The sequence below is a fragment of the Cygnus atratus genome, chromosome 3, assembly GCF_013377495.2.
Source record: "Cygnus atratus isolate AKBS03 ecotype Queensland, Australia chromosome 3, CAtr_DNAZoo_HiC_assembly, whole genome shotgun sequence".
Lineage (NCBI taxonomy): Eukaryota > Metazoa > Chordata > Aves > Anseriformes > Anatidae > Cygnus > Cygnus atratus.
The window spans coordinates 71,647,885-71,933,744 of record NC_066364.1 but is presented as its reverse complement, the minus strand read 5'-3'; the positions used below and the strand labels follow the sequence as shown (position 1 = coordinate 71,933,744).

The following is a 285,860-nucleotide window of genomic DNA, read 5'->3' as shown; positions in this document are numbered from 1 at the left end:
GGATTTTTCTGAGCTTACAGTAAACCCAATTTCAAGGGTCAACTTCTATTTAAAAAGTCTTCTACTGTTGCTTATATTTTAACCACTGTGCTAACTAAAGTACCCTGACTCTGAAATAAGATCTGATAAACTTCCACCTATGGTAGGCCTCACAGTGGTCAAATAAACGAGAACAAACACTACAGGATCAAAACTGGGGAAAGATTAAGACAATATATGGAATTTATGACAGAAAAGAGGAAAGGAGGAAAGACAGAAGTAGACAGACTAACAGTTTAAAACAGCTCATTTTAAACATGATGCCATGAGAGGTCACTTCCTTGTCACAAGACAGCAGTGAGGATCATCAGCCTGGCTGATGAAACCTTGCGTTTTGACATTTTCACATTGAGAACTTACAGAATAAGCATTATTATACCAAAATAGATTTCTGACAATACTCCCATATCCAGTTTTCCAGTACCAGATCCATTAACACAGAGAGAGATTATCTTTCTCCAAATCTGGATTATCATCCTTGAAAGAAATGGAAATCCAGATTTTCTTTTCTCTACTGCACTGAAGTAGACACATTTTAACCAGGTTTAATGCAATGAAATTGAGACAAGAGCTACTCCCAAGCCTAAAAAAGGAAACTGCTACAAACTCGTAGGACAATATGTGGGCCTTTAACATGAAGAAGGTTTACAAAAGAGTGCTTGCTTGCATGGTGCCTGCAAATGTTCCCAAACATATGGACTCCTGGATGGAGTGATGTGGCAACACATCTTTGGCTACACCGAGTAGTTCTTTTGGTTTTGAAAACTTTTAGGAAAAGCTTTTCTGACTAAAATTCCTAAAACATTATGTTTATCAATGTTTTACAAACTCAGCTTAAAAGATTTTCAAATCCTCCCCCTTCTCCCAAATACATTGTTGTTGTTGTTGTTTGTTTGTTTGTTTGTAACTCAAGCAAACTGAGCCATGGACAGTATAAACAGCTTGCTCATGAGACCATCAGTCTCACCACCAGCAAAGGGCAGACCAGAGCCAGGCCTGCAACACTTGCTCTTGAGGGCCACCCAAGATGGATACTTGGAGGGGTTGTCCTCCACCTGCAGCCTCAAGTCAGGCCCAGATGATATAACATGGTGTGTCAGGCACAGCACTCATCCCACAGGCACTTGCAACTCCCTATTCCCACCTCTCCAAACTCTTCCTGCGCATAGAGGCAGCCGAACAACTGACACTGAATCAGTCCCTGGCAGGAAAATGGGGACTGAGGATGGCCCCAAGGCCCTGCTGGGAGGGCCGGAAAGGAGGGGATCAACTCCAGTGTGCATAGGAGAAACAGCTGTATCTAAGCCGAATATATAGCTCTATTCTTACACCTTAACCACCAGATGGGCACCGTAATGTGGCAACCCAGAGAATACCTCTGGACATGGAGAATGCAGAGGAGTGGGGAAGATGGCAGAGGCACTGGGGAGGGCAGGGCTGTTCTGAGGAGGAAGGAGAAAAGCGCAGCCACAGAGCAGCCATGTCCCACCAAGGCATTGGGCCCATGCAGCATCTCCAAGTGGCCAAACCAGACTGCACCAAGGCTGTGGGGCAGCACTGTGTCCACCAAAGGTGCCAGCTGCCCCTTCAGTGTGTGGCAGTGCAATTTCAGGAAGGTCATAGGCAAGCTAACAAGACATGAGGATAGGTGAGCGCACACTGGCTGGGCTGGGCCAAGATGGTGGCTGGGACACCAGAGGTATGGAATGGGTGAGAGGAAACCAGGATCTGGAGTGAGAACGGAAAATGGGGTTAAGATTGTGAATATCATGTGGGACTAAATGAGCCTTCAGTAGCTCTCCAAAGCCTGTTTGCCACCAAAGCTTACTTTGTGATCTGCTCCTTCATTTCATCCTTCTTTCCCAATGATTAATTGTTCCTAAAACTGGTAACCCCAATCCCACATAATTGCAAAGCATCTAATTCCTCTCTATCGCTCTTCAAGAGTTTTCCTCAGCTAAGTCCAGCTCCCATCACCTCCTCTCTTGGGCCCATCTGCTTTGGTTCCCTGCTGGTCTCCCAAGATTCTACAGATGACCCACGCTTTGCTGTATTTCACAAGTCACATTAAAATAACATCAAACATAGAAAAATAGATAACACGGTATTACAGCACCCTACGCAAAACTACAAGCAGGACCAGCTCTGGATTTTTCATAGAATGTGTAAAATAGCAGCTAATCTGGTACCCATTTGTAAAATAGCAGCTAATCTGGTACCCACACTACAGTTCTGCTCTCATACACATTTACTCCTTCATCCCTAACCTTATCCCAGACTCTCACTACAATGTGGTTTAGACTTAAAGTAGGTGCAAAAAGGTCATGGATAGACTCGCTATTTTTTAGGTACAGTACATGATTCTATGAACTTTTTGCCTTCAATTGCAAAAGTCTGAACTTCTTGACCCAGTGGTGCACATTCAAGCCTGTTTTCCTCATCCAGCATCCCATCCTGCCTCAGGTGAGTCACTAGCATATTTGATACCACAAATTGTTTTGAAGCTCCACCAGTGACCTAACATGCAAGAGAAGCCATTAAACAGTTCTGCATTGTAACTTTTCCAAGGCAAAGGCCACTTGGAAATGCAGAGAAGAGCTGATGTTGAAATCAGTATAATAATGAGCAAAGTCTGACACCCTCACTGGATGAGTTTATGCATACAATATGAGGTTAAATGTCTGGAAAGGAAGAACACTAAATAGCTGTCTATGGGTCTTAAACATAAAGTTATGACATGCTAGACATTGACCAAAATGACCTGTAAGTCTTACTCATAAAAAAAACACCACCACCAAAAATAAAAATAAAAAATCTTATTTGAATTATTTGATTAAAAAGGAAAAAAGAATAAAAGTTATATTAAACCATCTTTCAAGTGTTAATATTGTCTCAATCTGATAGTACCCTGAGATTACCCTGAGTGCTTACCCTGAGATTAAATTGAAGTTGGTCCTTACACACCAGTATAAGTGTGCATGGCTGAAATTACCACTGGGACTCGAGCGTTAAGAAAAAACAAGTTCTGCCTGGACAAACAATTCCCCATACTTCCCAGCAACATTGTTCTTGACTATTCTCTAGCAAAGTGAGACCAAACAATTTGAGAACAAAAACATGCCCCACAAAACAGGAACTTGCCTTCACATTTCCCAGCATCCAATAATACAAATGTCGGAGCCTGATTTGGTAATATATCCAATTCAAGGTTGTTTGAACGTGCACTCCACGGCAAAGGGGGTCACAGCATGGGAGAATGATTAACTTAATCTGCCTGCCTTGTTTGTTTGATGCTGCCTCACTCCAGCGCAAGTCAATAAAACTTTGTGCACTGACACACACAACTTCCAGCACCTTCCAGCTGGGCCAAAATGGGAATTAGCAAAGCTGCCTTGCTCTTTCTTTTTGTGCTCAGCTCAGGTAAGAGTCCTTTGCCTTCCACTTGTGTGGGTGAGATGGGGGCCAAATGCTTGCAAGCTCCATGTTGTGGAGACGGGTCCTCAAATCCACGTGTTACCACTTACCTGGATGATGGTGGGTTTGGGGCTTGCTGACCAGCAAGAATTGCTGTTGAACAAAGTGAGAGCTGTGGTTGCTCTGTTGTGTTTGTTAGAGGCACGAGAAGAGCAACAACCTTGGTGTGTGCATGGGAACAAATGGCAAGCATTTGCCAACATGCCAAATGGCCAGAAATGGTGGCACCTTTGGCAAGTAGCCTTCTACAAGGACATGTGTTTTTCATGTGTAATTGGAAAATATAAAAGGGGTCACAGTTAGAAAAATGTATGAATAGATTTTAGCAACTAGAAATATTAGAGGCAAGTCCCAGCATAACAAATTCTAGATACTGTTTAATGTTAAGAACAATCATTTTTAAATTCTAGTTTCTAAACTGCGTTTTTAAAAAACACCCTAATTCAAATCAAATACACTTCTCAAATAAGTAAGAATTATATAAGGAGGTGGAAAATATAGGATTTTTACTTTTGTCTACAATACTCTATTTCTGCTTGCAAGTCTTTCATCGAATAGCTATAAATATTTGCATTTCTGAAAAAGGCAGTAATACATCTTTCTTACACTGAAAAAATCCATAGACTTTGGGAAAGTGGTAGCAAGAAAATGTATCATGTTTTTATTGTAGTTGCATGTAGTTTCGTTGTTTTCTTAAAGTGTTATGCCCTTCCTAACAAGTTATGACCCAATCAATATTTTAAAAAAATCAAATGCTGTAATTATTATGATAATGTTATGTCAAAGTGTCAAAACAGAACAGAATTAAGGTTGCAAGGAGGCTACACCATAGAGGGAATTCTTCGATTCTTCACTTGAATCTCTTGACGTTGTGGAGAGCATTACAGCACCACTGTCACATTTTATTTTTTTAACCCAGTTTAATGTTTTCATTCACAATTGACTTCATCTAAATGTCATTTTTGTTTTGAAATACCTAGTGGAATCTGTGAGTCCTGTGCCTGTCATGTGAATTTTTATTGTATCCTTTTCCACTTTATCTTCATTTTATTTTTAACTATGCTTTTCTTTCATGCACACTGTTAAACTGTCACCCCTTAGGGCCACTCTGTCCCATAGCATACACACAGAAAAAAACATCTAGTAACCTCTCTGGATTTGCAGTGGTGTGAGAGGAAGTATAGTCTAGCTCTTATGTCCATGTTATCAGCTCTACATTGTAGATGCAAATTTATCAGAAAGAGCAATACTCAACTGCAGGCACTCAGTTGAAGGAATTTAACTGTACCAGGAGTCATGCCAGCCTGTTTCACACTACAGAAGAGCATTTCTTAGGGAAGGATGAAGTAGTTGCCTGAAAGAAATTTCCTCAGTATCAAAGACATAATTAAATAGTCCTGTAAAGTCCCTTGATCAGAGTCTATAGGTCTGAGTGGGAGGAGGCTGCCTTCTCTCCATCCTGCTGCCATTGGGCAATGGCTCAGAAGGAAAAGGGTTAGAAGATGATGAAGAAATAAGTTCCTCTCCTTTAGCATGTCTGTCACTCATGAGGGGGAAGCCAGGGTATGATTCATAGCCTGTATGCCTTTTATTCTGCAACTGTGTAAATCAGAACACAGAACAGCGCACAGAGCAGGACTGGGGTGTGCTGCAAAGACCATGGGCCAAATGCCTGTTTGAAGTTGAAACCATGCAGAATGGATAACTGCCAGAGCCAAATGTTTGTCAGTAGAATCATATGCTCATCCAATAAAGAAACTGTAAAAAAATCACAAGACTCCTGCAACTCCATGACCCTGCAGCTGTGAGTCATGAAAGTCATAGTCTGGTCAACTATAGCTAAGCATTCAGAAATTGCATAGCTGTAATAGGAAAAACAAACAAACAAACAACAACAACAACAACAGAAGCACTAAATGGCAAACTCCTTTACAAGAAGATTTTATCTGAGCATTTTTGGTGTTCATTGGTTCACACAAGACTACCTTTTAGTGTCACATATATGGATCATGCAGCTGTAGCTCAGAAGCTATAAGATTAATTTATTTACTGGTTTATTGTCCTGTGTTCTTTCATTGCAATAGAGGGCAACATCTGCTACCTTAATAATTAGGTAAGATCAAATACAGACTTATTAAAAAAAAAAAAGATAAACTGAACATGACTACAGTGATAACCCCAAAATGATGGCTCATTTCTTGCAAGAGAATTTAAACAAAGGTAACTATGGTGTGACTGATAAAACTGAAATGGTCCTATATGGGTAGAGATCAGCAATAGACAACACTTTCATATCCTTCCTGAGTCCCACTTCTACACTTTCTCCAGAGTATGGACAACCAATATATTCTTTATGTCTCTGAAAACACACTACTTTCTTTCTGTCATTTTTCTTTGTTCTCTTCACTTTATACATTAGGTTTGTGTTACTTGCAATGACTTTCAGAATGACACAAAGCACTGTTCAAGCCACATCTCTGTCTTGTTTTCCACTGGGTTTTTAGTGACACCACCCTTTACCATACCAGGCAAGAAAAACGTTTTTTAATTAATTACTCTGTTAATGTCATCATTAACTGATTTCTCACTGTAACTAAATGATGATGTTGCTCACCAAGGTGACAAAGAATTTAACATGGAGGTTTGAAATTATCATTTCTGCATTCACATTCTTACCTCTTTTTTTCTCTTTCCTTTTAGTGCAAGGAAGCATACTAGACAGCTATGTGAGAACAGAGGGAGCTTGGCTGCTTAACCCAAAGAAGCAAATTTATAAGACAAATACTAAAGAAGAATGTGCGGAGCAGTGTGAAACTGAAACTAAATTCACTTGCAGGTAATTTCTGCTGGTTCCTATATACATGTTTCAGATGGTGGAAACATGCACATGCACAGATGATGGAGTAGTCTACTTTATTTATTGACTGAACTTGAAAGGAATATCCTAGGAGTATGCTCTTCTGAGGTTTGTTGGAAAACCAGAAGGCATATAGAAAGTCAATGCCTGAGAGACATGGATAAAGACAAACAGAGAACAATTAAGAAAATTATGTCAGATTTTTATTGGAAAATATTATTATCTCTTGATGTATAGCTTCACACTCCGAAAACCAGCTTGACATGGTTTCATTAGGACTCTTACATTCCTTTTGCAATAGAGTCATAAATAATTGCTTGGGAATCTATGGCAGCAATAATCACATTGCTCATGTTCATTGCCTTACATATTATCCTGAAGACACGTCCATTATTCTGAATTTTACTAGAATTTGGACTTGGGTAACTTCTATTTACTGTGAGAAGGAGACAGGCATCTAAACCTAAGTCATTTTTCTGGCCAAGCACTCTCTCTGTATTTGCATTTAACAAGGCCCAGGGGATTAGGAAGGATGAAAGATGTTAACCAGTCTATACCACCAGCTTTTGCCCAGGATCCTGTCTTAGCAGAGCCTCTTGCTTTGAGCCTAAGGCTTCTGAGCCTTCCACACCTAAGCCTCAGGAGCCCATTCATTTTATCTCAGCTGTAAAGCAGGCAACTGGAGTAATGAGGAGAGAGAACCGTGACTGCGGTTGGAGGCTGTCCTCCCATGTGAGGCAGGGAGGTTTTCTCTTCTAATCATCATGAGCCCTTGATCTACCACTTCTGCAGGATATCTTTTTGAACTCAGAATATTGACTGTCTGCAGCGCTCTTTCCAGCACTTGGTTCTTTTTCAGGTTTTTATCATTCAGGGATACCCTGGTGCTGACTGCTTCATGTGTTTTATAACTTTGTGTTTTAAATCTGAAAAAGGTGAGGACCTGACAGTAAAAGGGAAAATTATGCTTATTTTAAAGAGATGTAATAACCCTAAAGGATGACAGATGTTTGCTGACAGCATAAAGTTTCACTTACTCCCTTTGATCTGACTTCCCTCTCTGAAAACCACACAGAGAAGGCAAATCTTCAGTATTACTTAGCTCAGGCAGGTAGGAATGAAGGCAGAGAGAATGGGAGTCTATGTTAAGATTATATATTTACAATTTGTAAGGATTATTGCTCCCTTTTGGGCTCAATATCATTCCTTAGCTTCTACCTCAGGTCCTTAGCCTCTATCTCAGGTCCATCACCTGACAGTAGAATGACTTTAGGGTGTTTTGTCCTTGCCTCCCTGATTAATTGAGATCTCTTAAGATCAGCAGAGAACAGGTGCTATCTGGCAGGGAAGAGTCTGGGATAAGAAAGGTAAATGTTAAGCAGAACTTTAAGACCAGGCCAGCACAGTCATCTCAGTGCTTCAGACAGACGAATGCAGGCCAATACTTCAGTCTTGTACTTCTGCCTTAGGTGAGTGTTGGACCATGCTTGTAAACTACAACCCTAATGTAAATTTAGCATTACTGAGAGCTCGGCTTGGATCAGGGGGAAGAACTGAGTTCAGTTTTGACCTAGAACAACCAGTACTTCTCAGAGAACTCATGGACTCAGCAGGAAGTTCAGATGTGATCTCACTCCTCTGGGAAGAGGCTGTGCGAACTGAGAAGTACAGGCACACCTGGACCCTGCCAGTTGATCTCAGGGCTACAGAGCAGCTTTGTCATTGTTTAATTTCCTAGTGTAGACCTGCCTGCTTAATGCCATGTTTCTATTGCTCTTCATTGGTTCAGAAAAGTCAATAATAGAAATTACTTAGCCTCCCAGGAGTTTTTCTTAGATACAGTTGTAAAGGTTACACCATCCCCTCTAGTTTTGCAGACTTAACAACCTTGACACTTACTGAACAAATAGCTTTGTTTTCCAAAGTGCTTACATTGCTGCAAGTAATGATGACTTAAAACATTTATCACAAGTGTTGGTTTGGTGTTGGTTTGTTGTGTTTCACCTGTTCCTTGGTAACTGCTGAATACTGTAGAATATTCTGCTTCTTGAATGAACACTAATATTTTTGAAACAAGGTCAAGGTCCTTTGTGCATGTATCCTCTTTGACATATTCTCTGGCATTTCTGGTACATTATAACTGTTGGTGGGATTTTTTGTTTTGTTTTGTTTTACCCTAGACATGATTTCTTCATATAGCTCCCTTTCAACCTAACTTTGATATGGAGACTCAGGAGTCAAATCACCACTGCAAATGGGGTACTAAGTGATTTGTGAAACAGTGGCTGGATCTTAAATATTGCTGAAGTGCCGTGCTTCCAAAATGATAACTGAATACTAGAAAGGGTGTTCAGGAAAATAATGCACACATTCAATTACTGTTTCTTACTTTGCTCTCTCCTCTTAATTTCAACAGGGCCTTCTTATTCACCAGTAAAGACCAACAGTGTTTAACATTGGCTGAGAACACCAAAACAGCAGTGATATTCAGAAGAACAAATGCAGTTCTTTATGAAAAAAGACGTAAGTTTACATTTTGATATTATTTCTCTGAGATATCCTTTTTGAGTGAGACTAACATAACGCTATTGTAGCTAGGGCCACATCCTCACTGGGTCACACAAAGTGGGTAGATCAGCCCTTACCTAATACCACATTTCTGGCACATTGCTGGAAAAGCAAGTGCCAGCTTCTTTTCCCAGAATAGTGCTCCGGCAGCTTCCCTCTTCCCTAAATTCTGGGGATCCACAGGACACAAAAAAACACTGTTGGCTCTGAGAACACAGATAGTGCTAGAAGTAAAGGAGGTGCATAAGGGTCCCTTCTCTCCTTTTAAATCTGCCACTAACCTATCTTCTCTGCCACTACCATCTTCTCTGTCTCTGCTGAGAGTACTAGGAAGAGCTACTTGTGCTGGCAATGATTTCTAAGACAGACCTTTGTCCAGTGGAAAACTGACAGAAACTACCAAATAATTTCATACGCATCTCTAAAATAATCACAGTTTACCTCAGGGGTACTCAAATTAATTTTATTTTAGTTTCATGCATTCTCAGAATTATTCATGTGTATGATATAATTAATTGATGTGGTGGTATTTTGGATTCTCCTTTTGTATATGTTTTTTTTTTTTGTCAGTTTTGTCATAAATTAAAATTTTTGACTACAGTGCATATGATTTCCTATTCTATCTGGCAAATGCTAAGTCTGTCTTTAAGAAATGGCAACTATCCAATTTTTTTATCATCTCTAAAAAAATCTATCACCTTATGCCACAGGCAGACAAATGATTGGGTTCTAAGACTATTTTTGACTTATGTAATCAAGCACTGATCTCTTGCTATATAGAGGGAAGAAGGAATGTATTTCATTTTTAATGTAATGTAAGTTTCATTGTATCATTCTCTGACTTAATAATGCACCAAAAATAGCCTTACCGATCAACCAGACGTGAGATAATCAGCTAACCTTTTAATAGAATCAGTGATGCCCTCTGTTAAATGACTTTGTCATCATTGCATTTCAACGTTTGTCAATTTGTAAATTTTAAAAAAATATATTAATACATTTGAGAATGTTCAGAAATTGGAAACTGTGGTAGGTAACACAGATATGGCCCCCTTCAACAAAGAAAGGAAATGAATTGGTCTCTCAGGTGGTGCAAATCATCCAGTGGTCTCAATAAGCCAGTTTCTTAGCAAAAGTCAAGACTCACAATAACTAGACTGTAAATATCAATTTGCTCCACAAAACTGCATTCTTACTCCTCTGTTGGCTTGCAAAGCCTCGAAAAATAAGGTAATGTTATGTGATTGGCTCAAGTCAGATTTTACACAGTAATTTAATAACTTTATCTGGGTTGCAACTGAGCAGCCAAATGAAATTTTATTCAGATATGGTGGATATAAGTTTTCACAGGAGAGTTGGAAAGCGCTGGACCACATTGCCCAGAGAGGCTGTGGAGCCTCCACCCCTACAGGTATTGACTGCACAAAGCTCTCAGCAGCCTCATCCAGCTCAGAAGCTGAGTGGGGGTTTGCGCCAAAACCTATGAGGGTCCTTTTCAGGCTAGTATTTTACATGATTCTATGTATTTTTTCTCATGTTTTTATAATCTTTGAGGAGATGTTTGATTTTTTCTCTGACTTTAATGTCAACTCATAATTCAGTTTTGACTGCTCGGGGAGAACTCCCAGAACTACTATATTTAGTAGAACTACTATAATTAAAAAAAAAGAAAATGTAATATTCAGTTACCTTTATTAACTCACTGCCTGGCTTGAAAATCTTTGATGTTTTAAATGGTCAGATCAATATAGGAATTATTTTTTTTGGCAGAGAATTTATTTTTACCATCTGCAATAACTAGAGATAAAGCTCTGAAGCCCATAGCCAGTTTCCCTTTTTGTATATATAACTGATAGATAATTTGATGTTTTGAACATAAGATGCTTTTATTATAGCATCAGAAGCTGGTGGGAATTTCCCAGAACCATGATTAAGTAATACTAAACGATCTGCTGCAGAATACTAAACAATCTGCTATTGTAGAATGAAAACAGAATGGATCTATTAGCAAGTAAGAAAATTCAAAAACTGAACAAATAACTTACTTTGAAATACTCCTTAGTGATTTTGTTTCAGTACTGTGATCAGAAGACTGTGATTCTGGCTTACCCTGTCATTTTTGAGACGTCATTTGGATTCACTGGCATTAGAACCTGGATAACAGTCCTGCAATATTCAGAGATAATCTGTTATGGTATCTTTCTGTGATAATAGGCATGGATTTTAGTTTCTTGATATAAAAAAATGCAGTTTTACTGAGCTAGAATGTCAAAAATTTGCACATCTACCCAGAGAAAGCAAAAGATGTGCTTCATTTCAGTTGTTCTGTTTTCTGGTTTATGAGTTTTTGATTACTGGTGGGGGACATCTCCAAGATTCCTACAAAGCATAATAAAGTCCTGACTACGCATATATATGTGCATGACTGTGTATATACACATAAGTACTGTAAAGCTGTGGGAAAAGCTGTGAAACATTCTTTCTTGGATAGTTTTGAGATATTAGATAGTGCGTTAATGTAGCCCTTGGTGTGTATGTGTCAGATAGTTTCTCTGTTGCTCATCTCTTCATTCCAGAGGGTCTTAATTATGTGTCCATTCTAATGATAACAACATTTAAATCAGTTAAAAAAAAAAAAAAGAAGAAGAAAAATGAAGCTTTTACCTAGACAGACCATTTCACTGTCCCTAGGACCTGCTGCCATCTGGATACTTCAAGGAAATTCCTATCACATGACCAGATATTTTTGCAATACAATTGCTGAAGCCTTTATTAATAATGACAGTAATAATAATAACAATAATCACAGAGTTTTCAGAATTATTTTTCTTATGGCATGTGGTATAGAACAGGAATTTAACCTTCTCTGGGTTGTAGAAAGAGTCATAAGAATTAAATCTAGTGTTTGGGGATTGCTATGCACATACCTGTTTGTAAATAGTTAACCCAAGGGAACATGGGTTGAGTTTGGGGATCAAAGTTAGTTATTTGTCATCAGACAGAAAGAAACTTAAAGGTTATATAAACGGTCAAAAGTTTATGCAAACAGAAAGAGTCAGTGTTTGACTGATTCAATGTTCAGTTATTCAGGTTTTTAATGTTAATTTATTGCAAAACTGTTTGAGGGTTCCAAATGGCTTCCAGCTAAAGTTTCTAGAGTAAACTTGCCCATATACATACATTGAAGTGAAGATAGGCCTAAAGGTAGCCTCATAAATCTAGTTCTAAACTACCTGTCAGCCCACAGAAGATCTGGAACTATTTTCAGATTCAAGTGTCAGTTCTTTTCACTTTTGTTAAGGCAGATCAGTGTAAAATGACAGTCTTTCTGCAGGTGTATGCTAATCTTGTGCTTGTACATCAGCTTTGGAATAACAAATGATGAGAAAAGCTGTTGCAAAACTGGATCTCCACAAATATCTGATTTGGGTGTTGCTTAAAAACATTGAGATTGAGACGAGCCAGGTCACAACCTAAAAGAGAAGTTGCTTTATTGCAGCTAGAAGAGAGGAACTGGCTGATGAAACATATCCTGTGCATAGAAAAATGTTGAAGCGGGGGGGATGTGAAGAATGCCAAAGTTCCGGGGGGGGGGGGGAATAAAATAAAATAAAAAATAAAAAAATAGGTTGTTGTTTCAATGCAATCTATATTTTTAAAGTAAAAATGCTTCATGAAGCCTGTCTTAACTAAACACATAAGTGACTAATAAAAATGATTTATTTCATCTGCTAATAAACACAAAAGGTAATTGCACTAAGAAAAATCTGGGAATCTCATGGCCAGCATGTTTGGACTTGGGGGAAGTCAGGGGGTGGGGGGGGAGGGTTATTGATAGATTTTGCCATTTAACCTTTACTGGCTGTTTGAGAAGAGAACAAAGTTGACATTATTCTCAACTCAGAGACAGTGAATGTACAAGCACTGAGACTGCATGAGTCTGCACTGTGGACCAGGCTTGAAACAACTTTTTATGATATATTTTTTTTATACATTAATTTTAATGATGGGTTCTGCACAGAGTACATTTTGGAAGAATTGTGCACTAATCAGTGTTAGGGAAAATTAATGAGGGTTTGAAGTTCTGCTTTGCTATGGATGCGTGATAATCCTCACCAATCTTTTGCTTTTTTTCCCCATAACTTCACTGAGGATATTCTATCGCTATAGACTGTGAGGCTTTTTTGGAAGTTTTCTTTCACGTTAGGTCTTGTTAACAGCATGACCCTGTCAACAGTTGCACTAATGCAGCTGTGCAGATGCTGTGACAAAGCCTTGGGAAAAGAAGATGCAGTGGGGAGCCAGGAATACCTGAAGTCAGTATTGCTGCTGAACCACATCATGTAACCCACTGCTTTGGGCAGAGAAGCTATTGAGTTTCCTGCTTCTTTCTCCAAGCTAGAGGACATACTGCCTGGCAGTGACTCTCCCTAAACTGCAGATGCAGAAGCTCCAAGGGAACTTGCAGACATCTAAGTCCATTTTGCTGTGCCTTGGCAGAGCCACCGCTTGCATGCCAGCTCTCATGTCACAGTCATCAGCTCTTTGCTTGGAAAGATGGTTGTTCAGACCCCCCAGAGAAATCTTAAAGGCTGCAGTAGATTTGTGGTTGCTCCCTCCTCCTGCCAGGAAAAAAACGACAACCTCGAGATTTCAGGTCCACTTTTATGTAAAAGTTAATAATTTAAAAGAATTTAATGTTTTCAAGGATACCAATGCAAACATCAGGCTGATGTCAACATTAATACTCCCCTTGACTATTATAATGACAGGGTTTCATTGCTAATTCTTTCTCTCCTTTTTCTTTTTTTTTTTTTTATTTATTTTCTTTATGAAGTGACTACTAAGTTTTGAAAGCTAAGGGTACAAAAACATGTATAATGTGCACTTTCAACCAACTGTCCATTTTATCTTGTATTTTATCTTGAATTTTGAACTTTAATGAAAAAATTGATTCTGTATATGCTAAATTCCAAAAGAAATGTGATGATACTGATTAATTATGCATGTGTCATGTCAGTTTATCTTCTAGAATGCAAGGAGGGGAAAGGGGTGAATTACAGAGGAACAGAAGCCAAAACTCAGAAGGGTGTGCCATGCCAGAAATGGTCTGACAGTATACCCCATAAACCTAAGTATGGCCTTTTCATATTTGTATTTTCATGTTTTTCTTTAATTTTGTTAAGCCATTTATATGTGCTGAGTAGTCTTATAAGCACTGCATTTGGTGTTCAAGTTTTATAAAATAATTTCCTACAATAATTTTCTTCTTTAATCTGAATTGGAACGCAGACACCTGCAATTGGGGCTGAATGATCAAAGGGGACTTTTTCAGTCTTGCCAGTTGCGTTTAATTTTGTAGTCATTACATGAGCAAAATGATAGACAGGGAAGCTGTTGGTTCTGCTTCAATAAGGATTTTTCATTAATCTCAGCAGGGCAATTTCTTCTCCTGGCTGAAGGTATAAAATGAGACTGAGTACATCATTCTATTGGTGAATCCATAGACAATCAACAAGGCAGTATTTATTGTATTTAATGAAAAACAACCAACCAGGTTTACTTAGCAACCGTCTACTGACGCATTCAGGTCAGAGAGAGCTCTCACATTTCAGCAAAGTACTTCTCATAGTATCTCCTGGAAACATGTGCCAAAGAAGACTTTTCTCTGTGTATTAAAAAGTACCTTGGCTGAGCAAAAACTACTGGAAACTGGATAGCTGGAGTGAATGCAAGTATTAAAGACTTTGCTGGCTTTAAAAACAATACATTTCCTGAATTATACAGCTACGGCACTGGTAACCCTTCAGTTAGGGCACTCAGTAGCTGTTAGGAGACTTCTAATGAATGACATCTTCATAATGGTCATCAGATACAGATTTCATTTCTAGAGTCCTCAAATAAACAATTGGGTTATTTCCGTTATTCTCTAATCCCATTTTAATTCTTTTTCAGTTATACACCTGAAAAACACCCTAATGCAGGCCTGGAAGAAAATTACTGCAGAAACCCTGATAATGATGAAAAGGGACCCTGGTGTTACACAACAGATCCTAATACCAGATTTGATTACTGTAACATCCTAGAGTGTGAAGGTCAGGATATGTATACAAATTTTTACCCCTTTTTGGAAGATGTGTTAGATGTGTTCAAGACTTTGAATTTATTCTGACACTTTTATTTTTAATTGAAGATTTGTTCCAAATTTGAGGTTAGTTCAGCCTGGAAATTTCCATAAAGTTTTTCAACAGCAACCACAAAGATATCAAAAGACTGCCAAAATAGCTATACAAACAATTTTTACTTAGTCAAAAGAATGTTATAAAAATATATTCTTATATCTTAATCCTAGAATTGAACCAAATGATGGTTGCTAATGCAAAAGTCAATAAAACATGATAGGAGCAAGGCATAGATTTTCAATTATAACTCAGTAGTTTTAATTCATCTCTTTCAAGAACTATAGTCTGTATTGTATTTTTTAAATGGAATACTCTAAAAGTAATCAAGTAATTTAAGTCAACTCACCTAGAAAAAGAAGCTTTTACTTTGCCAAAAAAGGCTGACTTTCAGCCATGGGTTATGACTAGACTCTTGATTGTCAAGTGAAGTGAGTGTGAATGTTTATGGATCAGTTCACAGGAATTTTCTGTTTCTCTTGTCTTCGTTCTGCCTTGTTCCTACAGTGGAGTGCATGCACTGCAGTGGAGAAAACTATCACGGAGTAGTTGCAACAACAACATCTGGACTTGAGTGCCAGCGCTGGGACTCCCAGCAACCTCACTCTCACGGATACCTCCCTGAAAAGTGAGTCAGACTCTGTGATGAGACATTTATCATCAAGGTGGCCTGAAGACCACTTTGCCCCAGACAGGCTAATTGTTACAGCTAGCCATTAGTGACTTTATTATTTCTTTTTTCCTGTTCAGTTTTCCAGAGAAGGATCTGAAGATGAATTATTGCCGTAATCCTGATGGTGAACCCCGGCCCTGGTGTTTCACTACCAACCCGAATAAACGCTGGGAATTTTGTGACATTCCTCGTTGCAGTGAGTCTGACTTACAGAGTTCTAGACACGAATACATCTAGACACCTTCTGTTCAGGGTGGTGCAAAGAGCTAGAACAAACAGAAGAGCCAGCCCCACCCTACCCCCCAAAAAAGAGGAAAGAATAAGAAACACTGACTTTTAACTCAAAAAAACAGGAAAGTAAGGAAAAAAAAATGAAATTACCTTGAAACGAGCCTCTGATAGCTCTTTTGAGGGTAGAGATTTCTGTCAAAGGTATTCCTTCTGTGTTCCCTTTTTGATGATAGTTCCATTCTTTCTGAAAAACTTTTGTGTTTGTTGTTTTATTTGTTTGTTTGTTTGTTTGTTTTTCACTTCTGGTTCAATTTCCTTTTCCCCTGAAGGCCTGGCCTTGCCACCATACTTTTCCCTGGGACTTCTCACCAGACCTCATCCTTGTCACCCCTAACTCTCACCAGTTAGAGTACACCTCTTTTATGTTTGCACCAACACCTGTATCTGATGTGCCTGCCACTTTCACCCCAGTTTTCTTCACAATATTACCATTTGCTCACTTTCCAGCTGTGCTCTGATGGGGCTGCTAACACTTTGTTGTGTTGTTTCCTGGCTGCTTGTAAAAATGTTAAAATCAAAGACAGAAAAGATAAGAAAATATTTTTAGATATTTTCTGTACATTTTGGACTTCCCACACATTTTCGTCTTTAAACCTTACCTGCCAAAAAGCTATAAATCTGACCTAATAAAACTCTGTGTTTAACTTTGCAATAGCAACACCCCCACCAGAACCTGCACCAGGACGTCAGTGCCTATCAGGAAGAGGAGAAGACTATCGAGGCACAATATCTGTTACTGAATCAGGAAATACCTGTCAGCACTGGAGTGCTCAATCTCCTCACAGACATGCTCGCACTCCTGAAAACTATCCCTGCAAGTAAGTGAAACCTCTCCTGTATTCGCTGCCCATGAGAAGTATCAAGGCACAGAATGACTTCATTTTTCTTCAACTGTGTTGCAGAGTTTTCAAGCTACACCAGTGCCAATCATCTTTTCAGTTGTTTTTTTCACACGTTTTCCTATTTTTATTCACTTCTTGGTTTTGGGTACTAGCATGTCCTCTTCTGACTTTAAAGCTCTGCTTATTTATCTTTTTCCCTCTTCAGTTCATCCTTTTACTGTATTGTTGCTTGAGCAAGACTATGTAAAATAAGAAAGTAATTATTATGATACTTGCTTATGGCTAGATACTTTCACTCTATGTTTCTGCTGCACTGTTCTTGGCCTCAAAGTACTGCATGAAGTATAATCCTCAAATCATCTACCCATCCAGCAGGTGTCTGGTTTAGCACATCCAAAACATCAGTGCATTGCAATTATTCATCTAGTAAATGGCATCAGTAAATGACTATAGCAGTTACCCAGATGTAAATACAGCAGTAAACTGTGCAGCAAGATACATTCCCTCCTTGTTCATAACCTTTATCAAGTTTCCATGAGAGGCTTTTCTTAGCCACGTTTTCTGTTTCAGGAATTTAGAGGAAAACTACTGTAGAAACCCTGATGGTGAGAAAATGCCATGGTGTTACACCACCAACAGAACTGCTCGGTGGGAATACTGCACCATTCCCTCCTGTGATGGAGTAGAGCAAGACACTGCTGGTAAGAACAATGGGAGACATCTGCAGTAGGGAAGTGAAGTGTTGTTGAGGTTTTTTTTGCAAAACAAACTTAGGTGGCCCTCTGCTGAGTTGTATTATTGCTGTAACTCTCAATAATGTTATCTAGTAGTTGAATTCCTGAGCCCGGTGTGGAGACGGGGCTGGTATGTTCAGTCTGATGGAGAAGTGCAGAGAAAGTATTAAGCCACTTATTGACCCAACTTGGGAAAAATTACAGTAACAGACTTATTTGTCTTTTACTGGATGGTGGTTCCTTCCCCTTCTAAATTTTAAATGTTCCATGAAAAAGTTAATTAGCTTTACATGCAAGTTCATTACAAATTGAGTTCAAAGCAAAACCTAAGGTAATTTATAAGCACTGTACCTAGGCTTCATTAAAAGCAATCAAAAAGATATTCTCCTTACAGAAAGTATGCTTATTTCACGTGCAAATGTGTGGTAGTCACAGACATTCCCGTAGTCTGGAGAAATCTTGATCCATGTGTGAATATTTTGATTGTTAGCTGAAATAAATATGCATGCGTGACAGTATAATTGATGTACAAGTGCTTTAAATCTAGCATATCATGAAATTTCACAAACATTTTGGAAGTCTTCTTTTTGATCTACAGTTTGAGAAAGATTTTGTTACAGGGAGCATGCTGTGGCAGTCAGTGAAGTATTCTGGCTTGCTGTCTTCTGTTGGCTTTCTGTGTTCACATATAAATATCCAAGTATAAAGATTCAAGGGAAGTGTTTTTGTTATTCACTACAGCTGTTGATGGGCCTGAGCAAGCTCAAATTACTGAGGAGTGCTATCGAGGCAATGGTGTGAGTTATCGTGGCACAACGTCTTTCACTGTCACAGGAAAGAAATGTCAAGCCTGGAACTCAATGTCACCACATCGTCACAATAAAACGTCAGACCGGTTCCCAAATGCGTATGTGTATTTCCCATTTCCATGTTTCCTTCATGAATGACCACTCATAAACACATTTTTGTTTTTAGCACCTTTACACAACAGTGATTTTAAAGTTGAAAAGGGAGCATACTTGATAAAAATCATTCCTTCCTTTTTTTCTTTTTTTCTTTTTTTTTTTTTAATGTGGAAAGATTATCTTTTAATATAATCTTGAAACAAAACACAGTTGTTACTATTATGCTTTAGACTGTTAACTGTTTCTATATTGCTTTTAAAGAAATTAAAAGTTTTCATAAACTTTCCCTTACACTGAAACAAACTATTTCTATACATTAGTTTATTCCTGAGTCTTTGCTTCCTAGTCTGCAGTTCATTAGAGCTTTGTGGAACAGATGAGTGACTTTCTTATTCCTAACACTTAGTATTTATTTATTCTGAAATTTAAAAAGGTATGTCTTCCTAAAAGCTATTACTATATTTATAAAAGTAAAAAGAATTAGAACTTTAATATACATATCTGCATTTTCTTATCTGGATTTGTATTAGTACTATATGCCTTCAATAGTGAATAAGTACTTGTCATAATTAAATTTTCTTTCATAATTAAATTTTAATTTCAAAATTATTTTTTTCTTGATTTCTTTATGCTGGAAATAAGATTTCTATTAGACATTGTACATGATAAAAGATACACTATCTCTGTTCCAGTCCTGCTTTCTAAAATATTCTTTCAAGTTCTTCTCAGACCTGTGGCATGGATGGGCATATGATATGCTTGCATTTGTAGGGACCTGAAGCAGAATTATTGCAGAAACCCAGATGCTGATAGCCGGCCGTGGTGCTACACCACTGACCCAGGTGTGAGATGGGAGTACTGCAACCTGAAGAGGTGTGATGACAATTTACAAATCACTCTACCGAAACCTCCTCAGACAACTCTGGAACCAGATCCTGGTGAGAATACTTTCTGCTCCCCTCAGGAATAACAGTAAAAAGCAAGTTGCTTTTTATGCAAAAGTCATAGAATTTAGTGAGAATGAAAGAGAATTCTAAATAATTATAGAATTTAATATAATACTTTATTCACTCTCATCACTTAATGAACTTTCTTGCAGAATTTTATAGGATATTTTCTGTATTCAATTTTAGATTAATATAGGATCTTTCATCTATGATATCAGGCAATATTGAAAACACAAGGAAACAAATGGCTGATAGTCTCTACACTCTGGTGGGAGGTCTACTAGCAGTGACAATAAATATGGAGGTCATGGCATTTTGCTGGAAACTGTTCCAAGAATATCTTTTCCTGTGACATGCATTCATATCTCCAGAGCTCCATTTCCCACCAGACGACAGCTGGCCTTTTGAATTCAGTTCAGATACAACTTTGTTGTATCCAGCTTTCATTTTTTATTCTGTCCTGTTTTTCAGGTTGAAAACTAATAATTTTGGCTGACTATGTATTACTGCCTTTTACGTACTGTAAAACATGGTGGTGAACTGGTATCAGTGCCTATAAGGAAAAGACTTCATGAGTGCATGGCCTCTGTGGTCCTGGCTTATGGAGTCAGAAGGGGTCAGCTGAATCTAAGCTTCTTTAATTTATAATTTTCATAATCATGAAGAAAGCTTTTCAAATGCAAGCAAATTAAAATGTGACTGCTAGAGACCATTGACACTACCTTGTCCTTCTTTCCATGTACACATATTAAGTAGGACATATAAGTCCTAATAACATTTCCTCAAATTTATTTCTGCTACACCACCATCAAGAATGGATGTGGCGCAATAGCTCACAGCTGACAATCGTAACAGTCATTTCCTTTTCCTTTTTCTTCACAGAATGCATTAATGGAAATGGTAAAGATTATCGTGGCACGATAGCGAAAACTGCAAGGGGCAGGACTTGTCAAGATTGGAGGTCTCAGAGACCACACAGCCATGACTATTTCACTCCCTTGACTCATCCAGAAGCAGGCCTGGATAACAATGTAAGCAGCTGCTCATTTAATACTTGCTGTCATTGAGCTTTTCCTCTTTTTCATGGCCCCTGAGCAAGCGTTTCATGCCAGGTCTTTGCAAATTGATTTGTTTTCCTCAGTTTAATCCAAGAACCCGATCACATTAATTCGTGTTGACATGAGCAGTCTGTTCTTCATTGGAACACACAGAGATCCCAGCAGCAACATCAAATGCTTTTGCAGCATAGTCAAAGGACTTCAGATCAGCATTTGCTTCTTGCCACTGCTGAGGATTATCTGGAGTTGGTTTGTGGGCAGTACCTCTGCCTCCTCTGCCAAAAAAAATACACCAGGGTCATAGGTTTCAGTAGCAAGAGTGACAGGTGAGATGTGGGGGGTTCATTGTTCAGTCCAAATTCCTTGAGATATATACATGATGGATTGCAGCCCTAAGCCTTTACTAGTTCCCTCCCCCTACAAAGCCCTCCAACTTCTGCTGCAGCCCATCATGCTTCTGACCCATTCTGTAACTCATTCTCCATCTCTAAACTTCATCTCTAGTCTTAACATGTGTACCCATTAAAAGATCTTATGTTTCCAGCTGTATGTTTCCAGCTTGTAACATCCCACATACAGTACTTGTCCAGTTGTGGCTAGCTGTGGATGCGATATAAAGAGCTTGCATAATGCTGCCAGCTTGTTTTTGTTATTATTTTTTTTTTTGGTTTGGCTTGTTTTTTTGTTGTTTTGTTTTGTTTTGTTTTTCCAGGTGCATAACTTTAGAGCTTGTTTTAGCCATTTCTCTGATAGCATCACATAGCCTGTATTGAATTCCAGCTCAGACTGGGGGAATGCTCTATGAAAAGCTGCTCACCATAACCTTTTGGCTCTTGCATAGAGTAATTAGTAGGGACTCTTGTAGAAGGGAAGCAATTATCCTCTCCTTTTTTCTAAGGCATGGGTTATAATTCAGAGTATATTTTCTTCCATAATTAGAAAAGTATCTGGTAGAATTTCTGAAATAGAGAGGAGACTGCATTGGGAAATCAGAGACCAGGAGTTCAAACTGTTTTCTTTTCTTGTTGCTAACTTCTGTGAGCAATGTGGCAGTCTGTGTCTGTCTATACCCCTTCTCCTCTCCTCTCTGCATTACCTACTGAACACTAGCTCTGGGCAGGGCACAGAGGGTGAAGATGTTCTGGAAGACCAGGATTGTGTTAAGCCTGTAGGAGTGGGATGCTGCTGCAGGGCCAAGTGGTCTTGCTTGCTGTCTTTTAGGGTGGTCAATAAAGGCATGGGCAGATGGTGGGACATGATTTGAGATGACACTGCCTGAATTCACACGCTTCCATGTGAGAGCTTGCAACTGTATGATGTATCTGTGCTGAGTGGAGATTAGTCAGCACAGCCTGTGAACCCTACACAGTAATTCAGCTAACCCAGCACCCTACGTGTGGGTGAACACTACACCCCTGCCCCTGGGACTCATAGGGATCACTAAGTTGTGCAAGATCACCTTACACAATACCTACTTACCCCACAATCATGAAAACAGAGTGGGTGTGAAAAGACCTCAGAGCTGACACTGCTGTTCCTGCTAACCACAGTGGAAGTAAGAGTAGACAATTTAGTGGTTTAGAAAACCTCTAGGTCAAGATCTACATTTCTTGAGAGGTCAGAAATCCAAGCTTGCTCTAGAGAAGCTTGCTGCCAGGAGACAGTTGAAGAGATTTTGTTTTTACTATCTTTTTTAAAACTCATAGAGAAAATAGAAAAATGAAACTTCTTTTTTTTTTTTAATGAAATATAAACCATTTATCAGTAAGGAATTGAAATTTATTTCCCAAATTTAACTTGATTTTATTCTGAAACATGCATTGGTATTTTTTTTCTTCCCCTTCTTGTTAATAGCTGGTATCTTCATTCTTTGTTACAGTATTGCAGAAATCCTGACGGAGATGTGAATGGACCTTGGTGCTACACAACAGACCCAAGAAAAGCCTGGGAGTACTGTGACATTCCCAAGTGCCGTAATTATTCCTTTAAAGACCAGTGTCTCTCTTTCTTATATGACCATCTTTTATGACCTCTGGAGAACATTCAGTGATTAATCTGAAAGACTATTCTAAGACAGTGAAAGAGCTTTAGATATATTAAGGCTGTGGGGAAGTAATGCTTGAAAACAGTGTCTGAATTCTTAAGAGTAGTGCTTACTCCTCAAAATCCCCAAGCAGAGCACAAGGTTTTCCTGGAGCACACTGAAGCCCATGGGGGTTTTGCCAGGTACTTCAAAATATGGCTGTCCTGCAGAAATTGTCCCTGCTCCTGCTTGGTCACCTGGCACAACTGAGTCATAAGATGTGTGTGGCCATGCTGAACAAGGGATACTCTTATCTCAGCAAAATGTTTGCATCCCCTGCTCATGTGACTGGTTCTGACCTGGATGTAAAACAGATTGTCCTTCTTCTGGCGCCCAATATTTAATCAAATTCCCTTGTCTTTTTTACTCTTAATAAAGCAGTTCAGAACTCTGAATGAGGTGGTGTAACAACGTAGATAGTCATAATGTTTTACTGCATTTTGATTTCAAGTCCTTTCATGTCCATCACAACAAAAGCCAGGCCAGGAAGTAGTTCCCACTCAAAACAAGGGTGACTTTCTTGACGCTTTATCCTCTCAGCTGCAAGCAACAGAAAATATGCTTATATGTTTACTTACCTCTGATCAAAACCCCAAAATGGAACAAAGAATAAGATGCTCTATAATTTGCACATAACGTAACTATAAAAGTACTGCTGCCTTGAAAGTGTTTGGCTGGGACTCGTAGGGAAAAAAACACATTTTCACGTGATTATTGTCTTCACTTTGAGGATCCAATTTCTTTTTAAAATACTTTTTTTTTTGTTCACTTAAAAAGCAGCGGAAACATGCTTTTTCCTTCAGCTTCATTATTTAGTTCCTTTTGCTGACAAAAACAAATCTATATGCCATATTGTTAAGAGTCAGTTTTCCATGACTAAATAAAATCTGCCATTTTTGAATAGTTCAGAGACATCTGAAGCCTGACATAAGAATGGACAGAATTTTTTTCCACAGAGACAGGGATTGAATTTCATGTGCTGTACCACTAAGTTTAGTTTGAATACAGCTGGCTCTGCAGCTATTTCATTGCTGTCATTTGTAAGAATACATTTAAAGATGTTGGGAGAGTTTATTTCTTCTTTCTGTTTTCTTCTTCCCTCCACTCCTTTTCTTCTACCTCATTGGAGTTTTAATCTTGTATTTTGCTGAAAACCAAGAAGCATATGAGAAAAAAAAATACCAGACTTTTTTAAGTGTTGCAGGTGAAGGTAACCTAACAAAACATAGATGGTATGTAGTATATAACTGCCTGCAGATCAAAACCTGAAGAGATAAGTATAAGAGGTTCAACTTTTAGTTTTCTGAGTGCAGAGTGAATACATACAGCAAATACTCTAAAGTTCCTCATAGGGAATTCTTTTTTTTTTTTTTTCTTATTCTGTAGCTCCTGCTCAGTATGAGTGTGGGAAATCCAAGTTCAGACAAAAGTTGTGTGCTCAAAGGATTGTTGCTGGTTGTATTTCACATCCACACTCCTGGCCCTGGCAAATCAGTCTCCGGACAAGGTATAGCCATTCCCCATTACACTAGACTTCACAATCAAGGAACTTTTGCATCTCACGGGATGTTATTGTACATGGTTGCAACAGTCTAAGGGAAAACTTAATTTGCATTTAAAAATTGTAGAAGGCTTAAATGCCTCTAAACTAAAAGTTGAAAATAAACTTTATTAGGCTATACATTTCTTCTAAATGAGATTGTTTGATAATCTTTTAGAAGGTAATTTAGATATCCAAGAATACTATTTTTTTGTGACAAATGCCTATAGAATAGACACAACTGCTAATTTGAAAAATGCTGTTATTTCACTAAAAGGAAGAAAGAAGTTAAATCTCTTACTATATCCTGCTGTAGAGTCAGTATCCTACAAGGTGAGGAAACAGTTTGAATTATGGCTACTACAGATCTTGCTTAGGAATCAAGGCCAGTTCCAAAGCTTTCTGACTGGGATCAGAGCTGGATAAAAGCCATGATCTCTAAAAAAGTATACATCTGTGTGCATAAGGCTTTCCAGTAATAAAAACACTGGTCAATAATAATAATAATAATCAAAAAAAAAAAGCTGTTTTCATAAAAATGCCTACACAACACTACTGTCCTTGTAAGAAATATTGTTCAAAGAAAGTAAAGTGTTTGATTCTTAATAAAAACACAGAATAAGATCTTTAGTTTGTAACAGCTGTGCTAGAAGGATTAACTGATGAACTGAAGTGATGTACAATTGACTTGCCCACCTTAAACCTATCCCTTTTTCATGCTTTTCTGCTCTATTACAGTTATGGCCTGCATTTCTGTGGGGGAACTCTGATAGACCCACAGTGGGTTCTTACTGCTGCTCACTGCCTAGAAAAGTAAGTATCCATTGTAGTCTGCATCAGAATTCAGTAACATGAGATAGAAAATAAGAGGAGAAACAAAATGGGCCCAATAACCAACCTGAGCTGTCTCTCTGCACAGCTTGCACATACAAGAACTGAGCCAAGGCTATTCGTCATTCATTAAAGCAGAGTTTTGAATGAAAAACAAGGAGTGAGAAGTGATACATTTCTCCAGCAAGCTTTGATTTTGTGGGCCATAATAAGGGATTACAAAACTAAGCTTATGCTTTACTTTTCTTTTTTTGATAGAAGAAGGTGCCCAACAATGTCATAAGAGTTCTACATCCTGGGTGTGCATTCATCAGCTCACTGTGTGCAATCATTTCCAATAGGTCATCACGGCCATCTGCATATAAAGTATATCTTGGATTACACAGAGAAAGAGCATCAGAGCCATCGGTGCAGAAAATAGATGTTGAGAAATTGTTCAAGGAGCCACACAGAGTGGACATTGCTCTACTAAAACTGAAGAGGTATCGTTTCACCTGAAGTATTCCTTCATTCTGCCCGGACAGTTTTGGTGTGCCTCTATTTTTACTAAATAGTGGTTGGTTGTGGGTGTCATTGAAATGTATATTTCTTTACATGTTGTGGCCCTCTCTTTCTTCCCTTTCTGCAGAAACTCCAGTGGAAACCAAGGTAATTCAGTTGCAGGGCTTCAGAAAGGGAAGGGGCTGCTTTGGGAGGGGAGGATGGCTAGGGATGGTGACACAGGCTGGCGATGCGCTTGGTGCCAGCTGTTGTGAGGCAAGGTGGAGGCAGCAGAGTAGAAGGAGGTTGTGCCTAGAAGAGCTTTCACTTCTGGTCTCTCCCTGCACACTTCTACTTTGGTAAGGTAATGAGGATTGAAAGCTGCAATGTTAATATGTGTAAACCCATACTTTTTCCATGATAGAGTGAGGGGATTTCTTCCAGTAGTTGTCCTCTGTGCAGGCAAGTAGTATGAACTTTTAATACAATACCCTTGGTTGGCCCTGCTTGCATATGTTTCCATTGGCATGAAACTCTCTCTAACATGCTGTGCAGTCAAGAGGAATACACCTATACAGCTACAAGCTGATATGAACATGTTGTGCTTGTGCTTTTATTTCCATGGGTGTAATGCAAATCCAAAACATAACACAATTAGCGTGGCTTCTTAATGGAGCCTAGCAAACAAGCTGCACCCAAAGGTAAGTCAGATGGACTCGGACTCTGCTTTATGCTAACAGTGTCCAGTTTGAAAGTGACTTATAAGTAGTCAGATTGGATGCAGGCAGAGTTAGCTAGGCTTTGTTATCTATTCATTAGCCTACATAGACACATTCTCTTGGATTTATTTATTTATTTATTTATTTATTTTAATGTCTAAAGTTAACTGTTCTCCATTTCAAATCTTTTCCTTTTGTGTATCATGTTCTGTGGGATTATAGCCTAAGATAAAGGTGGTTTTGCACTTCAGAAAAAAGAAAACAAAACAAAAAAAAAACACTTACCTGAAGCTTAGGATTTCAAGGGAAAAAAAAGGCTGACTGTATAAAATCTCTTTAGAAAACTGAAGGTGCTATGAAGTATAAATGCTCTAATGATTGCTCCTGAATGAATGTTTTGTTTGTTTCTTTCAGCCCAGCAATCATCAATAATCATGTAATCCCAGTTTGCTTGCCTAAAGAAAATTCTGTGTTAGGAGGAAGAGAGGAGTGCTATGTGACAGGTTGGGGAGATACAAAAGGTGAGAGAGAATTAACACACCTGAAAGCTCCATTTCTGGTATATACTTGTGTCCAAAATATATTCACTGTGTGCCAAAAACACTCAAAAAAGCTTGTAGGTGTCCATATTTTCCAACCTAGATGATTCTATAATTCTATGGTGCTTCATCACAATTCATCAGGTACTGCTTTTTTTTCCAGTGTCTCCTGATTTAGATTCTCCTAAATCACTCAGAGTGATGTAAATTGAAACTCCCTAAACCAGTACTAAAAGAGAAGAATCAGACCTAAGGGCATATTTACTCTTATTTCTCAGTTCACTGTGCTTTTCCCCAAAGTGGTCTTTTACACAGTCAGAAGGAAGGTTTTTCTAGACTTAGGCTATTTCTTAATCACATGAAGTGAGTTTGCTCATTCTCTCCAGTGATTTTTCTCCCAACCAGCCTTGTTCAGAAGGTCTCACTCAAATATAAACATGCTCACATTTTCACACCTCCTACTTTGTCTTGTCTGAGAAGAGCATCTTATCTTCTGTCTCCTTGCTTCTGCCCATCATGCCATTTTCAACTGCCTACTTCCTACCTGCTTTCTTCCACAGAGAGAAATTCTCAGATACTGACAAATAAAATGGCTTGGGAATGACTCCCCCAGATAGTGTGCATACTGAATCCGTACGGATTTACTGTTGGAGCAGTAAGGGCAAGCAGTGCAATGCGGATTTTGGTGGGTGGTAGAGGTTTTAAGTGCCATGATGCTGATAACACTGACTTTGGAATCACTCTATGTTATGCATGGAAAGTACGTGCATAGTGCATAAACACTACACTTATTTTACTGCTTATTCCTATCACAAAGTTGTTTTGCAGAGATGCTCATTTACCTTTGTCATTCATTGTGCTGTTTTTTTATTATTATTTTAATATATATTATTTGCAAAGGAACTGGGGGTGATGGCTACTTAAAAGAAACTGGTTTCCCTGTAATTGAGAATAAAATATGCAACCGCCCTGAATTTTTGAATGGGAAAGTCAAAAATCATGAACTCTGTGCTGGGAATATTCATGGAGGCACAGATAGTTGCCAGGTAAGAAATTCTGTGAGTATCAGTTTTTATTGTAAATGAATTCAGATCAAATAGTGCATTGCCTTCTGTGCTTTAGAGGCTTAAAATTAGCCTCAGGATGTTGCCACACCACCTGGTTTAAGAGCTGAAAAATGCATGTGGATTCTATTCTTTCCTTGCTCCTTCATCTGCTGCTAGGAAGTGGGGCAGGTAATTTTTCAGATACTTCTGAACTACAAAGCACATGGAAATACATGGCAGCCTGAGCCAGGTGTATGGAAACCAGCCTAGAATGACTAATGGTCTGATGTTTTTTCCAGACCACTTTGTTTGTCTCAGTTAGACTAGCTCCAATACTAAAGCTAGCTCAGTTAACAATCCGAGTCATCCCAGTTAGCAGTAAAGGATCAGTAGACAGGAGTCTGCCATTTAAGCATACCAAAGGCCAAAGGAACAACTAGTTACCAAGCGTCAATGCCTGTACAAGTCACTCCATGCGAAGCAATCTTCATGCTGAACTTTCCTTTTGCTGAAAAGGAAGAATACGGTTAGCAATAGCTCACAATATCTCACAAGCACAGCATGAAGGCTTCTCCGAAATTCTATGTTTTGAAATTTAGTTCTTCGGTTTATTTAAATTCATGAAAAGGCTTAGAAATGCTTAACATACTGAGTCAAAATGAACACTTTTCCTCCCTGAAAAGCTAGAGACGACTCTGGAAAGAAGTCCAAAACCAGCAGATTGCCTGCCTCAGTAGGCAAGTCAACACCACTGCCAACACAGCACAGCTACCCTATACACAAGTACGGTGATGGTCAAGCAAGCCATTGAGGGATGTGCATTCATGTCTTAATAAATATGTCTTGAATGCATGCACTCACTTGGTCTTTGACCGTGAAGCCGTAAGCACCTCAGAGAATAGAGTGAGGAAGGAAGCACGGATTAACAGTTACTAAGAGCAATACGATTCCTTCTCAACAAATCCCCTTATTTCAAAAATAAATGTTGACATTTATTTGACAAGAAGAGTTGACAAGAAGAGATAACTTTACAGCATGTGTTAGAAAGCTCCTTTCTGGTTAAAGCTCCAGTGCCTTCTTATAACATGTGAAGACCTCTCATGCAAGAGATATTTCTATTTCTGTGCCTCCTGTGAGAGTGCCACTCTGCATACTGGTCTTTCATCCTGTTCTTTCTCACTCTGTTTAGGGCGACAGTGGAGGACCTCTAGTCTGTCTGGACCAAGATAAATTTGTCCAACATGGAGTCACTTCTTGGGGCCTTGGCTGTGCCCAACCCATGAAACCTGGAGTTTATGTTCGAGTTTCTAACTATATTCCTTGGATTAGGAGCGTAATGGAAAACAACTGATACTGGGTATGGACTGCCCTCTCCTGGCAAGCAGTGTGCACATTAGAAATACAAGATTCCAAGTGCAATATTAAAGCTACAATCATTCCTTAAAAAACTAAAATAAATATGATCATCCATTTAAAATTGCTATAAGTTAATGTTTATTGCCAAGAAACCCAACTGATGGTGTGTTACCCTCCTTCTATATATTCTGTGGTTTGCTATGTCTGACAATAGACCTACCCACCTTTGAAATACTTGTCAAAAAAACAACATCAACTGGAACTGGACACCTGCATTTCAATCTTATATGAGACTCTACAATGACTTTTTCTTCTAAGGTTGAATTTCCAAAGATGTCGTGTCTCAAGCAAGGGAAAAAAAGGAGAATACTTCTCATTTTCTATGAGTTGTTTCATCCTTTTACCAATTCAGTGACACAAAGCAAAGAAGAAACTCACTGTACTTGTCTTTTATGCCTGTGAAGTTTTATTAGATATTTCTGATAGCATTAAATACATAGAACGGAAGAAAAAGAAGCAAACACATTTGGTTTGTATTTTCATATTTTTTATTGACATATAAATATGTGTCAGCAGAAGTACAAATGTACCATCAGAGATATAAAACAGTGAATAAAAAAAACCCTGACCACAAAGTTAGTCCATAGTGAAGACAGAGAAATAGCTGATGTCAATCATTACAGCAAGTAATGACAATGCATGTAACATATTATAAACTTTCATTGTCCACAGTACCAGTCCTGTTTCACTATATAACTTTGTCTTACTGTATAATCGTTACTTGTATTTTTTTTCTCTAAAAGAAAAGGAAGTACACAGGCTTGTGGTTACAGGAAATGAAATCTGTGCCCATACACCAACATCTCTTAAAATACAGCTACTTCTATGTGGTGTTATAATGGCAAATTTCTTCATGATGTTTGAAAGAAAAGACCAGAAAAGACCCCCAAAATTCAGTGCTGATCTGCTGAATATACATGTGCAATTACACACACTAGAGGAAAAAGCCCTCCTGGTCTCTCTGCCAAGCAATGACAAATTTCTGAACCATGAAGCATTTCAGAAGTTACCTCTCCTTCCATTATGGGGATTTTATGTTTCATTTTACATTTATTATTTTTTCTTTGTTCTTCATCTATTGTTTGTTTTCTGTTGTCTAAAAAGAGATTTTTCTTCCAAAACACGCCATAAAAAGAACTGATTTCAGTTGTCCAATAAGTTGCTGCTGTTTGTGAATCATATTGCCCCCCTAGAAATGCATTCACATTTTCCATGTCTTCCCCCAAGAACAAGTGCCCATGGAGGAGGTGGGTTGCATTCTAGCAGTTTTGTTTTGTTGTTTTTTTTTTCCCTGTAGACTGTAATGGGAGATTATAGTCTGGCTAGAAATGTCCAGACATGCCTGAGAGGCTGCACACAACCCACCTAAATGATAACTCTTTAAAGCATGTAAATTGTGATCTTTTCCTTCTATGAGAGTGTCAATGGCAATATATATCACCACTTATCACTAATTGTACTTATTACTAACCATTTGTAGAAACTAGTAGAAGTTACTAGATGAATGAAGTTACTTCATTACTAGATGAAGGCAAATTTGGGGACAGGGACACATTTGGACCAAAAAGCATATTCACCTGTTTGTTGGTCTAAGGAAACATTTTGCAGACAGGAAGAAGTTAGCTCCCGGATTCCTGTGGTTATGTTGAACTTGTGTCTTTGGCATTGGTAAGGCGATCTGTTGGTGGCTATGCAGATCACATCATTCGTTGAGCCTCTAGAACGAGGTGTTTAGCACATGCAAGACAACTAAAGCTAGCAATGTTTGCCACTCACCCATGGCTGTGTAACCCCATCATCACCTGGTCGTGCTAACAGGTTACTACCCTTTTCACAACCTTCAAGGGGCAGCCCAAATTCACACAGACACAGGATTCTCCATCTTATAAAATCTACCTGTTATGGGTAAGAGTTAGCACAGGAGCCATTACTGAATATAAACTTGTCCTGAATTTAGACCTCCTGTTGCCATTCATTGTTATTGTATTAAAGTCAGAACACATACACAGCCTTTTTTCTGATGTTCTCTACATAATGAGTTTTTATAAAATAAATAAACTTAATCTTCTGACACTGCTCCTAGTTAGTTTACATACAGGAATATTTTACCTGTATCCTCTTCCAAGCAACATATGGTGCTATGCAAAACAAAGCACAGTCCAAAAGGCTGAAAACAAGCCTTCACCCCTCTCACTTCTCAAGCACCTTTCAGTCATCTACAAACAGCAACAGCTGGCAAATAATATTGACATTACTTTGTCAATGAATGATAGCTTTGCATGATCTTCACCGTCCTTCCCAGACTGCTGCAGTGTCTAAGAAACTGTTTAAAAATAAAACAAAATTCATGAAGGAGAAGCATTAAAGGGAAGGGGAAGGCTTAGCTCATCCAGCATCACATCTGTGCACCTCCCCATGCCTCCCGAGGGCCAGTGGGGTCTGGTTGGCTGCCAAGAAGCCAGGGCTGAGCTCTGTGCTCCCACCCCACACTGAGACACAGCAGTGGGTTTGCCCAGGGTTTGCACCAGGGCAGTGCAAGCCCATGGCTTCCAGTTCAGGGCTGGTCTCTGCCAGCCAGCCCTGGGGAGCTACAGCTGCCAGAGGATGATCACATTGGTGTAGGAGGAGTTTCCCCCCTGCAGCAGTAACTCCAGTTTCAGGTCATATGCTAATCACCAATTTGCCAGATGTTATGACACATGCATTTAGTTTCATACCTTCCGATCACTACTGACTTTTGCTAAGCATGCTATTGACTTCCAACTATGCCTTAGAGGAAATTAAGAATAGCCTTGAAAGACAGACCTTCATCGCTAACTGTTCAAAGCATGCAAACTTTGATTTGAGATTACTGATATAGATCCTGTTTTCCTCCAGCATGGTTGGTGGTATGGGCAGTTGCTAGGAAAAGGCAGGAACTGTTGAAATGCCTGCTATACTCCTCACCATAGGAAATCCCTGTGCACAGCAGTCTTCTTGTGCTCTTAAGATGATTAGACTGCAGCAGTAGTCATTCAGCTGCACTGACCTTAATGTTAGCATCACTCATTTGTGTTATAAAGCCTTAAAACCCATTCCCATATTTTCCTATGCCAAATATTTTGTTCTGAGCTAATAAAGTCCTCTACAACAGCTCAATGCCTTTCTTTTGTGGTTTAATTCTCCATTGTTAACAGTACATCATTTGGATGCCACTCTCAAGTCCTTCACTGTAAGGAGTGTATTGACAGTCTGGCTCTGGCCAGGCCCCAACACTTGGTGGAGAAGCTCACAGGGACCAAAACAAAGGCAGGGTGTGCCAGCTGTCTGCTTGCAGAGCCACAGATCCAAACACTTTTGCTACAGGTCAGCTTCAAACAACTGGGTCCAGTTAACACTTCCCTCCACAACCAAACCTCTTGTCTTGTCCCTGCTCATTTTCCCAAGACAGCTAAACATCTCTGTCAGCATCTCAAATAGCTTATACCCAAGGCAGAAAGATGGCCAATGATGTGGAGAAGAGCAACTCTGCGAGTCAGCTTGGCCCTTGTCAGAGTGAGGTGATTTGGTTTTCAGAAATGGGCAGAGTTTAGAACAGAAAAAAAAATCAGCATGTTTGGCACACAAACCCCAGCGGGGCCTGGGAGGAGGCGGTGATGGGCAGTTGGATGATCTGCCCTGCAGAGCTAATGCCCTGTGACAGCTACATAACAGGAGAGGAGGAAGAGGAGTGCTGCCACATTTAAGAAAGACCTTCAATGGGCAGGGCTTTTGTCACAGAGTGTCACTGGGAGAGAGGAGCAGACTGGGGTGAGGATCTCCTGGTCCCATCCCTCCTGACCTGAGAAAGGGCTGCCCTGACCAGCACCCTCCCTCATGAGACGTCATGTCTTCTCTGTCCAGATTCTCCAAGGGCGAAGGAGAATGGGCTCAAATACTCATCCTCTCTTCCCCAAAGTCATCCAAATCTTACCATTTCCAGCTGTCCTCACCCAAGGGTATATGCTAACAATAGAAATAAACAAATGGCTCAAATATACAAAGAAATAAATAAGAGCTCACTGAGCTAGATAGTGCATCTTTTTAAGCAGATCTGTTCTACCTAAACCAAAGAATATTCCCTTTCTGGAAACAGCACTTAGAAAAAACAAATTTATTCCATATTTACAGAAAAATACACTGCTTGTTCTGAATGTCATTACACTTAGAAGAAGAACATGTGTTTTTATCCACACTCTGCAGCAAACTTCAAAGTGGCGGCAAGTGGAGAATAAATTCCCAGTGTGGGAACATGATTCTTTCTTCAGTGCCATCCTTCAAAGATCATATATAAGAGTTGGTGTCCCGATGTTTCCTTTTCTTGCCACATTTACCATAAGGACTGAATAAACAGAAGAGGAGGGGCGTAAAGGTGGAAGAAAAGGGAAAACAGAGTTGTAGTCCAAGTTACAGTACTGGCGCATTTATTATCAGCATAGAAAGTTTCCTTTTTCTTTTGTTTGTGTATCAAAGTGAGAAAAAGTTGCTGATGCAGGATCCAAAAACACTCTGTGAAACACTAATCTATGCCACTACCTCCTCAAGAAAAATACCGCCAAGCAAGCCAGTGTGTTCCCTGAATGCCTGCAGTGCAGTGAAGAATCTGGCTTGCTGTTTGCTAGGAGTGGGCAAAGTCTGTTTATATCTTTTCAGCTACAAAATTCATCTCATAGGTGACCTTTCAATGGCTTCACAAACTGTGGAAAAGCTCCCATTATCAAAGGTCCTTCCTCACATGATGCTTTGACTGAGGTAAGGGCTGGTTTTCTTGACCAGAGACCTGCAGGTTTTGTGCAGACACAACTTTGTGCCCTTATGAGAAATTTTTTCTGTATTTACAGAACCTGTCCCCATGGTTTTTGTTTTCTGTTTTTTTAACAACCTGACTTAGTGGTACTAAAAAGTTCTATTAAGGAAAATATCACATGCTCATTATATCATCCTGATTAGGGAATTTACTTTGACACTCAAAACACATCAATAATTTATTACAGCTGCAAGGTTGGAGGAGGACACCCTAAGGAAACCTCACCCAGGTAAAAGTAAGAAAATACATATCATACCTTGAAAGTTGCTCTACATCCTCCACTGTCTCTGGTAAGGAGACTCCCTTTGTCTCTGGTAAAAGCATTACTAGGATCCCACAGACAACTGCGAGAATACCTACAATGGACATGGAAGAAACAAAAAAGCAATAAAAATGTTATGTTTCTTATTTTCAGGGTTTATCAACTGAGTAAGTCTTACTCAGATTAAGGCTAAAGTGAGATATTTAAAGTGCAACAGGTATTTCTGATTAACCCTGCTTGTAAGAGCACCTTCATGCTAAATTACTTTAACCTATTAAACAAACAAAACAACAAAATAACAAACCAACCAACCCACCAAGCAAATAAACAAAACCACCTGAGGGCTATGGATTCATTTGCAGCCTGAATTACCCCAAAAGGGAGATCTTAGAGATCAAAATGTTATGTCCTTCCCCAGCTGCAGAATTTTAGCATTAGATAATGTGAACACAGTACTTCTATAAACATCTATTCTTGGAATAATGGTAATTTTTTTAAATGTCTTTTGTTTTTCCATTTTTGTTTTCAAGCTAAATTTGTCATTAGCACCATTTTCCCTTCTTACTCTATCCTCTTTTGCTTTTTTACCCAGCCATGTGTTCTTCCTCTAAGTCTGGTTTATTTGTAGACTTCAACTTCCTTGTTGGAAAAAATCTACTTTTTTTCCCACAAACTTACTTCATAGGGCTCATTTCTCCAAAATTAAACTGAGGAAAAGAATTTTAGAGGACGAAGAAGTTGTGGCTAATATAACATCCAGTCATAACCATATATACAAAACAACCAAAAAAAAAACAACCAAATAAACAAACAAAATACAATAAATATTTCTTAAAGGGCATCAACGTCCATGGTCCAGAAATTGAGCTTACTTCTCTGCAATTACAGAACTTAGCTGCAACGTTTCTCAGTCTTGAAGCACCTCACGTAACTTCTATGGTTTTTCAACCAAGTTACCAAAGGGGCCTGAGATCTTCCATCATGTGCTGTGAAACCACCCACACCTCACCCATTTGCTGGTCAGACTCTTTTGCTAGGCATGAAGGTTGAGAGGGGCTGGTTTGAGCAGGAGGTGAGGCCCACACTACACTTTTGCCCTAAGAAAAAAGCTCAGCTAGGTGAAAAATATATTAACAAAAAGTGTATTTTAAATTAATTCTTACTGAAAATAATTAGAGGTAGCTCCAACCAAACAGCTGCTAATCGGAAAAGCAGGAATGGGGCTATGATCCCACCTAGGTCACACAAACTCGAGCACAGGGAAACACCAAAGTTTCTGAAAAAAAAAATACAGTGCCAGATATTTGAGAGATGCTTAGCAAACAGATGAGCAGCAGTTTGAGAAGCAGCATGTAGGATTAACTCCAAAATTATCTTGTCAGTATATGCCATCCACACTGATGAGCAGCTTGCTATTCAGTAAGGAAACTGGAGAAAAGTGAGTTTTACTGAAAAGCAGTGAAATAGGTGAAAAGCTGAGGGAAAAGTTTCAACTTACCTCAGTATTGTTGGGTATAACTCAGAGTTCACAAGGTAGACGATTTCAAAAGCGATTGTGATGCCCAGCCTTCCCAGCGTGGCCACCGTGGTTTTGAACCATGGGATATCTGTCCGTTCAAAAAGAAACCCTGGTGAGCCGTGCTTTACTGCACCCGCAGCCTGCTGCCAGCCAGCTCTCACTTACAGGGATTTTACTCCGGTACCTGCATTGGTTGCAGCAGAGCATTTCTCAGATATAGGGGCACAAGGAAAGCCTCTGCCCAGTTGTCTGTGAAGTGCAGATCACAGTAAAACACAAGCAAAGGTGAGAAAACTAAAAAAAGTTGTGTGGGGGGATAGGTGGGAGAACAAGTCATCTCTGCCTGCCTGCCCGAGTGACCACGCACCCTGCTTGTCAGAGGCTGGTTATGGAGCTAGATGGACCACGGGTCTCACTCAGCCATGCCATTTCTATTCTCCTGCTCCTAAAAGAATAAGCCCCAAGCCCTGTCAGCAAAAACCACAACACAGGAACACTGAATCAGCGCAAGTCAGACTGAAAAACCACTGCTGTAGGTATCAATCTATATTGACATTTATTGCTTTCCGACATCATAAGAGACTGCTTTGGAGAATCAGAAATAAATTCCAGCCTAATGATTCAAGGGGCATAACACCGTTCTCCTTAGAGCAGACCAACTACAATTCACTATTTGTTTAGCCATTGCACATTAGACACACACCTAATGATGTTAATTTGAGGTATCCTCCCTCTTCCCTTCCCTGGAGCATGGCATTGTACCTGGAACAACCAGCTCTGGGTCACTCTGACCAGCTCTCCCTGCTCTGCTCAGGCTCTGCAACCATCACATCTGCACCACAGGGCAGAGTCATTCTGCCTCGCTGTATGCAACACCTCAGCAGTCCTCCAGCCCTATCTGGAGAGCTGGTGGCCTCTGGAAGAGAACCACGAGGAACATAATGAGGACTGCTGCAGTGCCCTTGCAAGAGGACAGTCTGCCATATGAAATAACCATGACTGTGCAGACCGGGAGGTTAGTGAAACAGCAAGCCTGAGACTACACGAAGGGGAGCTCTGCCACTGGAAAGGGCTCTGGCAGTGGCTGTGTTTTCTCATGACTCCAATAGGAGGAACAAGAAAACATTTCAGTTTGCTCTGAAATGGAAAATGGATGCTTGGATGTTTTTCCCCTCCAAAACAATCAAACAAACCCCCCAACAAATTTCATTCCATGCTGTGATACTGCCTTTGCCCTGAAAAGCTCTGTTTTCAAACACTTGCAAGAAAAGCAAAGGCTGGAAAGAACAAAACAAATTCACATTGTCGCCCTGGCACCCCTTCAGCCTGTCGGACCCCTGAGGTGAGGGTGACGCATGTGTGGCTCCTCCCTCTGCCAGGAGACTTGAACTGTGTGAGCACCCCTGGGTGACCAAGCCCTCACAAGCTGCCGCTGCATCTTCTCACATCTGTGCAAACACTTCTCTTGAAAGCAGGACTTGGACCTCAGGTGTCCCATTTGTGAGTCCCCTGGACTGGGCCCTCTGTTTCTGAATCGTAGTGCCCCACGGCGGTGAGCTGGCAGGCACCCACTCACAGCCTGGTGGCTTGTCAGAGAGGCTCACAGCAGAGGGGACCTGAGTGGTCATGGGCAAAATCCATCAGCAGAGCAGAGCCAGCATTCACAGACTTCAGTGGTCTAGCTGAGGAGCTCAAATAAGTGAGGACAGCACTGCATCATCCCAGGGTGCAGTCTCACAACCGCCAGTGCCAGCACCACAACAGACCGCTGACCTTCCTGCTCCATATCCCTGTCACATCGTTTCTACTTCTACTGAAGCAATGAAGCTCCTCAAACATGCAATACAATTTTAAGTACTTTTGGAGGAACCCTTTGAAGGAAGCTTAGCTGAGGGAGGTGAGCTAACCCCTCTCTGAAGTATTTTATTTTGCACTCACTGCAAACCTGCCTGGTCTTGTCAAAACGTCCTACCTTGAAGTGGCTCCTTGTGGCTCTTCTCAAGGAAAACTATTGTCCCATGATAAAATCTGGAGCTAAAACCTCTAAGGCTAGCCAGGATTGTCACATGCTTTGACAGGAACATCCCTGGGAGGAATCAGCCTCTCTAATGCCAGTTTGGCTGCCAGTCCCTAGCCACACTGAGGCAAAGCACACTGAAGTGGTAACACAGGGTGCAGAGCACCTTCAAATGCTTCTCTGGGGATACACACTTGATGGTACAATAAAACAGCTACACAGGAGGGAAAACAATTTAAAGAAAAGAGAGGTGTACTAGGAAACCTTCAAGCGATATCAGACCCTTTAGTTGTCCTTGAAATCAGATAAGACTGATGTAATTGAAAGTCATACCTTTTCTCTACCCGCTTCAGAATTGCCCAAAGCCCTGGGAGGGTAAGGGCAGGGAAACTGTCCTTATTGCCTGCTGCAGCCCCTACTCCCTCTTGTGGTTTGGATGGGGATGGAAGGGCTGGGGTGAATAAACGTGAGCAGAGCACATTGCAGCCTGGCATTGCTGTGCCGCTGGAATGAACGGACAGTGCCGGGAGAGCCATGACACTAGAGGAAGGTCTTGAGAGGTTAGGCCATGTTTTTTTTTCCAGGAATCATTTCGTTTGTGAATGAGGAGAAGCCAACAGTGCCTCAGCTAAATCACTGATTTCTTCCATTGTTAAGTGTCTTCCAAGTCAGGGAATATATCTTCCCCTCATGTTTGTATATTCTTCCCTTGCATAAGCCTTCAAAACAATACAGGGCCTTTATACACATATTTTCCAGGACTACACCCATCTGTTGCTCACTGCCCATCAGAGATCTGGCCATTACATGTCCCAGGACAGTCTATAAGTAAATAAGGAATTGTTCCATGACTGTGGTGTTGTTTGCATCACCAGCCACCTTTTACTTCTATCTACCGTCTTGTGTGGCCTCCTGTCCTTGCTTAAGGGGTCAGGAAGAAGACGTTGACCTAAAGATCTTGATGTTGGGAAGGGTTGAAAATTACCTTCTGGCAAGAAGGCAGTAATGAGACATGCAATTCCTGCCACAAAGTTGCTTATTGCGAAGGGAAGTCGCCGGCCAAAGCGATCAATTGTCACTAAAATTAGGAGAGCAGCAGGCAGCTCAACAGCTCCTGAAATGAAGAAGTCCAGGTAGAGGTTTCCTCCAACAATTCCTAGGCGCATGACAAGCCCTTGGTAGATCAGGGCACTTGTGAACCTAGACAGCAAAGGGAAAAAATACTGAGAGGCAAACAAATGACTGCAAGCAGCTGGAAAGACCCTAAAAGTCGTGAGGGGGTTATTCTTGATAACACCTCACCCTTGTAACAAGGAGCACTGAGGTGGGCACTCACCAGGCATACATCAGGATAAGCGTGTTTCTCCTCATCTGAGGTGTCCTCACCAGATCCAGAAAGGAGGGATTGCTGACCTCTGCGTTGCTAACAGTGATCTGAGGAGAAAGACAAGCAGCAGAGTGAGATGTCAGATGTCAGGCAGGCGCTGGAGCAGAGTTTCTAAGTAAATGCAGTGCTCAGCAGTATTTCAGTCAAGCGAGCAAAGGTGTTGATGAGCTGGTTTGCTGCTTTTAGCACTCCAGAGCAGTGTGCAGTTATGGGAAATAGCTTACAGCTGAATACAGCTGCTGGCTTTCCTTAACAAAGACCATGCCAAAATTGGAAAGAAATCCCAAATCTTGACTGGAGAGTAGAAAAATGATTTCCTAAGAGTAAACTGAGAGAGATTGACCTGGAATGCCTTGAAAGACAATAAATGGCCTTTGCAATGTCATGGTCACTTGGAGTAGAGAATGTCACAGGATGGGCAAAGCAATGGGTTGTGAGAAGGCTGCTGGTAATACACCTGGGCAGCAGAAAGTAAAGAGAAGTGTGAGAAAAATCAGATCTATGAAGGGGCTTGGGTGCTGCAAAACTTAACTGGTGAAATTCAGAGGCACTTAAAATATAAAAGCACTATGATGAGCAAGGCTTTTACCCTAAACAACTAAAAATCCCACAAAGTATGAATTAACAGTTCTCATGTGCCTAGGAGTTATGCCTGGCCAGCAGGTTTTAACCATAATGGGTCAAAGGGACACCCTGACCAAGGGGTTCCCCAAGCTGGCCAGCAACTGGGGGAACATACAAGGGGAAGAATCAGTCTACTCCTGTCAAAGATGTTGCCCTTAGTTTGTTTCCCAAGAACCTACTATAGGTATTTACAACACATAATAATACTAATACACATGCTGGCAGCCCTTTGGTTATGTTCACTTTGCAGGTGAGGAAGACAAGGAAGAGACGGCACAGGTGGTTTTAGGCAGAGACCAATATGGGTCTGCCCAAGAACTGGCAGCCACAGCTGGGGTTTCCATCAGCTCTCAGAGAAGCTGTGGAAAACATGGGGTTAAAACTGATGCGTCATTTTGAGGAGAACTCCAGGCAGCCTGGTTGCTGGGACTCCCAGTTGTTGCCCCCTCCTGCAAGGAGCCCTAAGAAAGCAGATGGAGGAGCAACCCCTTCTCTGCAACCAAAGCACCCGCTGCCCTTCACCCATGCCAGGAGCCCTAGGACACAATCCCAGCCCATGGGGAGACAGGGTGAGAAGGCAGAGAGGTATGTGGGATCACACACATCATTGATGAGACAACAGGCAAAGCTCAAGGAATTTCCTGAGGGGCTCCTCAGCCATGCCCACGGCTCTTCTCTGTTGTTCACATCAGAAGATAGCACAGTGAGATTTGGCTGGCTGAATTTAAGCATGACTTTTTCATAACTAAGTGCCACAAAACTTGGACAAAAAGTGGACAGAGAAATGCCACATTTGTTTAAACTTCCTTTCTACTCCCTCTTGCTTTTCTTTTGCAGCCAGAGCCAGAAGTTTTCTTCAAAGCACTGCCACTACTGTTGCATGCCAGAGCGCTTTGTAGGACAGGCTGAGGTTGCCAGGTTTCTGCACTGCTCTTGGACTCTCTCATAATATGGTTATAAAGCTTCCATGACTTGTTTATAAGAGCAGGCTGCCAGCCATCAGCTGTGCCTTTGTGCAAATATGGTTTTAGTCCTCCAAAGGACCGAAGATAAACTCAACATGGCTGTTACCATATATTTTTATGTCTTAATAAAGTCATAATAACCCCAAGCATGACTGACCATTTTTTATACATGAAGAAAAAAAAATCACTGTGGAGTCAATGATTTGTTGGGAAGAAAATCCTCTTTTTGTTCCTTGAAGTCAAGGAGAGCTTTGCTATTCACATCACTGCAGCCAGGAATTCTAAGACAGAGCCCATGTTTCCAAGATACGCTATCTGGAGACTCTGCAGGAAGTTTTGTAAATAACTTCCATGACATTTTTATGTCCCATCAAATTACATCTCAGTTTTTCTGCAATAATTTTTAAAGGTTCCCCAGAGCACAGACAGATAATTCTGCACATGCTTAACTCTGCACAGGAGAGTACATGCATGTATATGTGTAATATTTATGCATGTACATTAATATATATACTAGAAATATCTATGTGTAAAGGGAGAGGGGTTTTTGATCCACAACTCTCTCAAGGAGCAGTCCTTACTCAGCTGGCCACAGCTCAGTCTGCTTTTGGACAGAGACCAAGAGATAATTACAAGCAACTAGGGAAAAAAAAAAAAACAGTTTATAAAATACAAAAAAAAAAAAGTTAATGAGTTCTGTACGGAGCTGAACTGTACCAGTGTTGTAACTCAGAGAGCAAAATAAAGAAATGTTTATCTGTTTTTATACAAAGGTCATTTGTGGCTTCTACATGCCAATAAAAACACAAGGCTGTTATGTACAGAGCCACGCAAGGGAGCCAGCCAATGAAACTGTTCTAGAGGTAGTGGAAAATCTTAGCCAAAATGCACTGAAGGATAACATCTCTCTCTTCTCACTGTCCTTCCACACCTGCACCTCTCTGCCTGAAATTCTGGAGCTGCAACATGAAAGAGAACTCTGACGTGACTTAAGGCAAGAAATACACTCGATCCTCCACTAACACGCTTCCTGGAGATGCTCTCTCTCCTCTGGGCACAGCACCAAGGATGACAGACATTGTGTATTGAAAAGGTCCTGGGAAGAGATCCAGTGTGAATCTGGGTGTGTGGAGGTTAATCTTCTGCAGCTGTGAGGGGCTTAGGGGCATGAGGTGGAACGCTTCTAAAAGAAATTAAATATGACTTTAAGCAATAAGTAGTGAAAGACACACATCTCCATTCTGATGTGAGGCTCAGAAAATGCTCACGTCTAGCGTGAGGCAGCAGGTGCAGGAGTGCAGGGATGAACATGAAGGGAGAGCTGCAGCAGCACAAATTTCCCACTACATTTCTTGGGCACCGGGTAATGCTGACCAGGACAGGAGAACCTCAGTGAACCTCTAGCACAATGAGCAGATGTAGCCATTTCTCTCTCTTTAGTCAGTCTCTTCAGTTTGTTTCTCTCTCACTGATTTCAATCTGCAGTCCTCCAGTTGTGCCAGAGGCTACTCGGACGTGCCTAGCACAGCTCATTCTGTTTTGTGGGACAGCTGAGGGTGATTTTCTGACCTTGTCTGGTATCACAGTGATGCCCTGATGTTAATAGGAGAAATGGCTCTCTAATTTCTGGCCCAGCCTATTACTCCTCATCAAAGCTCACTCTATCACAATGCTTCACTAATGTACAACAGTCTTATTCTTTATATCCCATTTCTTGGCTAAAGAAGTAATATATAACTTTTTCACTGACAACTCCTCCTTATCGTTAACTTTTGCCTGCTACCCTGAACAACATAACGTTCAAAAAAACCTTCATTTTTGAAGTTTTTGAGCAGATCGTCTCATTGATCTTTGTAGTTTTGACTTTTGACTTTACAAAATCATTAGTCCAGATTCACCTATCTTAGGAGGTATAGCATAGGTCAGGGCCCAGCTTCTCTACAGAGCCTGTTATATGAAGTTTAACTTGCCAGAGCTGTTATTAACTGTCATTAACATACACTTCATGAAGTGAAAATGTAATGGAATATTGGTATAAATAAGCTGTCCGTTTCTATAATACTTCCGTTGTCATATACCTCTTCCTGTGTGCACTTCATGCAAAGTCTATATTTATAGCAAGAATGTTCTTGAATGAGCAGAACTGCTTAGTCTGAGTGCCTGATTTATGAAGCGTTCTTCTTACCAGATAAATAAAATTCTGTGCATTTGGAAACAGCTATCTGGTGTTTCAAGAAGAGAGTTCCAAACGTTATTGCTTGGGGTTCATTCAGAATTTTATTCTAGGATTTTGGTGAAGCATTTCCACTTTTTTTTTTTTTTATAATAAGCTGGTCTAAATTCTCACTGTCCCTTGATAAAGAAGAGCAATGGGAAAGAACTAGGTAAGATATGAAGCTGTGGGAACCCAGGCTGCCAACTACCTGCTACAAAGCATAGACATCATGATGTCCTTTCCTGACAGGACACACCAGTCCTCTCTGAACACTGCCAACCCAAAGTCTTTTCCTTTAGACTAAGTGACACTCTAATTAAAAGTCACACATGGTAATTTTGTATATGTGTAAGAATGAATGTATACGCGTATGCAAATATGTAGGCTATATGCATATGCTACTACTGTGTACTCAAAGATGGCCATTTTCTGTAACTAGTTTCTTTTCAATATGAAAATAATTTCTAAAAGCGTGTTTAGCTAGTCGCCTTCAGGCTAGTAATCTGCCGGTGTTTTCCCTGTTATAGACAATGATTTCAAACATTACTGTTAATAGCACTTAATCTCTAAACCTGTTTTTTTCTGGAACAAAACCCCATTCACATCTGTTATCATTAGTCCATGGGGCCAATACAACGGCAAACATGTTCTACATGTTTCTACAGGCTATGCTACCCAACAAAGCGAGGCAAATGTTATAATGACATAAAGTGTTATGTGAAATGCATCCGTCCTTTCAGCTCTGTCAAGACCACTTTTCAAAGGATTCTAATTGTAACATATACTTTCCTATTTTTAAACAGTGACAGTGCTTCCCATATTTTGAATTTTTCAGCATGTTTTCCCTAATAGGGATGGAAGCAAATTGGTATTTAGAGTCGTGTTTTCTACATGATCTTCTGTTTGGGTTGTAGAAGAAAGTTATAGCAAAGGAGCCAGAGAAGTGGATCCTTCCATCTCCACTCACTCTGTCAGTTTAAACTGTAGCTGCAGTGAAATACCATTGGACCTCAGGCTAGTTTCACATATTTCCATAAGGTTTTCTAAAGTAGGAGTGTTGCAAATGAAAGACTCAACTCACTGTTTTGCAAAATCCCTTTTTTAGCCTGTATCTTTCCACCCAATATGCTTTTAACCCTCTTGCACATAACAATGTAGGTATGGGACTGAAAATCTTGTTCTGGTGTGACACTACAAGAGTTTTGCCCACCACACAAATCAAACTGAACCTTCAAAAGATTAGGAAAGCTTAGAGAAAACTCTAGCTCAGACAGATGACAGTACCTCTGAGTAATGTGGTGAGAGATATTTCCCATTGTGTTTTGCAATGTCATGCATGATTTTTAATGCCTTCTCTCCTTTTTTGCGTGTCAGGAGCCAACGTGGAGATTCAGGAACGAACCTGTAAGAACACAGAAGTTATTAACAGGGGTTTCATACATTACTGCCTTAAGTAAAGAAAATCCTTTGCCTTTTTCCAGCCTTTATGCCCAACACATCGATTTTTCAGTCTTTTGGAGACAAAACTCTTTTCCAGCCAGTCTCCCATACAATATTTCATCCTTGAGGATCAGAAAGGAGAAAATAGACTGTATCAATGCTCTGCAAAGTTGGAAAAGGGAGAAAACTTCTCAGGTGTAAAAGACTTCCCTCCCTTGCTGGGTTCTTTATTTAGATCCACCTGGCCTGTATATCAGGCATTTAACCCCATCTCATTTTCCACAGTGTACATCAAATTACTTCAAAAGATAAAAAAAAACAAAATGACAGGCTGTCTGTAGAACAGCAAGGAACTAATGAAAGTCAAAATCACCCACACGTAGTAACAAGAACAAGCAGACCAGGAAGCTTCTAGCTGTATCACTATAGGATAAATGCACATGCGCTCAAATATATACATATTTTATAAACTGAACCCAAAGCAAGACTACAGATCAATGTTTCAGTCTCTGCTAGCCCACTGTTAAGATGACTCTCAGTTTAAAAGTGCCATGGCAATGACAGGCAACGTTTGAAGAAGTACTATGTGCAAGAAGAGGATATGAGGCTTAGTTTCTTTGCATTCAGCCCACAGGATTGCTGGAGTCCCCTGGGATGAATGGTCACCTAGGCATAGTGCTCTGCTTTCTATTACCCATACTGCCCAAATCATGGGACCTACAGGGCAAGATTGAACTGAGTACATAATTAGAAGTAAAGGTGGAAACAATGTCTGATGGGAAAAGCAGACAAGTTAAAGAGATCTGGGCAAGTTAAACAGAGAAACAGCCAGTCCTGGGCTAAGAAGCAGCAGTGCAGGGTTCTTGGAAGGACTGGCTGTGGCTGATGGCAGAGACAGACCCTGGGCAGAAAAAGGAAAGTGTGTGTCTGTGATTCACTAAAAAACATTTAGAAAGACAAAATCAACAACATACAGGTGTCTTCTTCCTAATTTACATCTTGCACACTAGAGACTTTGGACCATTGTGGGCATCTCAAGGTGCTCAAATAGCAACAGTAATAGCAACAAGAGCAACGATTGTAATATTACCAGTAGTAGACCAGGAAAAGGAAGTTGGGCAGTGAAATGGCCAGCTGGATCCCCTGCCAAGTGGGAACCAAGTAGGCAATTCCAGGAAGAATCATAATTCCCAGGGTGAAAAATATCTGTATCACGATCCCAATGATCCGCTGGGAAGAACCAACGATCTCTGTCACTGAGGAGATAGAAAGCCAAAATAAACAACATAGAAACAAGCCTAACTCAAAAGAAGAATATTAGTGGTGGAACATAGGAAAGGATAATACTGTATCAACTCACAAATCTGTCTAGCCTAGCATCTTACATTCAGTTGTTTAAGTGTGTCACTGAAGTTGTCTAGGGCAAGCATGGGTTATACTTCTCCATCAACTCACTCACAGGTCTTCAGACAGAGAGGTCTCTGACTGCATGTTAACTAATTAATTAAACAGGGTCAGCACAGGGGTTTGAGACCGCATTATCATCATGCTGAGTGGTAAATTTCTTTAACAATCTCCCTGGCACTATTTTGGCCCATGCCCCAGAGAAGAGGATCCTGTGGCAGGGGCTGCACCCAACAGTTAATATGGGCAAGACTTCTGTCAGAAAGAGTTTAGCCCTACCATGCTTATTTGCTCTGAGGGCTGAGGTACGGCCCACAGCTTGTTTTATTTATGGCTGAAAATTTCCCTAAAGTCTGGTGGTCTAATCTGAATACTGCAAAATGAAGAAAGAGATGTTCCTTTCTTGTAAAACTTGACCCTTTCAAGGAAGTCAATGTCATAAAACATTTTGCTGGTTAGAGCTCTTAATAATGTTGTAGGATAGAAGCTCACTTTAAAATTAGACAATGTCCTTGAAAGTGAAGGGGAAAGCAAATTCTGGACCTTTCACCAGACTTTGAACCTGAGCTGCTCGACAGTGAAACTTTGCCCAGAAAACTTAGGTGTTTCTGGACTTTAGATGGTGAGAGGGCTGAGGGGCTTGGTGGAAGCATGTTTGTACCCATGTCCCCATGATGTTCCCAGGCCTCACTGTAACCCTTTATACCTGTTTGCAATTCTGTTCTCACTCACTGACTACATCCAGGCATTTTAAAATACTATCCCAGGCCTCACAGACTACAGTGATGGTACACATTTTTGTGCTATATAATGATGCTTCCACTGTGTTTTGGAATATCACAATAGATTATTGAAGGGCTGGTCTTCTTTTTAAGTAAATCTGATGCATCACCTCTAGTAGGATGCTTTCCTTGGTGCCATCTTATTTCATGTTCTGCAAAGGAGCTGGAAAGTCTCCCTTTCTGAACCTGGCAGTCAATCAAAACACCTTAACAATACCCTTTTCTCATGAACAGCTTGTTATGAAGGAGCTTCATTGCTAAGCCATGACTATAACCTACTAAACAGTCTGGATCCCTGCTGTTTTGATGCTATTTATAAAAAAGCTTCCCTTCCTTCTCCCTTTTCAGGAGGTAATAATTCTAATATTTACCCTGGTAGACAGTACGTTCAGCCTGGCACAGAGCAAAGCCTCCCAGCTAACGGATGATGAACAGCCACCTAGGTGTCTGTCCTCCAAGCGTGGAAGAGCAGTTAACGCCTCTGCGCATCTATGGAAGATGTTCAGACTCTGACAAAGTTAACCATGTCTGTATTTGCACATCCTGTTTGAATCTGGGCTTACTTCATGGATTTTGATAATCTTGGTGATCTTCTATGTAATAAATAACAATAATAATAAACAACTCTATATACACACATTCCACTCCTCCACCTCTTAATTGTTTGTTAATACCCTATCCCTCCTCATTGGAGTCCATAGATTAGATAGCCATAAAAGCCCTCAGATAACATCAACAGAAGCATTGTATTGCTGCTGAATTGCCTACTACCGGCTGCACACAGTCATATTCAGGAGAGCAGAACCAAGACAGATCTGAAGGATGTGGCACTCTTGCTGGGCTGCCCTTGTGCATTACTTCTTCCTCACTCTTCTCCATTGGAACTCATGAGATCAGGCAGGCAAGTACATTGCTGCTCATATCTATCTCATATCTGTACTCAGTACTGAAAAGAGTTTGCACTTGCAGCCATTCTCAGAGGCCACTTCTGTATTAGTAAATGAGCAGACATTGCCAGGCGAGGAAACTACCTTTTTTAGCTGCTAGAGGGGTCCCTGGCATGGTTTGGACTCAGGCCAGTGCCTGTTTCCCCAAATACTGAGTTCTGGCATGAGCCCAGACCAAAGATCGTGCCAAGTTACATTTTGTATACAGTCACCTTGTCTTGCAGGATAGTGCACGAAAAGGATGAACTTGGGTTATTCATCATCTGCTGCCCCCAGGGCCAGTGCTTTGTTCCAAGGAAAAATTATTATCAAGAGCAGCCGTAGCCAACTCTTTGTCCTCCATCCCTCAGTCCCCAGCTTTTCCTAACCAGGAAAAAAAAAAAAAAAAAAGGAAGATAACAGCTCTCACCGATCACATAGCATGTCATCCAGGTTCCCTTGGCAAACACACCTTGGAGAAAACGGAAGATCAAAAATACAGTAAAGTTTGGAGCGAATGCTACTATGATTCCACATATCCCATCCCCAAGGCAGGAGAGCAGATAGATGAGGATTCTGCCATATCTGTTGAAGAAAAGGAAAAGAAAGTGAAAATCATGATAAAGATTTTTTCTTATCATCTCATTTTAATGTTAGATCCCAAGGTACATTTTTGAGACCTGCCTGGTTCCAAATAGAGGCTGCCTGAAATTTTGTACTGTTTGCCCCAGGATATGAAGCTCTTTTCCCTATGGTAGTTATCCCTGTCTTGACATCACTGATTTTAAAACTGGTGATGCCCATTTTATTTTAGAAAACAGTTTATATTTTTGTAGCTGAACTATGGCCTATACATTTCAGTTCATAATTTTGATACCATTGAATGAAGGAAAATTTTGTTGGAGATTTCTACTTTCATAAATTAGTCTCCTAATCTTAAGTATAGCCAGCTCTGTTAAAACAAGCCATTTCTTCTTTAGTTACTTTGTCTGATTTTCCAGTGTTTTGTTTTGGGTTAAGACCACCTGTTTTTCACATCTGCCTAGCATTTTCAGGAATCTCATCTTCCAGCAAACCGTGTCATAAGCAGGTGAGCTGAAGGTAAGCCATAATCCAAGAAGAAAAAAAAAAAAAAGAAAAAAAAAAGAAAACCTTTCCTGTTTCCTGCAATTGTATAGCAACTGTGTCCTTGGAACACAACTAGAATTTCCATCTTGATCTCTTCTGCTGTTGTTATTGTTGTCGTTTTAAGAAGAAATTGTGAAAAATTGTGAAAACTGGTGTAGCTGTTTACCATATCAAAAAGTATTAGTGAGAACAGGTTTGTTCATTTTGTTCTAAAGGTTTTATGAGAAGAATTGATATGGGACAAAGACCAGGGTATTTTCCGTCAGGTCAATTTTGTTGAGTGCTGTCAAGGAGTGTCTAATGGTCTGGCTGTAGCACATTCCCTGATTACTATCAAGGTACAATTGTACTGTAATTACATTATCATTAATACACAGGTACTCCTAGACATAATATCTTATTTTAATAATTAGCCATAGTATCTCTCCATTTACACAGTCTTAAGGTACCAGTATCGTAACTGCACAGCCAGACACTGAGCAGAGATATCTAAAGTTAGCCAGTGCCATGGCATCTCTTCCACCTTCCTATATTCCTTACTCGTATATCCCTTGGAAAAATCAGGTTTTCCTTTAAAGTATTTTTGTTTGGTAGTTTAAAATCTGTTATCTGTGATGACATTCTGGATAATTCTATAAGCATTCCTTCTTACAAAGAAATCATACTTTAAGTTATTATTATCATTACCACAAATACCAAGGAAAAATAGAACAGTCAGATAGAATGTATTTTATGAAGAAATATGCTCTGCCAGTGAAATCATCAGTGGTGCTCTCAACCAACACATCGTTTGCCTGTCAGTAATCACCAACACAAAGCAGAAGCCAGGCTCCTTCTTTCACTTTAAGAGCAAGGTAGGGCTAGTGGAGGCTCCCAGCTCTGGGGTGGGTTGCTGCCCAAGCCTGATCATCATCCACATCTTTTCCTTAGCATTCATCCAGCCCTGACACATCTAAGGACAGTATGGAGCCATGAACTCGATGGTCGGCGTATGATTCCATCATAGGAAGTGAAGATTACTAGCTGAGTTTTCTTATCTCAGACTGGGGATATTCACCCAAAATGAACTAAATCTCCAAAGTGGTCAAACATGCTTACTGCAAGTCACTACAAGTGACTTCATCTCCCAAAATCTGAAGGACAGCAGTGCTTATACTTTACCTGTCTGCCGCGTAGCCGAGGGTGAATGCACCAGCCAGAAACCCCAGATTGAGGATAGCCTGTGAGAGATCTAGCATCCAGGAGTGGCCGCACACAAGGTTATACTGTGGGAACAAGGGAGAGACGTAAGCACCCCAGGTAGGTTATTCATCACCCCCAGAACAAGGTGTATAGAAACTGCATAGGGCCAGGCAAGAAGGGAAAGGATGGAAAGATGGACGGGGTCCACTGGAACTGGAGTTGTGGGCACTGTGGATTCACATGTAGGAACTGGGTGGTTTGGTGCAATGGAGGGGTTTTGTTATTGTCTAAGCTCCCCGAAGAGGAGGCTGAGGGTATCTGACAAACATTTCTCCTTCCCAACTGTTATCTCCCTCCTGTCTCCCTTTCTGGCCATCTCTGCTGTTTCAAACATGTTTGTTCAACAAGCGCCAGTGAACCAGGGAAGTGCAGCAGCCTTAGCAAGCTTCAGCACTCTTCAAGCTATTGTTAAGATCGAGGGAAAGCTCTTCCTTGCCAAACGGATGTTGTATTTCGTACATCAGTTGTCCAGATAGAGAAAAAATATTGCTCTTATGCAAACCAAACACAACACTCTTAAGACTTGCCAAGGCAAAGGCAAAGCTACAACTTTGTTTAGTGCAGAATAAGGGTGCACAGCTATAGCTAACAAAAACTGCAGCTTATAGAAATGGTTTAATTATTTTTCTTATTGCCTCTTGGATAAAAGCAAAAACATGTGGCTGCTGAGAAAACTGAAAGCAGATCTCAGTCAGTTTGGGCATATTAAATATGTGCTTTTTTGGTGTAGCTTTCCCTGACCTTTACATTCATTATACTGCAGTAGGCATAACTTTACACACTTTTTACTTTTTAACACAACGTTAGATTGGTGCATGTTTGAAGAATTCATTAGCAGGGATGGGGATGGGCAGGGGTGGAGTGCAGGGGGATGTGGGGAAGAGGGAGGAAGACAAAGAGACTAGGAAGAAAAACTGTGAAAAAAAAAAGTGAAAAAAAAGTGAAACTAAAAATAAAGGTTGTCCAGACAACATGTTGTTTGAAATTACTTTAGAGGTTTGTTGAGAATAAGTAGAAAGCAACTGCTGGCTGCCAAGTTCTGCAGTCCATATGGGAGTTGGGAGGTTTCGATCCATACCTGAGGAAACCTTATAGGAACAGTGCAGCTTCAAGCCAAGGGAAGCGACAGACAATAGTAGCTGCCACCACTTTTGCTTTCATATGTGAGCTGTAAAAAAATATTTCTGTCACTAACAAAGTGCTGAATGTTGGAGCACATGCAGTGTGTCACGTTTGTACACAGCAAGATGCATACCTCAACAACAGAGCTCAAGTTCTGTGCCTGGGCAGGGTGGCCATGGGGTGTTTGGAGAGATTAAGAGCCTCTTCTGTCACCCACAATTCTCCAGACTCTGAAATGTCCTGGTGCCAGCCCCAGCTCTGTCCTAGCCCATTTGTCTGTTTTGGTGCCCAGTGAGTACTACATGGGCCTGGGATTTCAGACGTGCCTACACAAAGGACACACCAGGCACCCAGATTTAGGTTTCACTGAGCCTGAATCTGGCTTAGTTTTGGTGCCAAATGTAGTGTTTGCACTGTCACTGACAGTAACTATAACAGATTTCTGTTTTTAGTTATGATGATTCTACTGGAAGTCCAGGACGTGGGTTTGCTTGTGGGATTCTGCTTTTCTTGAAGTCACAGATCTGGGAAGTTTGTGACTGAGAACTGCAGCTTCCAGCTGGCTCTCACAACCAGCAGGAACTTGGGCCAAGGAAACCCACAGGTTCCCAACCCGATGGATATCCCAGCCCCACCTACTGTACACAAAGTCATGGCTTTGGTGTCAGCCTCAGTGCTCTGGTGAGCCTGACTAGGCACCTCTCAGCAAGTGAGGCCATTAGCATCTGGCTTCCACTTCTGTAAATCTCGACCAGGGGCTGCAGAAAGTTCAGCTTCCTCTGGGAGGAATGAAATCTCTTCTCAGTTATCATATTCAAGAGCTATTGCAATGCTTTCCTAAAATAGCCTAGACATAGAGCAGCACATTCAGACTTCAAATGCTGCTTAACCTCTTGCTTTTTGGAAACTATGGAAGTCCTAGCAAAGAGCATTAAAGGATGTGGCTTTGTAAAACAGTTTGTTGATAAGAATATCCACTAAATTAAAGCAGCAATGCAATTGACTGTGACAGCACATGTTGAGACTCTCAGAGGAGCATCTGAGGCCACCTGCAAAGGTTACCAGAGGGTTAAAAGTTAGCAACAAGTAAGTGCTGGCTTCAAAAGTGTGCTGCTGAAGTGTAACAGGGAAGGAAATGACCACATGAAGAAGTAGACAGAGAGGGCAAACAGGAAGAGTGGCTTCAGATGAGCTCCAGAAAACCTCTTTGACCTAGCTGTACCAAGCCAGAAACCTCACAGGATGTGTGCCCAGTGTGGGACCCCCAGCCAGAGCCCGTACTGGCACTGCCATCTACACACCATAGGGACCATCTGGACAGATGCTGGACTTGTTGTACATGTGAAGATGTGTGTATATCGCCAGGTCAGCAGGGCCTTGGCACAGCTCCTCTGGCCAGCCAGGCCTGCATTTCAAGCACAGCAATGTGTTTGAGCTGGCAGCTGAATGCTGCTGCTCGGCTGAGCTTTGGCACAATGCAGCCGCTGCTCTCATGGGACCTCAGTCTGCACCTGTGCTCCAGCTCTGAACATGATTTCGCATGAACCTTCGCACCACTTTATTCTCCTTCCAGCAGAAACCTGTGGAGTCAGCCTGGAAGTGCCATTCCCCAAGAGAGGCAGAGAGGAGTCCTCACACATCTCTGCTGGCAATCCTCAGGAAAAACAGAGAGATCGAGCTCGTGGCCTGTGGAGCAAGTAGCCTCTCCTGAAGGTTAAGATCACTCCAGCACCTCACAAACCTCTTATCAGCTCCTTGTCAGATCAAGACCTTGGAGAGACATATCAGGCTGGGAGATTGGCAGAGAAGGCTTCATACAGGAGTAGATGTAAGAGCCCTCACAGGCTTGCCTGAGTGAGAGAGCAAAAAGTCCTCTGACACTTCTGATTGCTCCTACAAAAGATGGTCATGAGAGAAGATTCACCCTCGTAAGTCAAAACAGTCAAAGAGAAAGCAGGGAACCAATTAAGAGCATTATTGCCTTGCCAGAAACACCCATAAATGAGTGTGAGAACAAAATTAAAAACTCACGTTATAACTGAACTGCTAAAGCAATGTCAAAGTGAGATGATGTTTACATGGACATCAAAATCCATAAATAAAAACATTGAAAAACACTTAAAATCTGTCGTTAATTTCAAGCCCAAAACTTCTAACACCTAAAAGCTGTGTTGGAAGCATATACTTTTGATCCTTTTTCAAAGTATATTTTTAGTCTTTAAATAATTTGATCCCTCGTCACTATAAACAGGCAGTGAATAAGCAGTCATGAAAGAGGGTGGGAGAACACGTGCCAGAAACATACAGGGAAAAATGTGCTTACTGGAGAACAGTCTTTCACCTCAACATTAGTCTCAGATGACTTAGGCGACAGCTGAAACCAGCTCTTGGCTAGCAACATAGTCAATTTTTTGAATATTCTGGGAAATAGGAAAATACAGGAAACTTATAGGAAGCTATGTGCTCTTTCTGAAGAGATTAGTGATGACACACTAACCTGTACCACCTTATTCAAGCTCACTCAGGACAATGCAGCAGAAAGGGTATGTCACCGTGTACTGCATTCAGTCCCCTTAGCTCCATAGACTTGAAATTTAATTGTAAAAACATTTACCGCAATGGGAAAGGAAAGGAAAGGAAAGGAAAGGAAAGGAAAGGAAAGGAAAGGAAAGGAAAGGAAAGGAAAGGAAAGGAAAGGAAAGGAAAGGAAAGGAAAGGAAAGGAAAGGAAAGGAAAGGAAAGGAAAGGAAAGGAAAGGAAAGGAAAGGAAAGGAAAGGAAAGGAAAGGAAAGGAAAGGAAAGGAAAGGAAAGGAAAGGAAAGGAAAGGAAAGATTTAGGTTATTTTCCCCTGCTCTGAAGCCTACTTGGTGGCCTGTGTAGCACTGGCTACATCTATAGCCTGTTAAAGCCTTGCTATCTCCTCACAGCAATCAAGAGGTGAGCTAGCTCGGCCAGCCAGCCCAGCTAAGGGCACGTCTCCTTCCTCAGCATTTCCCTGCTCTCAGCTAGGTGCCTCACTGCACAAGTGCTCGCACCCAGAACAGCACTGCCCACAGCTTGTCTCGGCATCCAGTGCTCGGAAGGACATCCCAGTGCCACTGGAGGCCTGAGCATTAACATGAAATCCCAGGGCACACCGCCCTGTGGTGTGACTGGAAGGAGTGACACTGGTGCACTTTGCTGATCTCCAAAGCAGCAGCAAACCACCTGAGCTAGATCTCTCTGCAAGAAGGAAGAGGTTTTGCACTGGGCCTACCCATTTCATTAGTGGAGCAATATTTATAAAAGGAGTGGGAAGTGGTTAAGATGAAACAGAAGAAATGCTCATACATGACTAATGACCAGGAAATATAGCAGCTGTGGCAACCTCTCACTTCCCCATAGTTCTAGCTGGAAGCAAACATTTTCCATTCCACTTTGATATACAGAGTAACAGCAGATTTGTAATTCCTTGTACTTGAGAGGACTTATGCACTGAGATAGTCCCAGAATACTTCAGCACACCTCTGCCTGCAGAAATTCATTGCCTTAAAAGACAACATGTCATTGAAAGCTCCTCAAACATTGCACCTTTGAGTAGGAGTTTGGAAGAGCTTTTATTAACTGTCACAATTAAATTTCAAAATGATGGGTAAAACTCTTTATTCAATAAAGAGATCTACAGAGATCCATCAGCCCAGTTCCAAAAGCACAGGGAAAACCCACACGTGTTGAGTGGCATCCATACAAGTGGCCAAACAGAGGCTAGTTTATCTTCCCACTCCAAGTGACAAAGATTTTATGACAGGGTTCATTGTTAAAGGAAAACTGGGGAGATGCACACAGTAGTTTGTTGCTGATCAACTTTTCTCCCATCTCTTCCATCCTCTGGGCAGTCAAATTGTTATCTTTTGTTATCATTGAGCCTCCTAGGACAGAAAACCTTCTGTGTCTTTCCCTTTTCTCTACCCATGGCCAAAGCAAGAGGGGGTGGAGAAATGTATCATCTCCTAAACAAACAGCAGCTCTCCAAAATACAATAAGAAAACTCAAGGCTCAAACCCTCAGCCAGTCTCAGCTGGCTCAACTGCAGTGACAGAAACATGACCCCACTGACGTAGCCCATGCAGGGAACTACTCCAGCCCCTCTCATACAGGGAAGCTTAGAGTTTCATAAGGAATTTAGCAATTGCTTCTCTCTCTGCTCATCTGTCTGCCCTTTTCCCCTTCCCTTTACCGCTTAATAGTACTCCCTCCATGACGGTAGAAATAAGGCAGGGTCCCGCTCTGCCAATGACAATTATCATACTAGATCAGTGCGTTGAGGGTGAATTGTGGTGTTTATTGTGTCAGAGGAGGAGAGCAAAAGGACCAGCTGTGCTTTATCCACCCTGAGCAGCACTGCCACAGTATCCCCTGCTCTGAGGGACTGCAAGAACTCTGAGACAAACATTACTGCTCTGCTTGCAGGTTCTTCTGCAAATGTTGGCTGACCGTCGTTTTCTGAGACAGCTGGCAAGCAGAGAAGTGAGAAGATTTATTCACAACAGGTGCAACAGGATATGTTTGGATGATCATTTGTCCACCTCAGACCTCACACTTCAGCAATAAATCATCGCCAGGTCTCCAAATGACATCATCTGCAGTGTGGAGACTTGCTGCACACAGGGCGTGTTGGAATTGGTCCCTTCTGCTGAGCTCCTGCCAGCCGAGCTGCTAATAAGCCCCAACTATGCCAGCTGTGCTGGAGCTGCTGATGAGCGCATAGACTTTCCTCATCTGATCTATCTTCCGCCCAGCCAGACAACCCAGCCTGCAGGTGTGACTGTAATTCATGCGCATGCCTGCACGAGTCATCGTCGCCAGAAAGCGTCTGAATAAAATACCCACCACTTTGCAGACTCTTACCTTTTGCAGAGTGCTTGATATTCCCTGCTAGGACTAAAGTGCACAGTGCCAAAGCCCGGCAGTATTAAAGGTCAACAACTCAGCACAGTTTCCTGGAGGAATTAGGCTTATTGACTTCTGTGTGTCCTGTGTACATGCGGCCTTTCACTGCAAGTCTTGCAATAACTGGCTGGTTTTGATCAAATGAGCTGCACTGAATGCCAAACAGTATGACAGCTCACAAAGGTAGTAAACCTTCTCTGAGGCAGTGGGGATGCTCGTCATCGAGCACCACAAGGCTCACCTGGCAGGGGATGGCAGGAAGCACCCTTCAGGTGTTATCGGGTCAGGGGGTGAGCTGGGCCGCTCACTCACTGTCCCCAGGAGGGATGGGGAGAGAGGATCAGAAAGGTAAAAGTGCGAGAACTCATGGGCTGAGAGGAGGACAGTCCACCAGGTAAAGCAAGAGCTGGGCTCACAAGCAAAGCCAAGCAAGGGATCCCCTTGCTGCTTCCCATCAGCAGGCAGGGGTTTGGCTGCTCCCAGGCCAGCAGGGCTCAGCACACTGAGCAGCTCCTCAGAGGGACAAACGCCATAACTCCAAACTTCACCCCTTCCTCCTCCTTTGCCCCAGCTGTTATTGTTGAGCATGGTGCCCTGTGGTGTGGGACATCCCTCTGGCCAGCCCAGCTTGTCCTGGCTGTGTCCCCCCCAGCTCCTGGTGCACCCCCAGCCTCCTCACTGGCAGGGCAGCACCAGGAGCAGAAGAGTCCTGGGCTCTGTGTGAGCACAGCTCTGCAACAGCTGAAACATCGGGGTGTTATCACCACTGTTTTCATCAAAAACCCAAAATGTTGCATCATACCAGCCTCTACAAAGAAAATTAACTCTATCCCAGCCAAAACCAGGACACTGATGGATGCAGTGACATCTCCTAGTTTTATGGGGAGCTGTACCAGACCCCACCAAGTTAAATGGGAGCAGGGGGCCAACTGGGCTCAGTCTTCTGCTCAGACCCACCACCAGTGACAGCACCGCATTGGAGGGATCTCTGCCAAGTTTCACACATAGCGTAGCCTTTGCTGATATCTCAGAACCTTTAAATCATCCAAGCTCCAGTTTGCTCAACTCTACTTCAGGCACTGCAGTGCCAGCGGGTGACTCCCACCCTGATCTGGGTGCAGAAGTAAGGACTTGCTCTCAGGGCCCATTGGACATCAGAGGATTTTAAGAGGAACCCTTTAGCATTGCTCTCTCTCTCCTGTCACTAGACCTAGCTAACTGGCTTTGCCAAGCAATGCTCCTATAATAATTTCTTAACAGATTTTGCTCTTCTCAAATGAGGAAGAAGGAAAGCCTTGGTATGCTCCCAGCACCCCGCTGTACCCCATCACTAAGACTCAGGGCCCCCGCATCCACAGGTGTCTCAGGTACTGCTGACAAAGCGGCAGGGGCTTTTTAATCAGTCTATGTTCCCCCTTTTTCCTATATTCTCTTCTGATGATGGTATTGTAAGCACCTGCTGACAGATAGCCATCTAAGATGAGATAGCTGCTAGTGGGCAGCATCCTCCGGTTACACAGAAATCAGAGCAGTGAAGTCAGGTACTGCAATATCATTCATTTCACATCTCCTTATAAGTCTGTCCCTGCAGCCATAAGATCTAGCTTCTTTGGGGAGCTCAGGACTGCAATAGCTTGTGCTTTGGCTGCAGGATCTGTGCTGTGAAGTGACATCTTCTTCCAGTGAAGGTTTCACATGCCTGCAATTGCCTTCTGCCTCCCCTGCCATGCTGCAAATCCACACCAGAGCTGTGCTGGCCACAAGCCTGGAAGATCTCCTTCAGTATCCTCTCCTTTTTTTTTTTCTTTTTTTTTTTCCTCTCTCTCCCTGAACATGTGCTCTTCAGATTTCCATGTAACTCATCCTTCCTTCTACCTTTCTCTCTTTGGTCACTTGCACTGTTAATTCTGACAGACATAAAGTGCCAGAAATCTTGAGATAATTGAAAGAAACAGAAACATTTCTGCACACACATGGACAAAATGATGCATTTGCGAGCAGACACTTGGGAAAAGAGAAGACTAGTTTGGTGATCTGATTAAGCAGAGCGCAGATCTGCATTAATAACACATTATCAGATATTGAGTTCCTTTCAATAGCTGATTTCAAAGCAACTGAACTGGGATGCGTGTGCCACATGTTTCCTTTTTACATAAAAGAACCGAGCCTCATGGGATGGAATTTGTCTGACAAATGTTGCACAACTGTGAACGATCCCAAGTGCCACAAGCCGAGATGTCCCTGCCACCCCGGTCAGCCAGAGCCCCTCCAGGAGCAGCAGTGACACTGATGGGGGACCTGCTGCCCTGGTGCAGGGGACAGGCAGTCCTACCCTCACAGCCCGGTCCTTTCTGGCTTTGCCAACATGCCCCTTTGGGAGCAGAGGTGGGGAGCGCTTCCCCGAGTATCCCCGCATCTCGCCTCCCCTCCACGTGGCCCTGGAGCGTCTCCTGGGACAAGGAAAGGGAGGTGCAGCTGGACAAAATCCAGTGAACACTCAGTCCTTCACTCCCATTCACTACAGCAACACAAGCACTGGTTTCGTTTTCTCTAAGCCATACCCAGAGGCTCAGTGCTGCTGGGAAATCACAGTGACTGTTAGATGCACGAACAGCTGCCATAAAAGACAGTGAGCACAACACTTTGGGTGCAACTTACATGCTTCCAGCCACAGCAAGGCTGAAGGGGAAAAAATTGAAAAAAAAAAAAAAAAAGTAAAGGAATCGCCTTTTTTTTTTTTTTAAGCTGTGAAGGGAATGTCTAGCGCAGCTCACCCAGGCAAAAGACACCAGGACCTAAACCCCCCTGACCCCAGCAGAGTTTTTGGCAGGCAGCAGCAGAACCTCCTCACCATGACCCCACCAGCATTTGCCCTCCCAGGGACCAAAGTTTGACACCAGCTCCCCACGAGACTCTTACAGCCCTCAGAGCAGCCCAGATTTCGGCAATGGCACACAAAAACCAGTGCAGGCACTTTACTCCAGGGCCAGCTAGTTGCTCTTATTTATGCATAGAGCCTGCTAAAAGCTGCTCAGATCAGGTGCAGTGCTCAGGGCACGAAGTTTCTGCTCTGAAGAACCTGCAGGCTGCGAGCAGGGGTGTCCTGGCTGGATGTCCTGGGGACAGGCACCGCATTCTGCTTAGTGTTTGCTCAGGGCTTCGTCTGCTGTGCCCTGCTCTGTGTCTTGGAGGGCACGGCTCCGGTGCAAGCACCAAGTTAAAAGCTAATGTGGGAGGCTCGTGAGACAGGCAGGAGCCGGAGCCCGTGGCTGTGCTGACTCATTTTGCAGAGTACCTGGATTGTTTCCGACCCAACCCTCCGAAACACACTTCTGGTTTTTCAGCACCATACCGGTGGCACAGTTACTGTCAGGATGACCTTAAAGCACACGCTGCTGGCGAGCAGACCACGTGCTGGAGCCACACCACAGCACAGCCACTGCCTGATTGCAGCCTGTACTGGTTACCTCTTAGGTCAGCATCTTCATGGCCTTTTGGTGCCTTATAAAAAGCCACCACGTCTGCCAGCACCTACCGCCAGTGGTAACAGGCAGCCTGCAGTACTCTGAGTGAGACGTTTCAGGAAAAGCAGAGCAATGGCTTTGGGCACAAATGTGTGTTTTTCTTCTTCAGAAAGCACAACCATCTCCACTGGCTCCTGTCAGACCTCAGAAGGGTAGCCAGCCACCAGTTCTCATTATTAGCCTCAGCTGCAAGGGCATCACAGTTTTAACCTGACTTCCCCCCAGTGACAGGGCGATCTCTGCGTGGGGTGTTTGGCTGGCAGAGCCAGTGAGAGAGGCACCGTGAGGCTCAGCTCACCTTTCCCTAGAAGCCTGATGCTGACACTTGATCTTATTCATTCTCCCCATCTGTCTGTGGTTTGGACCAGAGCACACCCGCTAAGAAAAAGCAGCAGCGCCCGAAGCAGAGACCCTTCCCCATGCCTTACAGCAGCAGCCCCGTTCCCCTGCCTCCATCCTGCCCTGGGACAGAGGCATTGACGGGAGGACAGGGCTTCTCCTTACCTCACTGACGATGGATGAGTGGGGCTGGTGGTACACCCAGCTGCCCTGGCAGGCTGCGAGCCGTGGGCTGCCCGTGCTGACATTGGGGCGGTGGGTGAGGGGGCTGGCACAGCTGGTGGAGGTGTCCCAGGAGATATCCAGCCGCTCGCACTGCCCGCTGGCCGAGCCGTTTGCCAGGCGCAGAGGCAGCAGGGTGAAGTTCTGCTCCTCTTCGAGTGACCAGTCGCATCTTTTACTTAATTCGGCTGCCCCAGGGATTCTGCACCAGTAGTTGCCCGGCGCCTGCCCCAGGAAAACCACACTGGTGAATAGGAAGGAAAAAGTGACGCCAGTCTGGCAAAGGAGGAAAAAGACTCTTTTCTGAAACCGTCCAAATTCCCCAGCTTCCTTCAACACCTCGTCGAATGAGGGCATGATGCGAGGCAGTCTGACTTGCCAGGAGGGGTGGCAGGGCTCGCTCCCACGCCTCGCGGTGGCAGCCGGTGCTGGCTCCCCACGGCCGTGCGTGTGTCCTCGCCACTCATGTGCGCAGCCCCAGCACCACGAGCGGAGCCGTGGCAGGGTGAGGCAGCACCCACGGGTGCGCCCACGTCCCCGAGCACGCCCAGCCGGCCACTCGTGGCGTGCCAGGCGGCCTGGGGCTCGCAGGCAGCCTGCGAGCAGCGCGATTTAAAGTGCACGAGCATATTGAAGGAGAGGAGGGGCGTGCGTTTCCTTTTTATCCAGAATGTTAAACAGATCGTGTAATAAAACCTGTTAACTCCTTAGGGGTGGGTGAGGTGCTAATGCCCGCTGCCACCCCGGCTGCAGTAAGTACACGGGTGCAAGGGCAAAGCAGAGAGCTGAGTGGGAAGGAGTCCAGGGGCTGCTGCTGAAAGCAGCGGTGAGGGATGCAGCTGCTCTGTGGGGCAGCAGGGGCAGAAGGAAAGTTGTCTCAACGTGAGCCACAAAGCCTTTCCTTCGGCAAGTAGAAGGAAGTACTGCGGCGATGTTTATTTACTTTGCCAGAGCTCTGCTTCACCCCTTCACCTCCCCCACAGATTTAATTTGAAAGTCTTTCCTTTTTAAAGTGTAATTAAAGCGAGGCTCACAAACTACTCCTGTCCAAAACACAGGAATATGTTTTTTTAAGTTGGCTACACCTATTCAGAAAAGGCTTCTATATGACCTCGTTCATTTTATTTTCACAAAATCTCCCAAATATTTAAAAGATAAATTATGAGTTTCCCCTTCTCTCCTTCAGAAATGAATGGAAAACAAGTTATTTCACTTTTCTGTTCTGCTGTTTTTTTGAGTCGGGGGAGAAGGGAAAGGAGATCCAAGGCTGGGGTTTATTTTGTGTGCTCATGGGCACATCTTGTTGCCCTGAATGAGATCAGTGGCAACAACGGGTATTTTGCACTTTGCTCGGGATTTTAAGGTCCACAACCCTCCTCTTCCCTTGCAGGAAGGAACACAGGGCCAGCACTGATGAAAGACATCTCCAGAAATCCCTTGTCTCTTGTTGCCTGTAGCTTTGACCATGGATGTCTATGGTTTTGGGTAGAACTAGAATTTCCAGAACCGTTAGATCCCATCTAAGGAAGGCTTTGATCACTGTACAGACTATCTGACATGGATTTTGTAACCACCATGAAGACCAGCGCTGTGGTGTGAGCCTGGCAAAGATGTGTGTTGTAGGGAGAAGAGCTGCTGTGCTTGCATCAGAAGATGCTTTCAAGGGAATTTTGTTTGGCTCCTGGTTATGCTGTTTTGCAGCAGTCAAACTTAGAGGTCATGAACACATCACCGTTGGGTCCAGGTCTGTGTCTAAGGAAAAGGGACACAGCCTGATGGCTGGTTTCAAACAGGAGAAGCTGTTTTATCCCAACTGAGGGTTGATCATGCTGGGATGTCAAAGGTGAGGTGGCTTATTCTGACAGCTCGCAGTGACCAGGGAGGAGGTCATCTCTGCAGGGACCTCCACAAAGACAAACAAATGGGGACAGAGCCTGATGCAGGTGTCAGCGCAGCCTGTGCACTACCCTCACAGCTCCACTTGAGGGTGTATCAAACATCCATGGCTTCTCAAGCCTTTCCCCAACAACAAATGTGGCTTTTAACCCTCTCAGGTATTGGCTCAGTTCTGAACCACGAGTGCTGGTCCCCTGTCAGCCATGTAACACCACAGCCACGCTCAGCTTTTTACCTGTTTAAGAAACCATCAGTTTCCAGTTAATCGGTGGAGCTAGACCAGACACAGTTGGGTGAGAATTTGGTCCAATATTTAAGCATTGCTTCTGGAGCTACTTTCTTTCCCCAAAGTACGTATGGTCTAGTAGCTGGATCTCAAAATTTCATGGATCTCAACCATTATGCTCCAGTTAGGCACGACATGTGCACCACAGCCTGCCAGAAAATTAGCAGCTGAGGGAGATCAGCGCTGATGTCACAGCAGTGGAAATCTGGGAATGTTCCTAACATTCCCCACTGGAATTGCTCCTGGGAGATGTGAAGGTTCATTCAGTAAAGTCAGTTCAATTGGCTGGTATAGACAGTGTCAAAGTGACCTTAAGTCCGTAGTGTTCACTAGTGTTTTCATTTCTTGCTCCAAAAACGGCTTATCAGTATTTGCCACCATATCAATGTGCCGCAGGACTCCGGTTTGTGAAAGAAATTTAAATATCCCAGTGAGAGGTGCATGAGATTATGTATTACTGTTACTCTACAGCAAGCAACTCCCATTTTTGCTGAGGCTTTCCTGGAAGCTGAACTTTGCATGCTGCGAGAGATGAACACATCTGAGAACGGAAAGATGATGGGTTTGTATACAAAGCCTGCAACTGTAGCCTCTTGAAAAAATGCTTTTGAGGACAGATCTTGGGGTCAAACCATAATTCTAAGCATTTTATCCTAGGCGTACAGTAAAAAATTATGCTCTTTGATACTGGGAGATAAGCAAGGGAAGAAATAGCTAAGGAAGATGTTGACTGGTGAAGAAGATAGAAGCAGTAAAAATAGATGAAGAGAAGTGAACAGAAAGAGGGAAGGGGAAGAGTGGAAAGGCAGCAAGCCAGGGAAAGAGTAGAGGCAGAAGGAGCCATGAAAGGGGAGCAGAGGAGAAAGAGATATAGAAGAACAACTAGATTACAAACATAAACATCTTTGGAGCTGTTTTTGGACCCCTAAATGTCACAACTATTTCAAAAACAGAATGAAAACTGCATAGTTTAAAGGGGAAGACACATACGCTCCCTGTCTACTCATGGCAGTAGACTACTGTTTATACTAGCCTGGAGAGCTACCCCAATCAAATCCTGGAAAGTTCCAGTTTTAGTGCAACACTGTGGATAATTGTTACCAGTACTTCAGAGAAACAATTAAAAACCTCAATGTTCTTCTTTTGGCCAACATAAACAGTGAGGCAGTGACATCAATCAATTTGCAGACACCACCCAAGATTATAGCATCATTTCCATGATAAAATTACACAGAAAAGCACAACCTAAGTTTAGATGTCCTACGGACATATGCCTCTTGCTAAATAAAAGAAGGCCTGGGAGCGAGACTGTGCAGTCGTCTACTACCCTTCATGTTATGTGACTGCTTGATGCTGCTTCATTTTGCACCAAATTTTTGTCTCCGAGACAAGTTTGCTACAGGCTAGACAGTCCTAAGCAGGAGGGGTGAAAACCAGTCCGTGTTACATCCTCCTAGGGCCAGGAGACTGCCTACACCAGTCTTTCTTCAGCCCTCCATGCCAGGAGAAGGGGCTGCCTTTCTACTGGACCACAACCCTGCATTTCAGGATTGTCTGAGCCTCCACTCCCTGGTGACCCCACAGCAGAGACCACCGCAACAAACCGGGCAGTAGTAGCTCAAGGTATGTTGAGAAGATCTTACTGGCAAAGCTTGGTTCAAAGCAGAAGATGGCAGGGCCATTTTTTGTTCTTGTCCACTCAGTTCACTTCCAGCTCTGAGAACTAGCTGCATCCCATGGGTCTGGCTGTTCTGTACAGAAAGCATTTTTATTCCATGCTGAAGTGCAAAACTTTCACCTCCTTCTTTTATCTCCCCATTCTTCCCCTTCAAGATTTCCTTTTTCTTTCCAAGAGGTGCAAATCTATTAAATGGAGTATGTTCTTTCCCAGGCCTCCAGGATCAACTTAGCTATCTTCAGGCTAACTGTGAGACATGGGAAAAGTCAGTTCCAAACAACGGGGTTTCCACCTTTTGGCTATCCATGAAAGCAGTGCACAACGCACTATACTCCCCTCCCTCACTATTTCCATGGCCTTTAGGCTATTTTTACCATCTTGGTTCCAAGAACAAATATAAATAAATGTAGTTCTAGGAACTGTAGAGTACAACAACCAGGGAGATCTGTACTCATCACTAGGACAGCAGCTGAAACAGCAGAGAAAAATGGGGACACAGGGAGAAAAGGGAAAGCCCAAACAAGAAAGAAAAAACAAAGCGTAAAGGGAAAAGCAAAACAGAAGCAATGAGGAGCGCACAGGAGAGGGGGAAGAGAGAGAGAGAGCAGCAGTGACCACAACTGAGACAGCCTGTATTTGAGCACATATGGACCGAAGTTACAGCAGGGGAGGAAGCCATCCTCTACCCCCCAGCCAGCACTCACTCCTACACCCGTAGCTTTTCCTCCTGCCACCCTGGTGCAGAGGGTGGGAGGCCAAGGGTTTTAGGTACCAAAACTCCAGGGGATCTCATCCCTGCTGCTGGCAGTGGCAAGGGCTCCCTCCCTGCTGCACGAGGCATGCCAGGGCGGCTGCACGCTGTTCCTCTTCGCCTGCCGGAGAAGATCAGGCGCTGGGCATCCAGGTGCCCATGGATAGGGTGAACCTATATCCCACTGGGTTTAATCCTACTTTTGTGAGGGAACAAAAAGCATCACAGCTTCTCCGTGACCAGCGGAAGAAAGTACAGCCAGAGGAAAAGGGATTCCTGCACACGCATTTTTACAGTCAGTAAGTGGCTTCCCTTGTTCTTTTCCACTTCACCCGGTCACTCTGGAGATATGCAGAGAGGCTGCACTACCTTCCTGTTCAGATAAATATGCCACGATCCCAGAGGACATTTGTCAGGACCCTTGACAATGACTTTGAATAACTGAGCATTTCAGTCACAAGACAGCACGAGTTTAACAAAGGCTATTTTACACAATGGAATGTACAAGGGCTTCTCCAAAGATGGGTGTAAAGTCCTGCTTAAAAAAAAAAAAAAAAACAATGTATCCTCCTGTTATCAGACAGCTGTCAAACACAAGCTTTTGTTCTCTCTCAGCTACCCCTGCCTCGTCTCCTGCCTAGAAAGATGGGGAAATTACATCGTTTTTGCTTGTGTTTTTTTTACTGTTGCACACCCCTCCCCTCTGATTCTGTTTCCATCCAGTTTGGAAGCAAGTATTTCTCAATACTAAGAAAAGGGCTGTGCGTGAAAGTTTCCAGCCCAGTTTTGTGACAATAAAGGTTAGATATTTACATTACATCAAGGATGGTGTCAGCGTAATTTGGATTTCCAGGGCTGCCACTCAATAGCTGCCTGCTTCTCTAGCTGTTTGTGAAGTGTGACTTCACACACACACACACACAAAAGCACAAAAACCCTTGCAAAGTTTCTAGCATTAGTATTTTTAATATATTTCTGTACCATTTCTCAGTTGCAGTTTTATCAAAAATTGCCAATGAGCCTTTTTTTGGTGATCTTTCTATTGCATAATCTCTCTTTCCGAGAACACTTAGGATCTTGGAAAACCACTCAGCTGGTGAGTGTAACCAGAAAGCTGACAGTCATACATTTCAGGGAAGGTAATAGAGCGCTTCCCTAGAGATCACCACTGCTCATCGTATGGACAGCGTTATGTAGAAGAAGCATGACTCAGTATAGAGAGTAACTGAGCTTCAAAATACCCAACGAGCCTGAATATCTAGCTGATCAAAATCAACACAGGAGAATTAATATACATCTCATACTTATGAAAACTAACAAACCAAACCAAACAAAACAAAAGGCGAAAACAAACACAGCAAAAACAAACAAAACAAACAAAACCTTAGTCTTTGTTTCTGCCTTTTTTGAGATACCTTTTTTTTTTTTTTTTAAAGCCACCACTGAGAAAGACCCAAGATACAGCCCTGCAGAAAATATAAAAGGCTGCCTGAGCAGGGTAAGTTCAGAGCAGCAGCAGGGACTCAATGTGCTCCATCAGCAAAAGCTGGAATCATCCTGGAAGGATAGATGGGAACAAGTAATTCTTCAACACCTTCCTCTAATCTCCATGTAGTTGTTTTTGGAAGCTCTTAGTGGTAACAATCTATTTATAGTTGACATTGTTTTTGTAGTTTATCTCTCCTGTAACACAGTGTCCTTTGTCCTAACTGCACAATGCTAACCAGAAAGAATTCTTTACAGCGGGGTTCTCACCCCTTGCTTGATGAGCATACTTTATTAATAGGAAGAGGGACCAAGCCACTTCCATCAGGCTGTTTAGCTGGGCATACACCCTCACTGTTAATGATCCAGCACCTTATGTGCTACTCAAAGTGGGCATCTTTAGATGTGTGGACCTACCACAGCGTATTCCAATTACTCTGTAATTTCTGTTGTTTTAATACTTATTTGCTTTTAAATGTCAGTACATTCATTACACAGGATTTATTTTATTTTCCTTTCCCTAGTAAATGTTTCTGAGCATACTGAAGAAAAAATACAAAGATGTAAATGAATGGTGTGGAGACCCAAAGCAAGGCTGATTCAACAAACATTAAAAATCAAGGCGGAAAAGGAACTGTTGACATTGGTCTGAGGTCCCGAAAAACTGAGCAAGCAGATGAGCTGAAACAAAGGGCAGTTCAAGCTGAGTATTTCTGAAAAGCTGCAGCATTCCCATCCATTTTCGTATGAAAAAGTCCTGCAGTGACAGGATGGAAAGTCTAACACCTATACCTTTGGATGATGGACCAGACAAAATAATGCAGATGGCAGATGCTGGGGCTACCAAATGGTGAAGGGACACCAACAGCCATGGGTAAGGGTTGGGACCACATCTCCAGCCCAGCTCCACGCTGGCCAGTTGCAGTGGAATAGGGAAGCAGGGAAAGACCCCTGCGAGGTGATGGAAACCCTGGGGCAATACCATCAGGGCACGTGGCCTTCCCTGGGGACAGGCCCACTCTGAGGCCTGGGGGGCAGCCAGTACTTCCAGTCCTGCCCAGCTGCTCCTCTGCACTGAGATGAGGAGGCAGGGATGGACCGCCTCGGTGAGCAAGCAGTTACTGGACTAACAGCCAGATCCTTCAAACTCAGATTTAGGAGCCTCGCCCAAACTTGAACTTTATTTAAATGCAATTTAGATGATTAGTTCATACAGCATTTTTAGCAAAATGATAGCTGAAGAAAAGCAGAAGGGGCTTACTTCAGTTTTGTTTGATAAATGAAAACAACAGTGTTACCACATGATTTCCACGTATACATCAGCACAGCTGCTGGCACCACCTTGATCATGCCTGCGCCAGTTGAGCACAAGGGCTGTCAGTGCTCCTGCATGTGCTCCTCCTCATCGTCAGCAGGACAGCAGCAGCCTGAAGGAGTCGCTGACCCAGGGGGAAAACACTGAGGTGTGCACACCTTTGGCTGAAGCTTGGTGAGGTTCGGTGGCACCACACTGGTGGCTGTCGGTGGCAGCCGGTGGTGGCCAGGCCAGGTCCTGGCAAGGTGGCACAGGTGGCTCCCAGGGGCAGCCAGGGTGCTGGGAGAGAGGGGAGCTGCTGCTTCACAGGTGGCTCTCGCTCCCGGGGGGGTTGTCAGTGCTGAAAAACAGCACCTGTGACTGCTAATGCAGAAGTAATGGTATTACAACCTCAAATGTCCACAGGGACGTGGTTTTTCCCTGCACTCACTCAGCCCATATCACTGGCCACCCCCAGTGCCTGCTTGGGAAACTTAGCTCATTTCCATGGAGCTCATTTAGCTTTTTAGTCACCTATGGCCTTTCCAGACATTCTTCAGCTTCTCGCTTGCTGTCCAAAAGTTTTATTTAGCAGCTCTAGATGCACTTTTTTTAAGATTATTTTTTCATAGAGTTCACTGTGCCTGGAAACCCCAAGATAACCACAGAAAGGCAGAAGTTTAAACAAAATTCTTGTGTGCTATCATCTGACTTAAAAGCTTTTCTGTGAACACTTGCCTCCTGCAGTTATCTAAGAGCACATACAACTGTTACAGTAAGTTCTTGATAAGATCAAAGTTTGGGAGCCTGCAATGTATTTTTTCCCTGCTTGGTAGCTGTCAGGTTTGTTTTGAACCAGGTACAGCTCTGTGCTGAGGTTTGCATACCCAGCTGCATCTACCCCGCCCAAACTCACTGAAGAAGATGCTGTGTCCTACTTTGCCTGGTCCTTGATAGATGTATTTCTATCTGCTATTCCTCTTAGGTCTGTAGAGTTCAAGAAAACAATGTTTCTCATGAACTTAAGCCACATATATCCCAGACACCAGACGTGTCTGATGAGTATTTATGCACTGCTGGGAGCAATGGCAGACCTGGAGGCTCTCATAAGTATGGTTGTAAGGCTCCTATTGCTGGGTAAAATTGATGCCAAACATTGAGCGGGCATGAGCTTGCTCAGCTGATAATGGTTCTCCCAGAAAGTATTGAAGAGACCTTCTGGCTGATGTCCCTCATGTTATGCTGTCATCCTGGGGCTGGCATTAAGACCCATGTAAAAGCAGAAAGTTGGCACAGACCCTACATCATGTGCACTAATTCAACAGAGGCATGCGTTTACCCAGAGGCAATTCAGGTCAGCACAGTGTGCTGTGTGACCTGGGAACCAGCACTGGTGTTACTGGTGTGCTCAGTTCTGCTGCAGGCCACAGCGGAGGCATACATACCCTGAGATCGGGAGGAAAAGTTGAGATCGTGGCATCTGCTGCTGCCACCAAGGAACAGCTGTAGTTACATATTGACATCACTGCAATGTAGCTATAGGCTGCCTCCCCACCCACCCACCACCCGTCCCACACCCCATGAAGGATGTAGTAACACAGTATTCATCACATATATCATTGTGAACAGTCAGTGACCTGGTTGCTCCCCACAGCATGACTCACTGCCTTGGCCACCCACTGCCAGTCTTATGGACTCATGGAGATACACTGAGTTCAGACTCCTAATTTCCTGGTGCACTCACAGTCCACCTACTTTTGTGTTTAATCCCCATGGGAATAGCCCAATAATTGAGAAAGTCATTGGGAACCTCTTGTAACGGATGGATGGCTTGCTCAATAGGACTGTCAGGGCACACATTTTACAAGGTCACTCAGTCCGAAATACCTTTTTGCAGAACAGTTTGTGCTCTGTAAAACCGTCTGTGCTGCTGGTTTTACCACCTCCACCTGGGAAAGCCACCATGGGCCCAGAGGGAGGTGGTGTTCGGATGTCAGTGCCTGCTGGCCAGGGGCGGCTGTTTGTCCACCACCAGCTCGGTAACACAAGATCCTCCCTGTGCACGCGCTGCTCCCATGCACTCGCAGGGACACACCGTTGTTGCCATACTTGAATCTGTGGCTCCTTTTGTGAACACTTCCTGCACTTTGTCCTTTTTTTTATCTTTATTTGACTTGGAGGCCAAGCTTCCGCAGTCACTCAGCTAACGTGCTTGACTCGGCACCTCAGCTCCAGGCCACCAAGAGGCTGCTCCACTGGGAGCTCCCCTGCCTTCAGCTGCCCAGGTCCTCCTAGCCTGAGAGCAGACTCACTCCAGCCCCGGAGTGGCCCCGCTGTGGATTTACGGTTCACTTGTACAAAACCCCCCAAAATTGGTTGCGATTTCCTAAGCCCTATTCCAGACAGTATATTTCCCTTCAATGCTGCCTGCTAGCAAGTTCCCTTGCCCTTCAGCCTGGACAACCCCAAGTTCTCTGACCAGCCTCTTTAGTCTAGTGAAGTCCCACTGCAGTTACAGGAGTCTGGGGATAAAGTGAGGGAGGACTGTCTGCATTCGTGATGGCTCCAGCCCAGTGACTGTTGTCCCTTCTGGAGTTAAGTTACTGGCCATCGTTCCTTGGCAGCTTTCTTTATTCTTGCAGACCCAGTGGGATTGAATTTACCTTATCTCATTTGTAGTTGCAGCTGGCCCTGTGTCATTGGTGTGTTTTATTATCTCCCCAAAGTGCAGATGGATGTCCAAATGTTCGTGAAGCCAAACTACAGGATATCAAACCCCAAAAATCTACAACACAAGATAAGATATGTAAATAAAATTAAAGAGAAGGAGCTCTCAGTGTCTCCAGAAGAGAAGAAGGTCCAGAAGAGCACCTACCATGAGAGGCAGGGTTAGACAGTCCCTTCTACAGGGACAGCAACTCCCTTGCACCCATACTGTGCTAGAGGCAGCAGACCAGAGTCGAGCACTGAACCTCACCTATAAATGTGCCTTTTCTCAACTCCAAAAAGGCGGGTTTTACAAGCAGTTTGAACAGAAGCAATAGCTTCATCTGCTACTTTGCAGAAAGCCCTTTTATGGGGACAAATACCAGGGCTAATAGCATCTGTGTTTGTAAACAAACACTGGCAAGCTACATCACAGCTGTGTGCGTCTGATATTTACTTCCCCAAAGATTCAAAATAGCAGAATGTATTTGAACTGCTTTTGCACCCACAAAAAAAAAAAAAAAAATCAGAGGCTGGAAAGTCTTTTAATACAGTCTTTCAGCCACCTTAGCAGCTGCTCTGTGATATGCCAGGAGCAGGGTTGTCAGAAATTCAGAAAATCAGGTCTCATAGTGCCATACCACTTTTTTCTCTGTTAGGGTCCGAGACAGCCCAGCACTCCTGTATACTGCTGCCTTGAAGATCCCAAGGGATTTCAGCTGGATGCTCAGGACAAGGGCTGCAGGAGTTGCCAGTGGTTGAGGCAGGGCAGAGAGGTGAGTTAGGGTCTCTAAAGAGGACCAATTGGTCTTGGAGGACAGCAGCAGTCTCTCCCCATGCCCTCCTGTTCCTCTCTGTGTTCCATGGGTCAGGATGTGTTGCTCCAGTGATGATGTTGAAGTTGGGCTGAGCAGAGCTGCAGAAGCAGGGGGTGGGGTCTCACTGCCACTGGAAGTAGAGGTGGGATGCGCTGGGAGCAGAGCCCCGCGGTGGGAAGGAGGCATCCCCGCTCTGATCCCTATGGGCAGAGCAGCCTTCCCCCCCTGGTTTGCCCCTGAGCTGGTGTGAGGTGCCTGGGGCACGTCCAAGCCTCACATCATGCTCTACAGCTGTAATACCCTGCCTGAGCAGAGACAAGCACATGACTAATATATGTAATGTAGGAACTAATTAGGCACTCACACACCCGAGAACTTACTACAAAATTAAATGCTTGCAATCGACTGTGTATTTAAGTCTTGCTGAACAGGGCCAGTTCTCAGCCCTTGTAGAAATGTATCTTTTGTCTCTCCTGACAGCAGACCTACTTGCTGCATTGCTGCTGTTTGCTTTCTCCTATGTTTTTTCTCTTCACTTACAAATTCACATGCTTCCTTTGGGCTGTGCTTTGTCTGAAACCTATTTAACCCTCTTCTTCCTTCTTATAGGGAGGAGAGAAGGAATCAATGTGTTTAAACTACCCAGGAGTAATGATGCCCAGGCTGAGAACTGTGAGAGAGATGCTGCCTCAGCATGCCGTGTACCAAAGGGTGCAATTACCCAGCACATTGCCTCTGACAGCGCAAGTGGTGCAAGCTACCTTTGCCACCAGCAAAAAACTATGTTATGTTGCTGTCTCCCCAGGTTCACTCCATCCTCACTTGTTTATCAAGTTTCTTGTGCAGGATCTATCTTTGTAATATTTCCTGTAGTGTTTGCACTGCTCGTCTCATGCCAAGTCCTGCTCCCTTTAGAGCAGGTGCCAGCAGTTCACATACACAAGGGAAATAGAACTGGGACTTAGACTGCAAGCTTTTGGGGGAAGGGACTTGTAATTTCCAGCCATAATTGGATGCTCACCATGAGGCTGAAGCTCCAGAACCTGTGTCCTGTGGATGGCAGGATGGGTTGAAACATGAGGATAACTGCAGACAGCCCATGCTCCAGGCATGTGTAGAAATTGTGTGACTAGATAGGCAGGTAGTTGTGAGAAAAAAAAAAAAAAAGAAATCACCACCTAAAGAACAACCATGTATTTTTCCTCCAGTGCCAAGCACGCCCTCCAGACTCTGTACCAGTAGTTGCAGCACTGTCTGGGCTCCTTTGCTCCCCTCAGTAACCCGCTATCACTGCCCCACTTGATAAGAATGGCTGCACACACCCCAAGCACATTGCAGGGTGACCTTGCCATCTCCTTGGTGACTCAGGGCAAAGCAACAGGACCCCATGGCACAGGTTCACAATGCCCTAGGGCTGCTTCCCTCTCCACAGGCAGCACAAGCATCCCTCCACCCAACCACGGGTGGCCCGTGCACCCTAGTGCTGGTGGCAGAGTACCTCAGGAGCGCTCCCGGCCCTGGCAAAAGCCATGCCCCCACACAAGTGCAGAAGTGCTATGTGCAGAGAGCAAACTCCAGCAACACGTCATGTTCCATGCTGCAGCAGACGCCAAAGAGTGAGTACTGGGTGCTGAGTTGTCTTTGTCACTGGCAGAGCTACTCCCAGGTTGCACAATACTAGGTGGTAATTAGTGTTCAATGAGGAAATGAGCTCAAGCTGTGACTTTTGGATCTAAAGGCAAATAATCCAAAGCTAAAGGAGTTTGCCAGATATAGTGTGATTATCATCTAAGAAAAATATGTTATTAGTACGTGAGCCAACTGTAAGGTACACTTTGTTTCTCTAAGTTATAAAATACTTTCTCATGGTGCAAATAAACACCAAGTACAAACACGTGTTGCTTCTAATAACTTAAGCAGCCTAAAACAAAGTGTGTAGGCTCCCTCTATAGCCAGCTCCTAGCTTTTAGATATGTAGCTCCCACTGCTGGGTCTGAAAAATCGAGATCCCATCGTGCCAGGCACTGGTGGACTACAGACTCCTGGGCAGCCCAAACTTGCTTAACCATTTTTGACATGCACCTTTCTCCCAGCAGGAGTCAGACCAGAGCAGGTGCTGCCTGGATGCCCACAGTCAGCATAACAGTGCAGCCCCACCGTGAGCTCAGCACTTCATGCCCTGGTTAATTTGCCAGACATGCCTGCATGTGTCAGCACCTCATCTGGGTTAAATAGATGCTGCTTGGTGCTCCAACTGCTACTGACAGCTCTGGGTGCTGACCTCTGCTGTCAGCCACCACTGAGCTTCCTGCCATACACCTGGATATACATATCTGGAGATACCTGGAGCATCCTGGGCAACTGGCATGGACCAGATGCTCATGGACCAACTGGCATGGACCAACTGGCTCAGACCAGATGCTCAGCATTTTCCTGGCTGAAGTTAGCTGAGGTGAAGCCCTGCCGAAAGCTGAAGCTATCTCACCACAAGGAGGACATCCTGTTTTTCCCCTCCTGGTCCCAGCCTTCCTCTCGCAGCAGCTCCCAGCCATGCGGTCCTGACCCTTCCCTTGCACTGACTCTGCACCTCCTCAGCCCTTTGCTGAGCCCCTGTGACCAACTACTGCAGGGCAAAACTGCAAGGACAGCTACAAGGATCAGCCTTCACCTAGTTTGCGAGTTGGCTCCACTCATGGAGCACAGGGCCAGCGAGTGCCAGAACTGGGCATGGAAAGGGGATGGGGAGTGATGGGGACCTTCACACCAACAGCTCGGACTGGCTCTCCCTGCCTCATATACCTGCACCCAAGTGCTCAAGCCATGAACCCCAGCGGGAGTACAGCTCACCGTTTGGAGGCTTGCGGTGACTCTACGGCTTTCCTGTGAACGTGGTATTTCCTCCTTGGGTCCATGGCAGCCTGTGATTCTGGCACGCAGCACCATGCCTATAGTTCACTGTTAAATGTTTATGTCCTTGCTATACTCACAGGAAAGAGAGTTGCGATAAGGCCTACACATACAGCAAAGTGCCTCACCAAAATCATTACTACCTGATATGAATGAAAGAGTGACTCAAGAGAAGAAATTCAGCACAATAATATTATTCACGCAAGAAGACTTTCAGGAGAACACCTTAGGAGGCACCTCAGTGGAAATGCCTAGCTCACCTCTAGTAAATCATTTTAGCCTCAAAGACCTGAAAACTAAGCTCTCAGAAGAGCTAGCCTGTTACATCTCTCTGCCTCAGTTTCTTGGCCTTCAGGACTAAGAAGATGCTTTCAGATCTTTGAAAGTCATGGCTATTGTTTGGTAGCAAAGTGTTATTTATATATGCTGTAATTATCAGTATGCATTATTATTATGGATGAATTAGACCTGCCTTGCATTTGCATCCATAATATTTTAGAGCAGAATTTTAGCCTTTGCTTCATTCCCATTTCACCCAGCCCTGCGAGCATACTGCTAAAGCTCAGGAAGGTCAGAGTACAGGAACACTTAACACATCTTTTGGAAGGCTGATTGTAAAGCAGGCATGGTAATGTTTCACTGCTGTAAACCGAAGAGATTACTGATTATACACAGTAAAGCTGTCACAGCTGATGGTTTGTTTCATGGACCTGCCGCTGCAGGGCAACATGGTTCTTCCACTGGAGGCTCAGATAGCCTTTGCTAGCAGAGTAGCTCGGGCTTTGTTCACCCTGCTCCTCTGGCTGCCGTTACACGTTGTGCATCAATTGATGTTGTGCTGCACCCACGCTAATAAATAAAATGGGCAGGGCCATTTTTTCTTGCTGGAGGTGTGTGGCACGGTGTGGCTTACATCTGTATTGCACCATCCCCAGCCAGGGTGATCTCTTCTCTTCTGCCCACCTGTGACAGCCTGCAGCCAGTGCCACTGCTCCAAACACACCTGAGTGTCGTGAGGACTGTGCCAATGGCAATCAGGCAAAGCAGTCAGGGAGACTGGTAAAGATTAGGAAGTGTGGATGTGGGACAATGCTAGAGCCCATATACAGTCCCATTTAGGTTCTTGGTGTACAGATGTCACCCTGGTGAGCTACCATGCTGCCACTATTTGCATGTACTCGTCTCCAGCAGCAGAACTGCATGCTTGCTTGCTCCCTGCTCCGATCCCCTCAAAACTGAAAAAGTCTGTCTGCAAAACACCTTAAAGTGATCAGACAGACAGACTCGGGTATGCTCAGGCAACGAGAGTGACATGCCATTATGTTGGTGGGATGTACCACTGAGGGTGTACTGAGGGAAAGTGCCGTAGCCAGGGCATGCCCTGCTCCATCCCCTCAGCCCTTGTCCCACCAGCACAGATGCTGACGGGCACACTGAGCCCTGCTGAGCTGCTGAGTGAATCCCCTGCAGACAGAGAAGTCCAGAAGGATGGAGGCCACCAGGCTGAGCTGTGCCCTTGGCTGGGTAGCAAAGCTGAACCAAACAGCTATTCTTCACAGAAACTGCTTTCCAAAGTGGTCACTGAGGAACCAGCACGTGAGGAAGGGTTAACGCAATGTTAGTTAGGGAAAACTACTCAGTTCCCCTAAGACTGGTGTCACTGTACCCAGGAGAGAGTCTTGCTATGACATTCAAGGGCAGCTCAGATATCAATAACAAAATCTTCTGGATGCCATGAAATATCTGCAGCTACTCAGTAGCTTACTGGCAATACAAGAGAACGCCTAAGTGTCACTGGACGTTTTCCAAGAGAAGGAACATCAACGTACCTTAAAAGTGGAGACACAACCTTCTGCCAGCAGAATTGGCATTGGACCCAGTAATTGTAGCAGTCTTCCTCCAATGTGAAACTACACTGGGCAGAATCAGGAAAAGGAGTAAAGTGCACATCCAGGATGCTTTATGCACTTGTTGCTGTAATTAATTGAGTTTTGGCTGACCCAAATTTCAGCTGAGAATGAACATGCCAGATACATGCACTGCTGAGTCGTGTGTGTGCAGGTGGGAGTAAGGTTTGAAGGATGCTTGTGCAGTGAGGTCCTGTCACTGACCTGGAGCATTCGCAAAGGGACTAGCCTGTTCCCTGCTTCTGATGTAAAACAGACTTGAACAGAGATAGGTGAACAGTTTAGCTGTAAATGGTCAAAGGTCTGCTCCTTTCTTAATGGTAAAAGATGTTTATTGCAAAGCAGCAGTCCCTTTTGTGATTCATGACAGTTCCTAGGTATGACTGTCATTGCAATTCAGCAGGGCTTGTTATTAATAGCCCTTTAAAATATCACATTACTTATCACCTCTGTTTTCCTCCAAAGATCGTTTAGTTTTGTGCCTCATAAATCTCAGGGAGGTCACTGAGTGTCCCTGGGAGAGACATTAACTCTGTGACACCCACCTGCCCAGGGATTCCCTTCAGAAGCACTGAGCAAGCTGCAAAGTTTTTTCATTTTGGCTGGAAAAGAGCGACAATAAAAACTGTCTTCAGAACATTTGCAGGAAGAAATATTCTTTAAAAGGCCAAAGCCTTTGTCCACAGATGTTTTTGTCCAAATCCACACCTCTGACGCTCAGCTGCACTGCACTGAATCTTTTCCAGTTCTCCATCACTTCTTATATTACTTGACACAAGCTAATTTTTACAGGGGAAGCAAATGGGGAACAACATGAAAGGACCTTATGTAACTGCAGCTATGGGAACATAAGAGAAATCATCCCACACAGCAAAACAGACTGAAGATGCCTCCGTTCCTTAGGCGCACATTCAGGCCCTTCAGTTGCTCATATACAGAGGAGAGAATGACATTGCTTTAGAAATATTTATGGTCTCTGTTAAGTGGAAAACACTGGACAAAGGAATCATTACCTGCCCCATACTGTGCACTGACAGACTGTCAATGGCTTGAAATGGTCATAAGGTAGGACACCAACTCTTGTATTTCAAGACTGCCACATACAAAATAAAGCAACAAAAGAAGGCCAAAACATGAGAACCAAAGTTTGTTTAGAAGGGGCATTTGAGAGACAAAGGTTGCAATGCATGGCTTGACCATTGACCATTTTCTTTAATTATTGGTTTGTGGGTTTTGAACAAACATTTCAGCTGTGATTTAAGCTCACAGCAAAGGCAAAAGCCGTGAAAAGCCGCAGTTAGATATTTTAATGAGCTGCAACAGAGGAAGATGCCAACCCTGGATGACATTTTAGAGGAGATCGGCGAATTTGGCAGGTTCCAAAAGCAAACCTTTTTCGTCCTGTGTTTGCTCTCTGCCGCCTTCACTCCCATTTACGTGGGCGTCGTCTTCTTCGGGTTCACCCCCGAGCACCGCTGCTTCAGCCCCGGCGTGGCGGAGCTGAGCCGGCGCTGCGGCTGGAGCCTGGCGGAGCAGCTGAACCACACCGTGCCCGAGTGGGGCGGCCACGGGGCCACTTTCGGCAGCCGCTGCAGGAGGTACGACGTGGACCTGGAACTGCGACGGGCCTCAGCTGCACCGACCCCCTGGGCAGCCTCGCGGGCAACCGGAGCTCCGTCCCCCTCAGCCCCTGCCAGGACGGGTGGCTCTACGACTACCCAGGGACCTCGCTTGTCACCGAGGTAAGGCACAGTTCATCCGACATGATCACTCTTGCCTGCCTACCTTAAACTCACCCAGGTTAGAAAGAGGAGGTGAAATAAAGTTTCCGGGCTGAATTCTGGTTACTCGTGATTTAGTATTTCCATAAATCGTAAAAATAGAGTTTTACTTTTATCCCACCAAACAGTGCAGATTGCTTCTGCAGGTTCAGCAGTGCGCAGCAGCTGTGAACTTTGCTTTTCCAGAGCATCCTACACGCAGAGCCTTGTTTTAAAAACAGATGATTGTCCTGGAGGCTGCAATGTCTGAGTTCCTCCTCCTTGGAGGAATCCTTGAGGTAAAAATAAAAACAGCATCATTCCCGTCTCCCAAAAGAAAACACTGCTGTAGAGAACTTAACCTCAGTGTGCCTTCCCCCCTCCCTTGGGTGTGGGTTGACAGCCTGCCAGTTGTAAATCAGAAAGAGGTTACAGAGCTCCCTTTCACTGCAGTGAGAGTCGGTCAAAGCCTGAGCTTTTTGCCGGTGCCAGTGAGGAGCGGGACAGCCATTTCTCTGCTTGCCCCTGCCAGAGCTCACGGCAGCGTGCTTCAAGGTGCTGCAAAGCCACAAAAGAAAGACTCCAGCTGGCAGATCTCAGCTACGCCGAGGCCTCTTCCCCTGTCACACACAAGCCTGGATGAAGGCTCCAACAAGGAGTTCGGGGATTTACTAAAGACTCCTCTTTGACCTTTATGAAAATTACATCTGGCCAACTGCCTGGCTTCTCCCAGCTGCTGCAACTCATTCAGTTTGGCCAAGGCTGGGAAAACATCTCCTCACCCACGAGCAGTGTCATCTGAGGGCAGAGCAGAGTCACAGATGGAGAGCTCCTCTGCCTATAGTCCCTGTACACACAGACCTCCGCTGGTCTGGCAGCAGCCCCACCACCTTGTGCCCTATGCTGCTTTCACACAGCGAGATGATACACAATTAGGAGCAGGCTTTGACATCCATGAAGGAAATGGTGCTGCAAGTGTGCTCCAGATTTCAGGCAGATGTGGGGGAGGAGAGGATGAGATTTTTCTGAGCTTTTTCATTTGTTCTTTCAAAGAGTCTCTGCCTTTCTCGCTCCCTTTATGTGTCATTGCATAATCATTTTCCAGGGTGTAACTTTTCTGCAGGGTCTGGGATAATCTGCACAAGCCTTTCAGATGTTTTTTTATAAGAGATTAGCTTCTTTTTCAGATCCTTTTTTGTTGTTGTTGTTCTTTTCATTTTTTTCCCATTGGTTCCTTCCATTACCCGTCCTTAACAAGCCATCGTTTGTGTTGAACATTCCCATTCTTCTAACTATGCTTGCCCTTGCAGTTTAACCTGGTGTGTGAGGACTCCTGGAAGCTTGACCTCTTTCAGTCATGTGTAAACGCTGGATTTTTTATTGGCTCCATGGTCATCGGCTACATGGCAGACAGGTAGGTAGCGTGCAGGCAGGTGTAAGATGAACTGCTCCCTCTGGTTTTGTTTTCTCCATGTCACTGAACCACATGTATGATTCAAGAAGGATTGTGGTTCCTAAGCTCTTGATTTCAAAGGCTGTTGTGATCCAGGAATTCATGGAAATGTCACGGCATTCACTCTCCCAGTGGTTTGTATAGAATTTGCATACTTAGGAGTGAAGAGATTTTGTTTTCTTTGCCAGTGGCAAACCGCAATGGGAGCTCAGAGTTTGAAATGAAATTGTAACTCCCGCACCAAGATTTATTTGCCCATCTCGTAATAATTTTTTTTCACATTAATTTTAACACTATCCAGCTGGCCATAAATCAGATTTAAAATAGGAGTGGTTTTGTCAATGCAGAAATAGAAATAGTTGTTCCTTCCTAAATTTTCTTTGATCCATCCCTTTCTCAGCTGGCTGCATACATAGCTGGGTCTAGATTTTATTATCCCTCACATTCTCTTTTCTGAGATAAATGTCATTGTGCCATATATCTGCTCAGCTTTTTTTTTTTAGGTTACACTCAAAACAAATTTTATGGTTTGTCACTGACCTTCCTGTTCTTGTTCGACACTTTTTTTAGCAAAATAGTAGGAGAGACTGGAATTTGGAGAGGTGAAGGTAATGGGGGCTGAACGATGAGACAAAGGCTTCCTTCTCTAGCATTGCCAGTCCATCTTGGAGAAATATTTTTGTGTTTTCTTTTTTCTTGAATTCTCAGAATTTATGAGTGCTGATGTCTATAGCCTTTCCTGCCATGCTGAGCAGGCCCCAAAATCAACTTTGCTGAACAGATATTGCCACAGCTCCCTTCTTTTCACTTTCCTTCCTTCTCCAAGCAGAGAAGAAAACCCAACAGGAAGGTGCACCACTGTCACCCATAGCAGTTCTGTAGAGTGTCACATATTAAGGTTGGGACTGTGTGTCTTGCTGGTTCCACATCATGTTTTGTTGTATGCAAACACATCTTTGGTTAGGCCACGAGCACCATTTTCGTGGAAAAAGCTGCTACCCCCATGCTGTCCCCTGACATGGATGAACATGCTTACGAAGAAGCTCATCTATGTATAGGTTGGACAGACCACTTTCCAGTCTTCAGAAAACCATTATCTTACTGTCTGTGAACCAGAGCATGTTGGAAGCTTTATGCTTAAACAGATTTTTCATCAGAAGATCCTAATTTATCAAAGTAACTCTTTCTGGCCACCTCTTGTGTGCTGCTACCCTTGTGGCAGAAAGCTTTCTCAGGTGAAACACATCATACGGTTGCAGAATTACCATAAAGACCCAATGTCCAGTCTTCAGGCCTGGGCTGGAGTCCGTTGTGTGATTTGAAGGATAAAGGTTCACATTCTGAAGCTATTTTTTTTGCTTTTTTTCACACATTTTGAAAAATCTTTTCTTTTTGCACCAGAAACATTTGTAAAACTACAATCTTCTCTTCTCTGAAATCAAAGCTCTTGTTCTCTGTCCAGTTTTCCAGGCTTTCATACTTGAAAGTACTCCATCCTTTTTCCCAGAACTGATGCTTTGATAATAAGGCACAGCTTATGGGAGCAAAGGACAAGATATGTAGCAGCCATTCTTCCAGGAATGATAGGACATGAAACAGCAATGAGCAGATCCTGTGGCCATCAGAGGAGCTACTCTTTAAATTCCCATTCCAGGACAGAGATGGACTAAGCAATAACATTAACTAGCAAAGGCGTTTCTTGGCAGCATATAGATATGTGAACCAACGGAAACCAGAAACCTCAATCCCACAGCAAATTATATCTGAAATGCTTTCTCTGTGTCAAAACACTGAAGAATCTTTTTACCATGTCTTATTATCAGGCAAAAGTATGAGAAGACATGAGTAGGATATCATTGACGTTAAGATAATGTAAGTGCTTGTTTTCATTGTGCTGAGGGGTTTTCTGCTGCTCTACTCATTGGCACTCTCTCCCAGTTCTCTGGGGTCCTAAATCACTACAAGCACCCAAGAGCTAAACAAAATCTCATACCCGTAGAGAGTTATGCTTAGGGCAAAAACAACCCCAGAAGATTCAATTTTAGTAGATGGAATGGGAAAAAGGCCCAAGTTTTGTGTTTGAAATGTCCATCCTCTCCTAATCAGAAATCATGAGTGCATATGGAGTGCTGTTTTTCCTGTGCTTTGGATTGCTGCAACCTGATGTACTCAGGACAACTCCTGAGAACATGTTAGGTAATTCAAAGGGAGATTTCATCAGCTCTTCTCAAATCCGAACTATGCTTCTCCCAAAGGGATTAGACCTTCTCATTTGCTTCATCAGTCTCTGGGCACACTTCCAGGCATGGGTGTCTTGGAAAAGGCACCCCTGTTTCCTGAGGCAGCTGCTGAGGTCAGTGCTAAGATGCAGCGTTTGTACATCTGTCATTCATTGCCAGGGTTCTGAGAAAAGGTCTTCTCAGGAGAGGGTTTCTCTCATGGTCTGATAAGGCTCTCTTGAGCTGGCCTTTAAGACAGAGTCAAAAATGTCTATGTGTCAGACTCATGAGAGAAGGAAAGTATGAGAGATTTGATCTGCCCATGTTATTGTGGAGAACTAAAGACATTTATTTTGGCTGGCATTTATTATCACACTATTTTTGTCAGTGGACATTGACAAATTTAATGTTTTTTATAAATCATACTTCTAACTGAATATCTGTCTCTGTCAGCTAGAGAAGAAATGCCTTCCCAGTGCTCTAGTAAGCTTGTTTCTTTTGGAAACAATCTATTCCTGACTATCAGTGAGTCACTGTGATACAGGGAATGACAAATAACAGGGATGTACAAGACCCCCTTCAAGAAAAGCTCAGCATGTAGCAAAGGCTATTGAGAAAATACGTAAAGATAACAGTTATCAAACACTATACACATGAAAACTACTGCAGCTTTGAAAGATGGGCTGAAGAGCTACATCAGAGCATTTCTTGAACTCATTAACTAAGTCATTAACCAGAAGAAAGTAATGAGCTGAAAAAAAAAAAAAAAAAAGGATGGGAAAAGTTCCTTGAGCTTCCATCAAGACAAAAAATGCTGTAAAGGGAAGAGTATATCCAGACCACTACTCAAAAAAAGGCGGGGAGAAGGGGGACAAGGACCATTTCCAGCTTCTTCGCACCATTTGTTTTTCCATCCAGCCCTGCCTGCGTGGTGGGTGAGCAGGGGAGCCTGGCAAAGCAGTTTGCGCTTGCTTTCTGCCAAAGCACCACGTGGACTGCTGGCATCCATCACCAGCCTGTGCAAACTAGAAAACTACCAGAGCTCAGGAATAAAACAAAGCAAACTAAAACAAAGACGGTGGCTCCTACATGCTCCCCTTCCTCCCACTGAGACAGACGAGCATGGTGCTGTCATGAATTCTGATTTTCCAGTGCTCAGACATGGCCCTGAAGCCCTCATGTGGTTGTCCCCCTTTTCAACCATATCTCTGAAGAGATACAGTACCTGTCCTTTCTACCTAGCCTTGCTTCTGGCCTGGGCCACTCCGCACACCATCAGTTAGATACCAGTGCTCAGACTGCTGTGGCAATGGCATTTCTAAGCAAGCACGGTGGCTTCTTGGGTGTCTCGCACCTGGGCTGTCCTCCACAGGTCTGTGCCCTGGGATGGCCCACTGGGTGTGAAGGCAAGTGAGAGGAAAGGGACAGGGAAGTGCCTTGGGAAGGAGAGGTCAGCTCCTTAAAAATGTCAGAGTAGATGAGAAAACAGTAAATTATTACTCAGGTCAGGACTTCAGGTGCTAATAAACCTTCACTCTCCTTGTACCTGAGAAACCACCTTGAACAAAATCTGCCAGAAAAAAGCACCTGTTATTTCAACTGGTAATGAGCAATCCATGAGGAATGCCTCTACCATTCGGCTGGGGTTTTGTGCAGCCACAAGATGAGCCTTTCTTTCCTCTATTTTTTTCTTCTTTCCTTCTGCAGGTTTGGCCGCAAGCTCTGCCTCCTGATCACAGTCCTAGTCAATTCGGTCTCGGGGGGTTCTCATGGCCTTCGCACCCAGCTACACGTGGGCGGTGGTTTTCCGTCTGGTCCAGGGACTAGTCAGCAAGGGGAGCTGGCTGACCGGCTACGTCCTGAGTTAGTTACAGCACCTCGCAAGTGCACCCTCCGGCCACGGCCCCCCGGTTTAGCAGCAGGACTCACCTCACCTTGGGCCCTCCATTTTTTAGGGATCTGTGCATAGCCAGAGCAGACAGGGCCCGTGTGCTATTTACTGCCAAAAGCAGGTGTCTATGAGCCAAGCTGTGTTTTGTTTTGTGAGATGTCTGTCTGAGGGTTTACAGGCCTGCAGACTTTGTTTTCGTGCCTACATCATATTCCTGGAAAGCTTACATCGGCTCGTACATATAAGCGTAATAATTGGGAGGTGGCTATAGAAACTAGGGAGTGTTCGTACCTGAAGAGTCACATGTCAAAATGGAGGACAAAGTACAAAATACAAGAACTGGAAATGCTGCAGAGATACCCACCACTTTTGCAGGAAAGGCAGCAGCAGCAGTGCTGTGAGAGACAACATTCGTGTTTCACAGACGTTGTGCCAAAATGGATTTTGCTGCAGCCCAGCAGGGTGAGGCAGACTGCTTGTGTTCCCAGACAGTCCTCAGCCAGGAGGAGAGGGAGGGAGAAAGCTGTCTTTGCACATGTTATGGGTGAGCCCTGACACCCCTGGAGGCAGAGACCAAGTCCCCAGCTGGACCGTGGAGACTTCATGGGCAGCCCCAGCTGTGGCCACCTCCAAAGCAGAGCAAATGACACCTCCTAGAAACTCAGAGCAGTGGCAAAGACCAAGACCACAGCCCATACCCCATCCTGCTGTGTTTTTCCATCCATACCCATACCCCCACACTGTGCTGCAGGGGCTCCACATCATGCAGCCAGTGGCAGCTCCCTTCCCCCAGCTCCCCAGCCCCACGTGTTTTCCCTGTGCTTGACGTAACATTATTTTTGCAGCTGCGGAATTCGTTGGCTTAAGCTTCCGGAGGACCGTGGGCGTTATCTACCAGCTGGCCTTCACCGTGGGGCTGCTCATCTTCACTGCTGTGGCTTACATGCTCCAGCACTGGAGGTGGCTTCAGCTCGCTGTCACCCTGCCCAGTTTCTTCTTCCTACTGTACTATTGGTAAGTCCCCAGTGTCACAGCTCCCAGCAACTCCAAGCCAAGCAGATAAAAGCCAGGGACTGCACCTGGAAGCTGAAGCTGCTTTGCAGAGGACTGTTGCCTTTGGTAGGACTTCCAAGGCAACATCTGACCAGATCTGGCATGAGCCACCTGAGAGCAAGGGACTACACACAGTAATGTGTCTGTGTTTGGAGGCCTTGCCACCCATCACAAAATAAGAAATCATTGGCTTTTGAAAAGTACTTCTAGGTACTGTGAAAAGTGGGATCTTTTAATCATTAATTAAATTTGCTTCGTTTTTAACAGCATCTAGTTGATTATTTGTAAAAAAAAAAAAAAAAAAAGTGACAATTTTCCCTAGAAAGTTTCATAACCAGATTGGGGATATTTTTTTAAGTTTATTTTTAACACGGAAGAGCTTAAGGATCAGTTTATCAGTTTTACAGATGCTCTTTTAGTACCTACAGACTGTGAGCCATTTCTAAAACATATCAACACAATCTACCTTAGAAGAATGTTTCCAAAATGTCATGAAATTGTTTTAACATTGAAAAAATAATTAAAACAAAAAATCAGGCCAAGCCATCATCCAAGTGGAGCCCAAATCAGAACACAATCACTGACAGCCACAAATACCATTAAGTTCAATACCGCTCACAGGTATTCAGTATACTGTAGGATCCTAGCATGAGAAATTCAGTTCCATTTTAATTTTATGTCTAACAGAAAAAGGCATTTTCCTGCCTTGTAGATGTCATGCTTATGTGTTGCAGGTGTCTGTCTGAGTCCCCCAGGTGGCTGATAACTCAAAAGCAAAATGACAAAGCCATGGAAGTTATTAAGCGCATTGCCAAGGGAAATAAGAAGAAACTACCTCTCTCGTTCCAGGTAACTGCACTACATTTGCTGAAAGCAAATATGTATGCAAAGCTCGGGGCAAACAATGTTCTAAATTTAAGATTGCTTAGGGCTTAGAGCAGGGAGCAGCTCAGTGACCAGAAGGACAGCAGTTCCCTAAATAAAACAAGTTCTTCTCTTTGACTGCCAAGGACCCTAACAGAGCATGTTTGAGAGAAGAGGCTTGCAAAAGTAGCCAGCAGACAAGGAACATTCTTCCTCTAATTAGTACCAATCAACACACCGTAAACTCTCCCAGTCTCATGACTGAACAGTCCAAGACATCCTCATTCATTGTTTTTTAAACTGCTGCTTCATGCCATGCAACAGCCTCATACACGGCTGCACGGACATGAGGACTGTCTACATAAATATTCATGTTTCCTTTCCCTAAAACACTTTGGAGAAGTTATTTTCCCTTCAGTTTCATAACTGGCAAATTAATTCCCTCATTTTCCCATTAATCCAGAGGAAAATATCCTTGCAGTGCTCACCACCCTCTCCCCTGCCCACTCTAATCTCTTATCCTTCTCTTGCTTGTGCTCTCAGCATCTCAAATCTGAGGACGATGATGGAGAAAAGCTAAAACCTTAATTTCTAGACCTGGTCAGGACACCTCAGATAAGAAAGCACACATGCATCTTGATGTACAGTTGGTAAGGAAATGGTTTTGCAGCCCAGACGGAGGTGTTGTATTCAGTGCCTTGAATTGTCATCATTGATTTAAGCCTGTTTTGCTCCTGACCAGCTGCAAATCTGAGTTCTTTGCACAAACTCTCTCCCAAAGAGTTTGGCTTCAACTGCACCCTGTTCTCTGCCTAGGTTCACGAGCTCCGTCCTCTACCAGGGGCTCATCATGCACATGGGAATAGCTGGTGGGAACATCTACCTGGATTTCCTCTATTCTGCTCTTGTTGAGTTCCCAGCTGCCTTCATCCTCTTGCTGACAGTGGATCGCATCGGCTGTCGCTACCCGTGGGCTGTGGCAAACGTGCTGACGGGTGGCGCCTGCCTTGTTACAGCTTTAGTCCCAGACAGTGAGTCACTCAGACCTCCTTGGTCAATGAGTTCTCTCCCTATCTCCTTATTATTGCTCTGGAAACAGAAAGCAATCTTTGTGAACCTAGACCATGTCAGTGTTGTGATCCAGTGAAGAGAAATACTGTAAAAGCTCATGTATGTCCCAGCACCACCATTTACACCAGCTAATGAGAGGCTTGAAAAATGGGGTGAACATTTCCAAAATGGCATCAAATCAGATAGCAAGTCTCCAGGTGCTAGACCTGAGGCATGCCATGCTAAGTCTATGATTTTTGTCTAGCTTAAAATTTCCATTTAAATGCACAGTTCTGGGTGTTCATCCCCAAATCCCTGTTTTCCGTTTCTAAAAAGGAAAAATATAGGGGTGCACACACACTTAGACACCATCTGGGTACAGTAAGTGCTTTCTGCAGTGCTGCTGCCGTCAGTGTAGGATGTTGAGCAACCACGGTGACAGGCACTTGGTGTGTATTCAGCTGGGCATTCTCTGCAAGGCCAGAGTCTCAAAGAAATGCGTCCCTCGAGGGCTACTGAAAGAAACATCTTTCCTTTCTCTTTGTGGAGTATAATTAGGCTGAAACCACAGAAGTTGCAGTGCCAAACAACTATCAGTTCATGGAGGGACAAGGACAAAAATCACAAAGTGTTACGGAAAAATGTCACAGGCAAAAAAAAAAAAAAGCAATGCATTCAGACAGTGGACACTTTAACAAGAGGCTGGGGACTACAGAGGCACAGACAGGTCTGATGTGCTTTGCTGGGGTGGGAGCCCGCAGCTGCTGCCCACAGCTGCAGTCAATGCCAACCACATGCAGCAGCAGACAGTGGCATGGCTCTAGAGAGGGTCTGAGGAAGGGGTTATCGGCAGCTATCAGCTGGTGAAACGCTGCTGAGGGCTGGGTGCATCCCTCAGCTGGGTAGATGAGGGAGAAACTCAGTGCTGCATATATACTAGGTGCCAAAATCGCTGAAAACACAACCTAAGTTCAAGCTGGGATCAAAGAACCCAAAGGGAACACAGCAGCATCCTGGACTGACACCCAGTGCAGGGCTGGGATACTCATTTGTTGGCAACAGACGTCTGCATGTCCAGGTGTGAACGCAATTACAGAGCACGCACCAAGAGAGAAAGGGGACAGCACAAGCTTGCCCCTATCTGAAAGCCATCAGAAGTCTCTGTGCAAAAATACAGAGTATCTTGCAAATTAGCAGATTTCAGTGCTAATTTCAAAGACTTCAATGCTTCAATTAAAAAAAAAAAACAGCTGTGCTCTGTTTAGTTTTGTTGCAAACAGGAAATGGTGGCTTTGTATAAGCTTTTGGTTAATACACTGGACAAACCAAATTACTTTTTATCACCAACATCTCCTCTCTTTGACAGTCTCAGATTTGTTTTAATCACAAGACAATAATGTTATAAGTTCTTTAATGAATGAAACAGAACACAGTCATGTGCTATCTTCATGACATTTCATGCCAGTAAAATTACTCTTTTCTAAAATTAAATCTTTAATGCTGTTTTATGTCAAGAAAAAATGCAGTTTTTATATTCCAATGTAAACGTACATATTATCTTTCCAGCTCTTTATTGGCTTAAAATGACCACAGCTTGCCTGGGAAGGATTGGAATTACCATGTGCTACAAAATGGTTTGCTTGGTAAACCCTGAGCTGTATCCCACTTTTCTCAGGTAAGTGCACCATCTTCTGTTAGGGGCTAAAAGCAGCAGGTGTTCCCATGTATCCACTTGAGACTACTGTAAAGACTTGGTAGAGTCACGATTTGGACCTCAACAATGCCTACCGTGGAAAAAGGACTTCTGGGAGCTTACGGATCAGCTTTACAGATGTCCTGTCAAATGGCAGAAGCATCATTTAAAACTAAAAGCTCACAAGCAAGCTGTTCCCATCAGCAAACATACTGTGGGGAGCTGCAGAACAGATTCCTTGTGAGGAGGTAGGACCAGATGATCTCATAGGTCTCTTCCAACCTAACTGATTCTATGAGAAAATACAGGGCTGCTTTCCTGAGCCTGTGGATGCCTGATGGGGTATGTAAGAAACCTTCCCAGACATTCTCCAGGCTCCTCTTTTAGTGCAGTTCAATGTACCTGAGGTCAAATACTCATTAAGATCTCTCCCTCATTAGAGGCCAAAATGAGCCCTATACTGGGGGAGAGATGTTAATGAGCTTTTGCTCAAAGCCTTGCCTGCATCCTTTCCAGGAACCTGGGAGTGCTGGCCTGCTCGTCCATGTGCGACCTCGGTGGGATCATAACACCCTTCATCGTGTACAGATTTGCAGAGCTCTGGCACGAGCTGCCCCTGGTTGTCTTTGGTAAGAGCTACGAGACCTGTTGGTTTGCCACAGCCTAGATCAGTGAGTCTGAAGACCTATTTCCCTCTTGTAAAAAGAGTGTTGAAAAAATGCACACACGTGTGTACAGATGCACATAGCAGGGTCCAAAACTAAACAGAAGACAAAATGGGACAGGGGGGCTGATAGCAACCTTTATTTCACGTCTGAATTAGCCAAAAGTAGGGATGGCAGCCAGCATTACCCCCATCCCATGCCAGCTGAACTAATGGAGCCAAAACTTGTTTCCTATTCACAAACAAGGGAGAAGGGAGGCAGACTGCCTGTGGGCCTATGGGCCAGGGTGGCTCTCCAGACCTCCAGTGCCCCATCAGAGGTGACTGCAATTACTCTGAGAAATTAGCATGACATAGACAAACAGCCAAGTGTTATTACCACTCTGAGGAGCCCTTATTCAACCACTGGGGCAGCTGTGGCTCAGTTAGAATTAATTAGCAACTTAGAAGTTGCATTGCCCTTGCAACTCTGGCTCTTGCTGTCTCTGCAGCTGTGATTGCTTTCATCGGTGGCGGCTTGGTTCTGCTCCTACCTGAGACCAAGGGAAAAGCTCTGCCTGAGACCCTTGAAGATGCTGAAAACATGCACGGGTACGACATGGAGCACAGGCCCCATGGGGCAGGGCAGCTCTCCTTCGCATCAGCAAGGCCTGGGAAGGAAAACTGTCTTGTCACTATTTGTCACCAGGGTTCCTTGGTGCTTCACTGACAGTACAGAGAGACTTGGAGAGGGAAGGGAGCAAAGAGGATGGAGACAGATGGATGGAGAAAAATATGTGGGGCAGGAATGGGACAAGCCAGAAAGAGAGCAGCTAAAAGTGGTTCCTCCAAGCTGGAAAAGGCCACAGAGATGCTAAATCCTGGGCAGAGCTCAGGAGCCCTGAGTTGGGGGCTCTATAGCACCTGGCCAGAAAGGAATGGCAATGTGGCACAGGGTAGGACAGGAAGAGGCTGTCTCTAAGATAAGTTAGTAAGTCCACACATACAGCTACGCAACCAGACATTACTTCAGAAAGCACCTAGAATAACAGTTATTCCAGTAGGAAATGCCAAAGTTACTAATGGACCCATTGATACGATTTTCAGACAGCCATGCAGCTGCTGCAAGGCCAGAGAAGATCTCCAATTTACTTCTCTTTCTGCTCTCTTTGAAATAACCTGACCTCATCTGAAAAACTGCCCGTGATGAGATTACCATTACATTTAGTTTTCAGTGAATGTGAGCATATGGATTACTTAGTGGATCATGCTCTTTGCCACCCAGAGCTTCATCTGTCTTTCCCTTATTCCTTCTGCAGGCAAAAGAGACGAAAAGAAAATATGATTTATCTCCAAGTTCTGACTTCAAAAGCCACTCCCAAGTAAAAGGACCCGCTTTGCCCCAGACCTGCCTTTGCCCGGGCAGAGGGGCAGCAGAACAGCCCTCAACCAGCGCTGAGGGAAGAGCTGAACAAACACAGTCAGCTCTTCCCCAGCTTGCTCGTGTACTGCCAGCAGCCAGAGCTGCTCCCGAGCTGCACATTAGCTTCCTGGATTTCTACTTCAGCCCCTCATGGACCGTTCTTCCCTGAATTTCTCTGCCTTCTGGGCATTTTCATGCTTCTGGTGTCCCTGGGCATCCGGCAGAAGTGACTCTTGCGACGTGGGCAGGACTATCATGAAGGATTTTTTTTTTTTTTTAATTATAGCAAACAATTAAAACAAAAAAGCAGTCCTTTGGGCTGCTCACTTGCAGCTCATTTCTGTAGCAAGCAGGAGTGTATTTGTGCTCACAACCCCCACACACACTATATCTGATTTTACATGAAAGCAAGCATGTAGCCCATAGTTGATTTACTGCCACGCTCCCCCTACACTCCTGAAAGCCTTATTACTATTTGTCTAAGTCTCCTGATGCTCAGCAGATTCAGTTCCAGCCACCCCACAGCGAGCACCTCTGCAGAGCATGCTCTTGGAGCCTGGGGGCATTCAGAAGCATCTCTTCCTACCTACGTGATCCCTCCTCTTCTGGAGATCTAAGTACAAAAATTATAAACACTTATAAGTCCAAACTGGCTTTTAAGCTTTAGCATCACAGAACTTGACTGTTAGATAAGCTGAAAAATGAAAAGCAAGGCAAAGAGGAGCTGCAGGCAGCAGAGCCTCGGGACATGGCTCCAGACTAAGGGGAAAATGAGCCACAAAAGGTCTGGCTTTCTAAGCAGATCTCCATGAATAACATGCCAGAAAATCACTGCTGTAGGGCTTAAAGGTGAAGGTGCTCTCTGTAGTCCTTAGGATCCCCTAGCAATGTGGTTCACGTCATGTTCAGCAGCTTGCATATATTCTGTGGAGTTGGGTTTGTCTCCTAACCAGCCCCAGTTCTGGGAAGAGGCCTGATTTATTCTTTTTTTTTTTTTTTTTTTTTACTAATACACTGAATGAAATGTGACAAGTGTATACAGTAGGGATTGGACTGGAGCAAGCTCAAGCACAGTCTAGCACACTTACAGCTTTGATCACACTATAACAGGAGCTGGAAATGACAGAAGCTTTTCAGTGACCCATGAATTGGCAGAAAATCATGGGATGCACACAAGACCACCTTGACAAAACAACCACATTAAGATCATAGCTTCCAGACAATAACCCTTGATGAGTCTCTGATAGACTACAGAGGCTGTGGCGATGTTCAAAAGGATAAAATTAGCAGTGAAGTCTCCAAATTGCAGCTATGCCAGCACTGGGATGTTTGGATGCTGGTGCTGAAAGCAAGCAGAGGACAAGAGGAGTACTTAGGGACTGCTGCCCTAGACCACATCCGCAGTCACGCTGTCTCTCAGACAATGCCAGGGAGAATACCAGAAACCTTTTATCCAACAGTTATGAATTAAACAGCAATTCTTTCCAAAACTCGGCTACTGTAGGCTCACGAGTAGCCTGAAAATGGAGACATTATGTTCTTCCCAGGCACAGTCTCCTTGCGCTGCAGTTTTTCAGTGGTTCCTGGGCTCCAGGTACAGCCGTGGCACAGAGCTGGGCCCAGCTGCTGCTACGGGGAACAGGAGCTGGCACAACACTGCTTTATCAATGATGCCACCAAGAGCAAAGTGCCATTATAACTTGCAGGTGGCTACAGAAGCGAAGGCGTGGCAGCACCTGCCACCTCCGCAGCTCCTGCTGCAGCAGGGCAGTGCTTATGGAGACACACACCTCTGCAATATGTCAGGGTTTTGAGACTCAGCTTGTGGAAGTCTCCATTTATTCATCCCAGTATTTGTTTTACTTGACTTCTTGACTCTTCCTCCCCTACCCCCCTCATCCCGCCCGACCCCCCTTTTTCTTTCTGCACAAAGTTTTCATCGGGTTTCAAAGTGACGTACAATAATAAAAACAGATGTTCTGCCAGCTTTCTTCCAGCAAAGAGCTAAGTCATCACAAAATGACAGCAGGGGAGCAGCTCCACGGGACACACACAATTGCATCCCCACGGGCCCTCTTGCCAGTCTCAGGACCAGATTGTTCCTCACTGACCCCAAAGCAAACATTAGTTTTGCAACAGCTCAGGCTAAAGTCATCTGGGGGCCCTGCTTAGCTGGGCAACATGCTGCCCTGCCTTCGAGGCCCTCACAGCAAGGCTGAACATTAACTGCTGCTTGGGCCGGGAAACGATCCCAGGGCAACTGCACACTGCCTGTGGGAGCCCAGGAACACTTTGCTCAGCTGGGGGCTCTCTCCCCTCTCCCTGATCATGAAGTGACAGAAATATCTTGTGCAACACATGCAACATCCTCACTGGCTTCCAGTTTTTCCCAACAGTGCTAGGGACCAGCAAGACAAACAGCAAAGGGGAGCCACAGTACTTCATGCCCCTTCTCCTCTGCAACCACAAGACTGTTAGGGTTGCTCAGTGGTATGGAAAAGAAAAGGCAGAACATGAACAGGAAAGATGGGCAGGGGATACACTACTGCCCTACTGCCACTGACAGTAGAGAGGAACAGGAGGCACAGAAACAAGCAGACCCCAATTCTGGGGCAACTGCAAATCGTGAGGGATGCTGGACAGGCCCTAGCAGATCTAACTTTGCCCCTAATGCTCCCCGTGGCACAGGATCACTGGCCAAATCCCAGCTCAGAAGCCCTGCCCTAGGCCTGAGCCCCACTCACTCCAAACGGAGATACAGCTCTGTGCTGGCACAGGCCAACCCTAATAAATTAGGTGGAGCAAGACACTGTCAGGCCCCGGTCTCCCTGACAGCTGTATTGTTCCCCACCCCACACCCCCAGCTGGACTCAACAGAATATTATTAATAAAGTTCCACATGTCTGCGTGCATACATTTATAATGACATGAAGATTTAAGAAAACAGAATCATACCAAAAAGTATAGAGCCTATGGAGATATTAACAAGACAAGAAAATGTAGTGGCTACACTGAGTGATGAGAAAAGACTCCTACTTCTTCACAAGGGCAATAGCCTTTCTTCCATGCACCCTCTTCATGCCCATGCCCATCCTTGTAAGCTTGGGGATAGCCAGTAAAATCCCCAGTCAGGGCAGCTGTACAGTCATGTGGGTGTGCATGAACACCATAACACATATGGGATAACAAAAAAGGTCTGTGCAAAGTTGTTGCTTGTTGTAACAAGATTAAGTGAGATTTGTAGTCACCTCAGTTCCACGACAGAGGTGATGGTAACATAACTCTTATGCTGTCCCTGTACAAGGCAAAACAAAGTCAGATTTCATGGGGGACTTACAAAGATCTTTTAGGAACCCTCCATCCTCAAATTAAGATCTGCTCCCATGTTTAAGTCCACACATCTTGTGTGAACATTTTCCAGCCCTAAAACATTAGTAGTGTAGCATACAGAGAGTAAAGCAGTTATGCAGTCTTAGGGACAACCTGATCAGAAAACAATGTAAGCAAAGGATAGACAGTCCAAAAAAAGAGGAGGGATGAGTGAGCTACCCCAGCACTGGAGGCTTTCAAGCTGCTCTTGAACAGGGTGCTAGATAATCTCATCTAGGCTCCCTTCTGTCATGAAAGGTGGGACCCGATGATCTTTCAAGATCACTTGGAGAACACAGCCTGTGTTGTTCTGTGATTCTGTGAAGAAAAGGAAAGGAGGCAAGACAAAAGGGTATTCATTCCAATTTGCTTTTCCATGCCAGTGCCCTAAAGCAGACTGCCCAGAAGGTTGCACCATCTTCAGTCACGTGCTACTTCTGATGTCTGGACGTGGAGATAGATCTTTTTGTCCTTTGGAGCACTTTGCCTGCAAGAACAGCAAGATATAAGCAGCTAACCAGGAATTAATGCTTTCAGCAAGCACCTGACTTCAAATTCCTCATTTGCTCTGCCTCTTCCCCAGAGAAGACAAGCAGTTATTCTTCAGATGTGGAGAAGAGTGGTAAAAGAGTCCAAAATCAGTCTAGTCTTAGTCTGGGAATTAGCAAGGAACTTCGTGGAAGCATAGGAGGCAACCAAGTAACCCCTGTGCTTCCCCGAGGAGCTCTAGCTGGGGATCTTGTACAATTTCAAGTGAAAGCTGCCAAGAGTTCATCACCATAACTCACCTGTGAAAATTTTCAACATCTTCAACGGTCTCAGGCAAAACTCTTCCTTTAGTTTCAGGCAGAAGCAACACCAATCCACCCGCAATTAAACCAAGAACAGCTTCAAATCAAAGATGCACAAAGAACTTGTTAGCATATACTAATTTCCAGCATTCACCTCACTTTCCACTGCCTGGCACAAAGGACTAATAAACAGCATTTTATTTTGTTCTTTAGAGAAGATGTACTCATCAAGGCTTGATATACAAGACCAGCATGCCATCTCCGGAGGACCTGACAGCCAAGCAGACATGGTAATGAACCAGGTTCAGTTGTGAGTTATGCACTGACCTAGGGCACTGAAAACTGAACAGACAGCTGTAAAAAGGGAAGAACCCTTTTTAGTCTGAGCGTAAGCCAGAAAATTGATGCTATTTACATAACTAGATTTAGAAAATATATGCACATCAGCTCCTGCTCGATGTGTTTAATTTCTCCACTGCTAATTTCATTTACCCACTTTGCACGTTCGGTGTCTCTATTTTGAACCTACTAAGCACCCTCCTAAACGTGCTGACAGTTAAAAACTGCATACTGCCATTCAAGACATTTTTCTATAAATAGCATGCTGATCAAAGATTCAGAGAAGTGTTGCAGACCTCGACCTGAAAGTTCAGGCCACTAGTCTGCAAACATTCATCTTGCATTTATTTACCAATCTCTTTCCGAATAGATGGAGAACAGACAGTTAACAGACTGATGGAAAAGCTGCAGCATAGCAGCCATGTTTGCTCCCCATTAAAAAATGAATTATGGGAAGTTCTAGTTTTTGGCTCCAGGACTGAGAAAATACACCTCACAGAAGAGCAGTAATTTGTCAGATTTGAACCCATCAAAACAAAACCCCATTTAGTCTCATTAAAACATTAGAACATTTCTCAGCTTTTCACCATCTGTCAAATCTGTATTCACCTCCAGGTTCTCTTAAAATGCAAGGAACAATAATAAGAGCAAAGGAGACACGAATGCACAGACAAGTTCCAGACTGTTACCAACTGAAGGTTACAGCACATACGGATGGGGAAGGTGTTTCTGCTGAACTTGGAGCAAAATGCCTCAGCTGCTTTTCCCTCCCTCTGCAAGCTGGACCCCACTGCTGCCCCCCATGAGCAGGTGGCAAGGAGGTAAGGCAGCACTTACTGAAGACCACCAGAGGCAGCTCGTGCCAGATTTCCACCAGTCTGTAGACAATAAATGGGACGACGATTCCACCAACATCGCACAAGGCAGAGCAGACCATCACCCCAAGATTCCTGGTTCGACAGCAAAGGGATCAGGTTAGCAAGTACTGCAGGTGGAAGAGGACAGACCACGACTGCCTTTGCACAGAGCATGCAGCTCTGCAAACCACTAAGCATCAAGATACTTTGCAAAGTAGTTTTTAGTATCTAAAGTATCTAGTTTTCTATTGGTGGTCACATCCAAAAGTTGTTTAGGCCTAAACATCTGAAGAATAAAAAGCATAGCAAATAGGAACAGGAGAATATACTTGCATTTTCACACAGGTGTGAGCAAATTCCCAAGGTTAAACATAAAAGAGAATCAGGCCCAAATTATCCGAGGAGAGTCTCCAGATACAGTAAAAAGAAAATCATTGCTTCAGTATCTCTTGGGAGACTTAGTACAAGGCGTATCAAATGATGCTTCTGTTTGTTACACGCCATTAATAAAATCTCAAAATTTATCTTCCATTATGTTGATTACGGATAGAGAAATAAGATTTTCATATGTTGTGTAACTTCATATAATCAGTTTCCAGTGAAAAAAGGACGCGTAAAAATCATCTGTTCAGTACAGACATCTTCCCTGCGTGCAATGGTCTATGGTCACAGGTAAGAAGGGAACTTTGAAGAATTAGCATCTAAGCTTTAGTTACCTGCAGTTGATATGTCTACATCTGAGCTATGCACCCTGCAGCCCACTTACAATTAAGGAAAATTCCAGTCCTCAGGTCAAGGGCTTGGGTGAATGTACATTCTCCATAGCAACAGCCACTCTGGACAGATCCCTTTCAATGTTATTTTAATTAAAATGAGATACAAATCTAAGCACTACATGGGACTTCATATCCCCCATCCAACTTGATTGTCCCCACTTTTACCTTTATTTTACCCACATGAGTTTCCACCTGCCTTGAAGCACATTTTTTTTTCTTCATCAACTTACCTTTTAAAGTACCTTACTTGTACTCCCACCTGCTTTATGATCAGCACTACCTGTGCAGTTCTGAAGCATTTGAGGACTACTTCATTTAGCATAACACAAAATACACGTTGGCTTCAACACTTCCTGGCCAAATGGCCCACTGGGAGAAGGATGCACCTACCTGATGTATGTTGGATATAGTTCAGTGTTTACAAAGCAAACCATTTCAAAAGCCATTGTGATTCCCATTCTCCCAAGGCAAGCAGCAATCAATTTTAGCCAATGTATGTCTGCAGAGAAAATTCATTCAATGCATTTAACTTATCCGAGTGATTTAGGATTCACTTGACACACCCGTGCTATTTTAGCTGGACCTCTGATCCCATATCACAATGTTTTTAAGGGGCCTCCTTTCACTTGTGTAAATCGGGAAATGGAAAGTCAGCACTGCATGAGCTGTGGCACAGGAAAGCTTTGAAAGCAGCAGAGGGGACCCAGGTGCTTTGAGATTTATTATTAGCAGTGCTACAAAACTGTCTAATTTCACTTCTGCAGAGTGAGGAGCACCACTAAAAGTGAGGAGGCAGCACCCAGTGGTGGACGTACTTTTTGCAGCCTTTCAGGGCTGGAACACATGGAGGGGGAGTGAGAGGCAGGTGCTGTCCCCAGGAGGCGATGCTGGGATGGGAAGCCACCACGTGGCTTCACCCAGGTGACTTACCTGCTGGGACCAGTGCTGTGACAAGGCAGGCAGCCCCAGCCACCACGTTTGCTGCAGCCCAGGGGTAACGCCGCCCAACACGGTCAATGGTGACGATGATGATGAAGGCAGCTGGGAATTCAACGAGAGCAGAATAGAGGAAATCCAGGTAGATGTTCCCACCAGCTAGTCCCATGTGCATGATGAGCCCCTGGTAGAGGACGGAGCTTGTGAACCTAGGCAGAGGAGAGCATCCCAGCTTTGTTAGTCAGTCAAAGAATGCAGCCTGCGTCCTGCTGGAGCATTCACAACCAGAGCTTCAAAAACAACTCACCAACATTATCTTCTTACCAGTTGTACATTAAAATGAATGTGTTTTTTCTCATCTGTGGTGTCCTGACAAGGTCAATTAGCGAAGGACTCTGCTTTCCGCCCTCATCATCATCTTCAAATTTAATATCCTGCGGAAGAGCCAGCATGGCGTTCATAGGAGTTGAATGTTCCCTGCTCTCCTAGGAAAGTGCCTGGGACATGTCCTGACACTACAACCATTCACAGCAGGCAACAGTCCCAGGAGGGTGTGCTGGTCCCCTCTTCCCATGCAGCAGGCCGTGTCTGGGCAGGGTTCCCTCAACCTTCCCCCAAGGTTTTCTATGGGTCCATGCTTTCAAACATTTTCCATCTTATTTCCACAGAAAAACTCAGTTTCCTGCTTAATCAGTGTTAAGACAGTTGTGCCATCTCACTTCCACCATTAGTGTAATAGAACTTACCACCTCCCTCTCTGCAGGGCCAGGTTTTCCGATATTCAAAGTACAATGAACTTCTACTGGAAGGAACAGATGGAAGGGACCATCATGGTGCTTGCTTACATGCATAAGCAGTCCCCGAGCTTACCTCAAAATAGGAAGGCATCTTTTTCCGATTTTTTTTAGCTATATTGCTGACAATTTTCTTAGCTTCGTCATTTTTTCCTTGAGATATCAGCCACCTGGGAGACTCCGGGAGGAACCTACAATGTAAGTGAGTGGATGCTATTACACCAAAACATAAAGTACCCATAGCATTCCCACAAACGGAGACTGTGGGGAAAATATTTTGGTTGATTAGAAAGAGTTGGTTTCCTCCCAGCCAGGAAAAACAGTATATCCCACTGTTGAAATAGGAAGAGGAGCAGTTGTCGCAGTGTCTTTGATCAGAGATGTGGTTACTAAAGAGAAATTGGGGCAGGGCAATTCACAACACACTCAAAAAAAAAAAAAACAGGAATAGGAAAATGACAAGTCTTTTCCTACTAAGCCTAATAACTCAACCCAGACAACCTATAACCAAAATACTCAAAAACAGAAAAATATTACTCAAAAGTTAGGAGAGATCCACAATAAAGATGGACCCATGTTCCTTCCTTCGGTTGGACCACAAAAACTGTTTTATCTTAAAAAAAAAAAAGTAAATAACGTTACAAATATGTAGGCATTCAACAACCTCTTTCAGTATAGGATCTTTATTACCATATTTTCAGTATAGGATCTACTTAATTGTCAAGGCATTTCTTTTCCTTTACGGAAAGTTTATCATACCAGACCATTCTCCTCCAGTGCATTTCACATTGCCCTTTCTTTTTAAACAGAAACCAGGTGTAGCACACAGGGTAAGATGCAATGAAGCGCCAGTTGCTGAGGGGTCTAATTTCCCACCCCTTGTTGCCGTGTGCCTCCTCTTTGCATTAGGAGACACACACATCCAAAAAGCAGTGCCAAATCTCACTCGATACCAGTTCCTGGGAGCTGAGAGAAACTGCTTTTTGGGTCGCGAGCAGAGGTGCACGGAAAGCAGGCTTACCAGTGGAAGAGCAGGAAGAAGCAGCTGGGCAGGGTGACCGTGAGCTGCAGCCACCGCCAGTGAGGGATCGCATAAGCAATGGCATCGAACACCAGGAGCCCAACAGAGAAGGCCGTCTGATAGAGAATCCCCACCGTCCTCCTGTACCGCGGCCCGACAACTTCGGTCACTGAAAACAGACAGGGACTGACAGCTCTGCCACCACGCAGAGCAGGGGTGGCTTGCTCAGCAGCGTCCACAGACAACAAAAGCTTCTCCAAGACCCTGAAGACACCCTGAAGAAGGCCTCTTGGTAATCCTGGGCTTCCTGGCATGAAACCTCAGGACAAAAATACCCCCCAGTGCTTCCAGAGGAAGGTTTGCTTTGCTGCCAGACTACCAGAAAACACTGCTCCTACTCTCACACTGACCTGAGGCATCCAAGTATTGTCCTCTGACATGGAAATCTCTGAATAACTCACACAGTCCTCAAAATGCACAGAGGGATTTTGTTGCAAAAGCCGGGGCTAACCTACATAATGCCTCCAAACCCAATAATGAAGCAGAATGTTTTGTTTCCCAAGTGCACCTTTTCAGCCTCCAAGCACACAAATGTTTGTGCACAGGATGGCATAGATCTTCCCCATCAGGATGGCTTCATCGCTCTTCTGTGCTTTGCAACCACACATCACCAGGTAGGTTGAGTCTTGCTAATGCAGAGCTAAGAGTAGTTATTCCAGCAGACAGGCATAAACATACTCATTTTTGCATCCAGTCATGTCATTTCAAGAAAGCAAACAAATTAGAGAAAGAACAAAGCAGTTATTCAGCAACTCAAGGAAGCCCTTGGTTTGGGGATGATGGATTAGCTAATTGTGCTTGGCCAAATGATGAGCAGAGACAAGAACAATTCCTCAGGCTCTGTGAAACTGAGCCATAAGCAGCTGCAGGGTAGACAAATATCAAATATCCCAGGAGAGCATGACAAGGAGGCTGCTCTGCCCTTGTACCCTTCTCTGGGCACTCAGAATCAACCTCCTTTAGGGAGGGGAGACAAGTTCAAATGGGCTTTGGAGTTGATTCTACATGCCTTTTCTCAAGAGAGAATTTCAAGGAGAAACCAGAAGCAACAAGATGTAATTGAGGGGGAAAATATCAAGATGGGGCACAAAGTCATCCTGAAAGGGATTTTACGCTCTAAAATGGCATGAATTTCCCCAGAGGTGATGAAGGTTTTATTTGTGCCAGGAAAGTAGTTAAGATGCCAGGTGAGTATCTAGAACACACACGGGAAGAAACAACTACATCTTGGCACAGGATGGTCCAGCCTGTGGGCTAGATGTTATTATTTCAAGCATCCAGATAACTGCATTAGCACAATGTCTCTGCTAAAAGAATTCACAGATGTTTTGGGTGTTGACATTTACACTTTAGCTACAGTTAATTGAATCACTTGGAGATAGCCAGTAAAGTCACTAGCCATAATAATCCAGATAAGTCTCAACTGGCCAGCTTTTACAATATTTAATCTGCTGCTTCAGTGATTGCTTGGTGTGATTTTATGTATTTTTGTTTCGTAGTTTTATTTTGACATGAGCCTGAACTCCACAACAGAGAAGCTCCAGGCAGCTCCACCATGCATTGGGTGACATTGGTAGTAGGGCAATGGTTGGACCAGATGATCCTGAAGGTGTCTTCCAACCCTAATGATTCTGTGATTCTATGCTGGGAGGAACACCAGCACAGCTTGGCTCTGACCATTGCTTTGAAATCCCCTGGTTTGGCTTCACTCAACCAAGTGCATAGATATCCAAACAGCTCATCTTTTCCTCAGCAAGTACATGCTGTTCTTCAGTTATTTTTAGGCTGTAAAGCCTGTTTGTCCTTTAATGTTCTTCGTGTCATAACAACGCCTCCAGACTTCCCTACCCTCCTGCCTACTTCTTCAATGTCCTCTTCTGTCCTCACCCTGTGGGCGACTGGGCTGCAGAGGGGTGGCTGCTGGCAGCTCTGGGGCCAACTTCTTCCCTAGCCAGCACTCACAGGAAGCAGGCTCTGATCTGCAACAGGGAGCTGACCCACGGGGAAAACTCTACCTGGAGGTGACAGCCTTCATGTACCACCACTCGCTTGGTCTTTGAAGGCTACTGTCATATGGGAGAAGCAACACTGTTTTAAGGAATAGCAAGAAGACAAAGTGAAATCACACCTGTGATGTCAGCTTGCATATACGATTTCAAAAAGCCATGACAGGTGTTTTTTAAAAAGGCTTTTTTTTTTTCTTTTTTTTTCCCCTTTATCTTTTGCAGTCCATCTAGCTCCTGGAGAAGGTCCAAACTCACCTAGGATGTAGCCCGCAGTCCAGCAGCCCTTGCTGACCAGCCCTTGCAAAAAGCGGAAAATCACTATCCACAGGTAGGAGGGCACAAAGACCAGGAGGATGCCACAGACCACGTTTGCAAGAATTGAAGTTAAGAGGCAAAATTTACGGCCAAACCTGGATTGGAAGATATTACATATACAGCAAAACACTAGTCATGAGAACAGACATAAAATACAAGCTTTGTGCATTTCTGAAAAAAAAAAAAAATCAAACACTTTGCTATACAAGGGCTAGGCACATACCAACTTTTATTTTTAGGCCATTACTCACTTATTTGCTTTTTGATTCCCTGAAAAATTACTGTGCCAATTGTTCTGCAATTCCACAAAAGCTTTCAGGCTTCTCAGAGGAAGAAAAATTTCCCAAATGAGAGCAGCAATAGTCCCATATTCACAGATGTTTGGATTGTGGGTGTTTTCTCTGAGTTTCAGAACAGTTTATTGGTCTGTTATATATAACAGGGTGAAAAATATGCACAGATTTACGAGTCTGATTTGTATGCACCAGGGTAGCAGATTTATATGCCAGGAACTCGATCCCAAAAATTGAGCGTACAGACCTTGCTGTGAGTGGGCTGCATTTCACAGCTGGAGACACAACATCCTCCTCTACTAAGAGTCTCCAGGCAGGAGGGGAACAAGGGAGAAAAAAAGGATTTTCAAATATTACCGTTTGCTTCTTAACCCCAGCTGCCTGGACAAAGAGAACTCTGCTGGTTCTGAAGGGGCTGTTAAAGATGCCAGAATCCAGGGATTTCCAAACCAGCTGTACCCATCTGGCGATCTCTGTGTCTACTATATCAAAGTCTCTCAAATGGAAGCATGATGTTTCCAAGCTGTAGCCACACTGAGCATGACAGATGAAGTGATAGCTCCAAATCAGCATCTCCTGGCTTCTGTTAACATGCCCAGGACTCCCATATGGCACAGCAGGGAGGTCTGGGGGCACCATCCTAGAAGAGCTTGCAAACTCTGCAGGACTCACAGAGCAGGAGAGATCTGTGCAAACTACCTGGGACAATTTGTTCACCTAAGACAGAGTACTCGCTTCTGATAACGTGAGTGAACACCCAGTGGTCGACCTTACTTTGAGAAGAGAACAACAGGTGATACCAGTTGCACAACCTTTTTCTGCCTTTACCTAAGGTTAGCTGCTGAACCCTGATAAGGGAGGCCAGAGGGTTTTGCTGCTGTCCCACACATACCTGTCTGCTATGTAGCCAATGTTTACGGAGCCAATAAAAAACCCAGCGTTCACAGACGACTGAAAGAGGTCTAACTTCCAGGAGTCCTCGCACACCAGGTTAAACTGAAAGAACGACTACAGTTAGAAGCAAGACAGTTGCTCACATTCACAAGTCTCCTTTGCTTCATTTAAAGATTTAAACTTGTTTCTGGATTGATGCTGATTTCATCAGCACCCAGGAACCCTACTGACTTAAGTTTCAACACTGAAAACAAGATCAAGCCCTTGGGCAATTCCCTGGTATTTCCCTAGTCATGGTTCATCTCTCAGTACTGAAAAGAATGTAACCAAGTTATTGCCAAGTTGATCAAATATCAAGTTAATCAAATCAGCATGGACTTGTTGATCACTCTGGGCATTTTAAACAGATTTTTAGGGGCTGATGGTTAACACTTCCAAGCAGTTCCATTTGCCTCATACCCTTATGTGGCATAGCAGCCCCCGGGTGAGCACTAAGGGGGAAGGCTTCACGAAAAGTATTGTAGGTGCTTGCAGAAGCCTGCCTTGTCCCACTTCCTGTGGAGCACCAGCAGCACTGCTCCAGAGGAACATGGGATGACGTACACCACATCCGTCCCCAAGGCCACGGCATTCTCGTTATGCTCTGGCCTTTTGCTCACATAAACCCCCCTACAGCCTAACTTGTCTAGAGATCAGGCATTCTGCATCCAGGGACAAACGTTACCACACAGTTAGCCATAAATTCACCATCTAACCTTCCCAGCCTACCGGTAGCTGGGTTTTATTTAACCAATGCATTTTCAATCAATATATACTTCGCCCTGATACTCTGTGAGGGTGCCTGTGAGGATATTCCTCCATTGGGGGGGGGGTATTTTATTTTATTTTTTTCCTTTGAGCAAAGTAACATGCTTTGCTCTGTGCTATCTTCTTCCTTGCTTAGCTGCCAGGCAAGGGAGAACACGGCCTGATAGCCTCAAAGGAAACTCTGACAGAAACAAGATACATTGCCAAAATGAACCCAGAGGCGTGCGACATCTGCCAGCTATCCTGTGAAGGAAGTGACCCAAGGGCCTGGCCCTGCACCACCTTCAGAAGAAAAAGGAAGACAACTTTCACTGAGCACGACTGTACAAATCCAGTCAGGCTGCAAGTTCTTTGGTGTCGGACAGTCTCAAAAGATGACAGAGGCCATCTGGAGCAGAGACTTTGCTCGAGCCTTTAGCTGTGAAGATGTTGAGGTGCTGCTTTGGAGGCTGACCAGGACTTTCCACAACAGAATCCATCTGAAAAGATTTGGTTGCTTATCTCCACACCTTAATGTCGTGCAGTCCATACTTTGTGGAAAGAAATATCCTTACATTACACCCTCTGTTAAGGGCTACAAATACGGCATTTACTAGAACACATAATTTACCTGCTCTTACGTTTGTTAGAAAGTTCCAACAAATTTAGAGGTAGCAGAAGTCATTTTTTTTCCCTAAGATGAAATCAAGTTCGCCATCCCAGATTTTTATTTTTATTTTTAATAGGTTAAAGCGCCTAAAAACCTAAAGCACTCTAAACAGCTTAAATACCATTTTCACATTTGTTCTGAGAACACAAAACAGCCATTAGCTTTTCTGTGGTTTATTCCAGAATTAAACTGTTTACTTGTGGGAGGCAGTTACTTTTCCCCACCCACAGTCAATCATTTAATCATATTTGAAACAAACTAAGATTTGTTTGTTTTAAACGAAGGAAGTCAAAACCTTCAAATCTGTGCGGATATCGCAGAAAACATGTGTGGTTTCTGAAAGGCACCAGCCCAGACAGCCGGTTTTGTTTGGAGTGTTACAGGTTCTTGATTTCTAACACACTGTTTACACATTTCCACCAATAGGACTTCTCACGCAATGGGAGTTTCATTCCAGACTGGACTTTACCTAGGGATTTATTTGCTCCACAGCTGAAGATATAAACCTCCTGAGCAGACCAAGGCAACAATTCGCAGCAAGGACAGAGCGAAGACTATTTGCAAAGCATTCAGAATAAGTTCACAGATAGTGACGATCCCCTCTTACAGGTAATCGCAATTTAATACGACAAACTACATCAACCATCTCCCACAATGTAATAGCATCCTTAATAACACAAGGTAAGATGGACATAGGTTTTTACCTCGGTGACAAGTGAGGTCCCTGGGTAGTCGTAGAGCCACCCGTCCTGGCAGGGGCTGAGGGGGACAGAGCTCCGGTTGCCCGCGAGGCTGCCCAGGGGGTCGGTGCAGCTGAGGCCCGTCGCGTTCCAGTCCACGTCGTACCTCCTGCAGCGGCTGCCGAAAGTGGCCCCGTGGCCGCCCCACTCGGGCACGGTGTGGTTCAGCTGCTCCGCCAGGCTCCAGCCGCAGCGCCGGCTCAGCTCCGCCACGCCGGGGCTGAAGCAGCGGTGCTCAGGGGTGAACCCGAAGAAGACGACACCCACGTAAATGGGAGTGAAGGTAGCAGAAAGCAAACACAGGATGAAAAAGGTTTGCTTTTGGAACCTGTTAAATTCACCAACCTGCTCCAAAATATCATCAAACGTTGGCATTTTGGCATCAAAACCACCTCAAAACTTCATCTGTCCTCTCTGCAGCACTGATATTTAGTTGGCAGCAAAGCTATTTAAGTAACGAAAACATTTGACCAAAAGTCAAGACTAACTCCATAAATTATTAAACGACATGTTGCAAGCTTTATTTTTTAAGGTTTCATTTGAAATCAGACCTTAATTCACCCATGCAGAATTTGCATTTAACCCCTAATCAGAGCATGCTTTCCTCCCCCAAAACAGCTAAATAAATACAATACTCTGTTACATTGTGTTGATTTGTTGTGTTTTTTGTTGTTGGTTTTTTTTTTTTTTTTTAGTTTTAAATTAGCCATTACTAGTTGTTTCAGTCTTCATTGAATGTTTCCTCCTAATACTGCAAAAAAAACAAGCTTAGGCAGCTGTTCTGGCAGAGGGGTAGAAAGAGAACCAGTTCCTCCCCAGCCCAGCAAGCCCACAGAAGCCACCCACAGACCACCAGAAAAATTATGGCCTAGGCAGCTGTGAGGACAGCTCTGTGGCCCAGCACTCCCTGCACACCTCCTCTTGCCAGGCAGAACCACTGAAGCAAGGAACAAGACCTCCGCTCCTGCAGTGACCTAAAGCAGCACTACCCCAAGCCCAGCACCCCGCGGCCACCACCAGCCCACAGTGGACTTTCACCTCCCCAGCTGCAGTGCTTCAGTGTGGAGCCAGAGCTGGGACAAGTGTGCAGCACCCACCGTGCTCACAGCAGGAGGTCGTCATGCTCACAGGGGCAGTCAGTGAGGCCAAGGAAACAAATTGAAGCCTGCCTAGAAAGTGGGTGTAGTTGAAAGCTATTAGACCCTTCCTTAAAAGAGACAGCCCAGAAAGTCTCACACTGCTTCTTTCCTAGCAGCTCTGTTTGAACAGTTGGTAGTGATGTGCACTTGTTCCACATGAAAAAAATAGATCCAGACTGGTATTTTTCCCCCGTTCTGATCTCTCTTCCTTCACAGTGCAGTCAGGAGTCAGATAGCACTTGACACATAAGCAGAGAGACAGCAACACAGAGCAGTGCGCCAGCAGGGGAGATGCTCCCCTCAGGGAGTCATGCTGTCGACCAGCAGAGCTCAGCATCTAACCCAGTCATTACTGCCTTAGACTTGTATGTTATGAAAATGGCAGGACCAGAGGAGTACACTTCCCTCTTTATGTATGAAAAGCATATTTTGCCGGAAAAATAGCTCAGGGAACCTAGTCATGCATACAGCAACGAACATGATTTAGTTTACTTACAAATCATAGAACCATAGAATATCCCGAGTTGGAAGGGACCCATAAGGATCCTCAAGTCCAACTCCTGACACTGCACAGGTCTGCCCAAAAGTTTAGACCATGTGACTAAGTGCACAGTCCAATCGCTTCTTAAATTCAGACAGGCTTGGTGCAGTGACTGCTTCACTGGGGAGCCTGTTCCAGCATGCGACAACCCTCTCGGTGAAGAACCTCTTCATGATGTCCAGCCTCAACTTCCCCTGCCTCAGCTTGACACCGTTCCCGCGGGTCCTGTCACTGGTGATGCTTAGATAGATAAATGCTTAGATAAAAAGTGGGCAACAGCCTCAAGACTAAACAGTTATTGCTGTCAGCTACATGTTATTAGAAAATGTCATTGATAACTACCTGGGGATGCTTATCAAGCATTACTTGTTCTACATAGGTTTTATTATGCACAGTAAACAGGAAACAACCATTTGGTTGTCATATACCAAGTCATTTCATGCAGCAGTTCACAGACCGAACAACTGTAAAATGCAAGCCTTAAAGACTTGGGGAAGGGAAGCAATATTAGTCAATATCCATTCAGGGAACTCTTCCAATGGTAATTGGCAGCATTAAAAAAAATACACTTTGGGAAGCCTTATTCCCCCAGAGCATACTAATGCCAACTATGAAAAAGGCTGCTTTTGTTTTAACAATGATGAGATGCAGCTTTAGCCAAACTGTTTTGAGACTTCACTGGGAACAATGTAAGAAGAAAAATAATTTTGAGTCTGAGAAAAACGGTACTGGGGAGTACCTATATATATATATATATATATATATATATATATATATATATTCTGATCTTTATGATCAAACATTTTGAGTGATGTGATTATTAGCTATGACAAACAACAGAAAAGGATATCACCAAGCTGACGACCAGTATTAGCCCAGCATAAGAAAGATTCCAGACTTATTCCAGACTTGAGATGTGGGGATTTAGAATACCCACGTCATATCTTTTATTGAAATTGCTGAATACTTCATATTACACTATTTTGATTCAAAATGGAGTTTTTATAAAAAGAAACCATTGCTGAAACTGAATAAGCCAGCCAAAATGAACAATGAAGAGTTTCAAAAAAATTCAGACCAACACATGTATTTGTAAAATTCTTTGAAACCTTATCATTGCCCATGTTAAACACCTGGAAAAGGCAAAACTGCTAGAGCAAATTTGACTTCCATTAATTGCCAGCAACACTGCAAATCAATGACCACGGCCAGGACCTCGGCCTAAGATCTAGCTCTTGCACTATCAGAAAAGACTAGCCCAATTCTTTTCTTGTAATGAATGCCAGAGAGGTATCATGCAGACCAGGGATCCTCCAGTTGTTGGGCTTTTTTGGGTGATGATAAACTGGGCAGTGCAAGCTGTATTCTAAGAATTCTGCCTCTGACCTTGAAAAATCTTGTTCTGTGTAGTCAGTCTAGTCCAGCCATGATCTAGGAAAAAAAAAATCTTTGGATGCTTGTCAGCTGCTCTGGCAAATACTGATGAAGTCAGTCATATGACCAGTACCAAGAAAATATCATGCAAAGAACAACGACCATTCCAGGCTAAAGCTAAACAGAATTGTACCTTTCAGTCAATACCTTTGAACCAATGATCTGTTTAAATTAGAATGGATATTCAAATTTACAGGATAAATTAGACCAGTTCTAAAATTTACATCAAATCATCCTAACACAGAAAAGTTATATCTTTCCTTGTCTTACAATGGATGAACCCATAGAAGGGCAAACCCATAGAATAATACCCTGCCGGCAGGAAGAACACGTTGCTATAAGCAAACCTGAGTAGTGAGGATCAATAAATACAAGAAGTTAAAATGCTAGTAGTCAGATAACTTGAATCTCAAGAGCCAGGGGCTTAATTCAGCTTTAATCTTGTCCTTTGAAAGGTTCCTTTTTAAGCAAGCATTTAACATCTATGCTGAGGCTTAAAAAAGTTGTCCTGGCTAGAGAGAGTCAACATAACTCAGCTAACTGGATGCTAGAAATCCAGTCATTACTGAACAGATCATTGTAAACAACCAAGACATCTTTCTCTTCTTCCCTTTTCAATGGTTTCTTGTTAAAGGCAAAATTCGGAAAAATCTTTCAGGCTGAAGTCCTCATATTTGGTTGGAAGTGTTGTCCCATTTTATATATAATCTCTCTATATATATTTTATTAGGCACAAGAGGAATTAAACATTCAACAAGTCCTCATCACTATCATCATGAAATGATGCTGTATTTGTAGAGTTCTGTGCCTGCTGTTGACCTGACTTGGCTTTTGTTTTCCTTTCCCTTCCCCCATTCAGCAAGTAAGCTTTGTCATCACTGCCAAGGCTCTGTGGCTTCTTTTGTGGGTGCTTGCTTTTCTCTAGTCCTCTTCCTGTCTGAATCTTTACATCTGGAATGGTTAACACTTCGTCCTCACTGTCCAAGTCATCCACATGGAGAGATGTAAAGGCTTCAGATGTAACAGACTTGGTAGCAACGTGACCGTTCTCCTGCACTCCTTTTGCTGTTCTTTGATTTGGTGCTGCAATTTCCTCCATAAGCCACTCTGTTTCATTCTCGTTAGCTTCTTCTTCACTGTTTATCTACAAGAAAAAAAACACAAGAGGTTTCTATAGCACTCCAGACTCTTCTACATACACCGATCTCCCCAGTTGTCAGACCTACTCCACATATCCTTGGGTTTAATTTAGACTGAGATAGTTAACAGCACACTCTTGCAGTATTACTATTGTTTTACTGTGTCTGAGGTGTACTCTCTTCTGGTAGATTTGTTATTTGGCTATTTACGGACTGCTCATTTCCTCAACTCTGTTCTAAAATGGGAAAGGTTCCCATCTTACAATATAAATGTAGACAATTAGCTACGTAGCTTTCCTGAAGCCACATGCATTCGTTTCCATTCACTGGAGGAACTGGAAATTAAAGGTTTTTATCTATCCATTACAAGAGCTTCACATTAAAATTTGACAAGAAACAGAACCTTTGGTTTTGCTACTGTATTACCTTTGTGTATTTGTAGGAAACACCTGACGTTCTTCTGCAGCAGTTTGTTATCTTGTTTACTACAGTCTCCCTAAAGAAAAGGAAGAACACTGCATTAGGAAGACTATATTCCCCTCAATAGCCCTCACATTTCAGTGGATTTCTATCAAAGCATTTTACCAAGCAAGTTGTAAGCTGTCATGTAGCAACATTTGACCCTAAACCTTTCTAATTACTACAGCATCATGGACTGAATATTACATCTTCCCCCTTTACCACAGCTTCAAGGTGAATACAGACCAGAGGTGTTTTAGTCTTAAGGGAAAAAAGCAACCTTGTCTGGAAAGCAGAGAAGCAGCATGACTTGTTTGTTCTTTGCTATGGTTCCAGCTTGACACCATGAAAGGAAAAGGACAAATACTAACAATATTGTCACATGGGTTTATCCTCAGTTAGTAGTTGCTCACAACAGAGACTAGCCCAAATCAGTTGTGCAGTCCATCCCTCTTTACGTGGACCTTCGAACAATAACGGAGAGTTTGGAAAACTGTTGCTTGACACTTGATGCTGCCAGCTGGAAAACAGAACTTCAGTCTCTGAAGTTCACCACTTCCCCTTCACTGAGGAAGCCAAATTGTCCTACTGAAATTTTTCAAAGCCTCCCAATCATCTCTTACCTTCTTTCTTTTTTGTAGAACAGTAAGATTATCAGGCATGCAGTGAGAACAACCAGAAGGACACTCAGCACAGCACCAACTGCCTGACTTCTCCTTGAAAGACCTTTATGTACTTGGGCTTCCTGATCAGATTGGCCCTCACGGCTTCCTGGAACACTGGTTGATCTAATAACAAATTGGGAAGAAAAGGAAGACTAGATCTACTGACAAATTGCATCAAACTAGATTGGGAACAGATTTAAATTAAAAATACTATACCAGCCTGTCAGAATTTATAAAGAACAGAATTTAGGGAGTTTTATTATAAATAAGTCACTGAAAAAACAAAGACAGATACTGTGCCTACATCCTGGTGTGCTTTTAAGCAGTGCATAAAACTGAGATAACAGTCAAGACTAAAGTGTGCAATTACTAAAGTGTGTGATTAGACACCAGATCTTAGACAGCAGCAGCTATCCACTCGAATAATTAAACCTGCACCTGAGCAAGCTGTAGAAGCTACAGCAATTATTTGCCTTCCATCTGACAGTGGCACTACACAGACTAACAGATAATCCCCTGCTTAAACCAGAATGAACAGTTTCCCTGTGCTTTTAAGCTTGCACCTAGAAAATTACAGTCCTAGAATTATTTCATTCTTTGCAGCAAGGCTGCCCACAGCGTCAAGAATGCAGGTAAGCACTGAGATGCATCGTTTTGCTTTTAAACCACTGCCTGTCACCTCATTACTCCTTTCTGTAAAATAAAGAGTTCAATTCTGTAGAATAAAGAGATCAAATCACTGCAGAAATACCTCATTATTTCTATGACCTATAATGATTTTTTCACTCTAGCCTGAAGAAGTGGGCAGACAGACATAAGCCAGTTTTTGCTCTGGTTTTTAATTTTTTCCAGGCAGTAAGGCAAGGAAGACAAAAATCCAAATACTCATTACTCCTCTCAGTAATGTGAAACAGCATGTTCTCAGCTACAGTAAGTTTTACTTAACAGGAAGAATGGTATTAAATCTTACCATATCTCTCCATTATTTCCACTGCAAACAGGAAGCTTTTAGATCCAGATCAGTCGGACTGCTAAATAAATGCTTGCCATGCACCAAACATTACACACATGGTCACTAATTCCATTTACTCTTAAGTCTACTTTTTTAAGCTTGTCCCCAACCTCCCACCCCATTACTCTGTCAAGTAAAGACAAAAAGCCTTTAGCTGAGAAGAGTTACTTTAAGAAAAGAGTTAACTACTCACATTAGTGGACACACAGCAGATGTATACCAGGTAAATAAGTACTGACAATCTGCTGTTTCATGGAGAAATTCAGGGATGCCTTCCTTTACATGTGAACTGCAGTGGAAGAAAATTGTTGAGGAGACAAACTTTGATTTATCTTTACCACATCTGGAGTCTGATGAAAATATGACATCCAAGTCATCATCTAGAAGAAGAAGAAAACCTTATTTAGCACTTCCTTGAAAACAGCCAAGAGAACTATACCCTAAAAAGTTGTGTATTTGCATCTATGTTATCACATGTATTTGTTCTGCAGTAAAAGCTTGCATTTTGCAGCACCTGCAGGTGAGCTTATACTTTCATATAGCTCATTCCACCCAGTTGCTGTGGAACAGTGGGTTAAACTCTTTACAGGGAAAAGCAGCTAGGTGGAACAGCACAAGCACAGAGGAAAACAGGAAACCTAGACTCGTCTTACATTATTTTTACTGAAATCTTTCAACAAGTGTCAAGCCCAAAATCCACTGCTAAGGCCACATTCACAACTGGGCCCACATAATAGAAAGAAGCAGCCTAACTTATAAAAATCATACAATGGTTGGAAGGAACCTTAAAGAACATCTAGTTCCAACACCCCTGCCATGGGCAGCAACATCTCCCACTAGAACAGGTTGCTCAAAGCAGCACCCAACCCAGCCTTGAACACCTCCAGGAATGGGGTATCCACAGCTTCTCCAGGCAACCTGTTCCAGTGCCTCACCACCCTCATGACAAAGAATTTCTCCCAAACATCCAATTTAAATTTACCCTCTTTTAGTTTAAGACTTGGAAGAGAGACTCCGGACAACTTCACAGAAATGGTTTAGCATAGATGTCATGAAACAAAAACTGTTTTTTAATGGAACAACTCAAATGGAAGATCAAGCAATTACAGCTAGTGAGCAAGTACTTACCCTCAACGTAATATTTAGCTTTTTTGGCAAATCCAATTCTCCGAAAGCGACGCTCATTAGTTTTAACCTGACAGATGTTAGCTTCAGAGCACTCTGGGAAACTTGAGTTTGTTATACCAGAAAGCTGAATTTCATATACATATTTATCTCCATTTGTCCGTATGTCACCAGAAGCTGTGTACAACCTGAGGAGACAGAGGGCAGGTCTATGCTAAGTCTAAACTCAGACTTAGGTAGTTTCCAAGACTTAAGACTGGCAACAGCAGTACCTGTTACCTCAAGCAGATTCCAGATCAAGTTGGATCAAGTTGGAGTGATAGACTCATCAGCCAGAAGAGAGACAGGACAGAAGCTTCCTCCTTGAGTATTACAACCAAGTATTATATTTAGCATAAAGCCTTCTAAGAATGCACCAAAACCAAACTCTTCTAGTTATACTGTCCTCAATGGGTGCACGAGCACTAAAACACCCCTAAAGGAGTAAGACAAACTGAATACGGAAGTACGATTCAGCAGCTCTCATGCAAGCTAGCATACTGACCATAAAATCCATATTGAGTGTTCTGTAGCTATGATAAATAGCCTGGCTTAGCTTTCATGAATTAACAAGCTTTCGCCAGGAGGGCAACTAGATCTACCCAAGTGCTACACAACTACCACTTAGAATCATATCCCTCCTTGCTGCTGGCAAGAGTTAAAATGCTCTGAGACTCAGAGTTATTTGTTCTAGCCACCTGCTTGAAGACTGAGCTTGATCAAACGTGACTTGACTTTAATCCCACATTACACCAAGTTTCTCATTTCATCCTGACCTCCACTACTCCCTCATTCAGGCCTGTTTGATTTTACCTGATAACGTTATAAGCACAGAGAAACATGCATGCGCAGCAGGTCTATTCAAAACGCACTTGCTCAGTTACACCAATCCTGCGCTCTTCAATGCACACTACTGAATTGTGCCCTGCAGGCAGAGTTTATTCTTCCCATAACACTACTATAGACAGGTTTCCTTCCATAACACTAGAATTGATGTTAAATATAGTTATTTATAAGAGTTTCTGGAGCAGAATCATGTGCAATGTTAGTACAAACAGTGTAACTGCTGGTCTTTCCCTGCCTGTCCAGAGTTCAGTCATGCTTGAACATTCCTCCAGAGCTGTACTCCTTTGCTTCTAAGGTTACTAAAGCATGGGTTCTTGCTTGCATATGGATCTGCTGAGCAGGAAGAAAGGTGCTTTGAAAAGAGTCAAGGAGTACTGTAGATAAAAATCAGGATCTCTGATAATGATCCAGTGTCTACACATTATGGAAAAGAGCAATAACCCACAATAAAGCATTCTAACATCACGATAGTGTATGTGCAGACTTTAGATTAGTCTTGAATACCCCAGGACATGCTCAAAGTTTTAAGCCCAGCTGTAAGCTGCAGTAGCAACCAGACCTTTAAGTCAGCCATTGTTACAAGGCTGTCAGCAAATTCCCGCTTAACAGCTAGGAATTGTTAAGGCAAATTGGAACATGAATACCAAGCTCTTTTCTTGCAGTAGTAGAGTTCTACAGAACTACATTTTTATTTTATTGTTTTGGTTTTGGTCTTTAACTTACTTGTAATAAACATCCCCTAGAGAAAAGTTTTTCCCAGTTGTAGGATTAATAACTGTTCCATTCACTACCTCCACCTCCTGTGGCTTCACAGCACAAGCTGCACGTGTGTCCCAAGTGATGTAGTAAACACAGTTTTTCTCATCAATCCTGCCAAACAACAGATAACTGATTATTCCAGGAAAGAGTAACAAGCACTTAGTATCTTGAGTAAGAGAAGACAGCTATTTGCTCATGTATGGGAATCTCCTGCCTAAGCATCATGCAGAGAGTAAGCTAGAATAGTAAGCACTGAAAAAAGCTACATGAGTTATATTGATCTTATCTGGGGTACAAGACAGCAGTCACCTGACTTCACTTAAACTCCCTGCTTCAGAAGTTCTAGAAGTCACACAATACATCACAGGGTTTTATTTAAATACTGTAGCTAACTAACGTGCGAGTTTGCTCTTGGCAGGTTTAATGCTTTGCACTTTATCTGGCCACGACAAGAAAGATAAGCTAGTCAGATTTTGCTGCCTAGTTCTTTGACTCAGGCACAGCCTCTTGTTCAATTTCTTTATTCTACAACCAATATACAGTCAACCAAAACCAGACTGCAAAAAGCCATTGAGCTTTTTTAGTACTTGTGATCAGGCACATATAACTCAGTACAGATTATTTAACTAGACGCTGTCTAGACTGATATAACAACAAAGCTTTGGTATGGTTAAGTAATGGAGCAAAAACATGTTTTATCTAAATTGCTTATCTACAGTAACTGTTGTCTACTAAGTAGATTTGGAGCAAAGTTACTAAGAAGAGCAGTTCTACTACAACTGACAACGTAACAGCATCCCAGTCTACTAATTCAGGAGTGGAATGCCTAGATTTTTGCCCAGGCAATTTAAAATATACAGAATACAGCTATTTATGACAGTGAACGAGTACAGAAGCTTCAGGAGATCTATGTCTTACAAATACAGACCAAGATTACTCTAGGGGCTGTCCAACAGAATAGAGGGTCACTGTCCTGAGACTTAGTTATTAGAGGTCCAACAGAAACCATGAAGATCAGTCAATAGTACACTAATTTGTTACTCACCTCTGCAGCAAGGGCATGCCAACTGTTTTTGCGCATTTCAGTTCTATAACTGTTGTTACTTTCTTGTTTTTCCTGCATTCCTGCCCACTGAAGTAACTAATATACACTGTATCACCTAGAAGAGAAATAGTGATGCAAGGTTTTCCTAAGCAACTGACAAATTTCCTTTGTTCTTTCTCCAGACTTCGTTACTTTAGACTAACTTCTAGGTCCCTCCACCCCACAAATCATTTACCAGTTACAGCACTGGTGTGATTTGAGGCTTTCACAATGACGATCATTTAAAAATCACTCCTCCAAAACTTTTGCATTCACATAGTACCTTATGTTCAGGTTGCCAGTATGGGTATGACTAACTTTTATATTTAACACGTCCTTTTTGACATCTTAAGAGCAAGTAAGCAGCTTATAAACAAACTCAGGCAATTAACAAATGCAATATATCTTTTTTTTTGTAGCTGGTTAGACGACTTCTCATTTTCACAAACTTAACAGCATTTTTTAAAAGATTCTTTAAATTGAAAGCTTAAATAAAGTTGGGATTTCTACTCCTTTTCTTAGGAGAGAAGCCACTTAGTCATCTCCCACATGCTGCTTTAATTGGAAGCATTAGCAGACATCGGACAAGTTTTTCAAAACAGGATGAACCAAAAATAATTCTCCCCTCCCACAGTCAGAGGTTGGAAGGTACCTCTGGAGGTCGTCTTATCCAACCCCCTGTTTAACAGGGTCCCCTAGAGTCATTTCCTCAAGACCATGTCTAGACTGCTTTGAAAGATCTCCAAGGAGGAAGACTGCACAGACTCTATTCAACCTGCGCTAGTCATCCTCACAGAAAGTGTTTCCTGATGTTCAGGCAGACAATTCACCTGTTACAGCTTTAATTACAACACTGCTTATTTGCTTTAATGTTTTCTCATGGCCTAAACACTACTTTTAATTTTGTGTTGTTCTCTTTAAACAGAAAATACTGAAGACACATTGGCAAAAGTATCTCAAAGTTGAGTAGAATCCTTTAAGAGCCATTACAGCTAGGCTGTAAGATTTGGTTCTCTCAGCTCCCTACAGGAACAAAAGTTAATTATACCTGTCACATTCAGCTTCTGTGTATGAACAAGCCCAAGAACTTCAACATCTCCATTGTTGCTTTTCCTACAAATACTGGCTCTTTCAGGGCAGCCTGTGGGTCCTTCATGTACCCTCTGACAGAGATTCAAATAGTACCTAAACAAAGAACATGGCAGAAAAAAGCTTCTTTAGGCTAAACTGTCAAGATGAAATATAAGCTTTGTAAACTCTTTGCAAGGAGTTAGCCACATTGAAAGATCAAATACTCAAACCAGCTGAAGGAACAAAGCACATGTTAACACTTACCAGGTTACTCTTAGTAACATTTACTTACAGTAAATGACTGTACAGAGAAACTGATTGCCAGATTAGTTCACTAGTTAGTTTTGACCCGAGTCAAAACTAGAAATTTGAACGGAGACAAGGAATACACAAGTTTTCTCTCAGCTATAGAGCTTGTAGTGCTCTCAATGTAAGCCTCTTTGGAGTAATACCAGTTAAGTTTTATAAGAACAAAAGAACTAGGAGCATTACAGTTTATGTAGGGTTTTGTTAACCCACAGTTTACCATATTTTTAGAATTAGATGCTAATTTTTGAATTAGATGCTCTTATCCTTGCCAGTTCACTTCTTTGTTAACAAGGTGGGTCAGACTAGAAAGGCTGATGACTTCCTGACATTTACATTTTCTTTTAGGTTGATACTGGCATTTTTTTTTCTGCCCTGTCTTTATGGAGATAAAGCCTTTCTTGACCTTTAGACAACATGTTATGTGCTTGAGTCAAGAGAGAACAAACAAAACATTAAGATTTTTGATCAACATACCTAAGAATTAGAAAAAGGCATTTAAGCTACAAAATTACTTTAAGATAGTTTAAGCAGAAAGTTTTTAAAAAGCTTTTGGTTTAGATTTATTTATTCTTTAAAAGGAAACCAATAAAGGGGAAGCGTGATGACGAAGACCATAATTATTCATCCTGTTCAGATAAAATGGGTCCCTTTGTGCTTTTTTTTTTTTTTTTTAAGGTCTACAAACAACATTAAGCATCTACAGCTTTAAGATGCTGTCAGAAATTTAAACAACCCTGAACATGGACCTGAACAGAAGTACTATGCCACATTATAACTTCAGCTATATATTGAGCAGCAGGTTGCTCCCTGCTCATTACTCACGAGTTTCCATTGTGGAAGAAGATCCATGAGCCTGTCAGAGAAGACAGCATTCTCAAGTCGTAAGTTTTGTGTTTCTCAACAAACTTGCACTCCATCTTCTTTGGAGGACAAACAGCCTGTGTCTTCCATTCAAACGTCACAGCACAGCCCAGCATCTCACTCATAAGGTATGGACTCCCACTGCCAGCATTTTCATCACATATGAAAATAATGGTAGACACCCTTCTTGCAGTTGCTATAAGAAGGGAGGTTGGAAGAAAATAATTATTTTGCAAGAGTCTTCCAGACATGTATGGATTTTAGTGTAGCAATTCAGAGATATGAGAAATTTTAATCAGGTATTGTTCCAGAGAGAGAAGCAGCATAAATGCTTTACCTAGCAACTTCCTTCCCTAGGTTAACTTCCCGTGCTATTTTTTCAGGAAGTTGTGTAACTCCTCCCTCCAAGATGAGGGATGTCCATCAAGGCAGTCAGCACTTGAACATGTGGTTTTGAATCACTGTGATATCTAAAGGGATGAACTTTCTCTTTCAACTCTCTCAAGTAAAATTAGGTTTGTTCCATAGATTCCTTACCTTGCCCACTCCCACCCCTTTCATTTCATTGCATTACATCAGAGGTCTTCTGCCCAGCCTAATAACAGCTAACTCACACTATTAACTCAGAGCCTTGTATATTAGATATAAGAAGTTCTTACCGTTAACACAATATCCCCACTTTCCATCTCCCTGGTAGTCTGCAGTTGTAGCACACCACGGCCTCTTCTTTTCTTCCGTAATACATTGCTCATAGCTCTTCCCTTTGTACTTGAAGGGGAACACACAGAGCTCCCCCTTTTCAGTCACTGAGAAAGAAAGGTATGCTCTCTGAACAACATGCAGTCAAATAGCAGGCATATCCACATCCAGGACCATACCCAAAGCCTGCACATCAACACCATTCAAGAAGTCATGTGCAGAGGCAGACAACAAATACTGAAACATCAAGTCAAAACCCAATTAGAAAACTCAGATGTAGCATACAATTAGCTACGATCACCCCTACAGAAAAATTGCACTCTGTTCCAAAAGAGAAGCGTTGATGTTGTAGATGAGTATGGTGCACATGACTGAAAACCATGTTTCTACTACAGTATGCAAAATAGATGCTCCTTCCCTCCTTTAGCAACAAAACTGAGATTTAAGGGTAAGAAAGCCAACAACTCTTTATATAGAGTCTGCTGCAGTCTCACCTGGAGGACACCGATCACCTCCTGTATACTGCAAGATGACTGTTTCATCCTGGCGGCTATAGTCCATTTTCATTTCCTTTAGGCTTCCAAAGGATGACACACCACTTTCAGATGTTAGGCACACTGCTCCATCTTTGCATTTTCCCTGGTACACATCTGCTGCTTTACTGCATACACTAACATGGTAACTTTGGGATCCAGAAAGTACCTGTGTGGACACCCAGAAACATCAGAAACAAGGTTTTAAAGGCTGGACTAGATGACTAGGTCTTTTCCAACATAAATGATTCTATGATTCTAAGGCTGCCTCCTGAAGTCTGCAAGTCAATACTTAGCGAGAACAACCAGGGTGCTTTATAAACTAAATCTCATGCAGTCCTTGCTTAATGCAGATAACTAATTTTGCAAGTTTGGCCTTCATTTATGCGGCAAAACTGCAGGTAAGTACACCCATGGGTCCAAGGATACAGTATGTTCAGCAGACATCTTCGTGTTCAAGGCCAAATCAAGATTCCCTTCAGTGAAAAGTTCTCCTTCCTTTCCAACAGTAGAGTCATGAACTTCCCCCTCAAAAGCATTGAAAGGCAATGCTCTCATGTTACTACCTCTGTCAAAAGGCAAACCACCACTGACACTGACCACAGCTGCAGCACACACTTCAGTCTCTTCTCACATTCCAGGAAGTTTAGAAGAACCTTCTGAGAAGACTTTACCTCAAATGATCTTCCAGAAAGGCTGGTCAGGTTAAAAGTATAGTGTAGTTGTTCATCAGTCACAGAGCAGCCCGAAGTTTTCACTTGATCAGGGCACACAACTGGAGTTTCCCACTCAAACACAAAACTGCAGTCAAGTTTCCGTATCATCTTTGGCTTGCCCTGTTACCAAAGACCACAATAAAAGAAGATTAGGTTTAACCTTGGAAAATTTGTTCTTTTCTGCATTATTCTTTTCCCTCCAGCAGTTAACCTCAATTATTACCGACTAGGTTTTACTGACTGTAGGACAAACTCCATACATTAATATTGCAACTAGTACCAAAAAAGCTCTAGGTGAAGAACTTTCTACCTACCTAAAGAAAACAAATAGGAATTGAAGTAGGAAAGTTTTCTTACTATAATTAGGGTCGAGATTTTGATGTTCACCTCGGTTGCAAGCAGGAAAAAAAAGTGTGAGTTTTCTGTATTTCTCCACAACAAAAAAAAGTTAAGAAAATTAACAAAGTTAAGGTATGGACAGAATGTTGGTTCCTTTGTCATCCTATTTTAAATGAAAGTAGTAGTATGGCATGTGTAATACTCAGAGCCGCCTAGGATTTCAGTTCTTCTCCCATCTTGATAGAAAGTAGATGGAAAACAGTTCCACTGAGCATCTTTAACAAGATCTAGTGTGTCACATATACCCAAGTGCTTCTTTACTGTTTTCGTTAAGTGTTAAAAAAATTCAGGGAATGTTAAATTCATACCACCATGCAGCTTCAATTGTTCAGGTGTCAATGAAAAAACATAGCATCTGAATGCAAATTTTGAGAGTTGTATATGATTACAGAAGTGATTACATCACAGATGAAATATTTCGTAATAGCTTTATAAACAATTACACTGGTTTTTGTTTTAGCTTATGGTACAAGTTCAACCTTTGGACCCAGACAAAGTACAGTAGAACATTAAGCTTAACGCCAGCAATAAGTTATCAGTACATTACTTCAGTGGAATCTGATCCTTGAAACCATCACAACTTGATACTTTCAAGCCTAAAGTTCATGCTCTATGAAATTTTGCCTAGTTTAGAACACAAATACTAAGCATATTCCTCGCTCAACTGTATGAAACAAGACCATCCTTACGTGCTGGAAACGAACCATTGATTTAGCTATAAGCAAAGCTAATACTTGTTACTCCCCACTTCTCATTGCACACCAATATCAACATTAATTTAATAGATGTCTTACCAGACCAGTTCCTTGGCTGCAATGAAATACAATAAGAGAAGTATAGTTCAATTTGTTGTTTATCTGACAAGGAGTAGTGCTGGTGTAAGTGATGTAAACCTCATTTACTGCCTCTTTTAGCTTGGGAGGTTCAGTAACACGACCAATATCCTACACAAGCAAAAACATATAGTAAGACAAAAGTAACACACATCTAGATTTCAGATCAACTCAGATTTAGATCAGTTCAGAGATTCATCTGTTTAGCTGACATAGCACAATTCCTATGCACTTTTGAAAACTGCATTCTTTACTCAAAGAACAGTTTACTAGATTTCAATCCTAACAAAGCAAGTTGCACAGCTCGTAACACCCTTTAGCTGAGCTTGACAAAAGCCACAAAAGCCAGGAAGATTCTGCATCTTAAGGGTGGATTCTTTTTTTAAAACTCATTGTGCCAAAAATACCAACACTTGAAAATGGTGTAGTATTAGCAGAAGTTCCCTAGATCAGTGTGGAAGTTCATGAAAAACCATCGCAACTTTTTGTTTGCGAGCTGTAGAAGATGCACATAAGACCTCAGATGCAAGAGCCTCCCAAGTCTCTTAAGGACATATAACACTGACAAGTTGCCCGATATCCTGTCGCAGTCTTTTTAAGACTATGCAGCTGTCAAGTTCTTAGAAATACTAAACATGTTTTGGAGCATGCTAGGACACATCCTCCTTCATATTGCAAACAGGCTATCATAGAATCAAGTGCACTATTTCTGCACCACTGAATAGCAGACAGACATTCTGCTTCCCAGGCTCAGTGCTTGGCATGCAGCAATACACAAAAATTCTCTGTAGTAATTGCTCATACTCATCAGGGCATGGAATCTCTCTACACCCAAAAATCTTCGGAGCTCAGAATAAGTAAATACTGCTTCGTAGGGAAAGCAAAGAAAGGGAATTTTGCAGAGTAGATTTTAATTCTGTGGTCCATTTATTTATTCCATTGTAAAGCCTATAGTTTAAATCAGGTCTCTAGTCCCGGATACTGTTATAAACTAGTAAGGAAATGCATGTTCCCATAATTTCAGGCCTAATACTTACTATTGGTGGTCCATTAACAGGAACCATACAAACAGCTGCTCCAGGTGGACAATTAACATCTTTGATAGGATTGAGAGGCTCACAAATATTGATGTAGAAGTCTGGAGAAACATCTGCTACATCTTCATCCACAAACGCCTCGTAATACCCAGTGCGATGTATCAAAGGGGACAGGTCAATAACAGAACTGCCATTCAATACTGAGCACCTCACCTATGAGAAAGCATATTTTATTATTTTTTGTTTTGACCTACTGATAATCATCCTCTCCTCCACAGTGAGAAATGTAGCTACATTTAAAAGTTCAAAGTTTTATTCAAGTAAAGCAGCATTTATTATGGCTTTTGCTTAGCTGTAGATACTAAGCACCTAGAAGCTACATATGAAAAAAGTCAAGCTCTTAAACACATTTATAGAATTGAGTCCATATCAAAATAACATCAAAACTAAGCTCTAGAATGCAGCCTCCAGCATACATAGTCACTACAGTCATAGGATCAATGGATCTTACAGTTCCATCCTATTCAATGTTGTAGGGAAGATGAGGACCACTTCCAATAAAAAAAAAAACTTGGTTGTAACAATGTAAAGTTATTGCACTGCAAGCTTGTGGCTTGAGCACTGCTTTAATCAGGGTCTGAGGAAACACATTTTTTTAAGTGCATAAGCTTACTGACACTTGAAATCTGGGGAGTTTATTCATGTTCACATATTGGTAGTTTTGTTTCTCTGTCTTAATTTCTTTTCAGTACAAGAGATCATTATTGCTACCTAGCCATTACCACTCTGAAACAAACTAGGGGCACTGTGGATACACTGAAAAGTGATCAGAAACACACAAGTGATAACTGATCAAAGTTAATAGGTTAGAAAACAACTGTTTCTATGCATTATTGATTTTTTTTTTATCTGAGCACATATTGTACATACTACTCGAGAGGAAACCACAGCTGCATGCTGCTCAACTCCTACAAAAGACTGGAAGTGGGAACGTGACATTTTCCATCAGTGAAAAGAGCTGGAAACGCATTTCTCTAAATGAAAGTGAGAGCTATAGTAAAACTGAGGCAGTCACAGTAGGGGGGAACAACTAGTCAGAGAACCATGGTCACACTAGGAAGTATTCAAAGTAGCAAGGATTAAACATTCATTAAATTTAATGCTCAGGTGTTAAGAGACCTTAATTCACCCTATGGCTCAGGGAACACAAACCATTTAACCTTCTATTCCTATTACTGGCTTTCATTCTGTGCACCTGTTACCAGCAACAATTTAACTAGCTACAGTAAGAATAGCTCAAGGTATTGTCTGGACCACCAGTTCATCCAGAGTTGACCAAATCAAGTTATCACAACTTGTGTTACAAAGCAAAGGCAGATCCTTTGTTCAGTGTTTATCAGATAGCGTGAGAAAAATCTTTGTTTCCCAGAACTGTTTCTCACAATTGTCACTTAACAGAATTGATCAGACTCACCTAGCCTTTAGTCACTCGCACAGAAAAAAGACCAACCCCAGGCACAGCAATGTCATCCATCCTCAACTCAGCCCAATTTATTGGCCTGTTCTGTTGGAAGATCTTAACTATTACTTCCCAAGAAGCTGCCTATGGCTTTTTTCAGCTGTACAGAAAAGCACTTAAGTATATGCCAGAGAGGTTGATCTAAAGAGTTCAAGTTTTAACATACTCACCATGTTCACAAGTTTGCCAACTACTGTTCATCCCTGCTGAACATACCAATAAAAAAGCCTTTCAGAGTTGCTATATGAACTTCATTTCTGTGCTAGAGGAAGAGACCTTTCTCTCAAGGGATTTAAAGCATACACTATTATTATGCATAACCCCCCCCCAGAAGTTTAGTCCTACGGAAGTGTTTTCCATGGAAGTAATTCTTACCTCTTCCTCACAAGCCAAGGACGTATGCCAAGAGAAGTAACTAGTGCACGTCTGCTCATCAAAAGACAGAAAAACAGGCTGGCTGTCATCTCCAGCATCAGACTTGCACACAAAGCTAAAATAGCTTTTATGCTTCAGTTCAGGGTCTGCAGGGCAAGGATCTCCATCTTCATAAACAAGCTTCAACACTTGATCTTCGTAAGTTAAAGTTTTACTTAATTTTCCAGCATTAATTGGTTTTGGACCAGCAGTGATGCAGACAGCTACAGTGAAAAAGTGAACAAAGCAGATGAAGTCTGATGTAACTGCCTTTCAGAACTGCACTACACATCTACCTTACTGATCAGCAGGAAACTTAAGATTCTAGCCCTATTCTAATTTCCATAGGAAAGGCTTTTTCACACTATCTGGACTTACCATTAAACTGAGCTGAGCTGCACTGAAATAAACCAAATACTCTCTTTAATAACTTATTAACCAGTAGAATGTAGTATAACTATATACATTTGAGCCCAGCTTTTGATTACTCCTCTGAAAATCCAAGATATTCACACAAAAATATCACCTTGACTATATATAATTTCATTAAGGTGCCTGCCTGTAAGAATCCTAAAATACAAGTTAGCTGCTAATGATATTTCAGAAGCACCCAAAAAACAGAAAGCTAGAAAGGGGTCTGGCAAGATTTGGGTCTGGCAAGATTTTGAAGCATGGACACAAGGCTGAATGAAGATGCATTACATCAACACAGCAACCACCACACAGCAGTTAGTGCTCTCAATTCATTCTAGCTGAAAGCTAATATCCTCTTTCTTTTCACAACAGTCAAGAGATTTAGCATCAGCACCTACAGTCTTGCCCTCATCACCAAAACGATACCCATCCTTACAGACATAAGGGCACAGACTGTAAGTAAACCCATTTAAGGTTAAAATGGAAATTTAATAGAACCACATCATTTTATTTCTTAGGACAGTTTTTGTATCTCTTACTAAGCAATTCAGATACAATTGTTCTCTTCAGTCCTTCCGTGTTTTCAGTAAAACTTGCCACTTGCAGTTTACCACAAACCTGGGCATAAGTAGTTCGTTGTTTGTTTTTTTTTCCAGGTACACTATAGTCAGCAAATACAGTAACAATAGGGATGAAATGCTTACCAGCTCCATTAGCACATGAACTTTTAGCTTCAGCACAAACATTCAACTCAATTCTTCTGTTGTGTGAATCACTGATTATATAACCAGACTCTCGCTTCAGTGATGTCAAATCAAAGAGGTGACCTGTAGGTAAAACATGGTGTAGTTTAATCTTTTTGCAGATTCAAAGTCACAACGTTTCTTTGTATTAAAAGCTTTCAGCAACTTCCTTTAGTTGGAAGGTCAACTAGCACCTACTTGCCCGCTAGGTTAGAAGACAGTTAGAATTCATACCAAAAATTGGAGGCAAAACTAGTTTCAGAACAGATATATAGCAAACTTTCTACAGACCTTTTCCAAAGGACATTGTAGTACACGATATTTCTACCCACCACCAATAAGCTTGTTAGTCACTACCCTTTTCTAATAAATCCCTTGAGAACAAACAGTAATGCTGCTTCCAGAAGTCTTTTCCACCTACAAAGTTTTTGGGGCTTTCTCCTTACCTGTTGCAGGATTTGTTACCCGGCAGTCATTTTGCACGTTGCTTTTAAGAGGACACGCAGCAGCAGTGAACCATAAGAAGCTATATTCACAATCTTCAATGGCCATTATAAGTTCTGGTTTTGACTCCTAAACACAAAACACTAGCAGTTAGCTTGTAATTCAAGTGATATTGTAAGATTTCATGCCACAGACTTATTCCTGAAGCCTCTAGCTGAGCTTCATGTCAAATAACAGTCCTAAGAATTAACCCATTCTGGAGCAGTGAATAAACCCAAGGCTACAGTATTGAACCGTAGCTATCTCATATACACAGGACAGTCCAAAATCATTATCTGTAGCAATAAAACTGATAAGAGTAGAGCTAAATGCAGTCTAGCCACGCAATAGAAAATCCAAAACATTATGGTGAAATGCCTCAAGTGCGTACTTAATGGCTACGCACACGGAAGTGCAACCAAGCACTGGCCAACTGGCACTGCCCTATGTTTCCTACCCCACAATACGCTCACCTTCAACATACAGACAGACAACTTGAAGGTATTACAGATGCTAAAAACTGTTAGACTGTACAAGATGATCTCTTAAGAACTGCTCATCATCTAAAGGTCAAGTACTACTTCATAGTCTACTCATAAGGCTCATAGGGCTGCCTCCCAACCAGCTGCACAAGACCAGGGAATAGTTAAGAACTATCCCACCATCCTTCACACAGATGCGGTGGTACGAACTCATGAAAACGCAAAGCCCTGCCAGGAGAAGCCCACTTACTATTCTGCTTTCATCACATTTGAGGCGCAATATTGTTGTTTTCTTGCGAATTTTATCTGGGCACTGATCCCCATTAATGTATTTCAGAACAGAAATGCCATTTTCCCACCGGGGTCCATCAGCCACTTCTCCAAGGCTTACACATTTTGCATCCTCCACAATGGAGGCAGCAGCATCAGAAGGACAGGAACCTGTACAGATTAATATACTGCATTATTACTCCAAAAGTTGCTAAGGCCTGCTTGCCTGGAATAAAACTCCATTTTCAGTTATGTCATGGCTGATCTACCTCCAAACGAATGCCCAATCATACTCATAACCATCCACCTTCTCCCCAGTCACAAGCAGCAGCAACCACCTCAACTTCACACAGGAAAGCAGTGGCAGCTAGCACTAGGGAAGCAGACTACTACTCATAGTAAAAGGCTAGAGCCTGATGCCTGGTCTTCCACTCCACCGTGTGGAACCAGGCTCAGAAGATGCCACAGAAAACAAATTAACATCCTACTCCAAATTATATTAATCTCCAGGAGCTATTGAAGACTTTGTGTAAGAAAAGAAGAGCTGGAGTGCTGAAAATATCAAGATATGAGCTGCAAGCAGATCTCATATACCAAACACATGGAAATAAGACCCAAAAACTAGCCTTCCCTCTCGTGCCAAAGTGACACCACTGTCTCCACATAATCTGCTTTTACGATTTTTTACTCTGAAGATCCAGCAGTACTGTCCTACCGTTTGCCTCCTCTATCTACAGCTAGAATATATTTTTATTTAGCTCTTACGTGCAGCACCGTATGGTACTAAAGACTTGCAGACGTTAATATAGTATTTCTGTGTAGAAGCAGATAAAGCAATTGCCTCCCAATTCTCTCTATGCCGTGTTAGAGATGAAAAGTCATAGAAGTTTCCTTCATCATCCCTATAAGATAAAGAATTTAAGTTAGTGAAATTAAGTAGTATTAAAAAGGTAATTCCAGTAACTTCAAAATTGTGATTTACAATAAGCTTCATCTTAATAACTCTACCAGAGTATCTTGCTAGAAAAGAACTCTGCACCAGACTCATTGGTCCCCAAAAACTTCAAATTCAGTACAGAGAAATCACTGCATCAGCTAATCCACAGCAACTGGCTGTGTACACAGCCTACTGCCAATGCAAGAGTAATTCTAACTTCATTGAAGCACACAAGTTTAATGCATGGCAAGCACAAATGGAGGGTTGCAGCAGGTTGTTTCATCTTAGGGTAGAAACTTATCCTGACAGCACATGTTAAAACTCACAGGCAATTGTCCATATTTGACCACACTTACCAAGTATTATTACAATAACTAAAGAGGCAGTATTGCAGAGCTGCAGTAAGGCTGTACTCATTTCTGCCATCATACAGCCCCATCTTACACTTGTGGAAACAACTTACTTGTACGAACACTCAGTGGATTTAACAGGTGGGCAGGCATACTGTGTATGCCATTCAAACATGTAAGTGCAATCTGGAGTTTCCTTCAAAAATACAGGCTGAAAGAAAAAAAAAAGGAATGTACTTTCTCCAATTTAAATATAGAAACTACCAAAAGGTCTCAGTCTTTCTTCAAGAAGGCCCAGCAACTTGTATTTGCATAGTATCTTAGAGACATACTGTGCCTCTGATCTGAACAGTATGGCCTGAAAAGCTCAAAGCACAGCTTCTCCCAAACCCAAGTTGATCACATGCACACTTCTGATTAAAGAGCAACCGTTTGGAGCTACTGCCCTCCTCCGTGACACAGGGAAGGACAAGAGCCAAAGGTAAACCTAGGCACCGTTCTTTATGAACGGGAAGGTAAGCACAAGAATTTCGTTGCAAGTTTCCCAGTCTCTCCAAGGGCTTTGCTAATAGCAGGCATCTCTTAAATGAACAGCATGTTCTAACTTTCCTGGGGCATAAGGGAGGTACCTTTCATAAATCGGTTTGTTTTTAAACCTCATGGGAGCTTTGTATCTCCTACCTAACCTATAAGTGATTTTAACCTCTAAGTGATTTAAGCAGTCCCTGAAGGAAACTAATTCATGTTCTTCACCTTACCCTGCCACACATTAAGATGACAAACTCTGGAAGATAGTATATACACAGGAATTGTATTTTGCAACTAACCTCTGATGTAGTCTTGTCACAATAGAATAATATGGCAGTTGATCGCTCATATATTTTATGACATTTTTCTCCACTAGTGTAATTAATCATTATCAAACCATTTTTGAAAGTCAGTTTCTCTGTATGCAAGCCTAAAAGCAAGAAGTTGAGAAAATTAAACAGTTAATCCAGTAAATACGCGTAACTGCAGTCATGCATGTGGCAACAAGGTTACACAGCAATAACAGGCACAATAAAATAAGCATTGATAGAAAGACCTAGACCTTCCTCTAAAATACATGACTTAGTTATTTAGTGAATACTGTTTCAGTGTAGTAGTGTTGAGCTCATTCCCAATTGTGTGGCAAGATAACTGTATACATAAGATTTTATTTGCACATGAAGTACAACCGGCAGGGTACTTTATCTCACAAAACATGAGATTAACCAGGGTGTAACAAAAACTACTATTGGATAAATTAATAGCTCTTGCTACTCTTCCCACTTTAAGTTCCTTCTGATCAAGTGCCATACCTGCTACTTTTCTGAAAGTACTGTCCATCTTCTTTACTTGACACGATGACACGCCCCGAGCCTCTGGCTTGCAATGTTCTGTTATTTCTCCACAAACTCTGAAGTAGTAGTCATACTCCTCTGTACTCACTTTTATGTCTTTATTGGAAAGTGGCTTCAAGTTATAAACATGACCATACCTCGGATCTTTAACCTGGCAATTCTCTCCTTTAAAGGAAAGTTAAGAATGAAAATACAATCTTATATCTGTGAGCCACACCAAATACACTTAGACAACTAAGACCTCCTGGCACAACTAAGGTCACAAAACCTAAGTAGCTGGCACTTCAGGGGAATGACACTAAAGAACCATTTAAGTCCAGTTAATCAGGTTGTCTTGAGAAGTTACTAAGACCTAGAACAATAAAACTAATGCACAAATACAATTTAAAAAAAATAAAGATGTAAGAGCTACAATGTACGCCAAAAACCACCTCAAGCTGGCCTCACAGGCTCTTCCTTCAGCAAGGCTGAAGGTTAAGGACAGAACCAGAGATACTGAGTCCAGCACTTGCTCAATTATCTGGAAAAAACAGTGAGGTCACAAGGTTGAAGCAAAAGCTGTCCTAGATGTCAGTCTTGCATCTTTCTTTAACAGTTATCAAGTCTGCAGAGTTAGGTTGTAATTGATATAGGAATTGTTAGCTACAGCTTAAAGCCATACAGAGTCTATGGAGAAAAGGTTTGAGAAGTGTCTAGTTTCATGGGTTTAATCAGCTGAAAAGTACCTGTAACATTACTGCTGATTAAGCCCTCAGTTTTGAGGTGACACTTGGCTCAATACTTCGAAGATTTTTAAAAAATCAGATCATACCACATGACTATGCTTTCCTCAATCCCCTAACAAGTTGATACCAAGATGAATGACAAGATATCAGTTCTCTCTTCAAAACCACAACTCTCGTCAACAGCATCCTGCACTGTACTTGTGTGCTACATAGCAGCAGCTTGATAAGCATTCTTCTCGTACCATAGGAGATGACTGACAGTGTGAACTAGGTTGAGTACAGATGCAACAGATACTTTACAGGAAGTCTGATATTTCAGAAGGTATTATCTACATTCACAAGGTCTTATCTACAAGCTGCAAAACAAAGCTCTTAAGAGCAGAGAAGATAACCTGCACACTCAGCTTCCTACCAAGTGAATATCAGAACTAGAACCTGCAATTCCTTCTTGCATGTCCTGAAGTCAACTGTAAATTGATACTCCCCCCTCTGGTGTCTCCACCATTGACTAGTGAGAGTCAAGTTCATAATACGATTTCTAGTTTTCAGTGGGGGACAAGGAAATATTTGACAGGCACAGGATCAACCACATTTCCATGAAATCTAACACTTACCAATATTTGCAAGACTCTAACAAGTTTCATTGTGATTTTGGTTTAACAAGGTAGCACTATGATTTGACCAGAAAGCATTATTACTGTATCTTCTTTTCCAAGATAGAAAAGCGCATTTGACTCTTATCCTAATTTGTACTTTTCCTGTTAGATTGGGAATCTTTGTTGGACTAACTCTCTGAATAGATTTCCCTCTACAAGCCAGCATCTTTTACTGACAGATTTGTAGGGCAAGAAACAAATGTAGCTTCACTAGGTTTTCATTTCTTGTACAGATTTGTTCGATACTTGAAAGCTTAACTACACTTACCTTCTGCTTTGTGAACAGGGCAGGCTGCCAAGGTTCTCCAAACAAATACAAACTCGCAGTCATTTTCTTGCTCAAACACTGGTGAACCCTACATGAAAAAGAGCTATGTGAAGGAGACTTACTGGAAACTACATTACAAGTCCCAAAATATACACGAAGAATCCCTTTTTAATGGGGTTGCACAGTCTAAGGTCTCTTAGCAAATGTCTGTACCCATTTTGAACAAAGCTGTCTGCAATACCGCCCACTGTTGTGTTCAAAGGGCTCAAGAAAGCAGTTGAAAGGAAAGACAAGTAAAATGCATGTATACACAATACTGCTGTTCTAAACGAATCAGTCCATTCAAAAAGAAGGGAAACTGTTTACGTTGTAAGTCGAAGCTCTTACATCTGTATTAATAGCTCTTAGCATAGAAATTTACCATTGTCTGATCGCACTGAAAGATTATACGTGTAGAATAACGTTGCTTATCTTTGCATGTATCACCATTCAAGTAGATAATGCTTAGTGACCCATCAGTAGCAGCCTGTGGATTTATCTGAATGACTCCAAGGTTCTTGCTTTTATCAGCATATTTCACACAGGATCCTATGGCTCCACCTACAGGAAACCAGCAGAAAAATGTATTTTAGTTCAAAGCTCTGTCAACGAGTTACCTTTATTGTAAGACAACAATAATGAAACAGTTTTAAGAGAGATTTGAGCATTCAGCACGGTTCGACCTCCTGAAGCACAACACAGCAGACGCATTTTCATAAATGTGGAGACACTGTGTGCCTAGAGGCTTTGATGAAGAGACCAAGTCACTGTTCTGCATTCACTGAAATCTTTAAAACCGTATTAATCTGTCCATATAGACTCAGAAGGCTAGAGCAACAAGTTTAAGTCAAACTGGTTAGAAAGGCAGTAAGACATGCATGGCATAAGCTTCTCATTCAGACTTTATTCAGTTAAGAAGCATCAACATTTAATTTGCCTTTTAAAAGACGTTCAGATACTTGTAAATACTGCCCCTCAACAGTTTTCCCCAACTGCTTTTCCACACATCTCAATGCAAGAGTCCTGATTAAGCATTAAGACTGCTCTCAGTTTGAGAATATCTGCAGTACTTTATTATCTTAGACATTGGAACAGGCTGTCCAGAGAGGTGGTAGAATCACCGTCCCTGGGGGTGTTCAAGGAAAGGTTGGACGTGGTGCTTAGGGACGTGGTTTAGTGGGCAACATTGGTAGTAGGGGTACAGTTGGACTAGATGATCTTGGAGGTCTTTTCCAACCTTAATGATTCTATGATTATACCCCTGTGTAGACCTGGGTGAGGTATGTCAAGTTCAGCAACTGAACATGCAGGATTGAAGAAATGGTATTAAAATAACAAGGGTTGTCATTCTGCATGCACGGTCTGGCACCAGAAATCAGAAGTTAAGAATTGCTTGCTATTTGGCTTACCAGGGCATCCAGGCACAGAGGGCAAAGGTTTGCAAACATTCAAGAAAAACGTTCGCTTCTTTGCATTCTTGGAAGTATCTATAGCAACCCACGGTTCACTCTCTTTGCTCAAGTCACTTAAGTCATATTCATTACCAGCAGCATCTGGAAGAGATGTGGTACATACAGTAAACTGAAAGACCTGCTAGACAGTTGCAGCATAGTACCAGGTTTCAGATGATATGTTTCACTGATGAATACACATAATTAAAGGTATTTTTCAGAATCACATCAGACATCCATTGAGACAAGACGATTACTGTTCACATAGAGGTAAAGATACACTAGATTAAAACACAATTCTTTTGATAATCAGTTTAGCTACCACAAGCAACTATTCCACAATTCACAGGTTCATTTTTCTACAGGCAATACAAATTTAACCCACTTTCTGCAGAGTTAGACTGAAGTGGCACTTACTTTCCATATTAGCTTCTCACCTGTTTTTGTAAGTTAAACTTGCTTTAAACAATTCATTTCCTCTCCCTCTATACAACATTTCTGAAGACCTCAGGCCTCACAAACTTCTTCAGACCAGGCACCCTTAAGTTATCTCAAAGCCCTATTCCATAGGAGCTTGTGGTGTTCAGTTAATCCTTCCAAGAGTTGTTATACAAAGCGCACCTGAATCCCAGGTACTTACCTGTAACCTGACAATCTACAGGAGCAGGAGCACAGGCCAGAGCTGTGTGAAACTCAAAAAAAGTATCATGGATGTTCAGTACACTGTTTATCTCTTCACGCACAAACTTAAGCTCTCCAGGATACGAATCATTACAAATGAAAGTCACCGTGAAAGTGTCTGACGTCCCTGTAAAATAAATAGTTATCTGCTGCTGGTTCACTCAAGAATATTTAAGTTGAAGTTCAAGCTAACACTTGACTTTAATATTTTCTAACCACTTCTTCTGTTTAGGCAAACACTACATTCTGTTTATATGCTTTTTGAACAATAAAAATAAGCCTTCTTTAGAGACCTGTGCTAAAGTGCACCTAGCAGTCTCAAGCAACTTTCCAAATGGGAGACCAGATAGCATTAACACATTTCAAAGAGCAGAATTACATTCACTCAACTGTGCTCCCCATGTCTGACATATGTGAAGAAAAAAACAAGACATCAAATCAGTTATACCAGCAACCTCTAAATTGCATCACACAAAAGGTGGGATTTTATTTAGGTTGTGTAATAACTGGAAAACAAGCACTGATACTTTTTAAGCAGCACAAGTTAAGTTGTTTAGTTTTTCTTTCCACAGCCCATGATTAGAAGAATTAAGTGGAGGGGAGTATTTGTCTTCATTGTATCCTACAGTAACCAAAAAGGTAGAAGCTCTAACAGTGAAATACACAATGGCTCAATCACTTGTTTTGGTACGCGTTATACAATGAAAAACCATCATGGCTATGAAAATGAGAAAATGAGATATCACCACAGCAGACTGTACAGACAACCAACACACAAAACTGAGCCATTAGGAAGAAATCAAGTCATGCAAATGATAAAGTTTTATTTGATTTCTTCCTAAGGTTTTACTATGAACTATCCTGTTTAAGTGATAAATATCAAACCCAGGTGGTTTTACTACATGAACAAAGCAGGGAATGAAGACCATTCACAGAACACTAATACATTGTCACAACTTCCTGAACTCACCTGATTTCACCTGAAGAGGACCTCTGTAGGTAAGAGTTAGAACTCCCTCACCAGACAGATACAGGGTTTTGTCCAATTCTACCATCCTCACTGATGTCAGATTTTCTGCTTCACATCCAGCAGCTTGTTTTCCATTGATTTCACCACAATCTGGCATGGGCCCACAAATGTTTAGCTAGAAGTTTTAAAAACATGAGTGTACAGTGTTAACCGTATCACAAAATTAGACTTATTGACTTATTTATGTATCAGTAAGTTTCATTTGTTAAAGCCTGATTTCAAACATCACAAGATGCCTTTCATTTCCAGACTGCAAGACAACCAATTACACAGGAACAGCATCTTCACTCTTCAGTTTACAGGGTCCACAAGTTCTCCCCACTGGAAGTACAGGATGTGGTTTAATGATGAAAAAACCCTATGGTACTATCTGTAGATAGCCTAGAACTAATGAGATATGCAAGCCAAATTAAGAGCACTGATATGGATAGATTAAATCCATTTTCAGGCTTACACCGTCCATTTTTAACACTAGTAGATAAACTAGTATTATACAGAGTCCATAATCAGCCCTGCATAGCCTAGCGGTGCCACTACAGTGAGACTACTGTTTAGCTTTGCTATAAAACAACGCCGATGTTTTTTAAGACCATTTGAAATGATGAAGCAAGTTACCTTCTATTCTTTTCTCAAGTACAATACTTTTTGTCAACTCAAATTTCATAAAAACTGTACAAGAGCTCCATTTCACTAAGCTTGACCAGAAGAAATACAACAGCAGAATCCATAAGCAACAGATTGTACAGTCCAAATCCTTACCAAGAATTTCTTCCCAATTCCTGTTGCCATATAGCCTTTTCCTGAAGCTAATGGCTGCAGATTGAACAAAAAGCCACTGTTCGGATCTCGCACAGAGCAGGTCTACAAGAGAAAGGTTACGACAGCATTATTTTCTCATTCAGCATTTCTGGTGTTTAAGTTCTACTTCTAGCTTGCTTAAAGAGTCAAAGCAGTGATTTGCATATCTACCTTTCCTGTCTAGGAAGCAGCAACTTAATTTGGACAACCAGAGTACAGCTCCGGCAGTAGCAACACTTCAATTCTTTTGCACAGTTGTCCATTGACATCAATCACATATCAAGATATCAAAGTGTAGTTTAACAGATACTATCAGGTTAGCTAAGAGCAAAGGAATTTTAATTGAAGGATACTTCTACTCTAATGTGATCACTTCAAGACCTGTAAATGAGAAGCAACTGAGTAGCCCAGTGTAAAGTGAACCTCATTTGATAATCTGTACACAAACAAGGACAATAGAAATCCTTACATATACATTCAACTTTACTAGCAATCTCATAAGGGAATGAAACATCCAACGCCATAGCAAGCCATTCTTCCTTGAGTGCACACTGTACCACTTTGGCCAAAAGTTACATATTTCATGAACACATCAAGACAGACATCAAGAAGAAAGCAGTAAGACAGCACTAAACTCCATCATGATCAACTTCATACTTCACTGCAGTTTTCTTTAAGATTCAATAAAATGCAGAAACCAGGAATGCTAGAAAAATAGCAAGTGAAGACCATAAACTCATTTGTCTCACCCTTTCTCACCTGAGAATCATCTTTTGTTTCCTTAATTGGACAAGCAGCTTCAGTTTCCCATAAGAATGTGACAACGCATTCCTGAATAGATATAAACCGTGGGCTGCTACTCTGGAAACAGATTGCACAGAGAAGACCAGAATCAAGGAAAACGTAACAGCCAACACCTTCCATGTTTGAGATTCTGCTTTAAAATTGCGATGTTCTAAAAGATTTCACTACAAAAGCACACAATTCCCAACCCAATTTCCTCACTCCTTTTTATTTTGAAAGTCAGGAGAACTGAATCTGATATACAAATATTCAAATGCAGTTCAAAACTGAACCCAGACACATATAATCACACCTTTCTTCAGCCTAAGTTCTGGAGAGTTTGGAGTATAAGGTACAGCACACTAAAAAAATCAAGTACCACAAAACACTGTCAGCTGAGGCAACTAGAATAATAACTACTCAGAATTCATTTCAGTGCTTTCAGGCAAAAACAAAGCAGTTCATAACTGCACCACGTCCCAGATTTTTACCGTACCTCTTGGGGAGAAGAGCAAGGGAGGGGAATAACACTTGCAAATTCACAAGCCAGCATGAAAAAGTCTAGGCAAGCTTCAGTGGTTCCTCCCCAGTCTAAACTTCAGCAAAAGTTTTATAGAATTAAGAACTCATCTAGAATCAAGCTACAGAGATGCAAAACCTCAGCCTGAAGATGCACTTTACAATGTTCTTCCTCTTAAGAGGATCTGCTATGTCTGCACGTGTAACTCCAGTCGACTCCTCATGCACTTTCTCACGCTAATTAAACTAGCCTAATGCATCAGTTTCCACCAGGGTTATTAGTTCTTAACTATTTCTTACTTACGATAAAGTACTCAATCTCAGATACACATTTCTCTGGCATCTAATTTAAAACAGATGTAAAAACGTTAAGTCCCCAAGAAGTCTGTTATCATGAAACCCTTGATGGAAAGCCTCCTATGATATAACAGCTGAATGGTCATTTGTCCTTACTAGAGTGCCCCTGGAACAGACAAAGTGGATGGTGGTGGTATAAGTTGTCATCTTTCCATCAGCATTGATGCACACAGAGCCATTTGAATAGGTTAGAAGAATGTGACCAGGTCTTTCAACTACTAATTCTTTGCTGGCAACACCAAGATTGCTAATAGAGGTGGCTTCATAGTAAGAATCCTAGAAATAAAGAAAACCATCAGCAATTTTGAACTCAAGTGCACTGTTACAGAAATGCCCAAGAAAATGGTACCTACCACAGTAACCTTGTGTACAGAAGATTACCTTGAGTTTTGAATGCAACTGAGAAGGCTAGAGATCCCTGTATATTCCTCCCCCATTCTATATTTAAGATACACATTTAAGCAACATAAAGTTTTACTTTATAATAAGGTGCCTAGAGTGCCTCAAAAATCATACCCATCACACCAGCTACACAGCTCAGGAGTTTAGGGAGGCCTACACCTCATGTGCAATAAGTACAACTTCATTCGTGCAGCTCTTTAAAACAGTATGTAAAAGGCTCCAGCCATTCTTACAGCTTACTTATCTGTCATGCTTAGCCAAGTTTAAAAAACACTAGCAGAAGCTGAGAGTAGGAACCTTGTAAAAATTAAAGCTTCAGTGTTTCAAGAGGCTGGTAGAAGTTTGCCATACTGCAGTGACTATGCCAGCACTAAGGATGCACAGGATACCATTGTATGCTGCACAAAGGGGCCAAAACTCACGTGCTCATCTTGTATTCCCCTTTAACTAAATCACTTGGGCAAATCAGCTCTGAGTTGGGACAAAAACACTACTCACACGATCATGTCGATATTCCACCTGACACACAGATGCTTGTCGGTCACATCCTGGAACAGCAAGCAGTGGTCGACAGACATTTATGTAGTACTTTTTGCGCTCACTTGGTCTTGAATTATCCATAGCATACCAGTTTCCACCTCTCTTCTCAGACTTTGCTAAACTGAGTGGGAGGAAAAAGTTCTATGCTAAGAATACATGTTATCCATAGAGTCCCTTTAGCTTTGTTAGTTTCAAGAAAGAAACTGCAAGGCATTTCAGTTTGCATTTCATGTAACTTTTTCCCCTCATTTTTAAGTGTCGCAAAAAATTACTCCTAGGAAGGTAGAAAACAGTTAAAGTAAGTTAGGCAAAGCCAACCCAAGAAGTCAACTTGTATCTTAGGAGGTGAGTTAATATACCAGATTATCTCCATTTCAAGATACTCAAGATACTTGCAGTTAAGACTGTCAGAAGAGATCACTTTTCTAGTGCTTTTTATGCACGAAACCAGTGTCATCCAGTGTTAAACAATCAGCTAAACGCTAAACTAGAATAGCCAAGTTCACACAAAGACTGTGTTACTTCACCTCGACAGGTCATATTGGTCCATGGTGTTGGGATCCGTCACAATACATTCCAAGGGCAGTTCAGGACAGGCATATTCAGTGTACCACCTGAAGTTGTAGGTATATTTATCTTCTACCTAAAAAACCAGCAGAATAGGTCAAGGGAGGCTTTCACACAGACTACTATGTGAAGCAACACTACTCCTTTATATGTTCAGTTTATTCCCCTGGGTTTTGGGATGCACTTTCTCAGACTGATTAGCACAGGTCTATCTTCACATTGATCTTGCCGTTATTTCCCCGCTGTAACACCAAAAACACTTGCAAAAACACAACCATAGCAACGTAACTGCTGTTTGCTGTGTTACAGGGCACAGTCCTAGCACTTCACATCTCTGGCCGAGAAATATGGCTTTTTTTCCAATTTGAAATACAAGAGGATCAAAAGCACTGGTAATTATATGGCCCAGAAACTAGAGAATAGCGAAGTGAGAACCCTGATGCAGATCAACAGTTTACTGTTCAGTAGGCAAGACGAGTACAGGCTGGTACACCAAGAAAAATACCTGTTTTGTTGAGCAGTCTGCTTTATAGATATGGTTATTTCCATCCATGAATCTCTGCTGTACCAGCCTGGAAGTGATTATTTTCATGACTTACAGATGTAGACAGTTCCCTTCTTCCTATCAAACTTCTTACCTGATATTCAGGCTGACCTACTCCAGCTTGATGGTCACACAGGAAAGTTATGAGAGTAGATCGCTGTGTTTTCTTCTCATCATTATATGCTGTACCATTTTTGTAAGTCAACTGAATCAGACCATCATAATATGAAAGTTTGGAATTAGGCAGTCCAAGACTCCAAAACTGATTCTTACTAGAAAATAAAAACAGGCTCTGAGGTTGTGCAGAATTCAGATGTAGTCATCTTAAAGAAAAGTCTACCAAACAGTAGGCACGCAGGTATGTTTATAGAATACTCCGTAGTAAGACAAAAGGATTCAGCAAGATTGACTATACAAAGTCAAAAACTAGGATGAAAAGCACTGCCAAAAGACAAACTGTGAACAGGTGTCCTTCTTTGGGAAGGAAAGGAAGTTATACCTTACTTAGGTACCTAAAATACTAATACTCCATTCTCTAGAACAGTGACAGAAAAGTCAAGTTCCCATGGGCTTCAGAATGGGCTTCAAACTGCAGACACCCTAATGGCAAGCTCATGCTGGTTTCATGCAACTACGTGGGGACAGTGAAGATCTAGGACTGCACAACAGCAAATCTTCTCACTTAAGAAAACTTTGTATGCTCTTAGCTCAGGATCAGCTTTGGTCTAGGAGGGTTTCTTTACTCTGAGTTAATGTCAGACTAGCTCTTTCAGACCTAGTCTAACCACCTTCCCCCAAATAGGTGCAGCAAACTCTCCTTAGCTGGAGAATACTTCAAGATCAAGCAAAGTCAAGTACAATTGCATGTGAGTGCACTGTACCACATCTCTAGCAATAGGCTGACCTGGAATCTGAAGTGTTGCACAGATACTGCACCTTAGACGTGGCTGGTAGAAGATGGAACAATGCTGCTCACAGAGTAGTTGTGCACATTGGGACTGTGCCTGCATTTTTAGCAATACAAACATGCTGCAACACCCAAGTTCCGGGCTCTACCTCACATAAGGCAGGTACTACTCAGCCTTAGGACCTTGGCTAACCTAGTCAGTAGTGCTTCTTTACAGCAAACACTCTTCAAACCAAGCTGATTTGAATCCAAGGTGCAGGTTGGCTTCATACAGTTGAAGCAGTTAATACACAACTTAAAACCCCTCTGGGAACACTCACAGAAAGAATTTCCTGAGTTGGAAGGGACCCACAAGGATCATCAACTCCAACTGGCTGCACACATGACCACCCAAAAAAAAACTGTATGTCTGAAGGTGGAGCAATGGACACAATCTCAAAAGCTAATTGCAAGCAAAATCACATACACTTTGCTTGAAGCAATTGGCAGCATAATTACTATGCTGACACTTATTTTACATGCAAGTTACCTGAATCTACTGCAGGTAGTAATTACTTTACATGCAGATTGGTCACTGTTAGATAACATCACACAACAGGAGATTTATTACAAGCAACATAACTAGCAACTTACTTTTGTGTTACTTGGCATGCTGCTGATTGTGTGCGACACAATTCAACTGGCACACTGCCACAGATGTTTATGTAGAAAAAATATTCTGAAGTATTAACTATGTAGAACCCGTTTTTCTTGGCCAGTGGTGATAAATCAAAGGAGAAGCCTAACAGAGAAGGAATAAAATTTCATTCAGCATAAGTTTCAGTCCCAGTTTTTCCCACCATCTCTCAGATCTTGATTCTACTGGCCACACAGCTAGTTGTTATACAGACATGTTCCCCTAAACACGTCTCCCCTTCCACGTAATCATTCCAGAAACATGGAAATTCAGACATACTGGAAGCATATGCTTTCCTATAGAAGAATTTACTACAGTCAAGTACAAGTTACACCTATTTCCCCCCACACACACATACACTAGGAAGAGCATTAAGCTCACACTGCTCTCATTTTAACATGTGCATATACTTTAAAACTCTGTGCTCCAGTGTTTTAGGTGCTTCAACTTGCAACAAGTTCATTTCGGTTTTCCACAGAAAGAGGACTTAATGCTCAATGCCATGACACAAGTCCTATCCTTGAAGGCCCTTCAGTTTGGCCAACATAAATACATACCTGCCTGAGCATCAGAGACTTGACAGTTATCTCCTTCAGTTTTAGACAGGACACATGCAGCAGCAGTATACCAGTCAAAAGCATATGAACATACACCCTCAGACATCAAGATTGGAGCACTTTCTAGATCACCTGGTATTGAAAGAGCAATGCGTTAAACAACACACAGTACAATCAGGCTGCCAAAACTATTGATCTAAGCCTACGAACACCGACTCCTCCCCAACAGCAGACCAGAAGTAACGAAGTACCTCTCCTCTGAAAATAAGGACCACAATCAACAATTCCTTACACTAGTTCTTTGCATCCTTCTCCCCAAGCTTAGCCAAGAGGTGAAGATGTACTGCTTAGTCTGTTCCCAAGTACTCTCTGTTCCCAAGTACTCTCTCGCACTCCAAAAACTTTTTTTTTTTATATGCAAGCCTGGAGCTTGACTATAAAGCAACAGCTTTATCAGAACTAGTACATGACCTGATCTGAACAGCCAACATACAGAGGGTTTAGCTTCCTCATGCTGAAGTGCAAGAACCCAAAACTTCTATTTCCCTGGAAGAAGTTATACTAGTGGGCTATTATAGGGAGATGAAAATTAACAGCTTCTGCAAGCGTTCCTGCTTCCTGTAAAATGCAAGCAGTTCAGAGAAAGTTTATTGAAAAAGGTTAAAGTAAGTGAACATGGTTCAGGACCAGTCTTTTCTATCAAGACAATCTAGAGGTAGAAAGTGCTTTCTAGAGCTTTCAGGTATTCTCAAGGCTTTAGTCACCTAAACTTACCTTCACCTTGTTTGAAAAAAATCTCAGTTCAACAGATTACTCAATGGTCTTGAATATTCAAAGAATACTTGTATAAAACATGAACAGAGATAAATACCTGCAGTTATATTGCTCTCACCCTAGCAAACAACAGTCCTCCAGCTTTTGCGTACAAGAAAATAAAAGACAAAGACATATACTAAGACTTAGCACTCATGCCTGGAAATATTAAATGATCTCCATTTTTTTAAATGGATTAAAGAAAAAAGGTGTGGATATTCTTACCTGGTCTGCACACAAGAGTGATGACAGTTTTGATTTTTTTGTTAACACCACAGCTGTCTCCATCTGAATAGATAAGTTGAATATTTTCTCCAACCTTTTTAGGCGAAGAAACAAATGTTCCAAGATTCTTGCTCCTGTTTTGTTTATCTGCAAGGAGAGTACAGGCATCACTTTTTTCCCCTAGAAAGTTTACTCTATGAAGAGAATATTAACTAGCCAAACGGAAAGTCATAAGACAGCATGCCATTACAAGTTGGTTTTCAACCTTCCCTAGACCGTTCTACAAGCCCTGGAGGAAAGTGCAATACCATTCAGCTGTTAGGAAAGTCTACTGATATCATGTCTTTTGAGGTCTTTAGCAGCACAAGGGAATTACGCTCCTAACTTCCATTTCCTCAAATAACGGAAGGCACCCAGTGCAGCCCTTTTGCATTTACAAAGAAAGAAACGCCAAGCCTTCAGAGATTTAAAAAGACTCACCTACAGAGCAAATAGCAGCAGTATCTGGGCAGAGGGAAGCTCCTCCTCTCTTCAGCACTTTATGGCAGACATTGATGTAATAATGTTTCCTTCCTGCCTCTGAAAGGCTACTGTCAACAGCTTCCCAGTTCTGGGCTAAATCTGAAATACAGACAATCACTAAGAACAAGTCAGCTAGCTTAATCATGCCATGCCAACCACTCCATTCCAAAACACCATTTATCACAGAAAAACAATTCACACTTAAAGCCACTTAAGATGACAACAACCAAGACAGTCACAGATAGGGCTACTTTCCTACTGCGATTATTTCTTTTGAGAGGATAGCACTGGGTGCCAGTACCCCAGAAAAATACCAAGGAAAGTGACAGCCGTATTATGTTCAGCTACAGAATTGCAATGACACTAGAAATGGCACGTAAATTCAGAACAGATGTTTCAGAACAAAAGTAACCGAAAGTGAGCTTTCGCTGCCATACCTGAACTGCGGATCAGAGGTGACAAATCATAGTGTTTTCTCTTATCAGAAACTCTGCAAAGGAGATCTTCTCTCTCTTTAACACATGCGTATTTTGTATCCCAAGTGAAAAAATAGGTGCAGTCCACTTCGCCAGTAAACACTGGAGTCCCTCTACCATCATTACCTTAATATTGAAGATGAATACACAGAGGTTAGGTTTCCAGTAGGAAGAGAGAAAAGCGAGAGATAATTGAGAACTCAATGCAACGAGCAAGAACGACAGAAAAACCACAAGTCCTGTGCAGCAAAAGGATTTATTTTGTTTTTAAACTGTTGACTAAGAAAAATAGGTCTTTTCATGCCTCAATATTCTTTATCACCAGTGCGAATTTAACATAGTAGTGCTACTACAGAGTACAAAACGATCCTGCAAGCCACAGAAATTAGTGCTTACTCTAGCAATATTTATTTCTTGTGTTAAATGTGGTTCAAAGCATGCATTCATTTGAGCCTAAGGTCTACCAGCAAACACAGAAGAAACTCTGAGCAGAGTCACCACAGCTGATTATACTCACCTGCTGTTTCATTGCACTCAAAGTTTATGACTGTCATTCTCTCAAAGCCGGAACTACATGCATCCCCATTCGGATAAATTAAAGTGAGATCCCCATCAGAATATCTGAGTGAAAAGTCAGTTTTAGATAGAAATGTGATCAGGCAATAACGCGGTGTTCTCCTCATAACAGAAGCCACTTTTTTTTTTTTTTTACTTAATTATCTCACTCAAGAGGGAAGACAGATGCTTGTTCAACATTAATACTGATATTTCTACTGCAACAAAGGCTTCCATCCACAGATGTTCCCTTTTCATGAATTAGTACAGTTTCAAAAATGCTATAAAGCTATTCCAGCCTTAGTGGAACATTTCTTCATATTTCTCTATTTCATGGCTATTTTTGCAGGTGGAAGAAGCCATACTCCCTGGACGACTGCTCTTACAAGTCTGCCATATGCATACAGATAGAATGAAAGATTGTACCTAGGTGAAGAACCTCTTTGCTACTGTCCCAGTATGGGAACCCTCAGGTTCTTCAACACACACTAATTCCTGGACTCAAGTAATCTTGGATACGATTAATGCATGTTCTTGCAAATGAGGTGGAGATTGAGATGACAGCTAAAACATCCAGCCCTGATGCCACATTGCATGCAAAACTCGAGAAGGACAAGATGCAGTACAGCACAGTCTGCAGTTCCGACAAAGTTGGTGAAAGTTTCCTTCCTGTGTAGGCATTGGCCCCTACCAAACCCATTTGCTCCTGTTTGCTAATGCCATCCTGGCATACTGTTAATATTTTCCTATACAACACCAAGCAAGAATGCTTGCATTTTGTATCCAGTACTGCTTACAAGACAAATAAGGGTGTCAAAGTAGGAAACAAAGAACTATCATCATTCAGACAACTTAGCATAGCTAAAGAGCCTGGAAACATTTGTTAATATACATACCTTAGGGTCTGGTTCTCAAATCTTCCTGCCACTTTTTGCTGGTTATTCGAAGATTTTACTTGGCAAGATGAAGTGTATCCCGTGCTGTCCTTGCAGTTACCTGCACTGGTTTTCCCACATACATTCAAGTAATAGTAATACTCATCTTTGTCATCTTTGGCTAAATACGGTGTGACATAATCTGAATAAATAAAAAGAAGTGTTATAGCAGAACAGATATAAACAAAATCTACCAAAGTCTACTTGTCAGGTGTGACCCAAATATCTAGATAAGATATTATTCCCAGTCTCCAAACATGGAAACATAACTGATTAGTAGCACCACAGACTCAAAAGAAAAATAGTGAGCTTACCTGGAAGTTGAGTAAGTGGTCTCAAGTCAATGGAGATATCATGTTGCTCATTAGTCAGAAGACAGCTCTTACTCTCCAGGTAATCCCTGTGACAGGCATACTCAGTAACCCACTCAATTTCATACCGGCAATTTGTTTTTGCTGTGAGTCTGGGACCTGCACTCTGATACAGAAGTGATCAGAATTAAAATTGTAAGTCTAGAGATGTACTTGAAATTGAATCCATTAATTAATGGTGTCACATTCATTTAGAGTCAGAAATGAGCAGCTTCACCTGTAAATTGCTTAAGATCTCCAAACACTGGCTATTGAGGTATTGAGAACTGAATAAAACACCTTTTACTGATTATGTGGCAAACTACTAAAAGTCTAAACAGAGGTAAAGCATCAGCCATTAGCAAAGGATTAGAAGTAAAGTACATTTAAAAAGCTCTTTTGCTTTACATGTCAGCAAAAGAAGAGAACATGGAGCTCAAATTGCTGAGCACAGCTTGGATCGTGTTTGCCTCTGGGGATTCCTCAAAGAAGGGAGCAGATCAAGTATTATCTGAAGGCAATGCAGCCTCTTAGACACTGGACATTTTAGCAACTTCCCTCAGTCCAAATCAGGATAAGAGGTAGTAATTGACTATTCTTTAGCCAACACTTTCATCAAATGTTTTTTTCTGTAGAAAATATTTTTGCACCTCTTGAAGTGAAATGATTAGAAGCTCACTGATTCACATAACTAAAACAGGCAGATATACAAGTTACAGGCACAGGTAACATTAGCAATACCATTCACAGTGTATGTGCGCATAGTTATGCTGATGTATTACAAAGTGACAGTAGAGGACACCCTATGGTCTGCTTCTTCAGTCATGAGAATGATGTATGGTACCTATCTAGGTCATAGGAGGGACAAAACATTAAATCAAACTCAGCCTGACAAGAGTTCCTTCTTTGCCAGCCCATAACCAAAAGCATTGCAATATGAAGCAGTAGAGCACCAGCAATATTCACACTGGTCCAATTTAAGGAGTGCAGGTTGCTGAAATTACCTGGCATCACAAACAGTGATTACCATACTGCATTGAAGTTGACTCAAATAGCATCCTGCAAAAGTTGATCTGCTGCTTAACTGTACAAACTTTAAGGTTAAAGGAGTTCATTAGCCTGCTTAGCAAGTGACAAACTTCTGCCAAACAGTGACACTTGCTTTTTTTCCTCCCTGAGGAAGGCCAGAATAAGAAACAAGTAACAGACAAAACTATAAGCATGCCCAAGCCTGACTGGCAAAAAAAACCTTCATCAGCCAAAAGAGAGCTCTGTGCCAAGGATTAACATGGTACTAAGAGTCCTGTTCAGACAAAAATGTTTAACCTAGAAAAGGATAACTAAATTCACCAAAATAATGGAAGAATATAACCCTGGGAAAATTTTATTGCAGTCCTTGTTTCATTTAAGTTTTAGAAGACAGTTTTTTTATAGTATTATATTTTGATATGCCCAACTCTTGACAAGCCACAAAACAGCAGAATTTTTCTGTTCCCTTCAGTTATCAATAAAAGTGAAAGATAACGCGAACAGAAGTTAGAAGACCAACCATTTAACACACACTAAAACAGCAAAGTTACCTGTTCTCCTCTCTTTGATGGGCAAACAAAAGTGATTGTCACTGCTGGATTATGGCCTAGACAGAAGTCTGGCTTTTCCTCATCACCGGGTATTCTCTCATAATTCAGTACCAGCCTAGAAAGAGAAAACAAGAAACAAAAAATACACTTAAAGACACGACACACTGAACAGAAGCATAGTGTTGGAGGGACACCTCTCTTTTACAGAATACACTAAAGTAGTCCCACTCCTGGAAGTTACTTTTTATGGACACCTCTACTCCTTTCATTTTACAGTTTACTAAATAATTATTAAGACAGCCATAGAATCATTAAGGTTGGACAAGACCTCCAAGATCATCTGGTCAAACCATCCTCCTACCACCACTGTCACCCAGTAAACCATGTCCCTAAGCACCACGTCCAACCTTTCCTTGAACACCCCCAGGGACGGTGACGCCACCACCTCCCTGGGCAACCCATTCCAATGCCTGACTGCTCTTTCTGAGAAGAAATGTCTCCTCATTTCCAACCTGAACCTCCCCTGGCACAACTTGAGGCCATTCCCTTTAGTCCTATCACTAGTTATCTGCAAGAAGAGGCCAGCCCCAGCTCCCCACAGCTTCTTTTCAGGTAGTTGTAGAGAGAGCAATAAGGTCTGCCCTGAGCCTTTTCTTCTCCAGACCAAACAACCCCAGTTCCCTCAGCCGCTCCCCATAGGACTTGTGCTTCCTGGTCCTGGCTACACTATTCCTGATACAAGCCAGGATGCCGTTGGCCTTCTTGGCCACCTGGGCACACTGCTGGCTCATGTTCAGGTGAGCAATCAGCACCCCCAGATCCTTTTCTTCTGCACAGCTTTCCAGCCACTCTGCCCCAAGCCTGTAGCGCTGCATGGGGTTGTTGTGGCCGAAATGCAGGACCCAGCACTTAGCCATGTTGAACCTCATCCCATTACCCATCGATCCATCCTGTCCATGTCCCTCTGCATGGCCTTCCTACAATTTCTATACAATTCTTTGAAATTCCTACATTTTTCCATACAATTTCTTTCCATCCTGATCCCAGAATTGAGATCGAGACAAACTCATTAGCAAATTGACAGTAGAAGGACAATTGGAATGGATCAGACAAGGTAGGAGTAGGATCACACAACATAACTATCTGACAAAGAAAAATGGCAAGGTGACAGGGTAAAAAAACAAGGAAACCCCAATACAACTTTCCTAGCAAGTGTTGCTGTTCTATGTGATCTAACATGCAGAAAACGACTTGAGGAGTGACCATCTGGCTTCAGGTTAACTGCACCTCTAACTGGCCTCTGTAACAGGATGCGGACATACACTTCACATTACTCCTTTCCCAGCCCACCCTAGTCTGATTCAGTACATACAATGACTTTTCCCTCAAGAACGAAGAGCTCTTCAACCCTAACAGGGTAAGAAAAAGCTTTCTTGCCAAGCACTTTGAAATCCAATGCTAGTTGTACTTTATTACGAGGAAAGTGTTATGCTTCTTCAGATGCAAGCTTCTGTCTTGGTACACAACACCTTAGCTATTTGTTTCATGGGAGAAAAACCCTCCAACAAGTTTACACAGTTGTTAGCCTTTAAAAAAACAACCCTGGCACCAAAAGGCCAGAGCCTTTGGTCTCCCTGTTATTATCCTGGTTTACTGTTTCAACTTGTATCTGAAATAAGAGTACACTATTGACTGTACAGACAAGGTAAGCAGGCTTAGATCCGACCATTCTGGCATAAGCCCCCCAGGACATACAGAACTTTTATATTTTTTTCTTTCAGGCAACACTCCCAGCATAAAAAAAAGCAGGAAACAGAACAGAGAGCATCAAGGAAACAGCTTCCCCTAGCCCTCGCTCTTCTGCCACCACCAGGAACAATAAACCTTGCACTGCTTATGTGTTTCTTATATTAAGAACCCATTCATACTAAACTACAGAAGGGCAACATCTGGCCCTATTCTCAATTTAGAGTACTCCTGGGCAGTAGAGTGAGCCAAACAAAGTAAGTCAAAACACAGAGCCAACACATTTACCCTTCAAGCCCTGAGACATAAGACAGATGGAATTAAAAATCATTCTTTTGCTTGGAGGCAGAGAACACTAACCCTGGCTTCCAAGAAATTTGCAATTTTGTAAGGAAGAGCCTCTGACAAGGAAGAAAACTTGTTGTGTTATGGCAGTAGAATGGGACGTCTGCAAAAAGACTCTACCCTCCCACTATTTGAAAAAATCATCTCTGCCAATGCTTCAAAATTGAACTTGTGCTGATGGCAATACAAGTCTTCTAGAAGTTAATACGACTGCTTTATCCAGCCTAGATGAATGAGAAGCATTCACAGAAGTACCACCAGAAAAGTGAAGTACCTGTCTTGGTCATGACGCTTCAGCTGTTCCTTCGGACGGCCAACATCATATGCATGACCTTCATGTATCAAGCAAGCAGCACTGCCAGCAGGGCAGTTGTTGGCCTCTCCACCTGAGCTTCCTGTTAAAGAATATAGAAAACAAAATTCAATTTTTAAGCCCAGCTCTGCACGGAGTACTTTGTGATTTTATCTGTGGACTCGCTTGCTATCCATTGCTTCACCCTTTTCTAAAAATATTAAAACAGGTAACATTATGAATGTGTAACTGGCAAGACAAAACCTGAAGTACTTATGTACAAGGGGAAGCTCATGCTGCCCCATTTTTTTCCTTGCTGAAATTAGTTTCTGGTAGCTAGTGCAGCAGTTGGATATATATGGCTCAAGAATTTCTAGAAGTATTTTATCTATTTTTCCCCCCCACAACAGTGAAATAGTACCAAGGGATGGGAAACACCTACTGTTAGGAAAGGGTTTTTTCCTCCTTTGACTCTTATCTTATCCAAAGCTGTCAGCAAAAAGTTTCAGACTAATAGTTGGGTTTTTTTTGTTTTGTTCTGTGGTTTTTTTTTTAAAAGAAGATCAGACCTGCCACTAGAGGCAGAAGTTTTAGTTTAGTTGTCCACTAAACATGGGCACACAAAATATAACTGCACAGCTTAAAAAGTCAGTGCAAGTATACAACTAAGCTAGCATTTTCAGTAAGATTCAAAGAAGTGATTTTGCTCTTTTAATTCCTTATTTATATTGCTCCCAACTGACATCACAGTGATAGCTATGCACCGTTACTTATCAAAGCACCTAAACACTTCTAATTCATCTTGGGATAGACTTGGAACAAAGCAACAGCCTGAACGGGAGCCCAAAGCAAGTAATAAATTCAGAGCACAAATAAATTTATTTAAAGTTCATTAAAGTGTCTTTAAAATTTATTAAAACATGTGCTATGAACTATCTTGGCAGTATTTGGCAGTAAACATAAACAGCTGAAAGACTGGACTGAGTGGAAGAGCTTAAACTTCTCTAACAGTCCTTGCCCTTCCAGAAGGCAAATATCTCTAAACAGCTCAATAGTTAGAGGACAAAACTTGGCTTCACAAAAAGCAGCCTTCAAATCATCAGAAATAGTTTGAAACAATAGCGAAAATCCTCATCCACCAGTCTTCAGTCATGGGACAACCTCAACTGGGGCACTAGAAAAATCATACTGATAGAAATTTATACTCTGACAGGCGATACAAGCTTGTGCCCACACCTAAGTCCCTGCAGATGTTTATAAACAAGGAATCATCATCATCAGAATCATCCACCAAGTAGTGTCCTGAAACTTTGATGAGAGGATTTAAGTCATGTTTCTTCAAATCTTCATCAAATACATAGCAAGGCACCTAAAAGAAAAAGAAAATACATACAATGCAGGCCAATGAAGTAGGGAGAAGTTATGAACAGGCATTTATAAAACCAATTCAATACGTGGAAAAGGCTTTTACTTCTGGAAGCTCAGGTACTTTCAGATAGACTTAAACCTAGATACACTGGATAAAAGAAGGCACCAGAACTTAGCGTGTTCTGCTCCAGCTCTTATAAGAGTTTTACTATAAACCATATGGATCCCAAAAGGTTGAAGAACTACCAAAAGTTCTCAGCTCCACCAGCTTCCAACAGCTGTTTTATATTCATGTGAACAAGTCTGGCCTATGGAGGTTGTTGGGATTTGTTTGGGGTAGGAGGGTTGGAAGAGCAAGATTACCAGATCTGTAAAAAGAAATTTCTGTATGTATAGTACATAGATTACCTCTTTCACAGGTTTAAACAAGTCTTTCTTGCAAGCAACAAATGTCCTCCACTCAAAATAGTGCACACACTCTGTTGCTGTTACAAATTCAGGGGTACCCTATTTAAAGGAGAAAAAGTCATTTTAAGAACGGACTTCAGTTTTATTTTGTATCTACAGACAGAAATAAGTTAATTTAAGAGATTAAAAAAGAATACAGAACATCAGACCAAAGCCATACAGTTTCTTAATAGCACTTAAATAGCATGACTGTTGTTTGTGCTTTTTTTTTTTTAGCAGATTTGTTGGTAAACTCAGGAAGATGCAGGGTGCCAAATCCTTCTCACTCTGCATATGCAAGCTCTCTAATAAGCATGTGCAAATCCTAATACGCAAAAATTGTACTACATCTTTTAGAAGCACTCACTTGTGCCAACTGACATTGGCAGGAATACCAGGCACATCTAGTTACTAAAAATGAAAACACCAACGTGTGTATATAAAGAGATGAACAGCAAGACAACACATAGTTTACCCATTCCCTATCCCACAAAGGAGGCTGATTAACAAGTTCTTCAGCTATACAGAAAGGATACCTCTGAAGTCAGCTACTTATTTTTTTTATAGGCTCATGTCAAACATTTGCATCTATTTCAGGACAAGGCTTCTACCACAGTTCAGGGCTGGATACTCAAATGAATGCCTCTGCTTATAAAAGGAAAATGAGATTTTTTCCGCACTTCTCATCACCTCAGCTAGAAACACTTTAGCCTATTCAGATACCCTCCCCTATTTAACCCTGCAAAAAAGTGCTGGAAACAAGTTGTTCCAGACACTATTACAAAATCTTTTTGCTAGGTCGCATGAAAATAGGTGTTACAACTACACTAACTAGAAGAGGTTTGAAGGTGGTTATGATCTGGTGACACTTCCTCAACTCCAGCTGTATTTTTCATTTTGTTTACAGAACCATCTGCTAAAACAGCACACAGGTAGCCTTTAAACCTCTCTGCTGCACTGGCACCTTGTTTGAATTGGCTACACTTCCAAAAGAGGGTGTGCAATGGTGTTACTTGTGCCAACAGCAGCCCTGATAAGTATTTCTCTCTGATACACAAATACATAAACTGATCAGTCTGTACAGAATACCAAGCTGTGATATCAGTTCAGTGTTTGGAAGGTGCAACTCCAAAAGCACATGGATATGAACTGCATACACACACTTTTCAGGTATCTCCGTTCATGCTTTCAGCAGATACCCACGAACAACAGCACCCCCAGAAGCCCAGGTAGATGCACAAGCACTCTAATCTCTCAACTATGTGCAGACAAAATCTAAAGCTTACTGACGTCAGCTTTGCTGACTTGCACCAGAGATCAGTCTTGTCCTTCAGTACTGTTTTATTAAACAGCCATTCTAGGTTCACAGGTCAGACACAGCCAGTATTGCAACAATAGCTTTCAGTTACAGCACCCAGTTGACCAATTCCTCCATATTACACTATTAAAATACTACAGAAAAACATGAAGATACTACTCAAAACATTAAAGACCCAGAAGAGCCTGTGATCAGACCTAAACAGCAGATCTGCAATTATTTTCTAACTTGACTGAATTTTGAATGCTCCTTTAGATCATGTCCTTAATTTGGTACTAAAATGTAACTGGCTCTTCCTAAGGCTAAGAAGCTTGTTAATTACTACATCCACTAATACAGCAAGTCTCCCTAAAAAGCAAGTTAAAAGTACACGCTTTATCCATTGAAGATAAGAATACGTGATTTAGACTTACCAATGTTTTCCCACACAGGAAGTTAATGTTGCTTTGAATTTGGTGCTGACTGTCCTTCTGCAAGCAGTCAGCTGTAGTGTTGAGTTCCAGAAGAGTTTTAGAAGCTTTCTGCAAGTTTAGATCACCTAATGTTTGGGAAAAGAAAAGGGGGGTTATAGTACTGTGCTTTCATGGAAGCTCAACATAAAGGCTCTAAGTTCAAGCACCGAACAGCACAAGACATACCAGTCCACCTGAAAACTGTCTGAACAGGGTACAACTGAAGACTTCCCTTGCAGTTCTCATGACCTAAAGTCCAGCTCCAACTTAAGACTGTATTTGATCTCTCTAATCACGTCTACTTCCTCAAGATTCTGTAAGCAAACACCATCACGAGCTAGCTTCAAGTATCACAACTCACTCCTTCCTCCCACCAGCTTCAATTTACCAGCTTCTCAGCCTGTCTTTTATACAGATTGTGTCAGAGAGCGTACTTAATGGAAACTCCATCAGTGCCTGGGTGCATCTGCAGTACTGGCATTATCTCCTGCTAAACCCAACACAGAACCACTACATCCATGTACGTCCTCCTACAGCTCTCATCCCCTTTAGCACAGCCTGTGCGCTGCAGGAAGGCTAGGGTCAACAATGCTTCACTGCACGTCCCTCTTTCTCCAACACCTGACAGGAAGGGAAAGGGTGAAGCACATTTCAAGTCTCAGGAATGTTTCTGTTCAAACCCATTTGGTTAGCATTAAGCAAAGTCCTCCACGCTGTCCATTTTTACTAGGTAGATTTTAGTGCTGCAATAAGTTTGGGCTGAACTGCAGAGAACACTATAAAATGCCAGTATTGACTGGCTTCCCTCCTTATTTTTTTGTTGATGTCTGCACTAGAGATAAAGTCAAATCTGTAATCACTGCAGATAGCAGCTTTGCATCTAGGTCACATGTGAGCCCAGCCACATTTCCTGCCTGTTAACTCTTCACTCAGGGCAGACAAAACTACACCGCACCCAATCTGGGGTAATATAGTTCTGAGAGCAAAAGCAGCAGAAGTAAATGAACTGGGCAGGAAGAGAGTACAAGAAGCTCAAAAACATAGCCAAGGCAATGTTCTGTAGCAACACCTTTCCAGCCACTGTTACCAGCTGCCAGGGCTTTTCCTAATAACATACATTCTTTGGCATCTTTCCATCAGGCTCCCCACCACTGTTTTTCAGTCCTGTCCCACGCATTAACTGCTTTGAACTGTAGCAGGAGAAAGCTGCTATAGCCACCAAGCTTGCAGGTAAAGCTGAAATGATGACAGGCAGAACGTGACCTTGACCGCTAGCCCTAAGTAGCGCAAGGGCTGCCCATTGGTGCTGTACCTGCTCACGTCACGCTAACTTTGTTACAGGTAGCCACATCGAGATGCTAACACCTAAGCAGCCATTCACAGCACCCCTCTATATATCCAGGGTAACAAGACAGACAGAATTCAATAACCGTCTGCCTTCTCAAGGGAAGGTAAGAATGGAGACTTGTCAGCCCAGAAGAAGGGCAGCATAAACTGAACATGCACATTCACATGTGCACGGGGATTTGTGCCAGGCTGAGAGCCTGCCACAGTGACGCATGTTACCACCACTCAGTTCAGCATCAGCTTTCAGGCACCTGGAGGCTGTCTGAGATTCCTGCCTTTCATGTTTCTTGACACTTATCAAAACATGGTCTTCAGGTTACTCTGAGAGCAAGATTCCTACTCATCACATCATTGCTTAGAAGATGCTGTCAGTGTCTTCTTCACTAGAAGATTTAGCAGGAAGGAAGCCAGTATAACTTTCTAGTCAAAAGAGGTACATATAGTAACGATATGCATAAGTTATTAAGAACTCTGTATAAACTCTGTACAGTTTCAAGCCTCAGTTTAGCCAAGAACTTACAGCAGCAGCCTCTGAGGACCTAACTTATCCCTCTGTAAGCATTAGCTCTCTCTCAGTTCTGAGAGCACATTAATTACATTGCTCTAAAGGCCTTGTTAGTCGACTCCAGTTTCCTCAGTTAAAGTGATGTTCAAGAAAAAACAAGCAAAGCCAGTACATCTTGTTTAACCCAGGACAATATGCATGCTCTCTCCCCTCCCTCATGCGTGCTTAAAGATACTTTAGGAACTTACTAAGATCTTAGCAAGAAACCCTTCAGTAGCACACTGTGAGCAGGATTGGGGGTAGCCTTATAAGCCACCCCCTCACACTGTCAGCCTCCCATAAATGTCCTTCCAGAGTACCAGTTCTGCAGCAACCTTCCCTACAACAAGCTCCCTCTTCAATCACATTTCTTCATGACTCTAGAGATGCATTCTCTCCTTAAAGTAACACTGCAAGCCAGCTACTACAGGTCAGAAGAATTAGCATCAGATAAACTTCATTTTACATGGTTGTACTTGACCAGTATTAACAGCACTATCCACAACACTTTTTACTCATTTACTCCTTCATCTTTTAGGCTGCTTGGAAGAAGAAAGGCAATCAGGGAAGACATCTGATCAATCACCCAAAAGAAACGGGGCATTTAGGTGGTAGCCATCATTTCATGTCCAGCCCTTCTCTTGCAGCTGAAAAACTACATGTTTCACCACTCAGGTTAACACAGTTACAGCAACATTTCTGCTTTTAATTGTAATAGCAGTCCAACTAAGTGGAACATCAGCCACTAGGTATCACATCACATTAAAAAGGTACCGTGTCATTTCCACCCTCTGACATTCAAGAACTATGCGTTCTGCCTACACCCTGAAAGCTGCTAAGGTCAATCAATAAAGCTGAAAAGAATTTTCTAGGAGAGGCCTCTGGGATCACAACACAACACTGGATGTCCCACTGACACAGTTAGCACTGGCCACAAGGCCTCCCTCGCATACAGTTTGATTACAGTCACAGACCATACAGGTCCTACCCCCACCAAAGTTGAGTTGGTTTTATTTGTTGCTCCCTATAGCTGTTACCTCTCGCATAGCAAATATTTAAAAGCAAAACTATTGTTTGCAGTGAAAACTCCTTTCTGCAAGAAAGCAGAAATCTGATTAAGCCCGTATTAGACTAAAGTTTACCACTTAGCAAAGTTTATAAGCTGGCTTTTTGCTCTTCCTTCCCCCAAATCAAAACCCTTCAGCTGCGTTCAGCACAGGCGTGCAAGTCATCTCGTAACAGCCAGATTGCTTTAAGACAGGCACGTGGCTTAGCTGTCTTGGCTGCTAACCTACAACGGGAGTCTACATCCAGATAGACATGCATTCAAGGATTGTTCTTCTCTTGCTAAAAGTGACTTGGATTGACAAACAAGCAGCTTAATAATACATCAGCATGACCCCAACTCAGTCTGATGGTGCTGAAGTCCCAGTACAACCAGGACAATGTTAAAACAGTTGCTCGCATGCTACTTCATTTTGCATCCACATGCAGCTGAAGGCTCAACTGTGTAAGAGGTCAGATACATCTCAGCAGAAAACAAAACTTACACATTTTGGGAACAAAAATCAGCAGCAGAGACAACTGGTCTAGAAAGATGTCATGCTCCTCAGAGTGGAAAACACTGCAAAACACTACTGCAATTTGAACTTTGATGCATCTAACCAGCCATTCCGGAAAACTCATGCTTAGATACACTGCACTACATTAAAAAAAAGCACAGCCACAAATTGAGGAATTCTTTTACTCATCACCCAGTGATTTTACATCAGGGTCACAAAAGCATGAAAAGCACTGATTGACCACAGCCTGAAGCCAAAGTATCTCTGTGGTTAAGGGAGGGGGGTGGGTAAAAGGGAGGCTGACTAGATGCTGCTCATCTGCATACAGGTGAGAATTTTTCCTCACCATCTTCCAGCAATTCAAGCTCAAACACTTACTGAAGCCTCATAGCTTCCCATAAAAGCTGTCTGCCAACGGAAAGCGAGATTGACAAACACAGCCAAATTCAGACATCAGATCTGCAGCAACCAGGAGTCAACCTGAAAACATACTAGCCTTTGGAAAGCTATCACATCATTCTGTTTTAAGTAGCAGCCAGCTATGAAAAAATTCTTTATTGGTATCCGTATGCTATTGTTTCAGTAGCTGAATCAAAAGAAGCAACCTCAAAAGTGAAAAGCATCCATGCAAATCAGTACAGAAGTACAGTTTAGACCATGAGCCGCTTCCAACCAAAGAAAACATGCAAAGCATGTGGCCAGGAATATACCAGTTTCATACTTCGATCAGCCCCCTCAAGTCCACCACTCCTTAGGATACCAAGGATGCCTCAGAACTACTGAAGCAGCCACCAGATTTGACACATGAAACTGAAAACAGGATTGTGCATAATTAACTTCCTTTGGGTAACAACTTAAAGATATCCCAGAAGCTAAGCAGTACAAGAGTGCATTACAGAGTGTCACCTAACCCTGGTGAAAGAGCTAATTTAACATCAGGCTAGCCTGCGGTATAGTTTAGAGCTCTACCTCAAGCTTTTCCTATGTCTGGTATCAAGCTTCAAACGAGGATACACACAGGATAGGATACATCCTGCCACAGGTAGACACACTTGTTTCTACTTGGGATAGTGCTGCATAGTTTCTCACTGTAGATCATCGTGAACTAGATGAGGAGATAAATTTCACTGTCCTGTCAAGTAATCATCTGAAATCACATTTTCTTAAATTTACATAGTAAATCTACAACAGAACGTAGTGCTAAACTGTTCTAAGAAAAATCTTTTTCCTAACTTCTTCATATTAGTAAATAGCTATAAGACCGTCCATTAACATGACTCTGGACTGCGTAGAAGGAAAGACACTTGTTTACTTACCTACTGACATATAATTCTGCTTATTGATGTCATATGCACACACTGCACTTGTCTTCCCACACTCTTCGACACCAAAACAGAAGTTTATTTTATAAAGTACATGTCTGTCTGCATCAATTGCTTCCCATGTGTAACTGAAAAGAAAAAAAGCAGGTCTGTTAGTATCCACATTGGCTGTGCTGCCATCCTCTAGACAGCAGTCCCTGAAACAACCAAGTTGCAAAGTTAAGCACACAACTACATCAAGTTTCTTGTTTGTGTTCTGTATCACTATCAGAAATAGTTGTTACTGTGTCAGGGCCAAGAACAAAACAGATTTAGCTACTAGAGAAGCATCTATTTCCCCCACTTCTTACAGTACCCAACCAACCACTCTCCCTCCCTCAAATCCCTGGGAAGGGTACTCTGAACAGGTACATCCACCACAGGTGGTGGACCTTTCTCCTTGAGAGCCTGGCCCATTTGTCAAATACCTTAGGCCAGCTGCACAGCACTGCCATTCAGCAATACCCAATGATAGCATAAAATTCACAAGTCTAAGTGGACTGGAACAGCAGGCCACGTCCTGAACACCAGCAGCAAATCCATCTGGCTTCAAGGGAAGATTTGGGTCTGAGATTCTTACTGCATTCAGACAGAAAGATGCAAACAATGCTTCCTTGGACTAGCTGCACCTCTATGCATTTTTATATAGAACTCAGTATTCCAGGGACAGTTTCTGAAGGGTAATGTCAGAAACTGAAAAGGAAGCAGAGCTATCCATGAGGGACAAAAAGGGATCGTGACAGCTAGCTACAACAGCCATATCAGAAAACCAGCTGAGCAAAATCTGATAAAGGAGCATGAAGCTCTAGGTAACACAATGGGGAATAAATCAGAGCAAGAAAACAAACAAATGTACCGTATTTCTGAGGCTGAATAAGGCCTAGTTTCCCTCATCACAAGCACTGAGATGACAGAACAGATGTGGTGAGCTACATGACATGGCACTGCTCGCTTTGGAGCTGTGCCCGGGTCAGCTGGTTTTGGTCAGGAGCTCTCCAGACAGGCTGGCCTACCAGCAGGGAGCACCGTCCAAGCTCTGCTAAAGAGGCCCAGCTCAGTAAACATGCACCATCAGCTTGGCTCTGATCTCTTCTAGTTCTGGCAGGAGTATGCATCCTCTGAATTAAATTGATTTCTGCAGTGTAAGAGATCCCCTAGATTTCCCCCTCCATCTGAAACGGCAACTTCAGTGGGATTTGATGCACACTCGTGACAACAGAAAATCGAAGACAACACAGCAACTTCCTAGGTATTCCTGATATTTACAATTCTCCTAAGGTTTAATGAATCTGACCCAAACAAGCATTTGCTTTCATCTACAGATTAGCACCAAGCCTATCAAGGAAGCTCAGCTCCCCTCTCTCAGCTATCGAGATACGAGAAGTCAACCAGAAGCTTCACCCCCACGGTTCAGCTGCCTCCACTTCGACTTGTAGGTGCTACATCACATGGCACTGCCATGCCCCAGGCCCCCCAGGAGAACCCACCCTTGTTCTACTTCAGAAGCCCAATTCTTCGGTAAGGACGGGGCGACAGCAGCTCAGCTCCCATATTCCAGTTTTTGAATCCTCTAAGAGCCCCTCTGAAATCCAGTGAATCTCATCTCTAATTGAAGAGCCAGCAGTAAAATACTACGCAGTTTTCCATTTAATTGCTGAGTACAGCTCTCGACTTCCTCATATTACAGCAGCCTTAATTTCAATCTGCTAGTGGCTGGAACAAGCAGGGGACAAATACAAGAGCTCCCTCTGCAAACTGAAAAACATCTTATTACAGAAAGAGAAAGCTCAGAAAAACCCCAACATACCAGGTACCGAGTCATACCTGAAACACTAGTGAAACTATTTTTTAATCAGATCAAGGATCAGATTCAAGGATTGTGTCTCAATCCTAAACAAATACTTGCCATTGTTCTTTCCTCCCCGGTACGCAGAGCTGACATTTTACAATCATACTGATTAGCTCAGAAATACAAGAAAGTGGCTCAGAAGTGGACAATCTCTGTGCAGGAAGATGATGCCAATTAAGTTATAGTAGAGGAAAACCAGGAAAGGAAGAAAGCCTGACAAGGCAATCACACAGAATAAGTTGGAAGAACCTGACTTCAAGGGCTCTGAAAACAGAAATTAAGACTAAAATCATTTTTTCCTCCAGCAGAACATGTGTTTCAATCAAAACACAACTTTAAGAGGAAGCCCTGGAGAGTTAACACTCTGCTGAAGAACTCCCAGAGGCTCCAGTGCTCTTTTTGACTTGTTTCAGCAGATTACAAAAGAGGCAAAGAATTACATTTTTTGATCAAGCTGGAGTGTTCTTTAACACCCATAGAGAATTTGGAAACTAAAGCTTGTTTGTGAACTGAACAAGAATCTGAGTCCTTCGTACAACAGAATTATCATTATATTAGAGATTAGTTTCTTGCTTTCCCAGTTCCCTGTTATGAAACAGAGGACATCAACACCTTTAAGTCCGCTCACCCACATGCCAGGAGCAGAAAAGAAACAAGATGACAACGCTCACAAAACAGCAACAAAACAGCCACTGAAGTCAGCCTCTCTCTGGCCTGTCACAGACCCCTACACAAGGAAGTCCGAGGAATTTTTCTAAACAATCCAGGGCAAGTAAATGTGTGATTTCTTGTTTCATCGTGTGCCAAACCACACCTTCAATGGCACACACAAATTAAAGCCTACGCCAGTTTCAGAGCACAGCTACTTTCAGGGAAGCTGAAGGGCCTTTTCTTTAAAAGAACAGGGGTGGAAGGAGAAGATTTATTCACTGCACTGACCAAACACACCAGAGCTTAACAGCAGGTTGGATGTAGTCTAAGCAGCTGTTCTCAACTAAGAGCTGCAAAATGCACATCCACAGCCAAAGAAAGAATTATTTATTTCACAAGAAAAGCTCCTGACGCTAAATGAATGCCCAGGCACAGGACCTCACCGCAGCCCCCTGGCATGTGCTCTGCTTTCCGATGCTTACAAACTGATCTCTGCCATCAGGGAAACAGCCTGTCTGCAATCACTTGGCCATGCCGGCTGCAGCCGGGCCACGTGAACTGCCTTCCTCCAGCTGCTCAGCAGGCGCCTCCTGCCAGCAGTTATTCATCCTGCTTGGCCCCTTACCTGGTCCATCCAAGGTCATCCAGCTAGCAAAGAGTTGCCATTGGAAGTGCTTAGGATATCCCAAATTCGTTCTAAGGGAGCTGTTACAGCAGCTGCTCTAACAAGCAATAGACTTGGTTGTAAGGGTGGAGCGTACACAAGCATTAACCTCACTGCCTGCTCTGGGTTGCAGCTAGAGCCAAAGCAGCAAGCACAACCTGGGGAGGAAAATATCCAGTTATTTCCAAAGCACCGCCTCCAGACAGGCCGCAAACCTGGCTTGTGCTCTGCCACAAGAGGCAGAAAAGCCTCCAGTGCCACCACTCCACAAGGCATCCCCAGCTCCTGCAGACCCCAGGAGAGAGGAGCAAAGCCGCACACTCGTGCCTCACACCACCCAGGCAGTCCTTTCTGGTGCCGTTCTGGGAGAGCTGGGATCGAAGGTGGTTGGTTCAGAAGTATCCGCCTTGACACAAGTTGTGAAATAGCTACTTCTGCTGAAATTACATGACAGCACCTGTTTCCAGATAGCCCACAGTTGGTTTTATCTCACAGTTACAGGCCTGAAACAGATCCACCTCCACCTTACAGGGGAAGTTCCCCTCTTCTTTGCCTTCCCCTTCCCCATTGCTTATTTCTGGCCTCTGCTGGCGACACAAGCTGGATCCAAGAACTGCTCTGCCTCTGAATTACCTCTGCACAAACAACAGGTGCATGCCCAAGTGCACAGAGAGGAGAGGAGCCAGCCCCAGGCCTGGCTCACTGCAGCGACTGGCTGGGCACAGCAGGCAGCAGCAGCAGGCAGGGAGGATCCCCTGCTGGAGGCAGCACCAATCCAGGCTACGGCTGACAGCGGTTGTGCAAGCAGTGTCCAAACACATACTTGGATTAGACTTGCCCGCAGGTCAGTCTTTCCAGCTACCTAGCTTTATGTCCTTGCTTCAGTGTCTTAAAGAAAGTTAAAATACTTTCTAGCAAATTCTAAGCTCAATAAAGTGCTTGGCATTTTTTGACAAAGCAAAGAAGCAGCATGAAAAGGGATAGGAGCATCAGCGAGTTTAGTTTGCCTTGCGAACAAGTAGCTCCGGTGTTGAAATGAACAGCTTGCAGAAAGAAGGCCGGCAGCTCACACTGTACATGCATCCGCTAACTCGAACCACAAGCCACTTTGGGGTTTGAATGGTAGTGAACCAGCCCAAATGCAACGAAGCACAAGACAGCTACCGCCACCATTTTCATAACCACCCTCAGTTTCCTGGTTCTCAAACCCACGAGACGACTGCTAGGAAGGAACACCCCCCTGCCCCAACCACTACGAAGCATGGCTAGAAAGAGGCAGGCATTGCTTTTGAGGGAAGCACGGCCAGCTCCCTTTGTTGAAGGGGCACGACAGCCAGGCCGCCCAGCACACAGGTGAGTAACCTACAACAGTGGGATTGGAAAGCTGATCCCTAAGTCACTATGCATCCGTACAGCCTTGTGCCCAGCACCTCCTCAGTATGAAAACATTGCAGAGGTGAGATTGAAACCAGAAAACTTCTGCAAGCAGGTTCAACCAGCACGATCACAAGCTCACATGCTTGGGAACAGTTTCCAGGATGATGATCTGCAATCAGCTTAGATGCAGAACTTCCCACAGAAATCACTATTAGATGTGGCTAACATTTTAGCGTAAACATGCACGGCACAAGTTTGTTTCTGTATCAAAGGAAGTTCTCCCCAGAGGAAAACCAGAGCTTGAATGGCACAACATACAAAGCTGCTGCTACGCTTCAGGAGCTGAGAGAACACTTACTGTGTACCCCTACTCCTGCTTAGCTCCGCTCTACCTTACCTGTCACCTTTTCCAATCATCACACACAGCACATGGCTTCAGGCAAGTTCTCTGACAGGCACGTCATGCGTAACAGCCATACGGTTACACCACATGTTCTTTAGCTTTCGATCCTTGCATGCACTTTGACATTTCACCTTCTGTGATACAGTCTAAACCACATCTACTACATCACATCACAGAATGTGCGAGAAAAGGAAAAGCAATATGAAGTTCAAGCATGCAAGAGCTATAGGAAGCTTATGTGCTGAGAAGTCACATTTAAGCCATTACAGTGGCAAGTTCCCAGGCATATGAAGCAACCATGGACATATGCAAATAAGTCCAGTAACGAGTTATTTATGACATCTCCCATTTAAATGTGTCGAAGCACTTAATAGAGCTGAGCAAGTTCACCTTCAGGTCATCTCCCCGTGCCCAGGGCATGCCTCTTCTCTGAGGCTAAGCCAAATGCTAAACCCAAGGCTTCCAGCAGCACAAGAGCATGCTGTGGTTTCAGGACAAATGCTGAAAGGAGTAAGCATACTGCTCTGCTCATTCTCACTAGTAACTTCATATATCCAACCAAGTCCTCTGTATTCTTTCCCAGGTGTTCGTATTGCAGCAATCCTAGAGGCGCCTTGGCACAGAAGATAAACACAGCTAATTGCAAGTCACATGGCCACACAGCCAGCTTTAGGAGCACATGAGAACAATAGAAAAAGCATGACGAAACCAGGCACTGCAAGACACGACATTTCACAGTTTCGGAAAAGTAAAGCTGGTCTTCTTTCCCCAGACTGTCCAAGCATACCTGTAGTAAGGCTACAAGAAGCAAGCAAAGAAAGACACTCAGAGTTTAAGCAGCCTCACACTTTAGCTCCTGCAGACAGAAGTTTTGATATCTTTCTTCCCCACTGCAACTGGGCCTTCCTCATCTGTGTACCCATCTGCTCTTATTTATTTAGAAGCAGAATGGCACCTGCCCTTATCCACAGCATTTTCCTTCCTCGTCCAGCTTTTGGCATTCACACACTGAAGCAGGGCTGTCGCAGCCTCACCAGCCCTGTAAAGGCCACGTAGAAGCACGGGCACACAAAAACAGCTCCCGTAAAACAAATCCAAGCCTTGCCTAAGGCGCTGCAAAGGTGGGTCGGCCCGGGATCTGTCCCCACACTGTACCTATTGGACGAGACTCTAGCTAACAGCCCAGGTCACCCAGCCGCCTCTCCCCCCACCTGCCGGCTTTTCCGCAGCCGTGCCTGAGCCGGCACGGCCCTCCACGGGCCCTCAGGAACCTGGCAGGGCCAAACTACCAGGCAGAAGCCCTTCACGCTCCTTTCCGTCCCACCTCGGCACGGGCCGATGTCGGGGCAGGCCACCTTAACAACACGAAACCCGCCGACTACGCCAACCCGCCCTCCCGTGAGCGGGCGGCAGGCCCCTGCCCAACCGACCCCATCCCGCCGCAGGCCGAGCCCCGCCTCACGCCGCCTGGCGGGGCCGGGGCCGGGGCGCGCGCACACACACACACACACACACACGCACGCACGCACGCACACACACAAGCACACACACAAGCACACACACGCACCGCCGGCGGCGCCCCGCCGCCCACCTGCACAGCTCCCGGTAGGCGTCGCCGAGCGCCGGGGGGATCCCACCGCCGCCTCCCCGCGCCCCCAGCAGGAGGAGGCCGAGGAGGAGCAGCAGGGCGAGGCCGCGCAGCGCCATGGGCTCGGCTCCGCTCCGCTCCCTCCGGGCCCTGCCGACGCGGCGGCCCCGGCACGTCAGGCGGCGCCTCACGTGACCGCCGCCCGCACGTGACGGCGGCGGGAGGGGCGTGCGCCACGTGACGCGCGCCCGCCCCGCCCCGGCCGCTGGGGGGCGGAGCTCCCGCCCCGCCGCCCCGACCCCTCTCCGCCCGCCGCCGTAACGGCTGAGGCGGCCGTTGGGGGCAGCGGCCGTTGGGGGTAACGGTCGTTACCGGCTGCCGCCCAGGCGCTGAGCGGGAAAGTTGGCTGGGCTGCTGACTGACGGGCTTCCCCGCGGTGTGGGAGGCTTGCACAAGGCGGCTCCTCGCCGCGGGGAGGTCCCCAGGGCCCCTGAGGTTGCTGAGGTGGGCCCGGGGCTTCTGCGGTGGGTGAGCTGTCAGCTTCTGGCGGCGTGTTTAAAGGCTCAAAAGGAGGGCTTACCTCCTAGTTCTTAGGAAACTGCGGTTGAGAAGGAAAGCACCTCTGAGAGCGGGATAAGGCGAGAATAGGGAGAAAAAAAGAAAAATAAAAATTAGGCTCTTCAAATACCTGTCTTATCAGTCTAAATAAATCCTGTTCACTGATCATGAATGCTATCCAAAAGTCATTTGCACAAAGAAATGCTGAAGGCCTATTACTGGAATACTTAACTATTTTTCTTGTCCCATCCCCTGTCATCCAAATGAACAAGACAGCATGAAGATCTACCTCTGTGCTAGATCTGATTCCAAGCTGCTCATTGTTTTTTATACTTATTGTTTCATTTTGATCCTTCACCCCTCCTTTCCCCCAGTTACACATTCCGCTTCCCTCCTTCCCAGCAACATCAGCAGTGCCACAGGGCAGCCAGCAGGTTCGAGATGCCGGTCTGGGTGAGAGACAACATGCCCTATGGGCTGCTCTGGGTTAGTTTTCAGCCCTGCCATGGCCTGAGTAGCCACACTGGACGGGCACAAACACCGACAGCAGCTCAGAACGGGGAAGCTGGCACTGCAGGGGAGGTACACCAGCTTCAGCTTTTTGAGCTGCAGTGAAATGCCACCCTAGCCGAGACAGAGTCAGAAGTTACAGTTCAGCTCTAGCCCACGGCACACCGCTGCCACGCGTGGCCCCAGCTGCAGGTCCCCTCCTGTCTGCTGGCACACGGTGGTTCAATGCTATTCAGCTCAGAAACTCAGTCCAACAGAATAATAACCTGCGGGGAAAATAAATAAACAAACACAAACATAATAGTTTTCTGCTGGCTCAGCAATAGTAGCGGCTTAGTGAAAGGATGAATCCCGTACAAGGGCAAACAAGCAAGAGGAGAAAGGAGGAAAAGGAGGGATGAGTGAAAAGGATTGGCTAAATGCCGTTACCCGTTCCAGTTTTGTATCACCATATGATGGATTGTTGCCAGCCCATGAAGTTTTGTTTTAGCCTTCAATGGATTCCTTAAAGTTCCAAATCTGTTTACCCAAGATTCTAGCCTATATGGTTGAAGGACAACCCTAAAGGCTAGGAGAAAAAAAAAAAAAAGAAAAAAAAAAGAAAAAAAAAAAGCTAATAGAATGGAATAACATGTCTATTATTTCTGTGATTTTTTTTTTAATTTTGCCACTCTTCTCTCTGTACCAACATCATTCACTCTATACAGAGAAAATACATTAGACTTACCAGTAAAGTTGAATTAAAACTGTATTAACCACGAAGTTCACTGCAGACAACAGTGCTAATAGAGCTTTATTCCTGAAATGATCTTTTCATGTATTTAAACACAAGAGTGACTCCACTGAAGACAATGTGACTACTCACCTTGCTAACACTAGGAACATGAATAAAGGTCTGCAGTGTCAGGGCATAGCAATGCATGAACAGTTCATGTCAGTTATCTGATAAGAGCTAATTCTAAGTTGTTTACCGATAAAAGAAAGAAGAAGGTTACAAGCAAATCGCGTTCTTCATTCTGCATACTACTTTGTATGTATCGGCCCCTATATTTGCACAAGGCTCAGAGCAGTGTCTTTGCATACAGAGAAAAGTATGTGAAAAGCTACCCAGTAGGGAGGAAAGAAATTGAAAAAGCAGAAAAAAATCCCAGTTCTTCCCCATTTTTTTCTCCAAAGGAAAAAATAAGCAAACAAACAAACAAATAAATAAATAAATAAAAGAACTGTACTGGTACATATGCATTCATCAACCCCTAGCTAGGAAGGAAAAAAAAAAAAAAAAAGGTTCTCTGATTTGCAGTACTAATGCATATACATTCATCAACCTGGTAATGAATCAAAGTTGCCACACAGCAAGGGTGGCTGTGGAGCTGCATAAATACTGAAGTACACACTGTAAATACAAATCTATACAAATCTCTTTAAAATAAATTTTAAAAGTAAAAGATTATTCAGGGGTGAGAAATCTCGCATGCAGATCCTAAGCCTGTGAACTAACTTTTCCATTTTCTGTATATTTTCCTTAACTTTTATAATCTGGGGAATACAGCAGTTCTGTCAAGATCCATGGGATTTCTCTCATGCTTAAAGTTAAGTGTGTGCATAAGCATTTGCGGGAGCTGTGTGCCAGTCATTTATATACCCTAAACTATGTTTTGCCAATACAGCGTGGCAGGACTGTTTCACTCTGAATATCTTTTATAAATAATAATTTAAATATTTACCAGCCGTGTGTAATGATGTTGGCATCTCAGCTAGTTGGGTGCTGTGGGGCAATGTTAAAATATTCTGGAATGTAATCTCATAATCTTACCTTTTCCTCGGGAGTGGCTCAGCACGATGACTGATAGTTAAGTTGCAGTATATCCCAAAGATCTGAAACTCTTACAGAAACTTCGTAGTTGCGGATGATTTTCAGTAGACAGGGTTTCATAAATCAGAGATGAATAAACAGGTACTCTAGGATTCTTCCTTGCATCTTGCCTGGTCTCAGATGTCGGAATCATTTCATGTTCTCCTGATTCACACTCTTGCTTCATGTGGCCAGTATCGGCTGCGAGGTACAGGCTGTCTCAGAGGCAGCTTGCTTCTACTCTTACCGTCTCAGTTCCCTTTAAGACTCATATCTGATCTCTGTGCCTTTTCAATAAATAGGAACAAAAACTGTTTGAGAATCCGGAGCTGTTTTTACTTTTGATTCTGGGAAGTTCTTTCTCCAGTGAGATTTGGACAGTTTATTTCCAGCTGTCTGTATAATAAAATAATTATTTTTATACTTTGTGAAAACTATTCATAAGGCTCTTGCACAGAGCCACGCTGTTCTACAGAAAGCACAGTGGCACTGCTCATCTCTTTTTTCCATTTCTCTTGCTCTCTACACCTAAACTTTTGTCTTTCTAATGTTATACCCACTGTCAATATGTCCTTGCTCTATTTTGCTGCTCACTAGATCTTTCACTGCCCATCTAATTCTTTCTACTCTTTTTCCTTCCTTTTCTGTTCCGCTTCTGCTCTTCCCTGGTCCTTTCTCTTTAGCATTTTCCAAAAGCAAGCCCTTGATGAGAGTTACCCTCTAATTTGTGACCCCCCTAATGAGTTAGCCTGCTTTAGAGCATTTCAAATAAGACTACTGAGAGGAGGAAAACAGCGTTTGATGACCTTGTTTTGCAGACACAGGTTTAGGCTTCCCAATGCAGTTACAGAGATAATTAATGACATTTCCTAATCTAGCTGATATTGTTCAATGAAACTGTGAAAGGATATCAACTTTGGTCTAAACACATTGACTTTATCTGAAATCTTTGTCATGCTGGGAAAGTTCTTACACGGTGTACTCAGCGTGAGCTCTGTTTTGTACTGCGCCTTGGAAGACAGCCGCTATCAGGGCCGTTCTTGAGTCACTGCCTGAGCAAGTCTGCATCAGCACTTCTGTATTCCTCCATCTCTTTTCTTCACATCCTTGGTCTAGCTTTTGAGGACTATGGCTCTTGACTATTTGTGCCTGGGCCAGAACTTGATATTTCTTAATGATAAAGGATCTGAATTACCAGCTAGGGCCTAAGTTACTCAGGGGACTTGCACCAAGTAGGGCAAGAACTGTAAAATACAGACCACTTCACCAGAGTTAACCAATGGTACTTTCTTTCACTGGTAGTCAAAGTAATTTCACTCACTCGAGTCTTAGATATCAGAGGAGCATGGTGTGATTTGTCTGCTAATTCTGTTCCATTTGGAGCATCTGCAAGAAAATTAACATCAATGATTTAACCTCAAAGCACCTTACAAAGGCAATAAATGCAGAGTGAAAGACTGTTCAGTGTTTTAAACGTTATTGCCCAGTCCAGTGATTTAACTTCAGGGCACTTTGATATCAGTGGAGCCCTTCACACTTTGGCCTATTCTTCTCTCACAGGCTTTGGTCTCTGTGGTCTCTTGTGGATGGTTGTGTTGGAGCTAACCACCACCTTTGGTTCTGTGACCTGTGCCAGTACCAGACAGGTGTGCAACACTACCCTGCTCTTGCTTAACTCACTCTGTTCTCAGAGCACATTCTTGCAGATGAGCAGATATAAATGTGGTGGTAGCAAAGAGCCCCCACTTGCAAGGTAAGCTCGGGGAAGAAAAACATCCCCACATGCATTTATTTCAGAATTATTTGCCTCTATCCTCCTTCTGACTTGCATTTCTCAGCAATCTCCGAGATTCCTCCTTTTCCTATCTGTTGTCATTAATCATGCGCTCCAAATATATCACCATCTCTTTTCAAACATGATCATTTATCATGTTTTGCTCTCCGGTGACATGATTTTTCCATTCACTTTTTCACTTCTGGAGATGAACCGTTGCTCTTTCCTGCATGTGGGACCTCATCTATAATATGTTTTTCTCCATGTAAGTTGCAGCTCAGCACTGAAAGATGTGATAATGGAAACTCATGGATGCTCCCTCATCTGCAGTAGCTAGAAATTGCATCTGACGTGCCTGAAACCAGTTGTGGTTCCTCTGTTCTGAGAAATGTTAGCTAGTAGAAGGTTTATAAAGACCACTTGCCTTGCCAAAAACCTACAGGTATCTGTTGTGGAGCTGAAGTGAATAAATGAAACTTCTTACACCTGGAAGATGTACTACCCCATGGTGTTGTATTTTTGTCCTGAGACGGTGACAGAGATGATAAGCATTTTTCCCTTCTCTAATTCAGGAGTTAGTTCACCTAACTCATTAGTACTATGTATCACAATAAGCTGTCATCTGCTCCATCTTGGTTGTCACGAGGTAGCTGATAAATTTCTTTTTTGCTTCATTTTTCCTGGCCCTGTGTGGTGTGACTTTTTCACTTGTAATTGAAGGACACTGAAATGAAAATGCCACCTCCATCAAAACACTCAAGAATTAACAGATTTCATACACAGCAGGGAAACAACTGAATCAATTTTTTTAAAGGATGACATCTCAACCTAAATTTTCTTTCTTCATGTTCCTCTCAGGGGAAAGAAGCTATGCAAGACATTGCTTGCATAATGTGCTATTTGTGGAGGACTAAAATATGTGGTATAATTTATTCAGTTGATTTTTCTTCACCCTGTCTTGCTAGCACATATTTGTATATTAATCCCATATAAACACGTTCGTTTTCATAGCCACATTCATAAATATGCCCATGCCTATATTAAATGTCTTATAGATGTGCATTTTATTTCCATTATATTTGTACGTAAAATATTATAAGGTATCTGAAGCAGAAGAATAAGAAATAAGGTTACGTGTAAACTCATTTCGAAGAAAAGCACCATTCCATTTCTTAATAATTGGTACTACATTTCTCTGTATGTTTTATATTCACAAGTTGCTGAAGTAAACAGCATAGAAGAAAACAGATAGCAATAGCAACGCATATATGAAGGCACATTTAAGCCATTACAAGATTAATGCCAAATAGCAGTATTGTTTAAATGGTTCAATTAAAGATTCACATTAGAGTATAATAATAGATTGCACCTGTAGATCACAAGACAAGAAGGACACATCCAGAGTAAGTGCAGTTTTGAATCTGTAATAGTTCCATCTAAATCAGTGGAATAAATGACATTTTTCCTAACTATTTTTTCAGTCAGAACCTGATCCAAGAGGAAAAGGAGCAGAACACATGTAAATATTATAGTGAACATGCTAAGAAATATGCATCGCATCTGTATGTGATGACGACACATGACAACAGTCTTGAGCAGTTTTCCAACATTTTCTCATTTACTGACATGAAATCTAAAGATATGATAAATGTTATCATGGGGAAGGAAATCTTACAGATCCACCTTACTGAAGTAAACAAAAAATTGTGAGTGGAAAACTTACCAGTGCTAGATATTGATATTTCCAGACAGTTATTTCCTTAGCAGCTGAACTAAAGTAATATTAGGAAATACTGTGTATGGCGTCTCCCAAAACAGGATAGATGGCTTGTGCCACACAAGAGAGAAAATAGTTTATTTCTGTATATTTACATTCATCTTCACAGTGCTGTGATGTGCACCTGAGCCTTACAGCACGTGCCCTGAAACAGGCGTTGTTATGCTTTCTGACATAACTAACGCTAGTTGGTCTGTGAAGCCTTCAGCAAAACTGCTTGGAGGGCTTTTCTGCACATTTCTTCTTGCTGCTCCACACAAAGTAATAAATGAGGAGCCAGACACTGTGTTGGATGATGGACGGTGGTATGGAAAGCTTATTCAATCTGTCTGGCCAAGATGAGGAAAGCAATGGCTGTAGTCGCTCTGAGTAGATGCTCAGCAGAATTTGACAAGCCTAATGCTACAATCAAATTGGGGGAAGTATGACTGAAGTACACAGTAGAAAACTCAGGATGGATAGAAAGCTGAGCATGCATACATTTTGCTTGTAACTACCCAAGGACTTTAAAGAACGGTGCTGTAGGCTTCAAGCCTTCTGCTGTAGAGACGAAAGTAGGGAAAACCCCCAGGATGGCACACACAACAGCTGAACGCTCCTCTGAGAGGAGGTGTCATACCCAGACTGGGAAAAATATAGATAAACATTTCTCAGTGCTGAAAGCTGGTAAGAAGCACGGGCCAGTGCTGTGCTCAGAAAGATTTGTACTAATGGGTAAATGAACCAAGAGAGAGCTCATAACAAAGAAAACGTTTGGCAGAGCTGTATTTACAGAGGACCTCAGTCATGCCAGGGTTAGCAATAGAGGCACTGTGCGTTGCTCAGACACTGTTGTGACTGGCCTGGCCTGGCCACTGGCTGTGGCAGAGGTCCCTTCCCTAGCCCTGTCCAGGGAAAAAAATATCAGAATTAGACCCCTGCCCCCTCAAAAAAAAAAAAAATACAGTTTGTACATATGTGCTTTCACAAAAATCATTTTCCGTTGCTGTAGTATGTATCAGCATATTCAGCGAGCTTAAAGTTTGTGTTCATCTGAAAATCTTCCTTGCAGTAGAGATGTTTTTCCCCTAAAAACAACAAAATAAATTATATCTAACTGACATATGTTACTCTTTAAGCCAAAATATAAAACCAGATAGACCAAAGACAACGTGGAACATAAAACATCTTCCTCTGATGTGTATAAGCAATTTTTTTTTTCTTTCGGGATAGAACAGTGACTCCAGGGTGCTCAAGCCATTTTCTGCACATAGCTGTTACAGGTTTTTCATCTCATTGTAGACACTTTATACAGAAAAATAATTGCTTCTATAAATATTTTGAAAAATGTATTCTTTAACAATCTCTTACCATTTATCATTAATATTTATTTGCTAGAATTTGCTAGAATTGTCATATTTGGCAATTTGGTCTGTATTTGGCATAAAATAAATACTTAATGGGTTAAATAAATACATTATTTAAAGTAATTCCTAGTCCAGATGAAATCACTTCTCTCTCTTCCCTACCCACTACCCCTTTGTGGCAAAACAGATCTCTCTCTCTTGGATGAAAGGGTCAAACTGGATTCCACACCTTTGCACCATCAGCTTCTTCATCTGCTGGGACAACAGCGATGACCCATTGATTTTAAGAAGAAATAAATCAATGAGAAAAAAAAAGTAACAGAAAAAGAGAATATGGAAAGCTTTTAACCAGTTGCAAAGCAGGTTTAATAAGGCAATATGATTTATAAATGACTTTTTTAGTGTCGCTCAGTAAGCCATTGATACAAGTGGAAAAATAATAGTTTCCTGAGCCCTAGTTCAGCAAGTCAACCTACTGAATCAGACCAGGTAGCTAGAGTTTCCTTTATTACCATTATCTATATTTCAAAGCTATCTTCTTTCCAGTTCCTCAAGGAAAATGAATTCCTCGTGATAGACATTAGAGCAGCAAAGCGACAAGACTTTGTGCCGTCAGGTTATTTCACAGAGCATACCTGTGAAGTCAGTGAACCTCTCGTCTGGGTCTTTCCTTCCTCGTTACAGTGAATTCCAGACCGTGCCTCCTACTGACACTAGCGAAGGCAGCAGCCTCATCACCGTTGGCTCACTGCTGGGAAGTGGTTTGGGTATACCTCAGTACGACACACAAATATTAGGCTGCAGGAGCAGTCTGAGGGCCATGCAGGAACTATGGACACGAACGGATCTAGGAAGTGGCAGCTTAAAACAACCAAAAGGAGGATATTTTTCAGAAAGCATTTAGTTAGTCTGTGAAACAGAATATTGAAGATATCAAAAGCTTGTATGGCCTCCAGTGGAGTGGATGTATTTGTTCAAGAGAAATCCATTGAGGGTTGCAAAATACAAAGACTTCTAAACCATGATGTCTGAGATGAAAAGTGTTGAAGGCTTGGAGACGATGAGAAGAAAGCATGATGATTTTTGTTTCTTCTCCTCTGTGCACATCTGCTTGTGACCACTGCTGGAGATAGGATTTGAGGCCAGATGAACACTGCCACACTCCCTCTCTTCTCCTTTCCTACCTTCCCTATTTCTGAAACAACTGAAGCAAGGATTCTGTATTTGCTATGTACCAGCATCAGGTCCAGTCTGCATGTTTGATAAGGCATGACTCTAGTTTGGGGAAAAAAAAAAAAAGGATGTAATAATGTAGTTAAAAGTTGAATGATTATATGTAAGGCCAAAGTATTACAATCAGACAGGCTACCTCATCTTTGTACCTCTTCTCTGAATTCAGTTTTGAAACTGCAATGCTTTGCTTTGAATGTGGATCATAGTGCTTCATCTTTTAGCTTGCTGAGTCAACTGGAATAGTTATTAATAATAATCATTACTAATAATTCCATGTGGACAGCACATAAGCAATCAGGCAGCTGAATGAAAATCAAACAGGCCTTCCTGTTGCACAGGTAGCTAGAAGTTCTGGGTAGTGGATTTTAATAAATGATTTATATGTGCAGTTAGGAAGAGAAGCATCGAACCACACACATTACAGGCAGCATATTATGGCAGGTACACACATGGGCATGCACACAGACACATGCACACAATCCCATGCTGATTTTCTGCTTTCCCTTGACGTAGGTACCATCCAAGAATACCCTCTACTGACCATTATCACCACTGCAACCTCAGCAGGCCACTGCTTCAAGTGAAGGAGTGACTGAAAGCACCAGCCAGCAGCTGTCTTTTCTGCAGGAAACCCGGGTGTTGCTGAGAGAGGAGCAGTGGGCACACAGCTGGGTCTCCCCCCTAGCCCCCTGGGGATGCCAAAGGGGTCCACACCCCACCACGAGTACCAGAGTACACAGTGCAGGTCTGGCACAACAGACAACAGGCTGTGGGTATTTTTTCAGGTCAAGAAAGCAGTGCAAGGAAAGAAATGCAGAATACAGCAGGATGAAAACCAACTACAGATTCAAACAGCCTCTCTGGGTACAGCCTGATCAAGCACCCATGACACAGGGAATTCAAGGAGCCATAAAGGATCCCCTGTACTGAACTTCTCTGCTCACAAGACCCCCCTACATGGATCACCCTCACCTTGAGACTGACAGAGTGGGAGGACTTAGGAAGAAACCTCTCCCAGGTGCATACCTTGCCGAGCATCACAAGCTGCTGGAGGACAAAATTACCCAGGACCTAAATGGAGATCTCTCTAGGATATTTTGGATGACCCTGTAGTTTAACTGTCCCTCCCATCCTCCCCCCAGAAAGTGACCTGAGGCATTATAATGGGAAATGCTGTGCACTTGTAGATTATTCTCATGCTAGAAAAGGGAGCAAGGTGGGATTTTTTTTCTACATCAGCAATCAGTACAACTGGGAAGCAATTCAGCTCCCCTAAGAGGATTTTCCAGAATAAGCTCCAGGTGAGAAGTAAACTGGGCAGTACACTCTTCCTCAACGCTCCGCCCTTGCTGTCGCTAGGATCATTCACGAAGTCAGCAAGGTATAGAGGAAATATATTTTGGACTTGAGTCCAGAGCGACCTGTCCCATGTCATCCTCTGCACCCAGAGGGAACTGTAACAGCAAAATATGCTGTGCCAAGGAAGGTGACTTCCCTCTCTGTATTCCTGACTACACTTTTGATAAGTGTTTTAATAAAGTAAGCACTAAACTGGGCATTTCTTCCCTGAACTATTCCTTGTCTTGACTTCACAGCAATATGGGAGTCCTCATTGCCCTGGATTACAAGAGAGCCAAAAGATGGTTCCTGTTCCGAAGTTTTTACAGTGTAAATATGAAAGCACAGCACCAGAAAGAAAATTTTGTAATCATTGTTTTACAGGCAGGAATGTGAGGGACAGAAAGATTAGATGCTGAGAATGCATTAAAGTAAAACCCACATCTCTGGACTCCATGAAGAGGACTTCACCCACAAGACAAACTTTCCTGTTCTGCACCACTGCAAAGTGTTTATTAACACCACCTGACCTGCACAGGGTTATTTCACCCACTCCCACAGATGCAAATAATTTTTGAAAAGTCAGACTGGTGGAGAATCACTTTCTTGTTGTGCAACAAATGACATGTCACATTTTCCCTGTTGATTTTTTAATGGTGGAATAATGTGCTTATCAGTTTCCCTTGTACTGCAGCCTGTCTGCACAGGCAAGAGTCATCAGTCGCTGTGATAAAGAAGAAAGAGCATCCCTAAGATATTTTTATCAGTGGACTGGGAAGCATTAATCATTTTTCAACTGCCAGCTCTTCACTCTTATTCATACTTCTGGATGTTCGTCTCATGATGAATGTTAATTTTGTCTGCCCTATAAGCTGATCTGTGGACATTTGTCCAAATTCTGAAATGGCTGGGGGCATGGACAGACACAGGTGAATGGGGTAGGAAGTTAGACACCCCAGAGCACCTTGTGCAGCTTACAAGCACCAATATTGCCCTGTTGTATAAAATTTACCTTTCAGATCTACTGACCTAGCTGCATGCATAGTGATCATTAACCAAGACCTGTTGTAGTAAACAAGGTATGTTTAGGCACAGTAAATAATGTATCTTGTCTCACCTGAATCACTTTGAGAGATCTGGGTTATGTGTGGACAGCAGACCCCCCAGCAGGTGCACGCACACACTGCTACGCGTATGTGGACACCACACACACTCATTTCCACTGCCCCCCAGGGTGCCCACAGACCTACTTGCCATGTCCTGCACCCACCTCTGGCAATGGGAAGCTGCTCTGCTGATGTGTCATTCCAGCAGTTCGGTAGATCAGTACCCAAAGAGAAGCAGCCTGCCCTCATCTACTACCTAAATCTGTAGAGGTGGCAAGCCTGGGACTACAGCCTCAAAAAGAACTTGGACAAGCAGAGGGGCTGTCACAGGGGAGGGTTTAATGGAGTGAGGGAACTGGTGAGGCCGCACCTCGAGTATTGAGTTCAGTTTTGGGCCCTTCGCTACAAGAAGGACATGGAGGTGCTCGAGAGAGTCCAGAGAAGGGCAACGAAGCTGGTGAGGGGTCTGGAGAACAAGTCTTACGAGGAGCGGCTGAGGGAGCTGGGGTTGTTCAGCCTGGAGAAGAGGAGGCTCAGGGGAGACCTCATCGCTCTCTACAGGTACCTTAAAGGAGGCTGTAGAGAGGTGGGGGTTGGTCTATTCTCCCACGTGCCTGGTGACAGGACGAGGGGGAATGGGCTAAAGTTGTGCCAGGGGAGGTTTAGGTTGGATATTGGGAAGAACTTCTTTACTGAAAGGGTTATTAGGCATTGGAATGGGCTGCCCAGGGAAGTGGTTGAGTCGCCATCCCTGGAGGTCTTTAAAAGACGTTTAGATGTAGTCCTTAGTGATATGGTTTAGTGGAGGTCTTGTTAGTGTTAGGTCAGAGGTTGGACTAGATGATCTTGGAGGTCTCTTCCAACCTAGATGATTCTGTGATTCTGTGATTCTGTAACTGGAAAGATAATAAAGGTAACCTTTTCCTTTCCCTAAGTCTTTTCTGCAATGACACAGTGCAACACTTTAACGTAAGGAAAAAGGGGAATGTGCGTAGAAGAAATATTTATCCTTCTGAGAGCTCTTCTCTGTGTTAATTCCCATCCAATCCTAGGCCTTAATCTACCATCTTCCTTATTCCAGGGCTGGCAATCTTTCAACAAAGGAAGGGTAGGTTGTATTTTTCTTTCCCCAGTCAGCTATTAAGTGTGCCAATGGAAACTTGGCGGGCAGCTGAAGATGCTGTTGCTGCCCGTGGCAGGAGCTCTCCGTTCCTGCTGAATTTGGAGCCCCGTGGGGGCTAGAGGCAAATGCGTCTCCCAGACGTCTCTTTGAAAGTGCCACAGCTCTCTGGCTGCCAAGACTCCCCTTACTCCGTGCCTGTTTGATAAATGTGACCTAGCCCCATCTTTTCCTTGCTGTTGTCTTCCTCTGCTCTCTGCAGCTTGGCTGTAAGTGGGCAAGCGGCCCTAGGAATTACACTTAGCAACATACCAGCACAGGCGCCCTGCCATACAGTCAGAGGCAGTCAGCTGGACTCTGAACCCCAGAGCATACATTGCTTGAGGCACCTCTCTTTTTTTCTTCCTATGAAAAGATGTTTATTATAAAACCTGAGATCACAAGGGGAATATATATTCTTCAGGGAACAGCTAAATACTGAAGACATGGCCGGGACAGCAAGTGTTTGGATGATTTTCTCATAGACTCCTCAAGTAACTAAACCTACAGGAACACTGGCATTTTGAGGATAAGCCAGCCCCACCTTTCACAATTAGGGCAAAAGCCCTGTGTGAGTTGACAACATCCATATGTTGCCAGCTACTCCTGTGTGTCAGGTACCAAACTATCCAAGGATCCAGAGGAATGCTGATGCCACTGGAAATTATGCAGCATATACCTTGAAAGCAGGCTCTGAAGCAGCCCCTTAACCACAGAAGAACTGGATCATTAGCATATACTTGCACGTCTTGCTAGACCAAAGCTACGCTATATGTTTGTGGGTACGTACGGGGACCATATGTGGATTTCTTCCTCTGCTCCCCATGGGGAGCAGCTCTTCTGTGAACTTGAACAAGCTGGAAACAGCTGTAATAGATCCCAGTATGTAACGTAAATCCTGTGTTTAGTGGGTTTGACTTTTAAAAATGCGAACACACACAGGCCCTGATGACTTCAATAGCATTTATGGGTGCTCAGTGCTTTTATAAATGTCACACTATTTATAACATATTTGTGTCCTTTTTTTATATTCTCTGTTGGCCTGTCTCTTTTCCACTGTGGTATCCTTGACTGACATAGTCACATAAGGATGTAGCATGTGTTTGAATAATTAAGAAAATACAAATAAAAATTATCTTTATTCTAGTCCATATTTTTCCATTACTCAACCACCAAAGATAACAGTACCATTTCACTACTTCCTTTTACATTCTATGGAAGAAAAATGCTCTTAGTTTTGCAGTGGTTTATTAAATCTTGCAAGTCCGATTATTTGCCCCCAGAACTTCCCCCCTAAGCCTCAGAAAATCGTTTCAGCTATATCCAAACTCATGCCAACTTCCTGGCTTCTCGGCCGCAACCCATCCGTGAGTGCTCTGCTAAGAACCACTTTGAGACTCTCCTTGAACCTCTTCTTCTTGCTGCTTCCTACAAAGAAGTAAACAAGGGGGTTGATGCTACTGTTAACAGTGGAGAGAACAATGGTGACGTGGTTCTGCTGGCTGAGCAAAGACGACCAGTGGTGGTAATTCAGGAGATACAACAGCCTCATAGGCATGGCAAAGATGAGGAAGACAATGATTGTGGCCACAATGATGATGTAGAGCTTTGACGAGTGAGGTCTCAGGGAGTTACGATGAATCCTGATAACCAAGATCAGGCTGGACAGAATCATTAGAGGAATGAAGATCATGAAAGTCAGGATCCATGTGAAGATGAGCATTGCTTGGCAATGGTTGGCATCATCAAACTGTTCCTTTGTTGAATCATCTTTGCATGTTAAATATTCGGCTATTGTCATCAGAAAAGACAGAGTCCACAGAATTGCGCACACAATTGCTGACTGGTGCTGTGACCGGTGGCATCGGTACCAGATGGGGTAAACAATAGACAGACACCTCTCAATACTGATGGCTGTCAGGAGATAGAGACCAGTATTATATCCAAGAAGGAAGACAATAGACAGTGTGGTGGTTACATAGTAGTAAAAACCATATGCGAATCCAAAACCAGCAATGTACTCAATTGACAGAATAAATGTACAAAACAGTAAGGAGATGTCAGCAATGGACAGGTGTGTGATGTACGCAGTGAATGGGTTTCTTTTGATCTGGAAGCAGAGGCACCAGAGGACAATTCCATTTTCACAAAAACCCAGGAAGGAGATGATCATAATTACCCAAAGTGGGGTCAATATCTCCCAGACCCTTTCCTGTGCAGAAATGTTTCTGTGCATTGAGATGTTCTCTGTGCCTTCGCTGGGATGAAACGTTATGTTTGACTCATCCATGGGGAAAGCTCAAGTTTGGATAGCACAGCTCTTCCTTCTGCAAATATGTATAAAAATATACTGTGAATATTGTGTGCTCCTCCCCGCCCCTTGTTCTTTCTACCTTGTGGACCCTGGTTTTCTGGTCATATCTGAAAGTCTTAGCAAAAGGAAAACCATCTTTGATATACTAATGCTAGCTGAAACCCAGCTGGAACTATTCTCAGCAAGTATTAAAGATTGCTAAGCCCATCATTCTAGGAGAAATACTGAGCTTTTTCTCTGTGAGGTTCAGCATGTGGATGCTAAAGAGATGTCCTTGAAGAGCTCTTGGACAAGCAACCTCTCTATCCCATTGTGAATTTTCTTGTTGTACTGGTCAGAGGTTTTATTGGTGTTTCTTAGTACAGCGCTAGATTGTTCCCAGACAGGGCTATTAAGCTCCCTTTGAAGCTAATGGCATTAATTTGAAGTTATACATATGTATTTCAAGTGAATTTGTCTCATACTTTTTTGTGTACCACAAAATTTTGTGTATGAAAAAATTTATACTAATACCTTTTCCAGGAAGGTTTTAATTAAATGAGTAAAATTAATATGCAGTTACTCATCACTCTATTCCCTCCAGGTGTGGAGGTAGAGGGTATACAAAATTATACTGGTTTGAGACAGTTGTATTTGACCAGCTTTAAATGTCAAAAGTATGCAACCATAGAATCATAGAATATCCCAGGTTGGAAGGGACCCACAAAGATCATCGAGTCCAACTCACTATAACAAAATTTAACCATGTTTAAACACATTGATTCACTTAACAAAAGTGCAAATATCCTGCAAACATTACAAATCCAACCCATCACAAGGTGAAGTAGTTGTTCAGGTTCCCTGATATTGTTATAATGTTTATAAAAGCTGTTTTGGATGAAGTTTTCCTTTTCTATGTCTCCTTTTACCCCACAAGAGAGAATAAACAGCACTGGCTTCAGACGATTTTCATTGGTATATAGGAACATGTCACGCCTGCTTCCCTGTTAACTTCCTACCTGCCCCGGTCAGGTCTGGGGCACTTGCAGATTCAGTGGTGTTAACAGGGACTAACTACTGGCAATAAGCTTGTCCGGCTGCCTTGACTCATCCATATATGCAGCCCTGGTTGTTAACATGCCGTGGTGGGAATTTACCTATATCCTCAAGCAGTCAAGAACATCAAATGCTAGGGGAAGAAGTTTTACTGGGGTTAACTTTTGCAATGATTATTTAAACAGAGTTGTTAACCCCAATCATAAATTTTCACTCATGAGCCATGGCTTTCCCGTGTTCATTTGCAGCTTCTTAAGAAAAGATACCACACCCTAAAAAAAGAGCGTTCAGTAAATAATCTGGGGAGCCTCAGGGCTTGCTGGCATTTAAACCTGCACAAAAATGGTAATGATGATCTCACCTGTATGTTGACTGTGCCACCCTCTGATACTCAGTCGGAGGGAACAAACAACATAGCTGGAAATGTGGTAGAGAAGTGAGTGTGAATGCAACAGGTAAGTGAAGTGAGTGGGAAGAGTCCCAAAAGCAGTGCTCTGGAAACGCTACAGAGGGAGGGTGCTCAAAAGCTGTGCTGCTGGAAGCGTAGTAAAACTTCATAGGAGAAAAGGAGAGGAGAATCTATCTATTTCAATGGTTAAAGGAAATAGAAAAAGAAAAAAATGAAAAAAAAAATATGAAAAGACCCAAGTCTCTGCACCTGAAGAGTAAAATGAAGAGGAAAAAGTTCTGGACTTACTAAGGTCATTCCCACATGAAAGCAATCAGAGATAAGCATGGAAAGAATCTTCTCCTTCCAGATACATCCATGGTGAGTTCAGATTTCCCTGAAGTTGTTGAAGAATTTCCTTGAAGAAGCTGAAGGTTACTTTCTCCAACCATTTGCCTTTGGTGAGAGGGAGAGCAAATAATCACTTTGACCATGACTCCCTCAAAAATAAGAATGCAGTTGTCCCATTGCTCAAAACGACTGAGGCATGCCAAGCAAAGAGCCCCAGGCTCTTCATCTGAGGCTGTGCTTCAAATGGCATCACTCAGTATCTGGCAAGTCATCTGTCTGAGAGCCTGGGAGTTAACTATTGTGGGAACTGAATGGCAGTACATGGAAAGTTGTCCTGAGCTCCTACAATACTAAGAGGCACAGTTTAAATAAACAAACACGAAGTGAGCAGGAAATCTATTTGGGGATAATAACATCTGAAGGAAAAATATCAGTTTAGAACTTCACTAAATGCCATCTTAAACAATACAAGTTGATTTGTAAATTTGTCTTATATAGCTTTTTAATATAAGAAAGCAAGAAAGTGAGAGAAAGTGAGAAAGAGAGGGAGAGGGAGGGGGTGAGGGTGAGAGAGGGAAGGAAGGAAGGAAGGAAGGAAGGAAGGAAGGAAGGAAGGAAGGAAGGAAGGAAGGAAAACCAAGGCACAGAGAAAAGAAAATAGACTAGTCCTTTGAGTTAGTCTCATATATACATTCCTCTTGGTAAAAACCATACCCTGAGATTATTCTAAAATAAAATAAATTAATTAATTAATAAAAAGAAATATGAAGCAAAAGTCTGTTCTTGAGTTTTAAACAGTCTCCCCTGAAAAGTTCAAACAAGCCTAGGAGCAGATAAAAGTCCCTTGAGGATGTCCCCTGCTTTTGCCCCAAGTATTAGGTTGTTTTTATATTCAGATATTAGCAGAACAAACATTCTTAGCCAAAAAAGGAGAGAGTTTTCTTGGTCTTCTCCTTTAGATGTTTCACTAAAACTACCAAATCCCCAAATGGGAAAAGCTACTAACTAACATGAGAAATAAATGACCCCAAAGGGAGGGTCAAAATAAAGTTAGGAAAGAAACAGACTGAAGTGAAAACAACTTCTAATTGCTTTTGGTTGGTTTAAATTGCAATCTACCTTACATTCAACAGCTATAGGACCAAAAATTTCAAGGTGCCTCCAGAAAAGAAAAAAAAATTTTTCCCAACCCGTAAAGTGAGACATGCATGTGAGCAATGAGAATGATCATTATTGGAATGCGTTAGTTACCTGTGTTTGTGGCCTATTCGGTCTGCTGTGCAAACGCATTCCAAAACCAGGAATGCCCTAGCGTCCATCCCTCCACTGGGGCAAGTGGTTTCTGGAAACTCTTTCATACGCACACAGTAAACGTACAGTTCCTTCATGACTGGTACCGACAGTCATCGCCAACATGGCCAGGGCAGCGGTGTGAAACCTGATCTGGAGGGGAATAGATCACAAACCCAACCTGCCCTGCTGAGCTCAGGAGCAACAGGAGGATTGAATAGGGCAGCGGGACCCTGCGCCTGCTAACTGATGGAGTATTCACGTCAGGTGCTGCCAAGAGATGGAGTGGTTACTTCTGAATCAGTTTAACTATTCAGATATTGAAGAAGGGGATTGTGATAATAAGGCCTGGAACCCCAATGGATCTTGGTACTAGAAATGAGTATCAACAGTAAAGTCATGATTGCCAATACAGGCATTCTATTCATTTCAGTCTAAACTGATTATAGAGTAAGATATGGCATGAATGATAATCTATCCCCAAACTTTTCCATTAGACACTGACTTGGTGGGACAGAGCAGCCTTGCCATAGATGTAAATTAAATGTACACTTTCCAATATCCTGTATGTACAAATCTGGCAGTGTTGCCTTTTTATCATTTTGCTTTGAGCCTTTGAATAATTTCATGCTCTTGTGTCTTCAGTTACAGGAAGCAGAAGGCAAACTGAAAAGAACTTGAAATTCTTTCATTAAAATAATAATAATAATGACAACAACCTAGGACAAAATTAGGAGCAGTAAACCAAATCAGAGGGTTTTACGGGGTGCCAGTATTTATTTTACAGGTGCCAGTATATAAAGGATCCTCCGTATACCTTGGAGTCAGATCTCCTAATTACATACTTATATGAACCATGTAAAAAACCCCTAAGGGATGAGCTTTGCCAGCGCCTTCAGGTGGTGCATTTTTTTCTGATGGTCATTCAGTCAATAGGCACTGTCAGACAGTCTTGTCCAGCCTTCAAAGTGTGGCAGCAACTTCATCCTCTTCTTCTGAGCAAGTCTTCAGAGCAGATAGAGAACTAGGGATAGACAGGCTTAAAATGATGTGCAGAGCTCTGTGAATCTCTGGAAAATAAGTGTGGTATTTGGCTCATGACAGCATTGCCTAGACTGGTGGCAGGCTGGTGGAAGTGTTTAGCTTGAATATTTAAATTCAGTGGCTGACTTTCCCCTGAACATGGAAGGATCAGGAAATAGTCCTGCTCCAGACTTGAGCTGAACCTTCCTTTTTTTTCCAGCAGCACAGCACGGGGCAGCATTCATGGTCTGATGCCACGTGCAGCAGGAGCAGAGCTCCAGCTCCACAGTCCCTGTTTTAGCTGAGTGCTGCCTGGGCACGCTTCTGCCAGCGGGGCAGGACAGCTCCAGCCTGACACCACTTGTGCAACCCCACAACCAGAGGTGAAATCAGGCAGCTGGGATTTGGAATCTGGATGGTCGCACTCATGTGATACCAGGTGGCAGAGTTAATCACCTTGGGTGCATCACACATGATGTTCGGGATCTGAGCTTGTGCCTCTGCATCCCGTCAGTGCTGGTGAGGAAGCAGGCAGAGGGAAATTGCAGGGAGTTTCCCACATCAGAGAAGGGTAAGGAGATGCAGGAGATTAGGACAAAGTGAGGAGCTCTTAGTGGTGCTGTGAGCTTGAAAGAAACTAATGTAAATGAACAAGGTTTCCTATTGCCCATCCTTTTTTTTTTTTTTTTTTAAAGGGGAAAGAAAAAATATGAAATACAATTCTAAAAGTTATAAAAAAGGTATTATTGGACGAAGAAAGCAAGGCATACCTCTACTAAAACCCTCAATGATTTACCTCTCAAAGAATCCTTGTGACATATTTCTGATCTGTTGGTTTAGAAGAAGAGTTCTTTGTAAGTGGAAATATGTTCCTGCTCTCCCCCAGTCTCCCAACAAGTCACACATAGAGGGAACCTGGGCATCCCTTCAGTTTTTCTCTCTGACCTTAATAAAGTACAAAACAGCTGTCTCCTTTCTTCTCAAACCAGGCTCACTCCCTTCTGTACTCTAATCTACTGCAGGTTGCTCTTTTCCTGTCTCAATCTTTGGTCACTATCAGTCAGTCCCCTGCAAAGCCTCAACAACATTTTCTTCCCTGTTTCCCTCTTCAGAAGAAATCCACATGATCCTTTCACAACAGCTTGCTAATTCAGATAGCTCCTATCTTCACATATCTCCTATCCTGCACTGAATGTGAGGAGCCTCCTTGCAGCAGGCCTGGGTTTCAAAGGCTGCACAAGCCTCTCTGTAGACCTACCCTTCAGTGCTAAAGTACATAGTGGTGGCAGCTCTTGTTGTTGGGACACGAGTCTGTCCACAGCAGAAATCATGCCTTTGCTAAAATCAAGTCACAATTTTGATAAAATTGACCAGTCACTGGTGGCCCAAATGCTAACACCAAGCCTAGCATTATGACACATCAGAAGGGAAAATACACGGCACCTGCCTGCTGACAGCCCCACCAGCTACCAAGCATGAGGGCCACTGCTGCTATGTAGTGTAAGGAGTTACAGGAAACACTTTGTGATAACCTCAGGGGAGACAATGCTATAAGAAAGCTAGTAATAGCTTGGCATATATGAGTAACTAGTATGGGCAGCTCAGACCACTTCAGCTTCAGTTGTGCAAAGCAGAAGTTACAGGATTAGAAAATATCTGAGACACATGAGAGATGAGTCAGAGCTTTCCATGATAAAAGGTTGGAAGAAGTAGTCTGAGTGCCAAGCAACCAATAAACTGAGCTTTTACTTTGCTTAGGGTGAGACAAGATGGTCATGCCCAGTGACCTTATATAGACAAAGACATTTTGTATCACTGGTCAAAATATTGAACAAATGCCCTGGTACCCTGGTGCTCTGTCATTCAACCTGTGTTGTTTCTGGAGGTTCCCATCTAAAGATGTTTGAAGCTTTCTTGAAACAGAGGTGCTGATCAGACTGAGTTAAGAGAAGTGCCTGCCCTAGTAATGAGGAGTACCCTGAAATAATCTTCACTCCCGATTGTACTAATTTGCTTGTCTTTTTTCTCCTACCCTTCTTTTTATTTTTACTTTGTATCACATAGTAATCACGTACATGTATTTCCAATGTATGACAGAATTAGCCATTATTATTTATTTGCTCTCTGTATTTCAGGAATAGGTGGTTAGGTAAAATCCTTGGTACCTGTTACTGTGAAAATTCAGTGCCTTCAGCTGGATTCACTGAACACCCATGATTTTTCAGCTGAAGTCTGGTGGTCCACCTATGTCCCTGAACTCTGCTCCTACTCACAAGAGAAATAGCTCTTGTACTGAAAAAATATTAAAAGGGATGGTAACTGCTGTGTGGAGGTGTCAGCACTTCAAAAAATCAGTGCAGATGAAATAGGAATTGTTGACAGACTTTTCTGAACACCATTTAGACTCAACCAGGATAGGTCTGTGATTCCTCAGGGCAACATCTTTGCAAGTCATCTAATGGCATGCTTGTAAATGTTATTACTGTGTATGGACGTTAATTAGGTTATAAACTGCAAGAAACTGAAGCTTAGTAGTGACATGACTGGAAGAGCTTTATGTTATATGATGCTGGGATTTAATAAAACAATTTTCATCTCACCTGTGAAAGTGGTCTAAAAGTCAATGGATTAATTTCCCAATCAGAATACTCTAAAATCAAAATTTCATTGTGGATATCCCATTATGGTTATATTGTAGGAAAAATGTAACTCAGTTTTCTTATGTCACACTTCTTTACCAGATGGAATTCCCCACGATTCAGCATGGAATGGGACTTTGTAATACAGCTCTCTTTTCTCTTCCTGGTTGAGAGCTTGACTAAAAGAGAGGAACTGGAGCACAACACATCAAAACATCATTTCAGAAGTAAAATACTTCTTCCTACTTTAGAATTTTTCACAAAATCTTGAACTTTTAAAAAGGAGAAAGGCTCAAGTAGACAAACATTTTCGTATTAGCATTTTTTTTCTATTATTTTTAAGCTGCTTCTAATACTGACCTCTTTTCAAAGACAAAATATAGATTTGATTAGTATTTTCAAGGTGATCCAGTAAAACAAGCTCATGCAGTAGGTTTACTACATAAAGCCAGAAAGTTACTAAATGAAAACACTGAACCATCTCTCTCTTCTAACAAGGGTATGTACTTAGAGTGGATCTAGAATCCTAAAATATCAAAAAGACATTGTAATTTTTGCAAAATGATATTTATAAAGCATTGCAAGTGTAGGTAGGGTAGACACCAGGGGACCTATGTTTACTTTGTCAGACTTCTTTATCAAAATTCCTCCTCTACAACATGGTAGTAATATGGGAGCACTGGGAGGATACCTTCAAGTTTGTGAGGTGTTTCGTTAACACACTAATATAAATATAAAAAATACAAGGAATTCACCTACTACTTTGACCTCACTAATGCAGTAATGAAGTTTGATTCTATTACATTAGAATCAAGTGGTCTTGGCTTTTTTTACTTATTTTTCCACCTTTTCCAACTTTCTCCCGTATAGGATTCCAGGCTCAGAGTTTCTGTTTCCCACAGTGACGTGGTGGCACATCTTGTCAAAGCTTCAGCATGAGCATCAATCGGCTGTGTCATCAGCTTACTTCCAGAAGCAGGGTTGACTTGTCCTCTTCTATTCATAGATTAGTTTGGTAACAGAATTTGCTCTGCAGAGTTGAGATAACACAAAATATGTTAGGTAATGGACATCAACAAACTCAATTGAAGCTGGAAATAAAGATATTGAAGTTCTGCATTTTTAAAAAACATCACTTCTTCTTCCTGCATTAAAACCTCAGGTTCATTCTTCCTCTGAGGTGGAGAGGCTAAAGATACCACAGCAGTCTCCCTCCCTGTAATTGGGATTCCCAGCAACTAAAAAGTGATGAGACTCATTTGAACTATTTTAAAATCTGAGTCTTTTGTTAATAAAAATTATTTTCCTCAGAAGTATATGCTCCAAGTACTGTTGTTGCCTCTGTTTCCTGCTGAACACATGTACTAGGACTACATTTTTAATTCCTTGGCACGCTTTCCCTTTATCTTTCTATGTCAAGGACACGCAATGTTCTTTCCCTGAGAATGATGCCAGAATTTTTTGTTTGGCTCTTGGCCATGCAATACATGCCACCGACCACAATGGGGCCAGCTCCATGGGGCCAGGGCATACCCCAGGTGGGCACCAATTTCTCCACGTGCAGCCCACAGTGCGACAGAGCAGAGCTGAGCTGGCCGTGCAGCTGAGAGCCAGGGTAGCACAGAAATGTCTGGATTGCCACTAGCCCCCTCACCAATACTGTCCGAGCAAAAATTACAGGGTACAGCCCCAGAAAGGAAGCTACACTTTTTACTGGTCACAAGGCACTTTGGTTAAAAAGCTAGAAGGCTGGCAACTCTCTATTATCGTGTCTGTTTCTCTGTCTCTCTGACCTATATTTCTTTCTCCCAGTCCCTGGCCTAATCATTTGATACTTCGTTGTGGTTTACACGCACCCAAGTTCCAACTGATAGGAATATACATTCTCATTTAGGAACAAAGTTTGCAAGCATGACTCAAGGCACACTTAATACCCATAACAGATTGAGTTTTCTCCACCTATGTTGTCACGCAGACTGTTCTGCCATGGTACACAGAGATCAGAGTCTGATCTAAGATACTTCCTTGGTGCTCCTCCAAATATTGATTGACTGAAGGAGATAACGAGGTGTCAGTCACACAGCTAGATGGGGCCTCCTCATCGAGGGACTGTGCACATGGGTGAACTTCTGAAGCTGGTGCTACAGCACCCACCCTGCGTAGTGGTGGTGAGGGAGGCTGTGGCAAGCACAGATGCTCACTGACCCTCTCCCTGCCACAGAGAGCTGGTGAGATGATCTCCGTGTGTGACAGGGAACTCCGGCCAGCTACCTCAAGAGCCACACACGGCCCTGTATCAGGAGGACAAGGCAGTGGGGCTCATCTCTTCCTGTGGCGGACAAGTCCTCAGAGCCCATGTCTACTGGACGATGTCCTCTGGTTTGATGGCTGCCTTGTGACAGAGGAGGTGATACAGGAGAGTGCTGTAATCACATGTGAACACGCGTGTGTTTTTCCTGTCACCTGTGGTAGTCTCCATGTGTATCTATTAATGTGGTTTTGGCAAAGCTAAACTGCAGGACAGAATTTGCTAGCCCAACAGGGAATGAGCCCCAGGCTACATGATGCTTCCTCACCAGCTTGGTGATCCCAGCTAACTAGTTTTACAGGGGGTTCTTGCATCTTCTTAGCTGCTTGAGAAGCTGGTAAGCATACCTGAGTGTGGGATCAAGATGGAGCCTCTGAACGCAATGACTTTGTACGGTGTACAAACCACTAACTCTTCTGAAAGGCAAGCTGAGTTCAGCATGGTGTAAGCATGTGGCTTAAATCGCATCGCCTAAATTCACATGTGTTCAGGCACTTTGTTCAATCAAGGCTTTAATATTTTGGTCTTCACATTTTCATCAGCTGGGAAGAAACATCTGAGAGGGTGGCACTGTCTGTCCCATACCACCAAATGTAAATCTTCTTCTTGATGATGGTTAAATTACAAGTGCAGGTTTCCTGAAGACATGTTGTGCCAGGCAAAACAAGGCCAGGCTTTTCAAGCATTCAGCCCATTGTGTCAGTGGTGAAACAGACTTCCCCAGTGGAAACATGATTGTGTAAACCTAATTATACCTCCTGGCTTCAAAGAACAAGCCTTTATTTTAATGCAACATTAAAATAAAGGAGGCACATGCCCTGTCCTAATTCACAGACAAGAACACTCTCAACTACAAGTAACCTGCACTATCTTTGAGTGACAGCACTCTTTTTTTCATTTGTTACTCACACATCTCAAAAACATTCATGTATCACAAGCAGATCAGCCTCTTGTATCACTCTTAGATATGCATGTTGTAGCACCACAAGGAAAATTATGTGTTTGTGTTTTGAAAAGCCTTTCTTTCCATAGAAAATGTTGCATAAGAATTAAAACTCTCCTGGAACAGGCACAGGTGGCCCCTCCCTTCTAGGGTCATTTCTTTCTCATATGCCAAAGTCAAGCTCTTTCTCAGATGAGGATTTGGAAACACTTCTGGGGCAAGGAGGGAAACCATTTCCTTTTTGAGCCTCTACTCAAACTTCACAAGCTGATAGATGTAGAAGCCAGAGATGCCCTCCTGGGGCTATGCAAAGGCCTGGGCTGCCAAATCTTCCCTTTGACAGATGATTTGAAAACAAACAGACCCTAAAATAGTATTTCTGCCATTGCATTGGCTTCAAACTTTCAGCCCTGTGTTGATTACACCAGGCAAAATGGGCAGAATAAGCAGTTCTAAAATGACAGTTGTGTCTCCTTTGTCCATCATTTTACTCCTATGTCCACAGCTGCTGCTGCTTCTGCTTCTTCTTCTCTCCTTCTCCTTCTCCTTCTCCTTCTCCTTCTCCTTCTCCTTCTCCTTCTCCTTCTCCTTTTCCTCCTCCTCCTCCTTCTCCTCCTTCTTCTTCTTCTTCTCCATTTTATCTCTTTCTTGACTTTTTGCTCTGTCCTTGTTCTCAAAACCCATGTGCTACAGTTCTTTCCAAATGTTAACTTCCTTCTTCTGACCACCTGAATTGCTAGACAAAGCTTGAAAGACTGGGAAAATAAAAAGGGAAGAATGAAGGAAAGGGAAATATATATATATATATATATACATATATATAAAAAAGAACGATGGGGGGCGGGGGGAGAGAAAACAAACACCTTTTTTTTCTAAGGAAAAAAAGGCATGTGCCATCTCCTTTACCTCAGTGCAGACAGAATCCTAAAAGCATGCTGGCATTATTCAAGAGAAATAAGTTATTTTCAAGGTGTATCTTCAACATAATAATTACTGCAGCAGCCAGCACAGCAAAGGCTGTTGGTGTTCCTCTAGCCCTGCTCAGGTGCAGTGAGGTTCCACCACCAACCAGTCCTCAGCAAAACCACAACCTCCTGGAGAGCCAGCAGGGCCTGAGAATAAAACAGCTTCTTGTTTTCCAAACGTAGCAGCCAGGCTCCGTGAATGTTTTCTGTAATGGGTGCATTGGGTAAACTCTGAGAAGGAATAGTTTCTGAGGTGATTATGAGAGAATTTTCCTCAGTACTGACCAAAATCAGGTGCTTGCCTCCTGGCAGTGACCATGGAGACATTGTGTCACTCATCTGGACTCTCAGGATCCACTTACTCCGTGACATCCATATGCATAGCCAGTTCTCCTTCTTTCTTCCCGAGGCAACCACAAGCAAAATTATGAGAAGATGGCTTGTCTGATCCTGCTTGCACTGAAATTTCCAGCAAAGCTTGCCCCTCGGCTTGGCTGGGAACAGGGCCCAGCCTGAAACTTTCTTGGATCTTGATTTACCCTTTTGCTCTGTAAAATGGAGAAAGACTGCCCATAAAGCACATTTTTTTCTTCCGGCTTGGAAATGACACGGTCACTTTTGTCAGACATTATCTAAAAGTGTTAGAGCACGTTACCCTGGCTGACAAGCTTCTGTCATCTCTAACATGATACTGTGTCTAGGCTGGAAACTGAACCGATTGTCAGAGGAACGCTGTTTTGGGACAAGCTGGGAGAAGAATGGGCATAAAATCCTGACCACCTTTAGGAGGGAGTATGATGAGCTTGACATTGGATTTTTTGATATAATAAGAAATTGGACTTTGAAATATAAGATCTCCCTTCTGGTCCTTATTCCCAATTACTTCAATACGTTAGTGATCTCACCCCAGTTTAGTGGAAAAAAAAAATAGTATATTCTCCTTTTTGTCTGTTCCAGAGAGAAATCGCTGCTCTTGGAAACTCCAGAGTCAAGTACTGTATCTGTAGCACTGGTAAAGATCTGCTTATTTAACTTTCAGCTGGTTCACGGGTATGTCTGGGACTTTCCATTCCTGTAAGACCAGCGCAGCCTTCAGTGCCCCGTGTGTTTAATTTTGCGTGTCTTACAAGAAGGAGAGTTGTCTGAGGAAGAAAAGGACCATCTCCTGTCGCTGTCTGGAGACTGGAGCTGCCTTAAACTTTTGCAAAAGCAAATGTATGCCTTTCTGCCCTCAGTTCCTCTTCACGGGAGCTGAAAAAGCACGTGAGGCTTCTGAGAGACCCACATCCTGCCTCTGCAGGGACAGCAGGTGTGGGCACTACGAGCATATAGCATAAGCTATAGCAAATGCCTCCTGGCCACTTAGCTTACAAAAAGAAATTTGAATTGTAATACTGGTTTGTTTACTGTTTTAAATCAATGCCATCAAATACTCATTTTTTCTGAGTCTTTTTAATTAATGGAGTATACAAAGAAGTATTTAAGCAGTCTAAGGGGTTCTTCCTGTTTCATTCAAAATTCGGAGATCAAATGCACCAAAATAAAGATTTAATCTCAGACTTAAGATATCTATTTTTTTTCTTTTTTCAGTTTACATAGTATAACTTTTAAAGACTGATGGCCGAATTTTATTTATATGTATTTACTTTAAGAACTCCCTGTGGGCTGTCTGAACGCAGACTGATGGTGGTGCTTCACCATTGCTGACAGGAGATAACCCAGGACGTGCTGAGAAAGCTCGTGGTGACAGCGCTGTGTACTTTCCTCTCAGCAGGCGTATTGAGATACAGCGACTGCTCCTGACAGAGATAAATGTCATATAGCAATAACACTGACTGGACTTTATGTCATGGCACCACCTCAGGTCCAGACAGAAACAGAAATGTCTTCTTGCTTTCTGCTTTGTGACCAAAAGAAGCAAGCATTTTAAAGATTTACTTAAAAGGGCCATTGTTATCTTTTCCTCTGCCTTCTGCAGCCATGCTGATATCCTAGAGCTTGTCACTGGCCTGATCTTCATTTTTTCACATAACCTGTCTCTTTAATGGACATAGTTTTTCCCTCTGCAGAAATAACTCTCTCGTTGGGTTGGTGCAGAGCTTTCCTGTCTTTTCTGTCCTGGAGACACGGAACGCTCAGAATTTCCAGAGCTTCTCCTCTGCTGCCTTCTCCTGGCTGGGGTCCAGGGAGGACAGTCCACTCGCTTGGGTGAATTCATTTTTTTCCACCACGGTCGCAGCATGTGATGCTGGTGCTGTATTTCAAGCACCTTATGCTTCCTCATTTTCTCTGTCTTACTCTTGTCCGGCGTCAGCCAGCTGCCCCAGTCCAGAACAACTACCAACAAAGCCTCCAGCGCGGTGTCGCAGCCATCAGGATGCTCTCAGCCAGCCCCCAGCCTCCTGTATCACCACTGTTTCTCCAAAGCTGATGCAGGGACATGGCAATGCCTCTTGGACAGGCACCAGCAGCAGGAGAAGCCCATCCAATTGCTTCAGAAGAGGACACAGGAGAAAGGGATGTGCAAGCATTCTTCACGGCCTGACAAGGCAGGGCCAAAGCACCTTCTTCAGAGGAAAAACATCCAGTCCTCATTTCCCTCACAACTTTTATCCTGTAATGCTACCATTACCATTACCTCAGCTATTTCTGACTGAAGTGTGTGCTCTACAGGTCAGGCAAGCAAATCCCACAGGAGAAAACAACAGGAGTGTGGGCAGAGCCCAGGCTGAGCTTGTCCAGGTGCCGGCGCAGGCACTGTGCTCTCCCTGGGCTTGTCTCCCTCCATCAGCTCCAGGGGAGGCCTGGGTGAGTTAGACTTTTAGCCCTCCACCTGAAGAGCAAGTGTAGGTGAGATGCACTGAGGTCTGCCTGACTTATTTCAGAGCAGCATTTACTTGAAATGGAAAATACAGAAGGACCACACAGTGCAAGGCCCTGTGTGTGCAAAGGAAAGGCAACAGAAGAGAAGTGACCAGAGGGAGGAAGGTGCCTTGTTTGCTTTCCCAATGCCTCTTTGTGCTGTGTATAGACACATATGGCATTGAAAGGCATTTGCAAAGCAAAGCAGCTCCATGAACACGAGTTTTCTTCACTCCTCATCAAGACTTGGTTCCGCTCACTTTGTAAATATTTTCAGTTATTTTAATTAACACCAAAGTGCAACAATTCTTGCAGAAATTGCCTTCTTCCAAGTAAATCTTTTCTCCCTTTTTGTTGTAACAGGAATGAAAATAATTCAGTGAGCACAAGCCTGTGAAGAAGATGAGCTTGCACAGGTCTATTCTATTTTCTGTTGAATACTGAGAACTGAAATCAGCACACCCAGAACTGAAGGAATCATTTTTTCACCCCAGCTAGATCCTTGTTGTTCCTTACAACAAAGAAGTTCATAACTTTCATGGAAAATATAGGTCTCAGTCCTGCAAAGCAATGAACATTATCAGCTGTTATCACCATAAAAGCAGTAAAAGATGTTTAGTGCTTTGTAGAATCTGTTTTGTATTACAGTGCTTGTTCGTAGGGTTTGTTGGTTTTTTTTCAGTTCTATGTAAGTATGAGCAAAATGCACTAAATAACAAATAGTGCAAGATCAAATGAGACTGTGAGCTACGTATTTATATGTGTATGTTTATGTGTTAACACAATGCATTAACTGCCATTTTAACAAAGAGGGACACAAACCATTTCGATTTATGCCTTTGTGTGCTCTAAAAAATCCACAAACTTTTAGGTTAAATAAACATGACTTTAGCAAGCTGTTGTGATTTTTTTCGTTGGTGACAGTTATGATTTTATCTGTTTGGTTTCTATGAATAATACTTACTAGCTGACCAAACACCTTATAATACAGATAATTTGCTAACATTTTCACATTTGCTGGATCCACAAGAGAAGAAGTATGCTTCATTGCTTCAGGGTTCTAGGTTATTAGTACCCATGCACAAAAGTAAGATCAGTAGGTCCACATAATATTTATTTTTTTCTAGTTATTTCTTTGCAAACACTGCTATTTAAATGAGTATATCTGCTGTGCCGCCAGATGAATACTGTCAGTTTAGACATTTGCGCAATTTTCAGAATTTCATTTTTAACCTTTGAAGCAGTCCTCTCTAATGAGTAACTTTCTCCCTGCAAGAAACTATTTTTACCTTCCCTCTTTCCTATCTGAGATGAGATCTTTGCAACCCAGCTGTAATGGAGAATTGAGAGTCACTCAGCAAAATATCTGTAATAGAATATGCAGAACAAAAATGCATATCAGCTTCTGACTCTAGGGTGTTCAACAAACCTGTCTCTCCTTTGGTGAAGTGATTTAATTAAAGTAACATTCAGAGACTCTCTCTATTCTGTTCCTAGTATGTGGGACTCATGAGAAATCAAGTTCTTTGCAGTCACTCTGAATTATAATACCCAGGAAGGTAAAAATTACTTAATTAGATGCTGATATGTTTCCATCAGCTGCAGTAATGCAAACCAATGGCAGAACATTCCCCTCCTGCTGACAGAAAACAGCGCATGCTTCAAGTGATGCCATGACACAGTAAAACACCATGTTGTCCCTTGCTAGCAAATGACCAGCAAGGCTGAACGAGATCAAATCCAATGGCTTAGAAGACAGCGCGTTATTTCTGAAGGCAGTCTGTGCCACTTTCGTGCTTCCCAGCACCATGTTGGGATTAGGTGGGCATGGTATCATCCTCTGGTTTATTTGCTTCAAGATGAAGAGGAGGAAATGTGCTGCACATGTCTTAAATATGGTCATCATTGATTTTCTCTTTCCCTTCAGATGCCTTGTGACATACAGGCTGGCACTAACAGACCTGCAGTCACCTGTTCAGAGAAGTTCCTCAGCTATCTCTATTCTGGGCATTGTTTTCTCCACTGGGGACAACACCAGGCTCTTTCCCTTGATGGCCATCAGTACAGAGCAGTGCCTGAGCATCCTGTTCCCCTTACAGTGCCTGCACGGGTGGCCTGAGCCTCTCTCAGCCTGTGTGTGTGCTGCCTCTCCTGTCTGGTCAGTGGGATGAAGCGTTCCACCAAGTGAAGGACTCTCAGGCTCTGCTCTCAGGGCTCTGGGATAAGCAATGCAATCATTATCTCCACTTCCAGCATAAATTTCCTAATTTTACACACACACACACACGGTTCTCTCCAGTCTGATCTTGTTCATCACTGTCCAAAAGAGGTCTCCACAGCAGAGGCCCCATGTGAGGCTTTCCATCACCATCGTTGTCACCATGATGGTATTCCTCATCTTTGCTGTGCCTGTCAAACTCGCAAGTGTTTTGAAATGTGGGACTCCTAAATCAGTGTCATTTAGACATTTATAAAGACATTGAGTCACTAGGCGAGATTGCCCAGGAAGATTTGTGAGTCTTCAGTGTAAGCAGACATGAAGGCTCTCTGACTTGTTTTGGGGGCTGGAGCAGTGCTGTGGGTGCACCCTGCCAGCAGCACCTCCCTAGGAGGGGGAGGCAGGATGGGTCCCCAGCTGAGCCTTTGGACTCAGGGGGGCCAAAGTGCTGGTGCAAAGCCCATTCTGTGCAGCAAAGGCTCTGGAGGATAACCATAAGGAAAAGCCACCCACACGCACGAACCAGAAAGACATGTTCCAAAGCTGGACCACAGAAACCGAGCATGGTGCCCAGCAGGAGGGTGGGAAGGAAAGGGAGCAGCAGGACAGAAGCACTGCTCCTTGCTGCAGGCTGCCAGCTCCTCTCCCAGGCTGCTCCGGCCCCTCTGCTAAAAGGGGCTGGGTGGGCTTCATGCTGCTGGGGCTCTGTTAGCCTGAAGCAAATTAGAGGGTGAACTTGCAAAAACCTGAGAGAAGCAATGACCTTCAATGAGGAGGAAGTGATGTGCAGGTGAGGCCGCCCAGTTTCACCCCAAAGGTCAGCAGTAGCTAACCCCTTCGCATCACCTCAGGTTGCTGCCTTCCTCTCCAAATCCTACTTCTCACAGCCCCTCTTCCCCTGCTGAGTAGAGGGAAAGCCAGTCTCTCTCCTGCCCTCACTGACCCTGGCAGCTGGTGGGAGCCAACAACTGGGAGGAAGGGATGGGACCAGAGTCCTCCTGTATGCTTGTCTTTGCCTGCAGCAAGGCACGTGCCCTGGCATGTGTACCACCAGTTTGTGACCATTGCCACAGCACAAATACTATTAATAAAAATAGCCCACGGGCAAGCTTGTCCTGCCTGGGAACTGCCTGCAGCAAGGGTATGGAGCAGTGCCTCGCGCTGCAGCAGCCCTGCCTCCTGCTCCATGTGGTGTCCTTCAGCAGTGACCCAGCAGCCACCGACAGAAACCATTTGTTCCTCCAGGTGCCCCTTCCAGCAGCGACACCACTGGAAGCACAAAGGTAAAGGAGACTAACAGTCTAAAGATGGTGACAGGTGCCTATGGGATTAGGGAAGCGCTCCAGCTGCCTTTCTGTCCCCCATCACCATGCTCTTCCGTCATGCCAAGTCATGGTACACACAGGATGTTTGTTCATCAATGCAAGCTGAGAAGCATGAGCATCCCCCCTCCACGGGGATGCCTCTGTCTGCAGACAGCCCCCAGGCACCCCGGCTCAGCCGCCAGCCCCAGCCCAGCCCCTGGAGCCCAGCACGTCTCCTGTGACACCAGTTCCCATGACCCAGCGGCCCTATGGAACAATTATATCAAGCTGCTCCGCTACCGCATCCCAGGGGAGGGGGCAAATTTTGAGCACTGCAGGCGGCTGTGGGAGCTTGTGGGTTTGCAAATCCTCTTCTTTGTGTAGGAATGGCCAAGTCTGCTGTGTGTGTTTCAGGACAGATCAGTTCCGGTGGGCGAGTGAACACAGCCTGTTTGGTTATGCTGGCTGCAAGCAGTTTGTTAAATAATGAGAAATTTATAGCCAGCACGACCTTCGGTAATCAAAAGCTGTAGGCAAAGCAGAAGTTTCTAGTAGCATCTTTTAGAGAGAACGTGCCACAGCTGCATCCAATCACAAGTATCACTTTGTTCCAAGTCTTATGGAACAAATAAAATATTCTGTATTAGTTCAAAGTACAGTATGAGAGCTGCTGATTATTCTTCCACAGTTTTCACTGCTTAGAAACCCAGATGAACCTCAAGGGTGTCAGTGGGTGGGACCAGGTCCAGACTTAGAATTACTTCAGCGTTTCCTCAATTTGTGTATGTCTTGGGTCGTGTTAAACAACTTATTTTCATGTTTTAAATAGCCTGTTTTCCCTCTTTTTTTTCTTTTTTTTTTTCTTTTTTTTTTAACCTGGATGTGTTTTGCAGGACATCATGCATTTCTCCTGTATAGTAACCATTACCCTTTGCAGATTTTCACCCCATAGATGTTTTAAAAGCAAGCCTAACTTATAGCACTGGAATTGTTTTTTGTTGTTGTTGTTGTTGGTTTTTTTGTTTGTTTTTACCAACTGAGTTGCTGCTGCTATTTTCTTTTAAAATCTGTCTAGAGAGGATCTTATACAGGTCTCTGTATGATACCTGTATATATACACTCCAGAAATAGCAAGTCCACCATCGACTGGTCCTGTGTCCAGAAGAAGACCTCAGCTGTCCAACATGGAGGCGGGGGGGGCCACAAGACCTTACCTTCATCTCACCCCTGAAACAGCACTGCTGGGGAACCATCGCTCTGTTCATCTCTGTATGCTCACCTGGCCGAGGAGGAGTCGCAAGAAGACTGTTTGGTAGGACGCTGACGGAAAGGCATGCTTCAATGCCCCCATTGTGAGGATCCAGGTCTCTCGTTCCCCTGCCCGAACTGCAGGGCAGGTGCTTGAATGGCAGCCAGGGGCATTCCTGCATGTGGTGCCCCTGCCTAAAGGCCAGCAGCTCCTGACCAGTTACCCCTCAGGGTTGGGACTGCCCCACACTCTGTACCCAAAGGTGAGCCTGAAAGTGCTCACACAGCACTTGGAGTACTGGTTTTGTTAAAACCAGTTTAAACCACAAACCAGAACAAGGCAGGTATTGCAGCAAGAGAAAACATGCATGAGCTCTGCGAGACACTCAGCATAAGCTCTCCCTCTTCCCCCAGGCATCTCTACAGTACGATTCTTCATCAGTTTTTGTGGCCTCCTGCCTTGAAACAAACTCACAGCCCCTACAGAAGAAAATCTTTCTGTCACCCCTGCCTGCCTATGCTCTCCTTCCAGTCTTCATCCTCCTTTCTGCCTGCCCTGGCCTGTGTCCCACAGCTACCCTCATTCACCTTCTGCCCACAATCCCCAGGTCTCCGGTGCAGCAGGCAGCAACCTCCCTCCCTCCTCACTCACAGCCATTTTAACCGAATACGTAGGGCTCAGACATCCTCACCAGGACAGCTCTCTGCCAGTGCTCACTGGGAACATGCGGCCTAGCCCCAGTAGTGGCTCTGATGGCAGCCACCTCCGCTGCCAGACGCTGGAACCAGCCTCCCACCACAGGACACACAGCACCTCCAGCTGGCTCAGCGTTACTCAGGAGTAATTATTGTTATTGCAGGGCAAACCAAGAGATACAGAGAGTTGTGCTCTCCCCAGCACGGCTGGTCTGTTTTCTCCTTTGGACGCTTGCCTTACAGGGGACCTGACCAACACAACGCTTCCCGTCTGAGAAGGGAGCGCTCCCTTCCCTTCCATCATGCCCTCCAGTTAAGCAGAAGGGATGCTGGAACATGTATGTCCACAGCATTTGATCCACTGCCCCCTCAATAAGCCTTCTGAAGAATGGAGACTACAGGAGCTATCAGGAAAAAGGAAGATAAAATGAGAAAATCAGTCAGACCTGGCACTCTATATGGAGAACAACACAAACACATTAACAGAGCAGTTGCACAGAAGGGTTTTCCCACGTTGTCAAGCTCAAAGGCATACAGAAATTTCCTCAGTAGCTTGATCAGCATACAAAGTTCAGACTCAGCCATGGTGCTGCAGCACGGTCAGAGCGACCCTGGCTTGTTAGGCTACGTAGCATCAAGAGGGTGAGTGACACTGGCACTTAGCACGGTGCTGTTCCTCTTGATTCTTCCAGCAAAGCATCTGTAAGCTTGCCCTTCCAATATGCATCAAGGTTTTCAGCTACGATGTATTTTGATTGAATCTATAATATTACTAAGAAAAATTAATTCACACCACTATGAAACAGAGGGCTATATAAAGCTTTCTTCTATATGAAAACTATACATTGACTTTAACCAAGAAGTAAATCCTCTCCTCCAATGCCAGTATCTGGAGTATTGACACTGAAGCCATGAGGACAATATTGTTTTAAAAAATAATTACGGATAGCGTAGACTCTTACATTTATGGCACCATAGACTTTTTTGCATAATTGATAAAATGAACAGTGTTTTGGTGTTGGTTTCTTTTTTCAAAGCTAATGGTAATGATAAAATTCCTCAACAATGGTCTGGCAGGATGCTATTTCTTTTAATCTGAGGCAGTGCTGAGCTCCTATGCTGCAAGACTTCTGCTCTGGGTGTTCTACAGCAGGAGATGCCCTGGGAGGTTACCCACCAGAGGCAGAAAGGTTAACTCAGAAAATAGGTATCTAATCATGAAGGTTTAAAAAAAAAAAAAAATACCAAAAATCAAATCGTTCTTAGAAGTAGATACATTCTGACCTGCGATGCTCCACTGCAGGGTAAGATACTTAACAGGGACCTTTACAATTGTTTCAGTGAGTGTTGGAATTATTCTTTCCAACCTTACAAGCTAAAGTGCAACTTCCTAACAGTGCTGAGAAGCAGGTGTACAACTGCTGCTGGGGACTTTGCTGCGGTCCACTTATTTCAGGAGGCAGGTTTCATTTCTGAGCTGCCAGTCCTCAGAGCCACCCAGCAACATCGGCGTGCACCTCTTCGGAGCTGGAGTTACAAGGCAGGTTGCACCACCTTGAGCTGGTTTCACAAGACTCTGAAGTACCTTCCCCTCCTTGCAGAAGGCATGTAAGAATGGGCGTAACCAGAACTACTGTTGATACTTCCCACCTGGATTAGTAACAATTCCCCCCCCAAGGCTGGAGCAAAAGCAACAGCTGAGGTCAGAATGGCCACATTGGCATGGTCAGAGATTTTATCTCAATCTAAAGCTGCTCAGAACTTGTAAACCTGTTCCCACAGATAAGAACTGCTGATCTGATTTGTCAGACTAGCCCCCAGCTAACCCATTTCATGGGAATTGACTGATAGCACATCTGACTGATGTCTTTAAAATACTCTCAGAAGCGAGTGACCCGAGGTTATTACACACTGGCAACTCATGTCTGAAAATTCTCCCAAGGAAGATCAGAAACCTGCTCATATTTCTTCTTCATGTATGCAATCTGAATGTAAACTTAACCGACTTAAAGGAGTATGTAGTAGATCTAGAGCAACTATTATTTATAAGTTCTCCCAGATCTAATGCAGGAAACCCAAGTCTTGATTCAGTACAGTATTTAGCTGCACGAGGTATGTCTGTGCCTTGGAAAAGGAGAAGACAGGGTCAGACCTATGGGCTGTTCTTGAGAAAGGGGTGAAAGGACCTCTGCTTTCTTCTAAATAGAAGCATGTTTCTTTAGAGGATAAACTACTGCCATAGTACTACCGTGAGCCAATTCATTATTTGTCTGCTTGTCATTGGGAAAAGAAAATGGGAGAAAGGGAGCAAAAATTTAAGGACAGAACAATTGATTTCTTTATTCCTGAAATCAAAGTGCATACTCCCTTAAAAACTGCAGTGTTCCTCAAAGGTAACAGCACCTTGTGATCCCCAGATTGCAAAGATTAGATGCAAGGATGGCTGCATCTCCCCACATTTAGATAGCTAGCTGAATGGGGGACCTATAGAACAAGAGTATCATGTCCTAGCTCACATCCCAAGAAGTGTTTTTATAGGAAAATGAATGGTACTGCTTGTCACTCTTAGTGAAAACTTTCCCCAATCTACACAACACAGAGTGCCTGCACATGAGGTCTGTAGTGATGTTAGAAGACAAAAAAAAAAAAAAACACCTTACTTGCACTGGTATTTAAAGGAACATTGACATTGTGACAGAAAACCCCATCACTGAAGGGTTACAAAACACTGTAGGGGTTAACACTGAAGGGGTTACAAAAAAAAAACCCTCAGCTTCTATGCAGACAAATAACTGACTTATCTTATGAAATGAGAGGTGCAAACCACAAGCTGTGCAGAACTCACGAACCACATCTGAAGATACAATGCCCTACAGACCAGCAACGCAGCTAACCGTTAGCAGCAGTGTGCACGTGATCTTCACACACACTGCAATACTGCGTTGTTGCTTTACGGTCCTCTGCAGCAATTCCCATTTTAGAGTAAAATAAAGGCAGATTCTACATATTATATGACCATGAGCCCCATTAAATTATATGGTGAGTGATGAAATCTAGGGACCATTATTTGGAAATCATGGATGGGCAGATTGTTTTTAAGAAGGTCATTTGTAAGAAAGATTTCTGAAGATGGCAGTCCCTGGACTGACAAATACTCTAGCTATATCATAGAAACTGATCTCAGTTTCTCAGAGTGCATGTCTCATCATATTTTTGGATAAAGGAGCACACACATGCTGTGCACTAGAAGCGAATACAAATATATGCCAACTCACCTGACCTGTGTATGTTCTACAAAATGCAAGCTGACAAATTCCACTCATCTGCAACTATCTTCAGCTCCACTACCACTGAAATGCACAACACTCACAACACTGCAAATTATTTTCCATTCCCCATAATCCCTTATGAGCCTCAAGAGTGGTTTCTCCATCAGCTCTGCCCATTTTCGTTTGGTAAACAGTGACATTTCCCCTGCTTTACAATTGATGTCAAAAATAGTCTCTTTCATTTCATAACTTGCACAACTTCAGCACAAATGTGTTTTATGCAGCAACATAAGCACTGAGAACAAACTGGGGTTATGAATAGCTGTGAAGAACCAATAGAAGATCAAAGTAAATTAGTCATCAAAAGAACCACCTCTCTCTTCAAGAGGGGGCTATGCTTTGAACAGATTACAAAATAACACAAACCAGAAACCAATACATCCCCTTCAAAAGCTCATTTCTAAGAAATAGACTTTAAAAACTATTTTTTTTCATACTTTATTGAATGAAGTGAAAATGAAACAAAACAGAACATAAACGTTCAAAAAAAAATCAGCGTTCCTCATGTCTCATCTGAGAGAGATTCGTTTACTATGAACAGCAAGGAGGTCCTCCGAGTACAAAGGCCAAGAGAGACCACAGTGCCACAATACCAGAGACTCTAAAGGACAAGAATGATAAAGCATTGTAAATAGATTACATTTAGGGCATGATTTTGCTCTTATTAAAAACTGAGATTCTTTTTCTAACTGTGTCAGGCCAGAAATTCACCATTCATGAGCACTGCTGCCACTCCTTCCAGAGGGATGCATTTTGAATCTGGAATTCTCTCCTGCTACTGAGCTTTCAACTCTGCTCCAGAAAAACCCACAGCCCTCCCACACCTGGGAGACTCTGCCTCTCTCTCCTCAAGCTTATTAGAGCTAGCACTGCAGCTCATTAAGGTAATCCTCTGTCTGCTATGATAGCACATGATTTTGTGCTCTCCATGGGGAAATGTTCTCTGGTTAATCAAGATCAAGTTTAAAGTCCTGCTGCCCAGGGATGGAAGATCACAAGCAATCCAGCGGTCAGCATGGGAACCTCCTTCTCAACTCCTTGATCTTGAGAAGGACATTGAGAAAGAGCAGCACACTGCTTCTGTGACAGGGCCTGGACACTATGAACAGAATCTTTCCCTCCCTCCTCCCCATTCATGTGATTTTTGTAACTCACTGCAACAAGCAGTTCACATGCGGAGAGTGCCTCCAGTGGCGATAGACAGAGATCTGCAGATTAGGGTGGTGTTTATAATCGCGTAGAACAAGCCTGACGCTGTAATGAAAGCAGATGTCATTAACCATGACTTGCAGGCTGCTTACAGCATCCCACAGATCAGGACAGAAATCTCTTTATCTAAGAGTTGTCATAACAGAGAGAGAAGGGGATCAAGGGACAGAAAGATAGGATTTTCCAGTCACTTACTGCTTAAATTTATTGGAGAGCAAAATGAACTGGTTCCCTGATAGCCTTCTGACATCAAAGCGACAAAGAGGTTTTAACTCCTGGTAAATCTGCCTTTCATTCATCTGTGGCCAGCCTCGGACATGGACAACCAAGAGAGGGGGATGTTGGCTGGGAACATCTTCCCCAGAAAAATTCTGGAAAATATGCAATACTGAGACATATCCGGGTTCACAAATAGTACAGAACTATAGAACTACAACAGAATCAGAAAACATGCAAAACATGACAAAAAAATAGGACAGTGTACCGCACAACTGTTGGTGCAAGGTTATTTTTCTTTTGTCCCAGGATTTTTCTAAACATGAATCATAAAGGCAAACTATTGCCACATAGAAAAACAGAGAAACAGCAAGCTCTCTTACAGAGCACAGAGAGTTAGGACAGTGTAAAGTGACTAATGCCATCCTATAAAATAACAATATTAATACACTGAGGCGGGAAAACTGTTTGGTGGGAAGGGGCCTGGGGGTACTGGTTGACAGCCATCTGAACATGAGCCAGCAGTGTGCTCAGGTAGCCAAGAAAGCCAACACCATCCTGGCTTGTATTTAGTGTGGGCAGCAGGACTAGGGAAGTGACTATCCTCGTGTACTTGGCTCTGGTGAGGCCATACCTTGAGTATGGTGTTCAGTTTTGGGCCCCTCGCTACAAGAAGGACATCGAGGAGCACATCCAAAGCAGCACAAAGCTGATGTAAGATCTAGAGAACAGGGCTCACAAGGAGCAGCTGAGGGAGCTGGGCTTATTTAGCCTACAGAAAAGGAGGCTCAAGGAAACCTTATGCTCTACAACTACCTCAAAGTAGTTGTAGCAAGGTGGGGGTTAGTCTTTTCTCCCAGACAACAAGTGATGAAACAAGAGGAAAAGGTCTCAAGTTGCACCAGGGAAGGTTAAGGTTGGATATATTAAGAAAAATTTCTTCACTGAAAGGGTTGTGATGCATTGCGACAGGCTGCCCAGGGAAGTGGTTGAGTCAGCAACCCCTGGAGGTATTCAGAAGACGTGTAGATGTGGACATGGCTTGGTGGTAAACTTGGCAGTGCTAAGTTAATAGTTAGACTTGATAACCTTAGAGGTCTTTTCCAACCAAAATGGCTCTATGATTCTATTTCATGAGGCAGAATTTCAACTCATTTGCCATTTTGAAAGGTCATTTGTGTCACTTGCATGGAGACAGCTTCTGTCAAGGTGGGCTCAGCCACTGATGGATTTTTGTCCTCTAATGAAGCCATCAGCTAGGCTACTGACCTACATACCCCACAAAGTGGTTACAGACCTGCAATTCATACGCACAATGCTTGAGGCACCACCTCGGATGAAATTCACCTTGTTCAGGTACTCGGCTAACACAGTGAGATATTGAGAGAAAGAAGGGTCAGCCTCCACTGTATCACTACATCTGAAAACAAAAAGGAACAATGTTTTGTCTCTCCAGGACTGCAGTGCCACACAAGATCTCTGGAACACAGAACCCCCAAACTAGTGAGGGAAGAGGTATATCAAGGCTTGGTTTCTGCAGAATATACCAAAAAACTGCAAGCAGGGGGAAGGGATTTGAATAGAAACTTAACTGGCTGAAAGTCACTGAATCACACAGATTTCAAAAATGGAAAGTAATGGAAAATGATTTGACCCTTACCCAAGTGAACTGAACTTGAGAGAGCTTGTTCAAGGATAAAGGATTCACTATGCCATTTCCCAACCCCTGAGCCATCTCATGGCCCCTGATTACATTTTCAAAATGTCAGCTTTGACATAAATCTACTACTTTCAGATTTATAAAATAACCATCTAATTAGAACAGTGATTTTTTCAATAACACTTTCTCTTATCCAAAAGGAAGGTCTGACTGAAAACCAAGAAGTCAGCCAGAGCAAACTCAGGACTGTTTTCTGTAAGACTCATCTGTGTAACAAGATTTTTGATAAACATTTAACCACTCACTTTGTCACTCTGCGTAATAGCAAATGAGCTGACTTCAGAAGAACTAGAAGGAGAAACAATGATACTTTAGAACAAAAATATAGAAACATAACTAAATAAATGGAACCATGGAAAGTAAAAAAAACTCACCGAAGTGCAGGTAAGTTACTAAGAACAAGACTGTGTATAAACAAATATTACTTAGCATGAAGTAAACAGAGCAGGAAATGGATTGCCAAGCCCCAACAAAAATGTTCAAGAAGCGTTTGAGAAGCATTTTACCTGAACCACAGAGAAATGCATCATAGCCTGCTTCATGAGGAGATTTCTTCTCAGCTGTAAGTGTCCAACAAAATCAAAAAGAAGTAAAAACCTGCAGCACACTGTGGAAACTGCTCGGCCACAGAATCCTTTTTTTTTCCCCATCCCTCAGCAGTTTCCTTCCTTCCCTTAACGCCTTTACACCCGACCGCACGTCCACAATCCTACGAGGCATTTTAAAATGTAACCAACAGAAAGGCAGCAGTTACACCAACAGCTGAAGAGCTTAGTAAGATGCACATAAAAAATAAAATGAACATTCATGAAAACCTAAAACAAATTGTGTTTTATGCTACTGACGGCATGAGAACCGCTTCAAAACACAGGAGGCCATGGGCTGCAGGACACCAGGAGAGGTGTGAAAGTTCTGTGAGTCACCTAGCTTAGCTGTTTTCTGGGACCTCCCTGCCACTAGCTCCCTCTACTTCGCCTTCTGGGATTGCTGCTTCCTACCTTCCCTTGCCCAAGGGCTGTTGACTCTTCACTGCACCAAGTTGGGCTCAGTTCAGCCCATCTGAGTGTAAATGCCATTTGTGCTAGCAGCTCGGTGTAAACCTCTGCGTCCTGCCCTGCGTTACCCCCGGCAGCTACCAGGGAGGAGCAGAGCATCTAACTTTCTGTGAGCCCAGGCCTTGGGCCAGAACAGACACGCAACAGAAGCCCTGTGTAAATTCAGCAGTCCTACCAACATTCACTCATGCTTTGCACATGGACATCCACGTGATAAAACAAAACCCTTAAGCTACCCAACTTTGAAGACGTGCTTAAAAACATACCGTATCGTGAACAGTCACTTGCAAGAGCAATCACTGGGCCCGTTGGATCCATGGGGTTTAGGTTGCTGCTGAAGACAAATGGATGCGTGAGATTTTTGTCCTTCCTCGGTATGTTAGAGACAAGACCAGTTATATGCCACGCTTTCCTGTTCTCTAGAGACCTGTGGCTTCATTTTAGAAAAAGCTATTGAAGACTTTAAAAGGAACTTTGGTAGTATCCTATTAAACAGTGAGATTCTTTGCTGAACTCTTAACAGTTTTCCTGAAAACTAACTCCTAAATACTACCTCAGTCTCCTCCCCCAGCCAAAACTTCTAAGCAGCAAATCTGCTCTAATTGCAAATAAAAATGCAAATTAAACTAAAAGTCAATGTACAACTTCAAGGAGAGAAGTTGTTTAGATGGCTCTCTCTGAACGCTATTTGAATGGGGGACTCAGGGGGATAGATTAAACAGATACCCATGGAATGATTGAAATAAAAAGAACAAAAAAGCATCAAAACTCTGAGAATCTGCAGTCTGAAAATGCTACAAAACAAGGAACAGTACTGTTTTTATAAGCTCTAATTTGGCATCTACTTCTTGGGAGTAGGGGTGAGGGGGAAGAGGAAGTTTTGCTTTTCTTACTAAGTGTTTTAATACACATGCACAAACAATTTATCCAAAGAACAAGTGTAAAAGAGAGAAGTCTTCTACCACATCATGGTTAAGCTCATGAAATAGGGTATCTATCGATGCTCCACTTGATCACTGTGTTTAATTACTGCTTTGGGCTCAGTGCTAAGAACAGCTCTTTCCTGGGAGCTAGCATTTGAAATTAGGGTATGTTTTCACTGAGAACTTAAACTCATTCATAACATACATAAACTCATTCATCAACCCACAACATAAACTCATTCATTTCATAACATGCCATACAGAACACACAAATGTAGAATTGTGTGTAAGGCTATCTGCAAGCCAACCTTGAGACCAATAAAATGAAGGTGGAAAGCTCCTATGAAGCTCTGTAGCCCTGCCTGATATTCAGGAATGTAGGCAGCACTACAACCACATAACTAACATGAAACATTTCAGTTACACGATATAGACTAGATTTTATGGACTCTAGGCCCATAAAGCTCTGATATGAGAACTGACTTTTAGGACAAATACTTCACTCCACAATAACTGTATAAGAAAGATGAGAAAATCTTTGGCTCTTAAATTTAAAAAGACAAGAAACCATCTGGAAAATATCTGGGAAAAGGGAAATAACGAATATACAAAGTATCTTTCCCAAGAAAACAAAGCCATTGCAGAAGCTTCTATAGCCCACCACTGACCTGCACAAAACCTCATACACCTCCAAAAGAGTAGATACTCGAGGAAACTGATAATTCTGTAACAGAAGAACGCATTAGAAAACCGCATGAGCTCATTTAGTGGTACTGCTGATTCATTAAATGTGATCTCAGATCAGAGTGTCTCATGGACTGGTCACAGTTCTGTAACCACAGTGCACTCAGGAAAGGTGTTTTCTCTTCTGGGTGAAAGACAAGCTTTAACGCCACACAGAAGCACCTTTGCATCCTACCTTCCAGATGGATTTTGTTACGGTCTTGGTGTCTATGAGGACAGGGAACAGGTTGTGAATATTTCTTTTAAACTCCTCATAGCTTTCTGAAAGCAAAACGCATGGATAAAAACATTATGAAACTGAGGAAAAGCCAATGGTATTTCACCTGAATAAGAAAGGGAGGTGCAGTCAGAGGAACGATGCCCTGCTCCAGCAGTTGGAGTGCAGAAGAGGTGACTAGCACCAAGCACTGCAGGTGGCTGGGGCGGTGAATGCCCACTGTGCTAACCCTCCCATCCCTGCTGCAAAGGCAGCTGCCTGCGGCACAGACATAGGGACAGCAGATACGTACAGCATTACCTGGAAGGGGTTTGTAGAACTTGTCATGAAGATGACAGAGGTCCACGAACATGTTATGTCCCACCAGCGGCTATTGGAAGAACGTAAGCATAACAGCCTGTTGGAGCACATTTCTGCATAAGGACTCAGATGTAACCCACCTCAGACCTGCTCAACAGCTCTAACTCTTTCCTCCCACAGACAGCATCCACACGCACTCATACAGAAGTCGTTCAGGTTGCAAAGGTCATAGAAGGACTTGTGCTTTCAGGAAATCAGACTTGTGGACTTTCTGAACAGGGTATTTTTCAGTAGTATCCTATTTTGAATAGATCTAAGAAACTATGGGCTAGATTCTCAGTTCAGGTGAACAGTGCTAGCATCTTTCAGTGATCGCATTTGTAGGCCCACCCAGAAGGGGAACGACAGTTTTCAGGCCTAAACTCTTCTGAGGCTGAAATTCATTCAATAATCATCTGCATACAGAACATAAGAATTGCCACATACAATCACACCGACAGCCTATGTGGCCCAATAAATGCGTCTGCCACATGCTGAAAAGCACAGTATCTTGCCCCAACGGCAAGAATCTGCTCAGCTTTCTTCGATGGTGACTCATGCTGTGTAATGCAAGGATTTTCAGCATTGCAGACTCCTGCCTTTTCTCAAGTAGTTTAAGAAATACATTGCAGAATGGTTTCTGACTCACTCTCCCCAGTCTCATTTGGTCTGCAGGATTAACAGAAGAGTAACACATGGAAATCCAGCATTGGGATCAATAATTCTGAGTATGCTTTGAGAGAGGAACCTGGTCAGTAAGATCATGTTATGTTTAACACGCATTTTTTCTAACCGTGACTGCAATCTAAGAATTCATCTCAGTTTTCCTGACAGCTAAACAGGATTATCACACTGAATGAGCTGAGTCACTCAACACAAACTACTTCTTTATCTTTTATCTCTACATCCAGTGTAGTAAATTAAAAAAAAAGATGAAAAATTAGAGTAGAGACTAGGCTTTTTACCTTTTTAGCTTTAACAAGTATCTGGAAAAGGTTGGTAAAGCCCCGGGCAGACATGAGAATCAGCTCCTTCCGGCAGTAGTCATAAGAAGAGTTTTCCAGAAGCCAACGCTGTTGCAGACTCACTTTTTTCACCACCACCTGAAAAGAATAGATATTGGATACCTCAGCCTCCCACACTAGCTGTATGTGCATTGCTTATTGGGGTTCAGTAATGCTGAGGACTTGTGTTCAGCTTCTAGGCTATGAGGGACAGAGAAATAGCATGTTCCTGGGACCTCAAAACGGCCTTGCTTCTCTTCCCTACTGAGATCAGTGCTCCAGTAATAAAAAAAAAAAAAAGTCCTGTTCTAATGGTGTCTTATTAATGCTTCTCTTTTTAACAGAGTGGTTCCTACCACAGATACTTTGGACCACAAATAAACATAATTCAATTTAATTTTATGCCAATATCGTAAGTTCGAGGCACTGAAAAACTGAAAAAAAGAGAGCAATCACACAAACTGAATCCTCAAAGGCTGTGCTTCAGGTGAGTGGGATGAGTAAATCTGTCACTCTGTTGACACTTGTTATCAAGCCAAAAGAGTACCAATGTAAAAAAAAAAAAGACTTCTGTAATCTATGTCTAAACAACTGACTGTTAAGACTCATGCCATGTTTTGAGGAGTCCACAGCCTTATGCTTAATTCAGAAAATACTGCACCAAATATAAAAAAAAAAAGATGAAAAAGGCATACCCTACTAAAACAAGCCATATTAAGAGTGAAAGTATTCAAAGCAACTATATGGCAAAAGGTCAGCAAAGGAAAAAAAACACCACTAAAAAAGGCTAAAAACTGCACATTCCTGTGAAGGTATAGAAAGAGCGATCTATCAAAGTCTAAAGACAGGAAGAAAGTCCCTGCAGAGCCCCTCCAAGGACAAACACTTCCAGTTCAACGTATTTTGTGGCTACAGGTGAAATAAAAACCAAAGTTATTCAATTTTGTAATATCCCAAGGAAAGAGATCCAGAATCAACACTGCCCAGAACATTCTTTTTTTGTTTGTTTTTGTTTTCTCCTCCTGGACCCTTATTATGAAAAGTACAAGCAACATTTTGGTGCCTCTATGAGAATGCCAGTTCTATCTATCTAGATAGAAACCCTCTTTTCAAAAGGTCCAAGTTTCCAGCTCACCTCACTGTCTTCAAGAGGCTGCGTCCAAACATTTTGGAGAGCTTGTCTCAGAACCAGCTGAACTTCAAGCATCTGAGAGCCTAAGGCAGAAAAGAAATAGCAAAATCTTCAGAGGTGCAGAGAAGCCTATTTGGAAAACACTTCTTTTCTAGACAGAAGGACTGACCAGATGTTTCTCCTCCAGTGTACAAAAAATAGTCCTGAATATATGATTTTGGTACATTCCTGTTCACATGATGACAGCAAAAAAAAAGTCACAGTGAGAATTTCAGTCAAATAAGCCTTTGTGAGGACATAGAGGAAAGCAGAAGACCAACTGAAAACAAGAAGAGGGAGGAAGGTAACCATGAGCACTCTGAAAAAGACCATCTGTGTTTGTGAAAGGTGTCAGAGCAACACACACTCAGAAGCCAAGCACAGATGAGAGGTAGCTGATAACGAATTAACCTCTGTCATTTTACAAACAGCATACTAAAAGACCCTTTAATCAGTCTCAGTGCTTAAATAAATCTTTTTATTCAGTCACTGGTGCTTGCTGTTGCCAGATCCTATTGAAGTTTCATTATCGTATCTACTACAGCAGTTGTAGTAGATATGAAACTGAGCACACTCCCTACCCTCTGTATTTCACACTTTTGGACTGAGGGGAAAAATAACAAAAGTATCAACAGACAAAGCCTTAAATACTTTCAGTCCTTCCTAACCTTTTCCTGTGTTTCACCCCGCGACCTAGAGGATTAAGGTTTGGTCTTCATGAACAAACTACAAATTAGCCTCTGCTACAATTCCATGTACTTCTGCTCCCCCAGAATAGCACAGAGACTTCTCAGCTCTGCTACTGTGCCTCCTAAAAGCTAACCCAGGCTGCAAGTGGCCTCTTATCACCACTGACATTATTTCTTCCTGTGGCTCCATGTGCTTGTTACTGCACAAGGGAGGCAACAAACTCTGGAAGGAGACGCACCTTTCCCTTCTCTGAGGGGAAGGAAACACCACAAAACAACAAAAAACAAACAAACAACAAAAAAAAATCACCCAGGGCTGAAAACAAGTCCATTGCAAACAAGTCCAAAGTTCTCCTGATTCAGATCAACTACAAATTCTCCAGTTGCTACTCTGAAGAAGCACAAAATAGAAGCCAATTACCACAAAGCAAGCTCTCCTCATCCCAGCACCCAGACATCACCTTCACCACAGAAAGACCCAATGCCACAAGAGTGCAGAAAAGCAGAGCTCAGAGATGAATTCCTGACAAGAATGGGGGCACAGACAGAGGCAAAGGGCTGTAAAGGCAGGATGGGCACGTGTGCTTTCATTCTCAAGAGACTTGTTTAAGAGAACAGGCAGCAAAGGACACAAGCAGCCCCAGATGTTCATGAGAAGTGATGAAGCCACTCAGAGCCCGCAGGTACCTAAGGGAGGCACCCTGTTTCATACCGCTCAGGTCCTTCAGAATCATAGTCTCCCCTTCCTCTGCTGCTACTATCCAACAGGTCACTTCATCAATAGCCTTCTTCATCACATCCCTGTCCACAGCACTAAAGCAGGATCAGAGAGAAAGAGGGAGAGAAATTATTTTTTGTTCGTTTTATAGATGAGACTCATGCCTTGCTGTAGGAATGCGGAAGCATTTCCCAAATATGCACCTCTCCAAATTGTGCCGTGATCTTTTCTATCTAAACATCAAGAAACACGCTTCTGTACCGTGTGGGTGACTGAGCACAGGTTGCCCGGAGAGATTGTGGGGTCTCCCTCCTTGGAGACCCTCAAAAGACACCTGGACATGGGCCTGGGCAAGCAGCTTTGGGTGGCCCTGCTTGCGGAGGGGGTTGGACCAGGTGGCCCCCAGAGGCCCCTGCCAAACTCAGCCAGTCCATGGTTCTGTGATCTCAGTCCTCCTCTGGGCAGACCACAGCATGCAGGAAGAGCTGGCAGTGAGGCATTCAGATCAACACATTTTACTGATTTACAAAACATGATCTGGGTGAAGGTGAGCTGTCAACAGCATCAGTACAGGAGCCACCTCTCTGGATAAGGCTCACCTGCAGACTCTCCAGCTACCCTCTGAGAGACGCTGGTTAAGGCTCTTCTCCTGTAACTCGTTCATGTACGGGATTCCATCTTTCAGGAACTGAAGGGGAAAAAATTGCTTACTTACTCTCCCCTGGGCTTTCTTGCACCAAATTAAAGAATAGCAGGTTAGCCAGTTCCAAAACTGGCATGTATTTAGGAAATGCTGGTGTTTCTCGTTCTCAAAATATCTTCTCCAAAAATACCAACTGTAGGTAATCCAAGATCTATTTGTACATAAAGGAAGACGCTTTTTTTGCTCTGCTTTTACCTTTCCTTTACTGAGATACTTCAAATGTCAAGATACCAACATATGATGCGACCTATCCAAAATTGCTAAACAGTGCTCTTATGTAACAACAGTCTCAGTTTTATGGGAAGCGTGGCAATGCATAAGATACAGGTAAACTGAGACTTCCCCACCTTCGTGGCAAGTAAAAACTCCCACTGGGGTCTGTTTAGTGACTTCTAAGCTCAACAGAGTAGTGTTTTCATCTATGGGAATCTGTCTTAGGCTGACAAAGATGTGGATATTGCCTCTCAGGCGCTTCAGAAAATCAGTGCTCACACTCCCTGTTGATAATGAACCACACAATGGATTCATACATCAGGAAGAAGCTGCCTACCCCAAGAACGTATCGTTTAGGGATATTAATCATAGTTTCTCCTAGAATTGCACAAACCTCCTCTGTTCTAGATTCCTGGCATAGAGACTACATACCTTATTAAAGTCAAAGCCATAATGAGACAGGAATTGAATGCTAGATGCAGAGAGGGTGAATTCAACATCCGTAACTCCCAATGTTGAGGGAAAGAGAAAAAAGTTGTATGAATGCACCACATACCTACAACGAAAAGAAAAGTCTCTCTAGAAGATGATTACAAGAAATGACACAGCCCTTCCCAAGAGATTTCTGCATAAAAGCTCAACCGTGCTGTCTACATTTTAACAGAAAAGCACAAGTCTATGTGGAAAGGATGCTTTTTACTTACTTGTTTGAATCTTCTTTTGAGAATATTGCCAGCCCTGCAAGAGAGGGAGACCTGAATTGAAATGGTGATGTTGAGCTCATGTCTACAAATACCATGAAAATGAAATCAGTGATGTGAGGATCCCTGAAGGAGTGCATGTTTCTCATTCACTAACACCACACTGCAATCTTTACAGAAACTGTCAGGCCACCCTCCAGCTCCTTGACATCCCTAAAAGCTCTTCACTGTTCAGTTAAGCAAGAAGTCAGGTCTGGTTAAGCAGTAAAGAGCCTGAGCGAGGGGTGAGAAGAGGGGAGTCAGTGACAAAAGTCTCCAACTATGCACACGTAGGCCAGTGGGTCCAGCTACACTACAAAAGCACATGGAAGGAGCTGGGTATTTAGGTCCTCATTTTCCTATTAATCCCTAAAAAGCACATTAAGATCTTACAAAGATAAAGGGTTTGAAGAAATTTAAAACACTTCTGGACTTCTGGAGTTTGGCTCTTGACCTTTAACTGGTTCTTAAGAAAACTATTAATAGCCCTCCACCACTACCCCCTTCTCTTGTTGACTTTTTTTTCCCTCCATTTTAGGAACATCAGAAATACCATCCTTTGTCTTTCTCTCTCATAGTCCCCTTACACATACATCATATCAACGACAGCCTTGTATAGAAGCTGCTATCACTTAGTTCTTGCTTGCACCCTTGGTTTTTATAGCTCTGTATTTTATCTGTAATTTTAAAATATGATAACTTTAGACCAATAAGAAGTATATGGCCCACCTGACTTTAAATTATTTACAATATTAACAAGCTAATAGCAGAAACATCAGAGAAAAACAAACAAACCAACCAACCTACCATTGCAAACAAATGGCTCTGTAAACAGAATTCAAACGTAGGGCTTCAAGGGCTCACCAGCCAGCAAGAGGCCAGTTACAAGGTGGACCTCAGGAGACCACGCTCTCTGTTGAGCAGCACTTACCGAGCTGGGTGACTGTGAAGCGCTGAACGCTCTGCCTGACCTTCAGGTACCGCTCGGCGGGGGAATCAAAGAGGCTATTAAAATAAAACCCAAAGCGCGGGGTGGGGGAAGGGGAACGAAAGTGAGAACTGTGGCGATGCACAAGTTGGCTTTCACAAAGCCTGAACAGCAATTCTTCCTCACGTTTAAAGTCCAGCAGCTTTACCTGGGCTGGTTATTTTGTGGGAAAGCTGAGTATAAGCCAGTGAACTCCATATCAAGGCCTGTTAGAGAGAGAAAGAATACCAAAACAAAGCAAAATGAACAAAATATGAAGCGTGCATTTCACCAGCACCTGGACAAGGATCTCCGAAGGACCTCTCTTCACCCCGACCTCTTTGTTAAACCCAACAGCAGGTTCAGAAGAAAAAATGGATCAACTGCTGCAAGAAGGAACCCTTTCCCTCCCTGACCAATTTCTCAAAACGAGCAAAGGGAAGCGCCCTTTCTGGGAGAAGCCTGCCTCACCGCTTGTATGTAACACAATAAATGAGAGCAGCATCCTTCACTCTCCTGTTTCCTCAGGGATCGTTACAAAGCAAAGGCTGTTTTAATGCCGCCCTCTACATATTCCCATTTTCCTTCCAGAAGTCTCCCAGGGCTCTCATTCTGAAAAGCACCCCCGCATCCCCACGGGGCTCACTCTCAGCAAGCACAAGCACACTTGCTCCACCTAGCTCCCCTCTCACGCTGCTCTGCAACAGCAGCCACAGCTCCTCTTTCCCACACCAGCGAAAGAGAGGCAAGCTTCGAGGGGGGGGCACAAGAGGGGCTGCGCCCAGCGGGGCGGGCCAGGCCCCCCGCAGCCCCGGAGCTCACCCAGGAAGGCGGCGCGGCGGACACGGTCCCGCAGGCCGGGCAGGAGCCGCCCGAAGCCCGCAGCCCCCACGTCCATCGCCCCCGGGACGCTCCGGGACACCGGGACCCAGCTCCGCTCCGCCCCGCTGCCCCAGCGCCTGCGCGCCGCCGGCCCCGGGGCTGAACGGGAAAGGGGAAACGGGCTGCGATATAAGGGGCGGGTCGCGACACCCGACACACCTGGGGGCCAGGGAGCCGACGGGATGAGAAGCAACGGGCATCTTACACCCTTACACCTAGGCCTAGGTAAGGGTTGCAAGAAAGCTGCAAAGACGAGTAAGGGGAATGCAAACTTCTCTGTTCTTTTTGTTGGTGGTGTTTTTTTTGTTTGTTTGTTTTTTTACCAAGTTTAGCATGTAACTCTGTTACTGTACTAAACGCTCACCTGATGCCTGTCTGCTAAATCAGGCTGACAGCATACAAGGACCAAATATTTAACATTTCCAGGGTTCAGGTTGAAACGACAAAAATGAAATATTGAAAATTTGTTCAGAAATTACTGAATTCCAAAATAAAATCTGGTATTTGAGTGACCAGCAGTAAGGTTGAACTATGAGAAGGGTTTATCCTAGCCTTAGAAGAAAGGTGTTGATAGTTGTGGAACCAAGAATATGACACACTTCTATCCATGTAAAAATGTTTTATTAGTAGATGCTACGGTCCAGCTTTTTCCATTTCTGGATCTTCATTGTGCCTGTACACACACCTAAAGAAGTGATTTTCTTTTCCTTGGAAAGTTTTCCCGATGATCTCCATTTTACAGATAAATTCTTCGTGGCTCTTGCAGAACAACACCACCCTCTTTCATAGCTTTTTCAAACTCTTGAATCTTGTTGGAAAGAGAGAGAGATGTGAATAAATACAGAGAAAAGCAGTCAGCACCAAAATATCCACGGTGGGTCAGAGGCTAACAGCCTCACTGAAGCATAATGCCATGAATTAGTGCTCGTCAGGGTTACCGTTTTGACTGTTGCAAGAAGATACAGTCAAGCCACATAAGAAAACTAATAGTGAGAATAGTAAATTAATGCTTAAAAAGGTAAAAAAAGGCAAAACAAGTATAAGGAGACGGGTACTTACCGAGTCACAATGACGTTCCCAGGGAATAACAGCTTTAAAGTTCACAAAGTTGATTCCCGCTTCCAAGCAGCGCTGCGCCATTACACGGCCAAGGTTTTTGCACGCTGTTACCCCCTTAGGACTGTACAGGTGTCTCTTTATAGCCCACTCTCGAGTAGAGGCAGACACTACGACATCTCCGTTACAGCGCTCAACAAAGGCCTCTACGTAATGCTGCGTCCGCTCCAGCCGTAATCTGGGTGAAGGAAAGAAGTGACAAGGGATATGACGTCCTTTCCAGCTCTACAAAGAGAACACGCTGAAATTCTTAAGTTACTAGTTTTATGAAATAAAATTGAATGCAATGGAACTATTAATATAATTTCTTAATATCGCTTTTTTATCTATTTTTTTCTTACTTCATTAAGACATAAAATAGGAACCATTTTACCAGTTAAACAGAGGGAAATTCCAAGAGTGACTTTTGAGCAATTACATGCCCAGCCTGACACTCCTACACACCACCATCACTCACACCGAAAACAAGCACTGTGCGCCTGTACAGGGTAGTACTGGTGATTGCGCAGGCAAACTGCTCCAGTCAAAAAATAACTTTAGGTTTGTCATATAGTCTTTTAAAGTCTAATGCTCTGATTTTGAAGCCCCAGCTTTAACTGTAGTTATTTTCCAGAAGATGTGTGCATTGTTTTCTTAAAACAACAACAAAAAACAAGCAAAAACCAAAAAAACTCCCACACACAACAGAGTCAAGTATCACAAGTAGAAAGCAATGCATGGCTGGCACAAGACTAGCAGAATCCTAAATTACACAGCAGTTGCTCAAGCAATGTTACTATCTTAACAACAGATGGAAAGATCCTTAAACATACGCTAACTTTCACGTGATGCTAACTTTCATGTAACTCACTGAACATAAAGGATCTGTTAACTGGGAAGGGGTCAACTGATTCAATAACCCAAAAAGTACATTTTGTAGAAATTTCACATGGTACTTTTTTTTTTTAAATTATTATTTGTTTTGGAGTCTTAATTCCTGCTAGTGACCTTCTGACTCACCTGTGCCAGAATTCACGCTTTGGCCATGTTGTCTTCCAGCCACGCTCCTTCCTAGCAAGTGCCAACTGCTCCAGGTTCCGAGGGTTCCTGTTAGTGAAGTCTGAGGCAACAACCTCATTTTCCCTTGTGTCTACTTCAGTCTCTGTTTTGAGACTTGCTGTAGCTGATGCAAAACGAAAACCTTGAGGAAAATTAACAAAAAATAGATATAGCACAAACAGTAGAACAAATACAATACAAAATGATGATCAGAGCTCAACCTCATTCTCCGACTTGTGGATTGTAAACTAAAAATTAAAGGTACATGACATTTCAAACATGTTTTAAGACCTATGCATTATAATACAAATTCAAGCATACCTACAACATCCCTACCGTTAAGGCTTTACAGAACACTGAAAGTGAACTGCACAAGAAACCAGGAACAGCACTCCCAAGTAAGTTGTAGGTGTTGATCCTGCCTAGCTAATTGCCAATTACGCTATCACCGATTTGGCATTAGGCTTGCAGCGCCCACAACCCGGGGCACGCCGCCCTAGGAGCGCCCCCCGTGGGGAAAGCCCGGCCTGACGAGGCGCAGAAGGGCCGAGCTTACCCGCCCCGTGTGCCCGGAGCCTGCCGGCTGGCAGCAGCAGGCAGCAGCGGCCGCTCAGCGCCATGGGGACGCAGTTCCCGCCGCGGCCTCGGGCAGCGCTCCGCTCCGCTCCGCTCCGCTCCCCTCCCCTCCGCTCAGGGGCGCCTGGGTGCCGCCATCTTGGGTGAGGCCGGCACCTGACTCCGGAAGCCCAAGGGAGCACTTCCGCCCGCACTTGGTGACGTCACGCGGAGCTGCACCTCCTCCTCAGCGGCTGCAAACCTGCCCCTGCCGGCAGCTGCTGCGAAGAGCCAGCGCGCATGCGCGAGCACCCCGCCCCTCCCCCCATCTTCTAGAACGTCCTAGAAGCCCCTCCGCCCCGCCCTCGGCCCGCCGCCTTTGTTCCACCGCGCGGCCCAATCGCGGCTCGAGGCTGCGCCGCGCCACGCCCTGCGATTGGGCAGCCGGGGCATGGCCCCGCCCCCCTGGCGAGAGGGCCCGCCCCCTTCCCCGCCACCGCCCGCCGCGGGGGGGTACCCAGCGTGCCCCGCGGCCCGGCGGCCATTCCGCGGCTCGGCGGGCCCCGTGCAGGCTGTGCGTCTGGCGCCGCGGTACGGCGCGAACATGGCGGCCATGGACGGGCCCCTGGCGGTCTTCGGAGAGCGGACCAGCGGCGACACCATCCGCACGCAGAACGGTAACGGCCGCCGTCTGCTCGGCGCAGGGAGCACAGCGGCGGGGAGGCGGCATGGTGCGGCCGCCATGTGCTTCACCGCCCTCCGCGGGCCCTCAGGGCGGGCTGGGCCCCGCTGCGGCTTCGTGGCCAGTGGGCCTGGCTGGGGAAGGGGCGGGGGGAGTTCGGGGTCCGCAGCGCAGGGAAGTGACCTGCTGTGGAGAGAGGGGGTCGGCTCCAGATATGGTTCTCAAAGGCATTGCACGTTTTTTAGTGCTCTATCCGAAATCTGGGGGGAGGCTGCGTATTCCGAGATGGTTCTGTGTTTCTAGGATAAAAATAAAAGGAAAAAGTTGAAGACTTCTGATGTTTGTGGTAGTCATTCAATTCTAATGCCATACTCAGGACACTTAAAATCAGGATTACCTTAATCCATGGTTGATCATAGCGATTTTGGCGATACAAAGGGTGGTTCCTTTCAGAAAGTTGCTGCTACCCTAAAAGGAAAGAAATAGCAGCATCGTTTGAAGTTCAAAGTGAGGGTCTACGTGCTAACTCCTCCCATTATACTACCACTTTTTCAATTTCCAGATGAAGTGGCTATGCTTGTGGGATAGAGAAAAAAATGCCACGGTCTGAAGGAAAAGGTTGACTGTATCTTTTTCCTATATGAAGTTGGCAGAACATCCTTTAAACAAGGTGCTACGTTAGCAGGTCATGTTTTGGTGACTAAAGACCACTCATTTTTAACTTACAGAATTTAGTTAAAAACTAAGGATTTTGTTTTAGTCGCAGACCTAATCGAAGTAAAAAGACTTGTTATTAGTTGTTACATGGTGGAACCATTCCTGTGTGTCTGCCTTGATACATGCTTCTCTACTTGCATTTTGTACTTCTAATAGCAGGAAGCCATTTTGCAGCTTAGCTAGGCTAAAATATAATTCTAAATAAGGTCACTTTAGTTTAAAAAAAGTCTTTGAAACACAGGTTCTTGGCACGTCTTCTGTAAACCTGAATCATTAGAAAGGTTTTTGTTTTTTTTTCCTTCACTTACACAGTTACTGCTGCATCTGCTATTGCCAACATTGTGAAAAGTTCTCTTGGGCCAGTTGGTCTGGATAAGATGCTGGTGGATGATATTGGGGTAAGCAAGCTTTCTTGAATTGTAAAGTGCCAGGATGATTTGTATTATTAAGTGCTTCCAGCTAGTGTGTTTTACTGGTCTGGTTGATAATGCGTGTACCTGTTTGGGTTTTGCACGATGGTGAGAGGGAGTGGGAGCAGAACTTGGGGAAAATTGAGCATGCTAGCTATTAGGTGTTTCATACTATGTTGCTTTTGTCATAGTTTATCTAGCACAGTTGTCTCCTTTCTCCATGTAAGTTTTCGTCACCACTTAAGCATTGGTTGAAATAAGGGAATGAATAACACCAATCAAGTCAGGCCTCATGATGTTCTTGACTTGTTTATCCTGATCTCTACATGATGAGAAATAACGTAAAAACAAATTCAAATAACTCTGTAGCAATTTTTAAATAATAATCCATATTCTGCATTTACGCTTAGAGCAAATCAAGGAAAGTTTATTTATGGACTGCTGTAATCAACTATTATATTACAAGCTATTCACTGCCTTACTATGAGCGTGGTGTGTGCAAAACATTTAATGAGTTTCTTCAATAAAGAATTTACGCATGAGAACGAAGTACAGATACTGCAGTGGTGGCACTGGTGCTCTTTTTAACCAAGAAGCAATATTTTTTTTATAATTATTTTATGGATAGTTGCAAAGAATAATTACCCTTCTTTTTCATAAATACAATGAAAAACAACAGTAAAAGCCATAGATGTGTACTTTGTTTTAACATTTGCTTTCTAAAAACTAGGATGTGACCATTACTAATGATGGTGCAACCATTCTGAAACTGCTGGAAGTGGAACATCCTGCTGCAAAAGTTCTTTGTGAGCTGGCAGACCTACAAGACAAAGAAGTTGGTGACGGGACAACCTCAGTGGTATGTAAAAAGTTTTACACACAGATACACCAAAAGGCAGTGTTTCATGGTGGCAATGCAGCTTTTGATTTATCTATTACGAATCTTGATGCAATGTGGATTAAGTATACAGAATGAAAAAACTTGGAGATGTCTAAATAGAGTTTTCTTACAGTAGGTTACATAATAAGATGGGGTGTGTGGTTTGTTTGTGTTAAGAGATACCAGTGTCCATACACATCTGGGGCTCTGGAATGGAATTCACTCACTGCAGTTTTTTCATCTTTTTTCCTTTCTGAAAGCCAGCTGATTCTGCTTTCGAATACAATAAGTAGTTGATTTGCTCATGGGGGATATCCGTATTTGATATTTGTATTTTCAAACAGGTAATCATTGCTGCAGAACTTCTAAAAAATGCAGATGAACTAGTCAAACAGAAAATTCATCCTACCTCCATTATTGGTGGATACCGACTTGCTTGCAAGTAAGAAACTCATACAATTGAAGTATTTTGCATTCTCAGGGTACAATAACTGCATGCTTTTTGTTTATTTCTGTATTTATGACTGCATTAATAAAGATTTCTTAGGTGCCAAGTAGATATGTTTGTTTTTGTTGTAGTTTTAATTTGGAACTCGTACAGTGTTGCATAAAAATGTCATCTTAATGTCCTGGAAAATGAATTTATCTGGTTCCTATGTTCACATTTGGAAGGCTGAGAAATGTGACTTTTCTCTTTTGTGGGAGTGGCATTCTTCACTAGTGTTTGTCTTATTCTACAGGGAAGCAGTTCGCTACATCAATGAAAATCTTACTATTAACACGGATGAATTGGGCAGGGAATGCCTAATTAATGCTGCTAAAACATCAATGTCCTCTAAGATTATAGGAATGTATCCTTTAACTTGATTAATTGACTTGAGTAAGAGTGTTTTTTTCCAGAGCTTGGGCATCTAGGCTGGTTTCCTTTTGCAGCACTTCATATAAAATGACTGATTGAATACTGTTCTCCCGTTCTTAACAAGGGTGTGAAAAGCATTTCAATCTGGCATGGAAAATATGTTCAGACCTTCACAAATTATCTGAACCTGGATAGGAACACCATAACAGGTTTATCAGTGTACTTGTTTGTTTCCTTACCACTAACGCATGTTAGTGATTCAGGCAAAGGAATTGTGTGAATGGAAGAATGCATTACAGACAAGTACCCAGGGGAGTGAAGCTGTAGGAAAGAAGGCTGCATTTTGGTAGCCACAGGAAAAAAAAAAATGTCATCTTTGTGCTTGTAAGGGGATGCAGACTGCCCATAGGGTAGGTGTTTTTATTCCAAAGGTGGGTAAAATGCAAGTATCTCAGTAGCCTGTCCTTTTTTTCTTATGAACGTCTCAGTTTTAAGAATTACAAATTCCTTTAAAGGAATAGTAAACTGTTTTACAGAAGAAAGGTAGCACTTCCATAGTGTGTTGTTTGTTTTTTCTCCCTCCTTTCCTTAAGCATAATATCAGTTTTCATCTTCGGTTTTAACCTTAACTTAGCACTTCAGTGATGGTGATTTCTTTGCCAATATGGTGGTGGATGCTGCACTGGCAGTTAAATACACAGACCAGAAGGGTCAGGCTCGGTATCCAATCAACTCGGTTAATGTTTTGAAGGCACATGGCCGCAGCCAAAAAGAGAGCATTCTCGTGAATGGTTACGCTCTGAACTGCGTAGGTGGGCTCACAGGGTAAGAACACACTGTTTCATCAAGTTCTTGTGTGAACTCACACCTCTTAGTCTTTTTGCATGGATGTGACTACTGAGTGTGTAAGTTGTAAAAATTGGGGTTGCCAGCTGCAGAATGATTAAGCAAGAACAAAAAAAAAACTTAGCATTTCACCAGTGGTTCTCAGACTGGGGTTTGTTCGCTAGTAGAGATCCCAAAAATACAAGTAACTGTAGCTTACCTTGCTCAGTATTGGCATGGTAACACTGCAGTCTTCTGGGCCATAAGCACCTCCCTTATGGGGAGCCAGTGTCAGTTTTACAGAGAACTGTTCTGTTTGGTGGAGCTGTGCTGTGATTAGGTAACTTGAAGAATGCAAGACTGATAGGTCAGCTTTTCACAGGCATTAACATTTTGGGGATGTGAGTCCATAAAAAGGTAATGGTTATAGTAGAGACTTAAAAATGTATTTCTCTCTTTGAAAGTCTTATCGGTATTTTCCAATACTAGGGCAGAACTGGAGACAGAAACAAACTGGTATTGAAAAACAGGTATCTCAAAAATGAAAGCATTAAATTTTATTCTCTAATGCCTACCTTGAGGATCTGCTAACCCGGTTTGACATCCTCTTTTTTTTGCTTACTCCCTCTCCTCAGGTATGACAAAGAGAATAGTTAACGCAAAGATTGCGTGCCTTGACTTCAGCCTGCAGAAAGCAAAAATGAAGCTTGGTGTGCAGGTTGTTATCTCAGACCCTGAGAAGCTGGACCAGATTAGACAGAGGTTTGTGGAAGCTTGACTAACTGAGCCAGCGGGGTTTCATAGGCTTGTTTGGTCTCTTCAGGTGGGGTGGCTTGATGTCTTTTGCTTCGCCTTCAGTCAAATTACATTTTAAATGTTAACATGTCCCAAATATACCAAATATTAATTGTAAAAGTCTTTTATAACTTCTCTCCTTGCAGGGAATCAGATATTACAAAAGAAAGGATCCAGAAGATTTTGGCCACTGGTGCCAATGTTATTCTCACCACTGGAGGTATTGATGACATGTGTCTGAAATACTTCGTTGATGCTGGAGCCATGGCAGTACGAAGAGTTGTAAAAAAGGATCTTAAGCGGATTGCTAAGGCATCAGGAGGTATGTGTATATGGATTTTTTTAACATAAAAACTGCTGTTAAGGTATTAGGAACCGATTGTGAAAATACAGCTTGCTAACATGCAGGCCATGCAAGTAGAGGATGAGTAGAGTTGAGCCACTCTTGTTAGTTTATAACTTTACTGTTGCTTTTAAGTGAGCACTCTGTCAGAGTATTCGAGTGCTGTAGGAGTTGACTGCTGAAAATTCACAGTGGGTGGCAAAAATGTTGCCTGGCACTGGAAAGATTTTTTTTTCTGCAAGTGGAAACCAGAATCAGTATTTATTTAGAGGTCTTTGTTAAGCATACCTTCAAAAGCCATTGTTTCAGAGAGTTATTTTCGTGTTATGTACCTTGCATGGATGGGAATTCTTCATTTGTCTTAAACTAAAACATTTTAAATACATACTGAAAATAAAATCTGTTCCCACACTGGATTTTATCTGTCAAGCTTGAAATTTGCAAGAAAGCATTTTCATTGTGGTAAAGCACAGGAAGTTGAACTAGTTGTGGAGAAGTGGTATGAAAATGGAGTAAAACCAGTAATGTTGATTATAAACTGGAGAATATTGAATTTGCTAACTGAGAATTAATCTGCGTATACTGCTTTTTTGTTTGATGTTGGAGTTTTTTTAACTGTATGTCCCTTCTGGGGAGTTCGCAAAGAATGTGTTGGAACTGAATGCTAATTTCACTTGTTTGTTTGTCTGTTAAAGCAACTGTATGTTCAACGCTTGCAAACCTTGAAGGTGAGGAGAGTTTTGAGGCATTAATGCTGGGACAGGCAGAAGAGGTGATTCAAGAGCGAATCTGTGATGATGAGTTGATCTTAATCAAGAAGTAAGGACCCCATTTAAAATACTCAGTTTTGTGTATGTTTGAGATAAAATCCTATTTATTTGCTTCTATGCTAAGTCAGTGGTATGAGTAGTTATACGCATGGGAAAGAGCATACAAGTCCACTGCAAATTAGAGGTGAAAGTACTAGTATTTCATCTTGCCTGCTGGGGCTGGACAACTGTCTCATCAACGTATCAGGCAGTCAGATTGCTAGATAGGCCTTACTGAAAATTCTGCTGGTAAACTTAAAAAAAAAAAAAGACTCTAAAATGGGTGCTAAAATCTAAGGAAATTCCTGGAGGCATTACAGCATTCACATCGTGTTCCTTTAGCTAGCTTTTAGCAGCGTAGTCACCCTGGGTTCCCTTCGCAGGCAGTGAAGGCAAGTAGGTTCTGGCTGAGTCATTTCATCTGATTAAGGAGGTACAAACTGAATCTCCTCCTTTATAATGGAAGACAGTGTTTATTTGCACTGGTTTCATTGATTCAGTCATCCAGGTGGTAGTAGCAAATGGAGTAGTTAAAAGGGTGTTATTTAGGGTTGTTCTAGGGGTAGGAGGAGCAAAAACTGTTAAAAACCTGAGCAAAATCCTGGTCTGCAGGGTATTCTCCCTGCAAGTTCTAGCACACTGCTGCTGTCAACTACTGGAAGACTTGAGAATCATAGTTCCTTTCAGAAGAACGTACTTATACATACTTAAACATAACATATTAACTTCTCCATTGCTTCTGGTATCCCTTACATGACTGCTCATACTGTACTGCTAGCAGCCATGAGTTCACTCAGTGGCCACTTTACTGTCTCCTGGGCTCTTCCTTCCATTCCACAATTGTCCTGAGACTAAAAACACTAAATTGATAAAGTTTTCTATTTTTCCTGATATTTAAATATATATATTTAAATATATTCTCCAACTAATATGATGTAAAAATATCTTGTCTGTCATACTTTTCTCAAGTATCTTTCTCTAAAAGGCTGAAACTCAAATTAGGTTCTTACATAATAGAATTCAAAATAAATACTGACTTCCTATGTCAGAGTGTATGTATCCTCTGAGGAAGTGTAACATTCTTAAGATACTTCTTTCAAATGTTGGAAACATATGGCTCCACTGAATTTCTTCTAAGAAAAGTTTTTAGCAAGAAGAATTTGAATTCATATTCTGTCCAACAGAACTGACTTCTGATTCCTTTTTTTCCATAGTACAAAAGCTCGTACTTCAGCATCAATTATTTTAAGAGGTGCTAATGACTTCATGTGTGATGAAATGGAGCGGTCTATACATGATGCTCTCTGCGTGGTTAAGAGGGTGTTGGAATCCAAGTCTGTTGTTCCAGGTGGTGGCGCTGTAGAGGCAGCACTGTCCATATATCTTGAAAATTACGCAACCAGTATGGTAAGTCTTGCACAGAGAAGGAACAATTTCACTAGGACAGTGTGAATTCTGAAGTATTTTTCTTCTTCCAGAAGTCAGTTTCATGATTCGTGGAAATGTAATGATCTTACAGAACTGTAAGATGCTCTTTTTTGGGGGGGGTATGAATTACTCCCTGATAATTACACTACATCTTTTTTTTGGCCTAAGTATGTTTTGCTTGTGAAAACTCCTACGTACTATTGAAACTGTTTTTTCTTCATCTAGTGGTGCAGGCAGTTGGTTTTTAAACTTCTTTCTCTTTATAGGGATCACGTGAACAACTTGCAATTGCAGAATTTGCAAGATCCCTCTTAATAATTCCAAATACATTGGCAGTAAACGCTGCTCAAGATGCAACAGATCTTGTGGCGAAGTTAAGAGCATTCCATAATGAGGCTCAAGTTAACCCTGATCGCAAAAATCTGAAATGGCAAGTATATCAGAAGGTTTTAAAGTGAAATGTGTTAGGTGACTTGGATGTAAAATCATTGTGCTGGCTTACTGAGGCATGATCTGCTTCTGAAAAAGGTGTAGGTTAACCCTGAAACCTTCCCCCTCTGTCCTTCAGTATTACATATGTATCACTGAGACCTAGAATTAAATGAGACGCTCCAAACTTATTTTTACTCTTTCTACCTCTCCTTCTGATGATAGTTCTTCTTTCTAGGATTGGTCTCGACTTGGTCAATGGAAAGCCTCGTGATAACAAACAAGCCGGTGTCTTTGAGCCAACCATGGTCAAAACTAAGAGCCTAAAGTTTGCAACAGAAGCTGCAATTACTATTCTTCGAATCGATGATCTTATCAAACTGCACCCTGAAACTAAAGAAGACAGAGGGTGCTATGAGGATGCAGTTCACTCTGGAGCACTTGAAGAATAACTTAGGTTTTATTTATGTTTGTCTAAATTACACTTCCCACTCTTGTATGTACAATGTTAATAAAACAAGTGGTTGAATGCTGCTATTTTTTTGTGAACAAATTAATTTTCAGCAGTGAGAGGGAGGCTGGTCCAGAGGTTGGTCCTTTTGGGCTCTGTGCTCTAAAAACTTGAGCACCTGTAGTTAACAGTAATGCTAGTTATCAAGGCTATGATATTAATAAGCAGCAAAAAGCAGTAGAAGTAAGTTTCTTTACTGTTTAAGGAAAATTTAAAAAAGTAAGCTGCAGGACAAGTTTATTAGTGAACTCTTTCAATGTCAGTCAGCATACTACAGCATATATTCATCTCTCAACGCACATAGCTATTCCCATTCCTCCTCCTATACAGAGAGCAGCAATACCACGCTTTCCACCTGTTCTTTCCAGTGCATGTAGAAGAGTAACAAGGATGCGACAACCGGAGGCACCAAGAGGGTGGCCAAGAGCAATAGCTCCACCTTGGATGTTGACCTGAGGGGGAAAAAGAAGACAATACAGAAGATGAAGTCATTTAATTTCATTGAAATTCAATGTGAATGACTACTGGGTATAGTCCCTGCATGTGAATAAGCCTGAATCCTTTACAGACACTTCAAGGAAAAGTAGATCAGGATCTGTAAAAGCTGTTAGAAGTGGCATTCTTTCCCAAAGGGGCCCATCTAGTCATGCACCTTTATTGTTCTCTGCAGCTGTTAAAAGCAGTAGCTGAGGTGAATTTAGGGACTGGAGAGTAATGTCTATGTTTTCTGCCATCTATAGAAGTAAATTACAAATCCGCTTCCAGGAACAAGTTCAAACAAGCTAATTGTAACTATGCTCATGCAGTTACCTATATTTGCATAAAAATCTGCCATAATAAAGCTACAGCTTGTTCTGTTAAGAAACAATTTGCCTGCTAGGCAAAGCAAGCCCACAGCTGAGTAGCTTAAGGAAATGCCTCATGTGGTTCCCATCATTTCTGCCTACTCTGAATGCAATCCAGCTGCACAGAACTACCTTAAATATATTCATTACCTTTTCTGGGTTTACTTTCAATTCTTTTGCTATTGCAACAGATAGTGATGCAAAGGCTTCGTTAATTTCAAACAAGTCAACTTGGTCCAGAGTCCATCCAGCTTTGTCAATCTGGTGGAACAAAACAGAGGCTTTATTAGCTTTTATGTTTTTTTCAGCACCCGAGGCATCTGTTCATAAGACATCACATGAAAAAAGCCACACCGTTTCCCATAGCCGTGGTTGGTAACTTTTGACAACAAACAATTTCATGGTGTCTGCAGAAGTAAGTACAGCATGCTAAAACGTGCTGGCTGCTTTTATAATATCAAGGTTAATTTTTTTACACCTATTGGTACTGCTAAAATACCAGGGAGTCAAAGTTTTCAAAACCAGGTTTTAACTTATTAAAAGGAAGTTTGTCAGGACGTAAGTCAGATTTTGTTAAAGATTCTGAATGCTTAATACAGATTTTTAGTACAGGAAGTAGTGAAGTGACCAGTAGTCATAGGTGGAGTGGAATTGCTCTGGTCTCTCCCGCATTTATTTGGAAGTTGTCACAAAGCTTTTCCAGAGTGTTATTTTAGAAGACAATTTGGCTAATGTTTTCACATGAGAAACTCGTACAGTTGCCTGCTTAGGTACAGGCTTAGGCATGTTTTTGCTTCCACTCAGTTTCTAACAACAATATGAAAAAGTAAGGTTCATTATGTTGCAACAGTAAAATGCATGGTCTAGTCAATCTCTCTAGAAACTGTTGTTATGAAATTCTGAAGCAATTAACTGATCTGGAGGGTGTGAAGTATGTGATAATGCACATACAGAGTTCATATTAAGTGAACTTTTTTGGAGTACCTGTAAGATTTTAGGTAGTGCTAGATACTGATTGTTTATTCCACAATTTAAACTAGAAATGTGTGTTTTATGTACAAAAATGAACATTTATGGTATTGATCTAGAAGAACAGTTTGAGGTCAGATTAGGGAAAGCTTCAGCTTTATGATTCCAGTTTTCACATTAAAAGCCACAGGTTGGGTGACCACATCACGCTTCTACATTGCTGGGACATTTCAGAGATGAACAAACTAAAGTCTACATGGTACAAATAGAACTACAAAGGAATACTAGAACAGATCTGTCCCTGTTGTAGAAGAGCTCTTTTCACACAGCTTCGTGGCAGTTTACGCAAATCACCAGGGGTTGCCATGGGCTACTTCTGCGTTAGCAAGCAATGTGGTACCATAGGAGCTGCTCATAGTACTTGCCCTCAGGACATTTTAGTTGGAAATCTTGTCCTGCGGACCGGACACAGTGCATCAGTGCATGCAGTATCAGTATGAGCACATTGGTTGTGGTTCTAGAGTGCACCTTCTTGTTCAGTTTCAACTCAGAGGAATCAGGCTTGTACATGCCAACCGTTTTGCAGGGCAAACGAAAACACAAAGGGCACCGCCACAGATGCACGTGCTGACCCTTCTCACTGTTATGTTATTGCAAATACAATTAGGCAGTGATATGAAAATTAACCTCGCCAGAGAATCAGAATCACATGGCGGCAGGACCAAATCGTCCCCAAATTCGGTTAGTATACACTTACATTAAATTTGATCTTTACCCCCTACGTTATCTATGAGGCCTTCTATAAACTTGACTAGTGTATTTTCTGAACTCTATTCCTACAACTACAAAATCTTTTTAAGTGAGTAGGTACTGGCCTGGTAGCACAAGAAATCTAAATCTAATATACTCTCCGTTATTTTAAGTCTTGTTTTCACTTCCTTTTTTCTACTAAGTTTTCCCTATAATACAGAAAAAAGAATATATGGCCAGAAAATGAAAAGAGATTACAAAGTTTTTTTTAAATAATAGATACATAGAAAAACAATTACTTACAGCCTTCCTTATTGCTGAAATGGGCCCTACTCCCATTATAGATGGATCTATACCTGTCTGAGCCCAGGACACGAATCCGAGCCAAAGGCATAAGACCTCGCCTAGCAGCTTCTGATTTCTTCATTAGAATTACAACTGCAGCTCCATCGTTTATACCTGTGGAATGACAAACAACTGCTATGTATTTGCTGGGTAACTGCAATCAAATATTGCTACTACTGTCCAAATACTTGTATTGCTTCACAGAAAGCAAGCAAAGACATCTCATCTGGAAAAAAGTCCTCCTCCACAGCTATATTTTGTGAGTTACACCTATGTTGTCAGACATGCTGTTGTTTCCTTTAAGGTGTATTCAGCAGTAACATTCAGCTTTTCCATTCTGGCTTTAGCATTACCTGAAGCATTAGCTGCTGTTACCGTCCCAGTTCCATCTGTCAGAAAACAGGGCTTTAACTTTGCCATTGTTTCCAAGTTGCTCCCATGCCGAGGGTGTTCATCTGTTTTAACTTCTATGGGACCTGCAAAATGGAGCGTTAAACTCACCGAGTGTCTAATCACACATGCTTGTCTAGAACAGAAAGCTGGCACAACCAACAGGTTGATTAGGAGTTTATGCCTTTTTTTTTTTTTTAAACCAACAAGCCATTCTGACTGAGCCAAATCAGTGTGAATTAATGCTCCCTTCCAGCAGCTTCTAGCAGAACAGACAGCTGGGTTTTCTGAAACACTAAGATAAAATACTGTCTAGTTGTACAAAAGCAGATCTCGTTCTTGCTCTTCCTGAGAAAACAGCTTCTCATCTAAGCAGAATGCTACCTTCCAAGTGGTAGTTGTAGGAATGTCATTGGAATTGGTAGTCAAGTGACATGAAACCTAAATTGGTTTCAGGAAAGCCCTCCACTAGTTCATCAAAGGCCTAATGCCAGAACTTTTCCCACAGGCTCTATTCAATGCAAACACAAAACAACTGATGTGTGACTTCTTGAAAAGTTCAGGTTTTGCACCCACATCACAGGAGGGTGATTCAAAATTAACCACTGGAAATTGAAAGAGAGAGCAACAGGTTACAGACTTACAGAACAGCTTACATAACAGGCTGCATAACTGGGAAAGCCCTGATTATAGGAGTCGTAGTAGCAAACAAGCTTCTATTTAAAATTGGCTCATTATCCATTCACACCTACCTTTTTTAGAAGGTACAAGAACAGGAACAATTTCTTTTGTAAAATAGCCAGCTTTCTGTGCTGCCTCTGCCCTGTTCTGTGACTGTACAGGCAAACTGGTCCTGTTCCCCTCTGCTAACTTGCCACTGATTGGCCACATTTTCAGCTGAAACAAGAACAAAACACAAATTAACAAAAATAACTGCTAAAATTGTAAGTACAAAGGTAGTTATTAACGTTTGCTGCAGCAAGCAGCTAAGCTCATTGAACAGTTTTCATTCTGATTTCTTGTTTTGTTTGCTTGTGATCCTCCAGAAGATTTTGTTTTGAGGGTGAACATTTCTGTATACGATTTCCTTCCAGATGATATATCAAGTTAAATACAAACATCAACAAGCTTTTGTATTTTCTTTTCTGAATTATGATGCTCAGATCTACCAACAGCTATTTAAGAGGAGAGAACAATTCTGAAGTTACTCTGTTTCATATGCAGCAATCGAAAAAGCAGTTGCCTATGCCATCTAGGATGCAATAACCTGAGGTCGCAGAACCATGTGCATCCACACTACTCTTTACGTAACTCCTTCCCATCGTAAATCTGTGCTGCTGAACACTTCAGTTACAGATAGGAATTGTTTCGGTTCCTTTTCCTGAAATTAATTTAAACTGCTCAGATGAAAAAAAGATGCGGTGAGACATGGTACAAAGAGGCCCACGCCAGGGAGTTCAAACACCTCTTTTTGCAGGTGAACACTGCATTATCTCAGTTAGGGGGAAAAAAAAAAAAAAAGTAGTTTTACACACAAAGCAGAAAATGCCTTCAACACCTTTCAATATTAGGGTTTGCTCTCTTTTTCATGACTACAACTTAAGGATGGCTTGAAACATCTTACTTGAAAATTCAGATTTCTGAAATTTACTCACAGGGAGTTCTTCCCCCCTTCACAGTTAACCATGTCATTTTCAGAACTGCCACCACTTACCTGTTATACCCATGTGATACTGATAAAAAGCATCTGTGAGGCCATCACGGATTATGCTATCTTGCAGGGAAGCCTCTCCCATTTTCACCCCAGCTCGCATGTGAATTACATGAGGAGCCTGCAAGAAGTATTTCAAAAGGAGTTATGCCTTTCCTATCCGTGGTACACAATACAGCCAAGACAGCTGCACAGCTAGAGGAAGATCCCCACCTTGGGGCTGCAGGTAGCAACCCCAGATCCCAGCCCACCTTTCTTCTTGCAGCCCCCCTCACACACATACCCCTCTTGCCCCAACCACCCTAATTCCTTTTTTCCCACTGCAGGATAGAATGAGCGTCATGGTAAGGGGAAAATTAGGGTCCTTAGCCAGTCAAAACATGAGTTTCTCCATCTGTCTGATCTGTCTCTCCCTGCAGGGTCTGATAGCTGGCGTGCTGTTTGGCCTCCACATTTCCCAGGCAGCAGGTCACCAAGCAGCAAATGTTTTCTCTGCACAGGTCGAATCAAATGGTTCTGTGGGGCGATACAGCCCGTGGGTCCCTTCAAACAGTTCCCACTGCACTACCAGGCAACGCCAACATCACCCTCGGCACTGACAGCCAGTGAGCCCTGGCAGAAGACCCCACCCTTGCCAGGCATCAGACCATTTGCCCAGTGCCAACCCATGACACAGCCTTGGGCTGAAAACCTTGAAATGAAAGCACTTTGCTTCCTTTCCAGGCTCTAATTACTGAACAATTAGTCTGCAAGAGAATAACATTTCCAGTTATTCATGCTTTGGGCCTCTTACAGCATAAAAGCAACCCTCGCTATTGCCAGCTGTCTCAAGCAAATAATTCATCACTAGAGGGCTAGACGGGAGTTAAAATGGAATTTTAAATGTGATGTGTGTTTGCAACAGCACCTTTTAAGTAGCTACGGTATCATTAAAAAAAAAAAGCTATAAAAGACCATTTTTGCATGTGTAAATTAATTTCCAAGTGCAGAAACTGCCTCCAAAGCATTAGCCTTGAAATGCATGGTTTCAACATAACTTCATTGCTGTTTGTTCCCCGTAAGCCAGAAAATGAGAGTGCAATCTTCTGATTTACCTTGCTCATACTTTCCATGCCTCCTGCAACCACAATGCTGGACTCTTCCGTCATTATGGACTGGGCACCCAGACATACCGCTTTCAAGCCAGACCCACAGATCATCTGGCAGCTCCATGCAGGCACGGAGTAAGGGATTCCTGCACCAACACTCGCCTGCCGAACAGGGTTCTGACCAGCACCTGCAAGAACACACACGGGTTTTCCTTGTCTACTCTCCAAAAGCAACGCAGGCCTTGTCACTTTCCAATTCTACCAACATTTAGAGCTTGTTCCTGTTTTTAGTTGGTAGACAAAGAAGTTCCCAGCAGTAATTTGTGAGCTCAATTTATACAAATGTTTTACTGATCAACAGTAAGATCAGTGACTTCAGCCACTTGCTACTCATAATTTTGTATTTGCAACTCTGCTGTTGACTGCTGGTGAGATTAAACATCATTTATTCAGTTTCAAATTGGCACTAACCTGTTGCGCATATATAAGATATAAGTTGATTTAAATTGCTGCTGGCTGAAGGGTTTATTTTTGATATCTTCTGTACACTGTGAATAGACAACTTTCCCCAAAAATTCCCCTGGAAACCAAAAGCACATTTGTGCAAATGAAAGCTTCCATTCATTCTTGCTTGCAATCTGCTGTAGAGAGAATGGGAGCACTATATACAAAGGCAATATTCTTCATCTACATCTCCCCAGACCAAAGCGAGGCCAGCTCTTTTGTATGTAAAGGTGGAGATAAGGAGAGCGCAGCATGCTCTCTCACCATGAGCTAGATTCACAGAAATCTGAATCGGCTTTAAATATGAAAGTATATCCTTTATTTTCTTCCACCCTCTTTAGAAGAGGGTCTGGTCTGCCCTGTGACTCTGCTGATCAAACGTTACCCTGGAAAAAGCACATGGCCGTGTCAAAGCAAACAATTCCCTGTATCTGCATTCCACGAAACCGAGCCGTTTGTGTGTAAGCAAGCAGCACGGCAGACCCTGCGGGTGGGTCTCCCAGCCGAACAGAGAAGCGGGCTAGTGTCTCCATCCAAGCCGTGGAGCCCGTCGCTGTTGATGCTGTTAGAGAAGCGCTGTGACAAAGGGAACGCTGCCAGCCCCCGGACTGCCAGCACCCCCCGTCCCCGCCCCGCCCCGCCCCAAGACCCCCTCAGAAGCAGCCCCCGGCACACACAGGGCTGCAGGGACCCAGCCGGGGTGTCCCCCCCCCGCCGCCCCAGGGCCCCCGGCCCTACCTGCGGCCAGCACCTGGCCCAGGACCACCTCCGACACCTCCTCGGGGGCCAGCCCGGCCCGCCGCAGCGCCTCGCGGATGGCGGCGGCGCCCAGCTCGTGTGCCGGCAGCGCGGACAGGGCGCCGTTGAAGGAGCCTGGAGGCGACACAGGGAGGGGAAGAGGGAGGAAGGAGAGCGGTCACCGCCCGCCCGCAGCCCCGGCGACACCGCGCCCGGGGCTGGGGGCCACCCGCCGCCCGGCCCCTCACCGACGGCGGTCCTGACGGCCGACACGAACACCACGGGGTCTGCGCTCATGGCTGGGCTGGGCTGGGCTGGGCTGAGCCGAGCCGAGCCGAGGCCGGGAGCGGAGCCGGAGCCTCAGCGTGCACGGCACGGCACAGCGCGGCGCGGCACGGGAGCGGGGCCGGCACCGGGACCGCCCCTCGCGTGGTGCCGGCGCCGCCCCTCGCGTGGTGCCGGGCGGGGCGGGGCCGGGCCGCGGGCTGGGCGGGACCCGCTGAGGGGAGAACGGGGGGGAGGCGACGGGGGCAGGGGAGGCGGCGAGCTGAGGGGTGCCCTGCAGCCTGCCCCTCCTGTGCTGAGTCACGGCCCGAGGGACCCGCCAGCCCGGGCGGTGCCCAAGGGTGCAGCCTTACCTTAGCTTGAGTGCCAGCAGCGCGGTTTGGCAGGGCTTTTAGAAAAAAAAAAAAAACGAGGGACAAATTACGTCCTAAAAAAGCAAATACTGTGTGATGACGAACGTCCGTGACGGCGTATGCAGCAACAGTGCACCTGTAATCACACCCCGCACGTTCTGCCTGATCTAAAGCTTGTTGGTGTTACATCTGCATGCATGAAATGCATTTGAGTCCTCTGTATGGAAACGCCGAGTGACAGAAGCAGTGCAATTCCCAAGCTGGATTCACATCAGACTCTAATCTTAGTTTAAATGTAAAAACCTACAGCGTTACTACATAGGAAAGGTAACACAACTTCGGAAAGCAAGACCATTAATCTAGATTTCACCATTACAACAACATCGTTGGCATAAGTGAAACAGAAAACAGAATTATCTCAGATGTCTTCAGGCGCAGAAATCTGTGGTAAATCCTGTGGGCAGCCAAATCCTTAGGTGGACTAATCTACCAGTTGTCTCAGGATGCATTAAACGGCAACAGGCATGCACCACAGCTTGTCTTCAACAATGCTGTGCGGCCAGGGCAGCTGGTAATGCTAACGGAGACCTCAGATTAAATCTGGGTGACAAAACCATGTCTGGAGTCTTTTCAAAAGACTCATCAGTAAGCAATTAGTAGATCCACCATACAAGCAAAACTCCCAAATATGTGATTTTAAGCTGTAAAAAAGTGGTTGTTTTAAAAGAACATCATACAGTTCCTGGGCAACCCTCTACGACTGAAAGTAGTCTCCACATCTTTTCAAAATTCAGTAGAGACTGACTCATACGGAGGCAGCACCAAGTAACCTAGTTTATCAACTGTCCTGTATACCAACACATCATTCTTAATGCAATATTTGACTGATTACTATTTGAAGTCATCAATGCAAATACAAAATCAATAATGTAAGAAGAGCCCAGAAAACGTTAAATGTCAGCAGGTGTGCAAAGTCCAAAAATGATAATACATCTGAAGTAAGTCTTACAGACAGGATTGCCTTTTATTTAAAGCTTTCCAAATATCAGTATTAATCAGAGGATTCAGCCACTTTCCTCTCCACACTTGATCTTTAATCTGCTAACAGATGGAAAGAGTTTGAATTTGAAGGGGGCCTAGTGAATTCATGACAGCTCAGGCCAATAAGCTGACTTGCTGCTATTTTGTTCTCAACCACAAACAGCTGAACTGTTTTCCAGCTCAAGAGGAGTGAGAGACCAGCCTGTAATGCTGGGCCAGCCCGAAATGACAGAATCAAACGAGTTTTATCCAGGTATTTTTGTCTGACTTTCGTTATACTGTTTAACTCTGCTTGGACAGTATCCAGGATGAGATCCAAATGCATAATAGGAATGTGTAAAGGAACAAAACAACAGCAATTGCACAAGACAAATAATTGGAAAACTTGTATGGTGCAGATCAAAGTTAAGTTATTTAAACATACCAAAAAATGACTAAACCTTAGTAGGCAGCTGGGCTTTGAATTCAGTGTAGTTAACGAGCAGCATAATAACCAACAGCAACCTACTGCCCGATGCTGGTGCATTTTCACATTTCTTGGAAATCTAGGCTCTGGGAAATTCAGTCAGGAAAAATTAGGACATCAATTTGGAACAATGAACTTAACCCACTAACATTCAAAAAGTAAGGCTATGTTGCACAAAGTTTACGTGTTATCTTCCCATGAACACAACGAAATGGACTCGTGCCTTGTGTAAAATACTCAGATTTGGGCATTTTCCTTTGGTAATGGTTGTTCAGTTTTATTAGGAATAGGCTAAAACTTAGAGCAGTTCAGTGTTCACTGATTTACTCTTTTGCTAAAAAATGTTTTCTAAATTTAGCCTGTCCAGATATCAGTGTTGTTACCAAAATATGAAACCTTTGCTTTCTACCATAAATCTGACATTTGGTTGGTGAATATTTACAGCAATACTTTTGTTGGGGATGTGAGTTTAAAAAAAAAAAAAAAAGCCACATCTTTTACAGGAAAAAAAATATTAATTTAAATTCGTAAATCTTGATAGGAAGATAGCAAAATCCTTTTTTTTTTTTTAATAATTTTACAACTTTACTGTTATATGAAGATCTCTAGTTTTTAAAATCTCCTACCCAAGTAATGGTGCTAATATTAACTTTGCTGGGTTCCCTACAGGAAAAAAAATGCCTATTTACCTATATGGGATTCCTCTGGGAAGATGTGTCTCCTCTCCTTCCCCATGCATGTTGTCTTGCATCATTCTGTATTATACAGTGATAAGAAACCGGTGTGCTCCTCTGGTCACCCGTGGAGATGTAGGGTTATTGACATCCTCATTGATGCTGACAGTTGATCTGCAGCTGCACAGGGACATTCATGGCAGTGAAATAAGCAGATGCCAATGTGTTTCCAAGATCAATACCTAAGTTTGAATCAGAAATGATCTATCTTCATATTTTATGGAGCTGTCTCTTTGCTGTAGGGTATGATGCTTCTAGTATTTAAATTTAATGTAAAATAATTGGCCAACATTCAGGACTTCTCTTACTAACAGTGATAAGAGTACCCTGGTTTTCTGCATTTCTGTTATTTTTTCTAATTGTCAGCAGAGTGAAACACATTTTAATACTTGTGCACAATGTGCATTAAAACCAGCACCTTCAAAGATAAGAGTGGACCCTGCCTCAATAATTTTGACACCTCAACATACTTGGTAATTCTGGGGTCCGTAGTTCTCACCTGAATGCTTTTAAGAGGCATTCACCCTTCAGATGCATATTTTCTGTGCTTAGTCTGTATTTCAAATTACTTTTATTCTTGCTAGGGAATATGAATTGTTCTTTCGTTGGTTTAAGCAAAAAGCAATGTTTTTGTTCTTTGACAAAGGGACAGCAAAGTCACATTTTTTGCTCCTTAAAAAGTTAACTCAGGTGCCAAAACAAGTTAGCTTGATAATTAGCATAATTTCATGAAAATTAGAACCTTTTTCATTTGGGGGAGATCTGAGAAAGCTTTTTCTTCTCTCCACATACTTTGACATTGTGCCAGGATAATACAGGACATTCAGGCTTGCTAAACACCTTTAGCACCTCAAGAGCCTTTCTAGGGTCTAGGAAGAGCATTCATTCTTTTCCCAGATTTTCTCACTAGGCTACTGATGCACAGTTGTCTACAGATAGGTTCAGCATATAAAATACACCTCAAAGAACAGGCTGTTTTCCTAACGAAGATGAGATTTTCATTATCTAACATTCCTAAACCTCAAATTCCATCCTGATTAATCAGGTCCTTGGAAGTCAAGGTCCTGATAAGTAAAAAAAATGTTTTTGGCTGTGTTAAGAGCCATCTGTGTTTTCCTTGCAACTGTGTTTGTCAGAGAAAGCTCATAATCTAATCAGTATTTAATAATAATAATAATGTTCTCTTCCTCTCAGACAGAAAAAACTTTGTGATACTAAAACCACTGTGACTTTTATATGGCTTAAACTTAGGTATAGTAGATACCTGGCTTATCCTTAGTAACTACGTACAAATTAGTGCTTCAAATGCAAGCTTGCAGTATTTATCAAGCATCGCAAACCCAAATTTAATTTGAGTCACCATTTGGATGTAATTGTAGCTTAATTGATTGATTGCCTTTTAGGGGATGTCTTCGGGAGACCCTCTGCAATTTACTTATTAGTGTGGTCAGCTCCCCCCCCTCCCCCCCAAATTCTGATTTGCACTGTATTGCATTCAGGAACTCGCAGGTGTGCAGGGGCATTACAAGTGCTGCAGTCCTAGAGACTATTGTCAAATTGGCACCACGGACAGTAGAGTTTTAAAATCAGCTGAATAATAATGTACATGCTTTCATGAGATCTTATATGTAAATCATAAAAAATTACCATTAATTAAAAGAGAAGGCTCTCTAAAGAAATTCTTACTATCTCTTGTTATAGAAATTGAAGAAAAATACATTGCAATTCCAGTAAGATCCTTAGAAATCTCTTATCAGGGGATATAAAGAAACTATTAAGGCTGCATTCTAAGATTCAGAAAGCTTTTGCAAGGTTCATGGAATTCAAATATGGGCTTTTTGGCGTCTAAATCTCTACCTGGTAATTACCTGAAGTACCTCTCCGTATCACTTTTTTCACAGTGCAGCAATCCATATGTTTTATTTTTCCACCACATCTGTAGGCTACAGCAGCATTTTTTAGTGCCCCTTAAGAGCTCATTCTCTGCTCCTGCAGCAGGCATACCACTATTTTGCCTTCCTCCATCTTATGTCCTTACAAGTCAAGGACAAACCTTTGAAGAGCTGATTAGCATTCCTTTAGTTTGTTATTTTGAGGTTGCTTAAAATGCTAAGAAATGTACGTAACAGTATTCCAAACTATTTTTTTCTTCTCCCCCCCCCCCTTTTTTTCCCCTCCTATTTCTTAGCTTTGTTGACCTGCAGACTATCACTGCCATCTCTTGCAGTATATTTGATGAGTCTTTTATACCCAGCGGTGCGATGCAGGAATACCCAACTGCTCTGCCTTGATCTCAGCTGGGCCAGAGTTGCCCTGCACCCATCTGTCTATCCATCCATCCATCAGTCTGTCCACCCAGGGTGCAGCACGGGGGGGGTCACACTGTGCCTGCAGCTCCAGAGCTCCCCTGACCACCGCCGTGCAGGGCTGTGCCCATGCAAGCACACGAGAGGGTGAGGCAGCCCAGGTGAGGGCATGCAGAGAACAGATGGAAAACTTAGCCATGAATATGCAACAAATAGCTTCCTTCTAAGTTTAGAAGTGTCTTAATTGTTGCTTTGTTCCATTTGGTGTCATTGTCAAAGCAAAAGGTGAAAAAGAAATCCAGACATGAGCAGATAAAAAGAATGAGAAGCCGCAAGCTTTCCAGCAGGAAAATAATAAAGTGAATGAACTACATGCTGGCATTCGAGGAACGCAGAATGAAACTAGAGGAGCCAATACAAACAGATTTAAAACAAAAATGGGTTCTACTTTTATTAATACCCACTGAGCAGGCCTGGTAGGTAAGAGTGGGCCAGAAAGAAGGCAGCCTGTTATGTGCCAGTACAAGGGGGACACTTTCATGCCAAATGATGTTCTCTTCCAGTCATTTTTCCTCTTATTGTAATCAACTTTTCCATCAAAGCCAAATGTAGGAGAGTCAGCATTAATTTTAAAGCACAATTCAAGTGACTTCATAGGCCATAGGGAAGAGATGCAAACACAATATGCTTCATGAAACGGTTAATTTCACCTTAAACATTTGCTGCATTTAATTGCAGAAAGCTGTACTGTACACATTGATATTGGTTCTTATTTAATCTTAACATTATCTATATTGTACTGCTTTCTGAATTTTGCTTTTTCACTGGTGTTTGCCCAGATCCTTTTTCATTGATATTTTCATCTGAGAACAAACAATGCCGCTAGGAGTTATCTTGGTACCATAAAAAAAAAAAATTACTCCAGTTACCATACCGTAAATGCAAGCCAATGCAGGTGTTGGTATGTTTATTCCAGTAACACTAAACAAAGTCCCAAAATGCTTTACATGTATTTTTGGCATTGTAGTGTTTAGATTTGTGCATGAGGACAAGTCAATTTGCTATGTTAATGTTCATGTTAAGGACTATTATAGAACTTCAAAACCTCTCCCAGGCTGCCACATCCAGTGATTGCGTTATCTGTGAATCAATACCTTGAACGTTTAAAAAAAACACCTGCAAGGGATTTGTGGAGGAAACCGGGGCAGGAGCAGAAAATCCCAAAGAACAATCACAGTTTATATTTTTCAGTTTAAACAATGAGATAAGGCTTTGAAAGAATTAACTCAAGCCTTCTGTTGTTGTGGTCACTATTAACACAATCTGTACTTTTTTTGTTTTGTTTGTTTGTTTTAGTAGCTACGAGAAATCTCTTTATGTGCGCCTTGGGTTTCAAGATGTTTCAGTTGTTCACTGAAAAAAATATGTTTATGTAGATGTAGATGTGGGGGATATGTACACTGGAATCTCTTCTACAGTGAATATATTCTTTTTGCTACCAGTAACACAGCCAAGAAGGCAGATTCTGCGAGCATCTTCACAGAGAATTAGTGAGTTATAACCAGCCACACCTGTGTAACCCAGCTGACAGAGAGTACAGAAGCTGTAATACTTTGCTGGCAATGAGGGAACGTGTTTACTCGGTGTAGGGGCCTTACAAATCAGAATCATTAATTCAGTTTTAAAGCAGTCGTTCCGTGCTACTAAGGGCGAACAACTTGTCTTTATTATCCTTCTGTAACACTGAAATTTTATTTCCGTGGAAGCAGGGGCGTTCAATTTGCTTTTCTTCGCTGCTGAACGAGGACGCCAGCGAGCTCTAGGATCAAGGGGGTGGCTGAGCCCCCGCGCTAGGGGTACTCCCTCAGCGCTGAGGAAGCCGCTCCCGCCGGCTAGGGCGCCGCCGCGCCGCCCGTATCCTTCCGCCCGGCCCATGATGCCCCGCGGGCAGCCGGGCGGCCGTTTAACCGTCAGCTTTTAAGCCAACGCCCCAACGAGCGACGAAGCGGCTGCGGCGGGGCTGCGGGCGGGCTCCCCAGGGACAGCCCCACAGCGCTGAGGGCGCGGGGCCTGCGCCGTTTCTGTGCCGGGCCGTGGGGTGCCGGCTGCGCGCGCAGCCCCGTGCGGGGCGGGGCGGGGCGGTGCGGCCGGGCGCTCGTTTCCTCCTCGGCCGCCATTTTGTAGCGCAGAGCCCCCGCGAATAAAGAGCGGGAGGGAGCGGCGCGCGGGGACGCGCGGCCGGCAGGAGGACGGGGAGGGGGGCACGGGACGCGGCGCGGCGGCGGCTACGACCACAACGACAACAGCGACGGCGGTGGCGACCCCTGGCCTCCGGAGCGGCGGAGCCCCGCTGGAGCCGGCTGCGAGGCGCGGCGGCGGTTCGCCCTCGATGTGACGGGCGCGGCCCGGGCAGCTAGCGTGCTGGGAGAGCGGCGCCTCCGCACCGCGGGCCGCAGGTGAGTGGCCGGGACAGCCGCCCCCCCACCCCGCCGCTGAGCCCACTGGGCCCAGCCCCGCCGCTCTCCGAGCCCCGGGGTGAAGCCGTCGCCGTCCCGAGCGCCGGCGGCTCCGTCCCTCGCCTCACGCGGGGGGAGGAGCGGAAGGCCGTAGAGCCATTTTGTGCCAGGCCCGGCCACTCCGCCGCGGTCCTCCTCCCTCAGCGCCGCCACGCCCGGCCGCGGGGGACGCGCCGCCGCCTTCCCCGGTGGAAGGAGAGCGAGGGCGGTCTCCTGGGGCCGGGACCGGGGCTGGGGGGGCGGCGGGGCCCGGCTGAGGCCTGCAGCAGTGCCTGGCTCGGGGCCGGCAGAGCCGGGCCGCGGAAGGCGGGGCCGGTGCTGCACCGCGGCTGCTGGGGGGTGAAGTCAGCCCGGGTCGGGGTGTTAGGGCGAAGTGGGGCAGCCGTGTGGTTTTTTTAAAATTTTTGGGAGCCTGCAACCTTTTCTGGGGTTTCCCCGCGGAACTCTCTCTTTTTTTTTTTATATATCGTTAAATTATCTCGCAGTTGGTTCAGGTGTAACTAGTAAATCAACAGTTCACATACACCTAATATTTAAATACTTAAACTCTTACCTCTTCGTATTTAAATCCCTTATTTCCTAAACGTTTCAGTGAAAGGCATATACTACCAGAGCTTACAAAACTATAATGTGCTTTCTCTATTTAATCTCCATATTTGAATTGCAATAAAAATCCAAGACTTGATGAAATTCCACAAAAGACCTGTTATAGTACCCATGACAACATCAAGCATGGAATATAGTTTCATGTTGTTCGTTGCTAGGAGCAGTTGTAGAAGGAGTGGTGTGTAACAGCTAACATTTCCCAAAAATCAAGTGCTTAGTTAGGATAGTAGGGTTAAGCTATTCATTATATAAATCATAAAAAAAACAGGTTGTGTGGGAACAGTGTTTTCATTGGTTCCTGTTACTGCAGAAAGGAGCACTTTGTCATGTTCTTGCAAAATCTTCCTGAACTGCATAGCAGATGGGTCATCTCTCTTTCAGAGGGCAGATGAATGATGAAAAGCATCTAACTGCACAGCACTTGAAAAGCTACGGTATTAAATTCAAAGAGCGAACGCTTTAGTTGTCATGTTATTGTCTGTAGCTTCTAAATGTGTCTGCTAAAGAACAGAAAGAACTAAGGCAAATCACTGTGACAACTGAGTGATATAATCAGCCTGATGCTCGTAATGCTTCCAGAGAACACTGAGCACAATGGTGGAAACATAACCTAGAGCAATAATAAATCCCTAAGCTTTTTGTAAGTTTCTGTATGTCCTCAAACTGTTGCCTGTGAGTAGTGAGGTTAAATTCACACATACAGAAAGACTACTATTATTCATCCATAGATGTGATCAGCCTAAGTTTTCTAAAGTAACTTGTTGAATATTTATAGTAAGCTTTTTAGTGGTGGTATTTTTCTTTTCTAGTTCTATTGCTACAAGGGAAGACAAGTGACAGTAAGACTAACTTCTGTAATACTGTGGCCTGTAACTTCTGTCTTCATCACTTCTGTTAAAGGATCTTATCTGAAAGCAAGAGAGAGCTTTTGTAAAGAGGTTTGTGTAGCCTGGTGTGGTGCTGTTGTAGAGGATTGAGTGCTGGAATCGTGTGCTGGGTATGGAGATGCGAGGTAGCCCAGCCTTAGATGGAGCATCAGACTTAAATTTTTTTCAGCCACAATTGTGGCAACGCTCAAGTGTTTATAGTTATATGCTGCAGCAGGGTTCATGAGCCAAGTGATTGGGCAAACTCACCTTTTTTGGTATTTGTATGCTTCTGTTCCTGTTTGAAGGAACATGCAAATAATGGCATCAGCTGTGCATGATTTAAATGATGCTAACTGTAGTTCTGGGGAACATATGAAAAGAATGTTCTCTCTGTCAAGGACTTGATTCCCACTGAAGTCTTCAGGACTACTTCCAAACACTGAAGGAGTAAAAGATTCTAAAAATTTTTAAGAAAATTACAGTGGGGGAGGTAGGCAACCTAAATGCGGGGGACCCTAGCATTCTCCTTCTTGAGCTGTTCTGTCTTAGTGTGAGTGACTGAGTTCAGCACAGGCAAGTTTGTATTAGTAGCCTCTTGTGTGTACAGGAGATGAAACAGGAGCTGCATGCAGAAGTTAAAGCAAAATGCCTGAGCAACTACTGTGGGAGGAGAGGACTTTCTACTCTAGGGAAGCACTTAAGTGTCTGTGCTGAAGTACAGGAACAGGAAGCTGCCGTTCATCAGTGAGATGCTTCTGCTGCATGTTTTTAGAAACTTTTTCACTTATTCTGATGTCAGTTTTTATTTTATGGAGGGCTTGGAATCTGTTTCATCTGTGCACTGTACATGGCGTGTTGTTTTTTTGTTTTTTAACAATGTTCTCACTTGGTGGAACGCTGCATATTTGTCAATGGTTAGCATAGGTTGAAGGGAGTATGCTTCATTTGGCATGTACTTGTCTTACGGATAGCGGCAGGGCTCTTAGCACTTGCGACAGTTAAATTGGTTCATTAGGTGCCTTTTTGAATATACCTAAGATACTTTGTGCAGGTCTTTGAGAAAATTTTTTTTTTTTTACTGATGTGTGCTGTTTTTTTGTGAAGGTGTTTACTACCAAGGAGTTGGCCATGCCCTTTTTCTGGTACATATCTATTGCAGCAATTTTACAAGCCTGTCAAATCCTCAATATTTGCAACTGTCTGTTGGCATGTTGCAAAGATGCATGCCTCTAGCAAAACTTGACTTCATTGTTAAATAGTTAAATATATGCTTGTAAAACTGTGTGTTTATAATCTTTGTGGGCTCAATTTTTTAATGTTATCCGTCGTAGAAAGTATGTATCTGTTAGAGGTAAGGAAGTATGTCCAGTAAGTCAAGGAAACATGAATATTTAACATAGCACAATACAATCCTGTTATAGTACATACGCACAAGAGGAGTTGAGTGTGATGATGTACCCAAGTCATTTGACACATTACCTTCACTGAGAAGGTAAAGGATTTTAAGTTAACTGCTTAATACTTTCTATTTATCAGAATCTTAAAAATGAATACTTAAAAGAACTCGTTACTTTGGCATAATCCAAATATTAGTGGTAGTGTTCTCAAATTGTTAGCTTTATTGCAAAGAAGTATTATAGTAGTAGTATAAACTGCTTTTATTATTTCTGTATTACGATCTGCCTTGTAAAAGGTAACGATGAATAGTTATGGGCAAATAGGAAATGCAGTTTGTTAATTTAAATACATATGGGCAAAGTTGGGTGGTTTTCCCGTAATTAAGTAGGAAAAATTGATTACTGGTAGGCTTTTTAGACACTAAAGAAAGTCTTGGTTAACTTTTAGGGGAAAAAAAGTTGTCTATTGACGTCGTATCTAGATTACAATGGTAAACTTGTCATAGTACTGTGTTGTATTCTGACTATGCATTGTGTGGAACCAGTATTTTATTAGTCTAATAACCCGAATAGATGAAATTAAGACTAGAAATACAAATGTCTTACTTGCTGAGTATTTCACATACAGCAGTAACTACACTAAATGAAACTCCTTTTCTTTCCCTCCCTTCAGAGTTCACAATGACGAATGAAGAACCTCTCCCGAAGAAGGTATGTTTAAAAATACTTCTGTGACACTCCTTTTCCCCCCACCCCCCAAGTATTTATGACAGCTTGATAAATTGTGCTTCTCCTTTTGCTCCACAGGTTCGCCTTAGTGAAGCAGATTTTAAGGTTTTGCCTAGAGATGAGCTTATCCTAAGGTATAGTGACAAAGTTCTTGTTTTGCAATGCTTTAGCAAACTCTTAGTGGAAGATGTAACCTCCCACTGCCATTGTTTTTAGCACTCTTATTCTGAAGACCCGTTCAGCCTTCTCATGATACATATCTTGTAAGATTTTCATAGTCTGAAATATTTTCATCTATAGTTTGGGGGGAAGCACTTTCTGAAGGACGAAAATCCTGAGCAGTATTTTCCAATCCATGAGTAGGAGTTTTTTTCTTTACTTGCGACTTCAAAAGACAGGGTTGCTTACATTCCTTGCTAGATAGCAAGTTACTTTTAAACATCACAAAAATGTCAGCTGCTTACTGCTACAGTGTTTTAGGTTTTCTTGGTCCATTTAATTATCTTTTCAGCATGTTCAGATACTAACAGTAAAATGTTAAAAATAAGATTATCACCTAGAACTTCTTTAAAGAAGAGCCTGGTTATATTTTTTTACCTTACAGAAAGTTAAGGGCCACCAGGGAAAATGAAATAGGTGATTCTGTGATAAAGACCACTTTCTTTTAAAAAAAAAAAAAAAAAAGGGGGGGGGGGACCAAAGCTTCAGTTATACAGGCTTTATATGCCTGAATTTCCTGATTGATAAAGAAGGAACTAAGTAAACTAGGCATCTGTGGGTCATTTGTTTATCTGCTTGCAGTAGTTGGTGCGTTTTGGTAAACTTTAGCTCTTGGCTTTTTGTACATTGTAAATTATTTGCATTATTACAGTCTCTCCAGTTGGTTAAATACTGTCATCTCATTTATGAGTTAAAGACTTAAACAGTAGAAACATGAGGATATAAGAAGTATTACACTTAGTGTGATCAGCTAGCCCCTCTTCCGGAGAAACTCGCTTAGCTACTATTGGAGTGACATTTTTTTTCCCGTGGGGTCAATATAGTCTTCATCTACTCAAATATCTGTTTTTTGGGTAGTAAAGAATAAGGTTTTTAAATAGTAGGAAAATGCTTCTTTGATGCTAGGTGATTTCGGTCTTAGGAACCTTTTACAGAAGTTTTCATACTCAAGATTGTCCTGGGGGAGTAGCAGACTTCTAAGTCTCTAAAGCTATGCTCAAAATTTCTATCAAAGTGTAGCTTCTGTGTGGCTTGCATCCTGATTGTATGAAAAAAAAAGTTTCCAACTGTAATCAGTTTCTGTGTATTGCAGTGGTTACTTTCTGCCATAGAAGAGATTGATTTCTAGGGTTTAATAAAGGGAGAATGTGGCAGAATCTGCCCAAGGAGGTAAAGTCTGACAGCAGCTAAACTGAGTTAATGAAGAGACAGGAGGGAATTTGCTGGTGACAGCTGCGTTGCTATTGTCTTCCTCTTAGAGTAGACAAAGCAACTTGTGTTCTTAAAAAGGTCTCCTTATTGGTTTAAGGACAGTAACTGTACTTAAATGCCACTTTGGCCATGTCTTTTTCAGTTGTTAGTATTCAGCAGTCCTATGAACACTTCTTTCTCTTTCATTTGAGTACGTAAATAAAGGATGTATACTAAGGTTGCTTTTGTTTATGACTTCACGGGAAGCTAGTAATTACTGTGCTAACTGCTAACTTCTTTTTGTAGGTTGGAATAAAATGTTACATTGTTGTGTATATTGTTTTAATCAAAGGCACCTCTACTACTTTCAGACATAGAAAAAAAAAAAACCGTGTTGACCACCACTATATCATCTTAAAATAAGATACGGAATTCGTCTTTTGGTCTGTGTGTTGGCAGGACAAATCCTTCTAAGATACTGGTGTACGTCATCTGTGGTTTTGGTCTTATGTGCATCATCATCCCTGTGCAATTTGCACTGGTACTTACATGTGCAAGGTACTGTTTCTGTCAGTTCCTGTGCCTAGAGTCAGAACTTCACTGTTCTTTTCCACAAAGCACATAGTTAAAGTTTGTCCACTTTCGCTTCCATTGACTGAAAGTGAGCAGGATCAAGAGGAAGCCTTTCAGTCTAGCCTTCTGGGGATTTCGTTGTCTCATTTGCAGCAATGGACTCATCTGCTTTCTTCCCCTTCTCTGTAATGCAATAGGCAGTTAGAAGCTACGCTGTCAGTTTGTGGAGGAGGAGGAGCCAAGGACCCATAGCTAAAAAACGTTTCAGTGTTCCCCTGATGGTTTATCATAGTGGTTAGTATGTAAAATATTGAAGTACTTCTATTTACACAAGCTGTTCTGATAAAATACTGTGCTTTTACTGACTTTCAACCAGCATGGACATACAGCCAATCACTTTTGGAATGGCTGAGGCGCAGTGCTGTTTCTTCCTTGAACTTGCCTTCAGAAATGTTCTCAAGAAACTGTCTTGTGAATATATTTTGTAAATATTTTGACTTCTAAAAAAAAAATCTTTGTGATTATTGAGATGCGTATCCATCAGGTATTTTTGTAGTTAAAGAATCACAGCTACAAGTTGGGTTGAAAGGGAATCGGTCCCCCTTCAGTAAGGGCCTATCTATATACCTGCTTATTTTTCTGCTTAAGTTATTTGTAAGAACGATCTACTTGGTTTATGTGGATATTTTTACAATTCATTTTCTGTTTTGATGCTTTTAGCATCATAGATTGTTTTAATGATTTTTAAAAAATCTAGTACGAAATAAGCCTGCTTCTGATTTTTGTCTTTGTTGCTAGTTATCTGGTTTGCCTGCAGTGAGTCAAAAACAGTGATTGCTAGAAGAGAATATTATTTCTGAGATCTTCTGTAGTTGTACCAAATTTATTGAGCCCATGCTTGTGTATGAAATTGAAGCTGCTGTGATAGAAAAACTTCAGTTTTTAAAATTGATGGTTTGATTGTTGGAAGAGTTCTCTGTGTCAGTATGGTGATCACAAGTTTATTCTGTACAGTTTCTGAAATGTGCTTGGAAATGAACTGCTACAGCCTTCACAATGTTTTGTGCGTTTTTGCAAAAACAAGATAAGTAATCTTGTCTGAAGAGTCACCTTTCTAGAGGAGTAGGTAGGCACATGACTTGTAAATCCATGACATGGTCTAATGAGCTCTGTGTTCTCTCTTCCAGGAATTCAGCCCTTGCTTAAATACTAGGACTCACTGAGAGGTGACCTAGAGTAATTACCTCTGACTTACTTGGTCACCACAGGCCATGTTTTCTTTCTGATGGTGGTCTGTTACGTCTGTGTAACTTGTTTCAGTGTTTCAGTTCACTCACTCTTTGTGTAGCTTCTGTTATCAATCAAGAGGTCACAATTCTCAGAGAACTATTACTTTCAGGCTGGGGGACATAACTCAGAAGTTAATCATGCAGCTATATTTGAAGACCAATGTTTTTACTCTTTCATGTAATTCTTTCAAGACAAATACAGGTTCTTTTCAGATTTGCTGTTTAGTAGTCTGTTTCAGTTGCACTTTTTGAGGGTTGACAGTCTGAATTAATGTTGAACTTCGAGTGGTCAAATTATGAAACTTTTGTTTCTAAGTATATTTTTTTTAGAGCAGAGAGATGCTGAGTTTAAGGATTAAGTGGGAGTACTGGTGCTCTCCTACAGAGCTTTGAAAGAGTTAATTCATGCTGATTTCCTCTTCAGCTGAGGAGAGAAAATTTTGTTGCTGCCAGAAAGAAGAGACCTTGTGCTTTCTTTTGTTTTTCCCACTGATGTGATCTCACTTGCTGTTATAGACCAGATGTTTTGCAGGCCCTTTATTGGGCTGCTTGAGTTCACTGTAACATCAAAAATAATCTAGATGTTATAGTTTTGTTTGAGGTTGTATTGTTCTAGGTTAGGGAGGTTATAGTAGAGCGGTTATGATGGGTCTGGCACAGAATAGGTGGGGAGGGAAAGAATAAGTCGGGAGGAAGGGAACAGAAACCATCCCTTTCTGTAGTCACAAAGTAATTAGATGAATTTATTTCATCTTGTGGAATTGTACTGTAGTGAGGTATACACAGTTAGGAGTACCTCTTTAAAGACACCACCTCCAAAACAAAACAGAAAAACCCTAATTAACATCACCATCACCACCTTCCCCCCCCCACCCCCCCCCCCAAAAAAAAAAAAAAATTATAACCCATCCTGTGAACTTTGTTGGCAAGGCATGTCACGGTTAGCTTTACTCGGGATTTTATTTGCTATTGATTTGATGGTTTGTATCAAATGCAATGCTGTTTTTAAGTGTGAGGTTTTTTCTGGATGGATCATTGAAATAGCATGCCTTCAAAGAGTTACTAAACTGGATAGCTGGTCAGTAAATATTATCAGCATGGTCTTGGTTTAAATGAGCTGGAATAACTAATAGACTGCAAGTTATACTGTTGTAATATGCTTCTGCTTGTGTTGCTGTTCGCTTGGTAACAGATGTGTTGTCCTTGTGTTATGGTTTCTGTTACAGAGTTTTGTTTTGATCTGCTTTGAGAATGAGAGGCGTCTTAGGTACTTAGCACAGATAACTAAGTCTTGGATTCTAATGTTTGACAAATATTACAAGTAGCTTTTAAGTTGTAAATTTTAGGTAGTAATGGACAGCTATATTTTTATCCTTTTGAGTTGCAAAGTGGATTTTTTTTCTGTAGAACTGTTTTTTTATCAAGTTATGTATCTTAATGTTTTCTGATTGTGATACAAATATACTCTGTTTAGGAATGTGATGTCTTGGTTCAACAGACTAATCTTCAGGAAAATCTTTTTTCTTTCTGCAATAGGTGGAAACAGTATGAAGCATATGTGCAAGCTTTGGAGGGCAAGTACACAGATCTTAACTGTAAGTTTGCAAAGTTTCAAAATGGTATGAGTTACCTGAATGTTTGTATAAAGCAGAGTGGTCAAGTAGTGTTTGTAATTTCTAACAGTTTTAGAAAGAGATAATCTATTGCCACATTATTATTAAAAATAACAGTAATATTCCTCAGGAATAGACTATCATGTTATTTGTCAGAAAAATCCCTCTTTCTCCTGGTGTAAGCTTTCATCCTTCCCAGTTTTCCGAGACGCTTGTTTTCTTTGCTGATCTTACGTGGCTTCTAAAAATTGTTATTGCATCTGTGGGATCATCTGTACCTGGGCTGCTAGGAAAAAAAGACCCAGCGCACAACCCCACAAATATATGTATTTTCAGGATTTGTGCAACAGGAAAGAGAAGTTTTCCTCTACCAAAATACTTAGAATGTTTGTCCTTTCAGTATTTTTACAGGGTTGTAAATCATGTGGGAGGGGAGATAGTTTGTAGAGGTAAAGGTGTAAAATGAATACCCAAGTGATTTTTTTTATCTCATTTGGGAAGTTGAATTAGCTGTTTGAATGTCAGTTTTAGGTAGTCTTAAAACTTCGGTCTACTTCGCTATTTCAAAAAGAGAGAATACAGGAAAACATCATCCTACTCTCAAATGAGAAAGGACTGGTGATCCAGAATGTATTCAGACTAAGTTATGTAAAAGTTGCATCAGCAGCTAGAAGCTCTCCTGTCTTCCATTCACCTTGTCAAGCTAAAAATACCCAGAGTCTTGGTAGCAGTGATAGCACTGATTTTGAAGGTTTTTTCTGTCAGTCCAGGCAGATGTTCCTTCTTACCTCTGTTACATCCTTTATATACTGCCATCTCTTATCTGAGTTTTGGAGACTAAAGCACAGCAAACATAAGCAGTTGATTTCATTTTAGGGTGAAAATGTCTTAATGTAGATAAATGTTTTTTTAACATTCCCAGCTTCTCAATTTTAGAAACTCTAATACATGCTTTAGTAATCAGCATTATTGAATTATCTGAAACAACAGCAAAAAGAAAAACCAACTAATTGTCCTGAAGTGAGTTGTGATGTTCTTAGTTTATACTTAAAGTACATAATTGAGTGTCAGGAAAAAAAAAACACAACTAAATTATTCTAACTTTCTACCATTTTATTTGTGACAGAGTGAATGTATTGTTTGTACCAGGCTGTTTGCACATGTTTCCAATAGAGTAATTTGGCCTTCCCTAATATTTCATATATTAACTTTTATAAATGTTCATGGATCAGAAGAACTCTTCTAGTTGTGACTGAACTACCATTTCTGAAGTTTTCCAGTGTCTTTCTTACTGTTTACTCTGAGTGCTGAGATCACTTTGAGAATTGACCACAAATGGCACTGTTTTGCAAGACATTTCCATCTTACCTCAATTTCAGACTGCAAGTAGTAGTGGTGAAGGACAGAGTAGTTGGTTAAATAAGCACTTTAAAAGTTAATTCCTATATAAGCATAGAAGCTTTTTCCAAAGTTTAGTTATAAGCCTTAAGGAAGGATTAGAAAGACATACTCAAAATCAGCCTTTGTCAAGCTTTTCTAACACTTGATGTTTAGATCTTTTTAATATGTGCTAATTACAGCTGTACTTATTAAGCTCTTTTGTTGTTTTTGAATTTGGTATTCAGATTTTTTTTAGCTGTCTTTAAGCTTAAACTGTTCATGGGAGGATGCTATCAAATGTCCTTTTTGTTTTATTAATTCTATTAGCTAATGATGTGACGGGATTGAGAGAATCTGAAGAGAAGTTGAAACAGCAACAGCAAGAATCCGCCCGAAGAGAAAATATTCTGGTCATGAGGCTGGCAACTAAAGAACAGGAGATGCAAGAGTGTACTGTAAGTATTTAGAGAGGGTAAGGGCTAGCTTAGACTGTTACAGGAATATCTGCTCTTAAGAGTAACCATGTGCTACATTTTTCATACATCTACAGCATTCCAGTTCCTGTGCTTTAAAAATGGCGGGATACTTAAGCTTTCACTGAATTAGTAAAGATCATTTCTTTTTTTTTTTTTTTAGTATTGGTTATTTTGGTTGATTTTTTCAGCAGCAGTTGTGCTTGGAAAGGTATTGCAATGCTTGCTTTGTAGCGTTTAAAAGCTGTGCTTATTTACCAGGTTTGGTACTTCTAACTATCACTGAGTGCAGGAACATAGTGAAACCTAAGGATAAGATTCGATATACTGAATTTTATTTAGGAGTTTTTATGCTGATCTATATGGTGTATTTGGATAACGAGCTTCTGCATCCATTTGGCTAGGTAGAGGGAAAAAAAGCTACTGACTTGGCAGGGGAAAGAGTTGCTGACTTTTTTGGATGGAGTCCTTTTGAACTTTGTCAGTCTGCTTTGTAGGGTTTCTGATGTTCTTTGCCCTGAATGTCTTTGTTGTTTCTCTCTCCTTTATTTCTGTGGGTTTTCTGAGGCTGCTTTCTGTTTAATTTTGGTTCCTTGAAACAGCCTGTCCCCAATCTGGGGCTTCTAACTGCTTTTGGATCACCTTCTTAACATCATTTCCACCTGCTTCTTTAACTGGCAGTTTCTGAGAGAAGATTGTAGAAAGTTTCTTACTGATGGTTTGTGAAACATTCTTGAGAGCTTCTCTTATGAAGAATATAGGTTCTGTGCAAAAGTGGTAATTAGTTTTGTTGCTTTCTTCTGTTATTTTCTTCTTTTAGCCTTCCTTTCTTTTTTGCTGTAGGTGTCCAGAGCTGTCAGGTATAGCAGTGTAAGATTTAAATCTGTACATCTTATTTTCACTGCTCCTAAGACTACTGTAAGATGACATTAGTCCATAGTAAGTACTGGTAAGAAAAGAAAACTTGCTTTGCAGTGGTTTAAAAATAAGTCACAGAATCATTGAGGTTGGAAGGGGCTTGCAGATAGTGTCTAGACCAAGGTACCTGCTCCAAGCAGGGTTAGCTGGAGTAGGTTACGAAGGACTGCCCAGCCATGTTTTCAGTGTCTCCTAGAATGGAGACTACAGTCTCTCTGGGCAACCTGTGCCATTGTTCAACCACCCTCAGAGTATAAAGCGTTTTCTTATGTTTAAATGGAATTTCTTGTATTTCAATTTGTGCCCATTGCCTTCTGTCCTTTCAGCGGGCACCACTGAGAAGAGCCCGGCTCCGCCTTCTTTACCCCCCCCATCAGGTATTTATGCACATTGGTAAGACCCCCCTCAGCCTTTTCTTCTCCAGGCTGGACAGTCCCAGCTCTGTCAGCCTCTGCTTCTTTGTCAGATGCTCTAAGCCCTTAATTGCTTTCATGACCCTTCATTGGCCTCACCCTATGTCCATGTCTCTCTTGTACTGGGGAGCCCAGAACTGGACCCAGTACTCCAGGTGTGTCTCACCAGTGCTGAGCGGAGAGGAAGGATCACCTCCCTCAGCCTGCTGACAGCACTCTTTTTAATGCACCCCAGGGGTGAACGTGTACCCAATTCAAAGGCGTCTTGGAGGACTTCTTGGCTTGTATTGTTAGATAATATTTTTCCAGTAAAATAACAGCAGAAAAATAAATCCTGTTGTGTGAACTGCAAAGCTAAACTATAAGTTGCTAAATGATTTCATAAATGAACAAAAACTAGTCACCATATAAATCTGATATGTCAAATAACATGTCCATAAAGTAACTTAATTTTTAGCATAGTTAACCATGTTTTAAAATCAATATTTACGTATAAAATATATTAGTGACACTGAGTTATTTACATAAGCCTTGTTTTCTACCACATCTTAATTAAAAAGGCAGCTTCTATGGTGTCAAGCTGCTTAAAAACTACATATAATACTTTACTGTATAATACATTTTATATTATTCTTAATGCATTGGTGGGACATGAATGTGACAAGCTTGTAAGTATAAAACAAGCCTAGTGAATTTTAAAATCACAATGGATGAAAACTCAAAAATACAATACCATGTTCAAATAACAGTAGTTGACAGATGCGGGTGCCTTTTCTGATTACCAGTGTGTAAAACACTTTGCCAGTTAAAATATACTAGTCCTGTTTTAAATAGGGTGCAACGGACTGTCTTGGTTTCTCTTTTAATTTGTGCCCTTCTTTTTAAAAGACAAAACACAGCAAAACCCACTTAGCTCATAAAAGTTACCAGTCTTGTTCTTGAAGCTCTGAAGATATGTATGTCAGAGTAGTCCTGATTCTGTTTCAGTATTCTTTTGTAGAAACAAGACGGTAGCTAAGTACATCCTTGCATCCTCTGTTGGGCTCTGCTGAGTCTAGCTGCAGCATACCTGGGTTTCTTTTGAGCTAGGAGCTTACAGAGTCTGGTGTTGCAGACTTACTTTGCGTAGCGCATGGTGGCTAGCTAAAGGGCTCATTTGCAGTTTAATATCTCAGGTGCCCCATTGTCAGCAACAGCCTTATTCTACCTTCCCTATAGCAAGAACAACCCCTCCTCTGATCCTCTCCCCCCAAACCCAGCCCAAGAGAGGCTGCTGCTGTTGGGGACACACAGGTAAGGTGTTGACTGCTGTCTGTACATGGAGCTTTACTTCTAGCAGGGGTGGTGATTGCTACTTCAAGGACAGGCTTTGATCCCCTCTGAAGCTACTGCTTAGCTACTGTAGTGGACAGGTATTTGGAAATACTTGATACTCAAAGCTTTCTCATGGAACTGATATCAGTAATGAATGGAAGCTTCCTGTGGATGCGTTTGGACTACGGTACTGAGATAGTAATTACTCTCCATAACTTCTTGTGGTTTAGGTTACAGCTCCGTTGAGTTTTTTTCTTCATTATCGAGTGTCTTCCTTTCTACTCCTTCCTTATAAGAAGGATTTATATTTATGCTTATTTAGATTGCTTTCACTTTTTAAGCATCTGTTTTCTGTTTAAGTTCTTGATTTCGGAGGGTCTGTTCGGTGTGAATGTCTTTGGACAACCTTGGCTGAAAGGCGTCAGCTGTTTTCAAGAGTGTGAGAAGCAGAGGTGTTGAGAATGCTTGCCTGTCTGTAAAAAAAAAAAAAAAAAATCCACCCAAACAAAAACCTGCACAGTGTGCTGTCCTATCTGGAACGCTTCATTTTCTTGCCTTGGGTTAGAGCAAACAAAGATAATACGAAGGTTACAGGCTTTTGAAAAGTAACAGAAGGTATCTGCTTTTACGTTTGGAAATACGAACAGCCAATAGGTGTTTTTGAGTGTTAGAGCAGGAGTGTCTTGGAGTCTGGCAGTGGACATGACTATTTCTGTATATGTAGCTGTAGCCTGAGGTTGAGCTGCTGGGCCTGAAGGCAGGCAAACTCTTCTGCTCCCCACCTCTTACTCCCAGGAGTATAGAAGGGAGGAGAGGCATGTCAGGAAGTGGTTAGTGGGAGCAAGAGTGGGAGGCTTGGACTGGCAAAGCAGGAAAGTGAATGGAATGAGGAAGTAGGCGGAAAGATTTGAAGGTTTGGGCTTGTTCTGGGAGTGGGTTGAGTTTGAAGGAGGTTGCTAGGCCTGGATGGATGAGAAGTCTGACAATTGAGAAGTCTGGAGTTCTGACTGGAGAAAGCAACTCCAATTAGAGTTGGAAAAACTGGAGGAATAAATTATCTTTAAGTTTGGGGAGGGAATGGCAAGGGTTGGTCAGCTCAAGTAAATTCCTCCTACACTACTGTTTCAGGAATGACAATTGAGGTTTTACATGGAGCCCATGAAAACAATCTCTGCTTGGCCTAGGTACATGAGCTAGAGCTACCCAAATCAGGTGGTACAACGTGAACTGTTTAATAGAAGTAGCTGGTTCCTGTTGAACTTTTTAGTGCACTTCTCGCAGCAGTTCTTTGTGCTAATGTTCCAAGGAATCTTGGGCTGGCAGTAGAAGAGAGGAGGAGGTAGGCCTAGGTAAGGCAAGAACATGTTTTCCTTTCTCAATGATGCCAGTCTAAAAATAGATTGGGAACCATGTTACTGTAGTATAATTATATTTCTGGAATATGTTGGCGGCTGCAGTGTCTGTAAGAGTGCAGATACCTGTTAAATAAGGGGTTTCGCTCTCTGCTAGTGCTAGCTGTCACAAAGAACAGCAGGCTGTTGAAATACTTCCATTAGTGCAAACATCAGAAACGTCAGTGGGTATAACAGTAAATTAAATAACTTCTTAATCAATGAGTATCACTTTGTACATTTGTTGAGATGAAAGTCCTGTAGGGATAAAATGCTATCCAAGAAATGTTAGGATAATCTTTCTTTGGGCTTCTGTTTTTTAAGTAATACTTCTGTAGGTGGGTTCTTGAGTGCTGTATTTCTTGAAAGCATTTTTTACACAGTGCTTTGCTCCCTTTCCGTTTCTTTCTGGACACGGACTACTATGTTTAAAGTTACATTGAAAAAAAAATGCCGTGATTGTTTCAAATATATTTTGATAATACTAAATGAATGTGAAGTAAATTTGAAATATATTAGACATTTCAATAACTTTGAAGATCACATATTTGAAATAAAATTCAAGAATTGTTGCTATTTGATAGATACATTAACACAAGTTCTTCTTAAATCAGTAAGTGGCTGAGATTGCTACTGCACATTTTTTAAATAAATAAAAATGTTTGTACTTATATTTTCTTTTCACTATTGCTGTGTGAAAGATTCGATAAACAGTAGCTATATATACAGTGAAATGGTTAAACTGACTGCTTTTGACTGTGCTGCTTGTTTGAAGTAAAGTAGTGCTGGGGGAGACTCTTTACCTTAATTTTGCTGGTGATGGCTTGTACTATTCATTGAATTTGTTGCTGTCAGTCTGGTCACAAGATTTGTTGGCAGCAGAGGCAAAACCTTTGACCTTGAATTAATGTTTCTTTTTTCATCTTGTGTAATTTTGTTTACCTCTTGGTGACAAAGAAATGTGTCATATAAGGAGCATAATAAATTGAACTTCAGAATGAACAATTTCAGTGCAGGTTGTTGTGATTTTTACTTATTAGCTGGGTTTGGAACACATACTAGTAGTCTGCACTGCTGTGTAGTAGTCAATTTTAAGATTGCCTGTTGTGTTGAGATAAAAATTTGAGAAGCTTTCAAGAACAATTAATCCTGTTTATTTAAAATTTTACTAATGAATGCTGTTTTTAAAAGACAATCTCATAGTTACTCCTTCTGAAACTTCTATGACTATTTGCAAGATTGTGCTTATTGCAAGTGAATCAAATCAGTCAAAATGTTTAATTGATGTATTCCTTAATGTTTTTAAGAAAAAAAATGCAAATGTAAACTATAAGAAATTCCTATTTTTTTGTAAATATGCAAACATTTTTTATAGCTGCTTAAAAATGCTATCAACAGTAACTTTCATGTTCCAGAATAAATTTTCATTAGTTGTATGAGAATTAGTCATCTGTTTTAAGCAGACAACTCTTTGTATATCTTTTTTCTTCAAAAGACAGTTTTAAAAGGGAGGGCAAATTACAATGTTCCAATTGCATATTGGGTGAACGTAAACTTACATGTACAGAACAAATCAAAGCATTTATTTAAAAAAATAAATAAATAAACAGCCTTGAAAGTAGCCTTGGCAGGATGGTGTGGGGACATTGGGTGAAAGCACAGACAGGCAAAAGGGATTTTTATCCTGCCCTTTTCAAGTTAGAAAGTTGTAAGAAGGCAAGATTCCTTCATGTCACCTTTGGAATAACTATTTGTAATTGTAACTATATGACTATAAAATTGAATTGAATGATGTATAAATAAATCTTTTTTCTTATTTTGTGCAGAATCAGATTCAGTACCTCAAGCAAGTCCAGCAGCCTAGTGTTGCCCAACTGCGATCAACAATGGTGGACCCAGCCATCAACTTGTTTTTCCTAAAAATGAAAGGTGAACTGGAACAGACTAAAGACAAACTGGAACAAGCCCAAAATGAACTGAGTGCCTGGAAATTTACGCCTGATAGGTAAACAAAACAAATACTCCCCAGTCAAGACTTCCCTGACAGTCCCACTACGAGAATGCTATGGTGGGACAGCCAAGTACTCGTTTCCACACCAAGACTCAGACGTTTTGAGGCAAAAGCCACATTCTTATACTGTCCAGCTTGTAATGCTTAATGTAAAACTTACCAGATGAACCTTGTGTTTCAGCTTTTTTCTCCCCCTTTGCTTCAGAGGCCTGACGGCGTCGGACTATTCTGAAGAAATGGCCATCTCCGAAAAAAAAAATCTTTTCTAGAACATGTAGACATTTGCAAAATTGTTCTATTTGAAGAAAATAGAGGGAAAAACAGAAGTCTTAAGTCTGTGGCACACTGTGTCTACAGACAGTTTGGAGGAGAGAGAACCTAGAGATTATAAATCATGAATTGAACATGTAAAATTCCCGTAAAATGTAGAAGTGGAATATGCTTCGCTCTTAACCTTGAGCCTAGTGACTTAGAGACACTGTAAGTCAGTTTTGCCAATAAGACTGTGGACTTCCTGCTTGTTCACTGAACTGCTGGGTCAAAACTCGATGAGGTGAATTTTGCATTAAAGAGTTTACTTGCTAAACAGTTCTGAATAGCCACAAGTGCTATTTGATATCACATCAGTGGTAGTGTATACATTTGACTGTTAAGCATTTGGGCTCTGTAGCACTTGATGGAGCCTTAAGTCAATGTTGCTAAATAATAAACTGTTCTCTGGATGGTTGGTAATACTCTGGACGCCTCAAAATTAGGACTGTACAAGAATGTACGTTCTATCTAATTGCAGGTTTAAAGTTGTTGGAAGCAGTATATATTTGATCACAACTAGCGTGTATAAAAAAAACTAGTTGTGATAAGTATTTCACTGCATGTTTTCATGCAGAAATGAGAATTTTTTGATCTTCTATATTAAGAACTGATCTCAAATGCTCAATACAGAAGGCACACAACGGCAACTGTCTTCAGTGTTGGTGGGGTGTTTTTATTCCTTTGTACACCTGTTTTTTGTATTGCACTTCTATATAAAATGTGCCTTGAAATAGTTGTAATATATAGTTCAAGGAACACTACTGGTTATACTGTTGTATTGTGAAACTCCTGGGATGAACGAGAATCGAACAGATTGTTATTTCTGCATTGTCTCGTTCTCTGAAGAAAAAAAGACACTATTTCAATAAGCCACAAAAACTTAAATGCATGCATTTTCCTTGGTGGATTCAGTGAAGGAACCTTTGCTACTCTATTGATGCCTCTGTTCTTTTGTCCCAAGTTACTTGTAAGAGTAGCAGTTGGGGACAGCTGGGAGTGCATGTCTGAGGTGTGTAAAGTGAAATGCAGATTTGGTATAGCATTTGTGTATTTTTTTATCTTAGCGAATTGAGTTCTAGTAAACTAAGGTTTTGGTTTTTCTGGTCAGTTGGGCAATATTTTATGACTCCGTCTAATTCTAGAAAATTTAGTTTTAAATGAAAAAGATCCAGCTGTCGCAGAAGGTGATGTATTCTGTTTGAATGATTTCTACTAAGATGGCACTACATATTTTTAACTTAGAAGTATCTCAACTGTTCATGCTTTAGATGATTAACATGGGATTGAAGAGTAGTGCACTTATGCAGATTTATTTTTTTTGCATGAGTAACAATTTAACAGCAAAAGAAAAGCCTTCAGAAAAACTTTCTTTTAAAAAGTGACACATCTGGAATGATTTTGCTATAGCAGTATCTAAGGTTTTAATGATCTAGCATCAAAACGGAGGTAAGACTTGCATTAATAAATTGTTAATTGTGTTGCCAAGCCATTTGTAAAGCTCACTATGATGTGTGGATAGAGGCATGCCATGCAGATTGCTTGTTTAACTTGGAGTTAAAAAATTATTTAAATACATCTAGATAGAGGCTGGTTGGTTTCCTCAAGTTCTCAGGCTTTAATTGTGTGTACAACTGAGACGCAAGTTACTATCAATTTCTTTCAAGCAAAAGTATCAAAAGGACTTTGTCACTTTTGTAGCTACAATATACTTTAATATGCATCATATAATTTTAAGTCATAGTGGTGTGAATGTGGAGAAATCATACATGCAACAGCTGGAGTAGAGAAAATTAAGTTTTATTTCCTGATAAAGAACTGAGGCTGTTTTCGTAACTGGTTCTGATTTTATTTTTTTCTGGAAAGGTAAAGAAATGATGACTCATATAAAATATTTATAGTATTTTTCATTCTTTGCCCTCCTTACCCCCACACTTTGTTTTAATTGTCCATCCTTGTATGCAACTAGTCTTATTTCATGTCACCTGACCTAGTTTTTGAAAGAGCTGATGCTCCTATTCAAATCCCTAACTGATGTTCTTGAGGTAACATGTTGACTGCAACCCTAAGCAGTGTTAGTTCTGGACCTTAACCATAGATAAGGGTGTACAATATAATCCTTGGTAATGCATGGAGGGAGAAATAAAAGGGCATATAATGAAAGGAATGGCTATACTAAGCCATTTTAACCATCTTTATACATACGATGTCTGCTTGGATTAAGAATTAGTAGAAATGCCATTTGCAAAAAGCCTAGTACAACAAACAATAGTCTTCTGAAACCTAACCACTTAATTCTTACAGGTTTTGCTGCATGTATGTTCAAATGGATTTGTGAAAACAACACCAAATTTAGTTTTAAAGTTAATAGGAATTACTTTAATAGCTACTGGATTTGATATTCTTGCATGTGTTGTATTTTATGTAAATTGCAAGGGGAATTTATTTGGTGCAACACTAGTTCAGAACATCTGGAAAAATGATGGAAAGAAACAGCATTATAGGTAACTATGCAAATTTATATACAGGTAATAAATATTTCACGTTTTGGCAGGAGCAAGCATGAAGGAATTAATGGGATTTTAAAACTGTCCCATTTCCAAGTACCTGGTACTTCATAACCCTGCAGTTGACGTTTTGTGAAGGAGAGAAACGTTACATGTCTTCAGCACTTTGAACTTCTTTAACTTGTAGTGATGAATATAGTAACAGGAGTTCGCAAATGCCTGGAAATCATTGCATGTCTGCCTAAAAGCTTTTGGATTATGTCACATTGGTCATCTCCAAAGCGGTCCTGCTTTACACAGAATGAACATCTGTAAGAAAACTCGCATCTTAAGTGTGTTACTTGGATTGTATTAGGTCAACACAATTTAAACTTCAAGGACCTGGCATTGGACATCACATCAAGAAAGAAAACAGGTTGCTGCCTTTAGCAGAGTTACAGGCTTCCAGGACTTTACACAGCCAGATTTCTTCTGGAGCAGCCCATCTGAAAGATTTGGGAGAGCCAATTGGATAATGCTTACTGAGGCAGTGTTGGCAGAGCTTAAAAATTGTTTAAAGCTTGAATGCTTAAAAGGTAGTCAATAAGGGAAATTACTATTTTAAATTCATTGTGTTGCTTGGGTGTATTGGTTGTAGGAGAGGACCATGGCTGTGAATCACAGTAGCAGAGGTTTCCTACTCTACTTTTTTAATCCTCAATTTCTGTCTATTTTTTGTCACTTAAAAATTAAACGACTACCTTGGTCTTAAAAAATAATGCAAGTCCTGCCATTGAATTCACAACAAACCTGTTTAAGTTCTTGTTTTTTTTTTTTTGACAGAGCCTACGCTTCTGTAGAAAGAAAGCTTCGTTATGTTGCTCAGCCTTATAAAAGAACTGTTTGTGGTTGCTATTCTGACTTTGGCAGACAGTCTTGAAGGACTTGAATTCTTAACTACATTATGGAGTCAGCCATATTGCCTATATATTAATTTGCATATTACTTCCTATAATGCTTTAAAATGCAAATTTATTCATGGAGATTAAAGATGTGATGTTACCTATTTAGCAGAAAAAATCTTGCCAGTTCAAGGTACTTTTTTCAGCCCATTTGTTTCAGAAACTGGATATTCTAAAACGTTACCCATGATCTGAATCTGTCATCCTGAATAGAGTATCACTTATTCCTTAATTTCCTGCCAATTTATAACTGCATTTTACTTTGTCTCCATCATGCAAGATGTGCTTAGCAAAAGCTAACCATAGGAATCTTGAAACGAACTCTGTGCACTGCTGTCAAATACATAAATGGAGTTGAAAAGTAGGCATCTAATTCTTTAAACAAGAGCACCTGGACAACATTCAAAAGAATGTCTTAGCCTCACAAAGAAGAAATGGATGTCACTATAAAAAATGAACATGAGGTTTATATTTTCCCCCCAAACAACTTTCTTCTTTTTAGTAAGTTCTGCTAGTTTGATAAAGGAAGAAGGTTTTTGTTCATAATTCAGTTGACATGTTTTTATGCAGTACTTAATCTTTTCAATTACAAGGCACATCTTTAATCAAATATCTAACTCCATTAAGAATTAGCACATGCAAGATTTTGCAACTGATAATCCAGATGTTGGTATCAAAAAACATGCTTATTCATATTTGCAGTAATAAAACTTGCCTTCCACTTTATGGGACAGCGACAGAAGATCAACTGACATTGGAGCAGCATGTGGTAACTATAGGGAGACTTTCTGCTATGACAATTATGTTGAGGCATAATGTTCCTTGAATTGTGACATGCAGAAATTGCATCTCCTTCTTGTCTGTAATTGTGATTGAGGAAGATTACTGAAGGTTTTATATTCATTTTGTGATAGATGGCTCTTTCCTTTGCAGCCAAACAGGCAAAAAGTTAATGGCGAAGTGTCGAATGCTTATCCAGGAGAATCAAGAGCTTGGAAGGCAGCTGTCCCAAGGACGTATTGCACAGCTTGAGGCAGAGTTGGCTTTACAGAAGAAATATAGTGAGGAACTTAAAAGCAGTCAGGATGGTAAGGGATTTTTTTAAGAAAATGGAAGTTGCCTTGCACTTCTGCTAGCTTAATGTTTAATGATACTGTAAAATTTTTGCCAGAATTGAAGGGCAGTATCAAGTAAAATAAGAACATTGTAAGTCTTCACTGGTAGCAAAATTAAAAAAGAAAAAGACAATACAAACTTAACTTTGGGGTACTGGTGGGATTTGCAGCTCCAGTAATTCAGGGTTTGAATATGAAGCTGCTGGGTTTTGTTCTTTAGGTCTTGTTGTTTAATAGGGAATGTTAAGGTAAGCATGCAATGAAAACAGAATGCTTCTTGTTAACTCTGACACATTTCGGAATTATGTGAAGAAGAAAAAAAAACACTTTAACAATATGTGAGAATAATAGAAATGCACTTTTTGATGAGGTAACCAGGTGACCTAGATGTCCCGTTATGTTCACTGTCCAAATTTTACAGCATTATGAACCTAAATTGAAATTATCTATAAACTCTGACCTCTTGCATAACTTAAATGGAGGGGAAAATGCAAATTAAAAAAAAAAATTTGGTTGAGAGTTCAGCATAGAATCACTGTTCTTTGAGGTGCCTGATGGAAATACTTGCTTTTTTGGTTGAAGGTTACACAGTAAATTATCTGATTATTACGCTAAATCTTGAGACAAGCTATTTAGATGTTACCATGTTAACCTGGATATGTTTGTTTCACAACTGATGCCTAAGGTAGCATTGACTTGATTTGTTGTTTAAGTAACATTCTGTATATTTAAGGATAAATATTTTTCTGTTGATCTTATTTTTGTGAGAAAATAACAGTATGAAGTGATACACAGTAAGGAAAATTCGTAAGGTAAATGATTCTGTAACTTGGAGTAGTTACCCTTTTGCTTTTCAACTACTCTTTAAATAATGCATTTATTTTAATTCACTAAGATTATCAAATTCATAACTGGAACAAATACATGCATTCTTTAAGGATTTTTGCTATTGAGTGTAAAGTAAGCTTCAGAATTGAGATGTGTTCTTAGCCTCTAGTGCTCCTTCCCGATATAAATGAAGGCTATGGCAATCTTACAGTACAACTTTTCCTAGTGATTTTTTGCCCATAGCAGTGAGAACACTTCAGGTTTATAATTTTTTATGAAAAACTTCAGGTTTATAATTTTTTTGATAATCACTTTCCATGTTATTTGTTCCATCATGTCATTGATGCATTTGAATTGAGGATTCCTTTTTCAGGTCAAATTTGTTCTGCTCCATCATGCAGTCCCAATTGTGAAAGTTTTTTTCTTTGTATGCAACAATTTCACAGGGTGTTTCAGTATTTTTGTTAATATAAGTGTCAGCGAAAGTCTACTCTTTCTATTTGTATCCCATTAGATAGGATTAAAAGCAGTTGAAAAGATTCAGAGTTGAAATTACCTTGAAATGTGACTACAATCTTTTGTCACTGTATAGGTTTTTGTAATCCTTCAGTCCTATTACATACAGATTTAGTTTGTGGTCACTTTTACAGTATTTCTGCTAAGATTTTACACTTGAGGAAAGTAGGTATGGTAGAATTTAATTGCAAAGTATTAATTGTTGGAATTGAGCTGCTTTCCAGATATCCTCTTGCCCAGAAATTTTCTTCTCATGTATTCTAAGTTGTAGTATAAGAAGTAAGTAGGTGACAGTTCCGCATTTCCTCCTTCAGAGGCAGAGTATCAAAAATGGTGCCTATCTGATGGCTGAAAAAGTTGGTTGAAAAACTTCAGCATAACGTGTTGTTAGTGGATTGTGATTGTCTTGATGAGATTCAAGCTGCATATGGGTTATTAAGTATTTGCAACAAATGTGTTTTCTTTATATAGAGTTGAATGACTTCATCATCCAGCTTGATGAGGAGGTAGAGGGTATGCAGAGTACCATTCTAGTTCTTCAGCAGCAGTTGAAGGAGACTCGCCAGCAGTTGGCACAGTACCAGCAGCAGCAGTCCCAGGCCTCCAACCCAGGTACCAGCAGGACTCCATCTTCTGAGCCTACAGACCAGGGAGAGGCTGTGGGTAAAGACTGCAGCCGCCTGGCTAATGGACCAAGCAATGGTAGCTCCTCCCATCAGCGGACGTCTGGGCCTGGATTTTATAGGGAGGGTAGCAGCACAGAAGATGACTTCCCGGCTTCTCCAGGGAATGGTAATAAGCTGTCCAACCACTCTGAAGATAGAACTGGTAGAGGAGGTGGTAGCTACATAAACCAACTCAGTACTGGGTATGAAAGTGTAGACTCTCCCACTGGCAGTGAAAACTCTCTCACTCACCACTCAAATGACACAGACTCCAATCATGATCCTCAAGAGGAGAAAACAGTGAGCATGAAAGGTAACAGAACTGTGGGTTCTCGTCATGTCCAGAATGGTTTGGACTCCAGTGTAAATGTGCAGGGTTCAGTTTTGTAACATTTTTCTGCAACATTTTTATACAGTGTCATTTAAATTGGGAGAGGATACTGTCCAGAAGCCGTTTAAATTAGTGCATACTTGTCACAATTTTTGCCTTTTTGTGGGTTTCTTTTTGCTTCAATACCTCTGCCACTTTGGAAATTTTAACAGTTAATTACGTTGAATGTTGCTAAAAAGACGTTTGTGTAGTTCAAGTTATTTTTATATGAGTTAATGTGAAGTTGAAATGGAAATTATTTCCATAAAGTATAACATAAATGATGTCTGTACAAATCTGTGTATATCTAGAACCTGTGCTGTGTAAGGGCATTCTTACTCATACTGTTATACTCACACCACCTTCAAGATTTGTCATAATAGCTGTGGGTTTATGACTGCCAAGTTTGCCCAGTACAGTAGTTTTATCACTAAAAGATGGACTTACTGAAGGAGTCCTGTAGTAGTTTCAGTGTTAATTACAGTTTTTCCCACCATACATCTGTGCATTTTCTCCTTAGGTGACCGAATGTTTATGAATTGTGTGCATAGTTACTCAGTTTTTAAGAACTGTTGTATCCTGTTTATGCATATTGCTCTGTGACTCCAATATTATCTTACCTGTACTGACCAAACCTAAATAAAAACTTTTAATAATGTAATTTTCTCATTGTTCTGCATTGGTTTACCTGACTTATTTGTATGGAGTGTGTTTACAGTACTTTTTATTGAATTTGTTCCTGTGCCAACCCCACTTGATACGGTTTATACCAAGTACCTGTGCTTATAGGTGTGTGTGCTATCATGTTTCAGGCCAGTCTTTTAGTTCTTATTTTACAGGTTTTCTTATTGACAGATTTAAGAAAAAAAAAGTTAATAAAAGCAAATCTGAGTTGGAACCTGGCTATTAAAAAAAAAAAAAAAAGACTAGGAGGTATCCTACAGGTAAATACACAAAATATGACACTTTAAGAAGTTAGTAATTCAGCATTTCAAAAAGGTAACTCCTATTTGTAAAATGCCTATATAAGGGAAAGTTCAGTGAACTGACTTAAGTTCAGAAAATTAAAAAGTAAAGTATACTTTTATTGATCAGTAGCAGTGAATTATGAATTGCTTGGAACCTGACCTTCAGGTGATTGCTTTGTCTGCTAGTTTTGTGATGGTAGCAGCAATAAGAGGCAGTGGAAAAGTACTGGCTTTAAGTACTGTTAAAGGGAAAATAAAAGTATTCAACAGCATACTTTTAGGCAGACTTAACTCAGTTTCAACATTTCCCTACCTGAGAATCTTGCCATTACCAGACAACTAATGCAGTCCTCTCATGTAACCACTATAATAATTGCAAAGCTATAAGCTATTTACTATTCACTGTGGGAACAGTGAAACTTGATTGAAAGCAGTGTATCTTCAAAGTTACAGGAGGTACTTGGAAATGTTATAACTGTAGCTTAAAGTAAATAAATTCCTAAATTGTAGAAGGGTTCCCATGTTAGATGAGAACTAGCACCAGCAATACTGCTGTCCAAGATAAATGGTTATAATCAAAATACTGTTAGTTGCTGTCACGTGTGTTGGAAACGTACTAGTCTATGTACTGCTGCTACTTTAAATTCATAGGGCTCAGTTAAAGATGCTGAAATAACTTAGTCTCACTGGAAGCATAAATTCTATTTGCAAGACGTGGTGGTTTGGGGGAATGTTACTTTAGCTCTCATTGCCTGAAAAATAGTACTTAATGGACAGTTGGGCATGTAGAAGGGAAGTGACAACATCTACAGAAAAAAAAACTACTAGCATCTGGTGCCTAAAGTAATTTCTGGTTTACAAAAAAATCCTAAATTTTTAGTTGCTTGTGATTCATACTTATAGTGCGTTATCACTTGAGTATCTGTAGCGTGTGTGTGTATACTCCAGTTACTTGTGGTGGAGTATAATTTTTTATATTAAACTTTTTTCTCAGTTTAAAATGATGGTAATGGATGGACAATAACAATGACTTTATCTGATAATACAAATGGTAAAAAGTCTTATGGTGAAATCAATGTTGGTTCAAATCTGAGATGTGAAAGCAACTCATGTTAAGAAGATGGTATCTGATATAAGGGATTAGAAAGATGCAAAATCTTTGGAGTTGCAGTAAGTGCTATTAATTGTGCTGTCAAGGTTTTTATTAAAAGTATGTCTTTCAGGCAAAGACAACTTGCCACTTAATGCTGTCAGTTACTAAAGCATGTCTTAAAACCTCATGGAGATTTGAATTTTCTCAAGGGTGAGTGATATTTCACTTTTAAATAGTTAAAAAAAAAAATGAAGTTTAGCTAAATAGCTTAAAGATACAAAATATGTGTACAGACTAAAAGTTGGCTTAACTTTTAGGAAAATAATTGTAAGGTAATATAAGCCATTTCCTTTGTCATTCTCTACTTAGAGGGTATCTTCTAAATAAGTGGGCTGGGGTGTTGTTTGATTTTTTTCTAAATGAAAGCAACCCAGCAATTGCATCAGTTAATAACAAGATGCATCTTATAATTGGCTTGCTTTCTTGCAATACTTCCTGCAAAACAGTAGTGAAATACAATATAATAATGCACATAGAAATGCTAAGCCACAGTAATGTTCATGTTCTTGGCTGTCAGTAAATTCATACAGCCTCTATTATGGCAGTTCATGGATTTCTTTCAATATTCAGGAAAGTTTTGTTTACAGAACTGTATACTTCAAACAATTCATCTTTTCTCATATCTATTGATAAAGTAGTTATTTTTTCTGCTCAGATATCCAGAGTACAGCTGGCTGATAGGTGAAAAATGAAACTTGCATGGTTTTCTGGGGTCCTTTAAAAGGGTGTGGAGGGGCAACTACTGTACTTTGCATCACAATATTTTGATTCACGATATGGATCTCTGTGGATTTACTGGCAAATTCCAAGATGAGGTGAGTTATTTTAACCAAGGCTGTTCACACTTAACCCCACTGATTTTTTTTTAGTCCAATAAATTTGGGTTCTTTAAGATCTTTGGATACACATGCTTGTTTAAAAAGACAAAACTCAAAAGATTGAGGGTTTTGTGGTAGCAAAGATGTTTTCCCATATAGTTTACATTTAATCTAGTATTTGTCTTTATCTTGTAGAATGCTTCATAATGAAGAGCTTTCCTCGCTGGCCTTATAGGAGAACTAATTTTTCGTGTTTCTTTGAATTATTTTGCACTAACTATTCAATACTGATTATTTTAGCTGATGGAGTTAAGGTGCACAATTGAAGCATTCTGATGTGTGTTAAGGGCTGCTGAACTGATGCTGGGAGAAAAACAGGTGTTGGGAAACAAACTCAGAAAAGTGAGAAAAAAAATGGAACGGATCAAAAAAGGTAAGTAGATGAAATAGCTGAAAAGGTGTTTTTAAGTGCCTTCCTTGTTCCTGGAAGTTGGGATGGGTAGATCCTAATGGCAACCAGCCTTTCATGGGAGTGTGGGGCTGCTTGCAAACTCTGGTACAGGCTGCTGCCTTGCCTCTGCTTGCAGTACTGAAGCCCGGGATTTTAAGGTGTTAATGTCCTCCATTGTATGCATAGACATAGCTGGGATCAAGTGACAAATGAAGGCAAATACTTTAAAGAAATACTTTGAGGAAATACTTTGTCTCACCTCTATGGGTTTCCTTTAAAAGCAGAGAGGGTATGTCTGTTTAACAGGTATTATTTAGCCCACCTTCAATGAATTATGCAGCACTAAAAATACCTGACTCTGCCTGTGTCAAGTTGTCAGAGATTTATGCAGTTTGCAAGGTGGACAAAATATGATTAAATGGGGAAAATACATGTAGACTCCTGAGGTCAGAAGGAACTACTGCAGTGTAGTCTGGCCCCATGTATTCAGTGGGCCTGTTCCGGTGCTAAGCCGTACCCCAGCTGGTTCTTCAAGGCTGAATTGTCTGTTGGTTACTCCCAGACAGTACTGCATGCACCACAGCTCTTTCCAAGAGTAAGGTTTACACACAGTCAATGTTCAGGCTCTTTTTTTGAAGAGGAGAAGGTCGGCTCTCTGGACTTACTTTATGGAACCTTTTTTCACCCCTTTCTAGAATTTCTACTTCCTAGTGGAGCATTAGGTCTAGTAGTCTCACCATTTTGTTTGGAAAGGTGATTTTGCTTTCCTATTCCTGGTTAATATTAACCTTTGAAACTTCTAGTGACTGATCTACTTGCTTTACTGTGTTCACATTGACATGGTTTTTTTTGTCCCCTCTGTAAATCAGTTTGAAGCACACTGTACATAAAAGGTAATATGTGAACAATTTATCTTGATCAGTCTTAATGGTTTTCAACTGATCACCAGTGCAATTCAGAAGTAGTGTATTCTTTTTACTGTCCTGTTAGGCTTTTTTAACTGCTGACTTCAAAAATAAAAGTCCTAAGGTTATGGCTACCAATAGAAACACTGGGCCAAGACTTGACCCTGATGGGATGGGATCCTCTTAGTCCTGGCCCTGTTAGGAAACACTAGTGAACTACTAGTCTGATAACTGAGTCAGTGAGTTGATCTTTAATCCCTTCTACCATGTGCACTGTTAATGCTGTGTATAGCTAAATCCTTTAAATCCAAGTAGAGGGTACTAAGTCAATCACTTGGAGATGAATCTAAATGTCTCCTACAGTTGCTTTTGTTAATTAGAGTTGCAATCTCATTACACAGAAGTAATGTCTTTGAAAAGACCAGCTTACCGTGAAAACACACTGATAACAATTTTCCTTTACTTTTATTTCTTGGGCAGTAGAATTTCTTACCTTAATCCCTTGTTTTGTCTACGATTCATAAAATGTTGATCAACACTTATTTGGCATTTTTGTTTTCTGAGAGAGGACTGTTACCAGTATTTCAGATAATTCAGTTCCTTACTATTCCGGAAGAAAGTGGTAAAGACCTTTTTTTCTGGAAATCTTGTAGTTAATTTAGTTTAATTTTAGCAAATGAAACTTTGTTTGTCTTCATTATGGCTGTGAAACTTTAATATCTGATTCATCCTGCTTTCTTCCAAGAAGAGAACATTTTGTTGAACATGTCTAACTGTTCTCTATCCCTGTTTATGGTTTTGCTATCTATTCTGCTCTCTATATGCATATTTCACTCCCAATGTATATTTTAATAATCCTCTATTTTTAACTTCAAAAGCAAAGAGTGAGTTTGCCTAGGAGCTAAGTGGTGACAAGCCTTGTGTTGTGAGCCAGAAATAGTTACCTGTGTCAGGAGCACCCGCTGCACCAGATCTGCAGCGAGATTTAACCTGTTAGCTCCCGGGTGCAGCACTGCTGTCTGTGCCCAGCTCCCCAGCCCTGCCTGTGAGGAGAAGGCAGGGAAACAAGCGGGGCACTGTCAGCATCCACAGGTTTGCTTATCCCAAGCTAGGGCACCGGTTTGCTGGAGAAGCTGGATTTCCTTGCTCCCAGGACTGCTGGGTATCAAGGCTAAGGCTATTACAGCAGTTTCTGCAGCAGAAGCACAGGCACCTGAGGTGTGGTTTGTTGTCCAGCTGTGGTGGTCGAGGGCAGGACTGCCTGGTGGGTACCCTACAAAGCATCATCTATCTCTTCTCCCTCATTTCCCGACCCTCCTTTCTCACCCCCTTCCTCCGTTTTGTCGCACCTCCCCTCCCGTGAGGTATTTCTGACACCGGTACCAAGGCAGGGGCACGAGTACCGTAACCCCGCGGGCCCTCCAGCCCCTACTCCCCCTCCACGTGCGACGAGCCCAGGCTCCCCTCACGCCCCCGACCCCACCCCGCGGCCGCCTCCCGGCGCCATGCGGCCCCTCAGCCACCTCCCCCGGCACCGCCCGCCCGGCCGTGAGGGCGGTCCCAGCCGTGCTGCGCCACAGGCGTAGTGCCGCGCCGCCAGCCCGCCGCCATGTTGTGTCGCCTCGCCTCGGCGGGCAGGTGAGAGCCGGGGGGGAGAGGCAGCGCCGTGCCAGCCGCTCGGCTGCGGCAGCGGGGGCGGCCGGGCAGCCCTCGGCTTCCGTGGCCGAGCCGCAGGAGGGCGGGGAGGCGGCGGCGGAGGGCTCGTCCCCTGCTCTCTCTTCTCCCCACCGCCATTTCGGGCGGCTGCTGGCGGTTGTTCCTCCCTGTCGCCCCCCGTGCACCCCTGCCGGGGGGCTCTGTCGCCTGGCTCGGTGCTGCCGGATCGCCATGGTGCTGCTCCTCGCCCTGGCCGCGGGGTTTTGTCCCTTATCTACGCCAAGGTCACCGGCGGAGGGGCCCTAGCAGCCGCCCTTCCTCCCGGCCCTGCGTGGTTCCTGTCGTGGGGGGAACGCTTCCTCGTGTGTCGTTAAAACGTGGGGTGTGAAACAGGAAAGCGGAGCCTGTGGTGTTTTCTTTGCCGGGCATCACCGCTTTCCACTGCCCTGTTTTCACGTCGCCTGAGGCTCTCTGGTACCTGCCGCGGGGACGGTGAGGCACGCGTGTTTCTGCTGGGGCGCACCGAAGAGACGGTAATACAGGACACGTTCTGCCCTGGGAACCCTGTGGTTCAGTTTTCAACCTTTTTATTTTTTAATGCAGAGACTTTTTGGATAGGGAGGGAGAGAGACTTAACAGGGACGTTTTGGCTTCTGCTTGTAATCAGTATTGATTAGTTGGAGCTGTACGTGTCGGTGTTGCTGCTGGCTTTCCCTTCCTCCCCCCGCAGGAGTGTGTCTTTGCAGTGGCTTGGAGTATGTGGTTTGAGGAGTGTCAGCTTTACCCTGCAAAGCCCTGTACCTGTGACCTTTAGGTGCATTCATCTTTGCAATTAAACCACAGAGTGTTATTGCTCCGAGCTCTTGAAAAATGGGAATTCAGCTTCTTTATCTAAGACAACACCTTGCGTATTTACAGCAGCTGATCGTAACAGTCATTTCAGTCTGCTGAAGTGTTAAAGCACTGAGTAAGACGTCTTCCTTCTGTTTTTTCTCTCCTAGAAGCAGGGCCAAGCTGATAGCACCTCTGGGGTGCTTGGTGCCTAGGCAAAAGCACACGCTTCCTGACCTGCCATATGACTATGGCGCTCTGGAACCTCACATTAACGCAGAGATCATGCAGCTGCACCACAGCAAGCACCATGCCACCTACGTGAACAACCTGAACGTTGCGGAGGAAAAATACAAAGAGGCACTGGCAAAAGGTTTGTGTATCCACAGTCAACAGATGAGATGGAAGCTAGTTTACGCAGATGATGTGATATGGAGGGAAAAAAAGGACAACTTCTTTCTACAGGAAATAGTTTCTTTAAACATTTTTGGATTATATATTTCATTCAACCTTGCCTTTTTCCTTTTATTTTTTTTTTTTTAATAAAGTGAAATGTTACTAGGATCAAGCTTGTGTGGTGGGCTTCAGTGTTGCTAGTAACTGGAAAGTAGGGTTAGCCAAAAGCCTGAGTACTACCCTCTGTAGCACTGTAAAATATGGAGAAACTGTATTGACTTGTGGATTTAGTCCACATTTACACTAGTAACTGGACCCAAAGACAGCGTCAATAGGAAGTTGCAGTCATTTTACTGAATAAATACTTCGTAATGAAAGGTACATAAAGTGGAATTTGTGCGCTTTGACAGTTCTCACATCAGATGCTTTGCTGATTCTTGTGAAGAAATCTTAGTCCTGTACAAATGGATATAAGGCAAACATCCATATGATACCCAGTGAAGAGAGTTGGATTTTGTTGTCAGTATGCCACTGAGTCAAATTAAGGGGTCATGTAGCTCATATGCCAGTGTGAGGAACTGAAATACATAGCAAGAGGTAATGGATTTTTTTTTGTTAATATTTCAAATTGAATCTTGAGATACACTGACTTTTGTAAAAACTTTACAGTTGTTTTAGACAAACCACAATGAAAACACATGAAATGCTTTTTTAAAGACTCCTTTCAGTCTTTAAGTTGGACTGATGAGATGAGAATGTGTGAAATATATGTATATATCTTTTTAAGGAGGCGGAATATTTTTGTTCTTTAGTAGTGATCTTTCTGAAGAGCTTCAGTTTATGTCTAAAAGGTAATTAGTTTATAGACTCACTTATGCCTTGTTGCTGAGTTGCTCCACAGTGTAATTTTGTTTGGGCTTGGATGAAAGTGTGAAAATTCTCTATGTCTGAGTAATCTTGAGCCCTGTAGCCCCTGAGAAATACCAGTGTGCTTGAATATAGGACGTTGATTACTTGCAAAAGTTTAGAGATTTTCAAGTGGCTATGTAAGCCTAAAAATAAACTGTGCCATTTAAATTCTAATGAGATTTGATTAAGAATCACGCAATCAAGATTGCTGCTTTGTCCTACCAGTGGTGGATCCGGGAAAATTGTCTTGCAGAGATTAATTATTGCAACTGAGGAGGGAAACAAAACTATAAGAAATCGGTATATCTACTGCTCGTGTTACTAGTGCTGTATAATGACTAAGGCTTCAGCCACTAGTGAAGGCAGAATTTCTGGTTGGCAGAGACATCTGCAGTGCTGTGGATCCTCTGAGGTATTTAAAAATACTATCAGTTGATAGGCTCTCATCACTTGGTCTTGGGGATAGTATTTCTAGAGGTAGAACTTAATCTTTCCATAAGGATTTTGCTGCCAGTATTTTTGCAGTGTATTGTGGTTGTCATGCAAATCAAAGCCGGACAAATACTTGCTTACACTGTTTGTGTGTGTGTTTTGGGTTGGCTTTTTTACTTCAGTGATAGCGCAGTATGCGGTGAGTGGTATTTTGACCCTCATTAGAAAGACTAGTAAGACCAGACTTTAGGAAAGGGCAGAATCTGAACTGCCGCCTAATTCTGTCAGCAATGTCATTCTTTCCCCGTACTTAAAAGTGAGCCCGGCCAAAACTTTTCGCACAGCATTTCAGTGTTAGGTTACACAACACATCTATTCACTATATCACATCTATCTCTGTCACATCTATTCACTATCTCTTCTGGATAACAGAACCTTGGCAATGGCTTCTGTTCAGCAATAGGAGATGAAGTAATCTCTTTAGATCATCTTTAACATGTTCTTAACCTATCTATATCTGTTTAGACAACTATAAAGCTTTCTTGAGCGGAGTCCATTTGCTTGTGTTGTCAGTTCTTCTGAAAATGAGTATGCACCTCTGTGACAGGATCCAGCATGGGAAGTAATAACTTTATTCCAGAAAGCTTTCAGCATAATCTGGTTCTGATTACTGGTTCATCAAAATGTGCAGGATTTTTCCAACTGAAGGAAATAACCTTGAAATATATTTTCATTGAAAATTTATGCCCACCAGAATTTCCTGTTCTTTTCTGACAGTTGACCTATGGTGCTTTACTTAGCTGCTCTACGAAGGAAAGGAATGACTCTTAGCAGACTGAGAAACTGAGCTGACAAGTCTCTTGAGCACTACCTCTAAGCTGTTTGTCTTGATTTACTGGATCATCCTGTGTGGCTGTGTTGAGTGCAGTAGGCTGGAGGGGGCCTTATATACAAGTAGATTTGAAGATACGTTGCAGTAACTTATGGGCAAGTTACTTTTGTCTATCACCTTTTACAGTGCCAAGTTCAGCAGGATGATTTTGACAGCACCCCAAATACTGTGTTTTAAGGACAGCAATCAAATGCTGTCTCAGCTTCATAGTGGTCGTGGCTTCTTCTAGGGCATGGTATCATAAACAATAATGAAGGTGTTTAAAATGTCCTGGGTTATTTTTGGATTCCTGGCTTGTGATATCGTGGATATGTTCTGGATTAACCTAGTTTCTTAAAGGCATGCAAAATTCAAGGAAAATGTCTTGAAGATGCTGTTCGACTGGATATGAGAGACATGTCTCATCCTTCACTTAATACCTGAATGCAGAAATAGTGTTAGTACTGGCTGCGTTGGATGCTTTATTCCAGTCCCGTCCCTGTCTGGTTTTGTTGCTCTGGGTATGGTTGTGACTGGAGTTGCAGAGGCCATGTAGTAGTTACACACTTTTTTAACTTACAGATATTTTTCTGAATGAGAGAAAAATCAATCTGTATTGCACTTGAAAGTGAATTCCTGTAGGAACAAAATTATTCTTAAGAAAATTTTATGGAAAACTGTTTTTTTCCTCTTAAGGAAACTCTTTACAATAACAGTGATCATTTCCAGCAAAAATTAAGTCGAAGGTGCGTGATTGTTAAAATAAATTACAGTAATGCTCAAAGTGTTGAATTCTGTATTTTGGGGAGATTTGTGAGTCAGTGGAACTTAACAGCTTCATCCAGATACTTTATTTGTATGAGACTTACCAAGGTCATTATGGTTTCTTAAGGGTATGAGGAAATGCTGAGAACATGGAATCCTCTATTCAAACCTTAGTAACAGGTGTGCTGCTGCTTTGTGACTTGTCTTCATGTCTGACCTAAGATGACTCATTTATTCCTATAGGAAGATTTCTACCACTCGTTCCTGAAAGTGAGTGGGGGAAACAGCTGCCTGCACCGGTGACTTACTCGAGAATGTACTGGAATGGTGGAAAAAGCTTCAAAAGCTTGTGCAATGTTCCAGTTATTTTAAAAGCCAAAATAGCATTCAAAACACTCGTGTTAAAATGGTGCAACGCGATTCAAAGACATAAGGCAGCAATGAATTCTTTAAGGAATATGACATGTTTTGGAGGGGGAGGAGGGATGTACAAGGTTGTCTGACCTTGGGTGGTATGAGTGTTATGTGCAGGGCTGGAAACAAGGGTTAGCATTACATGTGCACTGCTTAGATGTGCTGTGGATACTTCTAGATGGACTTCTGGTCTTTTTCTCTTGAAGTTAAAGCCTGCTTGGACTGGGGAGTTCCACTATATTAAACAGTGGTATTTGGAGGAGGGGTTTCAGATGCAGAGTTCTTCATGTTGAGTAAAATGTTCTGGGTCATCACATCTCTTCCAAAAACAATCAATCAAAACAGCCCCCACACCCCAAAAAAAATAAAAAAAAAAAAAAATTGGAGGGAGAGGAACATTTTGGTTTATGTGCTGACTGTACTCATCAACTTTGAATGGAGCACAAACTGTTCACCCTGTTCAAGATGTTTAAGTTTAAAAATTCACAGTGGGCAAATCAATGGCTTAAAGGGTGAATAGTGTTCTTGTCTAGTAATGGTAATACTGAGCAATTTAAAAGTGCTAAGTCCTTAATGCATTCTGGCTCTTCTGGTTGCTTTATTTAGCTGTAGAATGGCAGTAGATACTTCAGTACTGTATATGTTGTGTGAGTTGCCTGAGAGGTGCAATATTGGCAGATCGCATATAGGACAAGCAAAAGATAAGAAATATTTAATGCAGTTTGTCAGTGACCATCTAAAATATGAGTAACAGTCACAAACCCCCTTATCTTTTCCATAGATGTGTTAAAGGCTGGTAAGACTTGAAAAATGTTGGGTATTGGTGGAGGCCTAGTGGCGATTTAGTGTCTACTGTGGTGGTGATCTTTTTATTTGTCTACTTATTTATTTTTATCTTCTGCATCCCTAGGTGATGTTACAGCTCAGGTGTCGCTTCAGCCTGCACTGAAGTTCAATGGTGGGGGTCATATCAATCACACCATCTTCTGGACAAATCTTTCACCTAATGGAGGAGGAGAGCCTAAAGGTTAGTGCTTGTTATGATGGTTTATTGAGTCAATTTTAATTGACCAGCAGAACTGATGATATTTTTTTTCTTTGGAAGAGGCTAAGTCTTTATTTTTTTCAGAATTAATTTGCCTTTCTATATGACAATTACCATAATTCTGAGGAAGTCAGGGCGTTTTGAAAGCAAGGTAAAAATTCAAAAAGCTAGTTCTGTGCTAAATGTATTTAATTTCTAAAGCTGATTACATGTACGTTGCAAAATACTTGGCTATTGCTGTATATGTCCTTTCCATCTTCATAAGAGAAAATAGTTATCCAGAGCTGTGGTAATTAAGTTCATGTACATGTACTACTCAGCTTTAACAGAAAGGGAAGAAATGTGCTGCAGACCACCCAGCCTTAGTGACTGGATTTATGCTCCATTTTCAAGTAGGGATAGTTTAACAGTTAAAACCTAAAGGAAGAAATCCCTTTGAGAGGATAGAGGAGTGATAATTTCCAAGTGACCTGCGATTAAAGTTAACGGCCCTATAATAAAGATCTCACAAAAGCTGTTGTGGTAAACTTGAAAGTTTTCGAATCAAGTGTATATGCCCGTCTATAGACCGGTGGGCTTCAGGTGCATAAAATTTCAAAGCTGAAATTTCCGCTAGTAGTTCAGCAGTTCTGTCCTTTTCTGATGGAGCTCTTTTCAGGTGGCATTATCAGGAAAAGTGTTTTAAAGCCTTGCCTTTGTCTCTTTCTGTCTGCTTGCTCTCTTAGGCGGGTTGCGACAGGATTGTTAATTAACAATGCATCTATTTTGTCTAGCCAGTTCCTTCCCTCAGAGCCCAAGTGCTTCTGCTTCTCTTCTATTTTCAGGCAGTATCTGGAAGCTAAGATGTTAAGTACGTGACATTCTGTGAAGTTTCTCTGTTTGTTTTTAAAGGAGAATTGATGGAAGCCATCAAGCGTGACTTTGGTTCCTTCGCAAACTTCAAGGAGAAGCTAACAGCTGTATCAGTTGGTGTTCAAGGATCAGGCTGGGGGTGGCTTGGCTATAACAAAGAGCAAGGGCGCCTACAGATAGCAGCTTGTGCAAATCAAGACCCTTTGCAAGGAACAACAGGTCAGGTTTCTTTCCTTCCCCTCCACTTTTTGTAGATTTCAGAGGCAAGTGTACAAGATGGGAAAGGGATTTTTTAAACATGACGAAGAAATAGCTGGATAAATCAGTTCACTTCTAGCAGCAGTGAAAAACAGAGTTTTTAAAACAGCATTTGTAAACCAGGACTTTGAAATTCTGTGGAGAGCAATAGGGTTTACAGTCTGTCTAATCAAAAGGGAAATAGATGGGGCATACTGTGAAAGTGCTCTCTCTCGGACAGTTAGGCTCCTTTGGGCTGTTTCTGAGTAATTGGAGTAGCTTGCTTGTAAGAGTATTGGGAAAAATAATTCTGTTACATTTAGATTGTTTTCTCTGACAGGAGGTATTTACAGAACCATGGGTGTAGGCCAGACAGCAGCAGAGGGGAAGATGCATATAACAACTCTTGTCTTGAAACAGGGTACTAGGTTTAAAATGGAAGGCTTATAGTGTGCTTCCTTACTGTTGGTAGATAGTGGTGGATGTCAATTAAATAACTTATTATAGTTATAATTATTATTATAATAAAATAACACTTAAAATGGTCTGTGTGCTGCTTATCACTGGTAAAAAAAAAAAAAAAATAGTTCTAGTGTTGAGATAAACAGTGGTAAAGTGGGTAAATTTCACCCCTCCCCTCAATGAAAACTCCCCACTAAAAACCTCAACTAGAAAGATGTTTTAGTACAAAAGCAATGAAAGTAATGAAACAGTTAATAACTTGTGATTAAAACACTGGAAACAAGATATTGGTATGGCAAGAGATTCTTTTGTGGTGGTGTATTTCAGGAAAATACTTCTGTTCTTACATGTGCAAAAGATAAACTGTAAACTTTAAAAAAAAAAAAAAAAAAGACTTCAGCTGGTTTCAGTTCTGTCTTCAAGCCAATTCTAGGGCATTCATAGGTTCTTATCCTAATCACTTCATTCAGCTTATACAACGTGTGTGTGGAGAGCCAAAGGTAAAATGGCGCAATGAGCACCTATGTGCTGGAGAGCTCTGTCTTTCTACGGTTGAAGAAATTGGGTAGTAGCAAAATAAAACTTTATATATGAAGCATTTTTTCATAGACTTAAAGTTTTTATCCTTCTTTTCTACAGGTCTTATTCCTTTGCTAGGAATCGATGTATGGGAACATGCCTATTATCTTCAGTATAAAAATGTTCGACCTGATTATTTGAAAGCCATCTGGAATGTCATCAACTGGGAGAATGTATCTTCAAGATATGCATCATGCAAAAAGTAGAGTGGAATTCTTGCACAGACTACTGAAATGGCACCACTTCTACTTTGGTATCACTCTTGTAGTAGTATCTGTGGCTTACAAATGAATAGCTCCACTGCAGAAAACACTTAGCTCATCCAACAAAAACATTTCATGATCAAGCAAAGTGTCTGCTCGTCTAACCCTATGGAAGGTATTCCTTAGATTTTTGAAGCTTTAAATTGTTGTGCAACAAAGGGAGACACTTGAAGTAATATTTACCATTGCTTATAAAAACATAGCTCACCTTGCTGAAGCTTACTGAAGTAATGGATTTCTTTGTTGCACTTAAATACCTAAGTGGGGAGACATACTTTGTGTTACTATGAACAAATAAAACTCAAAAGAATCTTCTCTGTCTGTAACAGACTCTTTTTTGGTAGCAGCTGGTCCAGTTATTTGCTTTGAAAAGGGCTGGGGAGGAGAAGCACCTTCTGTAATTTATTGTATTACAGGCTCTGCAACTTTCTGAGAGATCAGGAAGATAGGTGAAACAGAAAACAGGCGTTGCTGTGCCTGCCTGACTTGATGGTCTTCAGTTATCCCTGTCTTTCCTGGATTTCTCGTCTGAGATCTTCATGTATCGTAGCAACATATTAGCTTTTGAAGTGTTACCTTGGGCAAAAGATGACAGTATTGGGACAGACTAAATCGTTCACAGAGGAACTGAATGACAGCGGGTGGTACTCACTTCATACTGGTTGTTCAAGTATATTCTATATATTCATCCTTTAGCTTTAGAGACTGATTGTGTGCCTCTGTCAAGTCTAAACTGTCCACAGCTTTGCTCCTGAAGCAGTAGTAACAAGTTAAACTTAATGCTTGAGACAGGGATGAAGTACTTCCTGGTATATGGGAGCATGCCTGAGAGGTCTTGAGAGGCAAGGGTTAGGGTGTTTTGGTTGCTCTGCTAGTTCTGTTGCACGTCTTTCAGACAGTGCTGGATGTATGAAGTACCTTGTGTGTAAGTTTTCTTTGAGTGTTCCCAGAATGCTCCTTTAAGTTCAGGACGGATTCTCAGAGAAACAAGGAAGAGGCTTGCATTGCCGTGGTGCTAGGCTGCTGTTTTGAAGTATCAAGTAGGAGTAAGGGGAGAAGTGTTTTTAAAAAGGAAATGCCTTTTATTAGGTGATGAAGGGAGATAAATTACCACTACCATAGGAACAGTCTTGAACCAAAACTGTGACTAGTCAGATATTGTGCGTTGCACAGGATGGCTTATTTTACATTTTAAATGTTTTTTTTTCTTTTCATACTTGGGGATCTTTCTTCTGCAGACCTAATTCTCATCCCAGATATGCAGCTTGAGCTGCTGCTGCTTAACTCTGGATTGCCTCATATCTTGTTTAAAACATACATTGCCATAGCTCTTGCACCCATGGTTTGCTTGTGATAGTGTGTGAGCAGTGATGAAGAAAAGTACCTCTACAGATAATCAGTCTGGTAGCTTTGACTTCGGTTTAAAAAAAAAAGACTAATGAAGGGTCCATACTCTTACTGTCCCAAGTCCAAAAGTCTGGACAGCCGGTTTGGAAGTCTTTATGGTGAGATATGTTCAGCTTTTCTTATGAAGCCTTGGTCTCTCTCCTCTAGTAAAGACTAGCATCACACACATTTTTCCTCTGGTAGAACCTTCTGGCAGAAGGAATTGTACTTCAGAAGGAATTGTACTTCCTAGGGGACATTTCTAATTAAGCAAAGCAAAAATCTTTGCTGTAATTATTTACTGGGCTGAGAAGTTTATTTTGGGATCCATCTTGCTACCTTAATGGTGCAGCTTCTTTGTTTCCTTCTAAGCATTTCAGAATGCTTAAAATCTTAATGCATCATGTAGCCCATAATATTCCTGATGCAAGACCACTGAGGCAAATCCTTTTTAAGGGCTTAATTAGGTACAGAATTGACTAATATTGCTGACAATTGTTAGGGGAGAAAGGAACAGTATTTACTGTAGCTTGTAAATCCTGTGTAGTTCTAGGTGTTAATCAGTAGCTAGCTATAGATATAAAGCTTAATTAAGCAAGTTTATTGCTGAATGCATTGGTGTATAAAGCTTATGCTTGTGCCGTTATATTTGTGGTTGTATTTTTTTTTCTGCAATTGGGTTGGCATCTGGATTAGTAAAGGCCAATACTTCAGTTTCAGTTGTCGGGTTCAGCTCATTGAGGCCCTGCAGATAAGGTGGATTGAGTTGGGTGGGGAGAGAGAAGCAGTGGCATTTAGACTTTTAGAGGAGGAACAGGGACTTCAGATGAGAAGAGAATCCTTTGTTTCTCAATTCCCAGAAGCATCTTCAAAATATATAGGAGGCGTGTTCTGTTTGCCAAGGAGTCTGCCTGAAGAAGAAGGAAACAGCAGATTATTTTTTTCTTTCCTTATTTGAGACTACATGATGTGCTGAAACACCATGTAGCAAAGAGATCCTCTTTAAAGGTGAGTGAATGCTGAGGCAAGGCCTTGTTGATGAGTGCTGTAGTGCATGTATTGGGCATCATCTTGGTACTTGCATGCTCTTAAAGAATAGAGAGATGAATGTGCTCTGGGAGGGAATGTTTAAGCCAAAAAGGAAGTCTACATACTTGAGACCATGAGGAGGCAAACCATGGAGATCTCCTCAAGCAGGCCCAGCTCTTGCTCAAGCTCTGAAGCCCAACGTGTGCTGGTAAGGCTTGGTTTCTGCTGTGCAACAAGTTAAGAAGAATCTTCTCTAGCTTACAGTCAGCTGTTGAGCTTGTCTTGATGCCTTTTAAGTCTGAAAGTAGAAAGCCCAAATGGAAGATAAAAGTTTACTAAACGTTGAAGCAAATATTAAAAACACTGAAGCAATGAAAATGATTCAATGCATATTCCACTGGCCAGCTATAAAGTACTTTTTTGTTCATTCGGGGTGTGTGTGAGTGCCTTTTGAAAGAAGGAAGGGCTGGTTAAGCTATCTTACTCCGAGCTTCTGTGAAATCTGGAAAAAGTCGTAGTGTTTCTTGTGACACTAGACCTGGAGTACATGCTTGTAATTTCTAAGTCTGCTAGCAAGGCTGGTGACTACCAGGGCAGTAAAAATGCATAAACCTCTTACTGATCAGTTGGTGTTCAGAACTAGCAGTTTGCATTACAGAAATTGCTTTGGAGGTGGGCAGGTCTGTCTCTCCCACGTGGGCTGAGAAACAGGAAGGTAAACAATTGCAGCCGATCTCAAATGCCATGTCTGAGTGGACAAGCCTAAGGCACACTACCCAAAATATAACCTACTTGCAGTTGGTTCTACTTAGAGCTTCCTGGCCCTAATGGTGAAAATAGTGTCTGTGTGTGTAAAGTTGGCTCTAGTGTGAACTGTGCAGGATCTCTCACATCAGTGAGCATGACATTATTTACAGACTTGATCTGTAGTACAGGAGCAGAGTTTGATTCAGTTAGCACTGGAATTAGGGGTCTTTACCTGGGCCACGCAGAAGAACTGCAAAATTGTATACCCACAGTCCCCCTGAGCCTAGCTTTTGTCAGTCCTTGTTTAACTGTGTTGCTTGTGAAGGTGCTGTGTATATATACATGGTGAAATTGTGTTTAGGTCACAGTATGTTAAAAGAAGAACTTGGAAACATTGTAAAGCAGGAAAAATATTGCAGTACCTAACCCAAACTCTCTTGGAAATATTCATGTATTGTGAGTAGAAAAACAAAGTGCATCAGGGTGATCTGATTAAAAAGTGCTGACTGGTGGCAAAGCTGCTGCTCTCAGAGGCTTGATTTGCACACTGTGAGTGGATTTCAGTGAGTGAACGTCTTTTCAACAATGGATGCAGTTGGATCTCAACAACTTTTTGCCTATGAAAAGGCACTTAAAGGCTAATGCGGGTTGCAAAGCACGTGCTTATCACCCTGGACTAGAAAAGGCTGAAGCAGGCTAAGGCCAGCCAAACCAGGCTCTTGCAGTCCCTCCGCTGTCGCTCCCCGTGGTGGGCAGTGCGCGCTGATGCTGGTGGCCAGTCCTGGAGATCCCGGCGAGTGGCGCCTTCATCCTGCTCTTGGGACAGGAGGGGTCTGCACGTGCCTTTGCTGAGCAGTACAGCGTGAAAATAGATAAAAGGTGTTTTATTTTTTTTATCCCCCATATTCTATGTTCCACCTCACATTTGTTTCACCTTCATCTAGAGCAAGTATTTTTTCAAAAAAAGAAAGGTAAATGCCAAACCACTCCAGAAAATGCCACCTGTGACTCAGCCTGCGAGCTGGTAGGCTCCTACAATAGACATATTAAAAATTATGTACAGGAGACTCAGTTGTCTTTCTGTTTTACATTCAAGAATTTTTATTATAGCAAAATAGGTTTAAAATGCGGCCGTACCTTCCTGCTAACATTTTACATTCCTATTGCAGTGACCTCTCAGAAGTTAATCATTACGCTAGTATAAAGCAAAAGACTTCTGTTTGTATTCATGTCTAATGCTCAGCAGACAAAATACTGGTAAGTTTATAGGCTTAACCTGCCTCTTCCTTGAAATGTTTTCTGCTTAATGATGAAAAATAATGTCCTTAGATTTCATCATAGCTTCTATTGTCCCTTTGATTTGAAAAACAAATCTGCTTTGGGCATCCATGGTAGGTGTGCATGTTTGACTGCAGAGCTGGAACCACTCCTGTCCCAGAGAACCAGAGCTGTGCTTTTCCCACTAGAGGGGGGTATGTATCTGCTTTATTGTCAGTAGGATTTCTGAGCTGAATTTCCAAGAGGCAGGTGGAGGAGCAGTTTATGTGCTCAGGCTGCACGGGAAGGTAACTATTTGGGCTGTTACTTCCACTTTCTAAATAATTGGGGTAACCACTGTCACTGAAGCTACCTGTCAGTAAGCAGCATGTGGGAGGAGACAATGCTGCTGTACAGAAGACAATTTATTTTAATAAAAATAGGCAAATATGTGTCTTGCTGTAACTAGAGACAGGCATGCAGAGGCTAGAGGAAGGTACTCCTAGTTAAAATAAAGATGTTCTGGCAGCCTCATCAGGCTCTAGCGATGTCTATGTAGGGACATGCATTGTCCATGGCATCCCAAATAGTCTTACAAACCCAGACATTTAGCAGCAGGGGACAAAGTCTGTTAGATTGCTATAATTAAGACAAGGCTGCAAAGAGTACCCAGCAGGCTACCTGAGGCACTGAGGTGTGCAGTTACAATTGTGCTGCCTCGTAAGGCAGTTGCAAAAACTCCACCTTTTCACTGGATCGTCTCACCTGAAGAGATGGATGAACAAATTAGCACAGGGGCAAGTGAGCACACCTGCTGCCTTGGGTGTCTTGGGATCTGCCAGAGCTGCTGGTGTTCCCACGTAGCCTTGCAATAGCACTGGAGCAGGGCTCGGACAGACCTGTCCTGCTGCAGCGTTTTTGAGCACCCCTCTGGATTTACGGCAAGTCCCTGCCAGGCAGAGCTCCCTGCAGCACAGCACTTGGGAAGCCTTGTCATGGGGGCCATGTGAAATGACTGGCAGGCCCATAGCTGGGGGATCCTCTTGCACATAAATTTGCAGAAGAAATGAAAGTACAGCTGTCTCAAGTTGGATCTGAAGGCATTAATTTCTCCAAAACTCCGGGGAAACCAGCAACTGTTGCTGGTTATTGCACTAGGTATTTGCAGACAGGTTGGAGGCTTTCAGGAACCAACTTCCTCTGGGCGAATTAGGCAAAGTGGAAACTGAAAAGCCCAGGTCTGCGTCAGCTGAACTACAATTCCTTTATCTTTATTTTTCCTGCTTTTTTTCTTTCTTTCTTCTGGGGAGGAGCCAAGCCTCTATGTCCTGGCTTCTCCCTACCTCAGCTGAGCCCTTGTTGAGCACTGCCTCCTTTAGGGTGAGCTCTGTGGTGCTTTTGTGCCTTGTAGCTGTGCTTGTTCCCACCTGCTGCTCCATAGCACCTGTGTGTTAAAGGCTTGTCCCTTAGGCTACTGGAAGCAGAGCTGTAGCTATAAAAAGTCTGAGCTAGAAGCAAGTAGCATGGTAATTGAGTTCACAGGATTCATAGGATCCTGGAATCGCAGAATGGTTTGGGTTGGAAGGGACCTTAAAGACCATCTAATTTAAATCCCCATGCCGTGGGCAGGGACACCTCCTGCTAGACCAGGTTGCCCAAAGCTCCATCCAGCCTGGCCAGTTATTTTTATCAGTAAGTTTGCAACGCTGGCAGTAGTGGAAGACAGTATTGCACAGGAATTCTACTTTTTTTTGTTTGTATGTTTGGTTGGTTTGTTTGTTTTTAGAGAAAGTTAAAAGTTTTCACATTATTATTGCAGAGCTTGCCATTGGAACTGTGGAATGCAGACATGTCAGAGGTCTGGAAACCAGAAGGTATGGAGAAGAACCATCTGTTAATTTAAGTGTCGTGGTTTTGAAGGTAATCCCGCAATTCTGAGAAAGCCTAATTTGTCCCATTTCAGTACTTGGCCTTGGTGGGAACGGGTAACATTGCAACCTCTGTTACGCCTCTAGAAATTCTGACCTGAGGCAGGGAAAAGTAAGGGCTTCCAGTCTGCAGGAATTTTGAAATTTGGCTGTGGTCAGTACTGGCCAGAACCAAAAAGTTGTCAGTATTTCCAGGAACCCAGGAGCTCCCCGGGCCCTGCAGCTGCAGGGGAAGGCTGCCATTCCTGCCTGTTGCAGCAGCTGTCATGGGCTTCGAGCCTCAGCCTTCTCCAAGGGTCATCCAACCAGAACAAAGCATTTGGAGCTCACCAAGGCAGCGACTAGGAAAGCTCTCCCTCTCCCATTGTATCTATGTACATCTGTATTTGACTAAATGCTTCACTGGGGTATTTCCAGCCACGCTCAGCCCTCATGCAGAATTCTGTCGAGTAAGAGGTGTGGGGAGGAGGGGAAATGCAGCCGTTCAAAGGGTGCATCACTGGGCTGTTTTGGACTTCGTCCTCCCATAAGAGACGCACACAGATGGCCAAGCTACCCCTCTGGCTGAGGAGGGCTTGCCACTTGGGTCCTTTGTGTGTCTTAGTTCATTTCCCAAACTGCTGAGACGAACTTGAGGTATGTCAGAAACAGCATACTCTTCTTCCATCTGGGTTCCCCCACCTCTACTTCAGGATTTCAGGCTATTTCAGAAGACCTTGGGTTTGACTGCAATAAGCCATATCGATGTTTTTGAGGAAGAAATTCTCGTGACTTTATGCCTATTTACTGTTCTGATAAAAGAATAAGGATCGCAAAACTGAAACTCTCACCTGGATTTTCTGGGGGGATGGAGGAGTATTATTTTTGAGAGCTAAGTGTGGGCTTGGTGTCTGTTTGCATAACTAAATGAGATAAGAACGGTGAACTGGAATTAGACTATCTGAGTGTAAAAAGCTCCCGCAGGAGTTTTTCCCTTGTCTTCATGGGATCCAGGTCAGTTAAAAGCAGTTCAAAGCCAGAACTGCTGCTTTTCTGTATTAGCTAGCTGGGAATTGGAGTTCTTCCTGAATTTTATCTTCAGTGTAAGTTGCAGCAGTTAAGTGATTGTTGTCCATCTGCTGGTACTTATTGCTGCCCCAACTGCATTCTCTCCAGCTGTTGTGAGACTGTGTGATGTACAGCGTGTGTGGCTGGCAAAGCCATGCTTTTCATGGGGCAAAGTACGGGTTATTAATTGGAATTAAATGTTTTTGTTCCAAATGTGGTTGTCTGACATAGGTTTTATGGGACAGATAGAGGCGTGGGCTGGTGATGAGGCTTTGGTCTTGAATCTGGTCCATGAAAGTAACATCTGCTTCTACTGGTCCTGGGGCTGATTTGCCTCAGTGAGCTGGATTTTTCTTCAGTGAGCTCTGATGTCAGCCTTGTTAGAAAGAAGTGTGCTTCCGTGGCCGTGGTGAGGTATCCCAGGAGCCAGCTCACGCTGGGATGTGGGAGCATCCCATCATAGCCCTCTTTCCTTTGCCTGAGCCCTTTGCATCAGCAGCTGGAGCGTCACAACAGTGCAGTGATCTCCCTGCTGTATGTGTTATTCCGAACCACGCAGGGCTCACTGTAGGTTTTGAGAGTAAAGTTCTCCTTGGCCGGCTGGGAATCTAACCCCGAGTTCTTGGAGCCAGCTGCAGGGAGATGCCTGGGGCAGGTCCCAGCACAGAGGCAATGATGCAGAGAAGTCCTCGTCTGTCTGCTGCTCGCCTGGAACTTCTTGCAGGCTCTGAGCTGGACCCGACATCCAAAAATCCCAGCCATCCCGTCCAATTATGGATCCTCGGGGATTACAGATTTGAAGGGGCTGACGTGTGTTTGTGCCTAA

The 285,860-nt window shown here is 42.4% G+C and overlaps 12 protein-coding genes and 1 non-coding gene across 20 annotated transcripts; 6 read left to right on the top strand and 7 right to left on the bottom strand.

The window, feature by feature from the left end:
• The first annotated feature begins 3,410 nt into the window (after window positions 1–3,410).
• PLG (plasminogen) lies at window positions 3,411–29,156 on the top strand. The gene is made up of 19 exons (XM_035538777.1): window positions 3,411–3,459; window positions 6,214–6,349; window positions 8,787–8,893; window positions 13,959–14,073; window positions 14,894–15,033; window positions 15,625–15,745; window positions 15,868–15,986; window positions 16,737–16,899; window positions 17,494–17,624; window positions 18,399–18,564; window positions 19,334–19,500; window positions 20,392–20,540; window positions 22,447–22,540; window positions 24,037–24,157; window positions 24,929–25,003; window positions 25,363–25,503; window positions 26,635–26,741; window positions 27,660–27,805; window positions 28,995–29,156. Exons 1-19 carry the CDS (start codon window positions 3,411–3,413, stop codon window positions 29,154–29,156), a joined length of 2,409 nt encoding a protein of 802 aa, XP_035394670.1.
• A 4,281-nt stretch (window positions 29,157–33,437) lies between these two features.
• SLC22A3 (solute carrier family 22 member 3) lies at window positions 33,438–60,451 on the bottom strand. The gene is made up of 11 exons (XM_035538774.2): window positions 60,038–60,451; window positions 49,877–49,980; window positions 48,018–48,172; window positions 45,566–45,731; window positions 44,320–44,437; window positions 39,181–39,278; window positions 38,830–39,044; window positions 35,807–35,915; window positions 35,472–35,584; window positions 34,303–34,402; window positions 33,438–33,581 (listed from the first exon to the last, which is right to left on the bottom strand). The coding sequence occupies exons 1-11, from the start codon at window positions 60,449–60,451 to the stop codon at window positions 33,524–33,526; spliced, it is 1,650 nt and encodes a 549-aa protein (XP_035394667.1). The 3' UTR covers window positions 33,438–33,523.
• A 16,700-nt stretch (window positions 60,452–77,151) lies between these two features.
• LOC118244029 (solute carrier family 22 member 2-like) lies at window positions 77,152–89,834 on the top strand. The gene is given in 13 exon segments (XM_035538708.1): window positions 77,152–77,433; window positions 77,436–77,564; window positions 78,893–78,996; window positions 82,962–83,013; window positions 83,015–83,117; window positions 83,991–84,159; window positions 84,933–85,047; window positions 85,606–85,712; window positions 85,879–86,093; window positions 87,679–87,787; window positions 88,322–88,434; window positions 88,961–89,060; window positions 89,768–89,834. Coding segments are annotated over 13 exon segments (1,665 nt in total).
• Window positions 89,835–93,194: 3,360 nt separating this feature from the next.
• On the bottom strand, window positions 93,195–104,893 carry LOC118243908 (solute carrier family 22 member 2-like). Its single transcript, XM_035538496.1, has 11 exons — window positions 104,483–104,893; window positions 102,321–102,424; window positions 101,076–101,230; window positions 98,755–98,923; window positions 97,810–97,924; window positions 97,264–97,373; window positions 96,934–97,148; window positions 96,394–96,502; window positions 95,208–95,320; window positions 94,029–94,128; window positions 93,195–93,727 (listed from the first exon to the last, which is right to left on the bottom strand). Exons 1-11 carry the CDS (start codon window positions 104,891–104,893, stop codon window positions 93,661–93,663), a joined length of 1,668 nt encoding a protein of 555 aa, XP_035394389.1. The 3' UTR covers window positions 93,195–93,660.
• A 2,214-nt stretch (window positions 104,894–107,107) lies between these two features.
• On the bottom strand, window positions 107,108–162,689 carry IGF2R (insulin like growth factor 2 receptor). The gene is made up of 48 exons (XM_035538378.2): window positions 162,486–162,689; window positions 155,906–156,039; window positions 151,098–151,222; window positions 149,328–149,426; window positions 148,788–148,920; window positions 147,534–147,654; window positions 145,169–145,283; window positions 143,553–143,715; window positions 143,200–143,380; window positions 142,266–142,369; window positions 141,710–141,874; window positions 141,231–141,371; window positions 140,751–140,897; window positions 139,713–139,844; window positions 139,113–139,260; window positions 137,667–137,844; window positions 136,989–137,104; window positions 136,420–136,582; window positions 135,616–135,795; window positions 134,620–134,721; window positions 133,822–133,923; window positions 133,003–133,177; window positions 131,992–132,159; window positions 131,310–131,453; window positions 130,283–130,461; window positions 129,862–129,949; window positions 128,171–128,377; window positions 127,658–127,788; window positions 126,944–127,041; window positions 126,309–126,445; window positions 125,524–125,714; window positions 124,755–124,881; window positions 124,270–124,392; window positions 123,113–123,375; window positions 121,219–121,431; window positions 120,143–120,292; window positions 118,908–119,069; window positions 118,195–118,402; window positions 117,661–117,807; window positions 116,963–117,197; window positions 115,809–115,945; window positions 114,722–114,836; window positions 113,641–113,787; window positions 112,036–112,220; window positions 111,101–111,287; window positions 109,854–110,018; window positions 109,198–109,267; window positions 107,108–108,776 (listed from the first exon to the last, which is right to left on the bottom strand). Exons 1-48 carry the CDS (start codon window positions 162,599–162,601, stop codon window positions 108,375–108,377), a joined length of 7,419 nt encoding a protein of 2,472 aa, XP_035394271.1. The 5' UTR covers window positions 162,602–162,689; the 3' UTR covers window positions 107,108–108,374.
• A 13,746-nt stretch (window positions 162,690–176,435) lies between these two features.
• Window positions 176,436–177,425, bottom strand: MAS1 (MAS1 proto-oncogene, G protein-coupled receptor). Its single transcript, XM_035538935.1, has one exon. It carries the CDS (start codon window positions 177,423–177,425, stop codon window positions 176,436–176,438), a length of 990 nt encoding a protein of 329 aa, XP_035394828.1.
• Window positions 177,426–200,478: 23,053 nt separating this feature from the next.
• PNLDC1 (PARN like ribonuclease domain containing exonuclease 1) lies at window positions 200,479–213,779 on the bottom strand. 6 transcript variants are annotated; one of them, XM_035538860.2, is made up of 19 exons: window positions 213,499–213,779; window positions 212,846–212,903; window positions 212,641–212,714; window positions 211,674–211,707; window positions 211,402–211,525; window positions 210,653–210,741; window positions 210,048–210,148; window positions 208,611–208,690; window positions 207,437–207,574; window positions 206,433–206,502; window positions 206,091–206,176; window positions 205,840–205,895; window positions 204,515–204,582; window positions 203,700–203,753; window positions 203,439–203,481; window positions 202,788–202,893; window positions 201,453–201,628; window positions 201,204–201,302; window positions 200,479–200,649 (listed from the first exon to the last, which is right to left on the bottom strand). In XM_035538860.2, the coding sequence occupies exons 1-19, from the start codon at window positions 213,572–213,574 to the stop codon at window positions 200,580–200,582; spliced, it is 1,602 nt and encodes a 533-aa protein (XP_035394753.1). In that variant the 5' UTR covers window positions 213,575–213,779; the 3' UTR covers window positions 200,479–200,579. The 6 variants fall into 6 exon arrangements, 5 of the variants coding, with proteins under 5 accessions (XP_035394753.1, XP_035394757.1, XP_035394754.1 ...); XM_035538864.2 differs by having other exon boundaries at window positions 201,453–201,556; XM_035538861.2 differs by having other exon boundaries at window positions 204,515–204,579.
• A 378-nt stretch (window positions 213,780–214,157) lies between these two features.
• Window positions 214,158–216,475, bottom strand: MRPL18 (mitochondrial ribosomal protein L18). Its single transcript, XM_035538859.2, has 4 exons — window positions 216,269–216,475; window positions 215,674–215,854; window positions 214,618–214,852; window positions 214,158–214,366 (listed from the first exon to the last, which is right to left on the bottom strand). Exons 1-4 carry the CDS (start codon window positions 216,330–216,332, stop codon window positions 214,295–214,297), a joined length of 552 nt encoding a protein of 183 aa, XP_035394752.1. The 5' UTR covers window positions 216,333–216,475; the 3' UTR covers window positions 214,158–214,294.
• A 303-nt stretch (window positions 216,476–216,778) lies between these two features.
• Window positions 216,779–224,981, top strand: TCP1 (t-complex 1). The gene is given in 13 exon segments (XM_035538306.2): window positions 216,779–216,944; window positions 217,979–218,064; window positions 218,807–218,935; window positions 219,301–219,398; window positions 219,697–219,807; window positions 220,458–220,626; window positions 220,628–220,640; window positions 221,276–221,402; window positions 221,582–221,757; window positions 222,474–222,597; window positions 223,802–223,994; window positions 224,282–224,445; window positions 224,683–224,981. Coding segments are annotated over 13 exon segments (1,677 nt in total). The 5' UTR covers window positions 216,779–216,871; the 3' UTR covers window positions 224,897–224,981.
• On the top strand, window positions 217,478–217,613 carry LOC118244214 (small nucleolar RNA SNORA29). The gene has a single exon (XR_004777504.1). It is a non-coding gene; the product is annotated as a small nucleolar RNA SNORA29 (small nucleolar RNA).
• A 194-nt stretch (window positions 224,982–225,175) lies between the features above and the next one.
• Window positions 225,176–232,728, bottom strand: ACAT2 (acetyl-CoA acetyltransferase 2). The gene is given in 11 exon segments (XM_035538307.2): window positions 225,176–225,407; window positions 225,951–226,061; window positions 227,823–227,894; window positions 227,896–227,978; window positions 228,218–228,340; window positions 229,007–229,094; window positions 229,096–229,151; window positions 229,969–230,086; window positions 231,060–231,241; window positions 232,296–232,430; window positions 232,544–232,728. Coding segments are annotated over 11 exon segments (1,185 nt in total). The 5' UTR covers window positions 232,593–232,728; the 3' UTR covers window positions 225,176–225,239.
• A 6,888-nt stretch (window positions 232,729–239,616) lies between these two features.
• Window positions 239,617–264,292, top strand: WTAP (WT1 associated protein). Of its 2 annotated transcripts, XM_035538553.2 has the most exons (8): window positions 239,621–239,936; window positions 243,542–243,579; window positions 243,676–243,731; window positions 248,406–248,464; window positions 250,190–250,317; window positions 256,198–256,376; window positions 261,073–261,227; window positions 263,070–264,292. In XM_035538553.2, the coding sequence occupies exons 2-8, from the start codon at window positions 243,550–243,552 to the stop codon at window positions 263,651–263,653; spliced, it is 1,191 nt and encodes a 396-aa protein (XP_035394446.1). In that variant the 5' UTR covers window positions 239,621–239,936; window positions 243,542–243,549; the 3' UTR covers window positions 263,654–264,292. The 2 variants fall into 2 exon arrangements, with proteins under 2 accessions (XP_050565706.1, XP_035394446.1); XM_050709749.1 differs by lacking the exons at window positions 261,073–261,227; window positions 263,070–264,292 and adding an exon at window positions 256,588–257,455 and having other exon boundaries at window positions 239,617–239,936.
• Window positions 264,293–269,433: 5,141 nt separating this feature from the next.
• On the top strand, window positions 269,434–277,955 carry SOD2 (superoxide dismutase 2). 2 transcript variants are annotated; one of them, XM_035538933.2, is made up of 5 exons: window positions 269,434–269,566; window positions 270,586–270,788; window positions 275,113–275,229; window positions 276,139–276,318; window positions 277,438–277,955. In XM_035538933.2, exons 1-5 carry the CDS (start codon window positions 269,538–269,540, stop codon window positions 277,581–277,583), a joined length of 675 nt encoding a protein of 224 aa, XP_035394826.1. In that variant the 5' UTR covers window positions 269,434–269,537; the 3' UTR covers window positions 277,584–277,955. The 2 variants fall into 2 exon arrangements, with proteins under 2 accessions (XP_035394826.1, XP_050565891.1); XM_050709934.1 differs by having other exon boundaries at window positions 269,472–269,566; window positions 270,589–270,788.
• Window positions 277,956–285,860: the final 7,905 nt, after the last annotated feature.

Coding starts and splice junctions, on each gene's coding strand:
- SOD2 (XM_035538933.2), top strand. CDS start 269,538: ATGTTGTGTCGCCTCGCCTCGGCGGGCAG. Junction 269,567..270,585: donor CGCCTCGCCTCGGCGGGCAG/GTGAGAGCCGGG, acceptor TTTCTCTCCTAG/AAGCAGGGCCAAGCTGATAG. Junction 275,230..276,138: donor TGGAGGAGGAGAGCCTAAAG/GTTAGTGCTTGT, acceptor TTGTTTTTAAAG/GAGAATTGATGGAAGCCATC.
- PNLDC1 (XM_035538860.2), bottom strand. CDS start 213,574: ATGGACGTGGGGGCTGCGGGCTTCGGGCGGCTCCTGCCCGGCCTGCGG. Junction 206,177..206,432: donor GTTCTACAAACCCCTTCCAG/GTAATGCTGTAC, acceptor TTTTGCTTTCAG/AAAGCTATGAGGAGTTTAAA. Junction 201,629..202,787: donor GAGGTGGTGCCTCAAGCATT/GTGCGTATGAAT, acceptor CATATTTTCCAG/AATTTTTCTGGGGAAGATGT.
- IGF2R (XM_035538378.2), bottom strand. CDS start 162,601: ATGGCGCTGCGCGGCCTCGCCCTGCTGCTCCTCCTCGGCCTCCTCCTG. Junction 143,716..145,168: donor CATCAAAGAGAGGAGAACAG/GTAACTTTGCTG, acceptor CTTCTGTATCAG/AGTGCAGGTCCCAGACTCAC. Junction 136,583..136,988: donor GACCAATATGACCTGTCGAG/GTGAAGTAACAC, acceptor CCTCCCACTCAG/TTTAGCAAAGTCTGAGAAGA.
- MRPL18 (XM_035538859.2), bottom strand. CDS start 216,332: ATGGCGCTGAGCGGCCGCTGCTGCCTGCTGCTGCCAGCCGGCAGGCTC. Junction 214,853..215,673: donor AAGCGTGAATTCTGGCACAG/GTGAGTCAGAAG, acceptor TCCTTCACCCAG/ATTACGGCTGGAGCGGACGC. Junction 214,367..214,617: donor GGGAACGTCATTGTGACTCG/GTAAGTACCCGT, acceptor CTTTCCAACAAG/ATTCAAGAGTTTGAAAAAGC.
- PLG (XM_035538777.1), top strand. CDS start 3,411: ATGGGAATTAGCAAAGCTGCCTTGCTCTTTCTTTTTGTGCTCAGCTCA. Junction 15,746..15,867: donor CACGGATACCTCCCTGAAAA/GTGAGTCAGACT, acceptor TTTCCTGTTCAG/TTTTCCAGAGAAGGATCTGA. Junction 18,565..19,333: donor TCAGACCGGTTCCCAAATGC/GTATGTGTATTT, acceptor TTGCATTTGTAG/GGACCTGAAGCAGAATTATT.
- SLC22A3 (XM_035538774.2), bottom strand. CDS start 60,451: ATGCCCTCATTCGACGAGGTGTTGAAGGAAGCTGGGGAATTTGGACGG. Junction 49,981..60,037: donor ACTCATCCATCGTCAGTGAG/GTAAGGAGAAGC, acceptor TTGTTCCCACAG/TATAACCTTGTGTGCGGCCA. Junction 35,585..35,806: donor TTATACCCAACAATACTGAG/GTAAGTTGAAAC, acceptor TTTTTTTTTCAG/AAACTTTGGTGTTTCCCTGT.
- LOC118243908 (XM_035538496.1), bottom strand. CDS start 104,893: ATGCCAACGTTTGATGATATTTTGGAGCAGGTTGGTGAATTTAACAGG. Junction 101,231..102,320: donor ATTGGCTACATAGCAGACAG/GTATGTGTGGGA, acceptor CTTCCAATCCAG/GTTTGGCCGTAAATTTTGCC. Junction 97,374..97,809: donor AGATGCCTTCCTATTTTGAG/GTAAGCTCGGGG, acceptor GCTCTTCCGCAG/GATATTAAATTTGAAGATGA.
- WTAP (XM_035538553.2), top strand. CDS start 243,550: ATGACGAATGAAGAACCTCTCCCGAAGAAG. Junction 243,580..243,675: donor AAGAACCTCTCCCGAAGAAG/GTATGTTTAAAA, acceptor TTTGCTCCACAG/GTTCGCCTTAGTGAAGCAGA. Junction 243,732..248,405: donor AGAGATGAGCTTATCCTAAG/GTATAGTGACAA, acceptor TTTCTGCAATAG/GTGGAAACAGTATGAAGCAT.
- MAS1 (XM_035538935.1), bottom strand. CDS start 177,425: ATGGATGAGTCAAACATAACGTTTCATCCCAGCGAAGGCACAGAGAAC.